The sequence below is a fragment of the Pseudophryne corroboree genome, chromosome 8 (assembly GCF_028390025.1).
Source record: "Pseudophryne corroboree isolate aPseCor3 chromosome 8, aPseCor3.hap2, whole genome shotgun sequence".
NCBI lineage: Eukaryota > Metazoa > Chordata > Amphibia > Anura > Myobatrachidae > Pseudophryne > Pseudophryne corroboree.
The window spans coordinates 450,614,128-450,822,783 of record NC_086451.1 but is presented as its reverse complement, the minus strand read 5'-3'; the positions used below and the strand labels follow the sequence as shown (position 1 = coordinate 450,822,783).

Below are 208,656 nucleotides of genomic sequence, written 5' to 3'. Positions count from 1 at the left end.
AGGGTACACTGGGATTCCACAGGGATAACATCTGGGTGTAGAGTTGGATCTTGATCCAAAGCACCAACAGGCTAAAAGCTTTGACTGTTCTCAGGATGCACAGCGCCGCCTCCTCTATAACCCCGCCTCCGTGCACAGGAGCTCAGCCTCAGTTTGTAAGTTGGTGCCTGCAGTGCAGGCAGCTAACAGGAGGGGCTGCGCTAGGCAGCCCTGAAAAGAGCTTTCAAGTGAAGAAAGAAGACTTCAGAGCCACAGCATAGGCACTTAAAAGTGCTATGTGTCATTCTGACACATCATGCTGCGGCTCCATCACCTCCCAGCTGCGCTGTACATTCCCGCGCCCTGTTTGCCGGGTAACTACAGCGGGGGCTCCGGTTCTCTCATGAGGGCACACACACACCACCGCTGCTCTCCAGGATCACGTGGCCGCTGAAAGGAGGAGGTAAGAGGGTCCCCCAGGCGGGACCCGCTGCAAACCGCGATCTGGCGCGGCCCTTGGGAGGCGGACCGCGCACGCTGGCATGGACACTGTGGATGTCCGGGGACCCCACTAGACCTCCAGGGCATGGGCACAGGTCAGATTTTACAATAAGTCTGTTTCTTTAAGGCCCGCAGTACCAGTAGTGAAGTCCAGCAAGGGGATCTGGCTCTGACCTATAGCCCCTCCCCCAGCCCGCAGGGCGCCATTTAGTGCTAATGTCCCTGCACTGGAGCTGTATCTCTCTCCCTCACTCCCTGTCAGCGTTTGGGCGCCATTACACACAGCTGCGCTGATTCTGGGACTGCTGGGCAATGCCTCCTCTGTAAAGCCGCCTGCATCATCAGCGCTGTGCATTTACAGGACACTTAAGTATTCTACATGTCTGCTGACAGTGTTAGTTAAGAACAAGTGCACTTTGTCAGGTTTGTTTAATACAAGTACCCTGTGATATACATCCAGTGTTTACTGTGCATTGCTATATCTATATACCTCATTAGCTTTACTTGTGCAGTGCAGTTACTACAGTATTGCTAGTCTAGTGCAGTTTTATTGTTATCTGTGATAATTTCTGCATTGTACATGTGACTGTGTGTGCCAATAGCTGCTGTGTGATTTCCATTCCGTGTATGTCAAATCTACTGCTATCCTGTACCCTGTGCTATTCTGTACCCTGAGGGGGGCTATGTGCGTCAGGGTTTTCATATAATATAGTGGTTTTCACAGGATATACTTTTTTTGGTATTTTCTCTGTGTTTTACAGTCACCATTTACCTCTTAAATCCTCCGTGTGTGCTCTGCCTGTAGTCACACTATCCGGGGAGATTTTTTTTAGGTATTCTGTCTGCTTTTATTGTACTATTTCGCTCTACGGTAAAGCTTTCATATAATGTCAGCTCATCAGGGTGAGGGTTCGGTGGCAGACTCTGTGTCGGCCAGTGTTCATGCCGGATGTCTCTGAGGAAAATATTGCAGCTGAGGGTGCAGGTACTGACCCACCGTGGACTATATTCTCTAATTTACTGACTACGCTGGTAAATAGACTTGCGCCATCTATGGGACCTCATGTGCCATTACAGCCTGCTGTTAATCCACCATGGGCAGATGCTCTGTCCTCTTAGTTACAGCAATTACATCAGTCTTTGGCCAAGCAAAATCCTAACCCTCGCCCGCCTAAGATCAAAGTGTCCTCTATGCGGGCACTTACATCCTCACAGTCCACTCATGTTACAGATATTTCATCAGATGAAGATGGCGCATACACTGATCCCTTAGACACTGATGCAGATGCTTCTGATGGGGAATCCCTGACCCAAGTGGATGTTCCTGACCTCTTGGAGGCTATACGGCTGATTCTTCAAATCGATGATGACGAAGAGCCTCCAGCTACCTTTAAGAAACCAGATAAGTTTAAACGTCAGAAGGTTACTAAATTAGTTTGACCTAATTCTGACCACTTGGCTGACATTAGTCAGGAATCCTGGGAAAATCCAGGAAATAAAATTTCCCTGTCTAAAAAGATGCTAGCTCGTTATCCTCTCGCTGCAGAGTTAAGTAAAAATTGGGAAACACCTCCACCAGTGGATTCACAAGTCGCCCGTCTGGTGGTGTCCTTTGCTCTGCCTGTCACTACCGTCACCTCACTGAAGGAACTGACAGATAAGCGTGTGGAGGGTTGCTTAAATGTCCATTTACGTCCATTCAAGCTCGCCGGATTCTCTGGTTGAGGTCCTGGTCTGCAGATCTGGACTCTAAAAAGACCTTGGAGGTGATCCCTTTTAAGGGAAACATTCTTTTTAGGGGAGATCTCAACAAGATTGTTGCTGACTTGGCATCAGCTAAGACTGCATGTCTGCCTAGTACTTCTCCTTCGGCTCCGAAGGCTAACAGTAATTCCTTTCGTTCCTTTTAACCTCCAGGTAAAGCAAAGGGTCAGGCGTACCCGAAACAGGCTCGCACTTTCAAACCCTCTAAACCCAAACCTAAACGTGCCAGGGCTGTCCCTCAGCCTACTTCCAAAACAGACAAGCCTGCTGCATGACTGGGCGGGCCTCCCCCTGGTGGATCCCAGGGTGGGAGGCAGACTTCTACATTTTGCTCAGGCGTGCTTACAGACCACTTCGGACGCCTGGGTAAGGGGAGTAGTCACTCACGGATACGCCGTCTCTTTCAAGAAACGTCCCCCTCGCCAATTTTGCTCAACAAACATCCCTTCGGATCAGGTAAAAGCAAAAACTCTCCATTTGGTGGTACAATCTTTTCTGGATACAGGAGTGATAGTGCCGGTGCCTCTCGCTCAGAGAAGCAGAGGGTACTATTCCATGCTGTTCCTAGTCTCGAAACCAAACGGGTCCTGTCGGCCCATTCTCAACTACAAGTCTTTGAACAAAATTGTGAAATTGTCCAAATTCCGTATGGAAATGCTTCGCTCTATTGTTCTGGCTTTGGAGCCCAAGGACTATATGGTATCCCTGGACATACAGGATGCTTACCTGCATATACCTATTGCAGTGTTGCATCAGCAATACCTGCGGTTTGCTATTGGCAACCTACATTTTCAATTCCAGGCCTTAACTTTCCGTCTGACCATGGCTCCAAGAATTTTCACCAAGTTCATGGCGGTCATGACGGCTCTGATCTGCTGTCAGGATCCTGCCGTATCTGGACAACTTGTTTGATCCTGGTGAACTCTCCAGAGGTTCTCCTCTGTTATGGAACTGACGGTCCAATTCCTGCAAGCCCACAGGTGGCTTATCAACTGGAAGAAATCTTCTCTGGTCCCTGCTCAGAGCATGGTGCACAAGGGAGCGCGGTCCACAGACTCAAGAGGTTCAAACAGAGAGTCTTTTAAGGTGTCAAGAACAACTGACAAATCCCAAGGAGCCACAGTCGGGACATAGGGAGGTTGAATCCGTAAAACACCTTGAATGAACATCAGGCAGAGTCGCAATTTTTCTCTGAAACCATATCGACAAGGCAGAAATATGAACCTTAAGTTCAGGCCTTGTTGCAGAAAAACCAAAAGCTTGGCAGTACTGAACTTACACGCATCATAATGGATAGTCGCACACCAGGCGAAGTAAGAATTCCAGACCCTATAATAAATCCGAGCAGACACCGGTTTACGGGCCTTCAACATAGTTTGAACAACCGCCTCTGAAAATCCTTTGGCCCTCAGTACGGAAGCTTCAAGAGCCACGCCGTCAAAGCCAGCTGGGCCAAATCGTGGTAGACACAAGGGCCCTGAACGAGGAGGTCTGGGTGCTGTGGAAGTAGAAGAGGACGCTCTATCGAGAGACCCTGCAGGTCTCAGAACCAATGCCATCTGGGCCACGCTGGAGCGATTAAAAGTAGTATTCCTCCTCCTTGCTTGAACTTGCTTATCACCCTGGGCAGACGTGACACCAGAGGGAACACGTACGGCAGCCGAAAGTTCCATGGAATTGCCAGTGCATCCACGAACGCTGCTTGAGGATCCCTTATCCTTGCTCCGAAGACCGGAACCTTGTGATTGTGTCGAGACGCCATCAGGTCTACATCTGGTAGGCCCCACTTGTCCCCTAGGAGTTGAAAGACTTCTGGATGAAGGCTCCACTCTCCGGCGTGTACGTCCTGATGACTGAGGAAGTCCGCTTCCCAGTTGAGGACTCCTGGAATGAACACTGCCGATATGGCATTCCGCCCAACGAAGAATTTCTGACACTTCCATCATTGCCATGCGGCTTCGAGTGCCGCCTTGATGATTTATGTATGCCACCGTTGTGGCGTTGTCCGACTGTACTTGAACAGGCCTGTTCTGTACTAGAGGCAGGGCTAGTGTCAACGAATTGAACACTGCCCGCAATTCCAGAATGTTTATCGGGAGGAGAGATTCCTCCCTGGTCCACCGACCCTGAAGAGAGTGTTGCTCTAACACCGCCCCCCAGATTGGCATCCGTCGTCAGAAAGACCCAGTGGGAGATCCAGAAGAGACGACCCCTGCTCAATCGTTGGTCCTGAAGCCACCAGCTCAGTGACAGATGGACCTCCGGAGACAAGGAGATCATTTGAGACCTGATCCGGTGAGGCAGGCTGCCCCACTCAGAGAGAATTAACCTCTGTAGAGGGCGGGAATGAAATTGAGCGTACTCCACCATGTCGAAAGCCGACACCATGAGGCCTAGTACTTGCATCGCCGAGTGTATCGACACACGTGGGCGAGAGAGGAAGCATCTTATCTTGTCCTGAAGTTTCAGGATCTTTTCCGGAGACAAAGACAACCACTGGTTGTGGCTTACTCTTAAGGTCTTGTTCTTGCTGGCTATCGCCTCTGCTAAACGGGTTTCAGATCTGGGTGCCTTGTCCTGTAGGTCTCCCTTTCTGATTTTCACCGTGACCGGGTGGTTCTTAGAACTCGTCCTGGTTATTTGCCTAAGGTGGTGTCGTCTTTCCACCTTAACCAGTAGATTGTGGTTCCGGCCTTTACCTCTCCTGGTTTGTCTTCCAAAGAACGGTCTTTGGATGTGGTACGGGCTCTTCATATATATGTGAAGAGAACCGCCTCTCTTAGTAGATCTCTCTTTGTCCTTTTTGGTTTTCCCAAACATGGCTGGCCTGCTAATAAGCAGACCTTGGCCAGATGGATTGGAATGGTGATTGCACATGCTTATGTACAGGTTGGTCTCCCAGCTCCTGCTACCATTAAAGCCCATTCTACTCTGTCTGTTGGACCTTCTTGGGCGGCCCGACCCTTGAACAATTGTGCAAGGCGGCTACATGGTCCTCAGTGAACACGTTCATAAGGTTCCATGCCTTCGATACTTCCACCTCCCAGGATGCCTTCTTTGGACGCCGGGTTCTTGTGCCCGCTACAGTGCGTCCCCTCCCATGAGGAATTGCTTTAGGACATCCCCGATGTTATTCCCTATGGAACCCCAGTGTACCCCGCTGCAGAAAAGGAGATTCATGGTAAGAACTTATCTTTGTTAAATCTCTTTCTGCAAAGTACACAGGGTTCCACAGGGTGCCCACCCTAATGCACTTAGCTTCTTTGGGTTTGTATGGCATTAGCTGCTGGTACCCTCTCTTGTCGCGAGAATGTGGTATATGTGGCTACTAAAGGTTGTCGTCTCTTTTACCTGCTACTGCATTGGACTGGTTAACAAAACTGAGCTCCTGTGCACGGAGGCGGGGTCAAAGAGGAGGCGGCACTGTGCATCTTGGGAAGTCAAAGCTTTTAGCCTGTTGGTGCCTCGGATCAAGATCCAACTCTACACCCCCAGTGTTATTCCCTGTGGAACCCAGTGTACCTCGCAGAGATTTAACAAAGGTAAGTTCTTACCATAAATCTCCTTCTTTACATGACTACATATATATACACACACAAGGACAGATTAATAAGGTAATGAGACCTCTGACGTGTGTAATGTTCTCTAGGTCATTCTAATATCCCGCCAGGCCACAGCAGGTAGACCGCTGCTTCCCCTCATGGCCATTAGACTGTGCCTCATATCAGTCATACTGTCCCAGCATCAAGAGTAAGATGGCGGGACTGGCAGAAACATGGCCAAACAATGAGGTGTGTAGTGTGATCACACTTCTGTGGCTATAGGGCACATAGGCAGCTGAGATTCATCGCCATCTTGTGGAGGTGTACGGTGATAACATCATGGCATGGAAACAGGTTTGGTGCACTGACTTCTAGAACGGCAGGACATTCAAGATGAGCAGCGATCCGGCCTGCCAAGCACGTCCACGTCAGTCAGAACACCAAGCCCAAACCTGTTTTCGTGACATGTTTCAGTTTCGTTTCGAGCTTAGATTGGTTTCATACTCTGTCATTTTATTACATTGTGACAAGGTTTCGGGGACTAGCTGGACAATCTTTGTGAATAATAGAGCTATAAAGAGTGGTATTTATGCTGTTATGGTCATTTGAGATTTGAGTTAATAGCCTAAATGACAACATAATATTAGAATTGCCAGTGGTTTCCAAACTGTGTGCCATGGCTCCCTGAGGTGCCTTGGAACACTTGCAGGGGTGCCTTGGATTGGTGTCCCAGGACCAATTCAAATTATTTATGGTCAATATAATAGGCAAAACCAGTGCTGGTGGCTGCCAATCATAAAATATGTGGACAAACTGAAGCAAATCTGGTCCCTCACCACACAACTGACCCTAAGGATGAAATACACACAAAATTTACTTCATTTAATATTTCTCTCTAAATTTCTCAATACCAAACTTTTGGCCTAGTGGTGCTGTGATTTCAAAAACATTGGGAACCGCTGGAATAGGCAGTAATCTCATGCTGAGAAATGTGCTGATAATGAGATAACATGGTAACTGGTGTTTTCAATGACTGAAATTATAAACTAGGTACATATAAACAAGTATCTGTCAGATAATCTACCAGATCTAGCTGGTTGGAATGAAAATGTGGTAATGGATGAGAGCAAATGGCAATCGACCAATTGCTCGCAAACACTGCAAAACAGACAAAAACAGTCGTTCATCCAAGTTGGTAAAATTTGTGTTTAACCAGTTTGTATGAATGACAGGTTTTGTTAGTTTTCCAGTGTTTGGGAGCAAATGGTCCATTGTCATTTGCTCTCATCCATCACGATATTTTCATTCCAACCAGCTAGATCTGGCAGATTATCTGACAGATAATTGTATAGTGTACCTAGTTTATAGTCTCTAAATTTTGTTACTTCTTTACCTCATTTACTGGTTAGATTGTATCCACATCAGTCTCTCGCAATGGAGATACAGAGGATAACGTTCCAGGCCCAAATGTGTTAAGCCTTAAAAAGTGATAAAGTGGAGACGGATAAAGAGAGATAAAGTCAATCAGCTACCTATCTGCCTGCTGAAAAATATACATGCACACACACAGCCACATATATATATACATACAGCCACATATGCACACACATAATATGCGCTTTTCTCCTATTACATATATAATACATTTGTCTCATCCCCCTTTGTACCATTTAGTGGGGGACACAACATAAGCTCACTGGGATGCCGCCTGCTCAGACGCCCCTTGAGACCCGCACACAACCCCAATCCCTCGTACTTACAGTACGGCCAAACAGCACACAGTGAGGCGCCCCATGGCCACGGCTGCAGCACCTTTCCCAGTAATGAGCATGGGACGCTGATTCCAGCAATCAGCTGTCAGTCACTGCCCCCATCGCTGCCAGCCGTGACTCTGCGCTACAGCACAGGACCGCTGCTGCTCCCATCTCCTGGAGCTCATGTACAGAGGGGCCGGTGGGTATCGGCTGGCTCTGCGTACAGGAACCAGGATGTGTGTGGGGGGGGGGGGGGGGGGGGGAAGAGAGAGATTGCTCTGCTTAACACTGGCGCCAAACCCCACCTCCCCCGTGCACAAAGCTGCTAATCGCCCTCTGGCGCACAGTGGTTGAAGTGACCGGAGACAATGGAGAAGGTGCCCCTTTCAGAGCAGGAGCTCGGCGGCAACTGACTCCATTGTCTCCGCTACTTCTGCCACTGAACCAGCTCCTACCTGGTTCTTAATTTTGGCACACTGTCCCATTCTGGGGCAGGCTTGGTCTTGGAGATCAATTTCCACTCCACAGCTCACTTCACTACTGTAATAAGGAGAACGCGTTTAAACCTTTAATGGGTCTTTTTCGAGGCAACCATGCAGCCATTATTCAAGGCTTCATACATCTTATATCTGGTTGGAGGTCAATTCAGCCTTTCCCTTGTACTTTTTACTTGTTTTTACCTTTTGTATAATACATGTGTTATACACAAGTTGTCACTTTTTGATGTTCCTATTTTTTGGATTTACTTTACCTCATGCTGGAGCCTATTAACAACAGATGGACCAGGGGGGCTATTCAGAGATGGACGCAGATCTGGCTTATAGGGCCAGCGCGTGTGCAAACCCTCTGGATGCGGCCACTGCGTACACTAATGCGCAGCTGCGTCCGGTCTGAATAAGGCCCCAGGTGTTGGAGGGAAAAGATAACTTTAAACGCCTTTTCATATATTCTCTGATGGGGTGTGGAGGGCACTTGCACCTTTTTCTATGAGCACGGAGGAGTTTATAATCAAATCTTTCCTCAAAAATGGACACAAGTCTTATATATGCTACACAGGCAGATACAGTGTGGTCATTTTAGTCTTTGTATTGATTTTCTTCTCTTGTATCCATCCATGAGAGATCGTGTGGTCATCTATTTAATTTAGTTACATCCAAGTGGATAACAGACCTCAAAGTTAAGGATCCTTTTATCTGTATCTTTTCATAGTGTTTACACTTGATCTATATTTGTTATACTCCAATTTGTGGCACATGTACTGGTTTACTGTTTCTTCTCTCTACTGTGCTGATTTGGAGCAAGGGACATTCCTTGGTAGGGAATGCAGTCAGGATACAGACGGACAGGATCCCTGCGCGCAAAAATACCAATGCCGGAATTTCGTCCGCAGCAGGAACACCGGCATCGAAATCCAGACAGGACTTGGGAACCCGGCGTCTAAATACTGGTGCCCGGAATCCCGATCCTTCTTTTAGTGGGACACAATCACGTCCAGCGTGGGGGTAGGTTTAGCCATCAGAAGGGGGGGGGGTTAAGGTTTAGGGATGGGAAGATTAGGCACCTAGTGGGGAGTGTTACGTTTATGCAGTGGGGGAGGAAGGGTTAGGCACCCACAATGGAGGGTTAGGGTAGGGAAAAGGTGAGGTAAGGGCTGACGGGATTCTATTTGATGGGATGGCGCAGTCTGTATATTGAGAGGCGGCATCTCATCCATCGTCAAATCATACGGAACCCCTTGGTAGATCTCTCCAGATAGCTTATTTATGCAAACCTTAAGAGTGACAGATTTTATTCACCATGTAATTAGTTCCGTTTGAGGAAGATTCCATTTAGTATCAAAACATGTTGCAGTCAGTGGAGAAATTCTAAAATGACGACCACCTTTTTGCTGATTTAGAAGACACACAGGAATCCAGTGCCAGATTAATGTCCACATGTGCCTGGAGCTGGAATTTGTGAAGGTACTATTGTGTGCCGCTGCAGGGGGTGCGACAACAGCTGTGGCAGTCTAACTAGTGATATGGGGGCTGTGTATGGTCTACTGGAGGTGTGGCGAACTTCATGGAGGGCAAAGCTAGCACCTACCTTCAACCACTTTATAGTGGATATAGGACAAGAAAAAGTTGTTGTTTTTTGGGGGGGGGGGGGGTTTAAACAATTTTTTGCTTTAATGAAGCATAAGCAAAGTACAAAAGTCATATCCACAGAGGAACAGTCAATGACAAAAGTACATAGAACAAAATCACATGCAATGTGGTACAGGGGTGATCAGAAAATACATTACATATCACGAAACATAGAAGCAAATGAGAGAAGAAAGCAAAACAACCTCTACGTGAATTTAAGAGAGCGCTAGGCTGCTCCTGTAAATACAAACGAGTCTCATACCAAAGAGTGGTATATAGAAACAATGGTGTATGGATTCTTTAGTGCAGCCTCCAGCTGTTCAACAACTCATACCTGTGAAAGGTTCCCCACCCCTGCTTTCCAACACAGCAAATAATGTGTGTGAGAGTTTCCTTTTGGAGAGATGCCTCCAGTCAGTCAATTGGTAAAAGAAAAAATAAGAATTTACTTACCGATAATTCTATTTCTCGTAGTCCGTAGTGGATGCTGGGGACTCCGTCAGGACCATGGGGAATAGCGGCTCCGCAGGAGACAGGGCACAAAATTAAAAGTTTGACCACTAGGTGCACTGGCTCCTCCCCCCATGACCCTCCTCCAAGCCTCAGTTAGGATACTGTGCCCGGACGAGCGTACACAATAAGGAAGGATTTTGAATCCCGGGTAAGACTCATACCAGCCACACCAATCACACTGTACAACTTGAGATCTGAACCCAGTTAACAGCATGATAACAGAGGAGCCTCTGAAAAGATGGCTTCCAACAATAATAACCCGATTTTTGTAACAATAACTATGTACAAGTATTGCAGACAATCTGCACTTGGGATGGGCGCCCAGCATCCACTACGGACTACGAGAAATAGAATTATCGGTAAGTAAATTCTTATTTTCTCTGACGTCCTAAGTGGATGCTGGGGACTCCGTCAGGACCATGGGGATTATACCAAAGCTCCCAAACGGGCGGGAGTGCGCGGATGACTCTGCAGCACCGAATGAGAGAACTCCAGGTCCTCCTTAGCCAGGGTATCAAATTTGTAGAATTTTACAAACGTGTTCTCCCCTGACCACGTAGCTGCTCGGCAGCGTTGTAATGCCGAGACCCCTCGGGCAGCCGCCCAAGGTGAGCCCACCTTCCTTGTGGAGTGGGCATTTACAGATTTTGGCTGTGGCAGGCCTGCCACAGAATGCGCAAGTTGAATTGTGCTACAAATCCAACGAGCAATCGTCTGCTTAGACGCAGGAACACCCAGCTTGTTGGGTGCATACAGTATAAACAGCGAGTCAGACTTTCTGACTCCAGCCGTCCTTGAAATATATATATATATATATATTTTTAAGGCTCTGACAACGTCGAACAACTTGGAGTCCTCCAAGTCGCTAGAAGCCGCAGGCACCACAATAGGTTGGTTCAGGTGAAACGCTGATACCACCTTAGGGAGAAACTGAGGACGCGTCCGCAGTTCTGCCCTGTCCCAATGGAAAATCAGATATGGCTTTTGTACGAAAAAGCCGCCAATTCTGACACTCTCCTGGCCGAAGCCAGGGCCAGTAGCATGGTCACTTTCCATGTAAGATATTTCAAATCCACCGATTTGAGTGGCTCAAACCAATGGGATTTGAGGAATCCCAAAACTACATTGAGATCCCACAGTGCCACTGGAGGCACAACCGGGGCTGTATATGTAGTACTCCTTTGACAAAAGCTTGGACTTCAGGAACTGAAGCCAATTCTTTCTGGAAGAAAATCGACAGGGCCGAAATTTGAACCTTAATGGACCCCAATTTGAGGCCCATAGACAATCCCGTTTGCAGGAAATGTAGGAATCGACCCAGTTGAAATTCCTCCGTCGGAGCCCTCTCCTTCAGGATCCGGCGTTCAACCGCCATGCCGTCAAACGCAGCCGCGGTAAGTCTAGAGGTAGAGTGCACGGATCCTCCGTGCGCATCTCTTGAAGTTCCGGGTACCAAGTCTTTCTTGGCAAATCCGGAGCCACGAGTATCGTTCTTACTCCCCTTCGCCTTATAATTCTCAGTACCTTGGGTATGAGAGGCAGAGGGGGGGAACACATACATTGACTGGTACACCCATGGTGTTACCAACGCGTCCACAGCTATTGCCTGAGGGTCTCTTGACCTGGCGCAATACCTGTCCAGTTTTTTGTTGAGGCGGGACGCCATCATGTCCACCTTTGGTTTTCCCAACGGTTCACAATCATGTGGAAGACTTCTGGATGAAGTCCCCACTCTCCCGGGTGGTGATCGTGTCTGCTGAGGAAGTCTGCTTCCCAGTTGTCCACTCCCGGAATGAACACTGCTGACAGTGCTATCACATGATTTTCTGCCCAGTGAAAAATCCTTGCAGCTTCTGCCATTGCCCTCCTGCTTCTTGTGTCGCCCTGTCTGTTTACGTGGGCGACTGCCGTGGTGTTGCCCTACTGGATCAACACCGGCTGACCCTGAAGCAGAGGTCTTGCCAGGCTTAGAGCATTGTAAATTGCCCTTAGCTCCAGTATATTTATGTGAAGTGAAGTCTCCAGGCTTGACCACACTCCCTGGAAATTTCTTCCCTGTGTGACTGCTCCCCAGTCTCTCAGGCTGGCATTCGTGGTCACCAGGACCCAGTCCTGAATGCCGAATCTGCGGCCTTCCAAAAAGGTGAGCACTCTGCAACCACCACAGAAGAGACCCCCTTGTCCTTGGAGACGGGGCTATCCGCTGATGCATCTGAAGATGCGATCCGGACCATTTGTCCAGCAGATCCCACTGAAAGGTTCTTGCGTGGAATCTGCCGAATGGAATCGCTTCGTAAGAAGCCACCATTTACCCAGGACTCTTGTGCATTGATGCACTGACACTTTTCCTGGTTTTAGGAGGTTCCTGACTAGCTCGGATAACTCCCTGGCTTTCTCCTCCGGGAGAAAAACCTTTTCTGAACTGTGTCCAGAATCATCCCTAGGAACAGCAGACGTGTCGTCGGGCTCAGCTGGGATTTTGGAAAATTTAGAATCCACCCGTGCTGTTGCAGCACTACTTGGGTTAGTGCTACACCGGCCTCTAACTGTTCTCTGGATCTTGCCCTTATCAGGAGATCGTCCAAGTAAGGGATAATTAATACACCTTTTCTTCGAAGAAGAATCATCATTTCGGCCATTACCTTGGTAAAGACCCGGGGTGCCGTGGACAATCCAAACGGCAACGTCTGAAACTGATAGTGACAGTTTTGTACCACGAACCTGAGGTACCCTTGGTTTGAAGGGCAAATTGGGACATGGAGGTAAGCATCCTTGATGTCCAGGGACACCATAAAGTCCCCTTCTTCCAGATTCGCTATCACTGCTCTGAGTGATTTCATCTTGAACTTGAACCTTTGTATGTAAGTGTTCAAAAGATTTCAGACTTAGAATAGGTCTCACCGAGCCGTCCGGCTTCGGTACCACAAACAGCGTGGAATAATACCCCTTTCCTTGTTGTAGTAGGGGTACCTTGACTATTACTTGCTGGGAATACAGCTTGTGAATAGCTTCCAACACCGTCTCCCTGTCGGAGGGAGATGTTGGTAAAGCAGACTTCAGGAATCTGCGAGGAAGAGACGTCTCGAATTCCAATCTGTACCCCTGTGATACTACCTGCAGGATCCAGGGGTCGACTTGCGAGTGAGCCCACTGCGCGCTGAAAATCTTGAGACGACCCCCCCCACCGGACCTGAGTCCGCTTGTAAGGCCCCAGCGACATGCTGAGGACTTTTCAGAAGCGGGGGAGTGCTTCTGCTCCTGGGAAGGAGCTGCTTGCTGCAGTCTCTTACCCTTTCCTTTGCCTCAGGCAGATATGAATGGCCTTTTGCCCGCTTGTTCTTATGAGAACGAAAGGACTGAGGCTGAAAAGACGGTGTCTTTTTCTGTTGGGAGGTGACCTGAGGTAAAAAAGGTGGATTTTCCGGCTGTTGCCGTGGCCACCAAGTCCGATAGACCGACCCCAAATAATTCCTCCCCTTTATACGTCAAACTTCCATATGCCGCTTGGAATCCGCATCACCTGACCACTGTCGCGTCCATAAACTTCTTCTGGCAGAAATGGACAGCGCACTTACCCTTGATGCCAGAGTGCAAATATCCCTCTGTGCATCTCGCATATAAAGAAAATGCATCCTTTAAATGCTCTATAGTCAATAAAATATTGTCGCTATTCAGGGTATCAATATTTCCAGTCAGAGATTCCGACCAAACCCCACCAGCACTGCACATCCATGCTGGGGCGATTGCTGGTCGCAGTATAACATCAGTATGTGTGTATATACTTTTTAGAGTATTTTCCAGCCTCCTATCAGCTGGATCTTTGAGGGCGGCCGTATCAGGAGGCGGTAACGCCACTTGTTTTGATAAGCGTGTGAGCGCCTTATCTACCCTAGAGGGTGTTTCCCAGCGCGCCCTAACCTCTGGCGGGAAAGGGTATAATGCCAATAACTTCTCTGAAATTAGCAACTTCCTATCGGGGGTAACCCACGCTTCATCACACACTTCAATCAATTCATCTGATTCAGGAAAAACTACAGGTAGTTTTTTCACACCCCACATAATACCCATTTTTGTGGTACTTGTAGTATCAGAAATATGTAACGCCTCCTTCATTGCCGTGATTATGTAACGTGTGGCCCTACTGGAAAATACGTTTGTTTCTTCACCGTCGACACTGGAGTCAGTGTCTGTCGACCGACTGAGGTAATGGGCGTTTTAAAGCCCCTGACGGTGTTTGAGACGCCTGGACAGGTACTAATTGGTTTGCCGGCCGTCTCATATCGTCAACCGACCTTGTAGCGTGTTGACACTATCACATAATTCCATAAATAAAGCCATCCATTCCGGTGTCGACTCCCTAGGGGGTGACATCCCATTACAGGCAATTGCTCCGCCTCCACACCAACATCGTCCTCATACCTGTCGACACACACCACACACACAGGGAATGCTCTGATAGAGGACAGGACCCCACTAGCCCTTTGGGGAGACAGAGGGAGAGTTTGCCAGCACACACCAAAGCGCTATAATTATACAGGGACAACCTTATAGTAAGTGTTTTCCCTTATAGCAGCTTAATATATAATAACTAGGTGCTTCATCGCGCCCTACGGGCGCTCTTCACACCGTCGCAAGGGGCTACGCCCCCTTAACCCTTGCATGCCTTTCTGGGGTTTAATATTTGTATTATATGGAGTATTACCTGCATTCCTTTGTTAGTGGTTAAATATTGCACAATGAAAGGGCGTGCGATGGTGAAGGAGGCGCAGCCCCTTGCGACGGCGTGAACAGCACCTGCAGGGCACGATGTACAGAATGTAGCGGGTGCGGGGGGGACTGCGGATGGTGTCTGTAGATGCTGCGGGTGGAGGGGAGGCAGAAGTGGGGGTGGGGCCCGGATGGGGAAGGTTCGGGAGGTGCTGCGCGTGGGGGAGGGGCAGAGGAGTGGGGGATGCAGATGGGGGAGGGGTCCGGAGGCACTGCAGGTGGGGGAGGGGCAGGGGTGCCACGGGTGGGAGAGGGGCAGGTGTGGGGATGTTGTGGATGGGTGAAGGGTTCCGGAGGTGCTGTGGGATGGGTGTGCCGGGGGTTGGGTAGGGGACCGCAGGCACCATGGGTAGGGTAGGGGCAGGTACGGGCGTTGCGGCGGATGGGAAAGGAGGTCCGGAGGTGCTGCAGGTGGTGGAGGGGCAGGTGCGGGGGTGCCATTGGTGGGGGAGGGGTGGGTGAGGGGGGGACCGCTGATGGAGGAGGGTGTCTGCAGATGCTGCGGGTGGAGGGGGGCAGGTGTGGGGGGAGACGTATAAGGGGGGTGAATGGTGGAAGGGGCCTGGAGGTGCTGTGGGTGGTGAAGGGGTGGAGGAGTGGGAGCCACGGGTGGTGTAGGGGGTCTGGAGGCACAGCATGTGGGGGAGGGGTGGAGTGCCGCATGTGGTGGAGGGGAAGGTGCGGAGGTGTAGTGCATTGGGGAGAGGTCTGGAGGAGCTGCGGGTACTGTACATGCCATAAAAGGTAGTTGGAGGGTATGCAGTAACAGGGCCAGGACAGGGGTGACAGGGTCAGTACAGGGTTGACGGGGCCAGGACAGGGGTGATGGTGCCAGGACAGGGGTGACTGGGCCAGGACAGGGGTGACGGGGCCAGGACAGGGGTGACAGGGCCAGGACAGAAATGATAGGGACAGGATAGGGGTGACAGGGCCAGGGTAGGGGCGGCAGGACCAGGACAGGGGTGACGGGGCCAGTATAGGGTTGACAGGGCAAGCACAGGGGTGACAGGGCCAGGATAGGGGTAACAGGGCCAGCATAAGGGTGACAGGGCCAGGATAAGGGTGAAAGGGCCAGGATAAGGGTGAAAGGGCCAGGATAAGGGTGGCAGGGCAAGGCCAGGGGTGACAGGGACATGACAGAACACAGGGCACGGGAGAGATTGGTATTAGGGACAAAACAGTGGTGACAGACAGATGTGTCTTACCGGAGTCACTGCTGCTGGCTGCTGCTGTTCCATTCCAACCTGTTGGGATCTGCTGCTGCTGGAGACTTGGCATGGCTGACTCTCTCAGGCTGGAGTCCTGCTTTCTCTGCCAGTCCGCATCCCTCCCCCCTCCTCAGTCACACACCGCAGACCTCGCGCAGCTGCCGGGCACTGTGGTAAGGTGAGACTGGAAATGACTGGTTAGCCCCCAGGAGATGCTGCGGCTGGAGGGAGGAGGGGGTCATAGCATGCACGTGGCGCGGACCTCACGGCTTCCGGGCACTGTGGTAAGGGGAGACTGGGAGTGACTGGTTAGCTCCCAGGAGACGCTGCGGCTGGAGGGAGGAGTGGGTCAGAGCCTGCAAGCAGCTCGGATTTCTGCAGCGCTACCCGCCAGCTAAAGTGTGTGAATGAGCTGGGCGCACTCCACTGCGGGCGGCAGCGCTGTAGCTAGCGGTGGGGTTGCCGGGGCTGGAGATAACAGAGGCAGTATGGAACCTGCACAGCGGCAGGTGCCCCACTAAACTGCAGCTAAGAAGCGTGGAGTGTGTCAGAAAGTGACGCTCCTCCGCACCAGAGAGACCCTGCTGAGTATGCCGATGTGGGGGGTCAAGCACACAGTGAGCCGGTGCCCGTCTGTCTGTATGACATACCCCTCACACACCCCCATACCTCCCAAATGTCCCGATTTTCGCGGGACAGTCCCATTTTTTGGGGTCTGTCCCGCTGTCCCACCCGCGGGTCGCAGTGTCCGGCGGTGGGGGGGGGGGCAGTTGGAAAGCTCCTGTACTCGCTGTTCTGCTTAGCAGAGCAGCGGTGAATAGTGGAGACAGAGGGAGAGGGGGCATCAGGGGGTACGGATTAAGGGGGGGTTCCAGCAGCAGAGCCGGATTAAGGGGGGGGGGGGGTGGCCAGGGGATACGTACCGTTGGCCCCACAGTTTTAGGGGGCCCCCCGGCTGGAGTAGCTCTGTCCCAGCTCAGAAGCTCCCCCCGTCCTGCCAGCAACAGCGGCAGCATTGTGCTACAGTCAGCACACGCTGCTGCATATTGGCAGGTCTGTGGTGTTGCAGGGAGGCAGCAGTCTCCCTGCTTTCTTCTCCCTGTGCGGGTGTGTAGGGGGAGCGACCACGTCCTCTGGATTTACCCCTAACTGAGGGGCCAAAATCCCATAAAAAAAATAAAAATCGGAATTTGCATAGGGGGGCGTGGCCGCGAGGGCCGCGATTAGGCCACGCCCCCAACCCACAGCAGGCACAGCAGTGAGATAGGGCTCCCCTGTCTCAAGTGCCCTGTGCCCCCTGGACTCATAATCAGCCCTAGGGGCATGCCAGCAGCTCACAGAGCGCTGGGCAAGCCCCCTCACTGACGAAAACGGGGGGCCCTCCCGTGAAGCCACGCCCCCTTTTCGCCGAGTGTGTTTCCCTCCTTCTGCCTGGAGAAAGCTCCTGCAGAAAGCTGGGAGGTATGCACCCCTGCCTGTGACCTGTCCAATGCCCATACTATCTGCTTCTGCTCCTAGTCTCCTGTAGATTTGGCCAGATCTCTGTGACTCATTTGAATAACTCCGCCCACTGTTGTGACTCCGCCCAGCGTTAGCAAATGAATCACAAGGTCACAGAATAGGGCTATTATATAGGAGATATCGCCAAAAAATGCCCCCCCTCTCTGTTTTAACCCTGTTTCTGTAGTGCAGTGCAGGGGAGAGCCTGGGAGCCTTCCCACCAGCGGATCTGTGTGGGAAAAATGGCACTGTGTGCTGAGGAGATAGGCCCCGCCCCCTTCACGGCGGGCTCTTCTCCCGTTTTTTTCTGTAATCCTGGCAGGGGTTAAATACATCCATATAGCCCAGGGGCTATATGTGATGTATTTTTAGCCAGTAAAGGTAATTACATTGCTGCCCAGGGCGCCCCCCCCCCAGCGCCCTGCACCCTCAGTGACCGCGGTGTGAAGTGTGCTGAGAGCAATGGCGCACAGCTGCAGTGCTGTGCGCTACCTTAAGAAGACTGGGAAGTCTTCAGCCGCCGTTTTCTGGACCTCTTCTCTCTTCAGCATCTGTAAGGGGGCCGGCGGCGCGGCTCCGGTGACCCATCCAGGCTGTACCTGTGATCGTCCCTCTGGAGCTAGTGTCCAGTAGCCTAAGAAGCCAATCCATCCTGCACGCAGGTGAGTTCGCTTCTTCTCCCCTTAGTCCCGCGTTGCAGTGAGCCTGTTGCCAGCAGGACTCACTGAAAATAAAAAACCTAACAAACTTTTATTCTAAGCAGCTCAGGAGAGCCACCTAGATTGCACCCTTCTCGGCCGGGCACAAAAATCTAACTGAGGCTTGGAGGAGGGTCATGGGGGGAAGAGCCAGTGCACACCACCTAGTGGTCAAACTTTTAATTTTGTGCCCTGTCTCCTGCGGAGCCGCTATTCCCCATGGTCCTGACGGAGTCCCCAGCATCCACTTAGGACGTCAGAGAAACAAAGATTTTTTTTCCACTTAGAAAGCTCCAGAGAAGGCGGAGGTCTGGATCTATAAGTGCAAAACACATGCAGCTGAAATGACAGCCAACAATAGTTTTTTTGGCATCCTTTGAGACTCTGATACCAGTCAGCAGGATACCGAAAAGTACCCACTCAAGAGTCCTTATAACTATTTATACGTAATGGTTTCCTATATGTGGATGAAAAACATGCAGACAAAAAATAAGATTTTACTCACCGGTAAATCTATTTCTCGTAGTCCGTAGTGGATGCTGGGAACTCCGAAAGGACCATGGGGAATAGCGGCTCCGCAGGAGACTGGGCACAACTAAAGAAAGCTTTTAGGTCACCTGGTGTGCACTGGCTCCTCCCACTATGACCCTCCTCCAAGCCTCAGTTAGGACACTGTGCCCGGACGAGCTGACATAAGGAAGGATTTTGAATCCCGGGTAAGACTCTTACCAGCCACACCAATCACACCGTATAACTCGTGATACTATACCCAGTTTAACAGTATGATAACAACTGAGCCTCTCAACAGATGGCTCAACAATAACCCTTTAGTTAACAATAACTATATACAAGTATTGCAGACAATCCGCACTTGGGATGGGCGCCCAGCATCCACTACGGACTACGAGAAATAGATTTACCGGTGAGTAAAATCTTATTTTCTCTGACGTCCTAGTGGATGCTGGGAACTCCGAAAGGACGATGGGGATTATACCAAAGCTCCCAAACGGGCGGGAGAGTGCGGATGACTCTGCAGCACCGAATGAGAGAACTCAAGGTCCTCCTCAGCCAGGGTATCAAATTTGTAAAAATTTACAAACGTGTTCTCCCCTGACCACGTAGCTGCTCGGCAGAGTTGTAATGCCGAGACCCCTCGGGCAGCCGCCCAAGATGAGCCCACCTTCCTTGTGGAATGGGCTTTTACTGATTTAGGATGTGGCAGTCCAGCCGCAGAATGCGCCAGCTGAATTGTGCTACAAATCCAGCGAGCAATAGTCTGCTTAGAAGCAGGAGCACCCAGTTTGTTGGGTGCATACAGGATAAATAGCGAGTCAGTTTTCCTGACTCTAGCCGTCCTGGAAACATAAATTTTCAAGGCCCTGACTACATCCAGTAACTTGGAATCCTCCAAGTCCCTAGTAGCCGCAGGCACCACAATAGGTTGGTTCAAGTGAAAAGCTGATACCACCTTAGGGAGAAACTGGGGACGAGTCCTCAATTCCGCCCTATCCATATGGAAAATCAGATAAGGGCTTTTACATGACAAAGCTGCCAATTCTGACACACGCCTGGCTGAAGCCAAGGCCAATAACATGACCACTTTCCACGTGAGATATTTTAGATCCACGGTTTTAAGTGGCTCAAACCAATGTGATTTTAAGAAACTCAACACCACGTTGAGATCCCAAGGTGCCACTGGAGGCACAAACGGGGGCTGAATATGCAGCACTCCTTTCACAAACGTCTGAACTTCAGGTAGTGAAGCTAGTTCTTTCTGGAAGAAAATCGACAGAGCCGAGATCTGTACCTTAATGGAGCCTAATTTCAGGCCCATAGTCACTCCTGCTTGTAGGAAATGCAGAAATCGACCTAGTTGAAATTCCTCTGTTGGGGCCTTTTTGGCCTCACACCAAGCAACATATTTCCGCCATATGCGGCGATAATGCTTTGCAGTTACATCATTCCTGGCTTTAATCAGCGTAGGAATGACTTCCTCCGGAATGCCCTTTTCCTTCAGGATCCGGCGTTCAACCGCCATGCCGTCAAACGCAGCCGCGGTAAGTCTTGGAACAGACAGGGCCCCTGCTGCAGCAGGTCCTGTCTGAGCGGCAGAGGCCATGGGTCCTCTGAGATCATCTCTTGAAGTTCCGGGTACCACGCTCGTCTTGGCCAATCCGGAACCACGAGTATTGTTCTTACTCCTCGTTTTCTTATTATTCTCAGTACCCTTGGTATGAGAGGCAGAGGAGGAAACACAAACTGACTGGTACACCCACGGTGTCACTAGAGCGTCCATAGCTATCGCCTGAGGGTCCCTTGACCTGGCGCAATATCTCTCTAGTTTTTTGTTTAGGCGGGACGCCATCATGTCCACCTGTGGCCGTTCCCATCGATTTACAATCAGCGTGAAGACTTCTGGATGAAGTCCCCACTCTCCCGGGTGGAGGTCGTGCCTGCTGAGAAAGTCTGCTTCCCAGTTGTCCACTCCCGGAATGAACACTGCTGACAGTGCTAGTACGTGATTTTCCGCCCATCGGAGAATCCTTGTGGCTTCTGCCATTGCCATCCTGCTTCTTGTGCCGCCCTGTCGATTTACATGGGCGACTGCCGTGATGTTGTCTGACTGGATCAGTACCGGCTGGTGTAGAAGCAGGGATTTTGCCTGACTTAGGGCATTGTAAATGGCCCTTAGTTCCAAAATATTTATTAGGCGATGCATCTGAATATGCGATCCGGACCATTGGTCCAACAGGTCCCACTGAAAGATTCTGGCATGGAACCTGCCGAAAGGAATTGCTTCGTAAGAAGCCACCATCTTTCCCAGGACCCGCGTGCAGTGATGCACCGATACCTGTTTTGGTTTCAGGAGGTCTCTGACTAGAGATGACAGCTCCTTGGCTTTCTCCTCCGGGAGAAACACTTTTTTCTGGACTGTATCCAGAATCATACCCAGGAACAGTAGACGTGTCGTCGGAACCAGCTGTGATTTTGGAATATTCAGAATCCAACCGTGCTGGTGTAGCACCTCCTGAGATAGTGCTACTCCCACCAACAACTGCTCCTTGGACCTCGCCTTTATTAGGAGATCGTCCAAGTACAGGATAATTAAAACTCCCTTTCTTCGAAGGAGTATCATCATTTCCGCCATTACCTTGGTAAACACCCTCGGTGCCGTGGAGAGTCCAAACGGCAGCGTCTGGAATTGGTAATGGCAATTCTGTACCACAAATCTGAGGTACTCCTGGTGAGGATAGTAAATGGGGACATGCAGGTAAGCATCCTTGATGTCCAGGGATACCATGTAATCCCCCTCGTCCAGGCTTGCAATAACCGCCCTGAGCGATTCCATCTTGAACTTGAATTTTTTATGTATATGTTCAAGAATTTCAAATTTAAAATGGGTCTCACAGAACCGTCCGGTTTCGGTACCACAAACAGTGTGGAATAGTAACCCCGTCCTTGTTGAAGTAGGGGCACCTTGATTATCACCTGCTGGGAATACAGCTTGTGAATTGCCGCTAGCACAGCCTCCCTGTCTGAAGGAGTAATCGGCAAGGCAGATTTTAGGAACCGGTGGGGTGGAGACGCCTCGAATTCCAGTTTGTACCCTTGAGATACTATTTGCAGGATCCAGGGATCCACCTGTGAGCGAGCCCATTGATCGCTGAAATTTTTGAGGCGGCCCCCCACCGTACCTGGCTCCGCCTGTGGAGCCCCACCGTCATGCGGCGGACTCGGAAGAAGCGGGGGAGGACTTTTGCTCCTGGGAACCTGCTGTTTGTTGCAGGCTTTTTCCCCTACCTCTGGACAGAAAGGACCCGCCTTTTCCACGCCTGTTTTTCTGAGTCCGAAAGGACTGTACCTGATAAAACGGCGCCTTTTTAGGCTGTGAGGGAACATGGGGTAAAAATGCTGACTTCCCAGCAGTTGCTGTGGAAACTAGGTCCGAGAGACCATCCCCAAATAACTCCTCACCCTTATAAGGCAAAACTTCCATGTGCCTTTTTGAATCTGCATCCCCTGTCCACTGGCGAGTCCATAAGCCTCTCCTAGCAGAAATGGACAATGCACTTATTTTAGATGCCAGCCGGCAGATCTCCCTCTGTGCATCTCTCATGTATAAGACTGAGTCTTTTATATGCTCTATGGTTAGCAGAATAGTGTCCCTGTCTAGGGTGTCAATATTTTCTGACAGGGAATCTGACCACGCAGCGGCAGCACTGCACATCCATGCTGACGCAATAGCTGGTCTAAGTATAATGCCTGAGTGTGTATATACAGACTTCAGGATAGCCTCCTGCTTTCTATCAGCAGGTTCCTTGAGGGCGGCCGTATCCGGAGACGGTAGTGCCACCTTTTTAGACAAACGTGTGAGCGCTTTATCCACCCTAGGGTGTGTCTCCCAACGTGACCTATCCTCTGGCGGGAAAGGGAACGCCATTAGTAACTTCTTAGAGATTACCAATCTTTTATCAGGGAAAGCCCACGCTTCTTCACACACTTCATTTAATTCTTCTGATGGGGGAAAAAATAAGAATTTACTTACCGATAATTCTATTTCTCGTAGTCCGTAGTGGATGCTGGGAACTCCGTAAGGACCATGGGGAATAGCGGCTCCGCAGGAGTCTGGGCACATCTAAAGAAAGCTTTAGGATCACCTGGTGTGCACTGGCTCCTCCCCCTATGACCCTCCTCCAAGCCTCAGTTAGGATACTGTGCCCGGACGAGCGTACACAATAAGGAAGGATTTGAATCCCGGGTAAGACTCATACCAGCCACACCAATCACACTGTACAACTTGTGATCTGAACCCAGTTAACAGCATGATAATAGAGGAGCCTCTAGAAAAGATGGCTCACTACAGCAATAACCCGAATTTTTGGGTAACAATAATTATGTACCAGTATTGCAGACAATCCGCACTTGGGATGGGCACCCAGCATCCACTACGGACTACGAGAAATAGAATTATCGGTAAGTAAATTCTTATTTTCTCTGACGTCCTAGTGGATGCTGGGAACTCCGTAAGGACCATGGGGATTATACCAAAGCTCCCAAAACGGGCGGGAGAGTGCGGATGACTCTGCAGCATCCAATGAGAGAACTCCCGGTCCTCCTCAGCCAGGGTATCAAATTTGTAGAAGTTTACAAACGTATTTGCTCCTGACCAAGTAACTGCTCGGCAAAGTTGTAAAGCCGAGACCCCTTGGCAGCTGCCCAAGATGAGCCCACCTTCCTTGTGGAGTGGGCATTTACAGATTTTTGGCTGTGGCAGGCCTGCCACAGAATGTGCAAGCTGAATTGTACTACAAATCCAACGAGCAATAGTCTGCTTAGAAGCAGGAGCACCCAGCTAGTTGGGTGCATACAGGATAAACAGCAAGTCAGATTTCCTGACTCCAGCCGTCCTGGAAACATATATTTTCCGGGTCCTGACAACGTCTAGCAACTTGGAGTCCCCCAAGTCCCTAGTAGCCGCAGGCACCACAATAGGTTTGGTTCAGGTGAACGCTGAAACCACCTTAGGGAGAAACTGAGGACGAGTCCTCAATTCCGCCCTGTCCGAATGGAAACTCAGATAAGGGCTTTTACAGGATAAAGCCACCAATTCTGACACGCGCCTGGCCCAGGCCATAGCCAACAGCATGACCACTTTTTCTGTGAGATATTTTAACTCCACAGATTTAAGTGGGTCAAACCAATGTGACTTTTGGAACCCAAAAACCACCTTGAGATCCCAAAGTGCCACTGAAGGCACAAAAGGAGTCTGTATATGCAGTACCCCTTTAACAAACGTCTGAACTTCAGGGACTGAAGCTAGTTCTTTTTTGGAAGAAAATTGACAGAGCCGAAATTTGAACCTTAATGGACCCCAATTTCAGGCCCATAGATACTCCTGTTTGCAGGAAATGTAGGAATCGACCCAGTTGAATTTCCTCCGTCGAGCCTTACTGGCCTCGCACCACGCAACATATTTTCGCCAAATGCGGTGATAATGTTTTTCGGTTACATCCTTCCCGGCCTTGATCAGGATAGGGATGACTTCATCCGGAATGCCTTTTTTCTTCAGGATCCGGCGTTCAACCGCCATGCCGTCAACGCAGCCGCGGCAAGTCTTGGAACAGACAAGGTCCCCGCTGAAGCAGGTCCCTTCTTAGAGGTAGAGGCCACGGATCCTCCGTGAGCATCTCTTGAAGTTCCGGTTACCAAGTCCTTCTTGGCCAATCCGGAGCCACTAATATAGTGCTTACTCCTCTCCATCTTATCAATCTCAGTACCTTGGGTATGAGAGGCAGAGGAGGGAACCCATACACTGATTGGTACACCCACGGTGTTACCAGAGCATCTACAGCTATTGCCTGAGGGTCCCTTGACCTGGCGCAATACCTGTCGAGTTTTTCCCAACGGTTTATAATCATGTGGAAGACTTCTGGGTGAAGTCCCTACTCTCCCGGGTGGAGGTCGTGCTGAGGAAATCTGCTTCCCAGTTGTCCACTCCCGGAATGAAAACTGCTGACAGTGCTATCACATGGTTTTTCGCCCAGCGAAGAATCCTTGCAGCTTCTGCCATTGCCCTCCTGCTTCTTGTGGCACCCTGTCTGTTTACGTGGGTGACTGCCGTAATGTTGTTCGACTGGAACAACACCGGCTGACCTTGAAGCAGAGGTCTTGCTAAGCTTAGAGCATTGTAAATGGCCCTTAGCTTCATGGTATTTATGTGAAGTGATGTCTCCAGGCTTGACCATAAGCCCTGGATATTCCTTCCCTGTGTGACTGCTCCCCAGCCTCGCAGGCTGGCATCCGTGGTCACCAGGATCCAGTCCTGAATGCCGAATCTGCGGCCCTCTAGAAGATGAGCACTCTGCAACCACCACAGGAGGGATACCCTTGTCCCTGGTGACAGGGTTATCCGCTGATGCATCTGAAGATGCGACCCGGACCATTTGTCCAGTAGGTTCCACTGGAAAGTCTTGCGTGGAATCTGCCGAATGGGATTGCTTCGTAGGAAGCCACCATTTTTACCCAGAACCCTTGTGCATTGATGCACTGAGACTTGGTTTGGTTTTAGGAGGTTCCTGACTAGCTCGGATAACTCCCTGGCTTTTTCCTCCGGGAGAAACACCTTCTTTTTGGACTGTGTCCAGGATCATCCCTAGGAACAGAAGACAAGTCGTCGGAACCAGCTGCGAATCTGGAATATTGAGAATCCAATCGTGCTGCCGCAACACTACCTGAGATAGTGCTACACCGATCTCCAACTGTTCCCTGGATCTTACCCTTATCAGGGAATCGTCCAAGTAAAGGATAACTAAAAATTCCCTTCCTTTGAAGGAATATCATCATTTCGGTCATTACTTCAGTAAAGACCCGGGGTGCCGTGGACCCTCCCTACGGCAGCGTCTGAACTGATAGTGACAGTTCTGTACCATAACCTGAGATACCCTTGGTGAGAAGGGTAAATTTTGACATGAAGGTAAGCATCCTTGATGTCCCGAGACATCATGTAGTCCCCTTCTTCCAGGTTTGCAATCACTGCTCTGAGTGACTCAATTCTGAATTTGAACCTCTGTATGTAAGTGTTCAAAGATTTTAGATTTTAAAATCGGTCTCACCGAGCCGTCTGGCTTCGGTACCACAATAGTGTGGAATAATACCCCGTTCCCTGTTGCAGGAGGGGTACCTTAATTATCACCTGCTGGGAATACAGCTTGTGAATGGCTTCCAAAACTGCCTCCCTGTCAGCGGGAGACGTCGGTAAAACAGACTTTTTGGAAACGGCGAGGGGAATACGTCTCGAATTCCAATTTTGTACCCCTGAGATAACACCTGAAGGATCCCGGGGTCTACTTGCGAGTGAGCCCACTGCGCACTGAAATTCACTGAGAACGGGCCCCCACCGTGCCTGAACTTGTAAAGCCCTAGCGTCATACTGAGGGCTTGGCAGAGGCGGAAAAGGGTTTCTGTTCCTGGGAACTGGCTGATCTCTGCAGCCATTTTCCTCTACCTCTGTCACGAGCAGAAAAGAGGAACCCTTTTGTCCGCTTGCCAACCAGGACTGCGCCTGATAATACGGCGTCTTATTTTGAGAGGCGACCTAGGGTACATCCCCTTTTTTTAAGGCAATACTTCCAAATGCCGTTTGGAATCCCTGACCACTTTACTGGTAGAATACAACGCACTTATACTTGATGCCAGTCGGCAAATATTCCGCTGTGCATCATGCATATATAGAAATGCATCTTTTAATTGCTCTATAGGCAATAATATACTGTCCTTATCTAGGATATCAATATTTCCAGTCAGGGAATCCGACCACGCCAACCCAGCACTGCACATCCAGGCTGAGGCGATTGCTGGTCGCAGTATAACACTAGTATGTGTGTAAATACATTTTAGGATACCCTCCTGCTTTTTATCAGCAGGATCCTTAAGGGCGGCCATCTCAAGAGAGGGTAGAGCCCTTGTTCTTACAAGCGTGTGAGCGCCTTATCCCCTGTAGGGGGTGTTTCCCAACGCACCCTAACCTCTGGCGGGAAAAGGTATACTGCCAATAACTTTTTAGAATTATCAATTGTTATCGGGGGGAAACCCACGCATCATCACACACCTCATTTTATTTTTCAGATTTAGGAAAACTACAGGAAGTTTTTCCTCACCAAACATAATACCCCTTTTTTTTTTGGTGGTATTCATATTATCAGAAAAGTGTAAACATTTTCCATTGCATCAATCATGCAATGAGTGGCCCTATTGGAAATCACGGTTGTCTCTTCACCGTCGACACAGGAGTCAGTATCCGTGTCGGCGTCTGTATCTGAGGTAACGGGCGCTTTAGAGCCCCTGTATGAGACGTCTGGACATGCACAAGCTGAGTAGCCGGCTGTCTCATGTCAACCACTGTCTTTTATACAAAGCTGACACTGTCACGCAATTTCAACAGTACATCCACTCAGGTGTCGACCCCCTAGGGGGTGACAACACTATTACAGACACTCTACTCCGTCTCCACATCATTTTTCTCCTCATACATGTCGACACAAACGTACCGACACAGCACACACACAGGGAATGCTCTGATAGAGGACAGGACCCACTAGCCCTTTGGGGAGACAGAGGGAGAGTTTGCCAGCACACACCAGAGCGCTATATATATATATATATATATATATATATATATATATATATATATATATATATATATATATATAGGGATAACCTTATATAAGTGTTTTTCCCTTTATAGCTGCTGTATGGTTTATACTGCGCCTAATTTGTGCCCCCCTCTCTTTTTTAACCCCTTTCTGTAGTGTAGTGACTGCAGGGGAGAGCCAGGGAGCTTCCCTCCAACTGAGCTGTGAGGGAAAATGGCGCCAGTGTGCTGAGATAAGGACGCCGAGAAAGGGGCGGAGCCTATCATCCGTTTTTCTGTACGTTTTGGCAGGGGTTAAATGCATCCATATAGCCCAGGAGTTATATGTGATGCATTTATTTTAGCCATATAAGGTTTTTATCGATTTATTGCGTCTCAGGGCGCTGCCCCCCCAGCGCCCTGCACCCTCAGTGACCGGAGTGTGAAGTGTGCTGAGAGCAATGGCGCACAGCTGCGGTGCTGTGCGCTACCTTATCTGAAGACAGGATCGTCTTCTGCCGCCGATTTCACCGGACCTCTTCGCTCTTCTGGCTCTGTAAGGGGGCCGGCGGCGCGGCTCCGGGACCCATCCAGGCTGAACCTGTGATCGTCCCTCTGGAGCTAATGTCCAGTAGCCTAAGAAACCCGATCCACTCTGCACGCAGGTGAGTCCGTTTCTTCTCCCCTTAGTCCCACGATGCAGTGAGCCTGTTGCCAGCAGGTCTCACTGAAAATAATAAACCTAAACTAAAACTTTCACAAAGAGCTCAGGAGAGCCCCTAGTGTGCACCCTTCTCGTCGGGCACAGAAATCTAACTGAGGCTTGGAGGAGGGTCATAGGGGGAGGAGCCAGTGCACACCAGGTGATCCTAAAGCTTTCTTTAGATGTGCCCAGACTCCTGCGGAGCCGCTATTCCCCATGGTCCTTACGGAGTTCCCAGCATCCACTAGGACGTCAGAGAAACTACGGGTAGTTTTTTCTCCCCAAACATAATACCCTTTTTAGTGGTACCTGGGTTTATATCAGAAATTTGTAACACCTTTCATTGCTTCAATCATGCAACGAATGGCCTTAGTGGACATTAGACTAGACTCATCGTCGTCGACACTGGTGTCAGTATCCGTGTCGACATCCGCGTCTGCCATCTGAGGTAGCGGGCGTTTTAGAGCCCCCGATGGCCTTTGAGACGCCTGGACAGGCACGAGCTGAGAAGCCGGCTGTCCCGCATTTGGCATGTCGTCAAATTTTTTGTAAGGAGTCGACACGTGCACGCAATTCCTTCCATAAGTCCATCCACTCAGGTGTCTGCCCCGCAGGGGGTGACATCCCTTCTATAGGCATCTGCTCCGCCTCCACATCATTATCCTCATCAAACATGTCGACACAGCCGTACCGACACACCGCACACACACAGGAAATGCTCTAACAGAGGACAGGACCCACAAAAGCCCTTTGGGGAGACAGAGTGAGAGTATGCCAGCACACACCAGAGCGCTATATAATGCAGGGACTAACTGAGTTATGTCCCCTATAGCTGCTGTTCTATATACTGCGCCTAAATTTAGTGCCCCCCCTCCCTTTTTTACCCTTTTCTGTAGTGTAGACTGCAGGGGAGAGCCAGGGAGCTTCCTTCCAGCGGATCTGTGAAGGAGAAATGGCGCCAGTGTGCTGAAGGAGATAGCTCCGTCCCTTTTTCGCGGACTTTTCTCCCGCTTTTTTATGGATTCTGGCAGGGGTAATTATCACATATATAGCCTCTGGGGCTATATATTGTGGTATTTTTGCCAGCCAAGGTGTTTTTATTGCTGCTCAGGGCACCCCCCCCAGCGCCCTGCACCCTCAGTGACCGGAGTGTGAAGTGTGTATGAGGAGCAATGGCGCACAGCTGCAGTGCTGTGCGCTACCTTGGTGAAGACTGATGTCTTCTGCCGCCGATTTTCCGGACCTCTTCTTGCTTCTGGCTCTGTAAGGGGGACGGCGGCGCGGCTCCGGGACCGAACACCAAGGCCAGTTCCATGCGGTCGATCCCTCTGGAGCTAATGGTGTCCAGTAGCCTAAGAAGCCCAAGCTAGCTGCAAGCAGGTAGGTTTGCGTCTTCTCCCCTTAGTCCCTCGCTGCAGTGAGCCTGTTGCCAGCAGGTCTCACTGTAAAATAAAAACCTAATTATATACTTTCTTTCTAGAAGCTCAGGAGAGCCCCTAGTGTGCATCCAACCTCGGCCGGGCACAAAATCTAACTGAGGCTTGGAGGAGGGTCATAGTGGGAGGAGCCAGTGCACACCAGGTGACCTAAAAGCTTTCTTTAGTTGTGCCCAGTCTCCTGCGGAGCCGCTATTCCCCATGGTCCTTTCGGAGTTCCCAGCATCCACTAGGACGTCAGAGAAATGCCAGGGAACGTTTTAACCACAGAAGGACAAAGATACAGTGCATCCAGAACGTATTCACAGCGCTTCACTTTCTCAACATTTTGTTATGTTACAGCCTTATTCAAAACTGAAATAAATAAAAAAAATTCCCCCTCAAAATTCTAAACACAATACCTCATAATGACAACGTTAAAAAGGTTTGAGATTTTTGCAAATTAAAAATTGAGCTCAGGTGCATCCTGTTTCCACTGATCATCCTTGAGATTAACCTGAGTCAACCTGTGGTAAATTCAGTTGATTGGACAGGATTTGGAAAGACACACACCTGTCTATATAAGGTCCCACACTTGACAGTGCATGTCCAGGCACAAACCAAGCATGAAGTCAAAGGAATTGTCTGTAGACCTCCAAGACAGGATGGTCTCGAGGCACAAATCTGGGGAAGGTTACAGAAAAATATCTGCTGCTTTGAAGGTACCAATGAGCACAGTAGCCTCCATCATCTGTAAATGGATGAAGTTTGGAACAACCAGGGCTCTTCTGAGAGCGGGCCAGCCATCTAAACGGAGCGATCGGGGGAGAAGGGCCCTAGTTAAGGAGGTGACCAAGAAACCAATGGTCACTCTGTCAGAGCTACAGCATTCCTCTGTGGAGAGAGGAGAACCAATCAGGCCTGCATGGTAGAGTGGCCAGACAGAAGCCACTCCTTAGTAAAAAGCACATGGGAGCCCGCCTGGGGTTTGCCAAAAAGCACCTGAAGGACTCTCAGACCATGAGAAACAAAAATTCCCTGGTCTGATGAGACAGAGATTGAACTCTTTGGGGTGAATGCCAGGCGTCATGTTTGGAGGAAAACCAGGCACCGCTCATCACCAGGCCAATACCATCCCTACAGTGAAGCATGGTGGTGGCAGCATCATGCTGTGGGGATGTTTTTCAGCAGCAGGAACTGGGAGACTAGTCAGCATAGAGGGAAAGATGAATGCAGCAATGTACAGAGACATCCTGGAAGAAAACCTGCTCCAGAGCACTCTTGACCTCCGACTGGGGCGACAGTTCATCTTTCAGAAGGACAATAACCCTAAGCATACAGCCAAGATATCAAAGGAGTGGCTTTAGGACAACTCTGTGAATGTCCTCGAGTGGCCCAGCCAGATCCCAGACATGAATCCGATTGAACATCTCTGGAGAGATCTGAAAACGACTGTGCACCGAAGCTTCCCATCCAACCTGATGGAGCTTGAGAGGTGTTGCAAAGAGGAATGGGCGAAACTGTCCAAAGATAGGTGTGCCAAGCTTGTGGCATATTCAAAAAGAACTGAGGCTGTAATTGCTGCCAAAGGTGCATCACAAAGTATTGAGCAAAGGCTGTGAATACTTACTGTATGTACATGTGATTTTAGTTTTTCTCTAACGTCCTAGTGGATGCTGGGGACTCCGTCAGGACCATGGGGAATAGCGGGCTCCGCAGGAGACAGGGCACATCTAAAAAGCTTTTTAGGTCACATGGTGTGTACTGGCTCCTCCCCCTATGACCCTCCTCCAAGCCTCAGTTAGGTTTTTGTGCCCGTCCGAGAAGGGTGCAAACTGGATGGCTCTCTTAAGGAGCTGTTTAGTAAAGGTTTTTTTTAGGTTTCTAATCAGTGATTCCTGCTGGCGACAGGATCACTGCAACGAGGGACTTAGGGGAGAGACTTGCAACTCACCTGCGTGCAGGAGGATTGAAGTTTTAGGCTACTGGACACTGAGCTCCAGAGGGAGTCGGAACACAGGTCAGCCTGGGGTTCGTCCCGGAGCCGCGCCGCCGATCCCCCTTACAGACGCTGAAGACGGCGGAACGGAGGTCCGGAAACAGGCGGCAGAAGACTTCACAGTCTTCAGAGAGGTAGCGCACAGCACTGCAGCTGTGCGCCATTGTTGCTACACGGCTCACTGACACGGTCACGGAGGGTGCAGGGCGCTGCTGGGGGCGCCCTGGGCAGCAATATAAATACCTATTTGGCAAATAAATACATCACATATAGCCATTAAGGCTATATGTATGTATTTAACCCAGGCCAGTTTTCCTAATAACCGGGAGAAAAGCCCGCCGTGAAAGGGGCGGAGCTTATTCTCCTCAGCACTCAGCGCCATTTTCCTGACCAGCTCCGCTGGTGAGGAAGGCTCCCACTCTCCCCTGCACTACAGAAACAGGGTTAAAGAGAAGGGGGGCATAAATTGGCGATATAATTATATATTAAGAGCCCATATATAGAAGCAACACCTTCTAGGGTTGTTATATACATTATGGCGCTTTTGGTGTGTGCTGGCAAACTCTCCCTCTGTCTCCCCAAAGGGCTAGTGGGTCCTGTCCTCTATCAGAGCATTCCCTGTATGTGTGTGCTGTAGGTCGGTACGTGTGTGTCGACATGTATGAGGAAAATGTTGGTGAGGAGACGGAGAAAATTGCCTGTAATGGTGATGTCACTCTCTAGGGAGTCGACACCAGAATGGATGGCTTACTTATGGAATTACGTGAATGTCAACACGCTGCAAGCCGGTTGACGACATGAGACAGCCGGCGGACAAATTAGTATCTGTCCAGGCGTCTCGGACACCGTCAGGGGCTTGTAAAAACGCCCAATTACCTCAGTCGGTCGACACTGACCCCAGTGTCGACGGTGAAGAAACAAACGTATTTTTCCTTTAGGGCCACAAGTTACATGTTAAGGGCAATGAAGGAGGTGTTACGTATTTCTGATACCACAAGTACCACAAATAAGGGTATTTTGTAGGGTGGGAATAAACTACTTGTAGTTTTGCCTGAATCAGATAAATTAAATGAAGTGTGTGATGATACGTGGGGTTCCTCCGACAGAAAGTTATGGGCGGTATACCCTTTTTCCCGCCAGTAGTAAGGGCGAGTTGGAAAACACACCTTAGGGTGGACAAGGCGCTCACACGCTTATAAAAAACATGGCGTTACCGTTTCCAGATACGGCCGCCCTCAAGGAGCCAGCTGATAGGAAGCTGGAAAATATCATAACAGTATATACACACATACTGGTGTTATACTACGACCAGCAATCGCCTCAGCCTGGATGTGCAGCGCTGAGGGGGCTTGGTCGGATTTCCTGACTGAAAATTTTGATACCCTTGACAGGGACAGGATTTTATTGTCTATAGAGCATTTTAAGGATGCATTTCTATATATGTGTGATGCGCAGAGGCATATTTGCATTCTGGCATCAAGAGTAAATGTGATGTACATATCTGCCAGACGAAGACACGACAGTGGTCAGGTGAGGCAGATTCCAGACGGCATATGGAAGTATTGCCGTATAAAGGGGCGGTCCATTGGACCTGGTGGCCATGGCAACAGCTGAAAAATCCACCTTTTGTTACCCCGAGTCACATATTGGCAGAAAAGGACACAGTCTTTTCAGTCTCAGTCCTTTCGTCCCCATACGGGCAGGCGGGCGAAGGCCAGTCATATCTGCCCAGGGGGAGAGGAAAGGGAAGAAGACTGCAGCAAGCAGCTCATTCCCAGGAACAGAAGCTCCTCACGGCTTCTGCCAAGTCCGCAGCATAACGCTGGGGCCGTACAAGCGGACTCAGGTGCGGTAGGGGGTCATCTCAAGAGTTTCAGCAACACTCGCAAGGGAACTCCGGGATCCTACATGTAATATCCCAGGTGTACATTGGAAATTCGAGACGTCTCCCCCTCACACAATTCACAGGCTGTATTCCCAGCAGGTGATAATCAAAGTACCCTTCTTACAACAAGGAAGGGGGTAGTATTCCACACTATATTGTGGTACTGAAGCCAACCGGCTCGGTGAGATCTGAAATATTTGAACACTTACATACAAGCGTTCAAATCAAGATGGAGTCACTCGGAGCAGTGATAGCGAACCAGGAAGAAGGGGACGATATGATGTCACTGGATATCAGGGACGTTTACCTACAGGTCCAAATTTGCCCTTCTCACCAAGGGTACTTCAGGTTCCTGGTACAGAACTGTCACTATCAGTTCAGACGCTGCCGTTTGGATTGTCCACGGCGCCCCGGGTCTTTACCAAGGTAATGGCCGGAATGATGATTTTTCTTAAAAGAAACATGGACGCTTTCCTGATAAGGGCAAGGTCCAGAGAACAGTTGGAGGTCGGAGTAGCACTATCTTAAGTAGTTCTACGACAGCACGAGTGGATTCTAAATATTCCAAAATCGCAGCTTTTTCCGACGACACGTCTACTGTTCCTAGGGAAGATTCTGGACACAGTCCAGAAAAACGTGTTTCTCCCAGTGGAGAAAACCAGGGAGTTATCCGAGCTAATCGGGATCCTCCTAAAACCAGGAAAAGTGTCAGTGCATCATTGCACAAGAGTCCTGGTAAAAATGGTGGCTTATTACGAAGCAATTCCATTCGGCAGATTTCCCGCAAGAACTCTTCAGTGGGATCTGCTGGACAAATGGTCCGGATCGCATCCTCAGATGCATCAGCGGATAACCCTATATCCAAGGAAAAGGGTGTCTCTCCTGTGGTGATTACAGAGTGCTCATCTTCTAGAGGGCCGCAGATTCGGCATTCAGGATTGGATGCCGGTGACCACGGAGGCCAGCCTGAGAGGCTGGGGAACAGTCACACAGGGAAAAAATTTCCAGGGAAGTGTGATTAAGTCTGGAGAATTCTCTCCGCATAAATAAGCTTAGAGCAAATTTATAATGCTCTAAACTTAGCTAGACCTCTGCTTCAAGGTCAGCCGGTATTGATCCAGTGGGATAACATCACGGCAGTCGCCCACGTAAACAGAAGGGCGGCACAAGAAGCAGGAGGGCAGTGAAAACTGCAAGGATTTTTCGCTAGGCGGAAAATCATGTGATAGCACTGTCAGCAGTGTTCTTTCCGGGAGTGGACGACTGGGAAGCAGACTTCCTCAGCAGGCATGACCTCCACCCGGGAGAGTGGAAACTTCATAGGGAAGTTTTTCAACATGATTGTGGACCGTTGGCAAAGACCAAAGGTGGACATGATGGCGTCCCGCCCGAACAAAAAACGGGACAGGTATTCCGCCAGGTCATGAGACCTTCAGGCGATAGCTGTGGATGTTCTGGTAACACCGTGGGTGTACCAGTCTGTGTATGTGTTCCCTCCTCTGTTTCTCATAACCAGGGTATTGAGAATTATAAGACATAGAGGAGTATGAACTATACTAGTGGCTCCGGATTGGCCAAGAGGGACTTGGTACCCGGAACTTCAAGAAATGCTCACAGACGACTAAGGGCCTGGGGAGCTAAGAAGGGACTTGATTCAGCAAGTACCATGTCTATTCCAAGACTTACCGCGGCTGCGTTTGACGGCATGGCGGTTGAATGCCGGATCCTGAGGGGAAAAGGCATTCCATAAGAGGTCATACCTACCCTGGTCAAAGCCAGGAAGGAGGTGACCGCACAACGTCATCACCACATGTGGTGAAAATATGTTGCGTGGGTGAGGCCAGGAAGGCTCCACGACGGAAATTCAACTAGGTCGATTTCTACACTTCCTGAAAACAGGAGTGTTTTGGACCTCAAATTGGGGTTCATTAACATTTAAATTTCGGCCCTGTAGATTTTCTTCCAGAAAGAATTGACTTCAGTTCCTGAAGTCCAGATTGTAAAGGATGTATTGCATATACAGCTTTTTTGTGCCCCTAGGGGCACCGTGAGATCTCAACATAGTGTTGGGATTTCTTAAAATCATATTGGTTTGAACCGCTCAAATCTGTGGATTTGAAATATCTCACATGGAAAGTGACCATGCTGTTGACAAATATCTCACATGGGAAGTGACCATGTTGTTAGCCCTGGCCTCGGCCAGGCGATTGTCAGAATGGGCGGCTTTGTCTTACAAAAGCCCATATTAAAATTTTCCATTTGAACAGGACAGAACTGGGACTCGTCTCCAGTTTCTTCATAAAGGGGTGTCAGCGTTTTCACCTGAAACAACCTCTTGTGGTGCCTGCGGCTACTAGGGACTTGGAGGACTCCAAGTTACTAGACGTGGTCAGGGCCCTAAAAATATATATATATATATATATATATATATATATATATATATATATATAGATAGTTAGGACGGCTGGAGTCAGAAAGTCTGACTTGCTGTTTATACTGTATACACCCAACAAGCTGGGTGCTCATGCTTCTAAGCAGTCTATTGCACGCTGGATTTGTAGTACAATTCAGCTTGCACATTCTGTGGCAGGCCTGCCACAGACGAAATATGTAGATGCCCATTCCACAAGGAAGGTGGGCTCATCCTGGGCGGCTGCCCGAGGAGTCTCGGCATTACAACTTTGCCGAGCAGCTACGTGGTCAGGGGAGAACACGTTTGTAAAATTTTACAAATTTTGATACTCTGGCTAAGGAGGACCTGGAGTTCTCTCATTCGGTGCTGCAGAGTCATCCGCACTCTCCCGCCCGTTTGGGAGCTTTGGTATAATCCCCATGGTCCTGACGGAGTCCCCAGCATCCACTAGGACGTTAGAGAAAATAAGAATTTACTTACCGATAATTCTATTTCTCGTAGTCCGTAGTGGATGCTGGGCGCCCATCCCAAGTGCGGATTGTCTGCAATGCTTGTACATAGTTATTGTTACAAAAAATCGGGTTATTACTATTGTTGTGAGCCATCTTTTCGGAGGCTACTTCGTTTTGTTATCATACTGTTAACTGGGTTCAGATCACAAGTTGTACGGTGTGATTGGTGTGGCTGGTATGAGTCTTACCCGGGATTCAAGATCCTTCCTTATTGTGTACGCTCGTCCGGGCACAGTACCTAACGGAGGCTTGGAGGAGGGTCATAGGGGGAGGAGCCAGTACACACCATGTGACCTAAAAAGCTTTTTAGATGTGCCCTGTCTCCTGCGGAGCCCGCTATTCCCCATGGTCCTGACGGAGTCCCCAGCATCCACTACGGACTACGAGAAATAGAATTATCGGTAAGTAAATTCTTATTTTTATTTTTAATAAATTTGCAAAAATCTCCAAAATATTTCTCACGTTGTCATTATGGGGTATTGTATGTAGTATTTTGAGGGGAAAAATTGAAAATGAATTTATTCCATTTTGGAATAAGGCTGTATCATAAAATGTGGAAAAAGTGAAGCGCTGTGAATACTTTCCAGATGCACTGTACCTGTATAAGATTTGTTCCCATCTCTACTGAGTGAGTTGGGTACCTTCTAAAACTACAATCCTATATTACTATAATCGGGTGTTTATCAGTCACTCATATGGGATTCACTACATTTACCTATAACCCAATATGAAACATAGTACATATTAGGGCATTTCCTTTGTTTTATGTACCAATGAGAAAATACACCATACCAATACAATGTGAAGGACAAACAAGGAAAAAGGAGTCTGTTTTTTTATGTAGAAGTATTTTTTTGGTTTAATTTTTTAATCTCTTTCTATATATACACACACCAACCGGAGGACTGAGATAGTAGCAACATCTTCTTCATTACACCACAAAATTCCTATATAGTCTATCAGGATCTTTGGGATAAATCCATAAGTGTTGGGAAGAGGCAGCAACAGTCTATAGTGAAGCGCCCAAATCCCCCCACTTTCTTTTTTGTGCATGTTGTCACCAACATACCTAACGATTTCTGGATTTTTGTCTTGCTTAGTCTCTGTACAGTCTAGACACCACTTTGCATGGAAATTCTAGATCACCTAATTGATATGCTCAAATCACAATGCCTGGCACAATAACATAATTCCATGGTCACTTAGATCACATCTCTCACCTAGTCTGGGGTTTGGTCTTAAAAGCATACAGATATGGTCAAGAGGTTCAGTTGTTATATATTCAGTTACTGCCACATGACTGGCAGATTAGACACTAGCAATAACAAGATGGACATAATAAATGTGACACTGAATGTATTGGTGTATAAGGATGGTGCATTTTCTTTAGTTTCAGAGAAGTCACGTCTTTGTCTTCAGTAAAATATCTGGTATGCTGCATTTCCACAAAGTTCCCAGCCAATGCCTAGACAGGGTGTAGAAGTATGAATTTATCTGGCATCGGTACCATGTATGGAGTCTTTGAAAAGGAAGTAGGGACAGCCATTTGACGCTTCGAAATCACCAATGGATTATGGCCAAAGTCAAAACTTTTACCATCGATGGCGCAGAACTACACGGTTTTCCATCATTAATGGTGGGCATGTGGCCGATGGAGATATTATTATTATTATTTTTTTAATTGTGCCGCCTCACTAATGCTGCTGCACTGTGTGCCAACAGTCTTCAGCGACAGTCACTGCAGCAGAACCAGCAGCAGCAGACAGGCTCAGCTGTCACCCATCCCTCCGTGGCCACTGCATCTATCTTCATAGACAGGAAAGGTGGCTGCTTGCCCTGACTATATGGGCGGATGTTGTATGCTCTGTCTACTCAATGAACAGGAAGCCACCACACCATGCATGCGCAGAGGAAACTTATACTGACTCTCTCCAGCAAAGCCTCTTCTACACGGCTATTCAATAACAGAAACCATCCATCGATGGTAGATCGCATAGTGGGCTGTAGAAACTCGGCCCCAAACACACCTGAAGAGGATTGTGCATTCCTCTATAATGTAGTGAACTGGACCAAAAAAAAATAAACACTTTTTTTTTTTTTTTTTTAAACCCCCAAAAAACAAACACACAATTTTGGTACTTACCGATAAATCCATTTCTCTGAATCCACTCGGGGACACTGGAGATTAGACAGCTGGGGTGTGAAGAATGGAAACCAGAGGTAACACAATGTACGTAGAAAAAAAAAAAAACACAACAAAAAAACACACACACACACACAAAAGAGTACAGCTGGCTCCTCCCCCCTTCACGCACCCCATCCCTCCAGTTTAAAAAATTGACGGAGAGAAGAGGGAACATGAGAGAAAAACTATTCGGGAAGGAACCAACCGTACCAGAACGTTACAGAACGTTAAACAGTAGCCAAGCTACTAAACAAACTGTTATCCAAAATTGTTTGAGCCAATATAACAAGAACACGCAGGTTGGCAGCACCGAGGCGGGCGTACAGTGTCCCCGAGTGGATTCAGAGAAATGGATTTAGTCGGCAAGTACCAAAATCCTCTTTTCTCTGTCATCCACTAGGGGACACTGGAGATGAGACAGCTGGGGACGTCCCCAAAACACTCCTATGAACGGAGTGCTGTCCGAAGCCTGCAGTACTAAACTGACGAAATTGGAGTCTCGAGCTGCAAAAGTATAAAATTTGTAGAAACGGGTGAACGTGCATGCGGAGGATCACGCCGCCCCTCTACAAAGTTGGGCTGTAGAAGCTTCTCTGGCAGCCACCCAAGAAGCCCCTACCGACTTGGTGGTATGAGCCCCTACCCGGAACAGGACCCTCTTACCACTGGTGACATACGCTTGCTTGATCGAGAGTCTCATCCATCTGGACAAAAAAATTTGTTTTTGTTTTGTAGCTGGCCAAGCCCTCTTGGGACCATAATACAGCATAAACAAAACATCTGACCGGCCAAGGGAACTTGTAGCCTGTACGTAAACCCTTAACGCCCTAACTACATCCAGGGAACAATCCCCCTCTGACAACTGAAAAGATGGGACCGCAATAGGCTGGTTTATGTGAAAACCTGAAACCACCTTAGGTAAAAACTCTGCCCTAGTACCGAGTTCCACCCTATCCTCATGAAATGAGAAAAAGGACTCTTACAGGATGGGGCTCCCAATTCGGATACTCTTCTTGCCGATGCCAAAGCAAGACAGTCTTCTAGGACTCATATTTAAGATCTGCCCGTCGGTTTGAAAAGGTCAGATCTCAAAAAGTTCAACACCAAGTTTAAATCCCACATAGCTGTAGGAGTTGGTTGTAATCTCAGCACCCCCTGCAAAAATGTCTTTACCTCCTGCAAGGATGCCAGACGTTGTGGGAAAAAGATTGAAAGGGCCGAGACCTGCACTTACAAGGACCCCAACCTTAATCTACCTTCCAAACCAGATTGTAGAAAGCTCAACAATCTGGGAAGGTGAAATTCTCTGGGGTTCCAATCTTTGAGCTGGCACCATTCCATGTATTTCGTCCAGATTCTATAATAGTGTGCCTCAGTAACCAGTTATCTTGCCGCTATCATGGTAGGAATAGCTGTCGTCGGAATACCTTTCTTTCAGTATCCTGGTTTCAAGAACCACACCGTCAAACATAGACTGTTCAAGTCTGGGTGTAGAAATGGACCCTGTGACAACAGATCCTCCCTCTGTGGCAACCTCCAAGGGTCTTTCGCCGGGAGTCCTTTCAGATCGGAGTACCAACTTCTGCATGGCCAGTCCGGCTCTATGAGAATCACCCACGCTCCTTGTTTCACCTTTTTTTTTTGTTTTAAACTCCTGGTAATAGGAGAAATGGTGGGAATATGTATACCAGATCGTAAGACCAGTGAATCGCCAGCCCATCCACTGCCTCTGCTGGTGGATCTCGCGTCCTGTCCACATATCTCAGAAGTTGATGGTTGTTTCGAGAGGCCATTAGATCTACCTGTGGTAACCCCCACCTTCTTACCACTGTATCGAAGACTTGGGGGTGTAGATTCCACTCTCGTGGGTGCATTTCCTGACGGCTGAGGTAATCTGCCTCCCAGTTTTCCATGCCAGGGATGAAGACCACACACAGGATTATGTTGTGCTTTTCTGACCAAGACAGAATCCTTGTAGCTTCCTTTAAGCAGCTTTTTGTTCCTCCCCGACTGTTTATATACGCCACTGCTGTCACATTGTCCGTTTGCACTTTCACATGCCGAGTTCACACTAGGCTCTCTGCTTGAAGAAGTGCATTATAGATGGCTTGTAGTTCCAGTACATTTATCGGTAGGCGGCATTCGTACGGTGACAATCTCCCCTGAAGTTGATAGTTGTCCAGTATCGCACCCCAACCTCGAAGACTTGCATCCATCGTTAAAATGATCCAATACCAGATTCTAAACCATTTTCCGCTGATCGTTGAGTTGGTGGTCGGTCCACAAAAACCTAAGTCCTAGCCTGAGGGACAAGCAAATCTTCCAGTGAAGTAATAGGTGCATAGTGAAAAGTGTGAAGGTTGTGAAGAAGATGGCGCTACTGTGTCTGTGAGGAGAAAAATTACGAAAAGAGAGACCCAGAGGTATACTTAGCTCTATTACTGAGGGTCTTTCTTCCCAGATGTGATCTCTTCTCTGGATATTTGGATGTGCTCAGAGATCCATGGAGGAAATAAAGAAAGAAAATGTGTAGGAATGTCTCAAATGATGATGTGTATTATAATTCTTCTAGTGACATTTTTTACACTATTCGAATACATGAATGGATTCTGATGACCATATCTGATGATATCTTATAATAATGACTGTATAATGATGCTGCCCAATCACATGCATTCCTCACTTACATAGTGAGGAGCAAGTTAAAACACATCAAAAAGAGTTTAGACTTGAAACGCGTTGGGTCAGGAGGCCTTGGTGCAGGTGGACTTCATGTGCTCCTCTGAGAAGGTAAGATCCTATTCTATATTCACTTAAAAATTCGATCCAGAGCATAGAACCGGAACTTTGCTCTCCAAACCAAGGGTCCCCCTATCAGATCTGCACATCTCCCCTGCTCAATGCTGGAATTTTATGTTCATTTTTAACTTTTTTATATTGTGTTTTCTCTATCGTCCTAGTGGATGCTGGGGTTCCTGAAAGGACCATGGGGAATAGCGGCTCCGCAGGAGACAGGGCACAAAAGTAAAGCTTTCCGATCAGGTGGTGTGCACTGGCTCCTCCCCCTATGACCCTCCTCCAAGCCAGTTAGATTTTTGTGCCCGGCCGAGAAGGGTGCAATCTAGGTGGCTCTCCTAAAGAGCCGCTTAGAAAAGTTTAGCTTAGGTTTTTTATTTTACAGTGAGTCCTGCTGGCAACAGGATCACTGCAACGAGGGACTTAGGGGAGAAGAAGTGAACTCACCTGCGTGCAGGATGGATTGGCTTCTTGGCTACTGGACATCAGCTCCAGAGGGACGATCACAGGTACAGCCTGGATGGTCACCGGAGCCTTGCCGCCGGCCCCCTTGCAGATGCTGAAGTAAGAAGAGGTCCAGAATCGGCGGCAGAAGACTCCTCAGTCTTCTAAAGGTAGCGCACAGCACTGCAGCTGTGCGCCATTTTCCTCTCAGCACACTTCACACGGCAGTCACTGAGGGTGCAGGGCGCTGGGAGGGGGGCGCCCTGGGAGGCAAATGAATACCTATTTTGGCTAAAAATACCTCACATATAGCCTCCGGAGGCTATATGGAGATATTTAACCCCTGCCAGAATCCGTTAAGACCGGGAGACGAGGCCGCCGAAAAAGGGGCGGGGCCTATCTCCTCAGCACACAGCGCCATTTTCCCTCACAGAAAGGCTGGAGGGAAGGCTCCCAGGCTCTCCCCTGCACTGCACTACAGAAACAGGGTTAAAACAGAGAGGGGGGGCACTAATTTGGCGTTAGAAATATATAAAAAAGATGCTATAAGGGAAAACACTTATATAAGGTTGTCCCTATATAATTATAGCGTTTTTGGTGTGTGCTGGTAAACTCTCCCTCTGTCTCTCCAAAGGGCTAGTGGGTCCTGTCCTCTATCAGAGCATTCCCTGTGTGTGTGCTGTGTGTCGGTACGTGTGTGTCGACATGTATGAGGACGATGTTGGTGAGGAGGCGGAGCAATTGCCTGTAATGGTGATGTCACTCTCTAGGGAGTCGACACCGAAATGGATGGCTTATTTAGGGAATTACGTGATAATGTCAACACGCTGCAAGGTCGGTTGACGACATGAGACGGCCGACAAACAATTAGTACCGGTCCAGACGTCTCAAAAACACCGTCAGGGGTTTTAAAACGCCCGTTTACTTTAGTCGGTCGACACAGACAGGGACACTGAATCCAGTGTCGACGGTGAATAAACAAACGTATTCCTTATTAGGGCCACACGTTAAAGGCAATGAAGGAGGTGTTACATATTTCTGATACTACAAGTACCACAAAAGAGGGTATTATGTGGGATGTGAAAAAAACTACCGTAGTTTTTCCTGAATCAGATAAATTAAATAAAGTGTGTGATGATGCGTGGGTTCCCCCCGATAGAAAATTATGGGCGGTATACCCTTTCCCGCCAGAAGTTAGGGCGCGTTGGGAAACACCCCTTAGGGTGGATAAGGCGCTCACACGCTTATCAAAACAAGTGGCGGTACCGTCTATAGATAGGGCCGTCCTCAAGGACCAGCTGACAGGAGGCTGGAAAATATCATAAAAAGTATATACACACATACTGGTGTTATACTGCGACCAGCGATCGCCTCAGCCTGGATGTGCAGAGCTGGGGTGGCTTGGTCGGATTCCCTGACTAAAAATATTGATACCCTTGACAGGGACAGTATTTTATTGACTATAGAGCATTGAAAGGATGCATTTCTATATATGCGAGATGCACAGAGGGATATTTGCACTCTGGCATCAAGAGTAAATGCGATGTCCATATCTGCCAGAAGATGTTTATGGACACGACAGTGGTCAGGTGATGCAGATTCCAAACGGCACAAAGGTGTATTGCCGTATAAAGGAAGAGGAGTTATTTGGGGTCGGTCCATCGGACCTGGTGGCCACGGCAACTGCTGGAAAATCCGCCGTTTTTACCCTAAGTCACATCTCTGCAGAAAAAGACACCGTCTTTTCAGCCTCAGTCCTTTCGTCCCTATAAGATCATATCTGCCAAGGGATAGAGGAAAGGGAAGAAGACTGCAGCAGGCAGCCCATTCCCAGGAACAGAAGCGTTCCACCGCTTCTGACAAGTTCTCAGCATGGCGCTGAGACCGTACAGGACCCCTGGATCCTACAAGTAGTATCCCAGGGGTACAGACTGGAATGTCGAGACGTTTCCCCTTCGCAGGCTCCTGAAGTCTGCTTTACCAAGGTCTCCCTCCGACAAGGAGGCAGTATGGGAAAAAATTCACAAGCTGTATTCCCAGCAGGTGATAATTAAATTACCCCTCCTACTACAAGAAAAGGGGTATTATTCCACACTATATTGTGGTACTGAAGCCAGAAGGCTAGGTGAGACTTATTCTAAAAAAAATTTTGAACACTTACAAAGGTTCAAATCAAGATGGAGTCACTCAGAGCAGTGATAACGAACCAGGAAGAAGGGGACTATATAGTGTCCCGGGACATCAGGGATGCTTACCTCTATGTCCCAAATTTGCCCTTCTCACTAAGGGTACCTCAGGTTCGTGGTGCAGAACTGTCACTATCAGTTTCAGACGCTGCCGTTTGGATTGTCCACGGCACCCCGGGTCTTTACCAAGGTAATGGCCGAAATGATGATTCTTCTTCGAAGAAAAGGCGTCTTAATTATCCCTTACTTGGACGATCTCCTGATAAGGGCATAGTCCAGGGAACAGTTGGAGGTCGGAGTAGCACTATCTCGGATACTGCTACAACAGCACGGGTGGATTCTAAATATTCCAAAATCGCAGCTGATCCCGACGACACGTCTGCTGTGCCTAGGGATGATTCTGGACACAGTCCAGAAAAAGGTGTTTCTCCCGGAAGAGAAAGCCAGGGAGTTATCCGAGCTAGTCAGGAACCTCCTAAAAACAGTGCATCATTGCACAAGGGTCCTGGTAAAAATGGTGGCTTCCTACGAAGCAATTCCATTCGGCAGATTTCACGCAAGAACTTTTCAGTGGGATCTGCTGGACAAATGGTCCGGATCGCATCTTCAGATGCATCAGCGGATAACCCTATATCCAAGGACAAGGGTGTCTCTCCTGTGGTGGTTATAGAGTGCTCATCTTCTAGAGGGCCGCAGATTCGGCATTCAGGATTGGATGCTGGTGACCACGGAGCCCAGCCCGAGAGGCTGGGGAGCAGTCACACAAGGAAAAAATTTCCAGGGAGTGTGATCAAGTCTGGAGACTTTTCTCCACATAAATATACTGGAGCTAAGGGTAAATTTATAATGCTCTAAGCTTAGCAAGACCTCTGCTTCAAGGTCAGCCGGTATTGATCCAGTGGGAAAAACATCACGGCAGTCGCCCACGTAAACAGACAGGGCGACACAAGAAGCAGGAGGGCAATGGCAAAAACTGCAAGGACTTTTCGCTGGGCGGAAAATCATGTGATAGCACTGTCAGCAGTGTTTCATCCCGGGAATGGAAACTGGGAAGCAGACTTCCTCAGCAGGCACGACCTCCACCCGGGAGAGTGGAAACTTCATCGGGAAGTTTTTTCCACATGATTGTAAACCGTTGGGAAATACCAAAGGTGGACATGATGGCGTCCCGTCTGAACAAAAAAAAACGGGACAGGTATTGCGCCAGGTCAAGAGACCCTCAGGCAATAGCTGTGGACATTCTGGTAACACCGTGGGTGTACCAGTCGGTGTATGTGTTCCCTCCTCTGCTTCTCGTACCTAAGGTGCTGAGAATTATAAGACGTAGAGGAGTAAGAACTATACTCATGGCTCCGGATTGGCCAAGAAGGACTTGGTACCCGGAACTTCAAGAGATGCTTACAGAGGTCTTATGGCCTCTGCCACTAAGAAGGGACTTGCTTCAGCAAGTACCATGTCTGTTCCAAGACTTACCGCAGCTGCGTTTGTCGGCATGGCGGTGGAAAGCCGGATCCTAAGGGAAAAAGGCATTCCGGAAGAGGTCATTCCTACCCTGGTCAAAGCCAGAAAGGAGGTGACCGCACAACATTATCACCACATGTGGCGAAAATATGTTGCGTGGTGTGAGGCCAGGAAGGCCCCACAAAGAAATTTCAACTCGGTCGTTTCCTGCATTTCCTGCAAACAGGAGTGTCTATGGGCCTCAAATTGGGGTCCATTAAGGTTCAAATTTCGGCCCTGTCGATTTTCTTCCAGAAAGAATTGGCTTCAGTTCCTGAAGTCCAGAAGTTTGTCAAGGGAGTATTGCATATACAACCCCCTTTTGTGCCTCCAGTGGCACTGTGGGATCTCAACGTAGTTCTGGGATTCCTCAAATCACATTGGTTTAAAACCAGTCAAATCTGTGGATTTGAAGCATCTCACATGAAAAGTGACCATGCTCTTGGCCCTGGCCTGGACCAGGCGAGTGTCAAATTGGTGGTTTTTTCTCAAAAAAGCCCATATCTGTTTGTCCATTCGGACAGGGCAGAGCTGCGGACTCGTCCCCAGTTCTCTCCCTAAGGTGGTGTCAGTGTTTCACCTGAACCAGCTTATTGTGGTGCCTTGCACCTACTAGGGACTTGGAGGACTCCAAGTTGCTAGATGTTGTCAGGGCCCTGAAAATATGTTCCAGGACGGCTGGAGTCAGGAAAACTGACTTGCTGTTATCCTGTATGCACCCAACAACCTGGGTGCTCTTGCTTCTAAGCAGACTATTGCTAGTTGGATGTGTAATACAATTCAGCTTGCACATTCTGTGGCAGGCCTGCCACAGCCAAAATATGTAAATGCCCATTCCACAAGGAAGGTGGGCTCATCTTGGGCGGCTGCCCGAGGGGTCTCGGCTTTACAACTTTGCCGAGCAGCTACTTGGTCAGGGGCAAACACGTTTGCTAAATTCTACAAATTTGATACCCTGGCTAAGGAGGACCTGGAGTTCTCTCATTCGGTGCTGCAGAGTCATCCGCACTCTCCCGCCCGTTTGGGAGCTTTGGTATAATCCCCATGGTCCTTTCAGGAACCCCAGCATCCACTAGGACGATAGAGAAAATAAGAATTTACTTACCGATAATTCTATTTCTCGGAGTCCGTAGTGGATGCTGGGCGCCCATCCCAAGTGCGGATTATCTGCAATACTTGTACATAGTTACAAAAATCGGGTTATTATTGTTGTGAGCCATCTTTTCAGAGGCTCCGCTGTTATCATACTGTTAACTGGGTTCAGATCACAAGTTGTACGGTGTGATTGGTGTGGCTGGTATGAGTCTTACCCGGGATTCAATATCCTTCCTTATTGTGTACGCTCGTCCGGGCACAGTACCTAACTGGAGTCTGGAGGAGGGTCATAGGGGGAGGAGCCAGTGCACACCACCTGATCGGAAAGCTTTACTTTTGTGCCCTGTCTCCTGCGGAGCCGCTATTCCCCATGGTCCTTTCAGGAACCCCAGCATCCACTACGGACTCCGAGAAATAGAATTATCGGTAAGTAAATTCTTATTTTGTATAATAAATTTTTTGGCTGGCTATATATCGAGATACCGGCGTGGTTGTTGTAAAGATACCATGATATGAGGATCCCCATCTTTTTCATCGTGAGTAACGGTACGCCGTATCACGTGTGTTAAAGAAACCATTACATGCACTTATTCCCTGCTCACTAAGTAAGTGAGGTACGCTGTGGTCAGACACCATATCCATATTGTTCATATGAAATACTGAATGCACTTCAATCTGCTTCCATTAATGTGATAAAGAAACTGCTACGTGCATTAATTCTAGTCTCACTGAGTAAGTGAGGTACGCAGCGGCTAGATATCATATCCACATTTTTTCGTATGAAAAAACTAAGTTGCTATGTAAAGATACCTTATTATTAATTACATTTTATTTATAAGGCGCCACATGTGTTTCGCAGCGCCGTACAAAGGACAGTACAGGGGACAAAACATTGCATTACAGTAAATAAATAACAGAAATAGAGTACAGGTAACAGAGCACCACACATTCTCAAGACATAATACAGCTAAGATGTAAGTATTGAGGGAGTGATCATCGTACTACTAGAGGCTGGTGGCCATAGATGGAGATGAGCCTTTACTAGCAGGATAAAGATGGTCGTTGAGTAGGGGAGAGCTGTGAGTGAAATGTGTTGAGACGAGGGCTTAGATAAGAGGAAAGAGGGCCCTGCTCTGAAGAGCTAACAATCTAATGGGGAGGGGCGACAGACAGATGACAAGAGGTGCAGGCAAGTGGGAGGTAGCTTGATGGCAGTATGCAAGCAAAGCAGAGATGTTCACGGCATGAGGCAGGGGGGTGGAGGCGCGGCTTCAGCACTGGGTTATGCATCGGGAGGGTATGCTTTGATGAATAGGTGGGTTTTTAGTGCCCGTTTGAAGCTTTGCAAGGTTGGGGAGAGTCTAATGGAGCGAGAGAGTGCGTTCCACTGAAGGGGTGCAGCACGGGCAAAATCCTGAACTCGTGCATGGGAAGCAGTGACCAGGGCGGTGGAGAGGAGACGGTCATTAGTCGACCGTAGGGGGCGGGAGGGAGTATGAAGGGAAAGGAGGTTGGAGATGAAGGGAGCAGTGGAATTAGAGATGGCCTTGTATGTGAGGGTGAGGAGTTTGAAGAGGATTCTGTAGGGGAATGAAAGCCAGTGTAGATTTTGTCGAAGGGGAGTGGCAGATATGGTGCGGCGGGAGAGGAAGATAAGCCTAGCTGCTGAGTTCAGGACAGATTGGAGGGGAGCAAGCGAGGCCAGTGAGGACATTACAGTAGTCAAGTCGTGAGATGACCAGTGAGTGGATGATGAGTTTAGTTGCACTCTGGGAGAGATCTGGCCTGATACGAGCAGTGTTGCGTAGCTGGAAACGACAGGATTGTGCCAGAGCTTGGATGTGGGGTGCAAAGGAGAGGGAGGAGTCAAGAGTGACGCCCAGGCAGCGGAGTTGGGGAACGGGGGAGATGGTGGTGTTGTCAACAATAATGGAGATATTGGTCGGGGGTGTTGCTCTGGATGGGGGGGAAGATGATGAGTTCCGTTTTGTCCATGTTGAGCTTTAGAGAGCGTTCAGACATCCAGGAGGAGATTGCAGAGAGGCAGCTGGAAACCTAGCATAGTACAAATGTTTTTAATTGCTCCTCACTATGTAAGTGAGGTACGCATGTGATTGGGCAGCATCATTATACAGTCATTATAATTATAAGATATCATCAGATATGGTCTTCAGAATCCATTCATTTATTCGAATAGTGTAAAAAATGTCACTATAAGAATTATAATACACATCATCATTTGAGACATTCCTACACATTTTCTTTTATTTCCTCCATGGATCTCTGAGCACATCCAAATATCCAGAGAAGAGATCACATCTGGGAAGAAAGACCCTCAGTAATAGAGCTAAGTAAACCTCTGGGTCTCTCTTTTCGTAATTTTTCTCCTCACAGACACAGTAGCGCCATCTTCTTCACAACCTTCACACTTTTCACTAGAACCCATTGGACCAAATTGGGATAGGTCCGACTGTGAAGTAAAGAGACCACCACCGTGTCAATTGACGCGCCAAGTAATACTCCAAAAAAACCTACATTCAAGTAATAGGTGCATGCCTGCCCCTTGTGCAATCAGGTTTATCTGTAAAGGCCTTGAGTAAAGTCTGCCGTATTGAATTGCCTCGAAAGATACTACCATCTTTCCTAGAAGGCGTATGCAAAGGTGTAAAGACCATCTGATTTTGTAAAACCTGCAAACCATGCTCCGGTCGTCTTGAATCTTGTCTTCCTGAACGAAGACTCTTAACTGTATATTGTGTCCAGGATTAGACCCAAGAATTGAATTGTTTGGGTCGGTTGTAAATTGTTTTTTTTTTGAAGTACACAATCCAACCATGTTGAGTCAGAATCTGGTAAGTGATCTGTGCATCCCGAATCAAGGATTCTGGTGACCTGGCCTTGATAAGGTAGTTGTCCAAATAAGGTATCATGACTCTTATTGACCTCAATTTCGCTTCCATGACTGCCATGATCTTTGTGAAGATCCTTGAGCTAATGACAGGCCGAACGGAAGTGAGCTGAATTGGTAGTGGTTCTCTGAAGAGGTTTCGGCCCAAGCTTCCCAAAACCTTGTCAACCTAGCGCCCACCTTGGAGGACCCAAGAGGAGCTGGGAGACAGTCATTCCACGGTTTTGCCTTTGGCACGAAAGGAGTGTGTCCTAAACGAGGTAAAAGCCGGACCACATTAACTTCTTCTCACAGCTGGCGTAGTCCTGGGATATGTAGTAGGCAAGAAGGTAGATTTTCCCAGCTGTTGCCTGTGAAATCAATTTGTGCAATTCTGGACCAAACAAGGTCTCCAACAAAAGGGATAGCTTCTACTGCCTTTTTGTAGTCCGAATCCACCTGCCATTCTCTGAGCCACAGGATTCGTCTGGCCGATACTGCAGAAGCCGAAATACAGGATGCTATCCTACTAGCATCCTTTGCAGCCTGACAAAGATAAGTGGCTGATTCATGGATATGCTCCACTAAGAGTTCTCTCCTCCACCACTGCTCAAACTATCTCACCAGCCCAATTAATCTAGGCACTCACCAGCGTAGGTCTGTGGAAAGCACCTGCTGCCACAAAGATGGATTTAAGTGCCGTATCCAACTTGCGGTCCGAAGCATCCTTTAGGGTAGTTACATTTGGTATTGGTTAGATTGTCTTTTTTGGCAATCTAGCCAAAGACGCATCCACATTTGGTGGGATCTCCCATTTTACTATGATCCCCTTAGGCAAAGGATACTTTACCGTAAATTTCTTGGGCAATTGGAAGCGCCTATCTGTCCGTTTCCATGCTTCACACATCTGTTCCTGGAGTGTTTGAGGAATGGGAAATACTGCCGTTAGCTGCTTTTGAGACTCAAACGGATCAAAAACTTCAGGTTCTTTAACCTCTTCTTCCTTGAAGTTAAGCCTGCTTTACTGCCTCAATAAGGGATTCCAAACCTTTAACCTATGAATCCTCCTCTTGAGGCATAATCTCCAATACATCTTCAATTGACTCCGTCCTCGTCATCTACCAAGAGACCCTCTTCCTCCTCTGACTTCTTGCAGAACAGGAAAGGGTCTCTCTACTTATTTGCGCACAGGCGGTGTAAGTCTAATTAGGAATTCCTCCATAATCTTCGAAAAACCCACAGCCCATTCTAAATGTTGCTTATGAGATCCGCCATTTCCTTTGAAATATGTGCCAGGGCATTTTCCCATGTTCCGGATGGACCACTGTCCCCGGCATGCATGTCTATACCCAAACATGCGTCGCACACCCCGGAGATGCCAACACTTGTGCTCTCTCTCTTTTTTGCATTTAGAACACACATAGCAAATTTTTGTGGTCTTGGTTGGTGCTTTTGACGCCATGTTAGCCACACACACACGGACCACCCAGCAGTCCGGTCACCCTACTAGAATAGATGGAGAAAGACTGTAAGGGGAGCAATGAAACAGGGGAGACTTACCCAGCTGGTTATTATAAAAAAAAATATTGTACCAGACAGAGGTTTACAAACCCCACACCACCAACTGTTGTGATAGCTTGTCTCAGGTTTGTCCACTGCCTCTGCTGAAATCTCTGGTGCTCCCCACCTCAGGACCCATCAGCAGCATCTCTTGGGAGATCAATGTACGAGAATCAGTGAGAACTATCTTGCAGCTCTGGAACTAAGAGCTTGCGCTGCTTGAGGCCCCACCCCCCTCCTATCCCTCAGCCCGCTCTCACAGCACTCCCTAGCCAATTTAAAATGGCTGCCATTGAAATCTTCTAGTCACCTCGCTGCCTGTACTATTCTGCCAGCGAGGGTGCCGCTAACCCTTGGAGTCCTGAGCCGGGTCCCGCTATTGCCGCCGAGTGATCCGCTTCTTGTATTACTGCCGCTACGGGTCCTCCGGTATAGTGTCTGGCGCTGGAGGCACTGTACACGTGCGCCAGCGTCTCTGCTGGAAAAGAGCCACGCGGACCTGGTAGTCGCCTGTTCCACTGCCCACGCCGCATGCTCCCTTGCTTTCTACCTGAACAGGCTGTTAAGATATGCAGCATCCCGATGGCAGAAGCTGCGCCCAGCAGGAGGAACTATGCACTCTCGCAGCTCACCTACACCAGCGCAGGGAGGGAGGGGGACCTTGCTACCACCACTACTCACTGTTCTGCTGTCCTCTTAGTGAGCAGCCGATCCCTTCCACCGGGATCTGTGACTCACCGATAATCCAATGAGTACCTTAGTATCACCTGCTCCCTCCTTTAGTGCGGTGGGATTAGGCCACTGCAAATCAGTATAAAACAAAATTATGTATAGAGCCAGGAGCTCTCCGATGTTCTACCTCCTCAGCACAATTTTCCAAACTGGAGGGACGGGGGACGTGGGGGGAGGCCAGCTGTGCACTTTTGTTTTTTTTACATACATTGTGCTACCTCCGGTCTCTATTCTCCACACCCCAGCTGTCTAATCTCCAGTGTCCCCTAGTGGATGACAGAGAAATATTGTTTTGTTGAGCTTTAAGTGCAATTTTCATGAATCGCTCAAAAACGATAGCTCTTCTAGCAAGTAATACGTTTTGAATAATAATAGTATTTCTATAGCGCTCTTAAAACTTTGGGGATTTATTAGGAGCATGAACAATTAGATTTTTGTTGAAAACTTAAAAAAATTTACTGAGAAAATCAAAATTTTATTTTTTATGGAAACAGACTACTGCGTTACATATATTATTTGAACACCCATGAAAACAGGTTTAAAATGAGACCATGCCCAACTTTCTAGCTCCGTTCGGTGAGCTGCAAGAGCAATTTATAAAAATGTTAACAGTATAAAAAAAAAAAAAAAAAATTGTGAAAAAACTACAGCTTTAAAAGGCATATGACTTCAAAACCAGTGTACACATCAGGTTAAGATTTGGGGGTTTTCTTTGTACCCATTGCAGTATTATACCACAATATCATTACAATCTGAAACAGTCACTTTGAAACCTGTGTTGAATAGATATGTAATCTTCCTAGGCTGCTGCCACTACAGCACTGATCTGAGTAATAAGTTATTACTGTTACCTGGGTGTGCCTTATTAGCTATATCTGACCAATAGTACAACTGCTGTATACTCATCTTCAACAGGTTTCCTTGCAAATAGATTTTAAATGGGTGCGGCTAGAGCCTGTAGCCAGACCAATAGATTAACAGTATATATAATGCTGACTCCCGGTCTTGTGGGAAGCGATGACCCGGGCAGTCCCTATGATAAGGGCACTGTCATGAGAAGTGGGGAATGGAGGCAGACTGGGACAGAGGCAGGGGACACAGTACAAAAGGAACAAAACATTATACAAACGTAACGCGAACTACAAACCAGCAATATACATGGAATTAAAAACATCACAATACACTGAGAAACATTTAAAAAGGAAGAGTGATTTATATAATACACAGTCACATTTATATTTACATATGTACAAGCACAAAAAAAAAGAAAGAAAAAAAAAAAAAGTCTAAAAACCACAATTAATAAAAATGACCGCTGGAACCACTGTAGACCATAAAACTCACTTCCGGTTTGCTCGCGCTGTGCCGATCACACACTCATTAACCTGGAACACAGGGGAATAGATGTAATAAAATAAATAAATAAAATAAATAATAATAATAATAATAATAATAAGATTTTACTCACCGGTAAATCTATTTCTCGTAGTCCGTAGTGGATGCTGGGGACTCCGTAAGGACCATGGGGAATAGACGGGCTCCGCAGGAGACTGGGCACTCTATAAGAAAGATTTGGTACTATCTGGTGTGCACTGGCTCCTCCCTCTATGCCCCTCCTCCAGACCTCAGTTAGGATACTGTGCCCGGAAGAGCTGACACAATAAGGAAGGATTTTGAATCCCGGTTAAGACTCATACCAGCCACACCAATCACACCGTATAACTCGTGATACTATACCCAGTTAACAGTATGAAATATAACAGAGCCTCTCAACAGATGGCTCAACAATAACCCTTTAGTTAGGCAATAACTATATACAAGTATTGCAGACAATCCGCACTTGGGATGGGCGCCCAGCATCCACTACGGACTACGAGAAATAGATTTACCGGTGAGTAAAATCTTATTTTCTCTGACGTCCTAGTGGATGCTGGGGACTCCGTAAGGACCATGGGGATTATACCAAAGCTCCCAAACGGGCGGGAGAGTGCGGATGACTCTTCAGCACCGAATGAGAGAACTCAAGGTCCTCCCTCAGCCAGGGTATCAAATTTGTAGAATTTAGCAAACGTGTTTGCCCCTGACTAAGTTGCAGCCCGGCAAAGTTGTAAAGCAGAGACCCCTCGGGCAGCCGCCCAAGATGAGTCCGCTTTCCTCGTGGAATGGGCTTTCACTGATTTAGGATGCGGCAATCCAGCCGCAGAATGCGCCAGCTGAATTGTGCTACAAATCCAGCGAGCAATAGTCTGCTTAGAAGCAGGAGCACCTATCTTGTTGGGTGCATACAGGACAAAAAGCGAGTCAGTCTTCCTGACTCCAGCCGTCCTGGAAACAAAGTTTCAAGGCCCTGACTACATCCAGTAACTTGGAATCCTCCAAGTCCCTAGTAGCCGCAGGCACCACAATAGGTTGGTTCAAGTGAAAAGCAGATACCACCTTAGGGAGAAACTGGGGACGAGTCCTCAATTCTGCCCTATCCATATGGAAAATCAGATAAGGGCTTTTACAAGACAAAGCCGCCAATTCTGACACACGCCTGGCCGAAGCCAAGGCCAACAACATGACCTCTTTCCATGTGAGATATTTCAGATCCACAGTTTTAAGTGGTTCAAACCAATGTGATTTTAGGAAACTCAACACCACATTGAGATCCCAGGGTGCCACGGGAGGCACAAAAGGGGGCTGAATATGAAGCACTCCCTTTACAAAAGTCTGAACTTCAGGCAGTGAAGCCAGTTCTTTCTGGAAGAAAATCGACAGGGCCGAAATCTGGACCTTAATGGAATCCAATTTTAGGCCCATAGTCACTCCCGACTGTAGGAAGTGCAGAAACCGACCCAGCTGAAAATTCCTCTGTTGGGGCCTTCCTGGCCTCACACCACGCAACATATTTTCGCCAAATACGGTGATAATGGTTCGCGGTTACTTCTTTCCTGGCTTTCATCAGCGTAGGAATGACTTCCTCCGGAATGCCCTTTTCCTTTAGGATCCGGAATTCAACCGCCATGCCGTCAAACGCAGCCGCGGTAAGTCTTGGAACAGACAGGGCCCCTGCTGTAGCAGATCCTGTCTGAGCGGTAGAGGCCATGGGTCCTCTGATATCATTTCTTGAAGTTCTGGGTACCAAGCCCTTCTTGGCCAATCCGGAACCACGAGTATCGTTCTTACTCCTCGCCTTCTTATTATTCTCAGTACCTTTGGTATGAGAGGCAGAGGAGGGAACACAAACCGACTGGTACACCCACGGTGTCACAAGAGCGTCCACAGCTATCGCCTGAGGGTCCCTTGACCTGGCGCAATATCTCTTTAGCTTTTTGTTGAGGCGGGACGCCATCATGTCCACCTGTGGCCTTTCCCAACGGTTTACCAACAGTAGGAAGACTTCTGGATGAAGTCCCCACTCTCCCGGGTGTAGGTCGTGTCTGCTGAGGAAGTCTGCATCCCAGTTGTCCACTCCCGGAATGAACACTGCTGACAGTCCTAAAACGTGATTTTCCGCCCATCAGAGAATCCTTGTGGCTTCTGCCATCGCCATCCTGCTTCTTGTGCCGCCCTGTCGGTTCACATGGGCGACTGCCGTGATGTTGTCTGACTGGATCAGTACCGGCTGGTTTTGAAGCAGGGGTTTTGCCTGACTTAGGGCATTGTAAATGGCCCTCAGTTCCAGAATATTTATGTGTAGGGAAGTCTCCTGACTTGACCATAGTCCTTGGAAGTTTCTTCCCTGTGTGACTGCTCCCCAGCCTCGAAGGCTGGCATCCGTGGTCACCAGGACCCAGTCCTGTATGCCGAAACTGCGGCCCTCTAGAAGATGAGCACTCTGCAGCCACCACAGTAGAGACACCCTGGTCCTTGGAGACAGGGTTATCCGTTGATGCATCTGAAGATGCGATCCCGACCACTTGTCCAAGAGGTCCCACTGGAAGGTCCTCGCATGGAACCTGCCGAATGGAATTGCTTCGTATGAAGCCACCATTTTTCCTAGGACTCGTGTGCAGTGATGCACCGATACCCGTTTCGGTTTTAGGAGGTCTCTGACTAGAGATGACAGCTCCTTGGCTTTCTCCTGCGGGAGAAACACTTTTTTCAGTTCTGTGTCCAAAATCATCCCCAGGAACAGTAAGCGAGTGGAAGGAACCAGTTGTGACTTTGGAATGTTCAGAATCCAGCCATGCTGTTGTAGCACTTCCCGAGATAGTGCTACTCCGACCAGTAACTGCTCCCTGGACCTCGCCTTTATAAGGAGATCGTCCAAGTACGGGATAATTAAAACTCCCTTTTTTCGAAGGAGTATCATCATTTCTGCCATTACTTTGGTAAACACCCTCGGTGCCGTGGACAGTCCAAACGGTAGTGTCTGGAATTGGTAATGGCAATCCTGTACCACAAATCTGAGGTACTCCTGGTGAGGAAGGTAAATGGGGACATGCAGGTAAGCATCCTTGATGTCCAGGGATACCATGTAATCCCCCTCGTCCAGGCTTGCAATAACCGCCCTGAGCGATTCCATCTTGAACTTGAATTTTGTTATGTAAGTGTTCAAGGATTTCAAATTTAAAATGGGTCTCACCGAACAGTCTGGTTTCGGTACCACAAACAGTGTGGAATAGTAGCCCCGGCCTTGTTGAAGTAGGGGTACCTTGACTATCACCTGCTGGGAATACAGCTTGTGAATGGCCTCTAGCACAGCCTCCCTGCCCGAGGGAGTCGTCGGTAAGGCCGATTTGAGGAAACGGCGGGGGGGGAGGCGCCTCGATTTCCAGCTTGTACCCCTGAGATACTACTTGAAGGATCCAGGGATCCACCCGTGAGCGAGCCCACTGATCGCTGAAATTCTTGAGGCGGCCCCCCACCGTACCTGGCTCCGCCTGTGGAGCCCCACCGTCATGCGGCGGATTTGGAAGAAGCGGGGGAGGACTTTTGGTCCTGGGAACCTGCTGTGTGTTGCAGCTTTTTCCCCCTTTCTCTGCCTCTAGACAGAAAGGACCCGCCTTTTCCCCGCCTGTTTTTCTGGGGTCGAAAGGACTGTACTTGGTAATACGGTGCTTTCTTAGGCTGTGAAGGGACATGGGGCAAAAATGCAGACTTCCCAGCTGTTGCTGTGGAAACAAGGTCTGAGAGACCGTCCCCGAATAACTCCTCACCCTTATAAGGCAAAACTTCCATGTGCCTTTTAGAATCTGCATCTCCTGTCCACTGCCGAGTCCATAAGCCTCTCCCAGCAGAAATGGACAATGCGCTTATACTAGATGCCAGCCGGCAGATTTATTTATTTATTTTATTTATTAACAGTTTCTTATATAGCGCCGCATATCCCTCTGTGCATCTCTCATGTATAAGACTGAGTCTTTTATATGCTCTATGGTTAGCAATATAGTGTCTCTGTCTAGGGTGTCAATATTTTCCGACAGGGAATCTGACCAAGCAGCAGCAGCACTGCACATCCAGGCTGAAGCAATAGCTGGTCTCAGTATAACACCAGTGTGTGTGTATATAGATTTTAGGATAGCCTCCTGCTTTCTATCAGCAGGTTCCTTTAGGGCGGCCGTATCCGGAGACGGTAGTGCCACCTTTTTACACAAACGTGTGAGCGCTTTATCCACCCTAGGGGGGAGTTTCCCAACGTGACCTATCCTCTGGCGAGAAAGGGAACGCCATTAGTAATTTTTTTGAAATCACCAATTTTTTATCGGGGAAAGCCCACGCTTCTTCACACACATCATTCAATTCCTCAGATGGGGGAAAAAAATAAGAATTTACTTACCGATAATTCTATTTCTCATAGTCCGTAGTGGATGCTGGAAACTCCGAAAGGACCATGGGGAATAGCGGCTCCGCAGGAGACTGGGCACAAAGTATAAGCTTTAGGACTAGCTGGTGTGCACTGGCTCCTCCCCCTATGACCCTCCTCCAAGCCTCAGTTAGGATACTGTGCCCGGACGAGCGTACACAATAAGGAAGGATTTTGAATCCCGGGTAAGACTCATACCAGCCACACCAATCACACCGTACAACTTGTGATCTGAACCCAGTTAACAGCATGATAACAGAAGGAGCCTCTGAAAAGATGGCTCACAACAACAATAACCCGATTTTTGTAACAATAACTATGTACAAGTAATGCAGACAATCCGCACTTGGGATGGGCGCCCAGCATCCACTACGGACTATGAGAAATAGAATTATCGGTAAGTAAATTCTTATTTTCTCTAACGTCCTAGTGGATGCTGGGGACTCCGAAAGGACCATGGGGATTATACCAAAGCTCCCAAACGGGCGGGAGAGTGCGGATGACTCTGCAGCACCGAATGAGAGAACTCCAGGTCCTCCTCAGCCAGGGTATCAAATTTGTAGAATTTAGCAAACGTGTTTGCCCCTGACCAAGTAGCTGCTCGGCAAAGTTGTAAAGCCGAGACCCCTCGGGCAGCCGCCCAAGATGAGCCAACTTTCCGTGTGGAATGGGCTTTTACAGATTTTGGCTGTGGCAGGCCTGCCACAGAATGTGCAAGCTGAATTGTACTACAAATCCAACGAGCAATCGTCTGCTTAGAAGCAGGAGCACCCAGCTTGTTGGGTGCATACAGGATAAACAGCGAATCAGATTTCCTGACTCCAGCCGTCCTGGAAACATATTTTCAGGGCCCCGACTACGTCCAGCAACTTGGAATCCTCCAAGTCCCTAGTAGCCGCAGGCACCACAATAGGCTGGTTTAAGTGAAATGCTGAAACCACCTTAGGGAGAAATTGAGGACGAGTCCTCAATTCTGCCCTGTCCGTATGAAAAATTAGGTAAGGGCTTTTATAGGATAAAGCCGCCAATTCTGAGACACGCCTGGCTGAAGCCAGGGCTAACAGCATTACCACTTTCCATGTGAGATATTTCAAGTCCACAGTGGTGAGTGGTTCAAACCAATGTGATTTTAGGAATCCCAAAACTACATTGAGATCCCAAGGTGCCACTGGAGGCACAAAAGGAGGCTGTATATGCAGTACTCCCTTGACAAACGTCTGAACTTCAGGAACAGAAGCCAGTTCTTTTTGGAAGAATATTGACAGGGCCGAAATTTGAACCTTAATGGACCCTAATTTTAGGCCCATAGACAGTCCTGTTTGCAGGAAATGCAGGAAACGACCCAGTTGAAATTCCTCTGTAGGGGCCTTCCCAGCCTCGCACCACGCAACATATTTACGCCAAATACGGTGATAATGCTGTATGGTTACATCCTTCCTGGCTTTGATCAGGGTAGGGATGACTTCATCCGGAATGCCTTTTTCCTTCAGGATCCGGCGTTCAACCGCCATGCCGTCAAACGCAGCCGCGGTAAGTCTTGGAACAGACATGGTCCCTGCTGGAGCAGGTCCTTTCTTAGAGGTAGAGGCCACGGGTCTTCCGTGAGCATCTCTTGAATTTCCGGGTACCAAGTCCTTCTTGGCCAATCCGGAGCCACGAGTATAGTCTTTACTCCTCTCCTTCTTATGATTCTCAGTACTTTTGGTATGAGAGGAAGAGGAGGGAACACATACACTGACTGGTACACCCACGGTGTTACCAGAGCGTCCACAGCTATTGCCTGAGGGTCCCTTGACCTAGCGCAATATCTGTCCAGTTTTTTGTTGAGGCGGGACGCCATCATGTCCACCTTTGGTTTTTCCCAACGGTTCACAATTATGTGGAAGACTTCTGGGTGAAGTCCCCACTCCCCCGGGTGAAGATCGTGTCTGCTGAGGAAGTCTGCTTCCCAGTTGTCCACTCCCGGAATGAACACTGCTGACAGTGCTATCACATGATTCTCCGCCCAGCGAAGAATCCTTGCCACTTCCATCATTGCCCTCCTGCTTCTTGTGCCGCCCTGTGTTTACGTGGGCGACTGCTGTGATGTTGTCCGACTGGATCAACACCGGCTGACCCTGAAGCAGAGGTCTTGCCTGACTTAAGCATTGTAAATGGCCCTTAGTTCCAGGATATTTATGTGAAGTGACGTTTCCATGCTTGACCACAAGCCCTGGAAATTTCTTCCCTGTGTGACTGCTCCCCAGCCTCTCAGGCTGGCATCCGTGGTCACCAGGACCCAATCCTGAATGCCGAATCTGCGGCCCTCTAGGAGATGAGCACTCTGTAACCACCACAGGAGAGACACCCTTGTTCTTGGAGACAGGGTTATCCGCTGATGCATTTGAAGATGCGATCCGGACCATTTGTCCAGCAGATCCCACTGAAAAGCTCTTGCGTGGAATCTGCCGAATGGAATCGCTTCGTAAGAAGCCACCATCTTTCCCAGGACCCTTGTGCATTGATGGACTGACACTTGGCCTGGTCTTAGGAGGTTCCTGACTAGGTCGGATAACTCCTTGGCTTTCTCCTCCGGGAGAAACACCTTTTTCTGTACTGTGTCCAGAATCATCCCTAGGAACAGCAGACGTGTCGTCGGAATCAGCTGCGATTTTGGAATATTTAGAATCCATCCGTGCTGTCGTAGTACTACTTGAGATAGTGCTACTCCGACCTCTAACTGTTCTCTGGACCTTGCCCTTATCAGGAGATCGTCCAAGTAAGGGATAATTAAGACGCCTTTTCTTCGAAGAAGAATCATCATTTCGGCCATTACCTTGGTAAAGACCCGGGGTGCCGTGGACAATCCAAACGGCAGCGTCTGAAACTGATAGTGACAGTTCTGTACCACAAACCTGAGGTACCCTTGGTGAGAAGGGCAAATTGGGACATGGAGGTAAGCATCCTTGATGTCCAGAGACACCATATAGTCCCCTTCTTCCAGGTTCGCTATCACTGCTCTGAGTGATTCCATCTTGAACTTGAACCTTTTTATGTAAGTGTTCAAGGATTTCAGATTTAAAATGGGTCTCACCGAGCCGTCCGGCTTCGGTACCACAAACAGCGTGGAATAATACCCCTTTCCCTGTTGTAGGAGGGGTACCTTGATTATCACCTGCTGGGAATACAGCTTGTGAATGGCTTCCAATACCGCCTCCCTGTCGGGGGGAGACGTTGGTAAAGCAGACTTCAGGAACCGGCGAGGGGGAGACGTCTCGAATTCCAATTTGTACCCCTGAGATACTACCTGCAGGATCCAGGGGTCCACTTGCGAGTGAGCCCACTGCGCGCTGAAATTCTTGAGACGGGCCCCCACCGTGCCTGAGTCCGCTTGTAAGGCCCCAGCGTCATGCTGAGGACTTGGCAGAAGCGGGGGAAGACTTCTGTTCGTGGGAAGAGGCTGTTTGCTGCAGTCTTTTTCCCCTTCCTCTGCTCCGGGGCAGATATGAGTGGCCTTTTGCCCGCTTGCCCTTATGGGGACGAAAGGACTGAGCCTGAAAAGACGGTATCTTTTTCTGCTGCGAGGTGACTTGGGGTAAAAAGGTGGATTTCCCAGCCGTTGCCGTGGCCACCAGGTCCGATAGACCGACCCCAAATAACTCCTCCCCTTTATACGGCAATACTTCCATATGCCGTTTGGAATCCGCATCCCTGACCACTGTCGCGTCCATAATCCTCTTCTGGCAGAAATGGACATCGCACTTACTCTTGATGCCAGAGTGCAAATATCCCTCTGTGCATCTCGCATATATAGAAATGCATCCTTTAAATGCTCTATAGTCAATAATATATTGTCCCTGTCCAGGGTATCAATATTTTCAGTCAGGGAATCCGACCAAGCCACCCCAGCACTGCACATCCAGGCTGAGGCGATTGCTGGTCGCAGTATAATACCAGTATGTGTGTATATACTTTTAAGGATATTTTCCAGCTTCCTATCAGCTGGTTCCTTGAGGGCGGCCGTATCAGGAGACAATAACGCCACTTGTTTTGATAAGCGTGTGAGCGCCTTATCTACGCTAGGGGGTGTTTCCCAACGCGCCCTAACCTCTGGCGAGAAAGGGTATAATGCCAATAATTTTTTAGAAATTAGCAGTTTTTTTATCGGGGGAAACCCACGCTTCATCACACACCTCATTTAATTCATCTGATTCAGGAAAAACTACGGGTAGTTTTTTCACACCCCACATAATACCCTTTTTTGTGGTACTTGTAGTATCAGAAATGTTCAAAACCTCCTTCATTGCCGTGATCATGTAACGTGTGGCCCTACTGGAAAATACGTTTGTTTCCTCACCGTCGACACTGGAGTCAGTGTCCGTGTCAGTGTCTGTATCGACCTGAGGTAACGGGCGTTTTATAGCCCCTGACGGTGTTTGAGACGCCTGTACAGGTATTAACTGATTTGCCGGCTGTCTCATGTCGTCAACAGTCTTTTGTAAAGTGCCGACACTATCACGTAATTCTTTCCATAAGACCATCCAGTCAGGTGTCGACTCCCTAGGGGGTGACATCACTAACACAGGCAATTGCTCCGCCTCCACACCATTTTCCTCCTCATACATGTCGACACAGCGTACCGACACACAGTACACACACAGGGAATGCTCTGATAGAGGACAGGACCCCACAAGCCCTTTGGGGAGACAGAGGGAGAGTTTGCCAGCACACACCAGAGCGCGCGCGCGCGCTATATATATATATATATATATATATACACACATACATATATATACACACACATACACACATACATACATACATGGATAACTTTATATAAGTGTTTTTCCCTAATATAGCTGCTGTATATATTAATATGCCAATTTAGTGCCCCCCCCTCTCTTGTTTTACCCTGTTTCTGTAGTGCAGGACTGCAGGGGAGAGTCAGGGAGCCTTCCTCCAACGGAGCTGTGAGGAAAAAATGGCGCCAGTGTGCGGAGGAGATAGGTTCCGCCCCTTTTTCGGCGGCCTTTCTCCCGCTTTTTTGTGGAAAACTGGCAGGGGTTAAATACATCCATATAGCCCAGGAGCTATATGTGATGTATTTTTAGCCATTTAAGGTATTTTCATTGCGTCCCAAGGCGCCCCCCCCCAGCGCCCTGCACCCTCAGTGACCGGAGTGTGAAGTGTGCTGAGAGCAATGGCGCACAGCTGCGGTGCTGTGCGCTACCTTATTGAAGACAGGACGTCTTCTGCCGCCGATTTTCCGGACCTCTTCACTCTTCTGGCTCTGTAAGGGGGCCGGCGGCGCGGCTCCGGGACCCATCCATGGCTGGGCCTGTGATCGTCCCTCTGGAGCTAATGTCCAGTAGCCTAAGAAGCCCAATCCACTCTGCACGCAGGTGAGTTCGCTTCTTCTCCCCTTAGTCCCTCGATGCAGTGAGCCTGTTGCCAGCAGGTCTCACTGAAAATAAAAAAACCTATTTAAACTTTTACTCTAAGCAGCTCAGGAGAGCCACCTAGATTGCACCCTTCACGTTCGGGCACAAAATCTTAACTGAGGCTTGGAGGAGGGTCATAGGGGGAGGAGCCAGTGCACACCAGCTAGTCCTAAAGCTTTTACTTTGTGCCCAGTCTCCTGCGGAGCCGCTATTCCCCATGGTCCTTTCGGAGTCCCCAGCATCCACTAGGACGTTCGAGAAACTATTGGTAGTTTTTTCTCCCCAAACATAATAACCTTTTTAGAGGTACCTGGGTTTATATCAGAAAGGTGTAATACCTCTTTCATTGCCTCAATCATGCCACAAATGGCCCTAGTGGACATTAAATTTGACTCATTGTCGTCGACACTTGCATCAGTATCCGTGTCGACATCTGTGTCTGCCATCTGAGGTAGTGGTCGTTTCAGGGCCCCTGACTGCATTTGAATCGTCTGGGCAGGCACGAGCTGATAAGCCGGCTGTCCCGCATTTGGCATGTCGTCAAATTTTTTATGTAAGGAGTCGACACTTGCACGTAATTCCTTCCATAAGTCCATCCACTCAGGTGTCTGCCCGCAGGGGGTGACAACACATTTATAGGCATCTGCTCCGCCTCCACATAAGTCTCCTCATCAAACATGTCGACACAGCCGTACAGACACACCGCACACACACGGAATGCTCTTAAAGGAGACAGGACCCCACAAAAGCCCTTTGGGGAGACAGAGAGAGAGTATGCCAGCACAAACCAGAGCTATAATAATACAGGGACTAACTGAATTATGACCCTTTATAGCTGCTTATTGTATTAAACTGCGCCCAAATTTAGTGCCCCCCTCTCTTTTTTACCCTTTCTGTAGTGTAGACTGCAGGGGAGAGTCAGGGAGCTTCCTTCCAGCGGAACTGTGAGGGAATAATGGCGCCAGTGTGCTGAGGGAGATGGCTCCGCCCCTTTTTCGGCTGAGTTTTCTCCCGCTTTTTTCTGTATTCTGGCAGGGGTAATTACCACATATATAGCCTCTGGGGCTATATATTGTGGTTATTTTGCCAGCCAAGGTGATATTATTGCTGCTCAGGGCGCCCCCCCCCAGCGCCCTGCACCCTCAGTGACCGGAGTGTGAAGTGTGTATGAGGAGCAATGGCGCACAGCTGCAGTGCTGTGCGCTACCTTGGTGAAGACTGAAGTCTTCTGCCGCCGATTTTCCGGACCATCTTCATGCTTCTGGCTCTGTAAGGGGGACGGCGGCGCGGCTCCGGGAACGAACACCAAGGACGGGTCCTGCGGTCGATCCCTCTGGAGCTAATGGTGTCCAGTAGCCTAAGAAGCCCAAGCTAGCTGCAAGCAGGTAGGTTCGCTTCTTCTCCCCTTAGTCCCTCGATGCAGTGAGCCTGTTGCCAGCAGGTCTCACTGTAAAATAAAAAACCTAATTTAAACTTTCTTTCTAGAAGCTCAGGAGAGCCCCTAGTGTGCAACCAGCTCGGGCCGGGCACAGAAATCTAACTGAGGTCTGGAGGAGGGGCATAGAGGGAGGAGCCAGTGCACACCAGATAGTACCAAATCTTTCTTATAGAGTGGCCAGTCTCCTGCGGAGCCCGTCTATTCCCCATGGTCCTTACGGAGGACCACTAGGACGTCAGAGAAAAGAAAAAAAAAAGAACAAAAACAGATATGTCACTGCAAGTATACCATACCATAGTAATGTAAAAATCCCTTAGTTGGTGGGCAAGGAAGGGAGCATTTTGGAAATATCACAGGCCTTGATAAACTACATTGATAAGAACAGCTTTCTCCAACCACCATGACTGAAGAGGGACAGCAAGTAAACACACAGAAATAAATGGGGGGGGGGGGGGGGGTTTATCAAAGCTAAGCAAGAGAAAATAAGAATTTACTTACCGATAATTCTATTTCTCGTAGTCCGTAGTGGATGCTGGGAACTCCGTAAGGACCATGGGGAATAGCGGCTCCGCAGGAGACAGGGCACATCTAAAGAAAGCTTTAGGATCACCTGGTGTGCACTGGCTCCTCCCCCTATGACCCTCCTCCAAGCCTCAGTTAGGATACTGTGCCCGGACGAGCGTACACAATAAGGAAGGATTTTGAATCCCGGGTAAGACTCATACCAGCCACACCAATCACACTGTACAACTTGTGATCTGAACCCAGTTAACAGCATGATAATAGAGAAGCCTCTCGAAAAAATGGCTCACTACAACAATAACCCGAATTTTTTGGTAACAATAATTATGTACCAGTATTGCAGACAATCCGCACTTGGGATGGGCGCCCAGCATCCACTACGGACTACGAGAAATAGAATTATCGGTAAGTAAATTCTTATTTTCTCTGACGTCCTAGTGGATGCTGGGAACTCCGTAAGGACCATGGGGATTATACCAAAGCTCCCAAACGGGCGGGAGAGTGCGGATGACTCTGCAGCCCCCAATGAGAGAACTCCCGGTCCTCCTCAGCCAGGGTATCAAATTTGTAGAATTTTACAAACGTATTTGCTCCTGACCAAGTAACTGCTCGGCAAAGTTGTAAAGCCGAGACCCCTCGGGCAGCTGCCCAAGATGAGCCCACCTTCCTTGTGGAGTGGGCATTTACAGATTTTTGGCTGTGGCAGGCCTGCCACAGAATGTGCAAGCTGAATTGTACTACAAATCCAACGAGCAATAGTCTGCTTAGAAGCAGGAGCACCCAGCTAGTTGGGTGCATAGAGGATAAACAGCGAGTCAGATTTCCTGACTCCAGCCGTCCTGGAAACATATATTTTCCGGGTCCTGACAACGTCTAGCAACTTTGAGTCCTCCAAGTCCCTAGTAGCCGCAGGCACCACAATAGGTTTGGTTCAGGTGAGACGCTGAAACCACCTTAGGGAGAAACTGAGGACGAGTCCTCAATTCCGCCCTGTCCGAATGGAAAATCAGATAAGGGCTTTTACAGGATAAAGCCACCAATTCTGACACGCGCCTGGCCCAGGCCAGAGCCAACAGCATGACCACTTTTTCTGTGAGATATTTTAACTCCACAGATTTAAGTGTGTCAAACCAATGTGACTTTTGGAACCCAAAAACCACCTGGAGATCCCAAAAGTGCCACTAAAGGCACAAAAGGAGGCTGTATATGCAGTACCCCTTTAACAAATGTCTGAACTTCAGGGACTGAAGCTAGTTCTTTTTTGGAAGAAAATTGACAGAGCCGAAATTTGAACCTTAATGGACCCCAATTTCAGGCCCATAGATACTCCTGTTTGCAGGAAATGTAGGAATCGACCCAGTTGAATTTCCTCCGTCGAGCCTTACTGGCCTCGCACCACGCAACATATTTTCGCCAAATGCGGTGATAATGTTTTGCGGTTACATCCTTCCTGGCTTTGATCAGGATAGGGATGACTTCATCCGGAATGCCTTTTTCCTTCAGGATCCGGCGTTCAACCGCCATGCCGTCAACGCAGCCGCGGTAAGTCTTGGAACAGACAAGGTCCTTGCTGGAGCAGGTCCCTTCTTAGAGGTAGAGGCTACGGATCCTCCGTGAGCCTCTCTTGAAGTTCCGGTTACCAATTCCTTCTTGGCCAATCCGGAGCCACTAATATAGTGCTTACTCCTCTCCATCTTATCAATCTCAGTACCTTGGGTATGAGAGGCAGAGGAGGGAACCCATACACTGATTGGTACACCCACGGTGTTACCAGAGCATCTACAGCTATTGCCTGAGGGTCCCTTGACGTGGCGCAATACCTGTCGAGTTTTTCCCAACGGTTTATAATCATGTGGAAGACTTCTGGGTGAAGTCCTTACTCTCCCGGGTGGAGGTCGTGCTGAGGTAAACTGCTTCCCAGTTGTCCACTCCCGGAATGAAAACTGCTGACAGTGCTATCACATGGTTTTTCGCCCCGCGAAGAATCCTTGCAGCTTCTGCCATTGCCCTCCTGCTTCTTGTGGCACCCTGTCTGTTTACGTGGGTGACTGCCGTAATGTTGTCCGACTGGATCAACACCGGCTGACCTTGAAGCAGAGGTCTTGCTAAGCTTAGAGCATTGTAAATGGCCCTTAGCTTCAGGACATTTATGTGAAGTGATGTCTCCAGGCTTGACCATAAGCCCTGGATATTCCTTCCCTGTGTGACTGCTCCCCAGCCTCGCAGGCTGGCATCCGTGGCCACCAGGACCCAGTCCCGCATGCCGAATCTGCGGCCCTCTAGAAGATGAGCACTCTGCAACCACCACAGGAGGGATACCCTTGTCCCTGGTGACAGGGTTATCCGCTGAAGCATCTGAAGATGCGACCCGGACCATTTGTCCAGTAGGTTCCACTGGAAAGTCTTGCGTGGAATCTGCCGAATGGGATTGCTTCGTAGGAAGCCACCATTTTTACCCAGAACCCTTGTGCATTGATGCACTGAGACTTGGTTCGGTTTTAGGAGGTTCCTGACTAGCTCGGATAACTCCCTGGCTTTCTCCTCCGGGAGAAATACCTTCTTTCTGGACTGTGTCCAGGATCATCCCTAGGAACAGAAGACAAGTCGTCGGAACCAGCTGCGATTTTGGAATATTGAGAATCCAATCGTGCTGCCGCAACACTACCTGAGGTAGTGCTACACCGATCTCCAACTGTTCCCTGGATCTCACCCTTATCAGGGAATCGTCCAAGTAAAGGATAACTAAAATTCCCTTCCTTCGAAGGAATATCATCATTACGGTCATTACTTCAGTAAAGACCCGGGGTGCCGTGGACCATCCCTACGGCAGCGTCTGAACTGATAGTGACAGTTCTGTACCATAACCTGAGATACCCTTGGTGAGAAGGGTAAATTTTGACATGAAGGTAAGCATCCTTGATGTCCCGAGACATCATGTAGTCCCCTTCTTCCAGGTTTGCAATCACTGCTCTGAGTGACTCAATTTTGAATTTGAACCTCTGTATGTAAGTGTTCAAAGATTTTAGATTTTAGATTTTAAAATCGGTCTCACCGAGCCGTCTGGCTTCGGTACCACAATAGTGTGGAATAATACCCCGTTCCCTGTTGCAGGAGGGGTACCTTAATTATCACCTGCTGGGAATACAGCTTGTGAATGGCTTCCAAAACTGCCTCCCTGTCAGCGGGAGACGTCGGTAAAACAGACTTTTGGAAACGGCGAGGGGAATACGTCTCGAATTCCAATTTGTACCCCTGAAATATTACCTGAAGGATCCAGGGGTCTACTTGCGAGTGAGCCCACTGCGCACTGAAATTCATTGAGAACGGGCCTTCTGGCTCTGTAAGGGGGCCGGCGGCGCGGCTCCGGTGACCCATCCAGGCTGAACCTGTGATCGTCCCTCTGGAGCTAATGTCCAGTAGCCTAAGAAGCCCAATCCACTCTGCACGCAGGTGAGTTCGCTTCTTCTCCCCTTAGTCCCTCGATGCAGTGAGCCTGTTGCCAGCAGGTCTCACTGAAAATAATAAACCTAAACTAAAACTTTCACAAAGAGCTCAGGAGAGCCCCTAGTGTGCACCCTTCTCGTCGGGCACAGAAAATCTAACTGAGGCTTGGAGGAGGGTCATAGGGGGAGGAGCCAGTGCACACCAGGTGATCCTAAAGCTTTCTTTAGATGTGCCCTGTCTCCTGCGGAGCCGCTATTCCCCATGGTCCTTACGGAGTTCCCAGCATCCACTAGGACGTCAGAGAAATTGTGAGTAAAAAGTACCAACCAATCAGCAACTGCCATTTTTCAAACATAGCCTTTAAAATGTACGCTAGAAGCCGATTGGTTGATACTTTACCTCTCACAATTTTATCTAAGCTTTGATATATACCCCCTTAAATGCAAAGGGAAATTTCCAATTTTAAACTGTAAATGGTGCTACGCAGAGGCACCATCCATCCAGCTAGGGGGCTTATCACACCATGCCCCAGTACTACTTCACAGTCAAGTTTTCAGTGTATTGTTTGCGATTGGATAGTCGCCACCCAGAGAGTGAAAAAATGCCCCGTGCAAGTCTGCATACGCCGTGCAAAAAGCTTTGCAAACGCCGGTCAGCTGTGAGTCCGTTCACAACTCACTCACCATCCAGCAATTTTTCCAGTCTGTGTGTAGCCCAGCACCTATTCCTACAGTGCGATACAAACAGGCTGAGCGGAGCCGGAGCAGACATCACACACCCTCCCTGAAAACGTTTGGGAACGCCTGCGTTTTTCCTGACACTCCCAAAAAACGAAGCAGGATTTTTTTTGCAGTTTGGCCTCGTGCCTGCGCATTACGATCCGTATGCATGCATAGCCGTTAGATAATTCGCTGCCTTGCGATTTCACACAACAGAGATCAGGTCTGAATTAGGCCCATTATACAGTAGTTTTGTAGTCGGCAGACTCATTGTACAGACAAAACAGTCCATCCACAGCACTCTTCTGGCAAAAGCAGAGAGGACAGGACCTGCTGGAACAGGCTGATCACCAAATTCGTAACATTCTAGATTAGTTTGTAAAATGTACAGAGCCCAAACCACAGCTAAACTTACAATTGGAGTTATTGAAAGAAATAGGAAGCAGAGTATAAAGAAAAGGAAACTACAGAATTAAAACAAGGATTTCAATCTCGTTTGTGTGGGGAGACCATATTGCCAAACCACACAAGCAACAAATATTCAGAAGATTAAAATTGTGGCTCAGATATATAGATCTATATATAGATTACTGGAGGCCGACCAAGTGCAAAGGACACAAATGAGGTCACACAATGTACAGTAGGAGTACGGATCCACGGGTCAAGATGGCTTCTTCTACACCATCGACGGGAGGGAGGAATTGGGCGGACCAGGGAAACCCACCTACTTTTGCATCCATAAACATTTAATTTCACAGGATGCGATCTGAAAACAAAGGGATGTAGGTTGCTCATTTCCAAGGTGTTCACCTGCTTTACAGGAGATCTTCATTCCCCAACTACCTCTGTGGTGCCAGAGATAGGGACTCATCCTAGAATATTAATGGGAAGCTTATTCACCATCTACCAATGGAACACAGACGTGTAAACCCCACTACCGTGACACGTCAGTACGGTCCGATTCATAAGCAGCCTTAAACACTTCCCATTGACCGGCTGCCAGGAACAATTACAGACTCTAATAAGTATGGAAACGAAATATCAATTTGTACCATGCCACATTCTCACCTTGCTGGCAAACCGGAGGGAGTTGAGAGACTCTGCAAAGTTTTCATCCAAAGGAGATATGTTTGCAAACATCAACCTAGAATGAAGGGAGAGAATATGAGGGCGCAGCAGTCATGGTGCAAGAAGAAGTTATCACAGCAGTGACTGCACAGGAGGGGTTCCGTCTATAGACACAGGTGATGAGACACGCAAGACAGAAGCCTCAGAGGGGGATGTCGACAGTACATGTGTGTGTAATTCAAGGTTAGGCTAAAATATGCAAAAATAAGATTTTAAACCAACCGGTAAATCTTTTTCTCCTAGTCCGTAGAGGATGCTGGGGACTCCGTAAGGACCATGGGGTATAGACGGGCTCCGCAGGAGACATGGGCACTATAAAGAACTTTAGAATGGGTGTGCACTGGCTCCTCCCTCTATGCCCCTCCTCCAGACCTCAGTTAGAGAAACTGTGCCCAGAGGAGACTGACAGTACGAGGAAAGGATTTTGACAATCCAAGCGCAAGATTCATACCAGCCCACACCATCCACACCGTAAAACCTGGAATATACGAACCAGTCAATAGTATGAAACAAACAGCATCAGTCAGAGACTGATCAAAATCGTAACATAACCCTTATGTAAGCAATAACTATATATACACACACAAGTCTTGCAGAATTTAGTCCGCACTGGGACGGGCGCCCAGCATCCTCTACGGACTAGGAGAAAAAGATTTACCGGTAGGTTTAAAATCTTATTTTCTCTTATGTCCTAGAGGATGCTGGGGACTCTGTAAAGACCATGGGGATTATACCAAAGCTCCAGACCGGGCGGGAGAGTGTGGATGACTCTGCAGCACCGAGTGAGCAAACAGTAGGTCCTCATCAGCCAGGGTATCAAACTTGTAGAATTTTGCAAAAGTGTTTGAACCCGACCAAGTCGCCGCTCGGCAAAGCTGTAATGCCGAGACGCCTCGGGCAGCCGCCCAAGAAGAGCCCACCTTCCTAGTGGAATGGGCCTTTACTGAATTTGGTAACGGCAATCCAGCCGTAGAATGAGCCTGCTGAATCGTGTTACAGAGCCAGCGAGCAATAGTCTGCTTAGAAGCAGGAGCGCCAACCTTGTTGGCTGCATACAGGACAAACAGAGCCTCTGTTTTCCTAACCCGAGCTGTCCTGGCTACATCAATTTTCAAGGCCCTGACTACATCAAGGGTCTTGGTATCCTCCAAGTCCCCCGTAGCCCCAGGCACCACAATAGGTTGGTTCATATGAAACCACCTTAGGCAAAAATTGAGGACGAGTCCGCAATTCTGCTCTATCCACATGAAAAATCAGATTGGGGCTTTTGTGAGACAAAGCCGCCAACTCAGACACCCGCCTTGCAGATGCCAAGGCCAACAACATGACCACCTTCCAAGTGAGAAATTTTAATTCCACCGTTTGAAGAGGTTCATACCAGTGAGATTTCAGGAACCGTAACACCACGTTAAGGTCCCATGGTGCCACTGGAGGCACAAAAGGAGGCTGTATGTGCAGCACTCCCTTTACAAAAGTCTGGACTTCTGGGAGAGAAGCCAATTCCTTCTGAAAGAAAAATGAATAGGGCCGAAATCTGTACCTTAATGGAGCCTAATTTTAGGCCCATATCCACTCCTGTCTGCAGAAAGTGGAGAAAAAGGCCCAGATGGAAAACTTCCGCAGGAGCATTCTTGGTTTCATACCAAGATACGTACTTCCTCCAGATACGGTGATAATGCTTCGCCGTCACATCCTTCCTAGCCCTTATCAGAGTAGGGATGACTTCTTCCGGAATGCCCTTCCCAGCTAGGATTCGGCGTTCAACCGCCATGCTGTCAAACGCAGCCGCAGTAAGTCTTGGAATAGACAGGGCCCCTGTTGCAACAGGTCCTCTCTGAGAGGAAGAGGCCACGGATCTTCTGTGAGCATTACCTGAAGATCCGAATACCAGGCCCTTCGAGGCCAATCTGGAACAATGAGTATTGTCTGCACTCTTTCTTCTTATGATTCTCAATATCTTTGAGATGAGTGGAAGAGGAGGGAACACATAGACAGACTGAAACACCCACGGTGTCACCAGGGCGTCCACTGCTACTGCCCGAGGGTCCCTTGACCTGGCACAATACCTCCGCAGCTTCTTGTTGAGACGTGATACCATCATGTCTATTTGAGGAAGTCCCCAATGACTTGTCATTTCTGCAAAAACTTCTTGATGAAGTCCCCACTCTCCTGGATGGAGATAGTGTCTGCTGAGGAAGTCTGCTTCCCAGTTGTCCACTCCCGGAATGAAGACTGCTGTCAAAGTGCTTACATGATTTTCCGCCCAGCGAAGAATCCTGGTGGCTTCCGCCATCGCCACTCTGAAGAAGATTCTCCGCCTGACGCAGGCCGTTGTATATGGCCCTCAATTCCAGTACGTTGATGTGTAGACAAGCCTCCTGGCTTAACAATAGTCCATGGAAGTTTCTTCCTTGTGTGACTGCTCCCCATCCTCGGAGGCTCGCGTCCGTGGTCACCAGAACCCAGTCCTGAATGCCGAACCTGCGACCCTCTAAAAGGTGAGCACTCTGCAGCCACCACAGGAGAGACACCCTGGCCCTGGGGGACAGGCTGATCTTTTGATGAATGTGTAGATGGGACCCGGACCACTTGTCCAGAAGGTCCCACTGAAAAGCCCTCGCATGGAACCTGCCGAAGGGAATGGCCTCGTAAGACGCCACCATTTTCCCCAGAACTCGCGTGCAGAGATAGACCGACACACCTTTTGGTTTCAACAGGTCCCTGACCAAGTTCTGGAGTTCCTGGGCTTTTTCCTCCAGGAGAAAAACCCTCTTTTGTTCTGTGTCTAGAATCATGCCCAAGAAAGTCAACCGGGTTGTTGGGACCAACTGTGACTTCGGTAGATTGAGAATCCAGCAGTGTTGCTGCAGCACGCTTAGGGAGAGCGACACGCTTTTCAGCAATTGTTCTCTCGATCTCGCTTTTATCAGGAGATCGTCCAAGTACGGGATAATTGTGACTCCCTACTTGCGCAGGAGCACCATCATTTCCGCCATTACCTTGGTGAAAATCCTCGGGCCGTGGAAAGCCCAAACGGCAACGTCTGAAACTGGTAATGACAGTCCTGTACAGCGAATCTCAGGTACGCCTGATGAGGCGGTTATATGGGGACATGAAGGTATGCATCCTTTATGTCTAGTGATACCATAAAATCCCCCCCTTGCAGGCTGGCGATAACCGCCCTGAGCGATTCCATCTTGAATTTGAACCTTTTCAAGTACAGGTTTAGGGATTTTAAAATTCAGAATGGGTTGAATAGTACCCCTTCCCCTGTTGAAGTAGGGGAACCTTGACAACCACTTGTTGATGACAGTTTTTGAATTGCAGCTAAAACTACCTCCCTTTCTGGGGGAAGAAGCTGGTTAGGCAGATTTGAAAAACCGGCGAGGAGGCACGTCTTCGAATTCCAGTTTGTAACCCTGGGATACAATTTGCATTGCCCAGGGATCCACCTCTGATTGAACCCAGACGTGGCTGACGAGTCGAAGACGTGCCCCCACCGGGGCGGACTCCCTCAGTGGAGCCCCAGCGTCATGCGGTGGATTTAGTAGAAGCCGGGGAGGACTTCTGCTCCTGGGAACTAGCCGTAGCCGCCAGTTTTTTCCCTCTACCTTTACCTCTGGCGAGAAAGGAATATCCCCGACCTCTTCTGGACTTATGCGACCGAAAGGACTGCATCTGATATTGTGGCGTTTTCTTTTGCTGTGAGGAAACATAAGGTAAAAAAGTAGATTTACCTGCAGTAGCCGTGGAAACCAGGTCCGTGAGACCTTCCCCAAATAAGTCCTCACCCTTGTAAGGCAAAACCTCCATATGCCTCTTTGAGTCGGCATCACCCGTCCATTGGAGGGTCCACAGGGCTCGCCTGGCAGAAATCGCCATGGCGTTGGCTCTCGAACCCAGCAGGCCAACGTCTCTCTGAGCATCTCTCATATATAGGACTGCTTCTTTAATGTGACCCAAGGTCAATAATAAGAATTTACTCACCGGTAATTCTATTTCTCGTAGTCCGTAGTGGATGCTGGGACTCCGTAAGGACCATGGGGAATAGCGGCTCCGCAGGAGACTGGGCACAACTATAAAGAAAGCTTTAGACTACTGGTGTGCACTGGCTCCTCCCACTATGACCCTCCTCCAGACCCCAGTTAGGATACTGTGCCCGGAAGAGCTGACACAATAAGGAAGGATTTTGAATCCCGGGTAAGACTCATACCAGCCACACCAATCACACTGTATAACTCTTGATACAATACCCAGTTAACAGTATGATAACAACTGAGCCTCTCAACAGATGGCTCAACAATAACCCTTTAGTTAAGCAATAACTATATACAAGTATTGCAGACAATCCGCACTTGGGATGGGCGCCCAGCATCCACTACGGACTACGAGAAATAGAATTACCGGTGAGTAAATTCTTATTTTCTCTGACGTCCTAAGTGGATGCTGGGACTCTAAGGACCATGGGGATTATACCAAAGCTCCCAAACGGGCAGGAGAGTGCGGATGACTCTGCAGCACCGAATGGGCAAACTCTAGGTCCTCCTCAGCCAGGGTGTCAAACTTGTAAAATTTAGCAAACGTGTTTGACCCCGACCAAGTAGCTGCTCGGCAAAGTTGAAGAGCCGAGACCCCTCGGGCAGCCGCCCAAGAAGAGCCCACCTTCCTCGTGGAATGGGCTTTCACCGATTTAGGATGCGGCAGTCCAGCCGCAGAATGTGCAAGCTGAATCGTACTACAGATCCAGCGAGCAATAGTCTGCTTTGAAGCAGGTGCACCCAACTTGTTGGGCGCATACAGGATAAAGAGCGAGTCAGTCTTTCTGACTCCAGCTGTCCTGGAAACAAAAATTTTCAGGGCCCTGACTACGTCCAACAACTTGGAAGCCTCCAAGTTTTTTGTAGCCGCAGGCACCACGATAGGTTGGTTCAGATGAAAAGCTGATACCACTTTAGGGAGAAACTGGGGACGAGTCCTCAATTCTGCCCTATCCATATGGAAAATCAGATAAGGGCTTTTACATGACAAAGCCGCCAATTCTGATACACGCCTGGCCGAAGCCAAGGCCAACAACATGACCACTTTCCACGTGAGATATTTCAAATCCACGGTGTTCAGTGGCTCAAACCAATGTGACTTTAGGAAATCCAACACCACGTTGAGATCCCAAGGTGCCACTGGAGGCACAAAAGGGGGCTGAATATGCAGCACTCCCTTAACAAAAGTCTGAACTTCAGGTAGTGAAGCCAGTTCTCTCTGGAAGAAAATCGACAGAGCCAAAATCTGGACCTTAATGGAACCCAATTTAAGGCCCATGACTGTAGGAAGTGCCGGAAACGGCCCAGCTGAAATTCCTCCGTTGGGGCCTTCCTGGCCTCACACCACGCAACATATTTTCGCCATATGCGGTGATAATGGTTTGCGGTTACTTCTTTCCTAGCTTTAATCAGCGTAGGAATGACTTCCTCCGGAATGCCCTTCTCCCTCAGGATCCGGTGTTCAACCGCCATGCCGTCAAACGCAGCCGCGGTAAGTCTTGGAACAGACAGGGCCCCTGCTGCAGCAGGTCTTGTCTGAGCGGTAGAGGCCATGGGTCCTCTGAGATCATTTCTTGAAGTTCCGGGTACCAAGCTCTTCTTGGCCAATCCGGAACAATGAGTATAGTTCTTACTCCTCTTCTCCTTATTATCCTCAGTACCTTTGGTATGAGAGGAAGAGGAGGGAACACATAAACCGACCGGTAGACCCACGGTGTCACTAGAGCGTCCACAGCTATCGCCTGCGGGTCTCTTGACCTGGCGCAATACTTTTCTAGCTTTTTGTTTAGGCGAGACGCCATCATGTCCACCTGTGGCCTTTCCCAACGGTTTACAATCATTTGAAAGACTTCTGGATGAAGTCCCCACTCTCCCGGGTGGAGGTCGTGCCTGCTGAGGAAGTCCGCTTCCCAGTTGTCCACTCCCGGAATGAACACTGCTGACAGTGCTAACACGTGATTTTCCGCCCATCGGAGAATCCTTGTGGCTTCTGCCATTGCCGTCCTGCTTCTCGTGCCGCCCTGTCGGTTTACATGGGCGACCGCCGTGATGTTGTCTGACTGGATCAGTACCGGTTGGTTTTGAAGCAGGGGTTTTGCCTGACTTAGGGCATTGTAAATGGCCCTTAGTTCCAGAATATTTATGTGCAGGGAAGTCTCCTTACTTGACCATAGTCCTTGGAAGTTTCTTCCCTGTGTGACTGCCCCCCAGCCTCGAAGGCTGGCATCCGTGGTCACCAGGACCCAGTCCTGTATGCCGAATCTGCGGCCCTCTTGAAGATGAGCACTCTGCAGCCACCACAGCAGAGACACCCTTGTCCTTGGAGACAGGGTTATCAGCCGATGCATCTGAAGATGCGATCCGAACCACTTGTCCAACAGGTCCCACTGAAAGGTTCTTGCATGAAACCTGCCGAATGGAATCGCTTCGTAGGAAGCTACCGTCTTTCCCAGGATCCGCGTGCAGTGATGCACCGACACCTGTTTTGGTTTTAGGAGGCCTCTGACTAGAGATGACAGCTCCTTGGCCTTCTCCTCCGGGAGAAACACTTTTTTCTGTTCTGTGTCCAGAACCATCCCCAGGAACAGTAGACGTGTCGTAGGGACCAGCTGTGACTTTGGAATGTTTAGAATCCAGCCGTGCTGTTGTAGCACCTCCCGCGATAGTGCTACCCCGACCAACAACTGCTCCCTGGACCTCGCCTTTATCAGGAGATCGTCCAAGTACGGGATAATTAAAACTCCCTTCCTTCGAAGGAGTGTCCTCATTTCGGCCATTACCTTGGTAAAGACCCTCGGAGCCGTGGAAAGACCGAACGGCAACGTCTGGAATTGGTAATGACAATCCTGTACCACAAATCTGAGGTACTCCTGGTGAGGATGGTAAATGGGGACATGCAGGTAAGCATCCTTGATGTCCAGTGATACCATGTAATCCCCCTCGTCCAGGCTTGCAATAACCGCCCTGAGCGATTCCATCTTGAACTTGAATTTTGTTATGTATGTGTTCAAGGATTTCAAATTTAAAATGGGTCTCACCGAACCGTCCGGTTTCGGTACCACAAACATTGTGGAATAGTAACCCCGTCCTTGTTGAAGTAGGGGTACCTTTACTATCACCTGTTGTGAATACAGCTTGTGAATTGCCTGTAACACTGCCTCCCTGCCTGAGGGAGTGGTTGGTAAGGCAGATTTGAGGAAACGGCGGGGGGGGGGGGGGGGAGGGGGGAGAGACGTCTCGAATTCCAGCTTGTACCCCTGAGATACTATCTGAAAGATCCAGGGATCCACCCGTGAGCGAGCCCACTGATTGCTGAAATATTTGAGACGGGCCCTCACCGTACCTGGTTCCGCCTGTGGAGCCCCAGCGTCATGCTGTGGACTTAGAGGAAGCGGGGGAGGACTTTTGCTCCAGGGAACTGGCTGTATGCTGCAGCTTTTTCCCCCTACCTCTGCCTCTGGGCAGAAAGGACGTGCCCTTAACCCACTTGCCCCTATTGGGGCGAAAGGACTGTACCTGATAATACGGTGCTTTCTTTTGCTGTGAGGGAACATGGGGTAAAAATGTAGACTTCCCAGCTGTTGCTGTGGAAACGAGGTCCGAGAGACCATCCCCGAACTCCTCCTCACCCTTATAAGGCAGAACTTCCATGTGCCTTTTGGAATCTGCATCTCCTGTCCACTGCCGAGTCCATAACCCTCTCCTGGCAGAAATGGACATTGCACTAATTTTGGATGCCAGCCGGCAAATATCCCTCTGTGCATCCCTCATGTATAAAAGTGCGTCTTTAATATGCTCTACGGTTAGCAATATAGTGTCCCTGTCTAGGGTATCAATATTTTCTGACAGGGAATCTGACCACGCAGCTACAGCACTGCACATCCATGCTGAAGCAATAGCTGGTCTCAGTATAACACCTGTGTGTGTATATAGACTTCAGGATAGCCTCCTGCTTTCTATCAGCAGATTCCTTCAGGGCGGCCGTATCCGGAGACGGTAGTGCCACGTTCTTTGACAAGCGTGTGAGCGCTTTATCCACTCTAGGGGATGTTTCCCAACGTGCCCTATCCTCTGGCGGGAAAGGGTACGCCATTAATAACCTCTTAGAAATTACCAGTTTCTTATCAGGGGAAGCCCACGCTTCTTCACACACTTCATTTAACTCCTCAGATGGAGGAAAAGCTACTGGTAGTTTTTTCTCTCCAAACATAATACCCTTTTTTGTGGTACCCGGGGTAACATCAGAAATGTGCAATACATTTTTCATTGCCTCAATCATGTAACGTGTGGCCCTACTGGAAGTTACATTAGTCTCATCGTCATCGACACTGGAGTCAGTATCCGTGTCGACATCCGTGTCTGCCATCTGAGGTAGCGGGCGTTTTAAAGGCCCTGATGGCTTTTGAGACGCCTGGGCAGGCACAGGCTGAGAAGCCGGCTGTCCCACATTTGGTATGTCGTCAAACCTTTTATGCAAGGAGTCGACACTGTCGCGTAATTCCTTCCACAGCACCATCCACTCAGGTGTCGACCCCGCAGGGGGTGACATCACACTTACAGGCATCTGCTCCACCTCCACATAAGCCTCCTCATCAAACATGTCGACACAGCCGTACCGACACACCGCATACACACAGGGAATGCTCTGACAGAGGACAGGACCCCACAAAGCCCTTTGGGGAGACAGAGGGAGAGTTTGCCAGCACACACCAGAGCGCTATATATATGCAGGGATAACCTTATATAAGTGTTTCTCCCTTTTATAGCTGCTGTATATGTATTTTCTGCCAATTAGTGCCCCCCCTCTCTTGTTTTACCCTGATTCTGTAGCAGGACTGCAGGGGAGAGTCAAGGAGCCTTCCTTCCAGCGGAACTGTGAGGGAAAATGGCGCTTGTGTGCTGAGGAGATAGGCTCCGCCCCCTTCACGGCAGCCTTTTCTCCCGCTTTTTTTAGGAAAACTGGCAGGGGTGAAATGCATCCATATAGCCCAGGAGCTATATGTGATGTATTTCTTTAGCCATATAAGGTTTAAACATGTTTTATTGCGTCTCAGGGCGCTCCCCCCCAGCGCCCTGCACCCTCAGTGACCGGAGTGTGAAGTGTGCTGAGAGCAATGGCGCACAGCTGCAGTGCTGTGCGCTACCTTATTGAAGACAGGAACGTCTTCTGCCGCCGATTTTTCCGGACCTCTTCTGGCTCTGTAAGGGGGCCGGCGGCGCGGCTCCGGGACCCATCCAGGCTGAACCTGTGATCGTCCCTCTGGAGCTAATGTCCAGTAGCCAAGAAGCCCAATCCACTCTGCATTCAGGTGAGTTCGCTTCTTCTCCCCTTAGTCCCACGATGCAGTGAGCCTGTTGCCAGCAGGTCTCACTGAAAATAAAAAAACCTATTTAAAACTTTTACTCTAAGCAGCTCTGGAGAGCTACCTAGCATGCACCCTACTCGGCCGGGCACAAAAATCTAACTGAGGCTTGGAGGAGGGTCATAGGGGGAGGAGCCAGTGCACACCAGCTAGTCCTAAAGCTTTTACTTTGTGCCCAGTCTCCTGCGGAGCCGCTATTCCCCATGGTCCTTACGGAGTACCCAGCATCCACTAGGACGTCAGAGAAATTATATATATATATATATATATATATATATATATATATATATATATATATATATATATATATATATATATATATATATATACACACACATATTAGATAGATATATATATATACACACATACACACACACACACACATATATATAACAATAGACACGCACTGCGCCAATTACAAGTGGCCCCCCCTCTTTTTGCCCTCTGTCACTGTGGTCAGCAGGGGAGAGTCCGGGGAGCCAGCGTCTCTGCAGTGTACTGTGGAGAAAATGGCGCTGGTTACTGCTGTGGTACCAAGCTCCACCCCCTCAGCGGCGGGCTTCGGTCCCACTCAAATTTAGAAACACTGGCGGGGTATTGTATATCTACTGCCTCCGCAGCCTATATAATATATTAGCCAGTCCTAGAGGTTTATTATTGCTGCCCAGGGTGCCCCACCCTGCACGTATCCGTGCCTGCAGTGTGTGTTGTGTGTGGGAGCAATGGCGCGCAGCGGTTACCTCAGAGAAGAACTGAAGTCTTCTGCCGCCTTTGAAGTCTTCTTTCTTCTAATACTCACCCGGCTTCTATCTTCCGGCTCTGCGAGGAGGACGGCGGCGCGGCTCCGGGACGAACGGCTAGGGTGAGACCTGCGTTACGACCCTCTGGAGCTAATGGTGTCCAGTAGCCTAAGAAGCAGAGCCTATCATTTAAGTAGGTCTGCTCCTCTCTCCTCAGTCCCACGATGCAGGGAGCCTGTTGCCAGCAGTGCTCCCTGAAAATAATAAGCATAACAAAAGTCTTTTTTCAGAGAAACTCAGGAGAGCTCCCCTGTAATGCACCCAGTCTCCTCTGGGCACAGGATCTAATTGAGGTCTGTAGGAGGGGCATAGAGTGAAGAGCCAGTGCACACCCATTCTAATGTTCTTTATAGTGCCCATGTCTCCTGCGGAGCCCGTCTATACCCCATGGTCCTTACGGAGTCCCAAGCATCCTCTAGGACGCAAGAGAAACACCATTTATGTCAACAGTGTCGACATGTTCATAGTGCCGCCGCGTTGACATTCAGAACGTGTCAACTTTTCATACCACACCTGCCCCAGAAAGGTGGTGGAGGGTTTACACTGATCGGACATCAGGAACACACAACTTACACTTTAGAGTTGCCTCCCAAGCTGTTCTGCAGGAGATAGGTCAGCTTGCTATTCCTGTACGGGATGTGTGCATCCTATAGGAAGGGAAAAGGAACAAGTCACACAGACATCCTGATACCAGACAGAGGAGTTTTATGCCCCATTGGCCGAGGTGAGGTACCCCCTCCCCCTCCCTCCCATGATAAACAAAGGTCTTTCTCCTACCGGCGGATCAGAAGTGATCCCTCCTAGCCCTCCATGGGATTACCTTGTTGCACAGTGAGGTGATCACCATCCCTAGTGTGGACAGGGAGGTGTTTATACTCTGGGTTTCCTTTAGCCGTTCTCCTGTAGACAGTGACCGATCTAGCCGCTCGCTCCCTGCGAGGTCTATCAGGCTAAGGACAGCTGGTAGGAAAGAGTAAACTTCTCAGATATTAAAGGCACACACACATAGTTCTATAAACAGAAACAGCTTACAGGCATAATAGACAGTGGAATATGCAGCTTGCATTGTCCTCACGTTATGTATTTAGAATGTCGACACGAGTTATGTCAGTTAACATATCAACATTTACATTGCTGACAGCACATGTTCGCATTAGGACTTAAACGGCACAAAAAATGCGATGTCAATATGCCAACATTATGTCAATGTCCACTTTCTATACCACATCCTGACCTCACTACAACTGCCCCCCCTAAAGTATCAGTCAGCTCCTGTCACTTTTCAAACACAGCCTGTAAAATGGCAGTTAGGAGCCGATTGGTTGGTACTTTCTCTCTCTCTCAAAGTTTTGGTATATCACTTCCAAAGTCTTTATAAAAAGAACACCCATTGGCTACACACAGTGCATGTAACAATTCTGCTTTCCTTTACGCAAAACAAAGTGTCCTTTAAAGTGACTGGAAGCCAAACGCATGGCACATCATGAGTAACGGAGATAGTTCCGGTGACTGGACAGACGGCAGATTCAGCTGCTGGGTGTTTTTTTTCTATATTGTTGCTTTTGTAGCCAGGGGGGCGGCGCAAGTTGTAGGAAGTGACTACATAGCTCAGATTAAAAGGACATTTTATACATGTTTATGGTGCGATGTCACGCTATACTTCTTTACAGACCGCATTTATTCCACAGTCACATAACTAAGGCCAATCGGTTTAAAAGCAAAGTTCGCTTAACACAGACACACGCAGACGCACTAATACACAACTTACATGATGTCCGGACATCTCTCAGACTGTTCTTCCCCTCAATTTTCAGCTGGAAAACACTGTGGCTGCGAGACGACCGGTCATTCAGGACAGTTTTTGCCACAGAGCGATTGGTTTTTGCTGTCTGGAGAAGGTCATGTACCTGCAAAAAGCAAACTATGGTAAAGAGGGGGTAAAAAAATAGCTTACATAAGACCTACTCCATCATCCAATTAGGGGGCACAGGAACCATGGAGAGTAGCAGTCTACTCTAATTCTACTTTTGTAAGTGCCCACAGGGTCAGGGTATATACACAGATTATGCCAGTTACGGCCTCTCTTCTGTGGTTCATGGGGGCGACAATCACGCCTTGCCTAGACTATAGGTACAAGTGATGGCCCAGATTTTAGGAATCCCATGCGTGGAAGATCAACTACCAGAAATCCAGCCTAGTAACGGCTCCGTGAAGGACTAGACAGGATTCTCTCATTATACAGACTTCTAAAGAATTTTTCAAACAAATGGGATTTCTGTTTTGATGGCCTTTTGCATGGTTCCTCCCAAGGGCACTGCAGAACCAGCTCATACATTGGTGAACTAGGAAGTAGATTATCTGCAGAATTTCCATAGACCCTGGATCAAGGTCCTCATCTGAAAGTGATCCACAGGCCACGGACAAATGGAGTCTGCCAGATATTGATATGGGGCATCTTGGTTGAATCGAAAGGTTGAGACATACTGCTCAAGAACGAGGAATCTGTAGATGTCAATATTGGTACATAGAACAAATATTGTCCATTACAGATACCCTAGTTGCATCACCGGGATCTTTATATATCTTTATCACACACACACACACACACACACACACACACACACACACACACACACACACACCATCTTTTCATAAAGATGGTCCTTGGCTGGAGACCTAGTTCTGTAACAGTTCAGATATCATTCCTGTCTGTCTTCTTTTAGGAGAATCTGGCACTTTTACAAGGGTTACTACATATGCAACATAGTCATTCCTCCTATAGCTCCTTGTGACCTAAACTTGGTCTTACCAGCCCTACAAGATGTTCCTTTGCAAACTCTTGGTGGACGTGTAATGACTCGCATGTAAGACCTTTCATTTATTGATTACTAGCAAGTATCAGAACTTGGAACTTCACCTTCCAAATCCCCACATATAATTTCTCATGAAGCCAGTGCCGTTCTTAGAACTAAATCCTCTTTTTAGCAAAAAGTGTTGTCCGAATTGCATAATGGATATTCAGAAGAGGAAGGAGCACGTCACATTTTTGGATGTGGTCAGGGCTTTGAGGGTCTACGTTAATAGGACTCAATACCGTCACCAACCGGATGACCTATTGGTCCTCAACGATGGGCAGGACCATTGCTAGATTAACTACTACAGTAAGATTACATTGTAATCAGTTGCTGTAAGAGACAGCACATCTTATAAGTTTGGTTGGTGCCTAAACTGAGCAGCTGTTTGCGACAGTTACCTGGTCCATTGCACATACACGATCAAAATGTCACAGGTTCAATGTTTGTGCACCCAAAGTAACTAGTTTTAGACGCAAGGCGACTCCAGAACATACCTTCCCGCAAGGACAGCTTTTGAAAGGCACCATGTTCCCAGTGTCTCTCAATAGGACTATGGAGTAAGCATCCTTTACATGCGTGGGATTGATAAACATAACTAATATTTTTGGTTTATTAAGACATCTCATTTGCTTTATAAAACAAGGTTATCCAGACGATAGCTTCTACAAGACCGTAGAAGTTCTCACTTCTTGGCCAATATTGCCAGCCTTCAGACTTACCTCTTCCACACTGGCAACTTCCACATAATGCAAATTGGTGACATAGACATCATTGCTGGACGAACTGACTTTCCGTATTTCGTATTCTTGTTTCTTCTCTGGACGGTTTACCAGCAGGTCCCGTAGGGTCTCGTTATAAATCTCCAGGAAACTGGCCGTGAACTTATACTAAACAAAGAGATAAGACGGATACTAGTCATCACAAGAAGTTTAGCTACAAAGCAGGTCACCAGATTATTACACCTTGTAGACCAACACCTCACTGACCTGCCACCCTTTAGTCTTCAACTCCTCTGCACTGCTGAAGATCTGCCTAATTGCTCGGGGTATCATTCCTACAGTATCCCCAGAGACATTATCCGGACCCTCCATGGTGTAGGTCTTCCCGCTGCCAGTTTGGCCATAAGCAAATATACACACAGGATACCCATCAAGGGCCGACTAAGCGGGATAAAGCATAAAAAGTAGTCAGTGGAGCCGCAGCAACAGACACTATATGGGGGGGGATGTGGCAGAGGGACCTACCTGAACCAGCAAAGAGATCTCCTCAAACACTGCAGCCTGACTGGTTGACGGTGGGAAGATGCAGTCAAAATTAAAGTCATATTTGAGAGACTGACTCTTCTCCCGACCAATGTGTGACTGAAGGAAAAAGAAATGAATGACGTTACAGAGCTATAGATTTCAACTTGACAAGGACTTAGACGTAACGGAAATAAACGGCTTACCTCCTCAGTCTTTGTTAACACAATGGCCCTCTCATCATCGCTGGGAAAGACAATGTGCCCAGTAGGTAGACTGCGCTCAGACTGTATGGGCGGCCGGACTCTGCAGAACACACGGATGTTCCCCTGAGGTGTAAGAGGTGGATTAGGAAGTCAGGTGTGCACTTATGCTGCACTGCAGAGCACCCACGTGATAAAGGCCAGCGCAGGCAGTATTTGTGCCCACTTACCTTAAGCTCCTGCACAGTGTTGTGCAGCCTCCTGCGCTCTGTCTCCAGTGTGTATATTTGGGTTTCCTTCTCTGCCACACTAGATTTTAGGGCAACAATCTCCTCAAGCTGGTCTTTTACCAGGGTCTGCAGCCTTGAGCTTTCACCCTCCAAACGAATCAATTTAACCTACAAACCGGGAGTGTAAATTAGATGTATACAGATCCTCAAATATAGGCAAAGCTGTTTGTTTGCGGCATAACGTGTGATAACTACAAACTAATGGTCTCCTTAAAGACCAAGGAGGAGATTTATCAAAAGCTTGGAGAAAGGAGCTCATTGGTGGATAATAAGATTTTACTTACCGATAAATCTATTTCTCGGAGTCCGTAGTGGATGCTGGGGTTCCTGAAAGGACCATGGGGAATAGCGGCTCCGCAGGAGACAGGGCACAAAAAGTAAAGCTTTTCCAGATCAGGTGGTGTGCACTGGCTCCTCCCCCTATGACCCTCCTCCAGACTCCAGTTAGATTTTTGTGCCCGGCCGAGAAGGGTGCAATCTAGGTGGCTCTCCTAAAGAGCTGCTTAGAAAAAGTTTAGCTAGGTTTTTTATTTTACAGTGATTCCTGCTGGCAACAGGATCACTGCAGCGAGGGACTGAGGGGAGAAGGAGTCAACTCACCTGCGTGCAGGATGGATTGGCTTCTTGGCTACTGGACATCAAGCTCCAGAGGGACGATCACAGGTACAGCCTGGATGGTCACCGGAGCCGCGCCGCCGGCCCCCTTGCAGATGCTGAAGTCAGAAGAGGTCCAGAATCGGCGGCTGAAGACTCCTGCAGTCTTCTAAAGGTAGCGCACAGCACTGCAGCTGTGCGCCATTTTCCTCTCAGCACACTTCACACGGCAGTCACTGAGGGTGCAGGGCGCTGGGAGGGGGGCGCCCTGGGAGGCAAATGTAACCTATATAAAGGCTAAAAATACCTCACATATAGCCCCCAGAGGCTATATGGAGATATTTAACCCCTGCCTGATTTCTCTAAATAGCGGGAGACGAGCCCGCCAGAAAAGGGGCGGGGCCTATCTCCTCAGCACACGGCGCCATTTCCTCTCACAGCTCCGCTGGTCAGGACGGCTCCCAAGTCTCTCCCCTGCACTGCACTACAGAAACAGGGTAAAACAGAGAGGGGGGGCAAATTTATGGCGATATTTTGATATAACAAAGCAGCTATAAGGGAGCACTTATTATAAGGTTATCCCTGATATATATATATATATATATATATATAGCGCTTTTGGTGTGTGCTGGCAAACTCTCCCTCTGTCTCCCCAAAGGGCTAGTGGGTCCTGTCTTCGTTAGGAGCATTCCCTGTGTGTCTGCTGTGTGTCGGTACGTGTGTGTCGACATGTATGAGGACGATATTGGCGTGGAGGCGGAGCAATTGCCAAATATGAGGATGTCACCCCCTAGGGAGTCGACACCAGAATGGATGCCTTTATTTATGGAACTACGGGATAGTGTCAACACGCTAAAGCAGTCGTTTGACGACATGAGACGGCCGGACAATCAATTAGTGCCTGTCCAGGCGACTCAAACACCGTCAGGGGCTGTGAAACGCCCTTTGCCTCAGTCGGTCGACACAGACCCAGACACAGGCGATGACTCCAGTGGTGACGGTGACGAATCAACCGTATTTTCCAGTAGGGCCACACGTTATATGATTTTGGCAATGAAGGAGGCGTTACATTTAGCTGATACTACAGGTACCACTAAACAGGGTATTATGTGGGGTGTGAAAAAACTACCTATAGTTTTTCCTGAATCAGAAGAACTAAATGACGTGTGTAATGAAGCGTGGGTTGCCCCTGATAAAAAGCTGATAATTTCAAAGAAATTACTGGCATTATACCCTTTCCCGCCAGAGGTTAGGGAGCGCTGGGAAACACCTCCTAGGGTGGACAAGGCGCTAACACGCTTATCTAAACAAGTGGCGTTACCCTCTCCTGAGACGGCCGCACTTAAAGATCCATCAGATAGGAGGATGGAAAATATCCAAAAAAGTATATACACACATGCAGGTGTTATACTACGACCAGCTATAGCGACTGCCTGGATGTGCAGTGCTGGGGTAGTTTGGTCAGAGTCCCTGATTGAAAATATTGATACCCTGGACAGGGACAATATTTTACTGTCGTTAGAACAAATAAAGGATGCATTTCTTTATATGCGTGATGCACAGAGGGATATCTGCACACTGGCATCACGGGTAAGTGCTATGTCCATTTCGGCCAGAAGAGCTTTATGGACGCGACAGTGGACAGGCGATGCGGATTCAAAACGGCATATGGAAGTTTTGCAGTATAAAGGGGAGGAGTTATTTGGAGTCGGTCTATCAGATTTGGTGGCCACGGCTACAGCCGGGAAATCCACCTTTCTACCTCAAGTCACTCCCCAACAGAAAAAGGCACCGACCTTTCAACCGCAGCCCTTTCGTTCCTTTAAAAATAAGAGAGCAAAGGGCTATTCATATCTGCCACGAGGCAGAGGTCGAGGGAAGAGACAGCAACAGGCAGCTCCTTCCCAGGATCAGAAGCCCTCCCCGGCTTCTACAAAAGCCTCAGCATGACGCTGGGGCTTCTCAAGCGGACTCGGGGACGGTGGGGGGTCGTCTCAAAAATTACAGCGCGCAGTGGGCTCACTCGCAAGTAGATCCCTGGATCCTGCAGATAATATCTCAGGGGTACAGGTTGGAATTAGAGACAGATCCACCTCGCCGTTTCCTGAAGTCTGCTTTACCAACGTCCCCCTCCGAAAGGGAGACGGTTTTGGAAGCCATTCACAAGCTGTACTCTCAGCAGGTGATAGTCAAGGTACCTCTTCTGCAACAAGGGAAGGGGTATTATTCCACTCTTTTTGTGGTACCGAAGCCGGATGGCTCGGTAAGGCCTATTCTAAATCTGAAGTCCTTGAACCTGTACATAAAGAAGTTCAAGTTCAAGATGGAGTCACTCAGAGCAGTGATAGCGAACCTGGAAGAGGGGGACTTTATGGTATCCTTGGACATCAAGGATGCGTATCTCCACGTTCCAATTTACCCCTCACACCAGGGGTACCTCAGGTTCGTTGTACAAAACTGTCACTATCAGTTTCAGACGCTGCCGTTCGGATTGTCCACGGCACCTCGGGTCTTTACAAAGGTAATGGCCGAGATGATGATTCTTCTTCGAAGAAAAGGCGTATTAATTATCCCATACTTGGACGATCTCCTAATAAGGGCAAGGTCCAGAGAACAGCTAGAGATGGGATTAGCACTGTCTCAAGAAGTGCTAAAACAGCACGGGTGGATTCTGAATATTCCAAAATCCCAGTTAATGCCGACAACTCGTCTGCTGTTCCTAGGGATGATTCTGGACACGGTTCAGAAAAAGGTTTTTCTCCCGGAGGAAAAAGCCAAGGAGTTATCCGAGCTTGTCAGGAACCTCCTAAAACCAGGAAAGGTGTCTGTACATCAATGCACAAGAGTCCTGGGAAAAATGGTGGCTTCTTACGAAGCAATTCCATTCGGCAGATTCCACGCAAGAATTTTCCAAAGGGATCTGTTGGACAAATGGTCAGGGTCGCATCTTCAGATGCACCTACGGATAACCCTGTCTCCAAGGACAAGGGTGTCTCTTCTGTGGTGGTTGCAGAGTCCTCATCTATTGGAGGGCCGCAGATTCGGCATACAGGATTGGATCCTGGTGACCACGGACGCCAGCCTGAGAAGCTGGGGAGCAGTCACACAAGGAAGAAACTTCCAGGGAGTATGGACGAGCCTGGAAACGTCTCTTCACATAAACATTCTGGAACTAAGAGCAATATACAATGCTCTAAGCCAGGCAGAACCTCTGCTTCAAGGAAAACCGGTGTTGATCCAGTCGGACAACATCACGGCAGTCGCCCATGTGAACAGACAGGGCGGCACAAGAAGCAGGAGTGCAATGGCAGAAGCTGCAAGGATTCTTCGCTGGGCAGAGAATCATGTGATAGCACTGTCAGCAGTGTTCATCCCGGGAGTGGACAACTGGGAAGCAGACACGATCTTCACCCGGGAGAGTGGGGACTTCATCCAGAAGTCTTCCACATGCTGGTAACCCGTTGGGAAAGACCAATGGTGGACATGATGGCGTCTCGCCTCAACAAAAAACTGGACAGGTATTGCGCCAGGTCAAGAGATCCGCAGGCAATAGCTGTGGACGCGCTGGTAACGCCTTGGGTGTACCAGTCGGTGTATGTGTTTCCTCCTCTGCCTCTCATACCAAAAGTATTGAGAATTATACGGCAAAGAGGCGTGAGAACGATACTAGTGGTTCCGGATTGGCCAAGAAGGACTTGGTACCCGGAACTTCAAGAGATGATCACGGAAGATCCGTGGCCTCTACCTCTAAGGAGGGACTTGCTTCAGCAGGGTCCCTGTCTGTTTCAAGACTTACCGCGGCTGCGTTTGACGGCATGGCGGTTGAACGCCGGATCCTAAAGGAAAAAGGCATGCCGGAAGAAGTCATTCCTACTTTGATTAAAGCAAGGAAGGAAGTAACCGTGCAACATTATCACCGAATTTGGCGAAAATATGTTGCGTGGTGCGAAGATCGGAGTGCTCCGACGGAGGAATTTCAACTGGGTCGATTCCTACATTTCCTGCAATCAGGATTGTCTATGGGTCTCAAATTGGGATCTATTAAGGTTCAAATTTCGGCCCTGTCGATTTTCTTTCAAAAAGAATTGGCTTCAGTCCCTGAAGTCCAGACCTTTGTTAAGGGAGTGCTGCATATACAGCCTCCTGTGGTGCCTCCAGTGGCACCGTGGGATCTCAATGTGGTTTTGGACTTCCTAAAATCTCATTGGTTTGAACCACTAAAAAAGGTGGATTTGAAATATCTCACATGGAAAGTGACCATGCTTCTAGCCCTGGCTTCGGCCAGGAGAGTGTCAGAACTGGCAGCTTTATCTTACAAAAGCCCATATCTGATTTTCCATTCGGACAGGGCAGAACTGCGGACTCGTCCGCATTTTCTCCCTAAGGTGGTGTCAGCATTTCATCTGAACCAGCCTATTGTAGTGCCTGCGGCTACAAGTGACTTGGAGGACTCCAAGTTACTGGACGTTGTCAGAGCATTAAAAATATATATTGCAAGGACAGCTGGAGTCAGAAAATCTGACTCGTTGTTTATATTGTATGCACCCAACAAGATGGGTGCTCCTGCGTCTAAGCAGACGATTGCTCGTTGGATCTGTAGCACAATCCAACTTGCACATTCTGTGGCAGGCCTGCCACAGCCTAAATCTGTAAAGGCCCACTCCACAAGGAAGGTGGGCTCATCTTGGGCGGCTGCCCGAGGGGTCTCGGCATTACAACTCTGCCGAGCAGCTACGTGGTCAGGGGAGAACACGTTTGTAAAATCTTACAAATTTGATACTCTGGCTAAGGAGGACCTGGAGTTCTCTCATTCGGTGCTGCAGAGTCATCCGCACTCTCCCGCCCGTTTGGGAGCTTTGGTATAATCCCCATGGTCCTTTCAGGAACCCCAGCATCCACTAGGACGATAGAGAAAATAAGATTTTACTTACCGATAAATCTATTTCTCGGAGTCCGTAGTGGATGCTGGGCGCCCATCCCAAGTGCAGATTATCTGCAATAATTGTACATAGTTATTGTTAACTAATTCGGGTTATTGTTGAAGGAAGCCATCTTTCAGAGGCTCCTCTGTTATCATACTGTTAACTGGGTTTAGATCACAAGTTGTACGGTGTGATTGGTGTGGCTGGTATGAGTCTTACCCGGGATTCAAAATCCTCCCTTATTGTGTACGCTCGTCCGGGCACAGTACCTAACTGGAGTCTGGAGGAGGGTCATAGGGGGAGGAGCCAGTGCACACCACCTGATCTGGAAAAGCTTTACTTTTTGTGCCCTGTCTCCTGCGGAGCCGCTATTCCCCTAAGTTTTTAAACTAAGTTACTAAGTTTTTAAACAGCTTGTAATATGACACTTAGAAGCCGATTGGCTGGTACTCTCTTTCACCACTTTCCCAGCTTTGATAAATCTCATACCTAGTCACAAAGAGAAGGAGAAACGTGACACGAGAATACTGGCTATCAGGTACGACAGCGTTAATCTCAGCCTACCTCTTTGTCCTTCAGCAGCTGTGTCATACTCTGACTGGCCGCCCTTAGCTCTTCTACGGCGCCCTTCTCAGTAGCCAATTCCGCTTCCTGCCGCCGGCAGAGATCGGTGAGCCGCCGCACCTCTTTCTCAGAGTCCGCCAGTTTCTCCTGTCGAGACTGCAGCTTGGACGACACGTCGCTAAACATGGGAGACATGGTTAGACAACACTTCATATTCAAGATCATCTTCACACTTCGCATGTGGCTTTCATGTTGTGTGAACGGATGTAACAAGCATTGCATAGAAACCACAAGGGGACGTAGTTATGTGACCGGCGGCCAGGAGACGACACCCATAGAGCGGGAATAGAATCTGTGGGAGCCCGCAAGGGGCTTTGTTGTGCTCACCGCCGCCGGGATCCCGGCCGCCGGTAAGCCATACCCTACCCCACCAAGGACCAGGGTAATTAATTCAATGAATCCAGGACAGAACAAATTACACAATTCTGCTTGGTCCCAATGGCAATCTGCATCTCCCAAACCAATGGGTACAATATGTAATCACAAGGCTGCCAAACAGGCCTTTCAATCCCAGACGTTATAAAGGGGATCATTCCATTATCTTATCAAGACTAGACAAAGCAGTGGTTTTGTAAAACTTGCACGATGACATGTGTAAGCTAGCAAAAGTCCACTGAAGGTGGTGACCCTTTAAAGAGCCCAATGTTGACATGTCAGAACGCAGCTCTGGTTACTCCATTATTAGGAATGAGTACAGTCCTGCGCAGTCCCTTAGTGGGGATTATAAGAAATGTATTGTAAACGTCTGCAGACTTTCACTTACCACAACTGCTGGCTGATCTGAGAGTTCTCACTGGATAGCGCCGTGACCTGCCTCTGCAGCTGCTCCTTGGTGGTCTGGAGACGAGCATTCTCCCCGGACAGAGTCTGCACTTTGCCTTTGAATGTTGAGACTTTGTCCCGCATGTCGTTGACCTGACCCTTGAGGTCCCAGGCGGCACGCTTCTTATTCGCTGAAGGGGCTTCTGCCCGAGCAGCTGCATGATGGGGGAAGGGTAGGGGGGGAAATAATGGTCACTACAAGCCAACGGTCATTCCAGTGACAGACAGACACACACACACACACACACACACACACACACACACACACACACACCAGTTGTACAGTAGGAGGAGGATACAGTCAGACAGCACCACTAAGCTGGGCATACACAATCTACAATATCAACATCAATACTGCAGGCTGTCTGGTCCCAGAATAGCAGAAGTCAGATAGCAATGCTTTGGCAGTACAGAGATCATCTCCTATCCTAGATATATTAAAGCCAGGAGGGACCCGTCTATTGAATAGATCAGGCATGTCCAAACTGCGGCCCTCCAGCTGTTGTAAAACTACATATCCCAGCATGCCCTGACACAGTTTTACTGTCAGAGAATGCTAAAGCTGTGTCAGGGCATGCTGGGATGTGTAGTTTCTCAACAGCTGGAGGGCCGCAGTTTGGACATGCATGGAATAGATTAATGACTGTCTGGAGATCACATGATCTTCCACCAACAAGCAAGGCCAAGTTAAACAACGAGGTCAAAGGATGGTGGTGGACCTTACAACACTCTATTCTGGGGTCACACAAGAGTAATTCCACATTACATACAATGAACACCATGACTTTCAGTTCACAGCAATGGCTAAACTCCACAAGAGCCAACAATGTGCTGGCTAGATATTAAGTAGAAATCATTACCGATTGTGGTATAAGCCACGAGATCTGGATTGTGCATGAACAGGTAAGCTTACCTGAGACAGACGCTTTCAGCTTAGCCGGAGCAGCTGCAAAGAGACAGTAAGACGGTTCATAACACACCTAAAAAATCACTATGGCTAAATGGTTATAGCTGTAGCAAATAGACAGACCATCAAAGTATCACTAGTAGAAGCTTACACATACCGCAATGACACATCAATTAGGTATAAATCTGCCTAGCCAACCGAAAGCTTACCAAAACACCTTGCATGTCCACATTTATGGGACCAATCATACGGTTCATCCCTACCGGCTCACGTAGCTACGATAACACATCAGAAGGAGTGGGGAATGGGCAATATCTCAGTGTACTGCCCTAAGAGCTCGCAATTAGCAAAACACGAGATAGAATAGATGGGCTGGAAGGTCAGGTCAGCTAGAGACATGGGCAAATGTAAGATCACCACAATACAAGGTAGAATTGTGTGCAGTGGAAGATGTGTACAGTACAATGTTACACATCACTGGGGACGAGAGAGATATTTTTTTTTCAGCCTTCTATCCAGCCAAGGCCATGTAGAGGAGGGCTTATTGGCTTCCAGCTTGGAACTTCTTCCCTGGGACTGCTAAGCCAGAGTGGATCTGGCAAAAAAAAAAAAAAAAAATCCAGAATCCACTACTGCCCCCCAAAAGTCGTTGAAAGTAACACTTTAATACAGAAAGTTTACATTCATTCACAATCATGTCCCCAAGCTTTCTGATGGCAGGAAACACAACAGAGGCCTTTGTCAGCGAACCATGGAAGCATTTAGCAGATAAGAGCCGGGGCTTCTTGCGCTATTCTCCAGGGTTTGGAGCGTTGAGGTTCCCCAGCTGATTTATTGCCTGCCGGGTGGAAGCCATCATCCATCACTGATGGGTCACCACCAATATGGGGAGGTGCATCCCCTAGAATTGTGCAGAGCACACAGTGTAGGTTAGATGTCTGCCATACCTTCTCCCTGAGTCAGGGAAGGTGGTATGCAGAGTAAGTCATATAAGGGAATGTCACGTTTACTCTTAAGAGACAGAACCAACAAAACGTGAGAACGTGTAGCTCTAATTTACACTACAATAATAAGGTTGGCCTTTATTCAGGATGCAGCAGCATTAGCCAAACAAGTAACATGTAAATAATACGATCCAAGTGAACATTTACCTGCAGTCTGCACCCTGTTCTTCGGCTGTAGGACTTGGAGAGACTGCCGACCTGAAAACCAGAAGAAAGCATTGTTATACTTACTAAACTGAGCTACAGGGACTTTCAGGTCACTCATCAGCACCTTTTCTACACCACCAAGTAAATGCTTCACCTGTTAGATGTTCATATGGACAGTATGAGCCTACAGAATGGAAGGATCCCTACATGCAATGCACACAACGCACTCCACGCTGCAACTTACTCTTTACATACATCCTATTCAAATGCAGGATAAAGTGTTTTGTAAAATCCAGTTATTAAAAATAAAATAAAAATTCATCCTGAGAACTTGATCTGTAATGGAAAACGTGAAGCTCAAAAACCAGACTCCAAACACTACGTAACATACCGATCACTTGTTGCTTCGGAAAAGCTGCAGCAGGGGCCACGCGGTGCCTGGTGGTGGCAATGCTCGCTGCCACGCGAATCTTTGCTGTCCCTCCTTCTGGGGATGAAGTTTTAAAACGTTTCTGAGGGGACAAGAGACAAGGTTGCCATTTGTACACATGCATTGCAGTAAATATACACCTCCTGCACTGGCTGTGTCGGCCGCACAATTCACAGATAGGAAAGAAGACAAAATAATGAAACACCTCCAGATTGGTCTTTAAACTCGGTAAATTCTCCATCTCACCACTCAGCGCCCTCTTTCTGCTCGGAGGTACAGGCAGACGAGACATCTTCAGGGGCTGCTGCTGCTTGTTCTCCGTCAGATTTTCCATATTCAGATTTCTTATAAAAGAATATGGAGGAAAAACAATTAGAACCGCAGAATATCCAACATGAAAACAGTGACAGCACTCACAGCTGCAGATAAGATTTTAAACCTACCAGTAAATCTTTCTCCTAGTCCGTAGAGGATGCTGGGGACTCTGTAAGGACCATGGGGTATAGACGGGCTCCGCAGGAGACATGGGCACTATAAAGAACTTTAGAATGGGTGTGCACTGGCTCCTCCCTCTATGCCCTTAGAGAAACTGTGCCCAGAGGAGAAGGACAGTACGAGGAAAGGATTTTGATAATCCAAGGGCAAGATTCATACCAGCACACACCATCCACACCGTATAACCTGGAATATACAAACCAGTCAACAGTATGAAACAAACAGCATCAGTCAGAGACTGATCAAAACTGTAACATAACCCTTATGTAAGCAATAACTATATACAAGTCTTGCAGAAATATGTCCACACTGGGACGGGCGCCCAGCATCCTCTACGGACTAGGAGAAAAAGATTTACCGGTAGGTTTAAAATCTTATTTTCTCTTACGTCCTAGAGGATGATGGGGACTCCGTAAGGACCATGGGGATTATACCAAAGCTCCAGACCAGGCGGGAGAGTGCGGATGACTCTGCAGCACCGTTTGAGCAAACAGTAGGTCCTCATCAGCCAAGGTATCAAACTTGTAGAATTTAGCAAAAAAGTGTTTAACCCCGACCAAGTCGCCGCTCGGCAAAGCTGTAATGCAGAGACGCCTCGGGCAGCCGCCCAAGAAGAGCCCACCTTCCTAGTGGAATGGGCCTTTACTGAATTTTGTAACGGCAATCCAGCCATAGAATGAGCCTGCTGAATCGTGTTACAGATCCAGCGAGCAATAGCCTGCTTAGAAGCATGAGCGCCAACCTTGTTGGCTGCATACAGGACAAACAGAGCCTCTGTTTTCCTAACCCGAGCTGTCCTGGCTACATCAATTTTCAAGGCCCTGACTACATCCAGGGACTTGGAATCCTCCAAGTCACCCGTAGCCACAGGCACCACAATAGGTTGGTTCATATGAAACCACCTTAGGCAAAAATTGAGGACGAGTCCAACAACATGACCACCTTCCAAGTGAGAAATTTTAATTCCACCGTTTGAAGTGGCTCAAACCAGTGAGATTTCAGGAACTGTAACACCATGTTAAGGTCCCATGGTGCCACCCAGCTTGTTGGATGCATACAGGATAAACAGTGAGTCAGTTTTCCTGACTCCAGCCGTTCTGGCTACATAAATCTTCAAAGCCCTGACTACATCTAGTAACTTGGAATCCTCCAAGTAACGAGTAGCCGCAGGCACCACAATAGGTTGGTTCAAATGAAAAGATGACACCACCTTCGGCAGAAATTGCGGACGAGTCCGTAATTCTGCCCTGTCCATATGGAAAACCAGATAGGGGCTTTTACATGACAAAGCCGCCAATTCTGACACACGCCTACCCGAAGCTAAGGCCAATAGCATGACCACCTTCCACGCGAGATATTTTAACTCCACGGTCGTAAGTGCCTCAAACCAGTGAGATTTCAGGAAACTCAACACCACGTTTAGATCCCAAGGTGCCACTGGTGGCACAAAAGGGGGCTGAATATGCAGCACTCCCTTTACGTCTGAACTTCAGGTAGAGAAGCCAGTTCCTTTTGAAAGAAAATGGATAGGACCGAAATCTGGACCTTAATGGACCCTAATTTTAGGCCCATAGTCACTCCCGACTGTAGGAAGTGAAGGAAACGGCCCAGCTGGAATTCCTCTGTAGGGGCCTTCCTGGCCTCACACCAAGCAACATATTTTCGCCATATACGGTGATAATGTTTTGCTGTCACGTCCTTCCTAGTCTTCATCAGCGTAGGCATAACCTCATCCGGAATGCCTTTCTCCGCTAGGATCCGGCGTTCAACCGCCATGCCGTCAAACGCAGCACGTCTTGGAACAGACAGGGTCCCTGTTGCAACAGATCCTGTCTGAGAGGCAGAGGCCATGGGTCCTTTGTGAGCATTTCTTGCAGTTCCGGATACCAAGTCCTTCTTGGCCAATCCGGAACAATGAGTATTGTTCGCACTCCTCTTTTTCTTACGATTCTCAGCACCTTGGGAATGAGAGGAAGAGGAGGAAACACATAAACCGACTGGAACACCCACGGTGTCACCAGTGCGTCTACAGCTATCGCCTGAGGGTCTCTTGACCTGGCGCAATACCTTTGTAGCTTTTTGTTGAGGCGGGACGCCATCATGTCCACCTGTGGCAGTTCCCAAAGACTTGTAATCTGTGTGAAGACTTCTTGATGAAGTCCCCACTCTCCCGGGTGGAGGTCGTGCCTGCTGAGGAAGTCTGCTTCCCCGTTGTCCACTCCCGGAATGAACACTGCTGACAGTGCTCGTACGTGATTCTCCGCCCATCGAAGAATTCTGGTGGCTTTCGCCATCGCCACCCTGCTCCTTGTGCCGCCTTGGCGGTTTACATGAGCCACTGCGGTGATGTTGTCTGATTGAATCAGCACCGATTGGTTGCGAAGCAGGGTCTCCGCTTGACTTAGGGCGTTGTATATGGCCCTTAGTTCCAGGATATTGATGTGAAGGCAAGTCTCCTGACTTGACCACAGACCCTGGAAATTTCTTCCCTGTGTGACTGCCCCCCACCCTCGGAGGCTTGCATCCGTGGTCACCAGGACCCAGTCCTGAATGCCGAATCTGCGGCCCTCGAGAAGGTGAGCACTCTGCAGCCACCACAGAAGAGACACCCTGGCCCTGGGGGATAAGGTGATCAGCCGATGCATCTGAAGATGCGATCCGGACCACTTGTCTAACAGATCCCACTGAAAGATCCGTGCATGGAATCTGCCGAATGGAATTGCCTCGTAAGAAGCTACCATCTTTCCAAGGACTCGCGTGCAGTGATGCACAGACACCTGTTTTGGTTTTAGGAGGTCTCTGACCAGAAATGACAACTCCTTGGCCTTCTCCTCCGGGAGAAACACCTTCTTCTGTTCTGTGTCCAGAATCATACCCAGGAACAGCAGACGCGTCGTAGGAACCAGCTGCGACTTCGGGATATTCAGAATCCAGCCGTGCTGTTGTAGCACTTCCTGAGATAGTGCTACACCGACCAACAACTGCTCCCTGGACCTCGCCTTATTAAGGAGATCGTCCAAGTACGGGATAATTATAACTCCCTTCTTTCGAAGGAGTATCATCATTTCGGCCATTACTTTGGTAAATACCCTCGGTGCCGTGGACAGACCAAACGGCAACGTCTGGAATTGGTAATGGCAGTCCTGTACCACAAAACGGAGGTACACCTGGTGAGGTGGGTAAATGGGGACATGTAGGTAAGCATCCTTGATGTCCAGTGATACAATGTAATCCCCCTCTTCCAGGCTTGCAATAACCGCCCTGAGCGATTCCATTTTGAACTTGAACTTCCTTATATAAGTGTTCAAGGATTTCAAATTTAGAATTGGTCTCACCGAACCGTCTGGTTTCGGTACCACAAACATTGTGGAATAGTAACCCCGTCCCTGTTGAAGGAGGGGAACTTTGATTATCACCTGCTGGAGGTACAGCTTGTGAATTGCCGCCAGTACTACCTCCCTGTCCTGGGGAGTAGCTGGCAAGGCTGATTTGAGGTAACGGCGAGGGGGAGATGTCTCGAATTCCAGCTTGTATCCCTGAGATACCACTTGTAGAACCCAGAGATCCACCTGTGAGCAAACCCACTGGTCGCTGAAGTTCCGGAGACGGGCCCCCACCGCACCTGGCTCCACATGTGGAGCCCCAGCGTCATGCGGTGGATTTAGTGGAAGCAGGGGAGGATTTTTTCTTGGGAACTGGCTGTATGGTGCAGCTTTTTCCCTTTACCCCTGGCCTCTGGGCAGAAAGGACGCGCCTCTAACCCGCTTGCCTTTCTGAGGCCGAAAGGACTGTACTTGATAATACGGTGCTTTCTTAGGCTGTGTGGGAACCTGAGGTAAAAAGGTAGACTTCCCAGCTGTTGCTGTGGATACGAGGTCCGAAAGTCCGTCCCCAAACAATTCCTCACCCTTATAAGGCAAAATTTCCATGTGCCTTTTAGAATCAGCATCACCTGTCCACTGCCGAGTCCATAATACTCTCCTGGCAGAAATGGACATCGCATTAATTCTAGATGCCAGCCGGCAAATATCCCTCTGTGCATCTCTCATATATAAGACTACGTCTTTAATATGCTCTATAGTTAGCAATATAGTGTCCCTGTCAAGGGAATCAATGTTATCAGACAGGGAATCAGACCACGCTGCTGCAGCACTACACATCCATGCTGAAGCAATAGCAGGTCTCAGTATAGTACCTGAGTGTGTATACACAGACTTCAGGATAGCCTCCTGCTTTCTATCTGCAGGGTCCTTTAAGGCGGCCGTATCCTGAGACGGCAGTGCCACCTTTTTTGACAAGCGTGTGAGCGCCTTGTCCACCTTAGGGGATGTCTCCCAGCGTAACCTATCCGTTGGCGGGAAAGGGTACGCCATTAGTAACCGCTTAGAAATTACTAGTTTCTTAACTGGGGAACCCCACGCTTCTTCACACAATTCATTTAACTCATCAGATGGGGGAAAAGTCACTGGCTGCTTTTTCTCCCCAAACATAATACCCTTTTTTGTGGTAACCGGGTTTATGTCAGCAATGTGTAAAACATATTTCATAGCCGTAATCATACATCGAATGGCCTTTGTGGACTGTACATTTATCTCATCCTCGTCGACACTGGAGTCAGACTCCGTGTCAACATCTGTGTCTGCCATCTGAGTCAGCGGGCGTTTTTGAGCCCCTGATGGCCTCTGAGACGCCTGGGCAGGTGCGGGCTGAGATGCCGACTGTCCCATGGCTGTCACGTCGTCAAACCTTTTATGTAAGGAGTTGACACTGTCGGTTAAAACCTTCCACATATCCATCCACTCCGGTGTCAGCCCCGCAGGGGGCGACATCACACTTATCGGCTCCTGCTCCGCCTCCACGTAACCCTCCTCATCAAACATGTCGACACTGCCGTACCGACACACCGCACACACAGGGAATGCTCTGACTGAGGACAGGACCCCACAAAGTCCTTTGGGGAGACAGAGAGAGAGTATGCCAGCACACACCACAGCGCTATATAATCAGGGATTTACACTAACAAAAGCGATTTTCCCTATAGCTGCTTTTATATATAGTTTGCGCCTAAATTTAGTGCCCTCCCTCTCTTTTTTACCCTTGATGCCTGGAAACTGCAGGGGAGAGCCTGGGGAGCTGTCTTCCAGCGGAGCTGTGAAGAGAAAATGGCGCCGGTGTGCTGAGGAAGATAGCCCCGCCCCCTTCTCGGCTGACTTCTCCCGCTTTTTTATCTGTATAATGGCGGGGGATTATGCACATACACAGCTTAAAAGCTGTATTATGTGTCAATTAGCCATGTAAGGTACTCTAATTGCTGCCCAGGGCGCCCCCCCCCCCAGCGCCCTGCACCCATCAGTGACCGGAGTGTGTGGTGTGCATAGGGAGCAATGGCGCACAGCTGCAGTGCTGTGCGCTACCTTAATGAAGACCGAAGTCTTCAGCCGCCGATTTTCAGGATTCTCTTCTGTCTTCTGGCTCTGCAAGGGGGACGGCGGCGCGGCTCCGGGACCGTACGATCGAGGTCGGGCCCTGTGTTCGATCCCTCTGGAGCTAATGGTGTCCAGTAGCCTTAGAAGCCCAAGCTAGCTGCAAGCAGGTAGGTAGGTTCGCTTCTCTCCCCTCAGTCCCTCGTAGCAGTGAGTCTGTTGCCAGCAGATCTCACTGAAAATAAAAAACCTAACAAATACTTTCTTTTTCTAGAAGCTCAGGAGAGCCCCTAGTGTGCAACCAGCTCGGGCCGGGCACAGATTCTAACTGAGGTCTGGAGGAGGGGCATAGAGGGAGGAGCCAGTGCACACCAGATAGTACCTAATCTTTCTTTTAGAGTGCCCAGTCTCCTGCGGAGCCCGTCTATTCCCCATGGTCCTTACGGAGTACCCAGCATCCACTAGGACGTCAGAGAAAAATTTGACTTTCCAGCCGTAGCTGTGGAGACCAGGTCCGAGAGACCGTCCCCAAACAATTCCTCACCCCTGTAAGGTAAAACCTCCATGTGCCTTTTTGAGTCGGCATCGCCTGTCCATTGCCGAGTCCACAGGACCCTTCTGGCAGAAATCGACATTGCATTTATCCTAGAGCCCAGTAGGCTAATGTCTCTTTGGGCATCTCTCATATATAGGACAGCGTCTTTTATATGCCCCAGGGTCAGTACTATAGTATCCTTGTCCAAGGTATCAAGTTCCTCAGATAAGGTATCTGTCCATGCTGCTACAGCACTACACATCCAGGCCGACGCAATTGCCGGCCTTAGTAGGGTACCTGAATGTGTATAAATGGACTTCAGGATACACTCCTGCTTTCTATCCGCAGCATCTTTTAGGGTGGCCGTATCCTGTGACGGCAGGGCTACCCTCTTGGATAAGCGTGTTAAAGCTTTGTCTACCCTAGGGGAGGATTCCCAGCGTAACCTGTCCGTTGGCGGGAAAGGATACACCATAAGCATTCGTTTGGAAATCTGCAGTTTTCTATCTGGAGATTCCCAAGCCTTTTCACATAACTCATTTAACTCATGTGAAGGGGGAAAGGTCACCTCTTGCCTTTTTTCCCCACACATATAAACCCTCTTGTCAGGGACTGGGGTTTCCTCTGTGATGTGTAACACATCTTTCATTGCTATAATCATGTAACGGATGGCTTTAGCCATTTTAGGCTGCAACTTTGCATCATCGCCATTGACACTGGAGTCAGAATCCGTGTCGATATCTGTGTCAACAATTTGGGATAGTGGGCGCTTCTGAGACCCTGACGGCCTCTGCGCTGTAGGATCAGGCATGGGTTGAGACCCTGACTGTCCCAAGGCTTCAGCTTTATCCAACCTTTTATGCAAGGAATCAACATTATCATTTAAAACCTTCCACATATCCATCCAATCGGGTGTCGGCGGCGACCCCCACATTCATTTGTACCCGCTCTGTTTCCACATAGCCTTCCTCGTCAAACATGCAGACACAAGCGTACCAACACACCACACACACAGGGGATGCTCTATTTGAAGACAGTTCCCCCACAAGGCCTTTTGGAGAGACAGAGAGAGAGTATGCCAGCACACACCCCAGCGCTATATAACCCAGGAATCACACAGTAACTTAGTGTTAACGCAGTAGCTGCTGTATATACTGTTTTTTCGCCAAATTTATGTGCCCCCCCTCTCTTTTTACCCTCTTTCTACCGTGATTCTGCAGGGGAGAGCCTGGGGAGCTTCCTCTCAGCGGAGCTGTGGAGAGAAAATGGCGCTGGTGAGTGCTGAGGAAGAAGACCCGCCCCCTCAGCGGCGGGCTTCTGTCCCGCGTTTTGTGTGTAAAATAATGGCGGGGGCTCATGCATATATACAGTGCCCAACTGTATATATGCTGCTTTTTGCGAAGAGGTTCCCAATTGCGCCCCCCCTGCGCCCTGCACCCTACAGTGACCGAAGTGTGTGGGTTTAGTGTGGGAGCAATGGCGCACAGCTGCAGTGCGCTACCTCATATGAACAAAAAATGTGAATTGCGCTCCCCAATTAAGGTATTTATCACCCGGGTAATGTTCGTCAGACTTTCCACGAAGTATTGATGTAATTCCTGTTTCACATTCAGGTATTCTCTCTCTTGTCCGGTCAAGATACCTCAAATGTAATTTAGAGAAAAACGCCTTTCATAGGCGCCTTTCATAGCGTAAAACAATCTTTCTTTTATTCTAAAACTTTAAAATTTCATAAAATAACAATCAACAAATTATCCACCACCATACGGAGTGACTGCGTACCAGAGTGGGCCTATACAAGGCATGTGTTTCGCATGGAAGGGTTAGTCCCGGGTATAGCTCCTCCACGGTCCAGATGTTCTGCCCTTCAAGGTTCCACACTGTATCAGTCCTTCCTTTTGTCCACCAACGTGTTTCAACAATAATATCATTCCCACAAGGCAGCAGGAGCAGAGAGCAGCCATTGCTGTGTCTGGCTGCAGGTAGTATCTTCTTTCACATCAATCAACCAATCGTAGTTCCTGTTTTTCAGAAGATTCAGGTACTCCAGCTACTTTGGATGTGGTACGCACACTCCGCGTTTATGTAGCCCGAACATCAACTTAGTAACATAAATACAGAAGGTTTGGTAACCACCATCACACCTTGAAAAAGACTTATTGTTGAAACGCGTTGGTGGACAAAAGGAAGGACTGATACAGTGTGGAACCTTGAAGGGCAGAACATCTGGACCGTGGAGGAGCTATACCCGGGACTAACCCTTCCATGCGAAACACATGCCTTGTATAGGCCCACTCTGGTACGCAGTCACTCCGTATGGTGGTGGATAATTTGTCGATTGTTATTTTATGAAATTTTAAAGTTTTAGAATAAAAGAAAAAGATTGTTTTACGCTATGAAAGGCGTTTTTCTCTAAATTACATTTGAGGTATCTTGACCGGACAAGAGAGAGAATACCTGAATGTGAAACAGGAATTACATCAATACTTCGTGGAAAGTCTGACGAACATTACCCGGGTGATAAATACCTTAATTGGGGAGCGCAATTCACATTTTTTGTTTGCATATATGTTGTTTGGGTCTGTGGTGACCTGGTGAATAGCTGCACCCCTCATATCTTAGCGCAGTAAATATACTTTTGTTTGCTACCTCATATGAAGACTGGAGTCTTCTGCCGCCGCTTTCGAAGTCTTCTTGCTTCTCACGCCGGCTTCTGTCTTCTGGCTCTGCGAGGGGGACGGCGGCGCGGCTCCGGGATCGGACGACCAAGGGTGCGTTTCTGTGTACGATCCCTCTGGAGCTAATGGTGTCCAGTAGCCTAAGAAGCAGGACCTATCTTCTAGTGAGTAGGGCTGCTTCTCTCCCCTCAGTCCCAAGTAGCAGAGAGTCTGTTGCCAGCAGATCTCTCTGAAAATAAAAAACCTAACAAAATACTTTATTAGCAAGCTCAGGAAAGCTCACTAAGGTGCACCCAGCTCGTCCGGGCACAGATTCAAAACTGGGGTCTGGAGGGGGGAGCCAGTGCACACCAGTATCCTAATTCTTTCTTGGGGTGCCCTGTCTCCTGCGGAGCCCGTCTGTTCCCCTTGGTCCTTACGGAGTCCCCAGCATCCACTAGGACGTTAGAGAAAATTTATGAGCATGTCATGTCATGTTATGTTAGGGGGAGGGACCACACGCATTTTATTTTCTAATTTTTAGCTCGCTTAACAGAAGAGTTCATTGCGGTGGTAGAATAATGTTATGGAGATCAAGAGGAGCAGGAGATAGTGGTTTTCTACATGCGACTAGCAAAATGACAACCAGATATATATATATATATATATATATATATATATATATATATATATATATATATATATATATATATATATATATTTTTTTTTTTTTTTTTTTTTTTTTTTTTTTAATACCTACCAGTAAATCCTTTTCTCTTAGTCCGTAGAGCAGGCATTCCCAACCACGGTCCTCAAGGCACACTAACAGTGCAGGTTTTAGTGAAATCCAGGCTTCAGCACAGATGGTTAAATAAAAATAACTGAGCTACTAATTAAGTCACCTGTGCTGAAGCCTGGATATCACTAAATCCTGCACTGTTAGTGTGCCTTGAGGACCGTGGTTGGGAATGCCTGCCGTAGAGGATGCTTCAAGAACCATGGGGTATAGACGGGATCCGCAGGAGACATGGGCACCTCAAGACTTTAAAAGGGGTATGAACTGGCTCCTCCCTCTATGCCCCTCCTCCAGACCCCAGTTATAGGAACTGTGCCCAAGGAGACGGACATATAGAGGAAAAGGATTTATTTAATTTTAAACTAAGGTGAGATACATACCAGCTCACACCTCAAGCATGCCGTACAACATGGCATTTAACCCAACGCATGCAACGGCATGAATAACGTCAGCAATAGGCTGACTTAACGCAACACAACATGTGTGTAACCATAACCAATAACTGCAGATACAGTACGCACTGGGACGGGCGCCCAGCATCCTCTACGGACTAAGAGAAAAGGATTTACCGGTAGGTATTAAAATAAGAATTTACTTACCGATAATTCTATTTCTCATAGTCCGTAGTGGATGCTGGGGACTCCGAAAGGACCATGGGGAATAGCGGCTCCGCAGGAGACTGGGCACAAAGTAAATGCTTTAGGACTAGCTGGTGTGCACTGGCTCCTCCCCCTATGACCTCCTCCAAGCCTCAGTTAGGATACTGTGCCCGGACGAGCGTACACAATAAGGAAGGATTTTGAATCCCGGGTAAGACTCATACCAGCCACACCAATCACACCGTACAACTTGTGATTTGAACCCAGTTAACAGCATGATAACAGAGGAGCCTCTGAAAAGATGGCTCACAACAATAATAACCCGATTTTTGTAACAATAACTATGTACAAGTATTGCAGACAATCCGCACTTGGGATGGGCGCCCAGCATCCACTACGGACTATGAGAAATAAGAATTTACTTACCGATAATTCTATTTTCTCTAACGTCCTAGTGGATGCTGGGGACTCCGAAAGGACCATGGGGATTATACCAAAGCTCCCAAACGGGCGGGAGAGTGCGGATGACTCTGCAGCACCGAATGAGAGAACTCCAGGTCCTCCTCAGCCAGGGTATCAAATTTGTAGAATTTTGCAAACGTATTTGCCCCTGACCAAGTAGCTGCTCGGCAAAGTTGTAAAGCCGAGACCCCTCGGGCAGCCGCCCAGGATGAGCCCACTTTCCGTGTGGAATGGGCTTTTACAGATTTTGGCTGTGGCAGGCCTGCCACAGAATGTGCAAGCTGAATTGTACTACAAATCCAACGAGCAATCGTCTGCTTAGAAGCAGGGGCACCCAGCTTGTTGGGTGCATACAGGATAAACAGCGAGTCAGATTTTCTGACTCCAGCCGTCCTGGAAACATATTTTCAGGGCCCTGACTACGTCCAGCAACTTGGAATCCTCCAAGTCCTTAGTAGCCGCAGGCACCACAATAGGTTGGTTTAAGTGAAATGCTGAAACCACCTTAGGGAGAAATTGAGGACGAGTCCTCAATTCTGCCCTGTCCGTATGGAAAATCAGGTAAGGGCTTTTATAGGATAAAGCCGCCAATTCTGATACACGCCTGGCTGAAGCCAGGGCTAACAGCATTACCACTTTCCATGTGAGATATTTTAAGTCCACAGTGGTGAGTGGTTCAAACCAATGTGATTTTAGGAATCCCAAAACTACATTGAGATCCCAAGGTGCCACTGGAGGCACAAAAGGAGGCTGTATATGCAGTACCCCCTTGACAAACGTCTGAACTTCAGGAACTGAAGCTAGTTCTTTTTGGAAGAATATTGACAGGGCCGAAATTTGAACCTTAATGGACCCTAATTTGAGGCCCATAGACAGTCCTGTTTGCAGGAAATGCAGGAATCGACCCAGTTGAAATTCCTCTGTAGGGGCCTTCCTGGCCTCACACCACGCAACATATTTACGCCAAATACGGTGATAATGTTGCACAGTTACATCCTTCCTGGCTTTGATCAGGGTAGGGATAACTTCATCCGGAATGCCTTTTTCCTTCAGGATCCGGCGTTCAACCGCCATGCCGTCAAACGCAGCCGCGGTAAGTCTTGGAACAGACATGGTCCCTGCTGGAGCAGGTCCTTTCTTAGAGGTAGAGGCCACGGGTCTTCCGTGAGCATCTCTTGAATTTCCGGGTACCAAGTCCTTCTTGGCCAATCCGGAGCCACGAGTATAGTCTTTACACCTCTCCTTCTTATGATTCTCAGTACCTTGGGTATGAGAGGCAGAGGAGGGAACACATATACTGACTGGTACACCCATGGTGTTACCAGAGCGTCCACAGCTATTGCCTGAGGGTCCCTTGACCTGGCGCAATATCTGTCCAGTTTTTTGTTGAGGCGGGACGCCATCATGTCCACCTTTGGTTTTTCCCAACGGTTCACAATCATGTGGAAGACTTCTGGGTGAAGTCCCCACTCCCCCAGGTGAAGATCGTGTCTGCTGAGGAAGTCTGCTTCCCAGTTGTCCACTCCCGGAATGAACACTGCTGACAGTGCTATCACATGATTTTCCGCCCAGCGAAGAATCCTTGCAACTTCCGTCATTGCCCTCCTGCTTCTTGTGCCGCCCTGTCTTTTTACGTGGGCGACTGCCGTGATGTTGTCCGACTGGATCAACACCGGCTGACCCTGAAGCAGAGGCCTTGCCTGACTTAGGGCATTGTAAATGGCCCTTAGTTCCAGGATATTTATGTGAAGTGACGTTTCCATGCTTGACCACAAGACCTGGAAATTTTTTCCCTGTGTGACTGCTCCCCAGCCTCTCAGGCTGGCATCCGTGGTCACCAGGACCCAATCCTGAATGCCGAATCTGCGGCCCTCTAGGAGATGAGCACTCTGTAACCACCACAGGAGAGACACCCTTGTCCTTGGAGACAGGGTTATCCGCTGATGCATTTGAAGATGCGATCCGGACCATTTGTCCAGCAGATCCCACTGAAAAGTTCTTGCGTGGAATCTCTCGTTCGGGCACAAAAATCTAACAGGCTTGGAGGAGGGTCATAGGGGGAGGAGCCAGTGCACACCAGGTAGTCCTAAAGCTTTATACTTTTGTGCCCAGTCTCCTGCGGAGCCGCTATTCCCCATGGTCCTTTCGGAGTCCCCAGCATCCACTAGGACGTTAAAGAAAATCCTATTTTCTCATACGTCCTAGAGGATGCTGGGGACGCTTCAAGAACCATGGGGTTTATACCAAAGCTCTAGAACGGGCGGGAGAGTGCGGATGACTCTGCAGCACCAATTGACCAAACAAGAGGTCCTCATCAGCCAGGGTATCAAACTTGTAATACTTTGCAAAAGTGTTTGAACCCGACCAAGTAGCTGCTCGGCCAAGCTGTAATGCCGAGACCCCTCGGGCAGCCGCCCACCTTTCTGGTAGAATGGGCCTTCACCGATTTCTGTGACGGCAATCCAGCCGTAAAATGAGCCTGCTGAATCACATCACAGATCCAGCGTGCAATAGTCTGCTTGGAAGCAGGAGCCCCAATCTTGTTGGGAGCATACAGAACAGACAGAGCCTCCGTTTTCCTAATCTGAGCCGTTCTGGCGACATAAATTTTCAAAGTGCTGACCACATCGAGAGACTTCGATTCCGCCAAGGCTTCAGTAGCCACTGGCACCACAATAGGTTGTTTAATGTGAAACGATGAAACCACTTTTGGCAGAAATTGTTGACTAGTTCTCAACTCCGCTATATCTGCATGGAAGATTAAATAGGGGCTCGTGAGACAAAGCCGCTAATTCAGACACCCGCCTTGCGGATGCCAAAGCCAAAAACATGACCACCTTCCAAGTGAGGAATTTCAACTCAACTTTATGTAAAGGTTCAAACCAATGAGATTGCAGGAACTGCAACACCACATTAACATCCCATGGGTCTACTGCGGGCACAAAGGGAGGCTGGATGTGCAGCACGCCTTTCACGAAAGTCTGAACTTCCGGAAGAGAGGCCAATTCTTTTTGAAAGAAAATTGATAAGGCCAAAATTTGTACTTTAATGGAGCCTAACTTTAGGCCGGCATCCACCCCGGCTTGTAGAAAATGGAGAAACCGCCCCAGCTGAAATTCCTCCGTAGGAGCCTTCTTGGATTCACACCAAGACACATATTTCTCCAAATACGGTGGTAATGTTCCGCCGTTACTTCTTTTCTAGCCTGAAGCAGTGTGGGAATGACTTCATTGAGAATACCCTTTCGGGCTAGGATTTGGCGTTTGGCGTCTGACTGAGCCGTATGGCTTCGGGACCACGAACAGGCTGGAATAAAAGCCTTCTCCCTGTTGCGACAGGGGAACCCTGACAATGACCTGATTTAGACACAATTTTTGTATTGCTTCGCATACCACCTCCCTGTCCTGAAGGGAAGCTGGTAAGGCCGATTTGAAAAATCAGCGAGGGGGAACGTCTTGAAACTCTAGTTGGTAACCCTGGGATATTTTTTCAAAAACCCATGGGTCTAGGGCCGAACGAGCCCAGAATTGACTGAAGAGTTTGAGACGTGCCCCCACCGGTGCCGACTCCCTCAGAGGAGCTCCAGCGTCATGCGGTGGATTTGGCAGCAGCCGGGGAGGACTTCTGCTCTTGGTAACTTGCCACAGCCGGTGACCCTTTTCCCTTTCCTCTAGAAGTAAGGAAGGAAGTCCCTCTGCCTTTTTTTGTATTTATTGAGACGAAAGGACTACATCTGATAGTGGTGTGCAGGAACAGAAGGTAAAAATGACGACTTACCCGCGGCAGCCGTAGACACCAGGTCAGTGAGGCCGTCACCAAACAAGACACCACCTTTATACGGCAGAGACTCCATAGCCTTCTTAGAGTCCGCATCAGCATTCCATTGATGAATTCACAATGCTCTCCTAGCTGAGACTGCCATGGCATTGGCCCTTGATCCCAAAAGGCCAATATCCCTCGCAGCTTCCTTTAGATAAGCTGCAGCGTCCCCGATATGACACAGTGTCAAAAGAACGCTATCCCTGTCCAGGGTATCTATATCAGATGACAAGTTATCTGCCCATTTTTCCATAGCACTACTTACCCATGCCGAAGCCACGGCAGGCCTGAGCAGCGTACCCGTAGTGACATAAATGGATTTCTAAGTATTTTCCTGCTTACGATCCGCAGGTTCCTTTAGGGCTGCCGTTGCAGGGGACGGCAGCGCCAACTTTTTGTACAGCCGTGATAAAGCTTTGTCCACAGTGGGGGGTGACTCCCACTTTTCCGGAATTCTCTTGGGAATCTGAAACTTCTTGTCAGGATTTTTCCCAGACCTGTTCAAAAAAGCGTCTTCAGTTCATGAGAGAGAGGAAACGTTACCTCAGGTTTCTTTCCTTTAAACATACAGACCCTAGTATCAGGAACAGCAGGGTCCTCCGTGATATGTAACACGTCTTTTACTGCCACAATCATGTACTGAATGCTCTTAGCCAGTTTTGGATTTAATCTGGCATCACTATAGTCGACACTGGAGTCAGAGTCCATGTCGGTATCTGTATCTGCTATCTAGGTAAATGAACGCTTTTGTGACCCTGAGGGGGTCTGAACCTGGAACAACACATCCTCTACGGATTTTGCCTGGTTTTGAAACTCAGATTTATCCAATCTTTTATTCAACCAAGCCACTATTCGCATTCAAAGCACTCAGAACATTTACCCAATCAGGAGTCGGCGGTGCCGACAGGGTCACTCCCACAGCCGTTTCTTTCCCTAATCCAGTCTCCTCCTGGGAAGAGCACTCTGCCTTAAACATGTCGACACACGTGCACCGACACACACACACACACAAACACACTGGGCATATAGGGGACAGACCCACAGTAAAGCCTGTCAGAGAAACACAGAGGGAGTTTGCCAGCTCACAACCCAGCGCCTATCCCGGTTCTGAACACTTTTATATAAAGTCCCAGACCTGTTAGCGCTTTATATTACATTAAATAGCACCAAATATACTGTGCCCCCCCCTCCCTTTTTTGCACCCTGTTACTTGTACAGCAGCGGAGAGGAAGGCCAGCGTCTCTGCAGCTCAGTGTAGAGAAAATGGCGCTGGTGAGAGCTGTGAGGGCTAAGCCACGCCCCCTCAATGACGCGCTTCAGCCCCGCTATTTTTTAAATTATTTATACTGGCGGGGGACCGGATCCAGTGCCTAGGCACTTAAAAACCACTTTTGTCAGGTCATATTGAGGATTTACATGCTGCCCAGGGCGCCCCCCTCCCTGCACCCTGTAGTGCCACTGTGTGTGGGAGCATGGCGCGCGGCCGCTGTGCGGTACCTCAAAGCCGTCACTGAAGTCTTCTGATCTTCTTCTACTCACCCGTCTTCTGATGGTGGGCTCCGGGAACGAGCATCTAGGCGTACCTAGCATTTAGACCCTCAGGAGCTAATGGTGTCCTGTAGCCTAAGAAGCAGAGCCTTGAAACTCACAGAAGTAGGTCTGCTTCTCTCCCCTAAGTCCCACGATGCAGGGAGACTGTTGCCAGCAGTTCTCCCTGAAAATAATAATCCTAACAAGTCTTTTTCTGAGAAACTCTAGAGAGCTCCTCAGTGTGCATCCAGTCTCACTGGGCACAGAATCTAACTGGGGTCTGGAGGAGGGGCATAGAGGGAGGAGCCAGTTCACACCCCTTTTAAAATCTTGAGGTGCCCATGTCTCCTGCGGATCCCGTCTATACCCCATGGTTCTAGAAGCATCCCCAGCATCCTCTAGGACGTATGAGAAAAAAACGTGTAGATCATTGAAACAATTCTGTATGGGCAAAGTTAATTGGATTGTGTAAACAATAAAATGGGGTGGGGTGGTAAATCAAAGAATCTGTGAAATAAGTTGTGTATGGGGGTCCTTATGGTACAGGCACAACCCAGGAATTAGGTACTGAGGCTCCTGCATCACACCCACGAAGAGCTGCCACCTTCCAGGCTAATAGAGAGCAGTTTGGACTGGTGAAACATACTGGGTCCTGTGACACCTCCACATACATGTTATATATGTCATGGACACATACATCCAGTATGTTTCCTACAACCATCCATCTAACCACTCAGGTACCTGGAGATTACCAGTTATTGCCGGCGATAACTTATCATACCCATATGAGAGGGACAAGACCTGCACCACCCTCTAAGACAGGAGACCTCTACCAGCAGGAAGACACTGCGGGAATCCACTATCACTCCACGACAACAAGCAGCATTAGTTTTTGCTAGATGGCGGGCTGCCCTGTATTGCTGGCACAACTACATGACACAACAGGGAGCACAGAGGAGAACAACAGCTGACTCAAACGGTCATCTGGAAAGATGCAGATTTTATATCATTCAAATAAAGCACTGTCAACATTTCCTTTTTATGTGATGGGGGGGGGGGGGAGAGAAAAGAGATAAAGACTAAAGTGAGCCAATACTCCCCCTACCCTACTACCCTATAACGAGCTAGCAACACACAAAATAGACATTACCATCACACCTCACACTGCCAACAAAGCGGCATCACACCTCTACACATAAATGCACTACCAGAGCGGCATCACACCTCTACACAAATACACTGCCAACAGCGCACCATCACATCTTCCACATAAATGCACTAGCAGAGCATCATCACACTGCTACACAAATACACTGCCAACAGAACGCCATCACACCTCTACACATACACTGCCAACAGAACTCCATCACATATTCCACATAAATGCACTAGCAGAGCGCCATCACACCGCTTCGCATGAATGCACTACCAAAGCCCCATCACACCTCTACACATAAATGCACTACCAGAGCGCCATCACACCTCTACACAAATATACTGCCAACAGAGCGCCATCACACCGCTTCACATACATACACTGCCAACAGAACGCCATCACACCTTCCACATAAAGGCACTACCAGAGCACCATCACACCGCTTCACATACTAATAATTATTATGCTTTATTTATATGGCACCACAAGGGTTCCGCAGCGCCCAATTGCAGAGTACATAAATAAGCAATAAGCAAAACAGCAACTTCCAGTTGAAGACAATATAGGACAAGTACAGGGTATATAAACATAGCTGCATCATCAGACGACACTGACGTAAGTATCGGGCAGCAGAAAACTGAGGGATTTGGTGCTGTCGAAGGGAGTATGGAGTAAAAAATAGGTTACGTTAAGGCGCCCATATACTAGTGTCATTTTTGGGCCCTTTTAATCCGAATTATCGTCCAAGAAATCGGATAAAGTTTCAAATCGCATGTGTTTTACCTCCGATTTGGAGATAGCAAGGGCTGCACTATAAGAATTATCACCTTAGTCAGCCTTGAATGGAATCGCATTTGATACATTGTATGCAAAAGGACTGCATACGATGTATCGTATGTGATCCTGCCGCGTGGGAAGCTGCCGGGCAGTTCAAGGGAGATCGTATGCGGCTAAAAGGTGGGTACACACTGATAGATATATCTACCGATCAATTGATCTGCAGATATATCTATGGACGGATCGGGTAGTGTGTTGAGCATACACACTGCCTGATCCGTCGGGGACTGATGTCATGAACTGGGTGGGCGTGAACACACGCCCGCCCAGTTCAGCTGTCAATCACCGCCGGCCACCGCAGCATGTGTATGGGCAGTCGACCAACCGCCCCGTACACAAACAGCGACGCGCCAATATATATCGGCCAGTGTGTACGGGCCTTTACCTTCTCACAGAAGTCGCAGTAGTGTATAAGGACCTTAACAGGACATCCCCCCTTAAGAGACGTAAAAGCACATGAGGGAAGAATGCCCTGCTCCTGAGAGCTTACATTCTAAAAGGGGGAGGGGCAGACAGGCAAGGGTGACAGATGGGGTAGAAAGTGGGCGGGCATAAAGGCACTACACACACCCTACCATCACACCGCCAGACATAAACCCACTGCCACCACACAAACACACTGCCACCACACCGCCATACATAAACACACTGCCACCACACCGCCATACATAAACACACAGCTACAAGTAAACACACTGCTATCACACCGCCATACATAAACACACAGCTACAAGTAAACACACTGCTATCACACCGCCATACATAAACACACAGCTACAAGTAAACACACTGCTATCACACCGCCATACATAAACACACAGCTACAAGTAAACACACTGCTATCACACCGCCATACATAAACACACAGCTACAAGTAAACACACTGCTATCACACCGCCATACATAAACACACAGCTACAAGTAAACACACTGCTATCACACCGCCATACATAAACACACAGCTACAAGTAAACACACTGCTATCACACCGCCATACATAAACACACAGCTACAAGTAAACACACTGCTATCACACCGCCATACATAAACACACAGCTACAAGTAAACACACTGCTATCACACCGCCATACATAAACACACAGCTACAAGTAAACACACTGCTATCACATCAATATGTGTGGGTATTGAGGTGGTGTACTGACCACACACACAAGGAATACACACTGTAGAGGACACCACAGGTAGCAGCACAGCCTCCCCTGTATGTGCAGTGACTGGGGACACGCCACACATATACATACACTGATACTAATATCGGGGGAGACACCACCTGGTGCTGCGGGTACTATACACACCCCCATACCATCAGGGTATACTGCACCCAGCTACGAGCCACCCACCGGGGCGCTCCCAGCCCGCACACCCACCTACAGCCCGGATCCTCTCCCATTACCGCGCAGCAGCTTCTCCTCCTCACCTCTTTCGTTCCCTTCTGTTCAAAATTCAAAACCCGGCGGCGGTTAGCTGGCGCAGGGCCCGCCCACCGTGAGCACCAATGAAATTACACGACTTCCTGAACTCAAAATGTGATTGGATCACTCGCCAATACAACGCGTGCCGATGGACGTGGCGGCCCGAGGGGACTGGTGACGTCAGCGACGTCCGGCTGCTTCTGACCGTCAGCCAATAGTCCTCCAGAGTATAGTCTTCACGGCAGGAGACATTTTACCGTAGCTGATTTACTATTGATTCCACGTATTGTTGTCCTCAACAAAATGGCCGCCACAATGCTTTGTACAGTACAACCCGGTTACCAGCTGTTGACAGTGAAAGGAGTAATGCAGAGCTGATGTACGGGCACTGTGTTTATATGCAGAGATTTTACTAACGTGTGAGGTTTATTTTCTTATAAGTGATGTTGGCCATAGCAACCAATTAGATTCTACTTATCATTCATCTAGCGCCTTCTAGAAGATAATAGCTGTAATCTGGTTGCTTTGGGAAACAACTCCACTTCTAAAAAAACCTCACACTTTAGTAAATTTATCCCTACATGTCTGGACATGTTGCTGCAGCAGCTACAAAATGGAGACAGGAATAAGGCACAATGGGGCTAATTCAGACCTGATTGGTGCTGCGCGTGTTCGCACAGCAGCAATCAGGCCTGCAGTGCGTCGGCGCATGGCAGACAGCGGACGGCTGTCATAGCCCTGCGATCGCCTCTGCCTGATTGAGAGGCAGAGGCGGTCACTGGGCGGGACGGTGGTGTTTAGCCGCCGTTTAAGGGGCACGGGCTGCGTTGGCCAGACCCGTGGGGGGGGGGGGGGGGGGGGTTAGCTGCGCTGGCAGGGAGCTGCTCATCCAGTACAAAAGAATCACCGCTGTGCAATGCTTCTGTACTTGTGGGGGGGCGGCCCTGACATACGGGGTGGACTAGCCCTGTGCTGGGCGTCCCCCGTCCCCCCCCCCATGTCAGGGAAGCTGATCGTAGATGTGCTAAATTTATCACATCTACGATCAGGTCTGAATCACCCAACTAGCTGTAGCATAGGTCCATTTACGAGAGCCATTCAAGTTGCTGACTGCCGAAATCCCAGTGATCAGGATACCGATGCCGGAATCCCGCCACCCGGAGAAATACTGGTGGCCGTAATTCTGACCACAGCCCAGAATCCCCACTCGGGTGGTGGTCCACGCCACCACCCAAGGGGGAATATTACCCTGTGGCGAGCTAAGGTCAGCACCGGGCCCAAAGTGTGGTGCGCACTGCGAGCCCGTGAGGGGACACGCTGCGTTCGCCGCCGATATTCCGGCTGTCAAGATCCCAGTGTCAGTCTCCTGTCCGCTGGGATATCATACTCCGCTATATCTCTATGCATCCCTGTCACAGACACAGCAGAGGAGCATGCAGCCCTGGCGTAGAGACACAGCAGAGGAGCATGCAGCCCTGGCGTAGAGACACAGCAGAGGAGCACACAGCCCTGGCGTAGAGACACAGCAGAGGAGCATGCAGCCCTGGCGTAGAGACACAGCAGAGGAGCATGCAGCCCTGGCGTAGAGACACAGCAGAGGAGCATGCAGCCCTGGCGTAGAGACACAGCAAGAGGAGCACACAGCCCTGGCGTAGAGACACAGCAGAGGAGCACGCAGCCCTGGTGTAGAGACACAGCAGAGGAGCACGCAGCCCTGGTGTAGAGACAAAGCAGAGGAGCATGCAGCCCTGGCGTAGAGACAAAGCAGAGGAGCATGCAGCCCTGGCGTAGAGACACAGCAAGAGGAGCACGCAGCCCTGGCGTAGAGACACACAGCAGAGGAACATGCAGCCCTGGTGTAGAGACAAAGCAGAGGAGCACGCAGCCCTGGCGTAGAGACAAAGCAGAGGAGCATGCATCCCTGTCATAGAGACACAGCAGAGGAGCATGCAGCCCTGGCGTAGAGACAAAGCAAGAGGAGCATGCAGCCCTGGCGTAGAGACACAGCAAGAGGGGCACACAGCCCTGGCGTAGAGACACAGCAGAGGAGCATGCAGCCCTGGCGTAGAGACACAGCAAGAGGAGCACACAGCCCTGGCGTAGAGACACAGCAAGAGGAGCACACAGCCCTGGCGTAGAGACAAAGCAGAGGAGCATGCAGCCCTGGCGTAGAGACACAGCAAGAGGAGCACGCAGCCCTGGCGTAGAGACAAAGCAGAGGAGCATGCAGCCCTGGCGTAGAGACACAGCAAGAGGAGCATGCAGCCCTGGCGTAGAGACACAGCAAGAGGAGCATGCAGCCCTGGCGTAGAGACAAAGCAGAGGAGCATGCAGCCCTGGCGTAGAGACACAGCAAGAGGAGCACACAGCCCTGGCGTAGAGACAAAGCAGAGGAGCATGCAGCCCTGGCGTAGAGACACAGCAAGAGGAGCATGCAGCCCTGGCGTAGAGACACAGCAAGAGGAGCATGCAGCCCTGGCGTAGAGACACAGCAAGAGGAGCATGCAGCGCTGGCGTAGAGACACAGCAAGAGGAGAATGCAGCCCTGGCGTAGAGACACAGCAAGAGGAGCATGCAGCCCTGGCGTAGAGACACAGCAGAGGAGCATGCAGCCCTGGCGTAGAGGCAAAGTAGAGGAGCACGCAGCCCTGGCGTAGACACAGCAAGAGGAGCACGCAGCCCTGGCGTAGAGACACAGCAAGAGGAGCACACAGCCCTGGCGTAGAGACAAAGTAGAGGAGCATGCAGCCCTGGCGTATAGACAAAGCAGAGGAGCACGCAGCCCTGGCGTAGAGACACAGCAAGAGGAGCACACAGCCCTGGCGTAGAGACACAGCAAGAGGAGCACACAGCCCTGGCGTAGAGACACAGCAAGAGGAGCACACAGCCCTGGCGTAGAGACAAAGTAGAGGAGCACACAGCCCTGGCGTAGAGACACAGCAAGAGGAGCACACAGCCCTGGCGTAGAGACAAAGTAGAGGAGCACACAGCCCTGGCGTAGAGACACAGCAAGAGGAGCACACAGCCCTGGCGTAGAGACAAAGTAGAGGAGCACACAGCCCTGGCGTAGAGACACAGCAAGAGGAGCACACAGTCCTGGCGTAGAGACAAAGTAGAGGAGCACACAGCCCTGGCGTAGAGACAAAGTAGAGGAGCACACAGCCCTGGCGTAGAGACAAAGTAGAGGAGCACACAGCCCTGGCGTAGAGACAAAGTAGAGAAGCACACAGCCCTGGCGTAGAGACACAGCAGAGGAACATGCAGCCCTGGCATAGAGACAGCAGAGGAGCATGCAGCCGTGGCATAGAGACACAGCAAAGAAGCATGCAGCCCTGGCATACAGACACAGTAAAGGAGCACGCAGCCCTGGCGTAGAGACACAGCAGAGGAGCACGCAGTCCTCCTGTAGAGACACAGCAGAGGAGCAGTCCTCCTGTAGAGACACAGCAGAGGTGCACAGTCGTGCTGTAGAGATGCAGCAGAGGAGCATGCAGCCATGATGCAGAGACACAGCAGAGGAGCACGCAGCCCTGGCGTAGAGACACAGCAGAGGAGCACACAGTTCTAGCATAGAGAAACAACAGAGTAGCACGCAGCCCTCCTGCAATCTAACACTTCTTCAATACACTATGGCACTTATGGTTTGTTTTATATATATGTAACACTTTCACATAATTTTCCTTTACTTCTCACATCACACATGCAGCTGCTCCTACCTCTTTAACCCTTTATTTGTATGACTCTTGCGGTGCCCTGGGGTTGTATAACTGTGTGGCTCTGGGGTGTCCTGCCCCCTGTACCTGAACCCCTATAGTGTTAGGGACATACCCAATGAGAGGCTACCTTGATGCGGTGGGTAAGCTCATAGCCCTGGCCAGGATTATGCTAAATGCCTTTGGTTATTACAGGTTGAGCTAGTATGAGACAATGCACCTGCACTCTTTTTTCCCCCTTATATAGCTGTAGCATAGGTCCATTTACGGGAGGCATTCAAGCTGTGGGGATCCCGGTGGTCAGGATACCAACGCCGGAATCCCGACAACCGGAGAAATACCGGCAGTCGGAATCCCGACCATCGTCCAGAATCTTCGTTCGCCACCACCCAAGGGGGAATATTACCCTGTGGTGACCTAAGGTCTGCACTGGGCCCAAAGCGTGGCGAGCACGCTTTGGGCCCAGCCCTGGTGTAGAGACACAGCAGAGGAGCAGTCCTCCTGTAGAGACACAGCAGAGGAGCACGCAGCCGTGATGTAGACACAGCAGAGGAGCACGCAGCCCTGGCGTAGAGACGCAGCAGAGGAGCACGCAGCCCTGGCGTAGAGACGCAGCAGAGGAGCACGCAGCCCTGGCGTAGAGACGCAGCAGAAGAGCACGCAGCCCTGCCGTAGAGACACAGCAGAGGAGCACGCAGCCGTGATGTAGAGATACAGCAGAGGAGCACGCAGCCCTGGCGTAGAGACACAGTAGAGGAGCACACAGTCCTGACAGAGACACAGCAGAGTAGCATGCAGCCCTCCTGTAGAGACACAGCAGGAGCATGCAGTCCTGATGTAGAGACACAGTAAAGGAGCACACAGCCCTGATGTAGAGACACAGCAGAGAATGCAGCCCTGATGTAGAGACACAGCAATATAGAGACACAGCAGAAGAGCACGCACCTCTGGTGTAGAGATACAGCAGAGTAGCATGCAGTCCTGATGTAGAGAGACAGCAGAGGAGCACGCAGCCCTGGCATAGAGACGCAGCAGAGGAGCACGCAGCCCTGGCGTAGAGACATAGCAGAGGAGCACACAGCCCAAACGTAGAGACACAGCAGAGGAGCAGTCCTCCTGTAGAGACACAGCAGTGGAGCACACAGTCGTGATGTAGAGATACAGCAGAGGAGCACGCAGCCGTGATGTAGAGACACAGCAGAGGAGCACGCAGCCCTGGCGTAGAGACACAGCAGAGGAGCACACAGTCCTGGCGTAGAGACACAGCAGAGGAGCACGCAGCCCTCCTGTAGGGACACAGCAGAGGAGCCTTGGCGTAGAGATAGTGGAGAAGCACGCAGCCCCGGCATAGGGACACAGCAGAGGAGCACGCAGCCCTCCTGTAGGGACACAACAAAGGAGCACGCAGCCCTCCTGTAGGGACACAGCAGAGGAGCACGCAGCCTTGGCATAGAGATAGTGGAGAAGCACGCAGCCCTGGCGTAGCGACACAGAGAACACAGTCCACCTGCAGAGAAACAACAGAGGAGCACGCAGCCCTGGCGTAGAGACACAGCAGAGGAGCACGCAGCCCTCCTGTAGGGACACAGCAGAGGAGCCTTGGCGTAGAGATAGTGGAGAAGCACGCAGCCCTGGCGTAGGGACACAGCAGAGGAGCACGCAGCCCTCCTGTAGGGACACAACAAAGGAGCACGCAGCCCTCCTGTAGGGACACAGCAAAGGAGCACGCAGCCCTCCTGTAGGGACACAGCAGAGGAGCACGCAGCCTTGGCATAGAGATAGTGGAGAAGCACGCAGCCCTGGCGTAGCGACACAGAGGAGAACACAGTCCACCTGCAGAGAAACAACAGAGGAGCATGCAGCCCTGGCGTAGAGACACAGCAGAGGAGCACACAGCCCAAACGTAGAGACACAGCAGAGGAGCAGTCCTCCTGTAGAGATACAGCAGTGGAGCACACAGTCGTGATGTAGAGATACAGCAGAGGAGCACGCAGCCGTGATGTAGAGACACAGCAGAGGAGCACGCAGCCCTGGCGTAGAGACACAGCAGAGGAGCACACAGTCCTGGCATAGAGACACAGCAGAGGAGCACGCAGCCCTCCTGTAGGGACACAGCAGAAGAGCCTTGGCGTAGAGATAGTGGAGAAGCACGCAGCCCTGGCGTAGGGACACAGCAGAGGAGCACGCAGCCCTCCTGTAGGGATACAGCAGAGGAGCACGCAGCCCTCCTGTAGGGATACAGCAGAGGAGCACGCAGCCCTCCTGTAGGGATACAGCAGAGGAGCACGCAGCCTTGGCGTAGAGATAGCGAAGAAGCACGCAGCCCTGGCGTAGTGACACAGAGGAGCACGCAGTCCTCACGTAGCTACAGCATAGTGGCACATACAGCAAATCAATGAAACAGAGAAAAACGTACTTGACATTTTATTTTTGTAAAACGGATTACAGGACACTACACTATATTTAAAAGCATAGAGCAAAAAAAGGGAACACTTTATCTATGATACCGAGCGATCATTTACAAATGTAGAAAAAGCATATGTACAGCCCATTTTCTGATACCCATATGCTATGTAACTGCCCAGCACACGCATAACCTCAAACCCAAACGCCTCACTTACCTGGCCCAGCTGGACAGATAAACATTGTGCCTGGAAAAATAAAAATAAAATACCATCTCATCTGCATATGTTGGTTGTTAGACCACCACCTTCGTTTGTTTTATAAAGCTAGACTGAGAAGTTTGTGAACACGACTGCCACAAAAAAACTTGTACCAAAAAGTTAAGGGGTCTATTTAATAAAAAAGGTGGCGATTTTCAACCAATTCACAAAATCTCACCAAGATTCTTAGCTACCTCTGCCATACCGGCCCGGAGTACGGTTACATTACCGCTTTGCATGCATGACCCAGGTAGCCCGATAACGCATGCACAGTGGAATGAAAATCCCGGCGCTGGGCTTTTAATTCCATTTAAAAAGAGAAAGGAATAAAAATCAAACGGTTAAGGGGTTTGAAAACAATTGCTGAATGATAAAAGTTTTTCAAAATAAACCCTTTTTCATCAGTTTTCTTTTACTATTATCTTGTTAACGGATACTTACACCGCTGCAACCCGTTAAATAAGCTCTTACCGCTGGCGTTAGCACTGGTATCGACAGCGGAAACTCCGTGATACTGTACAACACCCTTTATCCTGGATAGGGCATTTTTGTTTTTTAAAAAATAGACCCCTAACACCTCCATGCTTGTATATAAAAATATGTGTGCTATTGTGTCCATCCTGCATTCTATAAGGAAGTCCCCAGCCTGTCGTTCACACACAGAACCCTTAGCTCTTCTCTCCATCTGCAGAAATGCATGCGCTGGTGCATAAAACAGGCTCACGACGAAGCATGACATCATAAGGAAGGAAGTAACTGGTTACAAGGTGTCCCTCACTATTTCTCACCTCCCCTATCCGCCCCCAGTGTCCCTTTTCACAGGACGTCATAGAACATGTACTTTTTTGGAAATTGAGCTCATCTATTTAAAAAAACCAAACAAAAACAAAAAAACACACCCTGACTATATTAGCGATATTATGCTAATAGGAAAAAAAAACTACAAAAAAACAAGTTTAAATTCTGCCTCATTATAATTCACATTTGTAGAAATTATGTTCGCCAGTAAATTACAATAAAGCGTTTTTTAACAAACAAAAAAACATTTCAGGCTGTCAACTTGGAAACGCACAACTTTAAAAACAAATCACGGCACATCAAAATGTACATAATATTACACTGTCCCACTACTACAAAATGCCGTCTTGTGGACAAGCCGTTGTCTTCTAAATTCGCACCGCTGTGTGTTCTGGTCACCAAAGGATTTCCTGGAAGAGGAGAGGTCATTTAGAACTGCAATAAACGGCCGAAGCAAAAAAAAAAAAAGAGATAAAGAAAAAATTTCTCTCATGGAGCAAGCGCTCCTTTCCTGTGTGGCTACCTCCAGCACAATTTTTCAAACTGGAAGGATTGGGGGGCGTGAAGGGGGAGGAGCCAGCTGTGCATAATTTTTTTTATTATATAGTGCTACCTCCGGTCTGCATCCCTTCACACCCCAGCTGTCTAAGAATTCTCCAGTGTCCCCTAGTGGATGAAAGAGAAATAGTGCACAATAAATAATTTTGACTAGAGCTGAAGGCTCCCACTAAAGCAGGGGTGGGGAACCTCAGGCCCGGGGGCCGTATAAGGCCCGCAAAGCCACTTGATCCGGCCCTCCCAGGCTCACCTAACCTCAGCAGCAGCCGTAGGCAAGAGCTCACTCCTGAGCTCCGGATTCCGGCTCTAGCAGTGTGCGTGTGTGCCTGTGCGATGCTATGGGAGAGATGTCATGATGTCTCTCCCATAGTTCTGAGGAGCGGGCAGCCAGGCAGAGGGCAAAAGTCTGGAAGCAGGAGCGTGGCTGGTGAGTACTGTGTTTTTTCTCTTTCTTTTAATGTGTGTGTGTAAGCGGCGCTTCTAGGGGTCATATCTAATGGGGGCAGGCCAATTTTTAAGTTGATAATTTTTGTATGGCCCCCGAAGGATTTTTTATAAATATCCAAATGGCCCTTGGTAGAAAAAAGGTTCCCCGCCCCTGCACTAGAGGGATAGTAGCCATGCATTGAGGCTTTTCCTAACATACCTGACGTTGTTAGGACAGTGGTAACAGGACTGTGCCACTCATGCGGTCCCATAATAATGGGCGCGGATTCAGAATTGGAACTTACTTGACCTTTGAATTAATTTTGTGTTCATACACTAAGCTAAGTGGGTGCAACAATATTTGGAACACCGGGCCTAATTCAGCAGCGATCGCAGTCTGAATCCCTATGTGGAGTGCGTGCGCGAACCCCGGAAGCCCAGTGAGATGCTAAAAGCATCTCAGGGCTGCGATCATCTCTGCCTGATTGACAGGCAGAGGTGGTCGCGGGGCGGGAGGGGGCGTGCCAATGGCGTTAGAACGTTGTTTTTGTCGGGGCGCGGTCCGGACAACGGAGGCATGTCCAGACCGTTGCGGGGGTGGGCCGCAGCGGCTGCATGACGTCACACATAGCCGCTGCGACCCAGGACGCGGTGAGTAGCGGCCTTCCAGCGCGCAGGAGCTGCGCTGGCAGGGAGCTACTCAGCGGGTGCAAAAGCATCATATTAACGGACTGCGCAATAAGAAAAGCAATTACCAGTTCTTTCAAGGTTTTATCTGGCCGCCAGTGGTTTATTCATCATCAACATCATCATCGTCGTCATCATCATCGTCGTCATAATCTTCTTCATCTTGTGCATCGGTTATAGAACTCTCCAGCTGCAATAAAGACAATCCCAGCAGAACTTTATTCCTAACTCTTCGTCAACAACTTCATATGCACTTACAATGTTTTTATGGATGGAGGATTCTCCCCAGGGCGACATGAGCACTATGGTGCCATCCAAATCCCTATCAATAATCAGGGTACATTCAAGGACAGCAATTTTATGTATTAAAACTTACTGCAAAGTCTCCTGCCTAGAAAATAAGAACAATAAGACGCTTAATCATAACAGCCATATCAAACATCCTTGTATCCGGGACACCCTGCATCTCCCCCAGGTCCCGGGTACCAATACTTTGCTCTGCTGGACTTGCAATACTTACCCAGGATTTTTAAAGAGGCAATCTGTTACACCGTAGAACCAACCTAGTTTTTGCAGTGTAAATAATTGCCGCTTTAAAAATACGGGCAAACTTGCAGGTGATTAAGTTTCACCCCACATCTGACCTTGATTATAGACTTGAAATGGAGCAGGATCTTGGCTCGCCACCCAGTGCGGATGCCTGGCTGTGTATCAGCAAGAGTACATCCCAAGCCTCTATAGCCACGCTTATTAAAGAAACTGCACATAAGGCATAGTACCATTGGTGCTAAATCACCTGATGGTTAAATAAAAGGTTCCCAACAACTGACCTGTGCTGCTGGGGGAAGGGTGGTCATAGAAGAACCACATTTGGTGGACCTGCCTCAAGATGACCTTCTATTGGCAGAAGATCCATACATTTCTTAACCCCCTAAAACAAGCCACCAATGCTCAAAGGCTGCTAATTAAACTCCTTTAGGGGGAGATGTATCAACCTTTGAGAGAGATAAAAAGCTACATATGTACCAAGACTTGGAGAGTGATAAAGTGGAGAGAGACAAAGTACCAGCCAATTAGCCTTTAACCATCATGTAAAAATGACAGAAGCGGATTGGTTGGTATTTTATCTCCTTCCAATCTTTGAAACATCTGCCCCTTACTATCCTACTGTAGACTTCCTGTATATAACTGAGCGACAAGGCAGGCAGCCTCACCACAGCTAGGAAAGGCTGATGGTTCCTTGCTGTACAATACAAAGGGAAATATCTTCAGTTATAAGGTCTGAGGACATTTCCATATAGATCTGGCAGGCTGCTACCAGTAATGTACTTATACAGGACTTGTCCTTTAATCTCTTGGGAGGAAATTGATCTAATCTAAAGAGTACAGGAGGGGGCGTTACCCGTGGCAACCAATTAGATTCAAGCTATCCTTTATCAAGCACATAGGTTCTCGACTTCAACTAAGCATGTTTTTTCCACAGGTCATGTTTTCATGATTTTTGTCTGTGGAATCAGGTGGGATAATTACCGAGCCAGCCAAATAGATTAAGTCACCAGTGCATGATTAATGACATCCAAAAAACATGGCCCGCTGGTGGTACTTGGGGACTGTGGTTTAGAACCACTGATCTAGTACATTCTACTCTATAAAATGATTGCAGAATCCAATTGGTTGCTACGAGCAATTTCTCCACTTGTCGCCTTTAGAAAGTTTGCTACGTCTCCCCCTGGGTCTCTTACCTCCATGCTCGATACCGCTACGAAGCTCCCAGTGCTCTTTGGTCTCCCTCTAGGGCGCTTTGAGGAAATGGGCATAATAACAACATCGTCGAAGATAATCTTCTTCGGGCGCCCCCTCTTTTTCTCTTCGTGGATCCCCGCTAAAAGAGCTAACTGAAAGAGAATGCAAGGGTAACATGTGAGAAGTCGCCGTGGGCAACACAAACATTTATCTTCCCACCCGAGTTCATAAATGCTGGTAAGGGTACAAATTATCCACAGTGAACACCAGTTACAAGCACATCGGGTACGGACCAGCTCTGCACACATTACGGGGAAGATGCATCAAGCCTTATATAGTGTAATGGATAAACAATAGCTAGAAACGGATTGGTTACTATGGGCAACTTCTCCTCTTGTGTTCTGTAGGAGGTTTGATAAATCTCCCCCTTAGTCCCAGGATTGTCCTTACACACTGCATAAAACTACATACCACACTTGCTACACTCTATACCCCCCATATGCACCCTCTCTTACTCTCTTCACTACATCCACCTCTCCCTGTTGCTATGGTATCGGAGACATGGTGTTGACTGGTAAATACAAATATAGAGATTTTTTGTTTACTTACCGTAAAATCTCTTTCTCTGAGTCCATCTGGGGGACGCTGCGCAGTTACTTGTGGGTTAGAGGTGTGTGGTAGTGGAGTTTGGCACAGAACCTATCAAACAAACTGCCTCCTCCCCCCTCTAACTCCTCCCATCTCCTTCCTGCTCAGCCATCAATTCAGTTAACGTTTAGCCAAGCCAAAGGCGATAGACCAGAACAAAAAAACAACCAAATAAACCAGACAAACCTACGGGAGGGATCGCAGCGTCCCCCAGATGGACTCAGGGAAAGAGATTTTACGGTAAGTAAACAAAAATCCGTATTTCTCTGTCATCCATCTGGGGGACGCTGCGCCGTTACTTGTGGGATTTCCCAAAGCAAGCTAATGAGAGGAGGGAGACGTTGACGGCATAGCCGTCTGTAAAATACGACGTCCAACAGAAGCAGTCTCTAAACCAAAAGTATGAAAACTGTAAAACTTTGTGAAAGTATGGACTGACGACCAGGTCGCCGCCCTGCACAGCTGCTCAATAGATGCACCACCGCGAACAGCCCAAGAGGCTCCAACAGCTCTAGTCGAATGAGCTCTAATTGAGTCAGGAACCGAAACATTTGAAGACACGTATGCCTGTCTGATGGCCGAAGTTACCCAACGGGCCACAGTGTTCTTGGAAGCAGGCCAACCTCGTTTGGGAGCATCAATCAATACCAACAAGGTATCCGTACGACGGAAAGATTCCGTGCCAGACAAATAAATACGTAAGGCCCGAACAACATCCAAGAGGGCCAAATGGGAGTTCTCCCCGGAAGAAGACAACGGAGCAAATGCTGGAAGGACAATGTCCTGATTTAAATGGAAGGCCGAAACAACCTTTGGAAGGAAAGAAGGCTTAGTCCGCAGAACCACCTGGTTATCATGAAAAACTAACAAGGGTGGCCTGCAAGAAAGAGCTGCCAACTCAGACACTCGTCTAGCTGAGGCAATAGCCAAAAGAAAAACAACTTTCAGTGTTAGATAACGTAGTTCTACAGATTCCAAAGGCTCAAATGGAGATTTTTGAAGGGCCGTAAGGACCAAGTTTAAATCCCAGGGAGGAACCGGAAGAACAAAAGGTTGTTGAATCCGAAGTACTCCCTGAAGGAATGTCTGAACCTCCGGAATGATCGCTAGTTTCTTTTGAAAAAGAACCGACAAGGCCGAAACCTGACCCTTTAGTGAAGAAAGCTTCAGACCCTTATCGAGACCCTCCTGAAGGAAAGATAGTAGGCAAGGAAGTTTAAACAAATGCGGAGTCAAGCCCCGCTTTTCGCACCAAGCAATGTAAATACGCCATACCCTATGGTAAATGCCAGAAGTCACCGGTTTCCTAGCCTGAATCATCGTCTGTACAACAGAACGAGAAAGACCTTTAGCTCTTAAAATGTTGGATTCAAGAACCAAGCCGTCAAAGCCAGCCGACTTAAATCTGGGTGGCGACAAGGTCCTTGAAGAAGATCTGGTCGCAGGGGGAGACGAAAGGGGTTCCCGACGACCATGCTGCGAAGTGGAGTGTACCACTGTCGGCGCGGCCAATCTGGAGCCACCAGAATTATTGCGAGACCTTCTCGCCGAATGCGTTGAAGTAGACGTGGAATCAGTGGAATTGGCGGAAACACGTAACCCAGTTGAAACTGCCACGGGGCTGTTAGAGCATCGATCAGAAATGCTTGAGGATCCTGAGTCCGCGAGCCGTAGTGAGGAAGCTTCTTGTTAAGACGAGACGCCATTAGGTCTACGTCAGGCATTCCCCAGCGGGCCACTAGAGAGAGAGAAACACTTCCTGGTGAAGTTCCCATTCTCCTGGATGAATCGTGTGACGACTCAAAAAATCAGCTTCCCAGTTCTCGACTCCTGGAATGTGAATTGCGGATATTACCGGAACCCAACGTTCTGCCCACGTGAGAATCTGAGCGACTTCTCTCATGGCGGACCAACTTCGAGTTCCTCCCTGTTTGTTGATGTAAGCCACTGCTGTGGCATTGTCGGACTGCACACGAACTGGATGACCCTGTACCATGGTTTGAATCTGAAGGAGTGCATACCGGATTGCCCTCAACTCCAGAATGTTGATCTGTAATTTCGACTCCTGACTGTTCCAGCACCCTTGGAAGTGATGAGTCTGGAACACTGCTCCCCAACCGCTGAGGCTTGCGTCCGTGGTGACCATCATCCAAGACCAAATCGTGAACGGCGCTCCTTTTCTTAAATTGTGACTGTGAAGCCACCAGTGAAGTGACTGACGAGTCTTTACCGACAAGCGGATCAACTGCAATTCGAGACGTGGTTCCGTCCGAGTCCAACAGCTGAGAATCTGAGCCTGAAGAGGTCGGGCATGAAATCTGGCGTATGGGACTGCCTCGAAGGAAGACACCATCTTGCCTAACACCTGCATGCATCTGAGGACCGACACTACCGGTAAGTGCAACAAGGTCCGGATTCTGGACTGCAGATCCTGAATCTTGTCCGAAGGAAGAAACACCTTCTGGCTGCTGGTGTCGAATATAAGTCCCAGAAAAATCATTTTCTGGGAAGGGAGTAAAGACGACTTTGGATAGTTTATTATCCATCTGAATGACTGCAGAGTCTCTATCGTTAGACGCAGGTTCTGATAGAGGATCGCCTCTGACGGGGCCTTGACCAACAGATCGTCCAAGTATGGAGTGATGTTGGCCCCCTGACAACGGAGAACCGCTACTACATGACCCATGACTTTTGTAAACACCCGAGGAGCCGTGGAGAGACCAAAGGGAATAGCCTGAAACTGAAAATGCCATGGTCCGACTGCAAATCTCAGAAGAGATTGATGACCTATCCAAATAGGGACATGTAGGTAGGCGTCTTTTATGTCTATTGAAGCCAAATATTCCCCTGGCTCCATGGCGGCGATAATTGAGTGAGTGGATTCCATTTTGAATTTTTGGGTTGAGAGATACGGGTTGAGGGCTTTGAGATTCAGAATGGGTTGAAACGAACCGTCCGGTTTGTCCACGAGAAAAAGACCCGAGTAAAAACCCCGACCCCTCTGTTGAGAGGGAACCGGAAGGATTACTCCATTTTGTAAGAGGGTTGCTGTTGCCTGAAGAAGAGCTTGACGTCTGGAGGGATCGTCTGGGAGAGGGGTGACGAACAGACGGTATGGAACGGTTTCTTCGAGATCCAACATATATCCTATGGATATTACTCCCATTACCCACCGATCTGGTTTCGACAGGAGCCACACTTCCCTGAACTGAAGTAACCGAGCCCCTAACCTTCATCGATCCCTCCGGAAGACTTGAAACGTCATGCATCAGGCTTGTCGGCAGGCTTACTGGCAGGTCTGCGAGTAGCCTGAGATCCTCTACCTCTGAATGACCCTCTTCGTGGAAATCTGGAGAAAGCACAAAAGGAATGGAAACTACCTCTGCCCTGCGTACGAAAGGACCGAAACCTCGTAGGTTTCGGTTTTTAGAAAGGGGCTCTTTCCACCTGTAGTATCTGAAATAATCTTCTTTAACTCCGACCCAAAAAGAAACTTCCCTTCAAAGGGAACTGCCGTCAAGGTCTGCTTTGAGTCCGAATCAGCATTCCAAACCCTAAGCCAAAGAGACCGTCTTGCTGACACTGTCAAGGCAGAAACACGGGACTGTAGCGCAACAGAATCTAACAAGGCTTCACCCACATAAGTAAGAGCCTCCGAGATCTGTTTTGCTAATTGAATGGCTTCCGACGGATCGTCCGATTGCATTCCAGATACGACCTGTGCTAGCCATTCATCCACGGCCTTAAAGGACCCAGGCTCCCGCAATAATTGGACGTAGAAAGACACCTGATAAAGAAAAATAGGATTTTGGTACTTACCAGGTAAATCCTTTTCTTTGAATCCATAGGGGGCACTGGAGTACTCTTGGGATATGGACGGGCGTAGCCGAACAAAGGCACTGAATATTTAAATTTAGGACTCTCCCCCTCCTCCATATCCCCGAGTACCTCAGTGTACTCTCTCAGTGTTTTTTACTGAGCGAACAGGAACGATATAGAGAGGTTGACAATGGAGAATACCTATAACATAACGGACAACAACAATGTTGACCCATAACCTTACTGTCAACTAAACAGTTGACACCATAACCGATAGAACTTTATAATTTGAACCAATCGGTGAAAATGTGTTAACATAAGCTCCTCTGAGCTTAATATCAATCAAGTAAAACTTGTTACCCTAAGCTCCCTTGAGCTTAAAACAACCCAGGTAAAACTGCTCTGGGTGGGCGTCCAGTGCCCCCTATGGATTCAAAGAAAAGGATTTACCTGGTAAGTACCAAAATCCTATTTTCTTTATCATCCACTAGGGGTCACTGGAGTACTCTTGGGACGTACCAAAGCTTCCCTCGTGGGCGGGAGAGCTGTTTGATACTTGTAACAGTAGGCAGCCCAAAGCTAGATGCTGATGGCGCCACCATTCATAACGTGTAAACGTGCACAAACGTGGTGCACTAAAGGCTATGTAGCCGCGTCGTAGACGCTCCACGACCCGCTGGGTCTGACATTCCCACAGAACCTGTGGGATGAGCTATTACTGACGTAGGCGATTGTAACTTAGCCTTAAAGTAAGCCTGACTTGTAGTCATTATTATTATCCAACTGGATAATGTCTGCTGAGAAACTGGCTAACCCCAGTTGGCAGTATCATAGAGAACAAACAACGTATTCATATCACGTACTGTAGACGTTCGGGACATATATAAACGCGTAATGCGTGTACCACATTCAGAATTCTAGAATGTGCTGTCCACACAGGAACCACTATTGGTATATTGATGTGAAGGATACGAAAGCGGAATTCGTCCGAAACTCTGCTTTGTCATGAGAAAACTCAAATACGGTGGCTTGGAATACAAGGCACCCCAATTATGAAACCAAAACCCTTGCCGAAGCCAAGGCTAGAAGAAAAATGTTTTCCAAAGTGAGAAACTTAATTCCCATTTGTTGTAAGGGTTCAAAATATGAAAACTGTAAGACATCTGAACCCAACCTCAAGTCGTCTGGCGCTGTAGGTGGGATAAATAGAGTCTGAACTTTGATGACACCTTGTAGAAAGATGTGTACAGACGCAAATAGAGGCAAACGTCTTTGAAAATAAGTTTACCACACAGATACCTGCACTCTTAGTGCAGATCAACACAGTTTTCCATCCCACCCCGTTTAACAGAATACGGGTAACCTGAAGGATGATGTTGGAAACCTCCGAGGTTTACAAGCTATGTAAGCACACGAAATTTTGTAATAATGAGCTGCCTTAAGCGGCTTACTAACTTGTAACAGGGTTGGTATAACCGATACTGTAATGCTCTATTTCTTAAGAGGGTGGTCTGAACCCTCACCCCGTCAACCGCAGCTGCGGTACATAGGTAATAGGTACATAGGTAACTATGGGTAAAAGAACGTTCCCTGATGTAACAGGTTGGACGTATTATGAGCGGGCCAAGATCGTGTGCAAGTATTCCTTGGAAATTCGAGAAGCAAACTTCTCCGAAACCCATGAGATACCACCAGTATGACTGTGACGAACTGTTTTATGATCCGTTTTGGCAACGGAGAGAGCAGCGTGGCGGAGCCAGATACACGATGCTGAATGACCACATGAATGTGAGAGACTCCACCGCCACTGCCCTTGTGATCTGTTGTTTTGTACACATACTGAGCTTTTGTAATTGTGGCGAGATGCCATCATGTATACTTGAGGGTAACCCCCTTCTGTGGACTCACATATGAAACACCTCTGGATTTAATGTCCAGTTTTCAGGATCCAAATTCTGACGGTTGTGATCATCTGTCTAACAGATGTCCACTCACTGAATGATCTCTTGACATTTTCACATAATGGTGTTCTGAGCCATTGAGGATTTGAGTTACCTGCCGCATTGCCATGCGGATTCTTGGTTCTCCCTGGTTGTTGTGTATGCAACTGCCGTTGCCTTGTCTGACTGCCCCTGGTTAGACTGAAAACGAATCATGTATTGCATTGTAAAATGCACGGAGTTCTAGGACATTTATCGACAGCAATCTGTCGTGATCCGTTTTAGAACCTTTGTCGCTGATTTTAACTACAAATCCTGACCCTCTGCGACTCTCGTCCAGAGTATATGCACCCTTGTACCTCTGTGGGAAACGCGAGTGAAGGGTGGCGAACTAAATTGAACACACATCTTTATTCTTAATAGGTGAATACACCAATGTACCGCTAGTGTGCGTGTTTTGCACTAATTACTAGATGTACATTTGTTCTTGCTGGTGTAGTAGGTAAAATTATAATCTTACCTAGGAATTGACATCATTTAGTGTCGAACTTGATCTGCTACCGCAGTATACCTTAGTAGCACAAGTTAGAGGAACTTTGTTGAGACAAAATTCTTATGAGCAAATCATCTAAGATAGAGAAACTCTGTTGAGACAGAGTTTTTATGTGAGATGAGCTATCATCCCAACATCACTTTGGTAAATACCCGAGTCGATAAGCAACGGTAGACCTGAAATGGTTAATGGTTGTGGCGATTTGCAAACGCTAGAACCTGTGATGAACAAACCGGAATGGGTAAGTACGCATTGTGAAGATTAAATGCAATTATGCAATTTTGTGGCTCCAATAAGCAAATACTAACCGCAAAAATTCCATTTCCTAACTGTAGTAAGTGACTTGCTGATTGATATTGCGACGGAGCTGTTTGGTTTTGCTCAAACAGAGGGGAATAAGTAACTCTGACTCTGTTGGAGTACTACTGCCTGGTTTATAAACCAGCAAAGACTAAATGGCAACCTGCCAAACCGTTCGACAGAGGCAGTTTTGTCCTTTAAGCTGTAAATAGCTGAGACATTCATGAGTTGAAGTCATGAAACCTCGCAAATGTAACATGTAAAGACGCGCTTCCCCAATTGTAAAAGAGGTCATCAAACCACTGGCTTGCTGACTGTAACGTCCTGTCGTTACAAGGCGTGACTGTTTCTTATAAAGGGATAAAACGCCGTTACAAGTATACTGTATGCGGTAATGGCTGAATATCATAAAGGGATAAATATATCAAATTTAGGAGCAAACAAGCTCTGGCCTTGTCGCGCTTAACTAGCGACAATGAAAGTAACCGGCGTTAGCAGAAGCTTTACAGATATACTCTGCAGCTTCTTTTAACCGTGATCGTCATTGTTTCATACATAAATTCTAGTGACCCAAATGTATCCTGGGTTTTTATAATGTTTGACAGAAACGCATCTAGCAATGGCGGATCGCGTCCTTTTGGAAACGATTATGTATGGTTGTCAAAAACCCCGCACTATCTGAGTGCTGGACTAATGTACCCTTCTCACTCGTAGTTATCGGTGTGAGATTTGACATAGAATCGTGCATTAATATTATAAGACCAGTGAAATAAACACTCTGGTACCCAAAGGGAAATTGGCCCTTTGGAAAGACTGTCTTTTGTTAGAGCTGGCGGAGTCATTCCGAGACTCCGATGTTACCGCTCTTTTAATTTGAATTGCCAATGTTAACATAGGATTCTGTAAAATTAATTTTAGTCTGCACTAGAGCCTTACTCGCTATGTAGACAGACACCATAATATGCAACAGACAGACACTTGCACGACTTTGTGTCATATATATATATATATATGTTATTGCTGAACAGCATATTCATATGAAACTCATGCTTGTTTCTCTCTACGGAAATCTTTAGTAAAAAAAACGAAAGATTTATTCGATATGAAGAGAAACCAAAGTATTCTTTATGTGAAAAGCAGTTAACATGGGCATATGAAACTCGAACCAAATTCCTACTAACTCCCCTGCGCCTCTGGTGGCTTAGAGATGTAGGGCAGGAATGTTCTAGAATTATGTAGAAATACAGATTACATGGCGGGCAGGAATGTTCTAGAATTATGTAGAAATACAGATTACATGGCTAACTTATGTGAAACCTGAACCAAAAAATTCCCACTAACACCCCTGCGCCTCCTTGTGGAGTAGAGGTGTATGGCCGGAATGTTCTGGAATTATAAGCTGGAAAAACAGCAATGATTAAAATGGCCCTAATGCCATGCTTTCACAGAAAATCACAGTACAGATTACCTGCTGCAGTGTTAATATAGGCTTAATAGCCTATTATACAGTTAATATAGGCTTAATAGCCTATTATACAGTGATAACACAGGTCTAGGATACAGTAAAATACCTGCATTTAGTTAGCCTTCCATTAATATGAACACTGCCTGCAGCCTTATATTGCAGCCTTAACAGAAAATACCAGGAAACATGGTTAAAAAATGCAATATGTTATGACATTGATAGCCTATTCCTTACTGTTTAAAAAGCTGACCAGCCTATTATTAACCCATGCAGCCTTGCTATATGGTGCTGCTGCTATGGGCATACTCCCCCTCACCCCCCCTGCAGCTGCGCTGCTTGTGAGGTAGTCTCCCCATGTTACCTGCAGCGGACGGGAGAGCAGGGGAGCGCTGTGTCTAGCGCTGGGGAGCCGTCCGGAAGAGCGGCCGGCGCCTTCATATGCGGTGTTAGCGCAGGAAGAGCGGCCGGCGTCTGTGAGTGACGTGCGGCCGCTCTGTCTTAGAAAGCGGGTAGAGTGGCTGGCTCGGGCGGCGCCTGTGCCGGGTAATCAGCGCTGGGAGAGCGGCCGGCGTCTCTGAGTGACGTGCGGCCGCTCTGATCTCTAGCGTAGTTCAGCGGGGCATATCAATGGCGGCTTCAGCGGTGCAAACACCCACACAGCAGGGCGGCAGCGTGAGCTGACCGCCCTGACACCCCACCATACCTTGCCGCACTTACTGTAAGCTACGTCCTGCTTGTGACGGGCTTTCATCCTGGCTGTGACGGGGCTTTCTGTAAGCTCCGTCCAGTGTCAGACCCTGTGATTTTCATAGCGGCTGGGCATAGCGCGTATGAGCTCCCCCTGCTGTGCAGCCGGACGGAGCTCAGTATGAGCGCGAGGCATTAACCCCTACATAGCGGGGCGGCAGCCTGCGCTGACCGCCCCGTTTCCCCAGCCTACCTTTATGATCATGTCTGGCTGTGACGAGGCTTCTTCTGTGTAAGCTCCGTCCAGCTTCAGTGATGTGACTCATGGCTGTGACGGGGCTTCTTCTGTGTAAGCTCCGTTCAGCTCTGTAGTCCTGGCTGCGACGGGGCTTCTATGTGTAAGCTCCGTCCAGCTTCCAGTCAGCTTCCCAGTGATCTATGGCTGCGACGGGCTTCTTCTGTGCAAGCTCCGTCCAGCTCTCTAGTCCTGGCTGCTTGTAGGAGCAGTGGGCTGTCTGTGGCTGTGAGGGTGCTCTTTGTGAGGACCGACACGCCATGCTGTCTGTGGCTGTGAGGGTGCTCTTTGTGAGGACCGACACACCATTCGCTGCCCGTGCAGCGGCACTATCCCGGACCCATGTTTTTCCAGAAACTGGGAAGGGATGTGCTAAGTGTAAAAATAAAAATTAAAAATAAAAATTAAAAATAAAAATCCAAGTGTGGTTATACCACAAGCCGATGTTCGTGCTGTGAGCACCGAAAAAACACTGAGAGAGTACACTGAGGTACTCGGGGATATGGAGGAGGGGGAGAGTCCTAAATTTAAATATTCAGTGCCTTTGTTCGGCTACGCCCGTCCATATCCCAAGAGTACTCCAGTGACCCCTAGTGGATGATAAAGAAACATAGATTTTAGTATTGCTTCTATCTTCCTATCTGTAGGGTCGTTTAAAGTCACGAAATGTACAGAAGGAATAACCGTAGCTTTTGCCAAATGTGAAATAGGAGCTTCTACCTTTGGGGCTGTTTCCCAAAATTTTGTATCTTCCTCCGTAAAAGGATATAGAAATTTTTATTTCTTAGGAGCCTGGAAACGAGAATCCGGTTTAAGCCAGGGTTCTTTTAAAATATCCGCAAAGTGAGAGTAAGAAGGGAAGGCAGTAAACTGTCTTTTCTGTCGTTTGAAAAAGGCAGAGGAAGTCTCCGCCACTGCCGCATCCTGAATATTAAGAGTTTGACGAATGGCTTCTATCGGCAATCTAACACCTGAGCTAGTAGATAGCTCCTCGTCTTCCCAAGCCGAAACTTCGTCCCATTCAGGATCTACCTCCCCCTCCTCCAATGGAGATGTCGGAGAATCCAACTCCTCCCCCAGAAATGTTATAGCGGGTAACGGTTGTGGACGTTTAGTAGCAGCGGAACTGCTGGCAGAGTTTACAAACTTATTTAAAGAATGAGTTAAATCAGTAAGACACTTGCCCATATTCTGGGCCCACAGAGGCTCCACCTGAGTTTGAGCAGATTCAGCCTCCGATCTAGACTGACGCAAATCCGAAATGGCATCCACCATGTTCTTGGCCCATGGTGCATAGACTGATCTGTGGAACCTCCCTGCTGATCCGCCACTGATGCACCAGAGCACGAAGTACAGAGGGTACCTGCGTCAGCACTACCCTTAGCCAGCTTTGAGCCACACTGTGAACAGGAAAAATAAACTACCGAGGCCGTTTTGCCCTTTGTAGCTTTGTCCGGTTTGCTGGCCATACCTTATTCTATTATTATTTATTTATTTTCGATATTTAAGAGCACTATAAATCCCCTATAAAGGTGACCTAGCAGTTATCCCACTATTCTAGTGACACCAAGAAGGCTGACTGCTATCCCCCACTAAGGCTAGTCCACAATATACTTGCAGTTAGTTGTGTGTTTCTAATGAAAACTTCCCCCAGAAAATAGTGGTATCCTCCGTGTGTGCTTGAGTAGCACAGCGTCCCCCAGTCTGCAGCCGGAGAAGATGGCGCCCCGGAACCCTCAGGAAGCTGCAGAACAGCGCGCGCGGGCAGAGCAGGGTGGGATTCCGTCCCTGCAAGAATGACGTAACCGCCGCGGTTGCTCCCTGGAAGATTACCGAAGCCGGAAGTTCGGGTCTCCCGCGCGCCGCTACACACAGCGGCTGTCGCGGGCAGAAACTACAAAACGTGTGTTGGTCCCAGGGAGCGCACATCACTCTCCCGGACCCCGCTCAGTATCTGCAGCAATTGTATGTCCCCACAACACGTCCGCTCACCCTCACTGCAGGAGGGGGGGGGGGGGGGGGGGGGGTTTCGATGCGGGCGGGCGTGCTGGCTGGCGGGGGAAGGGGGTGTTCAGGTTTTAGGTAATCACACAAGAAAAATAACAATAGAGGGGACAGCCCAATATTGTGGTTGTCCTGTACCTTATTCCCTGCCGCATCCTGCATCCCGAAGAGAAGAATGTGGTCCCAGTGACCAAAGTGTGGTGGCCTCCAGCGGCAGCTCAGAGTGGGAACACTAAACCCACTCCAGTAGTACCTGTCACCTGTAAACAGGGACTAGGTACTTTTGAGAACAAAATCCAAAAGAAAAAAAATAAATAAATCTAAGGAGAAAGAAACACTGTGTCTGTACTCCACAGGCACAAAACTAAAACTGAATTGATGTCTGGGCAGGAAGGAGATGGGAGGGGTTAGAGGGGGGAGGAGGCAGTTTGTTTGATAGATTCTGTGCCAAACTCCACTACCACACACCTCTAACCCACAAGTAACGGCGCAGCGTCCCCCAGATGGATGACAGAGAAATCCTGTTTACTCCTTCATCCACTGGAGCTTTATGCTGGGGACGTCCTAAAGCAGTCCTCAAGGGAGGGGGTGCTCTTTGGTAAAGGGTCAGCAAGGAATGAGGTTGGCCCACAGGCAGAAAACAATCTCCAAGGGAAGCAGAGCCAGAGCAGTGCTTCTGACCATCCCAGAAGCAACCCCTGAAGGAGAAGGCTGAACAGAAAATCCCTGTAGGGAACTGAAAACCCAGGAGAAAAAGGACACGAAAGCAGACACTACCGAACCACAGAGACCAATGGCAACTGGCCCCCCCAGGAAGGACAGGAGCCTCGGGGACCCTGTTGTAACAAAAAAATACAGAGGACCACACCCAACAGTCCCTGGATCAGAATGTCTAAAGACTTAGGACCCAAAAGGGAGAAGCCAGAGGAAAACAGTCAGACCGGATGAAAGCTTTGCTGGAAGCAAATAGGCCGCCACTAACGCTGCTCCAACAAGAAGGAACCTGGCAGACATAAAGGCATGAACCACAGCCAATCACCCAGGAACCTAAAGGCTCATACACACTGGGTGGTTTTGAGCTGAAAGCAGCTCACTTTTCGTGTTTTGAGCTGCTTTCTGCTCAAAACCGTCCAGTGTATATGCCCGGACGATGAGCACTGATGCGCTCCCCCGCTTCATAGCCGGCGGCCGCCGTTCATCTGCTGGTATGGAAAGCCATTCACCCCAGCTGACATCGCTGGGCAGAGGGGAAAATAGCTCAGTATGTATGCACGGAGCGATTTTCAGCCCAACGATGTCAGCCATCATCTCTGTGCAGACACGCTGGGCAAAAACGGCAAGTGTGTATGGACCTTAAGACTACTAGATTTTTTTTATAAGAAAACAAAAAAATGGGATGGCCCAGCAGAGAACCTCTAGAAGATCACAGAGACCTAGAAGCGTATCCCTTAAAGGTGGCGGAGTCCAACCACCACCCAGTCGCATCACGTGATCCAGACGGGATGTCACAGGGGTCCATAGAAAAACAATGGGTCATATTGGAAAGTGCCACGGAATGTCAAATGCTTACTGAGAACTGAAAAACCCACCCTGCCATATGGGAGCCTGATGGCCTGGGCTTATCCCCTCCTCAATAGTCGTGGCCTTCAGAGGTGATAAGAGGAAAAAAGAGAAGACACACACTGTCGCCAAGCAAGGAAGAAGCAAACTGCAGGGTCTAAGTCCAGGGACAGAAAATATATAACATGTTCGGTAAACCCCTCTCCTCCTCAAGTGGGCAACACAACTACCCACCAGAAGCTGTGAGAAGAGGACCTGGAATAGGACCAGGTAGAACACACCATATCCTTATGGAAAAGAGATGATCTTGAACCGTACAGGGTTGAACCAACAAACCACACTCCGAAGAAGCTCAGCGGACACTTAAGTGTGTATCAGGACCATCTGGAATACAACAGCTAATAGCACCAACAAAGGGCTAGAGAAGTAAATCTTGCCCAAGACAAAAAACGTGCACCACATGAGGCTGGAACACAAGGCTGGAGTGAAAGTAGGGTCCTTATGTGCTCTTGGCTGGGGGCAGAGGAACCCCTTCAACCGACAATGAAAACTAAGGTGTAAGATAACCTCTGGTTGGGTAGAAAAAATAAGAATTTACTTACCGATAATTCTATTTCTCGTAGTCCGTAGTGGATGCTGGGGACTCCGTAAGGACCATGGGGATAGCGGCTCCGCAGGAGACTGGGCACAAAAGTAAAGCTTTAGAACTACCTGGTGTGCACTGGCTCCTCCCCCTATGACCCTCCTCCAAGCCTCAGTTAGGATACTGTGCCCGGACGAGCGTACACAATAAGGAAGGATTTTGAATCCCGGGTAAGACTCATACCAGCCACACCAATCACACCATATAACTTGTGATCTAAACCCAGTTAACAGCATGATAACAGAGGAGCCTCTAGAAAAGATGGCTCACTACAGCAATAACCCGATTTTTTGGTAACAATAACTATGTACCAGTATTGCAGACAATCCGCACTTGGGATGGGCGCCCAGCATCCACTACGGACTACGAGAAATAGAATTATCGGTAAGTAAATTCTTATTTTCTCCGACGTCCTAGTGGATGCTGGGGTTCCTGAAAGGACCATGGGGATTATACCAAAGCTCCCAAACGGGCGGGAGAGTGCGGATGACTCTGCAGCACCAATTGAGAGAACTCCAGGTCCTCCTCAGCCAGGGTATCAAATTTGTAGAATTTTACAAACGTATTTGTTCCTGACCAAGTAGCTGCTCGGCAAAGTTGTAAAGCCGAGACCCCTCGGGCAGACGCCCAAGATGAGCCCACCTTCCTTGTGGAATGGGCTTTTACAGATTTTGGCTGTGGCAGGCCTGCCACAGAATGTGCAAGCTGAATTGTACTACAAATCCAACGAGCAATAGTCTGCTTAGAAGCAGGAGCACCCAGCTTGTTGGGTGCATACAGAATAAACAACGAGTCAAATTTTCTGACTCCAGCCGTCCTGGAAACCTATATTTCCAGGGCCCTGACAACGTCTAGCAACTTGGAGTCCTCCAAGTCCCTAGTAGCCGCAGGCACCACAATAGGTTGATTCAGGTGAAACGCTGAAAACCACCTTAGGGAGAAACTGAGGACAAGTCCTCAATTCCGCCCTGTCCGAATGGAAAATCAGATGAGGGCTTTTACAGGATAAAGCCGCCAATTCTGACACGCACCTGGCCCAGGCCAGGGCCAACAGCATGACCACTTTCCATGTGAGATATTTTAACTCCACATATTTAAGTGGTTCAAACCAATGTGACTTTTGGAACCCAAAAACTACATTTAGATCCCAAGGTGCCACTGGAGGCACAAAAGGAGGCTGTATATACAGTACCCCTTTCACAAACGTCTGAACTTCAGGGACTGAAGCTAGTTCTTTTTGGAAGAAAATTGACAGGGCCGAAATTTGAACCTTAATGGACCCCCATTTCAGGCCTATAGACACTCCTGTTTGCAGGAAATGTAGGAATCGACCTAGTTGAAAATTCCTCCGTCGGGGCCTTACGGGCCTCGCACCACGCAACATATTTTCGCCAAATGCGGTGATAATGTTTTGCGGTTATATCTTTCCTGGCTTTGATCAGGATAGGAATGACTTCATCCCGAATGCCTTTCTCCTTCAGGATCCGGCGTTCAACCGCCATGCCGTCAAACGCAGCCGCGGTAAGTCTTGGAACAGACAGGGTCCTTGCTGGAGCAGGTCCCTTCTTAGAGGTAGAGGCCACGGATCCTCCGTGAGCATCTCTTGAAGTTCCGGTTACCAAGTCCTTCTTGGCCAATCCGGAGCCACGAATATAGTGCTTACTCCTCTCCATCTTATAATTCTCAGTACCTTGGGTATGAGAGGCAGAGGAGGGAACACATACACTGACTGGTACACCCACTGTGTTACCAGAGCGTCTACAGCTATTGCCTGAGGGTCCCTTGACCTGGCGCAATACTTGTCGAGTTTTATAAACATGTGGAAGACTTCTGGGTGAAGTCCCCACTCTCCCGGGTGGGGGTCGTGTCTGCTGAGGAAGTCTGCTTCCCAGTTGTCCACTCCCGGAATGAATACTGCTGACAGTGCTATCCCATGATTTTCCGCCCAGCGAAGAATCCTTGCAGCTTCTGCCTTGCCCTCCTGCTTCTTGTGTCACCCTGTCTGTTTACGTGGGTGACTGCCGTGATGTTGTCCGAATGGATCAACTCCGGGTGACCTTGAAGCAGAGGTCTTGCTGAGCTTAGAGCATTGTAAATGGCCCTTAGCTTCAGGATATTTATGTGAAGTGATGTCTCCAGGCTTGACCATAAGCTCTGGAAATTCCTTCCCTGTGTGACTGCTCCCCAGCCTCGCAGGCTGGCATCCGTGGTCACCAGGACCCAGTCCTGAATGTCGAATCTGCGGCCCTCTAGAAGATGAGCACTCTGCAACCACCACAGGAGAGACACCCTTGTGCTTGGTGACAGGGTTATCCGCTGATGCATCTGAAGATGCGACCCGGACCATTTGTCCAGCAGGTCCCACTGGAAAGTTCTTGCGTGGAATCTGCCGAATGGGATTGCTTCGTAGGAAGCCACCATTTTTCCCAGAACCCTTTCATTGATGTACTGAGACTTGGCTCGGTTATAGGAGGTTCCCGACTAGCTCGGATAACTCCCTGACTTTCTCCTCCGGGAGAAACACCTTTTTCTGGACTGTGTCCAGGATCATCCCTAGGAACAGAAGACGAGTCGTCGGAATCAGCTGCGATTTTGGAATATTGAGAATCCAATCGTGCTGCCGCAACACTACCTGAGATAGTGCTACACCGACCTCCAACTGTTCCCTGGATCTTACCCTTATCAGGGAATCGTCCAAGTAAGGGATAACTAAAATTCCCTTCCTTCGAAAGAGTATCATCATTTCGGCCATTACCTTGGTAAAGACCCGGGGTGCCGTGGACCATCCATACGGCAGCGTCTGAAACTGATAGTGACAGTTCTGTACCACAAACCTGAGGTACCCTTGGTGAGAAGGGTAAATTGGGACATGAAGGTAAGCATCCTTGATGTCCCGAGACACCATGTAGTCCCCTTCTTCCAGGTTCGCAATCACTGCTCTGAGTGACTCAATCTTGAATTTGAACCTCCGTATGTAAGTGTTCAAGATTTTAGATTTAGAATCGGTCTCACCGAGCCGTCCGGCTTCGGTACCACAACAGTGTGGAATAATACCCCGTTCCCTGTTGCAGGAGGGGTACCTTGATTATCACCTGCTGGGAATACAGCTTGTGAATGGCTTCCAAAACTGCCTCCCTGTCAGAGGGAGACATCGGTAAAGCCGACTTTAGGAACCGGCGAGGGGGAGACGTCTCGAATTCCAATTTTTACCCCTGAGATATCACCTGAAGGATCCAGGGGTCTAATTGCGAGTGAGCCCACTGCGCGCTGAAATTCATTGAGACGGGCCCCCACCGTGCCTGATTCTGCTTGTAAAGCCCCAGCGTCATACTGTGAGCTTGGCAGAGGCGGGAGAGGGCTTCTGTTCCTGGGAACTGGCTGATTTCTGCAGCCTTTTTCCTCTCCCTCTGTCACGGGGCAGAAAAGAGGAACCTTTTGCCCGCTTGCCCACGAAAAGACTGCGCCTGATAATACGGCGTCTTCTTATGTTGAGAGGCGACCTGGGGTACAAACGTGGATTTTCCAGCTGTTGCCGTGGCCATCAGGTCTGAAAGACCGACCCCAAATAACTCCTCCCCTTAATAAGGCAATACTTCCAAATGCCGTTTGGAATCCGCATCACCTGACCACTGTCGTGTCCATAACCCTCTACTGGCAGAAATGGACAACGCACTTAGACTTGATGCCAGTCGGCAAATATTCCGCTGTGCATCACGCATATATAGAAATGCATCTTTTAAATGCTCTATAGTCAATAATATACTGTCCCTATCTAGGGTATCAATATTTTCAGTCAGGGAATCCGACCACGCCAACCCAGCACTGCACATCCAGGCTGAGGCGATTGCTGGTCGCAGTATAACACCAGCATGTGTGTAAATACATTTTAGGATACCCTCCTGCTTTCTATCAGCAGGATCCTTAAGGGCGGCCATCTCAGGAGAGGGTAGAGCCCTTGTTCTTACAAGCGTGTGAGCGCTTTATCCACCCTAGGGGGTGTTTCCCAACGCACCCTAACCTCTGGCGGGAAAGGATATAATGCCAATAACATTTTAGAAATTATCAGTTGTTATCGGGGGAAACCCACGCATCATCACACACCTCATTTAATTTCTCAGATTCAGGAAAACTACAGGTAGTTTTTCCTCACCGAACATAATACCCCTTTTTGGTGGTACTCGTATTATCAGAAATGTGTAAAACATTTTTCATTGCCTCAATCATGTAACGTGTGGCCCTACTGGAAGTCACATTTGTCTCTTCACCGTCGACACTGGAGTCAGTATCCGTGTCGGCGTCTATATCTGCCATCTGAGGTAACGGGCGCTTTAGAGCCCCTGACGGCCTATGAGACGTCTGGACAGGCACAAGCTGAGTAGCCGACTGTCTCATGTCAACCACTGTCTTTTCTACAGAGCTGACACTGTCACGTAATTCCTTCCAACAGTTCATCCACTCAGGTGTCGACCCCCTAGGGGGTGACATCACTATTACAGGCAATCTGCTCCGTCTCCACATCATTTTTCTCCTCATACATGTCGACACAAACGTACCGACACACAGCACACACACAGGGAATGCTCTGATAGAGGACAGGACCCCACTAGGCCTTTGGGGAGACAGAGGGAGAGTTTGCCAGCACACACCAGAGCGCTATATATATACAGGGATAACCTTATATAAGTGTTTTTCCCCTTATAGCTGCTGTATTGTTTATACTGCGCCTAATTAGTGCCCCCCTCTCTTTTTTAACCCTTTCTGTAGTGTAGTGACTGCAGGGGAGAGCCAGGGAGCTTCCCTCTAACGGAGCTGTGAGGGAAAATGGCGCCAGTGTGCTGAGGAGATAGGCTCCGCCCCCTTCTCGGCGGCCTTATCTCCCGTTTTTCTGTGTATTCTGGCAGGGGTTAAATTCATCCATATAGCCCAGGAGCTATATGTGATGCATTTTTTGCCATCCAAGGTGTTTTTATTGCGTCTCAGGGCGCCCCCCCCCAGCGCCCTGCACCCTCAGTGACCGGAGTGTGAAGTGTGCTGAGAGCAATGGCGCACAGCTGCAGTGCTGTGCGCTACCTTGTTGAAGACAGGACGTCTTCTGCCGCCGATTTTCCGGACCTCTTCTGGCTCTGTAAGGGGGCCGGCGGCGCGGCTCTGGGACCTATCCATGGCTGGGCCTGTGATCGGTCCCTCTGGAGCTAATGTCCAGTAGCCTAAGAAGCCCAATCCACTCTGCACGCAGGTGAGTTCGCTTCTTCTCCCCTTAGTCCCTCGATGCAGTGAGCCTGTTGCCAGCAGGTCTCACTGAACATAAAAAACCTAAAACTAAACTTTTCACTAAGCAGCTCAGGAGAGCCACCTAGTGTGCACCCTTCTCGTTCGGGCACAAAAATCTAACTGAGGCTTGGAGGAGGGTCATAGGGGGAGGAGCCAGTGCACACCAGGTAGTTCTAAAGCTTTACTTTTGTGCCCAGTCTCCTGCGGAGCCGCTATCCCCATGGTCCTTACGGAGTCCCCAGCATCCACTAGGACGTCAGAGAAAGGGGGCATGCTGAACTAGTCCTGTCCGCCAAGGATGAAGACCTATCTGCAACCATCCCATACCGGTAATAAAGGGAATTCAATGAAGAGCCTCTTTTACCATGATGGGACGTTTTTGGGGCATCTTAATAATAGAATCCATGGTTTCTATGGTGTGACAGAACCACATACTGTAGATGGAGTACAGTCCAACTCACTTTATTTTCCACCACAGGAAGATTACACAATTTCCATGCAGGTTTTAAAACAGCAGCACAACATTTCAAGTTCTGATAATCACAAACAGTACAGATTACAAATGGCTCCTAATGGAACCCCAGACCCACAACCTATCGCCTGGCTACTTGCTGGCATCAGGAGCAATGACCTACTGAACAAACAAAAACATTTTTAAAAGGTAGCAGACAAGTTGCAGTAATCAGCCCAGCTGTGGCTTACAACAGACTCAGCCAAAACCCAGACTGGATTCCATCAGACCTGTTGCTGCTGCTCCAATCCTGCAAAAGCCTACCGTCCCACATTAACCTCATGTGGAATCATGCTGTCCATGCCACAATGGAATAGGAGAAGGAAGAGCTTCTTCCTAAGAAATGTGTGAAATAAGCCCCCTTTTCCTAAGATCGACAGGAGCCACCAAGGCAACTCAACAATACTGGCCCATGCTGGACACCGTAGACAAAAGGTAAGCTTAGGCAGGTCTATACAATCTAGTAACCTGAGAGTATACCAATAGGGCATAGCAACCCTGCATGTGCCAGTCACATGGGAGCAACTCCAGCCAAGTAAAGTATAAACAGACATTTACCAGCCTACCAGCCTTTAAAGGCAGCAGCGTAAGCTTACCTGTAGTAGTCTGCAGATTCCTTTCCACCCTGCTGCAGCCCTTCCCTGCCTGGATTCTGCCTCTCTGCAAGGTCTGGGAACAGACCTTGCAGAGTGTCCTTCTTACTGCTACTTACGGCCAACGGTGGGCAGTCTGTATCCAGACAAGCACCAACGGTAGGGAGGAGGGAAGCAGACCTCCCCTTTCCAGGGTCAACCAACCGTTTAGCCAAGGAGAGATCACCCATTTCAGGAAGACGCCAAACACGGCCACCAAAAAGTGAGGGCTACCACTGAGGGTGCCGTCCCCCGCCCCCATTACTAGCCGCAATATGCTAACTATGGTGGCTGTGTCGGGACAGGGACAACTGTGGCTAAAGGTGCATACACAGTGAGCGCTTTTCCCCCCTGCCCAGCGATGTCAGCGGGGGGTGAACGGCATTCTATAGTAGGACGCTATGGAAAGCTGTTCATCTGCTGGTAATACCAGCAGATGAATGGCGGCCGCCGGCGATGAAGCGGGAGCGCGCATCAGCACTCATCGCCGTGGCATACACACTGGGCGGTTTTGAGCTGAAAGCAGCTCAAAACACCAAAAGTGATCTGCTTTCAGCTCAAAATCGCCCAGGTATTTATGGGCCTTTAGGCAGATGCCGATGCATCCTCCATCGCTGGTGGACGGATCCTACTTACTGCTACACTAAACCTCCTGGGCCCGGTGACTGCCCACACACAGCCCTGTGACGGGAGTGGTGAGTAGCCCCAGAAGTATTCCCATATGGCAGGCAGACTCCTGTAAAATAAATAAAACACGTAATCTAGCAGCCTGAGGAAAAAACGCCCAGCTCCAACGTGTACCTGAACCATAACTGTCTCACTAGGGCTGCTGGGGTACGGGAAGGGAGGAGCCAGTTCAGACTTATTTAATTATTAAAGTGCCAGACTCCCCCAGCACTGCCTACCCCAGCCTCATGCTCCAGTGTCCCCCAGTGGATGTAGGATTAGTCTGTTTTTTTTCCTCTTGGCCCGCTCAAGGCCTTGCGTTTTTATTTTCTTGCTCTTCTCCCTGCATGGACATAGAAGCAGACAGACAGAGGAGAAACGTGGGTGGGCGAGATGACTGACTGTATAAACACACCTCACCTTTCTGGCAGAAGGAATTTTATTTAGGCTTCCCTTTGGCCGTCCTCTGTTTCCTTTTGGAACGGCGGCGGCACCTTCGTTTGTTGCTGGTATCTTCCGCGGCCGCCCTCTTGCCATTTTCGGGGTTCCAGGTATCCGTTTCTGTGGAAACCAGGGGATAATGAGCAATATGAAGGGAAAATATGTCACAAGACCTATACCCAAAGTGACGTTATACAGTACAGATCGTAACCCTTCCTCTCACCACTAGAGAGGCCCTGGATGGTTTGCGGTTCTTGCTTCCCTTCGGCCTGCCTCGCGATCTCTTTGGGGCATCATCATCAATTCGGTTTACCTGAAGAGAAAGATGTATCACAATTTCACAAAATGCCCTCTCTGAGGTTACACTTCATGAGGACACGTGTCCCTACAGTGTCTATCCTCCTTCTCACCTTCGTACTTCCCTTTGGTCTCCCTCGGCCTCTGTGGGTGGTGTCTGCTCCATCTTTAGGCTTTGTATCTATTCTTGATGCATATACCAGAGACTTTCCCTCACGGACTGAGTAGACCTATGAGAAACAAGAGACTGCTTTAGGGCCTTCATTCTCAGCCAATAGGATGCTGAATCACAACCAGAGCAATCCCCACGTATAACAGGAGTAAATGTCTATATATAGACTCAAAGATGGAGATTCAATTGTTTATCGGTGCTCGCAGCTCCCGCCTAAACAAATGGGAGTTAGTCCATTGTTTGTGCCAACGGGTGTGAATTCCAGGGCACCCATATTTCTGTTTGCACCCTTCTGAGGTGACGAACAGTATTCAGGGAAAATCCATGGCTTGGGCATCCTGACCAGTAATTTAGATGGGATTAGCCACTTTACATGGGTAAACCCAGGTGATTTTGGGCACAACAAGCGTGATGAATAATGGGCGCCTGTGGCAGTCACACCCGATTGGAGTAACAATTGAATTGCTCTGTTAAGTGCCCATTAATTATAAAAAAAAATAAAAAAAAAATTCAATTGAATATCTAAATTGTCCCCAAAGTGTATTTTGCACCTGTCTGTTCGACCCTGTCTAAAATTTACTTCATACAATAAATTGTGTCTCAGTGCGGTCACTGTCTTTTAGAAAATGGAAGAGCAGCCATCTCAGTTATATTGTTTAAACCTCACAAAATGGCTGCCTCCGCTGCGTGTGGATGCTCTGAAGAGCTATTTGAAACGACCACAGGTATATAATACAATCCCATGAGAAGAAACAACATGCATAGGTCTCTCACCCTGGTTGGGTTTGTAGGGAAAGTCTTGTTTTTGCTGCCTTTCGGCCGCCCTCGGCCTCTGTGTGCAGTTACAGTGGCGCTGGAATATTTTCCCGGCATGTTTTCCTTGTTCTGAGGAATTTCAGTCATGTTTTCCTTTTTAGACTGTGCTTCAGCCAGATTTTTCTTGTTCTGCTGAGATTTGGGCACGTTTTCCTTGTTCTGCAGCGTTTCGTGGTGCCCTGAGAAGCATTGCTGGTTCTCCTGATCGTCGTCATCTCTGGACATATGAGGTGACTTCTGGTATAACATAGTGAGGGAAAAAAACAAAAGCAAACAGAAATAACGGTCATGCTATGCTTTATTATTTAGCTTTTTGGCTCAATTAGTCATCAACTGCCCTCTCAGAGATAAGCATATTTAACACAGGGCAACCCATCATTGGGGAAACGCCAGTTACTACTTTACTATTTACTAAGGGGTATATTCAATTGATGTCGAATTACTTAATTTGTCGAAAAACTGAGCTTTTTTGACCAAAAAACCATGTCGAATCGGATTCGACAATTCAATCCGGCACTTATCGACAAAAAAACTGTAGTTTCAGTTTTGACTTTTCGACAATTTCATGTCTGTAATGTTAAAAATGCGGCATTTCGAAAAGTATATTCAATTGAAGAATGTCGATTCGACATCAGTGCTTTTCGACAGTCATTTCGTCAACTTCATTGCACCTACTTTTTCTGGCGTGAGCTGATAAGAAATCTTAAATACTTTTATTTTTTGGTGCTTTTTTTAATTTCTAATAGCATATCTATTTATATTTGAAGTGATTACTTACTTGGTTTTTCTATTTATGACCCACAGTATTATATATTCGATTTTTTTAAAGAATATTTTTTCCTGTACTCGGCTGAGAGTAATGTACCCATGATTCCACAGTTTTACCCAGGATACACTTCTCCAAAGCCACTCCTCTCTCCTCACTCCAAAACCAAATTGATCACTCTGCAGCTCCTCACTCCGCTCTGCAGGTTCACAAAATGGCTGCTGAGCACGCAGCAAACAAGCCCTATATAGGATTCCAAACAGCGGGAAGTCGAATCCAGGCCGCCCACTATTCGACGATTGGTCCGTTTTCGACCGAGGGCGTGTTGAATCCGTTTTTAATTTAATATGTCGAATTCAGGGTCCCGGGTAGAGGGTTTCGGCTGTCGAATAGTGTCGAATCTGAAAACTGACGAATCCACGCTGTAATTCGACATCAATTAAATATACCCCCTGAATGTGATTTTGGTTCTGTTTATTGCTTATTTCTGAATTCTAATAAACATAAAATAGGTTAGGATTAAAATGCCTTCGGTCAGAATACAGTCTGCGGCATGGCGATGATTAGAATCCTCACAGGGGAAGGGAAGTATACTTACCTTCCCCCACTGGGCCCCTAACCCTTTCTTCTAGAAGCCTAAACCTAACCCTCCCACTCATGTAGCCTAACCCTCCCCAGTAGTGCCTAAACCTAACCCTCCTCACTGCAGCCTAAACCCAACCCTATCCCCCCCACCACCACCCGCAGCCTAAGCCTAACCCTCCCTGGGGGTGCCTAATCCTAACCGCCCTGGCCACAGCCTAACCGTAACTTCTCCCCCGCGTCTTCCCTCTCCGGCAGCACAGCGGATGATTGTTCGGGATCCCAGCGGTCGGTATTCCGGTCCTGGTCTGGTGACCCTATTCGGGATGCCGGTGTCGACATTCCGAGTAGTGTCGGCATTCCGGCGCCAGTATTCTGACTGGCGGGATCCCAACCGGACCTACATAAAACCCCAGTTGTTCAAGATAAACTAAATACTAATAACATTCACAAGTCAGCACTGATGACATTTGAAATCAAGGGGACAATTTATCAAAGAATTGAGAGAGATAAAGTACCGATCGGCGTCTGTCATTTTCCAAACACAGCCTGTAACATAGCAATTCAGAGCTGGTTGGGTGGTACTTTATCTCTCCATGTTTTGATAAATATCCCCTCAAAGTTTTAATCACAGTGGGATAGGGGGAAGTATTAATGTTAAACACTGCAGACTTGGGGGGGCGTGGCCACGACGGCTAAGGAGTAGGCAGCAGGTCTCGGGAGCTCCCCGGCCACCAAACTCCTGATACCCATCCTTATTCCCTCTGGTGCTCCTACCCGGCCGAATCGCTCACCCTGCACTGCTGGGCACTGCCGGGCGTCCCTATCCGTGTTCTCCGGGTCCCGTAGACGCGGCTCTCACCGACATCCGGCCCTGCGGCCTACAAGTTCTCCGGATCCCCGGCCTCGATTTTGGCGGCCTCGATCGCGGGACACCCGGAGCTCGAGCGGCGGGCTGCCGCTGCTGCCGGAGCCCGCAAAAGGACTGTGGGGGGGAGATAGCCTCTCCTCTGCCTCCAGGGCTGTAACCTGGGTCCCTGAAGTGACCCTGAAGACGGGAGAACAAACAGGTACTCCTGGGGAAGGGGAAGAGGAAGGGACACTGCGGCCATTTTGGGAGTGAATGATAAAGGCTGCTGCTAATGCCTGCACATTTGATGGGCTGCCTGATGGAACTCTCCTGTGACCAGTGAGCCTTTGCTATTTGGGACCTCACTATCAGTTGCTCACTCACTCTCAGCCTCTCAGTATCTATACTACCTATACTGACTCAACATACTGCTGGAAGCACAGTCAGGTGTCTTTTGCTGCACAGCTCTCCCATTCTACCACATAAGAGATGCATTAGTAATTGGAACTGACTGCGTCGCTATACTGCACTAATATCCTTCAGTGTGCTACGCACCGACATCCTGCCCTTGCCTTCCGAAGTTGCTGCAAGATTCTCCCTCTTCAATATTACTGTACATATTGCTGCTACTTCTACACAAGCCTGTATTTTCTATCCATTGATATTTTGATATAAGGACTGGGCACGGTTGCTTCCCGCCACTAATTGAGGGCGTCCTCGCTCCTACCGCCTTCTCATTATACTTCTACACGGAACACCCTGCCCTAGGGTGGTTGTGACTGCTCCTGTTCAATATGGTTAAGGGAGGCCAAAGTGCGGCTGCGGCCAAGCTAGAAAGATATGCCAGACAACCCACACCCAAGGTGTCGTCGGCTCCCTCTCCTACCCATTCTGATTCCCCCTCCGTGTCTGCGGCTGGCTCCCCGGGGGTGGCGGAGGCGCCGTCTATTCAACAGGTGCTGGAGGCTATAGCTGGCAGTGAGCAACGTCTCTCCGACAAGATGGAGAAGGTGCAGTGTGACCTATCCTTACTCCGACAAGATGTCCAGCGCATTCGTGAGAGAGTGGGTGAGGCGGAGACAAGGGTCTCCAACCTGGAAGATATGTGTGGACCCCTGAAGCAGTCCGTATCCACGGTGACCCAACAAGTCTCCTCCCTCCAGACTAAGCTTTTAGACATGGAGGGAAGACTGCGTAGGAACAATGTCAGATTTGTGGGCCTACCTGAAAGAGAAGAGGGCTCGCAGCCGGAGGACTTCCTCGAATCTTGGCTCAAGGAGATGTATGGTGCTGAGTCCTTTACGGCCCAATTTGCGGTGGAGCGTGCACATAGGATACCATCTCGGCCACTACCTCCTGGTGCCCCTCCTCGCACCTTCATTGCCAAATTCCTACATTATAAGGACCGGGACTCAGTTCTTCGCCTAGGTCGCACAAAGGGCCTGCTGGTCCGTAATGGAGTCAAGGTGTCGGCCTTCCCGGACTTTGCCGCAGACGTCCAGAAGGACAGAGCCCAGTTTATGCCCATTAAACGGCGTCTGCGAGACCTCAACATTCCGTATTCCATGCTGTTTCCTTCAAGGCTCCGAGTTGTGGCGGACGGGGAGACCAAGTTTTTTAATTCCCCCAGGGAAGCGGCACAATGGCTGGACAGATTTGCGCCGGGTGCTCGACAGCTGGCTCCGGACTGATCTCCTGAGTTGCAGGAGCTGGGTCTGGGCTATCGGAGGGAACGATCTTAGATCGGGGAGCCCCCCTCCTTTGCATTGGTGGCTCAAGACTTACCGTCCAAGTGGTGTTGGTTAGAGGTTTAGTTGAGAATCTAGGCCTACTCAGCACTTGGTAGTTTGGGTTGTTGGTTTGGGATATAAGTATGCCGGTGTTCTGGGGGGTATACGGGGAGGGGAGGGATAATTGGGAAGCTGCTAGTTGCGGCTCTCTTTGCTGCTGTTTTTGGTTTTCTTTCTTTAGTTTGTTATTTTTCTTACCTGAGTTTTTTTTGAAGCAAGGATGTTTATTAATTCAGACGCTATGGATTATAATGCTGGGCTTATGTACGTCATGTGTTACTGGTATTACTGATGTTGGTTCTCAGTTGTATTCTGGGAAATGTCTATCCGGGAGACACATAGAGTCTACATGGAGTCATGACTAATCTGAAGCTGTTGGCGTGGAATGTCCGAGGTCTGAATAACAAAATCAAACGATCTCTGGTTTTAAATATGATTAAGAAATATGACCCGGACATTGCATGCCTCAGTGAGACCCACTTAGAGGGACATAGGTTACTGTCTTTACGCCGGGCTTGGGTGGGATGGGCTTACCACGCCTCTCACTCTTCCTTTTCTAGGGGTGTCTCGGTTCTGATTAAAAAATCAGTGCAATTTGAATTACTGTCGATCAAAACTGACCCATATGGAAGATTTGTATTTATGGAATGTAAACTGAGCTCCCAGCCCTATTACATATTAGCGGTGTATGTCCCCCCTCCCTTTTCATATGCTGTGTTGCAGCAGGCTGCCTCTTTCATCGCTTCATCTCCCACTACCCCAGTGATATGCCTGGGTGACTTTAATAACATCCTAGATTTGTCCTTGGATCGATGGCACTCCCCGAGTGTTGCGCTGGCGAGTGGTGGCCCTACTAAGTTTGCAGATTTCTTGGATAGCTTGCAGTGGGTTGATGTGTGGAGGCTCCGTCACCCTACGGCCCGCCAGTTCTCCTGTTTTTCCAGTGCTCATGGCTCCTTTTCCAGGATTGACCTGATGCTGGTGTCCCCTGCCCTTGTCCCGGGGATCATTGACATTCATTATGAGGCCCGAGGGGTCTCTGACCACTCCCCCATGTTGATGACTATCGCTGTGGGAAGTCAGAGGGGGCACTCTTATTGGAAGCTGCACCCCTCTTGGCTGACCCAGCTTGGTGACTGCAGTGACCTCGAGACTCAATGGGGGGGGTACTTTAACGATAATGTAGGGTCAGCCCCGGCTACGATAGTTTGGGATTCATTTAAGGCTTTTTTGAGAGGTTCATATATTGGACGCATAGCGGCTCATAAAGTATCCTCCAGGGAGAAGGAACAGGCCCTTGAAAGGGACGCCAGGGAACTAGAGTCCCAATACCTGCTAGATGGTGCCCCCACTACGAAGGTACGCTGGCTAGTGACTCAGTCGGCTTGGATGGCCCACCTGTCCGACAAAAACTCACGCTCCCTCCTTTTCAAGGCCACTAATATTTATATGCAGGCTGATGGGACGGGGGGACTCCTGGCCCGTCTGATACACTACGATCGGCCTGGGTCTACGATCACCCAGATGTCCGATGGGGATGGCTCCTTTGTTGACACCACGCCGGACATTGCGCAGTTGTTTAGATCTTATTACTCTGGTGTTTATAGCTCACAATTGACGTGCTCTACTCTTGACATCTCGCACTACCTGGGGGGTATTGCGTTGCCCGCACTCTCCCCTGAGGCCTATGAGCTGCTGGAGGCGCCCTTGACGCTCGAGGAGGTGACTGCGGCCATTGGTATGTCCCCTAATGGCAAGGCTCCGGGGTGTGACGGGATTCCCTCTGAGGTTTACAAAACTCATATAGATTTCTTTGGACCCAGACTCCATGCCCTATACTTGGATATATTTGCCAATAATGAGCTTCCCCTCTCTATGTCAGAGGCAATTATAATAGTGATTCCAAAGCCCGGTAAGGACCCTGGGTCTCCAGACTCCTATAGGCCGATTTCCCTGATTCCCACCGATGCTAAGATCCTGGCAAAGATATTGGCAGTACGGCTTAACACAGTGATCACCTCCCTCGTTCACTCGGATCAGACTGGCTTCATGCCAGGGAAGTCCACATCTATTAATCTACGTAGACTATATACCATTCTGCAACTCCCACATGACTCCCCTTCTGACTCGGCTGTGGTCTCGCTAGACGCGGCCAAGGCTTTTGACAGCGTTGAATGGGCTTATTTATGGGAGGTGATGGCTCGTATGGGCTTTGGACCCAACTTTATCAGTTGGACTAAACTACTGTATCAACATTCGAGTGCCAGGATCTTGGTGAACGGCTATGTATCCCCCTCTTTCCAGCTATCCCGTGGGACTAGACAAGGCTGCCCCCTATCCCCCGCACTGTTTGCCTTGGCCATTGAGCCCCTGGCCTGTCTGATAAGATCACACCCAGATATTGTGGGAATCAGTACGGGCTCACGTGAGGATAGAATAGCTCTTTATGCTGACGACATGTTGCTGTTCTTGCAAGATTACACCAAGTCAATGCCCACTCTGCTACGGGTGATTGAGTGCTTTGGTGATCACTCGGGACTTAGAATTAACTGGTCTAAATCGTACATTATGCCAGTCATAGGCCCCCCCCCTACTATTCCCAAAATCCCCCTGCCACTACGTTGGACGATACAATTTAAATACCTCGGGATTCAAATAACTAGTGACCCTTCCGATTTTGTCCCTCTGAACCTGGACCCAGCCATGCAGTGGATTATGGGCAAATCCAAAGCTTGGTGTAAGCTTCCACTGACGGTGTCTGGCAGGGTCAATCTCATTAAAATGATTATACTCCCCAAACTTTTATACATTATTCTCCAGTCCCCGGTATATATTTATCCGCTATTCTTTAGAAAATTAAATAGTGTTCTATCCTCTTTGATATGGGCTAACAAACGTTCTAGGATACAGCTAAATACCCTTACCAGGCAGCGCTCTGACGGTGGCCTGGCTCTGCCTAATTTTCAGATGTATTACTATGCTGCCCAGCTGACTCATATTAGTGTGTGGGCGCAGGATTCTGGGGTTAACTCCTTACACTGTGAGTTTATTCGCTCCTACTTTCCTCACCTCTCTCCTGTGCAGGTGCTGTTGAGTGGGAGCATATCTCGGTTTCTTCCCCCTATTATTTTCCAGGCATTAAAAATATGGCAGGCCCTGAGAGTCCTCTTGGGATACGATGGTTTGGACCCTGATACCCCCCTATGGTACTCTGACTGGCTCCCTGAACTACACGCGCTTGAGGGGCGGGAGGTGTGGGCCCCTAGATCTGTGGTTTCTATTTCCCAACTCTACCTAGATGGGGTACTCAAATCCTTTCAGCAACTGAAAGATGAGTTTGGGTTACCCAATTCCTATTTTTTCAGATATCTCCAGCTTCGTCACGCCCTCCAGTCCCAGTTTGCTGAGTCCCCCCCACGTATCCTCCCATTTCCCATCAAGACCTTTGTGGCTACTTTGGGTCGAGCTAAGATGGTCTCCTGTGCGTATGGATATTTACTTGCTAAGCTCCATGCGGACCCTCTGACACGTCTCCGAGGAAAATGGGAGGAGGACATGGGTTTAATAACTGAAGAGGACTGGGCCCTCGCTCTGGAATACCCTGCCAAAGTTACCAAATCTCTTAGATTTCAGCAGATTCAATTCTTCATTTTACACAGGACATATATGACTCCGGCTAGACTAGCTACTTTCGGTACGGGCGGATCTGGCCTTTGTCCTAAATGCGGGGGGGAGGTCGGAACATTTTGGCATCTAATGTGGGATTGTCCGAGGCTGAGGGTGTTCTGGTTGGGGGTCGGGTCAATCCTGGAAAGTACAGGAGTAACTGGCGGAGTGCTTACCCCTCAGTTCTGTATTCTGGGGATGGGATGCTCATCCTCTCTGTCTGTTTCAAGGGGTCTCTATGCCAGTAATGTATGTGCCTTGGCTAAGGTTTGCATTGCGAGGCTATGGATGGCCCCCAGAGCCCCTTCGGTGTCTGGGCTTAAGACCCTAATTAATGATACAGTAATTAAGGAAAGATATATATATCTGAAACAGAACGCATCAGCCAAATTTGAAAAGGTCTGGTCTCCATGGCTTGACTCCCCCCATGCGCACATGACCCCGCAAATATAGAGGGCACTGAAATGCTAACTTGCCAAATATTTACTGCTTAGTGACATAAGTGAGATGCTTGGCGGTTGAGCCCTGTGGAGCCGCCTGTTTATCCGCATAATTACTGTGGTCCGGAATCAGATTATCCCTTCTCACCTTGCTTCAGGTTTTGTTTTTTGTTTTTCCCCTGTTGTTGTTATGTTCTTATTGGTTAGCTTAAGGGCGTAAATATAAAAATGTATGAGGATTTATATTGATGGCTGCGGATCTTGCAGACCCAAATAATCTGTACAGCAAGAAAGTATGTGTAATTCCCTCATGGTCATGTTCTGATATCCCTTGAATGTAAATTTCCTCCAATATTGGAGGTCTGTCTTGAGCCGAAAGATTTATTGTTGTGATATTGTGATGATCTGCAATGTCTGTACCTTATTCTTCAGTTTGTGAATAAAAAATTACCTTATTAAAAAAAAAAACACTGCAGACTTCCTGAAAAAAAATCTCCTTGACAAGGGACGTCATCGAACGCTCAGGCTTCTCCCAGTGTGTGTACTTTTTACATATAGATTTGTTGATGTCATTCCATTTTTGTTTGTTCGGGGACCACCCTATTCGCCGTCCCCCAAACCAATTTTATGCAAATGAATAATCAGAAATAAGAAGTTATAATTGTGTGCTGAAGAGGAAAAGACCCTTCCCCAGATGCCATGTTGGCTCTTGTAGATGCCCCATAGTCCTGCCTGTTGGGAAGAAGCCAGGCATACTGTGGTAAGTAAAGCTTTAGTGGCTCTTCCCCCTTGTAAGACCAGCTTGTAGATGACAATTCCCCATACACATTTCAACACGGTAATTGGCCCGACATGTAACCCGCAAGCGGTACCTCTATTGTGTCATGTCTCGAGGCAGCAAATAGTTTTCGGTTTTTCAACTTTTGTGGCGGTGTCCTCTTCCGCTTCGAGCTGGTGTCTGTCCTACGCGAGCTCATTATTACCTGCACAAGGCAACATATTCCCATAAATCCTTTCCGGGTTATCGTGCAATAAACACTTATAATATTCTTTATGGTCCAAGAGGAGCCATCGTCATTACTAGGTGTATAGGCATTAATCATCCCTGTGCAATACATGCCGTCTATACCCCAGTGTCAGCGTGTTCCAGTGTCCCCTAGTGGCTGCCTGAGAAAAACGTGACGTTCTGGAGAGGCGGCGCTCCTACCTAGATGTCAGTGTCAGGCACAGTTTCCGGTAAGTCTAGGAGGAGTTCTGCAAATCGGTAACCGCACTTTCCGTGGATCGTTAGCGTGGCTTACTAATATCCTATCTACACAACTAGAATATTAGATGCCATCCGGGGGACTGGAGGCAGCTCTCCGAGCGCTGGACATGCCGCCAACATGACAGAAACGGGGGCATGACTCACAGACGTGACGTTAAGAATGGACATCAGAAGCCCGCCATGAAATGATTGGCTGGGCTTCCACCGTCCAAACTTTCGATGTGATGGTAACGATTTAAAGGGAATAAGAAATTTAGATGGTTTGCGCATGCGTAAAAGAAAGAGGTTTGCGCGTGTACAATGGTGACCCGCGGCCGTGCTCAATGTTAAGCCGCTCAATTCAACTGTATTATAACATTAAAAAACCAACCGTATATACTCGGCGCCTGTTCCTTTAGACCACTGGCAAACTACACCTGAGACTGAGCTGCAGCTTCCTAATCAGGGTTATTGCAAATACCCTTTGTAGCAAGCAAACTAAAATGTTGAAACCAAGGTTTCAATAGGAAGCGCTGTCCAGTCACAAATCAATTAATCAAATCAATTTAATTCCACAAACAACATATATGGCCATATATTGACATAAAATAAGAATTCATAAGACTTTAGTACAATGATAACAAATAAATAATTTAAAATTGTAAATCAATTATAAGCAGTTAGTGTTGCTCCAAAATCACGGGCATGCAGTCTCATTCACTTATGTGGTTAGTCATCCACTCCTAATTTATATTCCAATAGCCAGATGGCAATCTTAATTAGTGAGTCCAGAGAATGCAGGTGTCCTTTAAGAACAATGTTCAATGTCCTCCTCCCACCCGTATTTAACAACTAACGGGGGCTTTTTCAAAAGACGGGGACTGAATGGAGGTTTTTCTTATGGATATCCGGACACAGGGGATCTCTCAGCCAGAGAGCATTCGACCCTCTGCAATGTCCGTGCAACTGCTGGTCCCAGCTCTAACACAGCAGCAGACGAACACTCGCACTCTCAGACTGCCGGACTGCTACGCCAAATCACGTGACGCGTTTCTCCGCCTCTCCGTTTCCGGATACTCGGCGGCTTCCTCAGACGTGTATCCATAAGAAAAACCTCCATTCAGCAAGACATCCCCGGTAAGAAAGTTACGGGAGGGAGGAGTATTTTCTAAACACTCAGCAAGGAGTGAACAACAAAAAAGTTATAAGGAATAACAGTCCCCGTCTTTTGAAAAAGCCCCCGTTAATTGTTAAATACGGGTGGGAGGAGGACATTGAACATTGTTCTTAAAGGACACCTGCATTCTCTGGACTCACTAATTAAGATTGCCATCTGGCTATTGGAATATAAATTAGGAGTGGATGACTAACCACATAAGTGAATGAGACTGCATGCCCGTGATTTTGGAGCAACACTAACTGCTTATAATTGATTTACAATTTTAAATTATTTATTTGTTATCATTGTACTAAAGTCTTATGAATTCTTATTTTATGTCAATATATGGCCATATATGTTGTTTGTGGAATTAAATTGATTTGATTAATTGATTTGTGACTGGACAGCGCTTCCTATTGAAACCTTGGTATTATAACATTGATTGGTCATTGCTTCCACATTTGACGGCTGCCATCGGAAAGCCGCCATCGAATGGTAAAACCACTACCATCGCAATATAAAACATTATTGGTGGTTAACTATAGATGTGTGTGTGTATATATATATATATATATATATATATATATATATATATATATATATATACACCCCCCCCCGAGGCCACGCCCCTTACAGCGATGCCACGCCCCCTGATTCCGGCGCGCACTAGCCCAGAGAAAAGTTGAGAGGCATGCTCTATCTCCAACCTTTCCCCCCTCCTGATGAAGCTCAGCTCCCCTCCAACCCGTGCACATTGTGAGAAGGGGGTTTCTGCTTCTCCCACTTCTTTTCCAGCTGCAGCAGCGTGCTGTGACCGGAGGCTCTGCCATGCATGTAGCGCCAGTACACGCATGCAGTGCCGGTCACTGGGATAAACATGCCTGTATTATTATCAGTAGCTGGGGGTGTGCAGTGCATTCCCTGTGTGTTCTCCCGGGGCCACAACTCACCCACCCGTGCAGTGTCTGTGCCCCTCTGCCGCCTGCTGCTGCTGGGATTCTGCTGCAGAACGTTCCCTGTAGTTCAGACCAGCTCTGCACAAAGCTCTGCCCTCCTCATCCTGTATCCTCCTCGTCACTTCCTCCCTCTCCTCCACCCCCCTGCACCAGCACATACTGTATACATAATAGATACATGCAGCCATGCATAGGGGGAGAGGATGGGGCTCAGCAGCCTCTGGGTGGGGTGGAATCCTGCTCTGCTGCAGTGTATAGGCCTAGGGTTATGTGTATTCATACTCCTAGGAAATCTAAACCATAATTATATATATATATATATATATATATATATATATATATGTGTGTGTACATATATATATATATATATATATATATGTGTACATATATATATATATTATTATTGTTACTTTATAAATATATATATACAATAATCCGCATATATATATATATATATATATATATATATATATATATATATATATATATATATATATATATATATATATATATATATATATACATACCTTCCAACATGACCCGCCCCACTAGGTACAAAATGCTCTGTTTCTGGACTTCCCTCTTAATTTATTATTGCCATCACCTGTGAAGAAACAGCTTTCTTATCATTTAACTAGTTCAACACAGGTGATGGAAATCATAAATTAAGAGGGAAGTCCAGAAACAGAGCATTTTGTACCTAGTGGGGCGGGTCATGTTGGAGGGTCTTTATATATATAAAAATTATTGTTACTTTATATATATATAAAAATGCGGATTATTGTTATTTTTTATATAGAGAGAGAACTTTCAAAGGGAAGCACTCACCAGACTTGCTTGCAGAAAATAGAAATCTTTAATAGGCACTCACATATCCAGAAATAATGACCATTATGGCCGGTTTCTGGTACCTCAGGACGCCCCGCTATATACCCCCATAAGCGTGCGCTTGTGCAGGTCACACAAGACGACACGGATACTGATTCTGACACCACAGACGGTGATGGGGATGTGTTGCGGGGGTCCGCATCTCTTGCAAAAGGGGTGCAATTGTTGATAGAGGCTATCAGGGATGTGTTGAATGTTAATGATACCACACCTGAGCAGGTTGAGGAGGCTTTTTTCACTGAAAATAAAAAAGCCTCGCTAACCTTCCCTGCGTCAAAGGAGTTGAATGCTATATTTGAAAAGGCATGGGTGAACCCTGAGAAAAAAATCCAGGTCCCTAAAAGGGTACTGGTGGCGTTTCCTTTCCCTGAGGATAGGAAAAAATGGGAAAACCCGCCGATTGTTGACGCATGTGTGTCCAAACTCTCAAAGAAGGTGGTTTTACCTGTTCCAGGATCTACAGCCTTAAAGGAGCCGGCTGATAGAAAAATAGATAACACGCTTAAATCAATGTACACTGCTTCAGGGGCCATATTACGTCCCACTATTGCTACTGTATGAATTGCAAAGGCTATAGTAAAGTGGTCGCTAACTTACTTGAGGATTTGGATACGATGGATAGGGATGACGTTGCTTTATATTTACGCAACATACATGATTCAGCAGGTTTTATGGTAGAATCCATGAAAGACCTGGGTTCCATGGCTGCAGGAATATCTTCCATGTCTGTTTCAGCTCGTGGTCGGCCGACGCGGAATCCAGGAAAAGTGTGGAGGCCCTACCCTATACAGGTCAGGCTCTCTTTGGGGAAGCTCTAGATGCGTGGATATCCACGGCTACAGCGGGTAAGTCTCCGTTTCTACCCTCAGCAGCACCTGCACCGAAGCAGTCCTTCTCTTCATCTGCAACGCAGTCCTTTCGGCCTAACAGGCCTAGTAAGGCCAGAACATCCAATACCTTCTTTAGGGGAGGTCGAGTCAAGTCCAAGAAACCTGCAGCTGCAGGTTCCAAGGAACAAAAGCCTGCTTCAGGTACGCCAAAGTCCTCCGCATGATGGTGGACCGCGCGACCTGGTGATGGGGCCAGTGGGAGCCAGACTCAGATACTTCAGTCACGTCTGGGTATCGTCCGGCCTGGATCCCTGGGTGATAGATATTGTATCCCAGGGATACAGGCTGGAATTTCAAAGTCTCCCTCCTCATCGCTTTTTCAAATCAGGCTTGCCAACTCTGTTGGCAGACAGCACTGTACTACAAGACACTGTCCAAAAACTGGTGAAGGCACAGGTCATTGAGCCAGTACCACCTCACATGCAGAAAAAAGGTTACTATTCGAACCTTTTCGTGGTACCGAAACCGGATGGTTCGGTCCACAGGGTGTGAACATCATTCCATATCTGGACTATCTGCTGATAAAGGCATCGTCCAAGGAGAAGCTGCTGCAGTCCATTGTTCTCACAACACGCCTCCTCAAAAGTCATGGTTGGATTCTGAACCTTCCAAAGTCACATTTGGAACCAACCCAGAGGTTGTCCTTTCTGGGAATGATCCTGGACACGGAAGTGCAAAAGGTGTTTCTTCTGCAGGAAAAGGCGTTGGTGATACAAACTATGGTCTGGGATGTCCTGAAGCCAGCCCTTGTGTCAGTTCATCAATGCATTCGCCTATTGGGAAAGATGGTGGCCTCTTACAAGGCTCTCCAGTACGGGAGGTTCCACGCTCGGACCTTCCAACTGGATCTCCTGGACAAGTGGTCGGGATCTCATCTCCACATGCACCAGAGAATTCGTCTGTCGCCAAAGGCAAGGATTTCACTCCTCTGGTGGCTCCAATTGCCTCACCTTCTGGAGGGCCGCAGGTTCGGGATTCAGGACTGGGTCCTTCTTACCAAGGGTGCGAGCCTTCGGGGCTGGGGAGCAGTCACTCAAGGAGTAACCTTCCAAGGACGGTGGCCAAGCCTGGAAGCCGGCTTGCCCATCAACATCCTGGAACTAAGAGCCGTCTACAACGGTCTTCTTCAGGTGGGCCCTCTTCTAAGAAATTGGGCCATTCAAGTGCAGTCGGACAACGTAACAACAGTGGCTTACATAAACCGACAAGGCGGAACGAAGAGCAGAGTGGCAATGTCAGAGGTGACAAGAATACTCCTCTGGACAGAAAAGCACGTGTTGGCGCTGTCAGCCATCTTCATTCCGGGAGTAGACAACTGGGAAGCAGACTTCCTCAGCAGACACGATATCCATCCAGGGGAGTGGGGTCTCCATTCGGAGGTGTTCAAGGAAATAACAGACCTTTGGGGATTACCCCAACTAGACATGATGGCCTCTCGTCTCAACAAGAAGCTTCGGCGTTACTGTTCCAGGTCGAGGGACCCACAGGCAGTGGCAGTGGATGCCCTGGTGTCTCCGTGGGTGTTCCAGTCAGTGTACGTGTTTCCACCACTCCCACTCATCCCACGAATCCTAAAGCTCATAAGGAGAACAAGGATTCAAGCGATCCTCATTACTCCAGTCTGGCCAAGAAGGGCTTGGTACACGGACCTTCTGAATCTACTGCAAGAAGAACCGAGGCCTCTTTCATCTTCGGGTGGACCTGCTGCAGCAGGGGCCGTTCGCCTATCAAGACTTACCCCGGCTACGTTTGACGGCATGGAAGTTGAGCGCCTGATACTTGCTCGGAAGGGCATTCCGAAGAAGGTAATTCCTACCCTCATACAGGCTAGGAAAGGGGTAATGTCTTAACATTACCATCGTATTTGGAAGAAATATGTCTCTTGGTGTGAATCCAAGAAGTTTCCTACGGTGGAGTTTCAACTAGGACGTTTTCTCCTCTTCCTGCAAGCAGGTGTGGATATGGGCCTGAGGTTAGGATCTGTGAAGGTCCAGATTTCGTCCCTATCCATTTTCTTTCAGAAACAATTGACTGCCCTCCCTGAGGTTCAGTCCTTTTTGAAGGGAGTTCTGCACATCCAACCTTCCTTTGTACCGCCTACGGCGCCTTGGGACCTTAACGTGGTGTTGCAGTTCCTGCAGTCGGATTGGTTTGAGCCTCTACAGGAGGTTGAGGTCAAATTTCTCACATGGAAGGCGGTCACGTTGTTGGCCTTAGCTTCTGCTAAACGCGTGTCCGAATTGGGGGCTTTATCCTGTAAAGCCCTTACTTGATCTTCCACGGAGATAGAGCTGAGCTCCAGACACGTTAGCAGTTTCTTCCGAAGGTTGTGTAGGCATTTCATATCATTCACCCTATTGTGGTGCCAGTGGCTACTGACTCCTCAATTACATCAAAGTCCTTGGATGTCGTAAGGGCTCTGAAAATATATGTGAAGAGAACTTCTCATCACAGAAAGTCGGACTCTCTGTTTGTCCTATATGATCCCAAGAAAATTGGGTGTCCTGCTTCTAAGCAGACGATTTCTCGCTGGATCAGGTTCACTATCCAGCACGCTTATTCTACGGCAGGACTGCGGTGTCCAAAATCTGTTAAGGCCCACTCTACTCGTAAGGTGGGGTCTTCCTGAGCGGCTGCCCGGGGTGTCTCGGCAGTACAACTTTGCCGAGCTGCAACTTGGTCTGGGTCGAACACGTTTGCAAAGTTTTACAAATTCGATACTTTGGCCTCTGATGATCTGAAGTTCAGTCAATCAGTTCTGCAGGAGCCTCCGCGCTCTCCCTCCCATTCTGGGAGCTTTGGTACATCCTCATGGTACTAATGTGGACCCCAGCATCCTCTAGGATGTAAGAGAAAATAGTATTTTGGTACCTAATGGTAAATCCTTTTCTCGTAGTCCGTAGAGGATGCTGGGCGCCCGCCCAGTGCTTCATTTTCCTGCAAAATGTTATTTGGTTCAGTACAACTTGGTTTAGTTGAGTACTGCGTTGTTACTTGGTAAGTAATGTTTCAGCAGTTGCTGAGTGTTCAAGCTTCGTTGGCTTGATGTGCCTTGTATGTGTGAGCTGGTATGAATCTCGCCACTATCTGTGTATAATCCTTCTCTCGAAGATGTCCGTCTCCTCGGGCACAGTTTCTAGACTGAGTCTGATAGGAGGGGCATAGAGGGAGGAGCCAGCCCACACTCTCAAACTCTTAAAGTGCCAATGGCTCCTGGTGGACCCGTCTATACCCCATGGTACTAATGTGGACCCCAGCATCCAAAATCCTATTATAATGCACATGTATTGGCAACCTGCTCAATCAGATTGTGATGTCACTCAGGTGCTAAAAGGGAGGGGTAATTCTGTGTAAGAAGAAAAAAATAGTTTTTTATATATATGTATATATATATATTTGTAATGCTGTATGCTCGGCACTCACTCTGACGAGGTAGTATGTGCTGCGGTGCCCTCTGTCACAACTGAGGGCCTGAGCTGACGGGAGGCAGCCTCAGTTGTAGGGGCTGAGATGTAACGGAACCTGGGAGGTTGTATCAGACCCCTAGACATGTAAGTAACATGTAGAATAACTGCCCGAAGGCGTGACCACGACAACCAGGATAAAAGTCAATGATGTTTATTATGACAAACTCCGTAACACAGCAGCAGTAAAGGAAACATAAAAGTCAACAGAGGATAAATACAATTCCTGGGTACTACAGGGTGGCAAGGGCCACAGGCACTGGTAGAGTGAGACAGTTCTTATAATCTTCTAGTTGGAAAGTCCTTACCAGACCTGACTGTAGCAATGGAGAGAACCCAGGATCGTACCAGCTGGTGTTCCAGGAAAGGCTGGGTTGCTGAAGATAAAACGGCTGCTGTGGATACTGGCTGGAACCAGACTGTTGTTGGTACGGAGTGGATACTGGCTGGAACCAGTTAAATAATAAACGAACTTGAGAGCGATGAAATAATAATGAAGTTTGGAGTTTAAGAGCGGTGAAATAACAATACCGGTGGAGAGTGGTAAACTGCAGAAAGGACACCGGCCCTTTAAGAGAAGCTGTACACTGCTGGAAGCTGGGCTGGAAGCAGGTGATTGATGAAGTTTGGAGTTTGAGAGCGGTGAAATAATAATACCGGTGGAGAGTGGTAAACTGCAGAAAGGACACCGGCCCTTTAAGAGAAGCTGTACACTGCTGGAAGCTGGGCTGGAAGCAGGTGATTGTTGTAACTGGAAACAGGTGAGTCCAGAATGGATCGGAGAGTCAGGCTACACCGCAGATGGAATGCTGGTGCGGGTCTCTATAGCAGAAGTCTGGAGACAGGAGCTGGAACCTGGAAGACAACCACAGGAGAGAGACAAACTGGAACTAGGTTAGACAACCACAGGAGAGAGACAAACTGGAACTAGGTTAGACAACCAAAGCACTGACGCCTTCCTTGCTCAGGCACAGCTTACTTATACCTGCAGCAAGGAAGGGGTTGGCTAGGCAATTATGCAAATCAACAATACAGACAGCAGATTGGTGGAAATGCTCAGATGACAAAATCCAAGATGGCTGCGCCCATGCAGACACTTGGAGGGAAGTTTGGTTTGTAATCCATGTGAGAATTGAAACAGTAATGGCGACGCCGGCCACAGGAGACAGGAGACGCCAGACTGACAAGCGCACATTTAACCACGCGGGCACAGCGGAGGCCGCGGCTGATGAAATCACCACTCTGACATTCTGCATGTGGAAACTCAGGAACAGCGGGATCCGGTCCTGGAACGCTGAGCCAGCCTTAGGAGGCATCTGAAGGGTAAGTAATGGCGTCCAGATACCCGGATCGTGACACCCTCCTGGAGGCGAAGACCTCTATACATGGATAAGGAAGGGAGGCGGCACTCAAACAGACTTGTATTGCAGTATAAAATGGTCAGTTTATTCCGACATGTTTCGGGGTAATCACCCCGTCCTCAGGGTCATCATCATGACCCTGAGGACGGGGTGATTACCCCGAAACATGTCGGAATAAACTGACCATTTTATACTGCAATACAAGTCTGTTTGAGTGCCGCCTCCCTTCCTTATCCATATATATATATATATATATACACACACACTGTAAATGCTGATTTACTTACAGGACTAAAAGCAATACTTTAAAATACACTCAACACACTTTAAAATCGAGCCTCTGCGGCCGCTGTATGTAGTACTTAACCTACGTACTTTTTACTTAGCGTACAAAGCCCTGTACCGTGTACGCACTTTGCGTACACACGCCGCGACAGACGTACAAAGTACACGCAGTGCATACACACACACCGACATGCTGAGAGCACAATGCAGCTTCACGTGTGGCTGAAATACATTTAATACCTTAGCAGCAAAAGAGACAATACACCAATTGTATTTAAAAAGTTGGGATCCGACCCGACAACATATAATTGATAAAAGGGGGTTACAACAGATATACAATTACAATAAGAGAATAGAGGCTACAGTACAATGGTACATACGTTTGGTTTCGCCAGCGCCACACAGTCCGGTGCTCAGATCAATCTAGCAAGATGACCTTCAGAGAGAGAGAGAGAGAGAGAGAGAGAGATTACTGACCGGCTAGGCAGCTTGGCTTTTTATACAGTTGGTCAAAACACAATACAATAGACACTGTATGCTCTTCTTCCATTGGTTCGGGGGTGGGACATATCCTGTGCATCGGGGATCATTGGTCAGCTAAAGCGGTGGGCGATGGCTAAGACTTGAGATGTGATTTCTGTTGTTTGCATCTGAGTTCCCGCCCCATGACCAGTTAAACCCATCACATTAATCATACATAAATCTGGTATTATTAATAACTTATTGTTGCAATATGTGACAATATTCTTATACCCACCAGATTACTGTTTATGTGACCCTGAACAATATGATCCCACACATGATATGATTATCTATTTCCATCCTCAAGATATATATATATCCATATATATATATATATATATACCGCATCTACCACCCGTGTGGTGGGTGCACTCTCGCAGAAATCAATCACTTTGAAGATTTTGATGTGTCAGTCAGTTTATTCAGGTTAATCAGGTTCAATAACGTTGCCTTTAACATTCGACGTTTCGGTCCTATTATAGGACCTTTATCAAGACCGGCAATTCAAAGCATCTACATGATCAAAAAGATAAATACAATATGTATAAAATCGGATTAAAGGTATCAGATCATACACACACCACCACCACCAGTGCCTCCCAGGCCCTTATAGCAGAAAATAATGGCATCAAGTTAATTAATTGATAAAATTATACTCTATATAGAAGCAAGATTAAAGATCAGCATACACCAAATCTACTTCCGCAGGACAAGCATAGCACCTCATACTAGAGTAAACTTCACAGATTTACCTGGGGCAATATTAGACACACCGGTTCAGAGATAGCTCCTGGAACCCAGGACTACTACAAAAGAAAATTAGAAAACTTACTAAAACACTGACCCTCACCAGTGTGTAATTGGACCCAACATACCATATAGAAGTCATACCTGGATAATTAAAAAGTAACATAAGGCAGCTACAGATCAATCAGCAAAGACCACATTGTTTTCAGCAGCAAGGTCTGCAATTTGAAACAAAAAGAAGATGTAGAAGATAATCCAAACATGATAAGATATTCCTACCATTGGGGTCCACACTGGCCAGTCCACTCACCACTCTGCTGCTTAGTATCTGATGATAGCTGCATGCTGCACATCAGCAGCTGCATGCTATTTAACACGACGGGACAGGAAATGCCACTTAACCAACAGATGCAACTATATGTGTGCTAAGTGCTAACCACATGAGAAAAGAGTGCTACTTAGATATCACACCATTAGGTGTACCCAGCGCTACTAGTGTCAGGAGCCAAAATCATCCAATATAGCTAAAAAATACGATATTGGCAGCGTTCACGGCCGCTGGCAACGCCACTTCCGCGTTCCAGCGACCGGAAGTAGATGCGTTCCACGGGCCGGAAGTCCCGCGAACGCCGCTCGACCGGGCCACAAGGGGCACACATTAAGTTTAAAAGAAAAAACAAGACTCAAAACACGGACACTAGGGAACATCCCAGCACATGGGTAAAAGCCAAAACGACAATGTAGCTAGCCACACTCGGTCAATAGTCAGATCGACCTGACCGGAAGTGACAGCAACGTCTAATTAGCATGAATGGGAGGGGAATATGCTAATAAACCAACAGAGTAGATTAGAGTGAGTTATATTAGACAAGGGTATACTAATAGAACAATTAGAAACATTTATCAAATGTCAGTGAAACCCAATAGCAAGAAATCCCTTATAGTGTATATCGGCTGTATTAATTTATATTCATCATTACATTTCAATAAGGCATAAGAGCGTAACAACTATTAATAAGATACACCTGTCAATAAACTATCACTACGGGGGATAAAAAGAAATGGATCCCACTGAAATTCTGCCAAGGACCTTGGTGGCTCTGGAAAAAATAAAACAAAAATGAAACAAAAATGAAAATAAAACAGATTAACAACACATAAGTGATATTAAAGACATTATACAGAAAACTGTATGTACAGATATTCATTTAATATGGCAACTGTAATATATAGAGATACACAAGTACCCTAAAAGTAACCACCTTATAACCACAGGCCGGGGGCCCTGTTCAAAAGGACACTGTAGACTCATTATAAGGATACATATGGACATTAAAAGTTATAAGAATACATTTAAGGGATTAGCCTCATTGAGGCCCCTTGGGGCTACCGTGTCAAGCTTATGTATCCAAAAGCTTTCTTTCTGTTTAAGCATCCGGGTTCTATCTCCACCTAATAGAGGTGGTGGAACCCAATCAATAAGCTTGCATTTTAATGTCGCAACTTGATGTCTAGCAGACAGAAAATGACGCGCTACAGGCTTATCCGTATGGCCAGAAAGCAAGGCCATGTGGATGGAAGACCGATGGTTGGCCATTCGATCCCGAAACTGACGGGTAGTCAATCCAACGTAACAGAGCCCACACGGGCATTTCAAAATGTAAATGACATGATCTAGTCTACAATGAAGGTGATATTTTAAAAATATCTTCTTCCCGGTGTGTGGATGATGAAAATAGGGGCCAGTGAGCATGGATCGACATGTGGTGCATCCTCCACAGGAGAAGCTACCTGGTCTGACTTGGATTAGTTGGAAATTAGATTTTTTTTTGATCAGGGAACATCGTGGGCCTCATTAACAGCTGTTTTAAATTGGCCCCACGCCGGTAGGCCATCATCGGTGCAGGAGTTCTTGCAAAGGGGAGATTTCCATCAGATGCCACAATAGGCCAATGCTTTCGTAATGCCTTCCTCATACTATCTGAAGTGCCATCGAACTGGGTGGGAAAAATCATACGCTTCTCACTTACTTTTTTAGGAAGTTGTCCAAGAAAAATGCTATTGGCTTTCTCTAAACATCGTGCCAATACTTTTTTAGAATAACCTCGCTCCAAACAGTGCATGGTTATTTCGGCACATTGTTGATCCTTTAGGGCAGGGGTCGAATTGATCCTCATTGCTCTAAGGAATTGTGAGATAGGGAGGCCTTCTTTCAAGACAGGAGAATGATGGCTCGTTGCATGTAGAGTTAAATTACGATCAGTTGCTTTACGGAACATCGTAGTGTTTAACTGTTTCCCAGTTTTAGTGACATTAACGTCCAGGAAATTAATGGACGTTGCAGAAACCGAATATGTGAACTTGATGGGACTGTCGAGAGAATTAAGTTGGTTCACCATATCGATTAATTCTGATTCGGTACCATCCCAAAGTAAAAAAATATTGTCAATAAAACGTTTAAAGTAAAGAATTTTCTGCCCATAAACTGGTAATACATACGTATTCTCATAGCTGGACATAAACAGGTTGGCGTACGATGGGGCTAAATTCGACCCCATCGCCGTGCCCGCAACCTGTAAAAAATAGTCATTTTTGTACATGAAGTGATTACAGGTCAATACCAATGTCGTTAATTCCAGCAAAAACTCAGTAGGGTAGTCTCTACATGGGGATTTGGAAAACAGAGTCCGTAAAACTTCTATACCTTGTTGGTGCGGTATAACAGTGTACAAAGAGCACACATCCATGGTGGCTAGTAGGGTATGTTCGCCCAACTGATCAAATCGTTGAAGATGTGAAAGAAAATCTCCAGTATCCCTTAAATAGCTTTCGGTTCCCAAAACTAAAGGCTGTAGAAGACTATCGATAAAGATGGCTATAGGTTGCAATAAGGAACCCTCTGCTGCGATGATGGGTCTACCGGGTGGGTGCACCAAGGTTTTATGCACCTTGGGAAGGGTGTACAGAATGGGACATTTGGGTGAATCGACCATTAAATACCTGAATAGATCGTCACAAATATGGCCTAGTTCAAGTCCCCGTTTTAAACATGCATCAATTCTGGATTTAATATTAGGTATGGGATTTGAAGTCAACCTGCTAAAGGTCAGATCATCAGCTAATTGCCTGTTAATTGCGTAGTCGGTCCAATTTTGTACGACAACGGCTCCGCCCTTATCCGCCGGGCGGATTACTATCTCAGTGGGATCCCTTAGGGATTTAATAGCTTTCCTTTCTGCAGGGGACAGGTTATCAAACATCCGTTTAGGTGGAGGAATTTCAGAATCCTTCTGTACCAGACGTAAAAACGTCTTGATACTACCACACGGGTGGTAGATGCGGTATATTTGTGGCCTGACAAGGTCATTGGGAGCATCCGCCTACTTATCTCTATGAACTGATGAGAGTGCAGGATATTCTGTGGGTATATATATATATATATATATATACACTGCTCAGAAAAATAAAGGGAACACTAAAATAACACATCCTAGATCTGAATGAATGAAATATTCTTATTAAATACTTTGTTTTTTACATAGTTGAATGTGCTGACAACAAAATCACACAAAAATTATCAATGGAAATCAAATTTATTAACCCATGGAGGTCTGGATTTGGAGTCACACTCAAAATTAAAGTGGAAAAACACACTACAGGCTGATCCAACTTTGATGTAATATCCTTAAAACAAGTCAAAATGAGGCTCAGTAGCCTGTATGACCTCCCTACAATGCCTGGGCATGCTCCTGATGAGGTGGCGGATGGTCTCCTGAGGGAGCTCCTCCCAGACCTGGACTAAAGCATCCGCCAACTCCTGGACAGTCTGTGGTGCAACGTGGCGTTGGTGGATGGAGCGAGACATGATGTCCCAGATGTGCTGAATTGGATTCAGGTCTGGGGAACGGGCGGGCCAGTCCATAGCATCAATGCCTTCGTCTTGCAGGAACTGCTGACACACTCCAGCCATATGAGGTCTAGCATTGTCTTGCATTAGGAGGAACCCAGGGCCAACCGCACCAGCATATGGTCTCACAAGGGGTCTGAGGATCTCATCTCGGTACCTAATGGCAGTCAGGCTACCTCTAGCGAGCACATGGAGGGCTGTGCGGCCCCCCAAAGAAATGCCACCCCGCACCATTACTGACCCACTGCCAAACCGGTCATGCTGGAGGATGTTGCAGGCAGCAGAACATTCTCCTTGGCTGTAAGCACAACCCCCACCTGTGGACATCGGGCCCTCATGCCACCCTCATGGAGTCTGTTTCTGATCATTTGAGTAGACACATGCACATTTGTGGCTTGCTGGAGGGCATTTTGTAGGGCTCTGGCAGTGCTCCTCCTGTTCCTCATTGCACAAAGGCGGAGGTAGCGGTCCTGCTGCTGGGTTGTTGCCCTCCTACGGCCTCCTCCACGTATCCTGATGTACTGGCCTGTCTCCTGGTAGCGCCTCCATGCTCTGGACACTACGCTGACAGACACAGCAAACCTTCTTTCCACAGCTCGCATTGATGTGCCATCCTGGATGAGCTGCACTACCTGAGCCACTTGTGTGGGTTGTAGACTCCGTCTCATGCTACCACTAGAGTGAAAGCACCCCCAGCTTTCAAAAGTGACCAAAACATCAGCCAGAAAGCATAGGAGCAGAGAAGTGGTCTGTGGCCACCACCTGCAGAACAACTCCTTTATTGGGGGTGTCTTGCTAATTTCCTATAATTCCCACCTGTTGTCTATTCCATTTGAGCAACAGCATGTGAAATTGATTGTCAATCAGTGTAGCTTCCTAAATGGATAGTTTGATTTCACAGAAGTGTGATTGACTTGGAGTTACATTGTGTTGTTTAAGTGTTCCCTTTATTTTTTTGAGCAGTGTATATACACACACACATATATATATATATATATATATATATATATGGAGTAGAGACCGGCACTCCTCTGATAGTTGATGTGCCTGGATGCCTGCAGTGGAATTGACAGTAAACTTGAAAAAAAGGCTGCGGCACTCAGGGTCTTGAAGCTGAACAATGTGTATTACGAAATTACAACATAAATCATCAACGTTTCGGGGTGACTAACCCCTTTGTCAAGATGTGAGACATCTTGACAAAGGGGCAAGTCACCCCGAAACGTTGATGATTTATGCTGTAATTTCGTAATACTCATTGTTCAGCTTCAAGACCCTGAGTGCCGCAGCCTTTTTTTCAAGTTTACTATATATATATATATATATATATATATACATATATATATATATACATACATATACACACACATGTTCCTGCTATTACAATTTGTTAGGAAATATATATGTATATATATATATATATATATATATATATATACAAGATTTTAGACTATGAATGTTATTACCTCAGCTAAATGTCTGGTATGCAATTTGTCAGCCATTGCTAATCGGGTGGCTTCCAGTTAAACACGTTTCCTGGATATTGTCTTCTTGTTTGTCCTGTCTACAAGTAAGACAATGTCAGTCCACTATTTACTGTTTTCGACAGATACTGGACAACTCTAGAACAATGGGGGTAACCAAAGGTATTTGCCTTCTTCAGAGGATTTCAAAGTTTTGCGTAAACAAGTCAGTCTGGTACATTGTGCTTGAGTTTCTAGGAGGATAATTTATGTGTGACCAGTAACTGGCTATTAGAAGGATGTACAGACAGCGTGTGATTTATGCATTATATGGGTAAAATATTGAATATGGCTTTTGATGGCTTTTCCGTGCGAATGTGTATGCTACCGTATTTACTCATACCTCGTGCTAACACGCAAGACCGTGTGAGCGGTTATACGTAGCTTGCATGTATGTGTACGCACGGCAGAACAAGCACGCGCACGGAGGCCATCTGTGTGGTGTTTGCACGTGATGTGTGTACCGTAATATTTTCCTACTTCGACAACACACACATATAGTGCAGTGATCCCTCGGCACTCAAGCAGACATATAAGAAGTTTACTGCAATTGACCATTTCTTGACATCCATTATTATTTTCTATATATGCAGTATATATATATATATATATATATATATATATATATATATTAGAAATAGATTAAGCCATAACTAGCGCTAGTTAAAGAACTACACCTCAGAGAAATACCTCCTGTTAGACAAGGTATTAGAATAGAAATAAAAAGTGTAGAGAATTCTCAAGGGAGCTAAACCACCTTAGTCAATTAATACAAATGAATATAAAAATTATGTTATTATCATAAAAAGAACAGTGAATTTCTTAACATTGTTGTATACGTGTAAAACGCAAATACATAAAAGATCTTATTCAGGATCACATTCTGTACATACACATATTATTTAAAAATCATCTGGAGAGTTTTTCTCTGATGGTGTCTAGTGTTCAGTCTAGGAGTGAAAAGGGGCAGGGCGTCGGAGTCCGGGGGCACATGTGCGCGCGCGCGGCTTTGCCGCACGCACGTCCGAAATGGGGGCACGACCACGCAAATTAGGGGGCGTGGTCACGCCTCCGTCATTTTAGGGGTCGGTGCAGCCCACAGACGCTACTATAGAGAGCATCTGTGGCCGGCGACGTCACTGTTGGGGGCGTGCCCAGCACCTCCGTCGGTGCTGGGCTTCCCCCAGCCCTCTCCCAATGCGTGAATGGATGCCGCGCGCATGCGCATGGCATCTATACACGCCGGGAGGGCAGGGAGTGGGCGGCTGTTCTAGCAGGGCGCCGCAAAAGGGGCAGGGCGGGTTTTGCCTGTTAAAAAACGGGCAGGGCGCGGCGCCCTGCTAAAACAGCCTAGAGTGAACACTAGGTGTCTATTAGACAGATAGAACTTTCAATATTCAACAGATTTGCTCAAATGTATGTCCTGATTAGCAAAAAAAATTGGAACCCAATGCGTTTTGTCCTTAGGACTTCATCAGGGGTTAATATCTAGGCGGTTTTAAAAAGAATATGTACATTTTAAATCCGGATAATTAAAGATATTCCAAATGTCTAATGCCGACATACATACCCAATTTTCACAATGGGAGCGATCATCACTGGTTTTAATTCTCAGTGTGTCACATCCAGACAATATGGAGAATATAATCAATGTTCAACAATATAGATATCTGGAAAATTACCATCATATCGTATATTAGTCTACATATAAATATAAAACAGAAGATACAATGAGGAGTGAAGAACAGGAGAACAAAACCCAAAATAGGACATCTATTTGTCACACATTATATATCAATTATGTATAATTTAAATCCCAGTTTCTGATAAGAATGTCTTAGACTAGATCGTTTAATAGCGATAAGACTCTATTAATAACTACCAGTAGTGAAGATCAGATACATACAAAAAGCAATGAATCAATAAATCAGGTGTACATACCAATTTAGCTTCACCAGAATATATCAATATATAGAAGAAAAAGTGCTGTGACAGTCCCTATAGAATAAGGGATACAATCTCATCATTATGATATTATGACCAATTTGTTATGAAAATAAAGGATTGTATAATAAAACACAATAGGTTCGGCAATAATCACATAGTAAAAATTGGAAATTTTTATCTACATCCAGTATAAATCACATCTCCTCACAATATCAAGCAGGTGGATTACACATAATGGTCTGTATCCATTAATAGCAAATAATTGACATAAATAAGGTGTATTAAACCTTGATTTCTCCTACGTCCTAGAGGATGCTGGGGACACCAAAAGAACCATGGGGTATAGACGGGATCCGCAGGAGACATTGGCACTTTAAGACTTTGAAAAGGGGTGTGCACTGGCTCCTCCCTCTATGCCCCTCCTCCAGACTCCAGTTTTAGAATTGTGCCCAGTGAGACTGGACGCACTACAGGGGAGTTCTACTGAGTTTCTCTGAAAATACTTTTTTGTTAGTTTTTTTATGTTCAGGGAGACTGCTGGCAACAGTCTCCCTGCTTCGTGGGACTGAGGGGAGATAAGTTATGACCCACTTCTAGTGAGTTTAAGGGCTCTGCTTCTGGCTACAGGACACCATTAGCTCCTGAGGGTTTGATCGCCGGGTACGCTCAGATGCTCGCTCCCACAGCCGGCCGTCACCCCCCTCACAGAGCCAGAAGTCAGAAGACAGGTGAGTAGAAGAAGAAAGAAGACTTCAGTGACGGTATTTTCCTGAGGTACCGCGCAGCGGACGGACGCTGCGCGCCAAGCTCCCGCTCACACACACAGCACTTCTGGGTGCAGGGCGCTGGGGGGGGGGGGCGCCCTGGGCAGCTTAAAATACCTCAACATAAGTCTGGCAAGAGGGGACATTACTGTATAAAACTGTCCTAACCCCCCGCCAGTATACTCCAAAGAGCAGGACGGAAGCGCGCCATTAGGGGGGCGGAGCTTCGTCCCCACAGCTCACTCTGCGCCATTTCCTCTCCGCTGGCTGCAGAGACGCTGGTCCTTCCTCATCACTGCTGACAAGTATCAGGGTGCAAAACGGGGGGGGGGGGGGGGGTCAGGTTATTTGGCGCAATATTATATAATATAAAAAGCGCTACAGGTCTGGGGCATTTCGGTTAAAGCTTCTGACCCATTGATTTGGCGCTGGGGTGTGAGCTAGCAAATTTCCTCTGTGTCTCTCTGACAGGCTTCTCTGTGGGTCTGTCCCCAATAAGCCCAGTGTGTCTGTGGGTGTGTATTACACATGTGTCGGCATGTCTGAGGCTTGAGTGCTCTTCACAGGAGGAGACTTTATTAGAGACGCAAAAGGCGGTGGAATTGACCATGTCGGCACTGCCGACTCATGATTGGGTGAATGTATTGAATGCTTTGAATGCTAATGTAGCTCGTATTAGTAAAAGATTGGACAAGTCTGAGTCTCAGACCCAAGCATTGAAGAAATCTGTGGAAGATATGTTATTACAAGTTCAGGTCCCCTTGGGGTCAAAGAAACGTACGTTTACCCAATTGGCAGACACTGATACCGACACGGACACTGATTCCAGTGTCGACTATAGTGGCTCCAGATTAGATCCTAAATGGGCAAAGAGCATTCAGTACATGATTGTGGCTATTAAAGAGGTATTGCATATCACTGAGGGCCCTGCTGTTCCGGATAAAAGGGTCTGTATGTATAAGGAAAAGAAACCTGAAATAACGTTTCCTCCCTCTCATGAACTGAATACTTTATTTGATAAAGTCTCAGAAAATTTCAGATTCCCAAAAGGATTCCGGTAGTTTATCCGTTTCCCACTGGGAATAGGGAAAAGTGGGAGTCACCCCCCATTGTGGACAAGGCCCTATCACGGTTGTCTAAAAAGATGGCTCTTCCGTCACCTGACACGGCAGCCCTTAAAGACCCTGCAGATCGTAGGCAGGAAGCTACGTTAAAATCCATTTATACGACCACAGGTACACTACTCAGACCGGTCATTGCCTCTGCGTGGGTGAGTAGTGCTATTGAAAAGTGGGCAGATAACTTGTCATCTGACATAGATTCCCTAGATAGGGATAACATCCTCTTGACGCTGGGTTATATCAAGGATGCGGCAGTTTACCTAAAGGAAGCTGCGAGGGATATTGGCCTTTTGGGATCAAAGGTCAATGCCATGGCAGTCTCAGCTAGGCGAGCATTATGGATTCATCAGTGGAATGCTGATACTGACTCTAAGAAAAATATGGACTCCCTACCATACTAAGGTGGTGTCTTGTTTGGTGACGGCCTCGCTGATTTGGTATCTACGGCTACCGCGGGTAAGTCATCATTTTTGCCTTATGTGCCTTCACAACAAAAGAAGACACACCACTATCAAATGCAGTCCTTTCGGCCCAACAAGAAAGGGCGAGGTTCTACCTTCCTTGCGGCTAGAGGAAGGGGAAAGGGTAAAAGATCACCAGCCGTGGCGGGTTCCCAGGAGCAGAAGTCCTCCCCGACTTCTGTCGAATCCAGCGCATGACGCTGGGGCTCCTCTGCGGGAGTCCGCACCGGTGGGGGCAGGTCTCAAACTCTTCAGTCAGTTCTGGGTTCGTTTGGACCTGGACCCATGGGTTTTACAAATAATATCCCAAGGGTACAAACTGGAGTTTCAAGACGTCCCCCCTCACCGATTTTTCAAATCGGCCTTGCCAGTTTCTCGTCCGGACAGGGAGGTAATTTGCAACGCCATACAAAAGTTGTGTCAAAATCAGGTTATAGTCAGGGTTCCCCAGTTACAACAGGGAGAAGGCTTTTATTCAAGTCTGTTTGTGGTTCCGAAGCCGGATGGCTTGGTCAGGCCAATCCTAAACCTGAAATCCCTCAATTTCTACCTAAAAAATTTCATATTCAAAATGGAGTCTCTCCGAGCAGTAATCTTCAGTCTGGAGGAAGGGGATTTTATGGTGTCGGTGGACATAAAAGATGCCTACTTACATCTTCCTATTTATCCTCCACATCAGGCTTACCTGAGGTTTGCACTTCAGGATTGTCATTACCAATTTCAGACGTTGCCGTTTGGTCTGTCCACGGCTCTGCGGATTTTCACCAAAGTAATGGCGGAAATGATGGTTCTCCTTCGCAAGCAAGGAGTCACAATTATCCCATACTTGGACGATCTCCTGATAAAGGCGAGATCCAGGGACCAGTTGATGAAAAACGTTGCCCTGTCCCTGACAGTTCTTCAACAACACGGTTGGCTCCTGAACTTGCCAAAATCCCAGTTAATTCCGGCAACGAGGTTGTCATTTTTAGGGATGATACTGGACACGGAACTACAGAGAGTTTTTCTTCCGGTGGAAAAGGCTCAGGAACTTCAGAGCCTGGTCAAACAAATTCTGAAACCACCAAGAGTGTCAATCCATCAGTGCACTCGGTTGCTGGGGAAGATGGTGGCGACCTACGAGGCCATTCAGTTTGGCAGATTCCATGCCAGAGTATTTCAGTGGGACCTGTTGGACAAGTGGTCCGGATCCCACCTGCACATGCACCGGAAGATAGTCCTGTCTTCAAGGACCAGAATATCACTCCTGTGGTGGCTACACAGCTCTCACCTTCTGGAGGGGCACAGGTTCGGGATCCAGTATTGGGTCCTAATAACCACGGATGCAAGTCTCCGAGGATGGGGTGCAGTCACGCAAGGGGTAAACTTCCAAGGAAGATGGTCAAGCCAGGAAACTTGTCTACACATAAACGTTCTGGAGTTAAGGGCCATTTACAACGGCCTTGTGCAGGCAGAACATCTTCGCAATCTGCCCGTGCTGATCCAATCGGACAATGTGACAGCAGTAGCGTACATAAACCGCCAGGGCGGAACAAAAAGCAGAGCGGCAATGGCAGAAGTCACAAAGGTTTTTCGCTGGGCAGAGAAGCATACAAGAGCGCTGTCAGCGATCTTCATTCCAGGAGTGGACAATTGGGAAGCAGACTTCCTCAACAGACACGATCTCCATCCAGGAGAATGGAGCCTCCATCAAGAGGTCTTCACAGAAGTGACAAGTCGTTGGGGGATTCCTCACATAGACATGATGGCGTCGCGACTCGACAAAAAGCTTCAGAGATATTGTTCCAGGTCCAGGGACCCTCAAGCAATGGCAGTGGATGCACTGGTGACACCATGGGTGTTCCCTCCACTTCCTCTCATTCCAAAAGTTCTAAACATCATAAGAAGAACAAAGGTTCAAGCAATCCTCATTGTCCCAGACTGGCCAAGGAGGGCTTGGTATCCAGATCTTCAGGAATTACTCATAGGAGATCCCTGGCCTCTTCCTCTACGTGAGGACCTGTTACGGCAGGGGCCGTGCGTATACCAAGACTTACTGCGGCTACGTTTGACGGCATGGCGGTTGAACGCCAGATCTTAGCACGGAAGGGTATTCCCAGTGAAGTAATTCCCACACTTCTTAAGGCCAGGAAGGGAGTAACGTCTAAACATTACCACCGCATTTGGAGGAAGTATGTGTCTTGGTGTGAATCCAAGAAGGCTCCTGCAGAAGAGTTTCAGCTAGGACGTTTTCTCCGTTTTCTACAAGCTGGTGTAGAGGCGGGCCTAAAGTTGGGTTCAATTAAGGTTCAAATTTCAGCCTTACCGGTTTTCTTTCAAAAACAATTGGCCTCCCTTCCAGAAGTTCAAACTTTCGTGATGGGTGTGTTACACATCCAACCTCCATTTGTGCCCCCCGTTGCACCATGGGATCTTAACATGGTGTTGCAGTCCCTTCAATCGCATTGGTTTGAGCCTTTACAGTCGGTGGAGTTGAAGTTTCTCATTTGGAAAGTGGTCATCCTGTTGGCTTTGGCGTCCGCAAGGCGGGTTTCTGAGTTGGTGGCCTTGTCTCACAAGAGCCCTTATTTAATCTTTCATGAAGATAGAGCAGAGTTGAGGACTCAGCAACAATTTCTGCCGAAGGTGGTTTCATCTTTCCACATGAACCAACCTATTGTGGTGCCAGTGGCTACTGCCTCTTTCGTTGAGTCAAAATCTTTGGATGTGGTCAGAGCTCTGAAAATCTATGTCACCAGAACGGCTCGGGTTAGGAAAACCGAAGCTCTGTTTGTCCTGTATGCTCCCAACAAGATTGGGTGTCCTGCTTCCAAACAGACCATTGCACGCTGGATCTGTAACACGATTCAGCATGCTCATTCCATGGCTGGTGTCGAAGTCAAAAATATTACATAAAAAGAACATACAAACTACACACATATAAGTCGCTATACTTGCAAATACGCGCAGCGAGCACAGCAATATATGGTAACACACGCATTTACATGGACATGCCACAGAGATGGATTCGACACTTATTTCATGCAGTACATAACGATAATAATATCAAGCGCCAGACATCATGATGATTTAAAATTATATAATGAAGTAATGTCATCTATGTGTATTATTTGAACGAAGCAAGGTAGACCTGTCTTATTTACTATTAAAGCAACCAGATTAATGTGTAGATTAATTTGATACTTGTTATTAAGTTGTAGGACATTGCAACAAGGAATTATGATTAAATGTATAAAAGCTAAAATCACTTTTATTAGAACAATAGATAATCCAAACAGGTACTGGACAGGAAGCTCAGGCCAGCCCCTTTGGACATCCCCAAGGCTGAACCTGATCAGCACACGAACAAACCAGTGACTCATCATGAATGAGAGTCTCCTCCCCCAAACTAGATAACACATTGCTGATCACACAGGAGGTCAGTTGCTGATCGGTCCCAGACGATGATGGAGTTCTTGCATGATTTTACAGAGAGAGAGAGAGAGAGTCATATGGAGGGACCAATTTATATGAGAAAGATATGGTAATTGTATTGCTGGCCTGTAACTGTATGTAACTGTAACTGTATGTAATTGTTAGGTGCCGCGGTCCGCGGCGCCACTCGGTCTGCTTCCGAGCGACGCTCACGGCCGCCGCACCTCCCTTCCTGCCCGCCCGGCGCCTAGCAACGCCAGGACGCCGTGCGCGCTGAGCCGCCAGGTCCCTGGCAACGCTGGGACGCCGTGTGCGCTTAGTCGCCGGACCCTTAGCAATGGGGACGCCACAGACTAACCGCGTTCCCCGTTGCTTCCTATCAATCAATACACCTGTCAGCTCTGGTCGTGCAGCGGGGCAGCTGCACGACATTACTAATTAAGCTTCGCTGCAGCTATTGGAAGGCTCCTTGTTATATTCTCCCTCATTTCCTGGCACAGACGCGGGTGATAGCTTCCTGTATGCTGTTCCTGCCTTGTAACGTCTGTTCCTGGTCAGCTGTATCTGGTCGATCCTGCTCCCTGTGCTCCTGAGTCCTGGAGTTCTGAAGTCGGTCCTGGGAATCCTTCCTGTTCAAGTGAACCTGTTGCAGTCATCTGGGGGTTCTCGTTTGTTGGGGTTCTCTCCCGGTTTCGTGAGTAGCGGCTTCTGCCGCGTGTTGCGGCCTAGGCCGCTTAGTCCTTTTGGTCCTATTTTTATATTGGTGGTTTTTGCGGAGGTTTCCGCTTTTCACTGTCCTCCCCGGAACTCGGCGGTGCCGTGTGGGGGAGTGGACAGTGATATCTTTTGTTGTTCTTTTCCTTTGGCGGCGTGCCGCACATATATTTAGTTTTAGGGTAGTTAGTAGCCCCTAGCTTCTGTATGCTTTAGTTAGAGGTCCCCTTGTTATTATCCTGTCTCGGTTCATTCTTTGTCTCACTCTAAGACCTGGGGGCATCAGAGTTGGGCAGACCTAATCCGCCCTTCAAACGCGGCTGCCGTGGGCCCAAGAAACCATAGTCACTCAGGTGTGAACTGACCACACGGGTAAAACAACGGAGGTAGGGTGCTAGGGGCTATTCCCGTTCCATCCCTATTTCAGCGTCACGTCCTAGTGCTCTGGACTCACTTCGCAACATCTTTCTAGTTCTGAGCATCAGGAACGTAACATTATCACCGGCCCTAAACACACACAAAAAAAAAAAAAAATATTTGTATTTGGTGGGCTTTGAAATTCGGCCTCATGAATCCGGCAGTATTAGGACCGAATCCCAGCCAGCTTTTGGCCAACCAGATTCAGGAACTAACTCAGATGGTTCAGGATCTTACTCTTCGGGTGAGAACGCAGGAAGATCTTTTGCGAGCCTCCCAGAGTATGATTCCAGAACGAAAGATGCATCTACCTGACCGTTTTTCGGGTAACCGAAAGGATTTTTTTAATTTCAAGGAAGCTTGTAAGCTTTATTTTCGTTTAAGGCCCCGATCCTCTGGTACTGAGTCTCAACGGGTCGGGATTGTGATGTCATTACTACAAGGCGATCCACAAACCTGGGCTTTTGGGCTAAAAGCCGATGATGTTGCCTTGCTATCTGTAGATGCCTTTTTTAAGTCCTTAGGCCTTTTGTATGATGACCCTGATAGAGAAGCGTCGGCTGAGAGCCACCTGCATGCACTTAAGCAAGGGAAAAATCCAGCAGAGGCGTATTGTACCGAGTTTCGCCGTTGGTCGAACGACTGTGGCTGGAATGACCCGGCCCTGCGCAGTCAGTTTCGCCTCGGTCTGTCTGAAGTTATTAAAGACAGTCTCCTTCAGTACCCCGCTCCAGAGACTCTAGACAAACTCATGGAGCTTGCTATTAAAATTGATCGTCGTATCCGGAAGCGGAGGGCTGAAAGAGGAGCTAGTTTCAGGCCTAGTCCATGTGTGTATACTTTCCCTGAGGACGTCGAGGAGCCCATGCAAATGGGTCTCTCCCGTCTGTCCCCAGAGGAAAGAACCAGAAGGCTTTATTCTGGTCTTTGCTTGTATTGTGGTGGCAAGGGACATATCGCACGTAATTGCCCGAATAAGCAGGGAAACGCTCTGACCAAGTGAATAGTGAGGGGGTTTACTTGGGTCTGCAGTTAATCTCCTCTAATGATTCCCTATTAGTTCCTGTAAAAATTTCCTTTGGTAGCCTCAGTTCGTTGGTGTCGGCCTTCGTCGACAGTGGAGCTGCGGGAAATTTCATGGATTTTGGTTGGGCTCAGGCTTTGGGCGTTCCACAGATACCTTTGGATAAACGTATCACCATGCACGGCTTGGATGGTGATCCGCTTTCTAATGGGGTAATCACTCACCGCACACCTCCAGTACTACTGACAGTGGGGGCCCTACATTCAGAGAAAATCGAATTTTACCTTACCCATTGTCTGGCTGTCCCCGTAGTTCTGGGTCACCCCTGGCTTGCCTTTCATAATCCCACCATAGATTGGCGGTCTGGGGAGATTTCCCGATGGGGTCCCTTTTGTGTTAAGGAATGTATTTCCCGTCCCGTCCGGGTTGCGGCAGTCACCCCAGAACTTATTCCTTTGGAATATCAGGACTTTGCAGACGTTTTCTCCAAGGGTAATGCGGATATTCTGCCTCCTCATCGGTCCTATGACTGCGCTATTGACTTAGTTCCCAGTGCCTCTTTACCTAAGGGGAGACTATATGCCCTGTCTGGGCCGGAAACTACGGCAATGAATGATTATGTACAGGAGAGCCTAAAAAAAGGCTTCAATAGGCCCTCGAAATCTCCATTGAGTGCAGGGTTCTTTTTTGTTGAGAAAAAAGATGGGTCGCTCAGACCATGTATTGATTTTCGGGCTTTGAATAAAATCTGTTAAAAACACCTACCCCTTGCCACTGATTTCAGTACTATTTGATCAGCTCCGGACTGCCGTTATCTTTTCCAAGATCGATCTTAGAGGGGCTTACAATCTCATCCGAATTAAATCTGGGGATGAGTGGAAGACGGCTTTCAGCACACAGTCGGGACATTATGAATACCTGGTGATGCCGTTTGGGCTGTCAAATGCTCCTGCTGTATTTCAAGATCTCATTAACGACGTCCTTTGCGACTTTCTAGGAAAGTTTGTGGTCGTTTATTTAGACGACATTTTGATTTACTCCGAGTCTTTAGAACAACATATTACCCATGTGCGACTGGTCCTTCAGAAGTTACGGGAAAATCATTTATACGCCAAACTGGAGAAATGTGATTTCCACATCACAGAAGTGTCCTTCCTGGGGTATATTATTTCTCCTAAGGGGTTTTTCATGGAACCAAAAAAACTCCAGGCCATCCTAAATTGGGCACAACCCACGAACTTAAAAGCAATTTAGCGCTTTTTAGGGTTTGCAAATTACTATAGGCGTTTTATTCATACCTTCTCTGATTTGGTTGCTCCTATAATAGCATTGACTAAAAAAGGAGCGGACCCTTCCAATTGGTCGCCTGAAGCCAAGTCTGCCTTTCTGGCCTTAAAGCAGGCCTTTGTCTCAGCTCCAGTACTCAGACACCCTAACCCGGTGCTCCCCTTTATTGTCGAGGTAGATGCCTCAGAGGTTGGAGTGGGGGCTATCCTTTCTCAGGAAGACCCGGAGTCTCAGGAATTACACCCATGTGCCTTCATGTCCAGGAAATTCTCCTCCGCAGAATCCAACTATGATGTTGGTAATCGAGAATTGTTGGCAGTTAAATGGGCTTTCGAGGAGTGGAGGCATTGGCCTTCCGTATAGGCTGCCCGGCGCTGCTGTGGATGCTGGGATGCGGTTCCTCCATCCCAGCATCCACAGCAGCGCCAGGCAACCAATACGGAAGGAGAGGGGGATGCTGCAGCGGCGCTTACTACCAATGACATAGCGCTGCTGCGGCTCCAGTCCCCCTCCCTCCTCCTCCTTGTCCGATGCCTGCACACTGCACAGAGGGAGATGCCAGCACGAGGAGCCTGTCAGCGGGGAGAAGGTAAGTATATCCCTCTCTCTCTCTCTCTCTCTCTCTGGGGGACACTGTCTGCCATAATGTGTAAAAAGGGGTCCTGGCTGCTGCAATGTGTAAAAAGGGGTCCTGGCTGCTGCAATGTGTAAAAAGGGAATGCTGTCTGCGTAATGTGTAAAAAGGGGGACTGGCTGCTGCAATTTGTAAAAAGGGGGACTGGCTGCCGCAATGTGTAAAAAGGGGGACTGGCTGCCGCAATGTGTAAAAAGGGGTCCTGGCTGCCGCAATGTGTAAAAAGGGGTCCTGGCTGCCGCAATGTGTAAAAAGGGGATGCTGTCTGCCGTAATGTGTAAAAAGGGGGACTGGCTGCTGCAATGTGTAAAAAGGGGGACTGGCTGCCGCAATGTGTAAAAAGGGGTCCTGGCTGCCGCAATGTGTAAAAAGGGGTCCTGGCTGCCGCAATGTGTAAAAAGGGGATGCTGTCTGCCGTAATCTGTAAAAAGGGGGCCTGGCTGCCGCAATGTGTAAAAAGGGGGACTGGCTGCCGCAATGTGTAAAAAGGGGGTCTGGCTGCCGCAATGTGTAAAAAGGGGGACTGTCTGCCGCAATGTGTAAAAAGGGGGACTGTCTGCTGTAATGTGTAAAAAGGGGGACGCTGTATGCTGTAATGTATAAAAGGGGCTCTACCTGGTGTAGTGGCGCTACTGTGCAGCGTAATTTGAATAATGGAGACTACTGTGCACCGTAGTATGAATTGCTATTATTTTGTGGCCATGCCCCTTCCCCATGAAGCCACGCCCCTATATATTTTTGCGCGCCTAAGGCGCGGACTGCCCCTATCTTGCATGGGGGGTGGGGGCGCCAATGTCGTTTCTTGCACACAGCGCTAAAATGCCTAGTTACGGCACTGCCCATTCTTTTCGGTCTTGGGCTTTCATCCTAGAGCCAACTCTTTTTACCCTCATTTTCCAGTCTCCTCGTTGACCTTAACTTCCCGTCTCAGAATGATTTGGAAAAAGGTGCACCTTGCCCTTAAGACGGCTGCCTTCCGAGAAAAAAAAAATTTCTGATAGGTTCCGACGCCCATGCACTTTTAAGGTTGGAGATAAGGTGTGGTTGTCAACCCGCAACATCAAGCTCCAACAACCCTCGGCTAGATTGGGACCCAAATTTATTGGACCGTTCCTTATCATTAAGAAAGTCAACCCAGTTGCTTTTCGGCTACGCTTGCCTAAATCACTCAAAATTGGCAATACTTTTCACTGTTCCCTTCTGAAGCAGTATTTTTCTTCCAGGAGATTCCCTCGGAAGACTTCCCAGGGTAGACCTCCGGTGGATGTTCAGGGGCAACAAGAGTTCTTGGTGGAGAAGGTTTTTGATTCCAAAGTTTCTCGGGGCCGGCTTTATTTTTTGGTTCACTGGAAAGGCTATGGCCCGGAAGAAAGGTCTTGGGTCCTGGATAAGGATCTACATGCCCCTAAACTTAAGAGATTATTCTTTCAGGAATTTCCTCAGAAACCCGGCTTTAGGGGTTCTTTAACCCCTCCTCAAGGGGGGGGTACTGTTAGGTGCCGCGGTCCGCGGCGCCGCTCGGTCTGCTTCCGAGCGACGCTCACGGCTGCCGCACCTCCCTTCCTGCCCGCCCGGCGCCTAGCAACGCCAGGATGCCGTGCGCACTGAGCCGCCGGGTCCCTGGCAATGCTGGGATGCCGTGCGCGCTTAGCCGCCGGACCCTTAGCAACGGGGACACCACAGACGAACCGCGTTCCCCGTTGCTTCCTATCAATCAATACACCTGTCAGCCCCCACTGCACGACATTACTAATTAAGCTTCGCTGCAGCTATTGGAAGGCTCCTTGTTATATTCTCCCTCATTTCCTGGCACAGACGCCGGTGATAGCTTCCTGTATGCTGTTCCTGCCTTGTAACGTCTGTTCCTGGTCAGCTGTATCTGGTCGATCCTGCTCCCTGTGCTCCTGAGTCCTGGAGTTCTGAAGCCGGTCCTGGGAATCCTTCCTGTTCAAGTGAACCTGTTGCAGTCATCTGGGGGTTCTCGTTTGTTGGGGTTCTCTCCCGGTTTCGTGAGTAGCGGCTTCTGCCGCGTGTTTTGGCCTAGGCCACTTAGTCCTTTTGGTCCTATTTTTGTTTTGGTGGTTTTTGCGGAGGTTTCCGCTTTTCACTGTCCTCCCCGGAACTCGGCGGTGCCGTGTGGGGGAGTGGACAATGATATCTTTTGTTGTTCTTTTCCTTTGGCGGCGTGCCGCACATATATTTAGTTTTAGGGTAGTTAGTAGCCCCTAGCTTCTGTTTGCTTTAGTTAGAGGTCCCCTTGTTATTATCCTGTCTCGGTTCATGCTTTGTCTCACTCTAAGACCTGGGGGCATCGGAGTTGGGCAGACCTAATCCGCCCTTCAAACGCGGCTGCCGTGGGCCTAAGAAACCATAGTCACTCAGGCGTGAACTGACCACACGGGTAAAACAACGGAGGTAGGGTGCTAGGGGCTATTCCCGTTCCATCCCTATTTCAGCGTCACGTCCTGGTGCTCTGGACTCACTTTGCAACATCTTTCTAGTTCTGAGCATCAGGAACGTAACAGTAACTGTATGTTTTAACTGCTTACTGTGTGAGTGTAACCATGTAACTATAGGTATACTGTACATTGTAATATATTTTGAATCCATATCCTTTTAATAACAAATATATATACATCAATGAGCTTTGGAACTCAGATAATGTGTGGGTGTATTGTTTTCTCTTATGGGATGCAGTGTTTTGCTATGTACAGCGCACTTTTATCGTATATGGTAATAAGATGCGCCTGGCGTCTGCAGTATATATTAGAGCGGGCATTTTAAATATTTGTGAGAAAGCAATTTGGCATTCACAGATGGGGGCTGGTCCGCGATATCAGGGTCTTAATGATGCACTGTACATTACAAACGCGGGTGTAATCGACCGGCTCCGATGGACGGATCGCGACGCTGATGAAAATAACATCCACGTGTATTGTTGTGATATCAGTAAGCCAATGATATGAAATTTCAAGGGACAATGCGTTTCTCATAATATTTAAGATGCTAAAATGTATTTTTATTGTTGCAAAACAAAGTTCAAATAAGTCATATTGTGTTTGATTCAGATTGGATTGTTTATCTGTTAAGTAGGTAAAAGTACATTTAAAAGTTGCTGCATAGCCTTGATATAGTTTTTTTTAACTCAGGCCTAAAATAACTTCTGGTACTTGTATAATGTGTGATTTCTTTGTGACAAAGGAAGCCGCATGGTCTGTCCTCCATTTTGGACTAACCACATGGCCTGTCCACCATTTTGTGTAAACCTCATGGATGTGGAAGGTGGAAAAGCAGTGGCCATTTTAGGAAGGTCATTTTCTAAATAGCTGATTTTCAGTCTGCTCAGAATAATCAGTTTCATTGGTCACATCAAACACCATTTATGAGTTACCAATGCATTTATTTAACCCATGCCATAGTCAATTACAAATAGTTTCAATTGGGCCTAGTGAGAGTAAATGGTGAGATAAATGCTTGGCAAAAAAAAAAATTGCACACAGATAGAAAAAGGAAAGAAAGGGTTTTGGTTTTTTTTTTTATTCTCTTTTTCCTTCCACGACTTGTAGAATCTGCTTGCTATAGGATAGCCATTGAAATGCAAATTAACCTGTGTAACTGCTTTTTTTTTAGCAGTAGAAAAGCACATAGCTTTGATATGCAAATAAGAGGTAAGGTGTCTCATAGGAGCCCAGTGAATGGTACATATATATAATATTATTATAATTATGTGTATATTTATATCAGTGTATGTTCTGCAAGATAGCTATCCAATCTGAATCATATCATTTAAATTATTGATTATTGCTAGAGTCATTATAGATCTGTGTGAAATAGGATACATTTGTTGCTATATAGGTAAATTTGAAATAACAGTATTTAAGGAAGTAAGTGTAAAGACACAAATGCAGGTCTGCATAAAAGTTTATACAGAACAAGTTGTGTCTAGTGGGCAATAGTGATTAGTATTGTTCACATTTATAGAGCTGGGTGATTTGTTTTATTGCGGACGCAGGGTTTTGTACACGTGTCTCGAACAAAGTAAAGGACTGCGCACGCAGCGTAAGAGACATGCACGGTACGCTAAGTACAAATTATACAATAGTGTTGTTTAGTTCAAAGGTGGGATAGTAGACATTTAATACAATAGCATAAAACTACCCGGTTTCTAAAGCAGATTAGTTTAAAACTTTTGTTTAAACTGTATTGCCTCTGGGGTAGAGTTGCCTATCTGAATGAACTGAAATTTTCTGTACAGAAAAACCAAAGTGTATTCGAGTGAGCGAACATAGGAGTGAGTGGATTTGAACCCCGGAAATCGGGTCCCATGGTACACCAAGTAAGTGGAGCATTTGAGAACATGACAAAAGAACTTGAAACTGTTGATTGCTGGTATGCCAAATACTAACTGTCTTGATTGTGAACCAAGAGACTGTGTGATTGTTCTTACGCTCAGGTTGCCTAATAGACAGGTGGGAAGGACCATACCAAGTTTTGTTGACAGCACTATCCAAGTGAAAGTAGCCAAGAGAGAGACTTGGGTCCACGATTCCCATTGCAGGAAAGTCGGTAGTCCGGAAGGAACTCGTAAATGGAGTGAGATCGCAAAAGTATCACCAGAGACTCTGTTCCGTGAAGACTGAGAGGTGGCACTGTTGAACACTACCTGAGCGTACTAAAGGATTGCAGAAAGACCAGTCATTGTAATTGATTTGTTATGAACAAGAGTTGTTTTGTTCTATTTCTCTTTTCTCTCTTTCCCGCTGACAAACATTTTTTTTCAGGATATTCTATTTTTGCAAGGTTTTTTTATGAGGAGTCGAGTGTGGGACTGGAACTGGTTCTGGAGGAAGGAGTAATTTCGTTATAGGATCCCAGGATTAGCCGATCAGTTTGTTAAAGTCAGAGAAAAATCAAAGGTCTAGTAGTTATGGAGTTCAGAGGTAATCAGGAACAATCAGACAATGGCTATTCACACATTGCAGATAAAAAGCTCATTAATATATGTGGAAGAAAGGTCTATGAGTGGCTCTCCCCGAACTCCGAAGGTTTATGTTATTTAGGAAGGACACTACTTATAACCCTTGTTCAATTATTAAACAGACCTAGCATACGTTCCAGAAATGGAAACAATGTTCAGAAAATTATAGGAATATGTAGATCATGAAAATTTTATATGTCACTTTCACGATTTGTTTGTGTCTTCTTCATCTACCCAGTAGAACCTCAATCGAATCCAAACATCAGTGTACAAAGACGTAGGTACATGTATGTGTGAAATGTTCGTGCAAATCAGACAAGATAGGCCAAAGCACTGTCCCAGCATACTCTATAGGTTGAATGTTGTCCCACACCCAACCAGTAGTCCCGTGACCGCCGAGTGCATATAGAGGATGTCTCGTCCTCCTCCCTGTCTTCCCTAAATATAGTCAAGTGTCTGATTTGCGAAATGAATACATACTTGTGTCTAGGTCACCGATTATTGTATGAAATATTTTTTTTCTTATGTTAATAATTGATGGCAGTTATTGTTTACTGCCAAAGGGTGGACCGTCGAAGTCAAAATTATGACATAAAAAGAACATACAAACTACACACATATGAGTCACTATACTTGCAAATACGCGCAGCGAGCACAGCAATATATGATAACACACGCATTTACACGGACATGCCGCAGAGATGGATTCAAAACACTTATTTCATGCAGTACATAACTATAATAATATCAAGCGCCAGACATCATGATGATTTAAAATGATATAATGAAGTAATGTCATGTATGTGTATTATTTGAACGAAGCAAGATAGACCTGTCATATTTACTATTAAAGCAACCAGATTAATGTGTAGATTCATTTGATACTTGTTATTAAGTTGTAGGACATTGCAACAAGGAATTATGATTAAATGTATAAAAGCTAAAATCACTTTTATTAGAACAATAGATATTCCAAACAGGTAGTGGACAGGAAGCTCAGGCCAGCCCCTTTGGACGTCCCCAAGGCTGAACCCGATCAGCACACAAACAAACCAGTGACTCATCATGAATGAGAGTCCCCTCCCCCAAACTAGATAACACATTGCTGATCACACAGGAGGTCAGTTGCTGATCGGTCCCAGACGATGATGGAGTTCTTGAATGATTTTACAGAGAGAGAGAGAGAGAGTCAAATGGATGGACAAATTTATATGAGAAAGATATGGTAATTGTATCGCTGGCTTGTAACTGTATGTAACTGTAACTGTATTTAACTGTATGTTTTAACTGCCTACTGTGTGAGTGTAACCATGTAACTATAGGTATACTATACATTGTAATATATTTTGAATCCATATCCTTTTAATAACAAATATATATACATCAATGAGCTTTGGAACTCAGATAATGTGTGGGTGTAGTGTTTTCTCTTATGGGATGCAGTGTTTTGCTATGTATAGTGCACATTCATGGCACATGGTAATAAGAGATGCAGGCGTTTACAATATATATTAGAGCGGACATTTTAAATATTTGTGAGAAAGCAATTTGGCAATCACACCGGATTGCCATTACCGGATTCGGTGAAGGCCCATTCTACTAGAAAGGTGGGCTCTTCTTGGGTGGCTGCCCGAGGGGTCTCGGCATTGCAACTTTGCCGAGCTGCTACTTGGTCGGGTTCGAACACTTTTACGAAGTTTTACAAGTTTGATACCCTGGCCGATGACTATCTCGAGTTTGGTCGATCGGTGCTGCAGAGTCATCCGCACTCTCCCGCCCGTTCTAGAGCTTTGGTATAACCCCATGGTTCTTTTGGTGTCCCCAGCATCCTCTAGGACGTAGGAGAACATATTATTTTAATACCTACCGGTAAATCCCTTTCTCTTAGTCCGTAGAGGATGCTGGGTGCCCGTCCCAGTGCGTACTGTATCTGCAGTTATTATTTCTGGTTACACACATGTTGTGTTATGTTTATAGTCAGCCTGTTGCTGACATTGGTTCATGCCTTTGGCTTGGGTTCTGTTGAATGCCACGTTGTGCGGCGTGTTTGCGGTGTGTGCTGGTATGAATAGCACCTTAGTTTAACAATAAATCCTGTACTCGAAATTTGTCCGTCTCCCTGGGCATAGTTCCTATAACTGGAGTCTGGAGGAGGGGAATAGAGGGAGGAGCCAGTGCACACCCCTTTTCAAAGTCTTAAAGTGCCCATGTCTCCTGTGGATCCCGTCTATACCCCATGGTTCTTTTGGTGTCCCCAGCATCCTCTACGGACTAAGAGAAAAGGATTTTCCGGTAGGTATTAAAATCCTATTTCTCTATCGTCCTAAGTGGATGCTGGGGTTCCTGAAAGGACCATGGGGAATAGCGGCTCCGCAGGAGACAGGGCACAAAAAAGTAAAGCTTTACTAGGTCAGGTGGTGTGCACTGGCTCCTCCCCCTATGACCCTCCTCCAGACTCCAGTTAGATTTTGTGCCCGAACGAGAAGGGTGCAATCTAGGTGGCTCTCCTAAAGAGCTGCTTAGAGAAAGTTTAGTTTAGGTTTTTTTCTTTACAGTGAGTCCTGCTGGCAACAGGATCACTGCAACGTGGGACTTAGGGGGAAAGTAGTAAACTCACCTGCATGCAGAGTGGATTTGCTGCTTGGCTACTGGACACCATTAGCTCCAGAGGGATCGAACACAGGCCCAGCCGTGGAGTCCGGTCCCGGAGCCGCGCCGCCGACCCCCTTGCAGATGCTGAAGCGTGAAGAGGTCCGGAAACCGGCGGCTGAAGACTCCTCAGTCTTCATAAGGTAGCGCACAGCACTGCAGCTGTGCGCCATTTTCCTCTCAGCACACTTCACTGGGCAGTCACTGAGGGTGCAGAGCGCTGGGGGGGGGCGCTCTGAGAGGCAAATATAAACCTTATACAAGGCTAAAAATACCTCACATATAGCCCATAGGGGCTATATGGAGATATTTAACCCCTGCCTGACTGGAAAAATAGCGGGAGAAGAACCCGCCGAAAAAGGGGCGGGGCCTATCTCCTCAGCACACGGCGCCATTTTCTGTCACAGCTCCGCTGGTCAGAACGGCTCCCAGGTCTCTCCCCTGCACTGCACTACAGAAACAGGGTAAAACAGAGAGGGGGGGCACATTAATGGCTATATATATATATATATATTAAAGCAGCTATAAGGGAGCACTTAATATAAGGATATCCCTTGTATATATAGCGTTTTGTGGTGTGTGCTGGCAGACTCTCCCTCTGTCTCCCCAAAAGGGCTAGTGGGTCCTGTCTTCATTAGAGCATTCCCTGTGAGTTTGCGGTGTGTGTCGGTACGTGGTGTCGACATGTATGAGGACGATATTGGTGTGGAGGCGGAGCAATTGCCAAATATGCAGATGTCACCCCCCAGGGGGTCGACACCAGAATGGATGCCTTTATTTGTGGAATTACGTGATGGTTTATCTTCCCTTAAACAGTCAGTTGAGGACATGAGGCGGCCGGACAATCAATTAATGCCTGTCCAGGCGCCTCAAACACCGTCAGGGGCTGTAAAACGCCCTTTGCCTCAGTCGGTCGACACAGACCCAGACACGGGCACTGATTCCAGTGACGACGGTAGAAATTCAAACGTATTTTCCAGTAGGGCCACACGTTATATGATTTTGGCAATGAAGGAGACGTTACATTTAGCTGATACTACAGATACCGTAAAACAGGGTATTATGTATGGTGTGAAAAAACTACAAACAGTTTTTCCTGAATCAGAAGAATTAAATGACGTGTGTGATGAAGCGTGGGTTGCTCCTGATAAAAAGTTGATAATTTCAAAAAAGTTATTGGCATTATACCCTTTCCCGCCAGAGGTTAGGGCGCGCTGGGAAACACCCCCTAAGGTGGACAAGGCGCTCACACGCTTATCCAAACAAGTGGCGTTACCCTCTCCTGAGACGGCCGCACTTAAGGATCCATCAGATAGAAAGATGGAAGTTATTCAAAAGAATATATACACACATGCAGGTGTTATACTACGACCAGCTATAGCAACTGCCTGGATGTGCAGTGCTGGAGTAGTTTGGTCAGAATCCCTGATTGAAAATATTGATACCCTAGATAGGGACAATGTTTTACTGTCGTTAGAACAAATAAAGGATGCATTTATCTATATGCGTGATGCACAGAGGGATATTTGCACACTGGCATCTCGGGTGAGTGCTATGTCCATTTCAGCCAGAAGAGCCTTATGGACACGACAGTGGACAGGCGATGCGGATTCAAAACGTCACATGGAGGTTTTGCCGTATAAAGGGGAGGAGTTATTTGGAGTTGGTCTATCAGACTTGGTGGCCACGGCTACTGCCGGGAAATCCACTTTTTTACCTCAAGTCACTCCCCAACAGAGAAAGGCACCGACCTTTCAACCGCAGCCTTTTCGCTCCTACAAAAATAAGAGAGCAAAGGGCTTGTCGTACCTGCCACGAGGCAGAGGAAGAGGGAAGAGACACCAACAGGCAGCTCCTTCCCAGGAACAGAAGCCCTCCCCGGCTCCTGCAAAAACCTCAGCATGACGCTGGGGCCTCTCAAGCGGACTCGGGGACAGTGAGGGGCCGTCTCAAAAATTACAGCGCGCAGTGGGCTCACTCGCAGGTAGACCCCTGGATCCTGCAGATAATATCTCAGGGGTACAGGTTGGAATTAGAGACGGATCCTCCTCATCGTTTCCTGAAGTCTGCCTTACCAACCGTCTCTTCCGAAAGGGAGAGGGTGTTGGAAGCCATTCACAAGCTGTACGCTCAGCAGGTGATAGTCAAAGTACCCCTATTACAACAAGGAAAGGGGTATTATTCCACTCTATTTGTGGTACCGAAGCCGGATGGCTCGGTAAGGCCTATTCTAAATCTGAAGTCCTTGAACCTCTACATAAAAAAGTTCAAGTTCAAGATGGAGTCACTCAGAGCAGTGATAGCGAACCTGGAAGAAGGGGACTTTATGGTATCCTTGGACATCAAGGATGCGTATCTACACGTTCCGATTTACCCCGCACACCAGGGGTACCTCAGGTTCATTGTTCAAAACTGTCACTATCAGTTTCAGACGCTGCCGTTCGGATTGTCCACGGCGCCTCGGGTCTTTACCAAGGTAATGGCCGAGATGATGATTCTTCTTCGAAGAAAAGGCGTATTAGTTATCCCATACTTGGACGATCTCCTAATAAGGGCAAGGTCCAGAGAACAGCTGGAGACAGCTTTAGCACTATCTCAAGAGGTGCTAAGACAACACGGGTGGATTCTGAATATTCCAAAATCCCATTTAATCCCGACAACTCGTCTGCTGTTCCTAGGAATGATTCTGGACACGGTTCAGAAAAAGGTTTTCCTTCCAGAGGAAAAAGCCAAGGAGTTATCCGATCTAGTCAGGAACCTCCTAAAACCAGGAAAAGTGTCAGTACATCAATGCACAAGAGTCCTGGGAAAAATGGTGGCTTCTTACGAAGCAATTCCATTCGGCAGATTCCATGCAAGAATATTCCAAAGGGATCTGTTGGACAAATGGTCAGGGTCGCATCTGCAGATGCACCTGCGAATAACCCTGTCACCAAAGACAAGGGTGTCACTTCTGTGGTGGTTGCAGAAGGCTCACCTATTAGAAGGCCGCAGATTCGGCATTCAGGATTGGATCCTGGTGACCACGGACGCCAGCCTGAGAGGCTGGGGAGCAGTCACACAAGGAAGAAACTTCCAGGGAGTATGGACGAGTCTGGAAAAGTCTCTTCACATAAACATTCTGGAACTAAGAGCAATCTACAATGCTCTAAGCCAGGCGGAACTTCTCCTGCAAGGAAAGCCGGTGTTGATTCAGTCGGACAACATCACGGCGGTCGCCCATGTAAACAGGCAGGGCGGCACAAGAAGCAGGAGTGCAATGGCAGAAGCTGCCAAGATTCTTCGCTGGGCGGAGAATCACGTGATAGCACTGTCAGCAGTGTTCATCCCGGGCGTGGACAACTGGGAAGCAGACTTCCTCAGCAGACACGATCTTCATCCGGGAGAGTGGGGTCTACATCCAGAAGTCTTCAACATGTTAATAGACCGTTGGGAAAGACCAATTGTAGACATGATGGCGTCTCGCCTCAACAAGAAACTGGACAAATATTGCGCCAGGTCAAGAGATCCACAGGCAATAGCTGTGGACGCACTGGTAACTCCTTGGGTGTACCAGTCAGTGTATGTGTTTCCTCCTCTGCCGCTCATACCAAAGGTATTGAAGATCATACGGCAAAGAAGAGTAAGAACAATACTAGTGGTTCCGGATTGGCCGAGAAGGACTTGGTATCCGGAACTTCAAGAGATGCTCACGGACGAACCGTGGCCTCTACCTCTGAGAAGGGACCTGCTACAGCAGGGTCCCTGTCTTTTTCAAGACTTACCGCGGCTGCGTTTGACGGCATGGCGGTTGAACGCCAGATCCTAAAAGGGAAAGGCATTCCAGAAGAAGTCATTCCTACCTTGATTAAGGCACGGAAGGAAGTCACCGTGAAACATTATCACCGCATTTGGCGAAAATATGTAGCGTGGTGCGAGGATCGGAGGGTTCCGACGGAGGAATTCCAACTGGGTCGTTTCCTACATTTCCTGCAATCAGGATTATCTATGGGTCTCAAATTGGGATCCATTAGGGTTCAAATTTCGGCCCTGTCAATATTCTTCCAAAAAGAATTGGCCTCTGTCCCTGAGGTCCAGACTTTTGTCAAGGGAGTACTGCATATACAGCCTCCTGTGGTGCCTCCGGTGGCACCGTGGGATCTAAATGTAGTTTTAGATTTCCTCAAATCCCATTGGTTTGAACCATTGAAAAAGGTGGATTTGAAATATCTCACATTGAAAGTGACTATGTTACTAGCCCTGGCCTCTGCCAGGAGAGTATCTGAATTGGCGGCTTTATCTTATAAAAGTCCTTATCTAATCTTCCATTCGGATAGGGCAGAACTGCGGACTCGTCCGCATTTTCTCCCTAAAGTGGTATCAGCATTTCATCTGAACCAACCTATTGTGGTGCCTGCGGCCACTAGCGACTTGGAGGACTCCAAGTTGTTGGACGTTGTCAGAGCCTTAAAAATATACATTGCAAGGACGGCTGGAGTCAGAAAATCTGACTCGCTGTTTATATTGTATGCACCCAACAAGTTGGGCGCACCTGCTTCTAAGCAGTCGATTGCTCGTTGGATTTGTAACACAATTCAACTTGCACATTCTGTGGCAGGCCTGCCACAGCCTAAAACTGTAAAAGCCCACTCCACAAGGAAGGTGGGCTCATCTTGGGCGGCTGCCCGAGGGGTCTCGGCATTACAACTCTGCCGAGCAGCTACGTGGTCGGGGGAGAACACGTTTGTAAAATTTTACAAATTTGATACCCTGGCAAAGGAGGACCTGGAGTTCTCTCATTCGGTGCTGCAGAGTCATCCGCACTCTCCCGCCCGTTTGGGAGCTTTGGTATAATCCCCATGGTCCTTTCAGGAACCCCAGCATCCACTTAGGACGATAGAGAAAATAAGAATTTACTTACCGATAATTCTATTTCTCGGAGTCCGTAGTGGATGCTGGGCGCCCATCCCAAGTGCGGATTATCTGCAATACTTGTACATAGTTATTGTTAACTAATTCGGGTTATTGTTAAGGAGCCATCTTTAAGAGGCCCTTTCTGTTGTCATACTGTTAACTGGGTTTAGATCACAAGTTGTACGGTGTGATTGGTGTGGCTGGTATGAGTCTTACCCGGGATTCAAAATGCCTCCCTTATTGTGTATGCTCGTCCGGGCACAGTACCTAACTGGAGTCTGGAGGAGGGTCATAGGGGGAGGAGCCAGTGCACACCACCTGACCTAGTAAAGCTTTACTTTTTTGTGCCCTGTCTCCTGCGGAGCCGCTATTCCCCATGGTCCTTTCAGGAACCCCAGCATCCACTACGGACTCCGAGAAATAGAATTATCGGTAAGTAAATTCTTATTTTTATCCCCACAGGTTTTTTTGTACACAACACAACAGAACAAGGGTAACAAAGAGAGCTTTACAGTCAAATAACAAGTATAAGGGACCATGCCAATAACAAACTTCTCAGTGTGCCAGGAATCTCCTACACAGCCATAAGTGAGAATGTGGAGGGGCAGCTATAAATACCTCTCAGAGAACTACATCACTTCCTGTCAGAACTTTTCTGCTTAAATTACTTTAACTTTTTTATTATACAGTCTAAGTAGTGTTACTATAAAATCACCCCAAGGTGTCACTCACGTTATTACATACAAACAAGGGACCTAATAAAAAATTACATAGTTCTAAACTAACATTATACATTCTTAAAAAGGTACTTAATGTGTTTACATTACATATACATAAGGGGAACTCCCCCAATTAAAAGATGATAGTAAAAGGTAACCTGTAGTTTCCACTTAGGGCGTTTATTTATTTAAAGCCTATCATTAGTGTACATGCAGGGGCAGAACTCTGGGAGGCAGTGGAGTCGGCTGCCGCCGGGCTCCTGACCTCAAGGGGGCACATCTCCTCCATTGTCTCCAGCTGACTGACCCTGGCGATCTGTAATGGGTTTGAGTATATCACAACCAGGCGTTAAAGCTGCTGACTAAGTGCAATTCTCAGAAGTTTCACCTTACTTCTAACACAATATAGCAGTAAAAAAAAGAGAGAGAATGTGCATAAAAATCAAGCGCTTAGAACAGTACTTCCCTTATTTTGGGATGATTATGAGCCCAATGTTTCTCCTCTTGAGTGGTTGATGGTCTCAGTGTAATTCACCAGATTTAGAGACTAAACATGGAATAAAGAAATAAAACTACACCATATCTGTTTTATTTTTTTATTCCATGTTTCTTCTCTAAATCTGGTGAATTACATTGAGACCATCAACCACTCAAGAGGAGAAACATTGGGCTCATAATCATCCCAAAATAAGGGAAGTACTGTTCTAAGCGCTTGATTTTTATGCACATTCTCTCTCTTTTTTTTACTGACCCTGGCGATCGTTCGCTGCGAGGAACTTTCGTGTCAGTGACACGGAAGCTGCCTCCTCATATATACAGAGAGCTGGCTGTGGCTGCAGCTAGGGGCAGCTCCAGAGTGCAGCTCCTGCCAGGCCCTTCCAGTTGAGCTGGCCGAGTGAAGCTCTCTGTTCCTCCGTTGGGCTGATAGCAGCAGGTAGGCACTGGCAGCACTTGCCTCAAGCTGCACTGTGTGGGGGGGGTGTAGTTGGAGGGGGGAGGGTGGGGGTCTTAAATAAATGTTGGCAGCACTGTGTTTTATGTGTGCATGTTTAAGTGAGGTGTGTGTGTGTGTGGGTGTAAGTGCAGGAGGCATGTGTTTGTTTTTGTTTGTGTTTTTAAGTGAAAGGGGCATGTGTGCATGTAAGGGAGACGTGTGTGTGAGTGTGAGAGAGGCATTTGTGTGTGTGTGTAAAAGTGAGAGGCGTGTGTATGTTTAAGTGAAAGAGGCATGTGTGTTTAAGTAAAGGAGGCGTGTGTGTGAGTTTAAGTGAAGGAGGCATGTGTAAGTGAGAGGCGTGTGTGTAAGTGAGGAGTGTGTGTGTTTAAGCGAAGGAGGCATGTGTGTTTAAGCAAAGGAGACGAGTGTGTGTTTAAGTAAAGGAGGCATGTGTGTGTGTTTAAACGAAGGAGGCGTGTGTGTGTGTTTAAGCGAAGGAGGCGTGTGTAAGTAAGAGGCATGAGTGTAAGTTAGAGGCGTGTGTGTGTGTGTGTTTAAGTGAAAAAGGCGCTTGTGTGTTTTTAAGTAAAATAGGTATTTGTGTGTGTTTAAGTGAAAGAGGCATTTGTGTGTGTGTGTGTGTGTGTGTGTGTGTGTGTGTGTGTGTGTGTGTTTTTATGTGAAAGAGGCGTTTGTGTGTTTTTAAGTGAAAAAGGCATTTGTGCATTTTTTATATATATATCGGCACACCACTGCGCCAAAGCATCTACATTGTGACACGCTGGTGGGTGAGGGAGTACTGTAGGTGTACTATAAAGGTATGCTGGTGTCTATTTTAATGTGATGACTGACTTGGAGTGCCGTCCACTTTGTTTGTGTATCTATATTACTATTGGGAAAGAGCACGCTGCTACTGTTCACCATGAGTGCCGGGTATCTACATATGAGGAGGGTGTGTGTGTGGGGGGGGGGCGGGGGGGTGTATGTAAGGGGGGCACCAACATTTATCATGCCTCCGGGCAGCTGGGGCGAACTTACGCCACTGTGTACATGTTTACAGTCTATAAATGATTGATAAACTACAAACAAATCTTATTGACTTTTTTGACTCTGTGACGAAAATAATAGATCAAGGGGGAGCTGTAGATGTAGCATACCTAGACTTTAGTAAGGCATTTGACACTGTCCCACATCGCAGACTGCTAAATAAACTTGAAAGCCTGGGGGTGGATTATAAATCAGTTAAATGGATAAGAACCTGGTTGCAGGATAGGAAACAGACAGTCGTAGTTAATGGAGTGCAATCTATGGAGGGAAATGTTACAAGTGGAGTACCCCAGGGATCTGTACTTGGTCCAGTTCTCTTTAATATCTTTGTTGGTGACACTGCAGATGGTATTGAAGGGAAGGTATTCCTTTTTGCAGATGATACAAAGATATGCAACAGGGTAGACACACCGGGAGGGGTAAAACAAATGATTGATGACCTAGGTAGGCTTGAGAAATGGTCAAGAACGTGGCAACTACAGTTTAATGCTAAAAAATGCAAAATCATGCACTTAGGTCTAAAAAACCCAAAGGCTAAATATAGTATCAAGGGTACTATAATGGAAACTACTGAGGAGGAAAGGGATTTAGGAGTCACTATTTCAAGTGACTTGAAGGCAGGAAAGCAATGCAACAAAGCAACGAGAAAGGCAAGTCAGATGCTTGGTTGCATAGGGAGAGGAATCGGTAGTAGGAAAAAAGAAGTGATAATGCCACTGTATAGGTCATTGGTGCGGCCCCATCTGGAATACTGTGTCCAGTTCTGGAGACCATATCTCCAGAAGGATATAAATACATTAGAGAGTACAAAGAAGGGCAACTAAAATGATGCATGGCCTACATCACAAAACGTACCCCGAAAGGCTAAAAGATCTTAACGTATAGTTTGGAGGAGAGAAGAGAAAGGGGGGACATGATAGAAACTTTCAAATATATCAAGGGTCTTAACAAAGTTTAGGAGGGAAACATTCTTCAAAGGAAGAGAAATATTAGAACTCGAGGACATACACTGAGACTGGAGGGGGGGAGGTTCAGGGGAAATTTAAGGAAAAATTACTTCATAGAAAGGGTAGTGGATAAGTGGAATAGTCTCCCATCAGAGGTGGTAGAGGCTAAGACTGTAGAGCAATTTAAACATGCTTGGGATTGGCGTATGAATATCCTTACAAAGAATTAAGGTTAAAAAAGGGTTGCGATTACCTAAAGGATAAAAAAAAAGGGGCAGACTAGATGGGCCAAGTGGTTCTTATCTGCCGTCAAATTCTATGTTTCTATGCAGTGCCGTAACTAGGCATTTTAGCGCTGTGTGCAAGAGACGACAGTGGCGCCCCCCCCATGTAAGACAGGGGCAGTGCGCGCCGTAGGCGCGTGAAAAATTTGGAGGGGCGTGGCTTCATGGGGAAGGGGAGTGGCCACAAAATAATAGCAATTCATACTACGGTGCACAGTAGTCTACATTATTCAAATTACGCTGCACAGTAGCGCCACTACACCAGGTAGAGCCCCTTTCATACATTACAGCAGACAGCGTCCCCCTTTTGACACATTACAGCCAGGGCCGGTGCTAGGGTGTTCGGCGCCCCCCTGCAAACTATAAATTTGCGCCCTCCCATTTTCCTTTGGCGCGCGCCGGGAAAAGGGGTGTGGTCTCACAAGGGGCATGGCCACACAGTAGTACCCCCATTTAAAATTACGCCACAATGTAGCACAATCTTATTAATCTTATACGTAATGCCCCACCCGTAGTAGTAGCGTCCTTATACGTAATGCCCCACCCGTAGTAGTAGCGTCCTTATTTGTAATGCACCCCAGTAGTAGTAGCATCCTTATACATAATGCCCCCCCAGTAGTAGTAGCATCCTTATACATAATGCCCCCCGAGTAGTAGTAGCATTTTTATACATAATGCACCCACAGTAGTAGTAGCGTCCTTATACGTAGTGCACCCCCAGTAGTAGACGCGTCCTTATACATAATACCCCCCAGTAGTAGTAGCATCCTTATACATAATGCCCCCCCAGTAGTAGTAGCATCCTTATACATAATGCCCCCCCAGTAGTAGTAGCATCCTTATACATAATGCCCCCCCCAGTAGTAGTAGCGTCCTTATACGTAATGCCCTCCCGGTAATAGTAGCGTCCTTGTACATAATGCCCCCCCAGTAGTAGTAGCGTTCTTATACGTAGTGCACCCCAGTAGTAGTATCGTCCTTATATGTAATGCCCCCAGCCCCAGTAGTAGTAGCGTCCTTACACGTAATGGCCCCCCCAGTAGTAGCGTTGTTACACGTAATGCCCCCCTGTAGTAATAGCGTCCTTATACGTAATGGCCCCCCAGTAGTGGCGTCCATAGAGCGCGCGCACAGACATACCTCACACACACACACACACACACACACACACACAATTCACACATATATACACACACATACACACCCACCATACACACACACACACACACACACACACTTCTCTCTCACCCTCCACTTACCTAATCCAGTCTCCCTCTGTACAGCAGCCAGGTCCGTGTAGCTCCGCCCCCTTATGGCCCATTTAGCCATGCCCCCACCGTCCCTTGTAGCTCCGCCCCCTTCTGTCCCGTACTCGGCGCTCTCACACAGATGAGGGGAGGGGAGGGAGGAGGCGTATCATGCTGCAGGTGCCCGCTGCCAGTGCATGTCATACAGTGACAGACACAGCAGTGGCAGCAGCAGGGGGGACAGGACGGCGCAGCAGGGAATGGATGCAGAGTAGGGGAAGCGCCTATCCGTCCCAGCGCCTCCCTGCACTGCATCCCTTCGCTGAGCGGGTAGCGCCGGGCCTGATTACAGCAGACAGTCCCCCTTTTTACACATTACAGCAGACAGCGTCCCCGTTTATACACATTACGGCAGACGGTGTCCCCCTTTATACACATTGCGGCAGCCAGGCCCCCTTTTTACACATTACGGGAGCCAGTCCCCCTTTTTACACATTGCGGCAGCCAGTCCCCCTTTTTACACAATGCGGCAGCCAGTCCCCCTTTTTACACATTGCGGCAGCCAGTCCCCCTTTTTACACATTGCGGCAGCCAGGCCCCCTTTTTACACATTACGGCAGACAGTCCCCCTTTTTACACATTGCGGCAGCCAGTCCTCCTTTTTACACATTGCAGCAGCCAGTCCCCCTTTTTACACATTGCGGCAGCCAGTCCCCCTTTTTACACAATGCGGCAGCCAGTCCCCCTTTTTACACATTGCGGCAGCCAGTCCCCCTTTTTACACAATGCGGCAGCCAGGACCCGTTTTTACACAATGCGGCAGCCAGGACCCCTTTTTACACATTGCGGCAGCCAGGACCCCTTTTTACACAATGCGGCAGCCAGGACCCCTTTTTACACAATGCGGCAGCCAGTCCCCCTTTTTACACAATGCGGCAGCCAGGACCCCTTTTTACACATTATGGCAGACGGTGTCCCCCTGAAAGAGAGAGAGAGAGAGAGAGAGAGAGAGATACTTACCTGACAGGCTCCTCGTGCTGGCAGCTCCCTCGGTGCAGGCAGTGAGATGAGAAGGAAGAGGAGGGAGGGGGAGCAGGGAGCCGCAGCAGCGCTATTTGATTGGTAGTAAGCGCCGCTGCAGCATCCCCCTCTTCTTCTGTATTGGCTGCCTGGCGCTGCTGTGGATGCTGGGATGAAGGAACCGCATCCCAGCATCCATAGCAGCGCCGGGCAGCCAATACAGAAGGAGAGGGGGATGCTGCAGCGGCGCTTACTACCAATCAAATAGTGCTGCTGCGGCTCCCTGCTCCCCCTCCCTCCTCCTCCTTCTCTCCGCTGCTCGGCACTTCTGTCTTCTCCCTCCACAGCGCGGCGGCGGCGCACACAGCAGAGGCGGCATGTAATGAGTCAATTTGACTCATTACATGCCGCTGGCCGTTGCGCCCTCAGGGCAACTGCGCTGTGTGCCAAGCCCCCTTGGCACACACGTAGTTACGGCCCTGTTTCTATGTTTCTATATTACATAATTATGTGTATATTAACCTTATCTATAGCTACAATAATTGAATATAATACATATCCTAATGAAATAATCAGTGTTTACCATTTTTAGTGACTACAATCTTCATAATAATGTGCTTATAACAATATGCACACGGATGCATGTGTGTACATACATATGCTCGTATACTGTACTCAACCACTCTCGTATATACAGATGTATAGCATTCATAGCATACAAATGATTCTGAGTGTATATATCCACCACAATTCGAAACTATTGTGCTCAGTAATCATATAGTGTAAATATAATAGTGCCAGTGTGATATTAACATGGTCCCTTATTTACAAATGACAATACAAATTTGATACATATATCATCACACCATAATCGAATCTATAATTCGAATAAATATGAGTGACATTATGTCTAAAAACACTCAAATATCTATCAATCGTTATTTGTATTTTTGGAAGAAAGAATGAAAGCAGAAATAGAAAATTATAGGAGAAGATACTACAAGAACGAGACGATGTCTATATCTTCATTCAAACCCTTTGAGGTCATAGTGTACAGGGTATATATATCCAGTAGGTCTCCCGTTTGGACAGTGCAAGATCTCTACTGCTACCTCTGGGGTCTACAGATATATGTTCCAAAACGGTAAATTATATGGTATATGTAAAATATGCAGATTATTATTGTTGTTGTTATTATACACACACACACACACACACACACACACACACACACACACACACACACACACACACACACACACACACACACACACACACACACACACACAATATTAATGAACAATTTCCTGTTTCCATAATAAGAGACGTGTAATATAAATTTTTTATAACATACATGATGAAACTGAAATGGATGGAAAGCAGTTTATTGATCATAGCATAGGCTATAGAAAGTGAAGGTCCTCCTTTTCTAGGTCCCGTTATTGCTACATATATAATATATTCTGAGGTTTGTGTATGGTTGGACGCATTTTGTGCATATTCTGCGCAGCTTGCAGATCTGGACGGGATCCGGTCTGAAGATCGACAGTGTCTAGGTCGACAATGTTTAGGTCGACCACTATAGGTCGACAGTCACTAGGTCGACATGGAAGGAAGGTCGACAGGGTTTCTAGGTCGACATGTTCTAGGTCGACAGGTCTAAAGGTCGACATGAGTTTTTAAAAAAAAAAATTTTTTTTCATACTTAACGATCCACGTGGACTACGATTGGAACGGTAAAGTGTGCCGAGCGAAGCGGTAGCGGAGCGAAGGCACCATGCCCGAAGCATGGCGAGCGAAGTGAGCCATGCGAGGGGACGCGGTGCACTAATTTGGGATCCCGGTCACTCTACGAAGAAAACGACACAAAAATAAATAAAAATCCTCATGTCGACCTTTAGACCTGTCGACCTAGCACATGTCGACCTAGAAACTCGGTTGACCTTCCATCCATGTCGACCTAGTGACTGTCGACCTATAGTGGTCGACCTAAACATTGTCGACCTAGACACTGTCGATTTGATGAACCACACCCGATCTGGACGCCTCCATACACTACTGGAATGTACAGGAGACTCCTGACAGCTCTCATTGCCTGCCTGCCTCTTCTCAGCTGATGTGGGGGCTGGATGCGTGATCACGGCTGTAACTAGGGGTGGGAAGGAGGTGATGCTACCCTGGGGGCTGCGCCTTCACTCCCCTATAGCAGCAGATTTGTCCTGAAGTGATGCCATCCAGCCTAGAGAGCAGCCTGGAACTTCCTTAGGATGCTGTAGGTCAGGCATGTCCAAACTGTGGCCCTCCAGCTGTTGAGAAAATTCACATCCCAGCATGCCCTGACACAGCTTTAGCATTCTCTGACAGCAAAACTGTGTCAGGGCATGCTGGGATATGTAGTTTCACAACAGCTGGAGGGCCGCAGTTTGGACATGCCTGCTGTAGGTGCTCAGCTCCATTCACGCAGCCTCCCCCCCCCCCCCCCCCCCCCCCCCGTTGTTTTCATGACGGCACATGTTTGTGGCCAACGCAGGGTGGAATATCGCCCGGCTACAGCCCTGGATGTAGTGATGCTATGAATTATGTAATCGGACACCAGCTCCTACAATACATAATGCCAGGAATTGGTGCAGACTATTGCAGCGATTCTGGATTCAATTCATGGTGCCACAGGTCCTGACACTTGGTGTCCCAGAAGGGTGGTATTCATGTTACCACCCCCTCAATATCCCGACGGTCGGCATGCCGACCAACAGGGACTAATTCCACTCGTGGGTGCCCACGACACCCATAGGGTTGCCACCGAACCCGCAGCGAGCCCGCAAGGGGCTTGCTGCACACGTCCTTCCCGTCGGGATCCTGGCATCAGTATGCTCCCGGGATCCCAGCGTCGGTATGCTGACCAGTGGTCAGGAGACCATCGGTCAGCCATACTACACCCGTCCCAGAACCAATGTCACACTGGCACTTGGTGTCCCAGAACAATGGCCCTCATTCCGAGTTGTTCGCTCGTTATTTTTCTTCACATTGGTGCGATTAGTCGCAAACTGCGCATGCGCAACGTTCGCAGTGCGCCTGCGCCAAGTAAATTTGCTAAAAAGTTTGGTATTGTACTCACGGCTTAACAAAGAAATCTCTTTGTTCTGGTGATCGGAGTGTGATTGACAGGAAGTGGGTGTTTCTGGGCGGAAACTGGCCGTTTTATGGGTGTGTGCGAAAAAACGCTGCCGTTTCTGGGAAAAACGCGGGAGTGGCTGGAGAAACGGGAGAGTGTCTGGGTGAACGCTGGGTGTGTTTGTGACGTCAAACCAGGAACGAAACTGACTGAACTGATCGCAGTGGCAGAGTAAGTCTCGAGCTACTCAGAAACTGCTAAGAAATTTCTATTCGCAATTCTGCTAAGCTAAGATACACTCCCAGTAGGCGGCGGCTTAGCGTGTGCAATGCTGCTAAAAGCAGCTAGCGAGCGAACAACTCGGAATGAGGGCCAATGTCACACTGGCACTTAGGGTTCCAAAACAGTGGCACGCTGATACATGTACTCCCAGAACAATGGCACACTGAGACTTGGGGCCCTAGGAAAATGATGCATTGACACTTGGGGTCCCAGAACAATTGCGTGCTAATAATTGCTGTCCCAGGACAATGTCACACTGACACTTGGGGTCCCGAAACAATGTCACACTGGCACTTTTGGTCCCGGAACAATGGCACACTGACACTTGGGGTCCCGGGACAATGGCACACTGACACTTGGGATCCCGGGACAATGGCACACTGACACATGGGGTCCCGGAACAATGGCACACTGACACATGGGGTCCCAGAACAATGGCACACTGACACTTGGGGTCCCGGAACAATGTCACACTGACACTTTTGGTCCCGGGACAATGGCACCTTGACACAAGGGGTCCCGGGACAATGGCACACTGACACTTGAGGTCCCGGGACAATGGCACCTTGACACATGGGGTCCCGGGACAATGGCACACTGACACTTGGGGTCCCGGAACAATGGCACCTTGACACAAGGGGTCCCAGGACAATGGCACAGTGACACAAGGGGTCCCAGGACAATGGCACAGTGACACAAGGGGTCCCGGGACAATGGCACACTGACACATGGGGTCCCGGGACAATGGCACACTGACACATGGGGTCCCGGGACAATGGCACACTGACACATGGGGTCCCGGGACAATGGCACACTGACACATGGGGTCCCGGGAAAAAGGGGGTCATTCAGAGTTGATCGCTAGCTGCCGTTGTTCGCTGCGTAGCGATCAGGAAAAAAATGGCTAATCTGCCCATGCGTATGCACCAGAATGCGCAGGCGCGATGTACGGGTACAAAGAGCATAGTGGTTTTGCACAGGTTCTAGCGACGCATTCAGTCGCACAGCCGATCGCAAGGAGATTGACAGGAAGAGGACAAGAGGGCGTTTCTGGGTGTCAACTGACCGTTTTCTGGGAGTGTTTGGAAAAACGCAGGCGTGGCCGGGCGTTTGCTGGGCGGGTATCTGACGTCATTACCATGTCATTCATCGCAGCAATCATCGCACAGAATAAGTAACTACAGGGCTGGTCTTGTTCTGCACAAAATGTGTTTGCTGCCGCGCGGCTGCACAGGCGTTCGCACTCCTGCAAAGTGAAAATACACTCCCCGTGGGCGGAGACTATGCGTTTTCACGGCTGCTAAAAACTGCTAGCGAGCGATCAACTCGGAATGACCCCAATGGCACACTGACACATGGGGTCCTGGAACAATGGCACACTGACACTTTCGGTCCCGGGACAATGGCACACTGACACATGGGGTCCCGGAACAATGGCACACTGACACATGGGGTCCCGGGACAATGGCACACTGACACATGGGGTCCCGGGACAATGGCACACTGACACATGGGGTCCTGGAACAATGGCACACTGACACATGGGGTCCCGGGACAATGGCACACTGACACTTGGGGTCCCGGGACAATGGCACACTGACACATGGGGTCCCGGAACAATAGCACACTGACACATGGGGTCCCGGGACAATGGCACACTGACACATGGGGTCCCGGAACAATGGCACACTGACACTTGGGGTCCCGGGACAATGGCACACTGACACTTGGGGTCCCGGGACAATGGCACACTGACACATGGGGTCCCGGGACAATGGCACACTGACACATGGGGTCCCGGGACAATGGCACACTGACACATGCGGTCCTGGAACAATGGCACACTGACACTTGGGGTCCCGGGACAATGGCACACTGACACATGGGGTCCCGGGACAATGGCACACTGACACTTGGGGTCCCGGGACAATGGCACACTGACACATGGGGTCCTGGAACAATGGCACACTGACACATGGGGTCCCGGGACAATGGCACACTGACACATGGGGTCCCAGGACAATGGCACACTGACACATGGGGTCCTGGAACAATGGCACACTGACACATGGGGTCCCGGGACAATGGCACACTGACACTTGGGGTCCCGGGACAATGGCACACTGACACATGGGGTCCTGGAACAATGGCACACTGACACATGGGGTCCC

At 48.1% G+C, this 208,656-nt stretch overlaps 2 protein-coding genes and 1 pseudogene across 4 annotated transcripts; all 3 read right to left on the bottom strand.

Moving 5' to 3' along the window:
* Positions 1–52,983: 52,983 nt before the first annotated feature.
* Positions 52,984–114,355, bottom strand: KIFC1 (kinesin family member C1). Of its 2 annotated transcripts, none has more exons than XM_063938241.1 (17): positions 114,193–114,355; positions 94,701–94,839; positions 94,457–94,577; positions 94,066–94,116; positions 92,921–92,953; positions 91,949–92,162; positions 91,126–91,303; positions 84,986–85,153; positions 84,759–84,881; positions 84,556–84,672; positions 84,298–84,471; positions 84,031–84,198; positions 82,225–82,363; positions 81,277–81,416; positions 81,030–81,103; positions 70,197–70,272; positions 52,984–53,179 (listed from the first exon to the last, which is right to left on the bottom strand). In XM_063938241.1, exons 1-17 carry the CDS (start codon positions 114,213–114,215, stop codon positions 53,135–53,137), a joined length of 1,983 nt encoding a protein of 660 aa, XP_063794311.1. In that variant the 5' UTR covers positions 114,216–114,355; the 3' UTR covers positions 52,984–53,134. The 2 variants fall into 2 exon arrangements, with proteins under 2 accessions (XP_063794311.1, XP_063794312.1); XM_063938242.1 differs by having other exon boundaries at positions 114,243–114,354.
* Positions 114,356–120,361: 6,006 nt separating this feature from the next.
* On the bottom strand, positions 120,362–159,123 carry LOC134949579 (uncharacterized). Of its 2 annotated transcripts, none has more exons than XM_063938239.1 (9): positions 158,995–159,123; positions 156,512–156,622; positions 147,504–147,782; positions 146,671–146,787; positions 146,484–146,573; positions 146,240–146,380; positions 124,825–124,977; positions 123,151–123,272; positions 120,362–121,821 (listed from the first exon to the last, which is right to left on the bottom strand). In XM_063938239.1, exons 2-8 carry the CDS (start codon positions 156,614–156,616, stop codon positions 123,186–123,188), a joined length of 972 nt encoding a protein of 323 aa, XP_063794309.1. In that variant the 5' UTR covers positions 156,617–156,622; positions 158,995–159,123; the 3' UTR covers positions 120,362–121,821; positions 123,151–123,185. The 2 variants fall into 2 exon arrangements, with proteins under 2 accessions (XP_063794309.1, XP_063794310.1); XM_063938240.1 differs by having other exon boundaries at positions 158,999–159,123.
* LOC134953796 (U5 spliceosomal RNA) lies at positions 133,098–133,207 on the bottom strand (annotated as a pseudogene).
* Positions 159,124–208,656: the final 49,533 nt, after the last annotated feature.

Excerpts from the sequence above, each read along its gene's own strand:
- KIFC1 (XM_063938241.1), bottom strand. The coding sequence starts at position 114,215 with ATGGGAGAGGATCCGGGCTGTAG. Across the intron at positions 94,840-114,192 it reads GGAGAGGATCCGGGCTGTAG|AAATCTGAATATGGAAAATC; the intron begins GTGGGTGTGCGG and ends TTCTTTTATAAG. Across the intron at positions 84,199-84,297 it reads TGAAGACTAAAGGGTGGCAG|TATAAGTTCACGGCCAGTTT; the intron begins GTCAGTGAGGTG and ends CTCTTTGTTTAG.
- LOC134949579 (XM_063938239.1), bottom strand. The coding sequence starts at position 156,616 with ATGAGCTCGCGTAGGACAGACACCAGCTCGAAGCGGAAGAGGACACCG. Across the intron at positions 146,381-146,483 it reads CATCCAGGGCCTCTCTAGTG|AAACGGATACCTGGAACCCC; the intron begins GTGAGAGGAAGG and ends TGGTTTCCACAG. Across the intron at positions 123,273-124,824 it reads TAGCGGTATCGAGCATGGAG|CTGGAGAGTTCTATAACCGA; the intron begins GTAAGAGACCCA and ends TCTTTATTGCAG.